This window comes from Larus michahellis, chromosome 3 (assembly GCF_964199755.1).
Source record: "Larus michahellis chromosome 3, bLarMic1.1, whole genome shotgun sequence".
Classification (NCBI taxonomy): domain Eukaryota; kingdom Metazoa; phylum Chordata; class Aves; order Charadriiformes; family Laridae; genus Larus; species Larus michahellis.
Window position 1 is genome coordinate 13,555,666 of NC_133898.1, and position 286,540 is coordinate 13,842,205.

General features: G+C 47.9%; 5 protein-coding genes and 2 long non-coding RNA genes across 16 annotated transcripts; 2 read left to right on the plus strand and 5 right to left on the minus strand.

Moving 5' to 3' along the window:
* Window positions 1-9,294: 9,294 nt before the first annotated feature.
* On the minus strand, window positions 9,295-11,350 carry LOC141740185 (uncharacterized). Its single transcript, XR_012585906.1, has 3 exons — window positions 11,245-11,350; window positions 10,007-10,252; window positions 9,295-9,807 (listed from the first exon to the last, which is right to left on the minus strand). It is a non-coding gene; the product is annotated as an uncharacterized LOC141740185 (long non-coding RNA).
* A 10,829-nt stretch (window positions 11,351-22,179) lies between these two features.
* PAX1 (paired box 1) lies at window positions 22,180-28,810 on the minus strand. The gene is made up of 4 exons (XM_074578197.1): window positions 27,049-28,810; window positions 25,735-25,877; window positions 25,359-25,578; window positions 22,180-22,884 (listed from the first exon to the last, which is right to left on the minus strand). Exons 1-4 carry the CDS (start codon window positions 28,736-28,738, stop codon window positions 22,793-22,795), a joined length of 2,145 nt encoding a protein of 714 aa, XP_074434298.1. The 5' UTR covers window positions 28,739-28,810; the 3' UTR covers window positions 22,180-22,792.
* Window positions 28,811-69,360: 40,550 nt separating this feature from the next.
* NKX2-2 (NK2 homeobox 2) lies at window positions 69,361-77,598 on the plus strand. Its single transcript, XM_074578198.1, has 3 exons — window positions 69,361-69,613; window positions 75,737-76,512; window positions 76,823-77,598. Exons 2-3 carry the CDS (start codon window positions 76,254-76,256, stop codon window positions 77,380-77,382), a joined length of 819 nt encoding a protein of 272 aa, XP_074434299.1. The 5' UTR covers window positions 69,361-69,613; window positions 75,737-76,253; the 3' UTR covers window positions 77,383-77,598.
* A 33,132-nt stretch (window positions 77,599-110,730) lies between these two features.
* On the plus strand, window positions 110,731-112,434 carry NKX2-4 (NK2 homeobox 4). Of its 2 annotated transcripts, XM_074578200.1 has the most exons (3): window positions 110,731-111,103; window positions 111,224-111,684; window positions 111,745-112,434. In XM_074578200.1, exons 1-3 carry the CDS (start codon window positions 110,731-110,733, stop codon window positions 111,883-111,885), a joined length of 975 nt encoding a protein of 324 aa, XP_074434301.1. In that variant the 3' UTR covers window positions 111,886-112,434. The 2 variants fall into 2 exon arrangements, with proteins under 2 accessions (XP_074434301.1, XP_074434300.1); XM_074578199.1 differs by having other exon boundaries at window positions 111,224-112,434.
* A 2,436-nt stretch (window positions 112,435-114,870) lies between these two features.
* XRN2 (5'-3' exoribonuclease 2) lies at window positions 114,871-165,870 on the minus strand. The gene is made up of 30 exons (XM_074578679.1): window positions 165,619-165,870; window positions 159,127-159,254; window positions 158,934-159,045; window positions 157,616-157,727; window positions 156,438-156,496; window positions 156,269-156,358; window positions 155,082-155,154; window positions 154,932-154,982; window positions 154,428-154,585; window positions 153,929-154,003; window positions 153,697-153,830; window positions 153,545-153,602; window positions 153,346-153,453; window positions 152,216-152,260; window positions 150,886-151,017; window positions 149,411-149,529; window positions 145,919-146,054; window positions 142,191-142,298; window positions 142,022-142,111; window positions 141,439-141,511; window positions 139,240-139,323; window positions 138,290-138,387; window positions 138,121-138,200; window positions 136,205-136,261; window positions 134,040-134,108; window positions 133,807-133,941; window positions 132,255-132,382; window positions 125,990-126,050; window positions 120,467-120,608; window positions 114,871-115,711 (listed from the first exon to the last, which is right to left on the minus strand). Exons 1-30 carry the CDS (start codon window positions 165,856-165,858, stop codon window positions 115,649-115,651), a joined length of 3,018 nt encoding a protein of 1,005 aa, XP_074434780.1. The 5' UTR covers window positions 165,859-165,870; the 3' UTR covers window positions 114,871-115,648.
* Window positions 165,871-170,661: 4,791 nt separating this feature from the next.
* On the minus strand, window positions 170,662-221,064 carry KIZ (kizuna centrosomal protein). 6 transcript variants are annotated; one of them, XM_074578683.1, is made up of 15 exons: window positions 220,905-221,064; window positions 217,756-217,850; window positions 215,365-215,427; window positions 213,794-213,950; window positions 209,548-209,640; window positions 204,747-205,113; window positions 201,803-202,052; window positions 197,296-197,430; window positions 195,982-196,146; window positions 194,537-194,687; window positions 191,378-191,537; window positions 190,300-190,365; window positions 180,860-180,959; window positions 172,767-172,810; window positions 170,665-170,911 (listed from the first exon to the last, which is right to left on the minus strand). In XM_074578683.1, exons 3-15 carry the CDS (start codon window positions 215,391-215,393, stop codon window positions 170,808-170,810), a joined length of 1,821 nt encoding a protein of 606 aa, XP_074434784.1. In that variant the 5' UTR covers window positions 215,394-215,427; window positions 217,756-217,850; window positions 220,905-221,064; the 3' UTR covers window positions 170,665-170,807. The 6 variants fall into 6 exon arrangements, with proteins under 6 accessions (XP_074434782.1, XP_074434784.1, XP_074434781.1 ...); XM_074578680.1 differs by lacking the exon at window positions 217,756-217,850 and adding an exon at window positions 217,218-217,409 and having other exon boundaries at window positions 220,905-221,050; XM_074578684.1 differs by having other exon boundaries at window positions 215,380-215,427; window positions 220,905-221,050.
* Window positions 221,065-225,659: 4,595 nt separating this feature from the next.
* LOC141740284 (uncharacterized) lies at window positions 225,660-234,369 on the minus strand. Of its 4 annotated transcripts, XR_012585942.1 has the most exons (5): window positions 231,987-232,217; window positions 231,429-231,460; window positions 231,069-231,128; window positions 227,487-227,688; window positions 225,660-226,843 (listed from the first exon to the last, which is right to left on the minus strand). It is a non-coding gene; the product is annotated as an uncharacterized LOC141740284 (long non-coding RNA). The 4 variants fall into 4 exon arrangements; XR_012585944.1 differs by lacking the exons at window positions 231,429-231,460; window positions 231,987-232,217 and adding an exon at window positions 233,673-234,369; XR_012585943.1 differs by lacking the exon at window positions 231,987-232,217 and having other exon boundaries at window positions 227,487-227,685; window positions 231,429-231,975.
* Between the last annotated feature and the right edge of the window lie 52,171 nt (window positions 234,370-286,540).

The window sequence follows — 286,540 nt, forward strand, 5'->3', positions numbered from 1 at the left end:
AAAATATGTCATTGATGTGGCCTTTTTTTTGGTTTAAGGCATTAAATGAACTGCCAGCCCAGGTAGAAAAAATAAAGCGAGTATTTGAAGTTTGACATTATAACGACCAAAAGTGAAGCACGGAAGTGAGCCAGTAATCAAATACTTGAGTAGCGTATTTACCCAAACCTCTGCTAATGATGGTGTAATGCCACTGATGGATGCGCACGCCTGTCTGCCGTGTCACGGGCTGCAAGCTTACGTGAAATTCACTTGAACTCCCGTTGAACGTTATATTAAAGGTAGCCATGCTCGGATGGCACAGGGACACGAGCCTCACTTGAAGCTTTATAAACCAGTCCAAGCTGCAGAAATCATCCCAGAGATGCCGGCAGATGTTCTCAGCGGCTGGGTCCGGTGACCGCGAGTCTTGTTCTCCACCCTGCACGAAGACAACTGCCTTGTCCCATCGGCCAAGGGGGCTCCTCCTGCCCTTCAACACGCCCGTCCCGAGGAAGGAGCAGCAGGGATCTCTCCCCACCGGGGAGTCTGCGGAAGAGTTTCTCATCAAGCTGGGCCGATAATGGATTTTTTGGCTCCCTAGCCAAACCAGAAAAAAAAAAAAAAACCACCAAAAAACACCAGCACATGTTGAATCTCAGCTTTTGGGGGAAAAACATAAAACCCAGAACGTGTCATTTTGGGTCAACCTGAAATATCATCTTTGATTCAAATGCGAAGTGCTGTGTTTTGCTTTGCTGAGTTATTTAACTCTTTTGTTCTAACTTTTGGTTTTTAATTTAGGTCAATTTAGAAATAAACAAATGCTGTTTGGAAACAAAAGGCTTAAAGGTTTTGCTTGGGAAATGTCAAATGTTCTAGCAAGTCTAAAGTGAAATGTTTTGACATTTGGGAAAAAAAAAAAAAAAGGACAAATCTGTGCTTTTCTCTAGCTGAAATCAATAGCTGAATTTGACCCGAAAGTGTGAAGAGTTCCTCTTTTCTCCTAAAACTCCATTTTTAAATGAAATTACTTTCAGCGGAAAAAAAAAAATAAAAAATTTCCCAAGTGTAGTTCTTTTCTCCTGTTGCACGAGAAGCCTCGGAAACCCTGTGCTCTCCTGCTCAGGTGCCCAAGCTGGATACATGCATCCCACAGGACTAGGGCACTTACGGATCTTCCTTTTCCAACCAATTCAGACATAATAAAAATACATCTGTTAGTAAAAACTCCGGAGATGGCTCTTCTTTTTCGAGTAAGGACCTTGGCCAATACATCATCTGCAAATCGCTTCAAATCCCTTCTTGTTCCTCCTGGGTGCCCTTGCTCTCTTTAGTTGGCAAGCTGCTTTGTCCAGGGAATAACCGAAGTTTGTGCCGATTTTGGTGGTGTTTGCTACTTAACTGTATTTCTGAATCCGATCCTTTTCTCCTCCTCAATGCCCGTACTTACTAGAAGTTGTCCGGTCGCCCCATCCTGAGCGAGCGGAGTTTATTTAAGTCGGTTTACAGTGGCATGGGCTACAGCTGGGTGTTACAGCACACACTTAATAAATTACCAGCTGGTAAGAAATGCGTTTGGACAATGGGGAGAGACAATAGGCGAGATAAAAAAGAGTAAAAGTCATGCCTGCTTTGAGGAAAGCAAACACGATGCTGCTGCCAGCAGCCATCCCACACAGCTCTGAGCTTGCATTTCCCACATCTTCTATGCCTGGTCCAGCTGACCCTTTCTCCGGGCATCACAACGGCAGATCAGGCTTAGGGTGTTTGAGAAGCACCCCTCAGGGTCAGGCCAGTCCCCTTTGCTACGTGAATGCAGAAGAAAAGTCCAGCCGGGCTGGCACGCGTGGCCATCAGCCTACCTAGTCCGATGGGACCACACATCTCCTCTCCAACCTCACCTGGCGCAATGCCGCAAGCTTTGATTTTACGGCCCCGGGTGGGATTTGTATCGAAAGGGCAGCAAAACTCTCGCGAAACAGTTTTGCGCCGGTTGCGAGTTAACCCTGGCGCCACGAACCGCCAGTGCCAGTGCTTGGTCTCACCCCTACCTCGGTCAGCCTGGGCGCTGCAGGGGTCCTGGGACCTCTTTTGGCCGCCTGCTGAAGGGATGCGTGAGGCTGCTCTGCTCCCCACCCAGGCAGAAGTGCAATTCCTCAGCTCCCGGCCGCTGGGAAAGTTTACTGTGGAAACTGATACCCTCCTAAAAGTCCTCCTTCGCCCCAGTGTCACTGCAGGTAGGGCTGGGTCAGAGGATTACTCGGGGGCTGCCCGCCACGCTCATTGTCCTCTGAAGCATGAATGAATGGGGTAATTTAACCCCGAGGAGATAACGAACCGTGGTGTCTGTACCAAGAGTTGTTATTAGCATTTCCCATGAAGCTGCCGGGTGTTGGTCTTTTAACAAATTATCGGGATATCTGGCTCCTTCCAGGTGCTGAGTGTCTGTGTGACTTGTCTTCTCTCTGGTCATCAACTAAGAACGGAAGGAAGGCAGGAAAGCTTTAATTACCTCCAGTGCTCGTTACACACCTGTCAGGAATTTGAAGCAGGGCTGGCGGGCGGTGGGTACCACCTCTGACGCTCCAACACGCACGGTCCATCCTGGTGGAGAAATTTTGCTCCTCAGACAACACCTGCACTCAGGGAGTTTTATGAAGCATTTCTCCGCTTTTCTGGGCACGCGCCAATGTTTTTCCTTCAAAGTGGGAGTTAAACAGGTAACAGCTGTACCAGTTGAAAATAGTAACGTTAATGCTCGTAGCAATCTGCATCCAAAAAAAAAATGAAAAATGTGTCAGTCTAAAATTATACCAGTTAAATCAACTGGAAATCAGTTGTCCCCTTTGCCAGCTTCTGTGGGTGGACATCATCTTCCACAAGCAGCTGGGCATGTTAGTCCAGGCTGCTTAGAACACGGCAGCAAATTTCCCAGCTGGTGATAAGAAAGAGGTTCGCTGGAACCCCTTGACTGGTCAGCTGCGAAGTTGATGAACCTTATGTAAAACGTGATCATCAGCATCACATCCTCGCTCTCTGCTCATTTACTGCATCTGCCCAATCTTCCTTGATTGCCACCGCTCTGGAGCAGAGGAAAACCAACCGTGGATAGTGGGGATGGGTGGGTTCACCAGCAGCGGTGGGCTTCGGGTCTCACACTGCTGTGGAATAACTGGTTTTGGTGGGCGTCTTTCAGCTGTCTGAAGTAACGAAGCTGTTGCATCAATATCTCACCCAAGCCCACCTCCCACGGAGCCACCCTGCATGCATGCAGGGTGGCCCGCTGCTGGGGGTCACATCCCAGCTGCACCCTGCTGCAGGAGCTGGGGGCTGGGGGTGGGGGGGACACGCAGCTGCAGAAAGTCCCTTTGGATCTGCTGCAGGAGCAGCCACATCTCCTGCAGTTCCTCCTGCCTCCTCACCTTCTGCATCCCTGCTCTTAAGCCCTGTTCTCCCTGGAGCAGGGATCCCTGGCTCCCTCTGCCAGCTGTCTCGTAATGCCCCTGGCTCTCCTGCGGAGGCGAGGGGAGCTGGGTGGGTGGGGGCAGCCCTCCCACGGTGCGGGTGTCCCTGGCGTTGGGGCTGAGGCAGCCCTTGGTATCCTCAAAGTGCAAGTCACCCGGCCGCCCAAATTAGCGGAGTGGCACACGGGCTCCCTTTTCACACGCCATCCCTCCCTCAGTGCCGGGGTTCCCCCAGCACGCCAGCCTACAGCTGGGATGGCTCAGCTGCGGCAAGGGGGGGTGCTCCGGGGACCCGCATGTTCTCCCTCACATTTTGGGAGGGCAGATCGTCACGGCTCGAGCAGTCGCAGCGCAGCGGTTCTTTTTTGGGGCTTTCGAGAAGGCAGCTATTTTTTTTCCCCACGGATGAGGCTCTGTTGTGTCATTTCCCCAGAAATAACAGCCTCTCCTTTTCTGCTTTAATTGCTCTGCCATTTTTGTGCGTGGCCAAGGGAGGCTGGGTGCAACTGCTGGGGTGAAAAGCGCAGGCTGTGATTGCTCTATCCGGCCCCTTATCCTAGAGGGCCACATCACCTGTATCCCAGGCTCCGTGCCCAGCCAAGCCACCTGGTAGCAGTCATGGAACTTGGGATACTTCATTCATCTGCGGGCAGAGGAGTCGGCATTTCAGTACCTATCTTCATGAAAGGCTGCACACCTTCGATCAAAATTTTAATTTTGCCTCCCGTCAGATTCTCCAGCAGATGAAATGCATTCTGCTCTGGGAAGCCATCGACCATTGCAAATGTCCAGCATAAAACAGCATATCAGTTTTATTAGGCAGGATGCTAGGCAACTTAATAGCCCGGTTTAATTTGGTAGACTTCATCCAGCTTAAGTATTTTTCCATCTTCTACTCAGCCTGGTTTATGATTTATCAATTACCTATTTCACATATATCGTGGGTTTCACTTTTTCACTCTGTAAATCATATTCCTGGCTGAAGAAATGGTTGGGTTTTTTTACAAGCGGGGGGGAAAAAAAGAAAAAAACCAACCCACCAACAACTCGTCTCTCTATATAAAGAGGCATAATACTTTCTGTGAAATATTTAAAACATCATTTACAATAGATGCAATTCAGCAATGAGTCAGAAGATTTGCAGGGCGTTCGGGAGCTTATGGTGACCTTGTGAGGATAAACTGTATTAAGTATTAATCTTTCCTACAAATAAACCTGATTTCCATCAATAGGCGGCTCTCTTTTTTTTTTTTCCCCCCCTGCTACGCTACCCCTTTTGGAGGAAGTCTCTCCCCGTCGCATCGCTGGTGTCTCGGATGGTTTGAGAGGAGCTGCCCTCCCATTCAAACGCAGAGATGACTTTTCATTGACGATGGGAGGTTTGTGGGTGTCTCCCCCAGAGCCTTATTTTTGTAAAGCACTTACTGAAACGCTGCCTGAAAAAACAAACATGAAGCTTAAATCCCTCACCCGCATCCCGAGGGGACATCTCCATTCACTCCGGCGGGCGCTGGCCCAGACTCCGGCTGTGCAAAGGCACAGCAATATAATTGCAATAGGCCCTGCAACAGCACTGCCAAATTAAAATTAAAATTTTGTAATTCTTCTCTTTTAATCGTCCATTGTCTCCGATCCTGACCAACTCCCGAAGACTTCAAGCCCATGGAAGTTTCTGCCGTTGACCTCTGTGAAGCCAGGATTTCACCCCGCGGTCTGGTTTTTTAATGAGCTCACGGGCTCTCCCCATGCCTGTTACGACTTTATTTATGTTGTGGTTTAATGAACGATTGTCTAATGCAGATGTGTAAATGACTCCAAATGAGACCGACATCCTTGCGGTGGTTGGTGCTGCGTGGAAATGGAATATTAGACTGCCTCTGTCCCAAAGACCTGGGGGTCAAGAGGAAAAATAAGGAGAAAATACAATGACTCACCTAGGAATTTTAACCCAGGTGGTAAATTTGGCCGTGTTTGTGGTGCCACTCCTCCGGCTCAAACCCACAGCCTCAGCAGGCAAAAGGGAATTATTACTTTGCAGAAATTCCCCCCAAAAAAGCAACAAAGTCAGGCAGGAAACCTGTGGCAGAGAGGGTAAAGGCCGAAGCCCACCACAGAACCCCTGTACTTGATGATCACAGCTCCTTTTGATGGTCAGAAATAGTATTGATCCATCAGCATCTAATCAATGGGGACCAGTTTAATGAACTGATGTGATAATTAAGTGGGGCTTTTATGGATTCAGTCCGGAATGTGACTGCTGGCAAAAGTGGTTTGGATTCAAACTTTCAACACGCAAAATAAACCTTTCACAAAAACACAATCACCCATTAAAGTTGATGATATTGTGAAAAACGTTCATCTCCTCCTCAGAAACGCACGTCCTTCGTGTTTTAAGGAAGTATAACAGAAAACATTATCAAGAGCATTACAGGGCTGCTTCTCTGCCAGGAACCAGCCGGTTGCAAACGCTTTCAAATGGAAACAACTGAGAAATTTCAAAAATGTTTGCAAAAAAAAGACATTTTCACTTTTCAACCAACTCTGTTATTGATTTTCCAGGCTGAATAAGGAATGCTTGTTGAATTTTATGGAAACTGATAGTGGGACTATATGAAACTGGCCATAAAAGATAACAGATTTTGTTTTAAAGTCAGATAAAAGTTATAGTCCCATGTTATTTGGCATATGAATTTCCTATGATACCAATAAAAATGTTAGTTATAAAGCATTTCCTGAGGAATGATTGTAACCCCAAATGATCATGGTTATTTGCTGAGGAAAATAGGTTTTATTCCGAACAATAAACCTATGCAGATTTATTAACCTGGGAAACACACAGCCATTTCGTGTACCAATCCGGTTCGAGCTGATGGAATTAATAACACTGATATAATGAAAAATATCTTTTGCACTCCAAAACCATTGCCTGCATAATGTCACACATAAAAGAGTTTACTTAGCAGCCCTTTAGCTCTATTTTCCTATTCTTCGCAGAAGTCTTCATTCACAATGGATTGGTTCTATTTAAATGGTGATATTTGCTGTGTATCGTGTTACTGCGGCGCTATTCCCTGCAGATGAATGAAAGCCGAGCATGAACTAACAAGAAAAATACTCGGAAGATGAAAATCCGAAACAACCAGAAAATGCCTTTCGTGCTTTCGAGGTGATGGCAAGCGAGCCCGACGGGCGCTCGCGGCACCTCCAAATCCTCCCCGGCGCGCTCCGCAGACGGAGAGGGCCTTAGCTCGCCTTTGCTGCGAGCAGAAGTAGCCTGAGCGCCTCCCCGCCCCCCACAAGAATTCAACTCAGAAAATAAATGGGGAGAAGATTAAATGAAGAGTTAAGCGGCGCTTGTTCCCAGCCCTCCGAGCTCACCTGGGAGCCCTCCCGCTGACTCGGCGGAGGGCTGGATCGGGGCCGTGATGAATCTACGGAGGCTGAGCGCCCTGATGGTGCATTTGAGGAGCAGCGCAGCGGGTCTCTCCTGCTGAGATCTGTATTTTCCCCTCCCCTTTGAGACCAGCAGCCCTAACTGCAAAGCATAACTCTGTTAATAAAGCCATTACCGGAGGATGTACCGCCGTAATAGCTTCGGCTGTCAGCATCATCTCTTCTGCTTAGCTGGCGGCCGAACCGTACAGCTTCTGTCCTCCCCGAGTTGTTCTCCTAAACCAATGAAGTTTTTCTCATTATCGTGTAATTTTATAATCTTTTTAATATAGGAATAGCTGCCCGAAACTAAGAGACACTCCAAATAATTGGCTCATTGGCTCACCAGCTATCAGCTGCTGGAGGCGGGGAGCGGATATTTTTGGAGAGCAAAAGCTGAAGCTAGGATGAGGACTCATCTTTGGGAAAGGGAGAAGTAAATCCTGAAACAGTGAGCTGAATATAAGGCTTCCTTTAATTAGGCATTTAAGCCACTGCAAAGATAAGATGCGGTTAGAAGAATGAGGCCTGTTTTTCCCCCAACGTGTCTTCTTTTAATTTTTCCTTCGTTTTACCCTGAAACCGGCTACCACTGTTTAATTCATTCCACATTTTCCCAAGGTCAAAGACCACCATCCCAAACAGTGCTCTCCACAAACGTTATTTCTTTCGGAGCACAGAAAAGTAAGTGTTTTATCCCATCCACTGCCTTTGCATCTTGGGGATGGTTGGAGGCAGTGTTGGTGGGACAGCAGAGAGCTGTTGGAGAAGGCAGCCATCAAGAGCTCCATCCCACCTCGCTGTGTGAATCTGAGAGAATGAGAAAGAGGGAGTGAGAGTGTTTTGGGGAAGGTCTGGCCCCAGCACTCCTCGTTTCAGGCCAAGGAGATGCCGACATGGCTGAAGCAGCACCCCAGAGCTGGAGACGCCCAGTGCTAGACACCCTCTCCATGACCTCCTGAGGGCCGTAAGACTGGGAAAGCCAAGTCACACCTGTGGACTCTGCCTTCTCTCTCGCAGAGTCGGCACCTCTGGGTAATCCGCCTTTTCAGAATAACTCCTCTTAAAAACGCCTCTGAAACCAAGTAGGTGGGAAACTCTATTTGACCGGACTTTGGCACCTCCTTTCAGAAACTACCAGCTCTACTGACGGCTGTATTTATAGAGCTCGGCGTTTTCTCCTCGCGTTTAGCCGAGCAGCCTTGAAAGCAGTGGTGCCCCGCGTGCAGGCAGAGCGCTGACGCTCTCAGCCCGTGGACCTGGGACGGACGGGAGGACATGTGGGGCACAGCTCCCGCCTGGCCCCAGGGCCCAGACCAGCCAAGGTCCAGCCGGGCACCTCCAACACAGGAGCAACCTCTGCAACACACAGGGTCGCATAACCGCCCCCCCCCACAACCCCTTCCCAAAATATTATAGACTCACCTGACACGTGACACTTGCAGACAGGAGGGAGAGGGTTAACAGAAGGATTTAGGTTTTGTACAAATCAGCACATTCTGCCTTTATAAATGTATGTATCTATATATAGAGAGAGGGGTCAACACGCTGCCTGAATTTTGCATTTTTATAAAGCAGAACCTAAGTCTACAGGCCACGTATTAAGCCAAACAGCATGTTTTCAGGTAATTACTGTTTATAATCAGTTTGTAAAGCTAAAGTGACTCCAGATCACAATGCACTCAAGAAAAAAAAAATATGTAGAAAAGATATTTTTTTTTCTTTGCGTATGCATGCAAATGCCAAATTAACATCTGCATACAATATATGCTCTGGTCAGACCCAAAATATTGTTGTGGTTATGGCCAATTCACTTAAAAGCCTATATGTTTAAAACCTCACATTAGTATGGATGAAATGTTTTCTGTTCCTTTAACTTTTTTTTTTTTTAGGGTTGAGGTTTTTTTTAAGTTAAAGTTTCACATTAATGGTACTTATAAACCACAGCTGTTTCACTGTACTATATAACAATAGTGTTTTGTATCTCAGCAAGTTTGGAAATCTTCATGCTTACTCAATTCTTCCAAAACCAAAAGCAACCCCACTTGTTCCTTGAAATGGAAGAGGTATCTGTAGTGTTTGCAAAACAATTAGATTCTTGACAACTTTTCATAAAGATGATGTTTTGTTATTGCTTCGGAGATGAGATGAAATTCAATTTCAGCGTCAGATGAAATTTGACAATTTTGGCGCTGGGACCTTTTTTCTGTTATTGCTGTGGAGAAGGGAAGGCTGAGCAGGCTACTTCCCTCGCACCCGTGGGTGTCTCCAGGGATGGAGGCGCACCTCAGGGCCCGCAGAAAGGCAAGCGGTGCCCCTTTCCTCGCCGGGGAATGCAGCTGAGCCACAGCTGGTTGGGTCGTCATATATGGGGTACAGCACCTACGCGTGCTTTCACAGTGAAAACACAGCTCCTTGGAGCTCAAGCCAGTTGGGCAGCTTCTGGGTGAAGCTGTCAGGTAAACCACCTCCAGGTCCCCCGTGAGGAGCTTCAGCAGCAGGAACCAAAGGTCTGCAAACACGCTGTGACTAATGGCTTTGCAACACAAGGCTTTTTCCCCACACGGTCACCCTCATGAACATGGTTTTCAGACGAGGGCTTGGAAGAGCGCTTTGCTCTCCCGGGCTGTTTCCATTATGCCGTGTTTACTCTTCCCTGTCCTCTTCTGGCCCTGGCTGCCCTGGTTACATTGCCCAAGCCGGCATGGCAGGGTCTGCACAGAGTTACCCTGCGTCCTGCAAAGCTGCTGCCTGTCTCCAGCAGCTGGAGATGTGCATGCACACGACCCTGACTCGTCCACCTCCTGCATTTATCCTGCGGGTAACCTCCATCTCGGCTAGTGTCCCTGGGTAGTCCTCAGTAGAGTCAGGTAGTCCAGCTTTGGCCAGTGAAGGTGGTCTATTCATTCCTTGCAGTGGCGTATTTATGCTAGGAGCAGAGAAGGGGACATTAATGAGGTGGAGAAGTTGGTGGTGGTGGTGCAAAAACAAATGCCTGGGCAAAGTGCCACAGAAGGATCTTGGGAGCAACCCAGCAGTAAAACGACAGATGAAATTCGACACACCTACAGCAACACCATGCTCAGACGGACACACAGATGGCTACTGATAGCACAGTAGTTTCTTACCTTCGTGTTCAGACTTGCTGGTGATCTGCAGCCCATCCTGTAAGACCTACCCAGGACCCAGGTGGGAAGCCCTCATGCTAAACCTGAAGTGCCTTTGCAAACCCACGCTGCCATGGGGTAGGTCCACTGCTGCAGACTCCGGGTGTAGAGCTTGGCTTGCGCTCGGTGGCTCTGGAGGTCTCTGGTGACCACAGAAAGTGATGGGTGTGCACGAGGACGCAGGCGGGCAGGGGATGTGTCGCTCTCCTGCCAAAAGCGAGGAGAAGCTCCAGTTCCTGACAGAGGGTATTTTATCCTCACTTCCAAGCAGATTATGAAGCAGTTTGTTGGGCGTGTGTTTCCCCCCCCCCCCCCCAGCACATTTCATCTCTTTCTTCAAACCTCCAGTTTTCCGGGAGAGGTTTTGAAGTGGCCTCATTTGTAATCTGACCTCGCTTCTTGTCATATTTGCGTCATCGGCTCTGGGGGCCATGCTAGGATGCTGACAAGTATTTCTAACTTTAAAATACGACTCTTTGGCAACCCAAAGAAGAAAAAAGACAAATACCCTGCTGTCTTCGAAGTGTTTCTGCAGAAAAGGGTTGAGGGTTCATGGCACAGCACAGCTGCAACCAAGATTGTCCAAAGTTGCCTGGATCCCACCCTTTTTTATTCTTGCTGGTTATTGTGAGCCCAGTTATTTTCTCCCGCGGGTGAGCCCCTAAGGGCCAGGGAACTGCAGCCCAAGAAATGTGAGGAGCTGGCGTTGCTGCTTGCTGCATGGGCAACTGTGGATCCAAACCCTGCACATCTCCACAAGCCTCCTGTCTTCTTCCAGGGGGTCAAGTGGGATCAGAAGAAAAGGCTAGAGCAAACCGTGGTCCTCTCCTGGCAGGTATCCTGTACCACCCCACAGGACACAGACGCAGTCAGAGACTGCGCGTGGCCCCGTGGTCCAGTTCAGCCGTGGCTGGCTCCTGGGTGTCGCGCATCCCAGGAGCAGCCCTGGGGCTTTCTGTAAATGCATGAGGTTTGGCAGGTCCAGCCAAGGCCACCGCAGTTGGGATCAGCTGGCCAGACTTCCTTTTTGGCAAAGGGAGGTCTTCCCTGTGGGAAGGGGCACAGAAACAACACCAAGGCAGAGCAGAGGCAATTACAGCTCCTAAGAAATAAGACACTATTTTAAGGCCACTTCCTGAGGCTGACAAAACCAACCTCGCCCATCAGTCCCTACCACCTCCCTTTCCTCATGCAAATACCTTCTGGCTATTGCAGCCCCATGTGCCTGCGCAAGCGGTCTGGTAGAGGTCTCCTTTTTCACATCTCTCATGAAAACCCGCTGCCCAATGGCTGTTTTGGCCCAAATTAGCATCACCGAGAACGCAGGCAGGCAGGGCTCCCTTGGCAATAGCACACAGCCACATAACCCTGCCTTGGCTCAATGGAGGGAGAGCAGGCAGGGAACAGCCTGGCTCTTAAGGGTATTTAATAGCAATCTGATGTGCAGGGTGGTCCTTCAACCTTCTCATGCTCTCACCTGTGAGCCCAGGTGGAGCTGCTTTCTGACCCGCCGAATCTGTCCTCGTGCTCATAGAAGACCTGCCTTGTAGCTTACAGCAACCGTGGAGTCTTGTGTTTATCTTCCCCTCACGACTATATGAAATTTTACACGGTAAGTAATGCTTTCTCGCTGTTTTCCCAACTGTGAAGGGACATCTGTTAGACCTTTGCCAGAGACTTTCTTTATAATAAATTTAAAATACCTGGCGTTAGATCTCGTACTCACAAGGAGACGCATCCTCACTGAGTCAGCGGAGCTACACAGATTTTTGCGACCTTGATGTTTAAGAAAAAATTTAGGCCTATGTAGATTTAGAAGTAATCTTTATTAATCCCTCAGTTCTTCAAGAGACTCTTCAAGAGTTTGGGGCTTTACATGCGTGTAAGCATCTGCAAGGTTGAAACCAAAAGATGTTTCAGCCAGCCTCAAAATGAAAAACGTAAATATGGAATATTAAAAACAGATCTGCTCTAGAGAAGAACTTTGACATTGCCACTAATCTGAAGAAGAAAGGGAAAACTCTGGCATATAAATTCAGGATGACATCACTTTCTGAGAACCTGATGCCAAAACAGTGCTATCTCTGGGAGAGCTTCAGTGAAAGCTTTTGTCATCTTTGCCAGGTTAATATAACTTTGAGATAAAAAACACTTTCATATTTATACTGCAGGATGGGGGGCAGGGAGGAGGGGGTACGTTTTTCCCAAGGGACATATTGCATTCATATATGTAGTATCAAGTCAAGAAACAGAAGACTTGCCATCTTGGTGTAAGTCATCGATCTTCCTTCCCCAACTTGCTCCAGAATCCATTGACACACGATGTTTCTGAAAGGAGATCAAAAACCACAGTGCTCCTTGGTGGCCGGGTAACGCTATTCTTAGGGCTCGGTAAATTTTTTGCTTCGATTTATCGTCACCAGCTTCCTCCAAATTATCAAGAGGAGCCTTTGTCAAGAAGTCTGACACCACTGGTATCCTTTAGTTCTTCTCCTGCGTCAATCCATTTGGGGGCAGGGTCCAAAAAGATAGAACGAAATGCAAAATCGTAAACCACCAGTTTTCTGGAAGACCCCTTCTTATCGAGTGCAATCTCTGTAACTCGCTTCCTGCAGGAATCATGCCTCAGCCCCGAGGTTGTTCCCGTGCAGCACTCTCTGTCCTGTGGAGCAAGTGATCCGTGTTCCGTCACGAGTCACTGCAGTTGTTGCTCAGAGAGCTGGCAGGGACAGGCAGCCCTGGGTCACCTCTGCGAGCGCTTCCGTGCTGCAACAAGCTCTGAGGCTTATATGCTGGGGGACCCGCGGGTAATAAAAGAGCGGTTCGCGTCTTTAGCCTGGAATCCAGGGAGGAAATTGGGTTTGCTCTAGTTGTCCGCCGTGGACAGAGCTCGCAACGCGTGCATGGGCTGTATGCGGTCCCAGAGAACCTGCAGCAAAGAAAAGCTACAAAAAGCTTAGGGACCCCCCCTGCTAACTGCAGCATTCAAATACAGGCCAACGCACGTGGCGGATTTGCAGCAACGCTCGCTTTTCGAGCCGGGGCTGTGTGCTGTGACTGCCTTTGGTGACCTCCACACACCACAGACCAGTTCCTGATGGTGGTAGGTCCTTTCCCTCTAAAGCTTCAGATTATAAACGTCTCTCAGCACCTCCAGGAAATAAAAGCCTGTTCTCCAGCCTCTCCCTGCCGGAGCAGGCGTCTTGGATACCAAGCAAGCAACATAAATATTGCAGCTGTACTAGGTGCCGATGTTAGCAGGGGCTTACACGAGCAGAATTACAACAGCAGAGATTATTGCGGTCACCTTTGGGACTCTCTGGGTAACACATCTGGTCCCACAATGCGCTGCATCTCTCCGTATAGAGGCTATATCAACAGGGCTGCAAGGCTCCGGGGATTTCTGTCCTAGACCTGTCCCCCAGGGAAGGGCAGAGCTCACTAAGCAGACACGAGGTGGAAGCTCTCCTCGGGGTGACGTGCGGCACCATGGTCATCTCTTTCTCGGGAGATTCTGGTTTTGCTCAAGCTAACGCCAATATTCCCGTTGGCATCCAAAGGGGCTGGGTTTTCACCCGGAGCTCTCTCCTTGTCCGAGAGCTTGTTCGGGAGTGGTGAGGAGGCTGGATTTTGGCTCCTCCAAGGAGACGAGGAGAGAAGGCGTCAGCCAGCATGTGCTGCCGTGCAAAGCCTGTTCCTGTTGCCGAGACCTGGGGTGGCAGCAGCAGTGATAGGAGGGGACAGACGGGAGATTAAATCCACTGCATGCGGCAGCGGATGCGGTTTCACAACCAGCCTCTACATGCGCATGTTGATGCTGCTTCTTGTCACAGGCCAGCAGCAAAACCAGCGAGGACTTTGTAGAGCGGCATTTAGAGAAACAGCTAAGGGGGCTGTTAAAGCTTCGGATGGAAAAGCCATCCAAGATATCTGCCCAGGACAAATCCCCCATCAAAAATTACTACCTTGGGAAGGCCGAAGGGAGGATGCCAAAGGTGGATTGCCTGAAGCGAGGCAGAGATCCTGCTCGCTACGCGAACGCATTAGCTTTCTGGCAGAGAGCAGCCGGCGCAGGCACACGGGAGGTGGGTTTGTAACCAGAGCTGCCGGGGGATGGACAGCCTAAGGAAGCGAGACCCAAGAGTGGGGGCCAGGTTTCAGAAGCGTGAGTTTTTACGGGCTGTAACCCAGCCTGCGTAGCGTAAAGCTCGTCCCTGACTATCAACGTCTGTAGCAATGCTTGTCCGCGGCACGTTTAGGTTTCATCACCTCGCCTGGTTGGATTCTCCCCCTGTCAAATATATTTGCCATTAATTAACGCAATTCAAACGAGGCTGGGTGACTGTCAGCGCAGGGATACGTTGGGATAGCCCCTGGCGTGGGAGACACATCTGCCGTAGCCCCAGGGAGACGAAGGAGAGAAAACTTGATGAGTAGAAAGCCCTGGAGGCTGCGAGGCATGGCTACACGCACCAGCGGGGCTTTACCTGCGGTCTGGCTGCAATCTAGCCAAGCTCACAAATCAAAGGGGTGGGAGAGGGAACTGCCTGGGAGGAGGATGAAAATTGCAGGCACATGGATTCCTTGGGGAGGAAAAACCGATTTATTCATTCCCTTCGGGTCTGGAGTGCAGGCTGCCCCTGACACAATGATTTTAGTGTCCATATTATTTTATGTACCCTGCTGAGTTCCCACTCTGGAGCTCCTAGAGAGCTCTGCCTGGAGACCTACCAGATCTGGATGTCTCCCCAGAAAGCGGTGGCAATGTAAGAGTTAACCGTTAGATTGGTGGCTCCTAACCTCAGTACCCTCTCAATATATCAACGTCTCTTCCAGAAGACTAATTTGGCTTTGGAGAGTTATTGGGCATCTCAAGCTGTGAAATGAGGAGCTGAGCCCAGACCTTCTCCTTTGGCCACCAGCTGTGGCTGGCAAGAAAGGGTTACGGGGAAGGTCTCCACGGCGGTCGGCATTGTGGAAACCTGCCGGTGGGCAAGGCTGGGCCCAGTCCAGTCCCTCACCTAAACCCAGCGAGCCGAGTCCCCAAAAGGCTATTTATTAAGCGGAAATGTTATGAAGTGCCTGAGCGATTTGGGAATCCAAGTCCCATTTCCAAAAATGACTTAAGCAATTGTGGCAAGGTTTATAAATTTGCAAATGATGGTTTGGTTTGCAGCTTCTATTGAGAACCAGTGAGAGCCGGGCACATATTCTTGTGTGTCCGCCTGCAAATGCTCCTTTTGGAGGACGAGGATTTAGTTACGAAGAGCACAAAACACTTGAACCAATCCAATTTTGAAAATTTTACGTAGGCTGTTTTCAAATGTAACTAGCATTTACTGAAAACTGACTCCCACCTGAGGGCCGGGCCTTTGACCAGCGTAATCTCCAACCGCACTGCTCAGCCAGGTGTCCCTGGCCCTCCAGGGTGAGTTATTACCACGGTGCCACAAAAAAAAAAACCAGGCTGCTGCAGGGAAGGTTCCTAACAACACCTCTCATAAGGAGGAAATGTCTAGACAACCAGAGTTCTATCAAATCAGTCTGGAGTGTCTCTTCCTTGGTTATTTCACTCTTGGTGCAACAGGAAGACCCTGAGTGCAAGGAGTCAAACACAGGGATTGTCACAAGCTGGCATGGGCAGGGACGGGATCTGTGTACGTAGGTATATATACATGTGTGTATACACACACACGCGCGCATATATATGTATGTATGTGTGTGTCTGTATATATACACACATATATGTCTACATGTGTATACGTATCTATGTGTGTATATATCTATGTGTATGTGCATGTGCATAAATAGTCTTTATACGCTTCCCTAAGTACCCACCACTGCTGCGGTCAGAGCCAGAGCAGGGAGGCACTTGGCTCTTTGAACATATCAGTTCTTGGCTCTTAACAACAAGCAAAAGTCTGGCTGTCACCCGCTGTTGGTGACCTGGGCTCGCCAGTCTGGCCATGGGACACCCAGGGTTACGAAGGACGAAGGAGGTCTATTCTTTCCTGGGCTAACATCAGCATCCCTTGATCCCTGAGGGCACCGCCTCTCCTCCAGCCAGCTCCTGTTGTGAGCTGCACCTCGCACTGATAAATAAACCAGAGGAAGGCGAGTCGCGCGGGGACCTCATCCAGAGCCGGGCGTGCTCGGCACGCCGCCCCACCGCGGAGGAGGGCTCGAAGCACCGGGCGACGGGGAGGCAGACCTTGCGAGAGCAGCCCGCGGTCTGTACTTGTGCCAAACATCTGCAAGCCCCACTTCCACGGCACGGCTTGTTTCTAACCAGAGTGACGTTTTTAAATCTTTATGATTCTTAACATGCTAAAAAGAAAATAAATATGCGGTCCACCGGCGAGTCTCCAGTAACAAAGTGCAGGTCTTTGAATGAGGTCTGTAACGTTCTCCGTCCTGCTCCGCGCTCCCCAAAGAAACTGTGCTAAAGATATATGGGGCAGGTAGAGCTGATGGAAACAGTTTCAACCTCTTTTTTTTTTCCGTCAGAAAATGCCATTTCATCAAAATTGACATGTTCAGAGGGATGGTATCGATTTTGACAAAACCGTCGCTGAAAAAGTGTCAGAGAGGATTGTTTCCACCCTCTCGCTTTGTTCCAATAAATTCAAAAAGTTCTGCTCTGATCAAGTCCAGTTCCCTCTGGATTATGTCACTCTACCTGCAGCAGAGAGGGATTTGCTGCGAGGCTGGATTGCGGAGAGGCAGAGCAGCCCTTCATGTCACCCTGCTTAAGAGACTGACTTTATTTTGGGCTTTGTTTGAGGTCTTTGCTTGAGGTCTTTGCCCCCAGCAATTTTCCGTGATGGGGAATGAATTAGCTGAGGTGCGTGGGGCAGACACGGAGCTCACCCGCTTTCCGCAGGGATTCTTCACGTGGCCACTGGCATTAAGGCCGGACTCCACCGAAAGGCAAAATAACCCCTTGCTGTTGCCAGTCTTGCAGCCAAACCCTGCGAATTCACCGATAGAGGAGTGACTGCCCTTCAAAGTTGGCTCCGGCAGCCACGCAGCTGTAGTCTGTGTGTGTGGTGCGTATGCAGCAAATCCAGCACATCTACCCCGCATTAGGCACGTCGGAAATTGCACTTTCACCGGAGAACGGACCCGCATACACGCAGAGGCCGGTTCCCAGCCTGAAGCCGAGCAGAGCCGCTGCTGCGGACGAGCAGCCACGGTCCTCCTTTGCCATTCAAAAATGCCATCTTCTTCCTTTCTGTTTTTATGGAGCAAGCGAGGCAACGAGCCATCCTCTCAACTTCAGTAGGTCGGGAGGCAAGAATACTCTGTATTAGCTCTAGCCCTGGGAATGTTTCAAGGCGTGAATTATCCACCTCCCTGCAACTTCCAGTCCCTCCACCCCACAGATTCCCTCTAAGTCCCCCCCCAGCCCTTCTAAGTTCCCCTTTCAGGCCGTCTGCCTTCGGATCAGCCTGATTTCCCTCTGAGCAGAAGGGCGTGTTGATCTGCTTGAGGGTAGGTTGGCTCTGCAGAGGGATGTGGACAGGCTGGACCGATGGGCTGAGACCAATGGTATGAGGTTCAACAAGGCCAAGTGCCGGGTCCTGCACTTGGGACACAACAACCCCATGCAGCGCTACAGGATTGGGGCAGAGTGGCTCGAAAGCAGCCCGGCAGAAAAGGACCTGAGGGTGTTGGTTGACAGCCGGCTGAATATGAGCCAGCAGTGTGCCCAGGTGGCCAAGAAGGCCAACAGCATCCTAGCCTGTATCAGGAATAGTGTGGTGAGCCGGACTAGGGAAGTGATCATCCCCCTGTACTCGGCACTGGTGGGGCCCCACCTCGAGTACTGCGTTCAGTTTTGGGCCCCTCGCTACAAGAGGGACATTGAGGTGTTGGAGCATGTCCAGAGAAGGGCTACAAAGCTGGTGAGGGGCCTGGAGGACAAACCTTATGAAGAACGACTGAGGGAGCTGGGGTTGTTTAGCCTGGAGAAGAGGAGGCTGAGGGGAGACCTTATCACCCTCTACAACTACCTGAAAGGAGGTTGTAGAGAGATGGGGGCTGACCTCTTCTCCCTGGTGACAAGTGATAGGACGAGGGGAAACGGGTTCAAGTTACGTCAGGGGAGGTTTAGATTGGATATTAGGAGACATTTTTTCACTGAAAGGGTTATTAAACATTGGAATAGGCTGCCCAGGGAGGTGGTGGATTCACCATCCCTGGAGGTGTTTAAAAAAAAGGTAGATGGGGCACTTAGGGACATGGTTTAGAAGTGGCTCTTGTCAGGGTAGGCTAAAGGTTGGACTCGATGATCTTAAAGGTCCCTTCCAACCTCAACAATTCTATGATTCTATGATTCTAAGGAAAGACTGAGCACTGGGCAGGGGCGGCTTTCCCCTCCTCAGTTTGGATGTTCAGACCAAGGTTCGAACCCTGAATCTCCTGGACTTCCAACTGGAGAGAGCCATGCCCAGCTCCAAGGAATCTTCAGTGACAGTAATTATCTTCATTACCATTATCAACATGGGCAAAACAATGTATTTTTCCTCATTTTCTCAGAACTCGGTGGCCTACCGCAGCTGGAGCTCATTTTCCTTCCTCTTCACACTATGTTTTTCTCCACTGCTAAAATATCAGCCTTAGGAAAGTGCTTGTTGTGGCAAATTTCACGCCACATAATATATTGTCTATTAAATTTCCAACTGGAAATGTCTAAATTTCTAACTAGGAGTGCCTGGTAATCCCAGTAACGTCTTGCTGCCGGGGCCATCGGCACTTGCGCCCTGTTGCCGGCACCAGGACCCCTGTTTCGGTCTCGTAAATGCATCATTTTTTTGGAGACCTCTGCTCAGTCCAAGTCCACTTGTCCCACTTTCGCCACGCTGGGCTGAGCTGGGTGCCGCCATTCGTGCAGCCAACAAGATGCAGTCTGTGCCACAAGGCTCGCATTCCTGCGGCAGCGTGACGGGGGGAGCACGGGGCTTGCTCCCCGGGAGGACACAGGTACCAAGAGTGTCTTCCCACCCAGCAAGGTTTCTCCTTAATCTTCCTCATTGGGAACACCCAGACATGGTGTCCTCGACCTGCTTCAACAGGTGATGGCGGGTCTGCATGGGACGGGCCACTGGGTTTTGCTTTTTGGTCGCTCTGCCCACACCAGCAATGCTGCCAGGCGGGGAAACGGGGGGGACAGGCTTCCAGGTGAGCAGCTGCGGGTCTGTGCGGGTCTGTGCGTGTGCGCGGGCGGCTGATCCCAAACGGAGTCGCTCTCCAATAACCATCGGTCAGGATGGATAACTGACCCATGGCTTCCTCGTGAAAGCTCTTCTCTCACCCAGCAAAGCATGGGGCCGGGGCTGGGGCAGGGGTTGGGGTGGGGAAGGAAGACAGCTACCAGCTTTTAAAGACCTGAGTTAAATCCAATAGCTGAAACGATCCCCCCAGAAATTCTGGTTTTCTGTTTGGTTTTGTTTGTGTTTTTTTTTAATGAGAAAGTCCCTTCCCTAATCATAATTGTTAAATTTGCATTTTTAATAAAGGCTACCGACAATCAAACAGTCAACAAAAGTACAGAAACCGGAATCCTGACTGTACAAAAGCCACTCCGCCGTTACCCAGCGCGCTTCGCTCTGCTCCCCCCGCCTGCCTGCCTTCAAGCAGCATCCCACCGACTGGCTCGGCAACCTCTTCATGGCACCTCAGCCCCTAAATACCTGCAGAAGGGCAGGTTTCTGCGGTGGCTCTGCCTGTCCGTCTGTTCCTGGCTGGGAAAGCGAAGGCTCCTGGCCGGCTGCAGCAGTTACGTGTTTGTAGAACAATAGGGTCTCCCTCTGGTGGCAAATTCCACCCGAGGTGTGCTGACATTGCAGGCAGGGATGGGGCTGCAGGACAGAAGAGCTGGCTTCCAGCCGGCTGCCAAGGCATGGTGCAACTGCGCAGCCCCCGCTGGCTGGCTGTGGGGATGAAGGGGCTCATGGCCCCGCCACCGCTCTCCTCTGCCTGGGCAGGGGGTCACCAGGATGCCCCAGGCAGCAACCGCTGGCATGAGCTTCATGCAGAAGCCTCTGGAGGACCGGGCACACAATGCATCCCATCACACGACGCATCCCGTCACACGACGCACCCCGTCATCGCATGGACGGGGCCCAAACAGTCTCAGCCCTGAGGCCAGGTCCCCGAGCTCGGGACACGGCACCTTGCCCACGTGCAGCACTCCTCCGCCTGCCTGCACGCACCAACCGCTTGCAAAGGGATGTCTTTGCCTTGGGGCTGTGGCAAACGCTAAGCATCGAGTTGTTGTTTGGCATTTTGGCAGGTTTGTGACAGTCTTGGAAGGGAGTAACTCAGGCACTCGCACACCATCCCATCAGGACACTAATTAAAAGGATTGGACTCTGCGCTATGTCTCTGTCTGACCCCAGCACTCGTGTCTCGCTCATCCCAGACATCCGTCAGAGCCCCCCGGTCCTGTCTCCGCAGGGGGCAGGAGTGCTGCCCCATCCTGTACGGGAGGGCTCGCAGCTGGGTCACCACACAGCAGGGTGCTGGGAACCCGGCTAACAGCAAATACCAACGTGAGCATGGGCATGGGGTGCTGGGAGATGGGGGGGGGCTAGGGCGCATCCAGACCTGAAGCACCCCAGGACCCGGGCTTTAGGAACCCGAAGGCGCTGCAGGGCCAGACGTGGTTGGCAGAACAGCGCAGCAGCCTATGGGACACAGCGTGGCATTTTCAGGCTATTTCAGCCTTTCGACGATGGGCTGCGACCATCGGGTGCTGGGCATTCCCACTTAACCTAGACCCCTCCACAGCGCAGGACCTCAGCGTGGGTAACCGGCTTCTCCCAGCTCCTCGGCAGAAGGGCTTTTTGGCAACCCTATGCAGAGGATTGACTAGTTTCTTCAGACTCGTAAGCAGTAAGGCTTCAGCTTTGTCGATATGAAGGGCTCCTCTGACCTCCCAGACCAGCAGAGTCCCAAGAGAGAAAGCTTGGACCGTCCCCATGCTCCCCTCTTCCCTGGGAGGGGTTGTATTTCCCCAGCTGCTGCAGTGTTGGAGCGGACAAAAAGGCCGCGCGTGCTGCGTTCCAGCTTTAAGAGTGTTACTGTCAGTCATCTTTTCCAAAGCTGCACTGCCACGTACTTGAATGTGGCTTTAAATGGATAAAACTGGCAGGGCACTCGCCAGAGCCATTAGTCATCTGTTTCAGGTGACTCGTCTGTCCTTGCATCCTTTAAAATGTAGCCAGTGACTACATTTTAGTCACCATAGTTTGGTGGCGGATCTTGCCCTGGGACAGTACTCTCGCCTACTTAAAATTCCCTCCTTTCCCTCCCGTGCTTTGTAGCCAGTTGCAAAGACCAGCTCTGGCTGGAGGCTTTGCAGCAGCAGAGGCAAAACTGAACTTTGCCACCCCGAGGTTGAAGGCAAAATAATTTCCTGGGGTGGGATGTCAAATTTGGCATCCCGCTTCCTCCCTCCCTCCCTCCCTCCCACAAAGACACGCTTTCTGCAAAAAGCCAGGCGTGTATTCTCCTGCCAGGATATTTCCTCCCTGCCCCACTGTAGGACCTTCCCCTTCTCCAGACAATGAAGGGACCGAAGCCAATGGCAGCGGCTGGTGGAGCCAGGGAATGCAAAAGCCCAGTGGAACCCATCCTGAACGCGCCCCAGCCGGCTGGACAGGAGGGGGATAACGAACCCTGGTGGGTGGGCTGTGAGGGGCAGCCCTGCTGCCGCCCCCCCCCCGGCTTGCCCATGGCCAGGTGAGGCAGGTGGGAAGCTGGCCCAGGGCTGGGGGGCAGTCGCCCACCTCCCCTCCTGTGCCCAGAACGAGCCTGTAGCCCCATAGCATCAGGAGTCACCCAGCGGGGCCACGGCCACCCCGATGCAGGAGAACCCCCAAAACTGCACGTGCAATTAGGCACGGGGAACAGGGCTGCAGTGCCCTCACAGCAACACAGGGGCCCCGGGCTGGTGGTTGCATGAATCCAGAGCTGGCACAGAGCAATTCCTCCCAGCCAAGTGACCCCAAGATCCCACCGGGTCTCTGCTGCTCCCAGGTAACCCGCAGACGCCATCTGAGGCTGGGGGACACCAGGAGAAATGAAGGTGCTCTGCCAGACCTCAAGGGAAGGTGGTCAGCAGCGTGTGCCCACGGTAGTCACTTTTTATTAAGGTTTGTAATTATAAAAATATATCATAAAATGTTGTGGCACACGTGTCCATTTCCGCTCCGGGGCAGAGGAACTGGAAGGTTCAGACGGAGCGGGCTCCATCGCACAGCTTGTCTGGCTGCGGCGTGGGGAAGCCAGAAACCACTCCCGGGAGGAAACGTGCTCCCTTGGGCGGGGACAGAGCCACGGACGCTCCAAGCAATGTCTGGGGACAGAGGGGTTCGCTGCCCTGCATCCAACAGTCTTCAGAGACATGGGAAGGAGAAAGAAAAACTGAAAGCAAGAAAAAAAAAAAAAAAGACAAAATAAAGAAGGAAGACTGAATCTCTTCTGTAACCTCTTTCCAATCCGATGGAGGTAAAGCATCCCTCTCGGCAGTGTAAGTGAACGTCCCGACTGCACTCTCCTGAGCGGGGATTTGCTGTGGGAGGATGTCACCTCTCACCACTGGGCTGTCTCCTCGTTGCCGCGGGCACCTGCTGGAGGCAGTGGCACTTTTGGTACAGTTTGGTACCACTTCAGGCTTCGGTTACAGTTTGCAGGTGCTTATTCCAAGAGTCACTGTCTCTTGACTGCAGCTCCGTGGCTCTAGGAAGAGGAGGCTGGGATAGAGAGTCCATGGATGGTGTTTAGAGGGTCTGGAGATTTCCCCACAGGGCTGGCAGGTTTTCTGTCCACAACTGCAAGAAGGGTAGAGAGGGGAAAAAAAAAAGACAACAACAAGGCAGGGGATTGACAGACTCCAAACACATTGCTACAGCCGGGCATGTTTCTCATCTGCACGCACACGGGACCTCTTCCAACAGCTCCCCAAAAATAGCTCTGCCCCATCAGACCCCTCCACCTCCCTGCCCTCAGGAAAACCATCCCTTCAGAAAGGGGACCGCCAGGCTCCGTGTATCAGAGCTCTGCATGGGAAATGGAGAGGAAAGCGGGGATGCCTCCCCGAACAACAGGGATCTTGATGACGACAGACCCCCTTTGCTATTGCCGGAGACCTGGATCTGCCTGGAGATCCCAGCCATACAGAAAACACGTCCCACACGCTTCCTTAAAATCTGTTATTGGGTTGCCCTGAGAGCAGACCGTGCTCCCAGTGCCGGGAAGGGGAAAGGATCTGCGCACCATGCCAGCTGTAGGTAAACTCCTGTTGAGCTTCTCCCCAGCCCCAGCTCATCCCAGGCACGGGGCTGGGCCAGGCTCCCCATATCCCCCCCCACACCGCCCACGCACCGGCCTTCGGGGCAGGGAGGGGATGCGAAGTGTCCCGGGGCTGCCGTGGGCATTGGAACCGACAGGGAGATTTTTCTGGGGAAATAACGGCTGTGAAATCGGAAAAGACCTGAACCGGAGGGCGAAATTGCCCGGCTGAGTTTGTTGTTTTGGTTTTTTTTTTCCCCCTTTCTCTTTCTTTATTTCTTTCTCTCCTTCTCTCCCGGTTCTTTTCCTTCTCTCCCCCCGGACGATGCGGGAGCCGGGAGCGGCGAGCCCGGCCGGCCGCACCGGGAGCGGAGCGGGGGCCCCAGCCCGCCCTGCCTCCCCCCCGCCCCCCCCCGCCGGGCGACCGCCCTTCCTCCGCCAGCCCCCTGCTCGGAGCTGGGGCGGGGGGGCGCGCGTTTTGCCGGATAATCCAATATTTGCTTTGTCCCAGCAGAACCAGAAAACCGATCCGAATAAAATCAAAAAGAAAAAAAAAATGTAAAGGGGAAAAAAAAACCAAAACCTCCAAACAAAACCGTTTAAAGACAGTCTGTGGGCCTTTCGGTAGCACCGGCTTGAAGTTTGGCAAATTAGAAAACTCATGTTCCCAGACACTTAAAATGTGAGGAAAATACCTCGAAAAATTCACTAAATACGCGCGGATCATCTTTCCTCCTTCGTTCGTTTTCTTTCCTTTTTTCCTTACTTTTTTCTTTCCTTCTTTCTCTCTCTCCCTCTTTCCTTTTCTTTTTTCCCTTTTTCTTTTCCTTTTCTTCCTCGTTTTCTCGCGCTCTGTTTCTCTGTTATTATTTTTTTTTCAAATAATTGGTTTACGATTATCTATTTTCATCCATTGATACTCGCAATAACTTATCCTCTGCACAACTGATGTTATAACTCGCGGCAGGTTGACATAGTTAGATAGAAATGGTAAAGGATCGTATATAAAAAAAAAAAGAAAATAAAAAAGAATAAAAACAACAAAAAGTGGACTAATAAATGGGAAATTAATTGCAAATGTGAAAAAGAATAAAAAGTCTAATACCACGGAAAAGGAGAAAGATATCGATGGGGATTTTATATTCAGAACAGATGAGTTGAGATTTTTAAAACGAAACCGCCTATTGAGGAAATAAAGCTTCCATCAATGAACCGAAATAATTAGCAGGAGATAAAAGAAACAATTAACAGCCTTTAGTATATACGTCGAAATCAAACCCATGTGATTCTCACAGGGAGTTTATCTTTCGGTACTCCCCACGGCGGGGGATTTACAATGTAAATAATTCCTCGTCGAGACTTCTGCCTTTCTGCTTTATCTGCAAAGCTCCTCGGTAAGATGGATGCCGTTGGTACCTCTTTTTTCTCGTTGTTAATATTCGGAGGACCTGGGGCAAAGCCTCCGACGTGCGGTCCTGCCCTGTCCCGCCGCACCCCGCAAATTCCGTCCAGAAAGCCGTCCCTGGACGGGGTGGGGGGATGAAAAGCCGAGGATTCGCCCTAAACCTTCCCGCTTCCCCGGCGATTTCCAGCGTACACAAGCGCAAATGACGAGGAGAAATGATTTCCAGTTTATAATCCCGATGTGTCGGCTGAGGCAGGGCGGGGGGAGGCTGGACCGGGACCCATCGAATACTGGGGCGGGGGGCACCGGTGGGGTCACAGAGGAGGACCGGTTCTGTCTGAGGTTTGGGCAGCAGCAAGGCAAACGCCGGGGACCGCAGCCGTCAGCCCCAGAGCCCTCATGGTGGGGGGGAAATACTATGGATATTTAAAATATTCAGCGAGGTAACCTCTGCCTGAAGGTGTAGGGACCCGCACCCGTCCCTTAGCCCCCACGTTGCTCTCCCGCTTGCCGAGCCGCCCCCATCGAGGCCCCCGGGGGGTCCGCAGCCGCCCCGCGCCCCACTCCTGGGATGTCCCCCGCCGCCCCCCGCTCCCCTCCCTGGCTCACCTTCCCTCCCGGGCTGCTTGAACGCCATCGCCGCGGCCAGGTCGCCTCCGTGCACCGCCACGCCGGGTCCGGGGTGGGCCAAGGGGCTACCCTGCGGCTGCCAGGGATGGCCCGGGGGGATGTAGCCGCCGGCCGGCCCGCCGTAGACGCCGTGCTGGTTGGAGGGGGGGTAGGCGCAGGCCGGGAGGAAACTGCCCACCGAGGAGAGCCCCGGGGCGGGCTGGGGGACAGGCACAAAGAGACATGGGGTTACGCAGGGGAGCATAGCTGTGCGGGGTGGGGGCACAGAAGAAATCCCTTGTCCCCTCCTGCCCCCCCCACCCTTGTCCCCTCTTGCCCTTGCTCCTTGTCCTCTCCTGTCCCCCGTAGCAGTTACCTGCGGGTATTTGATATCTCCTTCCATGGCAGCCTTGTCGATGCCGTTGACCGCCTGAGCAGGGGGGAAGGCCGTCCTGTTCACGCTGGGCCAGTCTTCCATTTTGGGGGGGTAGGCAGAGCCCTCTGTGCCAGACAGAGCCCCTGGGGAGGAGAACGCGCCGGCTCCGTTAGCGTTACCCCTTCTTGTCCCCCTCCCCAGACCCGGCCGGTTTAGTGCCCCGGAAAAGGGATTGGGGCGAAACAGGGGCACAGCCCGGGTCTGCAAGTGCCTGTTCGGATAAACCCGATGCGGGGGGGACGACAGCTCCGCCTCGCCTCGCCTCCCACTCTCCGCCAGCACCCCGGGACACAGCCCGCTCCCCCGCCAAAAGGGCCGGGGCGGCCCGGGAAAGGCTCGGTCCTGGCGGCCGAAATTAGGTGTACCCTGGTTTGGTACCCCACTTGGGGGGAGAGGCTGGACCCCCCTTCAAAACACAGTCCCTCGGCCCGGTTCTCCGCACAGTCCCCCCCACCCCCCCCATCACTTCCATGCTCCCGATAATTTAGGAGGCCCAATTTCTCATCTGACGAAGGAGATTTATAAAAGTGACATCGGAATTTTAAAGATAAATGATTGCACGGAGGGAAACGCATGCGGTTGATTTAGTCGGGCTTTTGGGAAGGATAAAAGGACTCGCAACCCCCCCTTCTTCGCCATGTCCCCCCCGGGAGCCGTCGGGGCAGCCGGGCCGGGGCCGGGGAGCAGGGCTGGCGCTGCCGGAGCTCTCCTCGCCTCCGCCGGCCGCCCGGAGCCCCGGTCACAGCGGCCCCGCGGCGCTCCTCGATTCCTCCGCCCCGGCTCGGTTTTTAAGAAAACCAGGGCGATTTCTCAGGGGGGATCCCAAAGAGCGCCATGCCCGTTCTCCGAGGTGGCTTGCTTGCCTTCCTCTTTCCTCCCCCCTTTTCCTCTCCCCTGGCTTGTTTTCTCCCCCTTTTTACCCCCCTTCCATATTTTTTTTTCCCTTTGCAAAGAGAAATTCAGGGCTCCGAATTTGCGGTCGGCAATCTATCATCCCTACGAAAATATTTTCCACATTTTTCATAAAAAGTTCAAGATGTCTGAGCCTCGCCGCATCTGGCCCCGCCGCCCCGTCCTGCCGGGTGCGGCGACCAAAAAAACCAAAACAAAACAAAAAAAAAGCCTTTCACCCCCTCCCCAAAAAAAAAACCGGGGTCGAGCGGAGAAAGAGCTGCCGGCCAGGAGGGGAAGGAGCGGTCCCTGCCCGGGGCTCCGGGGCCGGGTTTGGGCGCGGGGCCGCAACGCGGTACCCACCCGTCTGCTCCACGAAGGTGCGGATGCCCAGGATGTTGGTGACGGAGTGGGCCGAGGGCCAGGAGCGGGGCAGGCTGACGTGGGCGGTGGCCACGGTGGCCCCGGGGTGGCCCCCCATCTTGGCGGCCGGCGAGGCCATGGGGCTGGGGTAGGGGTACTGGTAGATATGGTTGTAGGGCAGCGCGGGCTGGGGGGGCGGCTGCTTGCCGCCGTCGAAGGGGCCGGGCTGGGAGAGGCTGCCGATCTTGTTCCGCAGGATCCTGCTGATGGAGCTGACCGAGGGGACGTTGTACTTGTCGCAGACGCCGTCGGCCAGCAGCCGGTCGCGGATCTCCCAAGCGAAGATGCCGGGGTCGCCCTGCTTGTAGTCACGGATGTGCTTGACCACGTTGGGGGTGGTGACCCGCGGCTTGCTGCCGCCGATGGCCCCGGGCAGGATGGAGCCGGTCTCGTTGTACCGGGCCAGGATCTTGCTGACGCAGCCGTGTGAGACGCGGAGCTGGCGGCTGATGTCGCAGGGCCGGATCCCGAGCTGCGCCAGCTCCACGATTCGCAGCCGGATGGCGTTGGGCAGCGGCCGCCCGTTGACGAAGACGCCGCCCAGCTGGTTCACCTCCCCGTAGGTGTGCTCTGCAGCGGGCCGGCACCGCCGGCGGGCAGCGTTACCGGCGGGCGGCGGCGGCGGAGGGACGGGGATGGGGACACGCCGCCGCCCGTGTCGCGGCCCCCGCGGGCTGCCCGGTCGGCGAACGTACAACCGGCAAGCGGGCGTGGGAGAGGGAAGGGGGAGAGGAAAAGGGAAGGGGAAAAGAAAAACGAAATGAAAAGGGAAGGGGAAAAGGGGGAAAAGAAAAAGGAACTGAAAAGAAAAGGGACGGGTGACAGTGTGGAAAAGAAATGAAAAGAAAAAGGACGGGGGAAAGGAAAGGAAAGGAAAGGAAAGGAAAGGAAAGGAAAGGAAAGGAAAGGAAAGGAAAGGAAAGGAAAGGAAAGGAAAGGAAAGGAAAGGAAAGGAAAGGAAAGGAAAGGAAAGGAAAGGAAAGGAAAGGAAAGGAAAGGAAAGGAAAGGAAAGGAAAGGAAAGGAAAGGAAAGGAAAGGAAAGGAAAGGAAAGGAAAGGAAGAACGAAAGAGAAAAGGAGTTAGAAAGAAAGAAAGAAAGAAAGAAAGAAAGAAAGAAAGAAAGAAAGAAAGAAAGAAAGAAAGAAAGAAAGAAACGATGAACGGAAGAGAGAAAAAAAAGAGAAACAAAGAAAAAAAATAGAAAAAAAAAGATGGGGGGAAAAAAGGGAGAGAGAAAGAAACAACGAAACGGGAGAAAGAACCGAAAGAAGAGAGCAGAGCGAAAGAGAAGGAAGGGAGTGGGGACGAATGGGGGAGCCGAGAGCCTTCCCAGCCGGGCATGTCGTGCCGGACCCCCGCCCGCCGCCACGACGGCCCGGAGGCCGCGCCGCCGCCCGGGCCGCTCGGCGTGGCCGCAGCGACGGTGCCGGGTCCGGCGGGCGGGGGTCCAGCCCGCCGCCCCCCGCGACCGGTTTGCCCCCCCTCTCCTCCCACCGCGGAGCCCGTCCCGGAGCCCTCCCCGCCGCCGCCCGTCCTTACCCATCGCCCGGCGCCGGGGAAGCGCCGCTCCGCCCGGGGAGGGGGCACCGCCTGCCCGCCGCGCCGCAACCCCGGCCCCGGCCCCGGCATAGAGGTCCTGGTGAGCGGCGGAGGGCGGCCTGGCTTGGCGGCAGCCGGCGGCGGGGGTGTCCTGGCGGAGCCGGGCCGGTTCCCCGCTTGCGGGGAGCCCCCGCCGCTACTTGGGATCAATTTGACGTGGGAAACACGTCAATCTCGGCCGTCACGGTGGAGGCGCCGCCGCGGGCCGCCTATTGGCTCCCGCCTCGCTCCTAAATGGCCGCGGCCGCCGCTCCCCGCCGCGGAGAGGGGGGAACGGGGCGGCGAGGGGGGGACGGCACCCTCCGCCCGCCCCCGCGGGGCCGAGGCTGCCTGCACCGTCCCCACGGGACGCAACACCCACCCCCCCCACCCACCCACCCACCCACCCACCCCCCGCCCCCGCCCCGCACGCCCCGGGCCCGTTTTAGGGATGCTAGAAGGCGGAGCGGGGTCGATCGTGGGGTGCCCACGTCGTGTTTCCCCCTCCTCTCCTTGAGGCGGCAACGTCCCCTCGTCTCGTTCCCACGCGGGACGGAGACACGGGCACCCGTCCTGCCTCCAGCCGCGACGGCTGTCGCAGGGCCGGGACCCACGGGCGAGGACATCGCCAAGGGATCCGGGGCTGGGGGCGGGGCGGGGGGAGTTGTGCTTTCGGGGGGAGCCGCCGGCTGCCGGGGCGGCCCGGTGACGAGGGGATCTGCTCCGGGCCGGCGCCGGACACCTTCCCCGCCTGGCTCCCCCCGCAAACCTGCTGCCGCCCACGGAGCATCGAAATCCGCATGTTTTCTTACCCGAATCGTAACGCACGAAGGCAGCCCGGTAAAAGGCGGATGGAACGAGTGTTTGGGGGATTTCTGTGCGGTTCCCCCCCCGCCCCTCGCCTCTCCCCCGTCAAGAACGGTCGGTGGGAAGATCGTGAGTGTTTCTTCGCAAACGACTGGAAGTGGAGGGGCAGTCGGGGGAGGGGAAAACCGCCTGGCAGCCAGCCGCGGGCGTCGCCTTTGCATCCTCATCGAAAGCCATCTCCTCCTCGGGTTTTGAATTGGGGGTGCTGGGGGGGCAGACGGGCAGCGGCGGCGGGCAGCGGCGGGCGGGCAGCCCCCCCGGCCCGGGCTCCGGCCCCCCGCCGGCAGCGCGGGCAGCGGCGGGCAGGAGAGGCAAACGGCTTCTCCGGCCAGGGCAGGGCATCCGTGCGGGGACGGGCACGGGGGAAAGCCCCCAGGCGGTGCCCACCCGGCCGCCTCCTCCTCTCCCCCACCCTCCCCCGAGACGTGGGATGAAACCCCTGCGCGCCCGCCAGGGTCGGGGCAGACTGTGCCGCCTGAGTGTTGGAAAGCCGTCGTCGGGAAAAGAGAGCGGATCGATTAAAAATCAGCTGAGAACGGCAAAGAGATGGGTGCCTCGTGTTTGCCTTCCCCTTTCCCCCCGCGGCTTCCCCCCGGGGGACCGCCATGGAGACGAATTTGCCGCCCTCAGCCCCGGGCGGAGCGCGGCGGGAGCGGCTGCCGGCAGCCCGCGGGCAGGAGGCAATCGAAAGGCGGCCGAGGAAACCAGGTGTCTTTCTCCCTGCCCTAGCAATCCAACGGGACGATTTTTTCGGGGCATGTTGGGTTCTTCTTCCCTTTTCCCCCGGGAACCGTGTCCAGCCCGGAGCCGGGCTTGCCCGCCGCCGCTGCCAGCCCGGGGCCGGGGGCTGCCCCGATGGCCTCCGCCTCCGCAAGCTTTGAGCCAGAAAGGACAAGAGTTTGGCATCATTAGAGGGGTCGGGAGACGTGGCCGCGGGGCTCCGCGGCTGCCTTGTACCGGCGGGAGGGTGTCCTCCCCGGCCCGGCCGGGTGCAGGCGTGTGTGTGCGCAAATAGCGGGGAAGGAAAGTAAGAAGAAGAGAAAAAAGAAGAAAACGAAAATGGAAAAGAAAAAGAAAATAAAGAGGAGAAAAGAAGAGAAAATAAGACGGGAAAGGAAAAGAAAACGAAGAAGAGGGAAAAGAATAAGAAAGAAAGCGAATAAAGAAAAGAAGAAGGAGAAGGAGGAAAATAAGAATAAAAAAAGCGAAGAAGGAAAAGATGCCAACCCGGCTGACCAAACGGGCGATAAAGTAATTAATAATACGCCCCAAATGCCCTTCGTGTGCTCAGTACCCTGCGGACTGATGGGGGCAGAGCATCGGGGCTGCCCGGCACCCCCAAACCTGCCGCCCCCCGGGTCCAACCCCTCCCGCCCGCCCCCCGACCTTGCTCTGAGATGGTTTTAATTTGCTCCGGCTCTTTTTTTCCCCTCTTCCGTCCCCTCTTTCTCCACTCCTCTCTTGGCCCTCTCGGTTTATCGGCGCTCCCTCCCGCCTCCGGTTTTGATTTAACGTCGTGAGCTCATGGTCCGGCATGGAAAATATTAAGCTGGGGCTAAAGTGAGGGCGGCGGGGGGAGAGAAGCTCCTGTCGCCTCACGGGCGAGGGACAGACTGTCCCGGACCGGGAAACCCTCCCCGGGAACTCTCGGCTCGGGAAGGTGCGCTGCCGCTGCACCTCCGTCGGCACTTCGCTCCTCGGCTGGGAAACAGATAAATACCTTTTTTTAAAAAATAAATAAATAAATAAATTATTTTCTTGCTACTGCTGTGATGGAAAGCTCAGAAAAGTCCCCTTATTCTAACCATATTTGCAAAAGCTGCCGGACATTTGCGCATATTTTTGTGCTGTACCTTCCAAGGAGCTGAGCTTCATGCGACAGACACACGACCTTGCATTGTTAGCTTTGCTGGGGGGGGAAAAAAATTAGATATATCCGCAGTGAAGCAGGTAGCTCTGAAAGCTTTTTTCATTTTTAAATAGAAAAATCAAAAATATTCCTCTACTGCGGCAGCTGGCAATTAGTATAGTTAAAGGCAGGGGTTTCCATGCGTTTCCCCATTATTTATTCTATACTCATTAATGATTCAGAAACGTTGTGGCTCTTACTGGGGATATTTAGTTTAGTCATGGTTATGGAGCTCGTTTTCTGTCACGAGCAATCAAAATTGGAAAATCCTATTGCAGCGGGTTCAAAACGAGCGCCTGTTCACAAAAGGCACGCTGCAAAGCATAATGTTTCTCCCTTGCAAAGTGGAGTGCAATATTATCTGGGTGCCTGTGCGTGTGCTTTTTGTGTCAGAAGGATCACAAAATTACTTCTGACAATTTTTTTTTCTTGAGCATTTTGACACTGGCTAAATACAGCGCGTCGAACAATCCCGCTGTCAGGACAGAAAAATGTGTTCTGTTTTCTGAAGAAAAGGCTTTGAGAGCTCCAAAAAATAAAATCATTCTTCAAAGCTTAATGTGCTGTCTGAGCCATTTTGTTTAATCATATATTTCACTTTGGTAAAGGCCACAGGTTGAGTAATTAACAATAACTTGGTTTCATTTGTCAAAAACAATTTAGCTGGATAAAATATATTCCACTGCAAACCAGAACGCTCCTCGATTCCACATGGAGAGAAAAAAAAATACCAAAACCACCGGATTTTTAAGTTTGGATTTATTTTTTTTTTCCTAAAGACTAAATTTTTGGTCACAGATTCTTAATGTGAAAATGACAGTGAGATCCCGGATCCTTTACAAATTCTGTCTCGTTCTTGTGTAAAACATTGTTGATCTGAGGGCAACACAGATGATTTAAAATTATTCTCTTCACTTAAATAAATAGCAGTGGATATATCCTACCGTCCTTTTCACTGACAGTATCACTGTTTTCTTCTCTTTTTCTGCCTGTAAACCATTTTGGATCACTTGTAAGTCACTGTGTGTGAATTCGAAATCTCTTTTAATGCCCTGAGAAGCACGCAGGCAGTGTGAGGGTTTTTTAGCTGTGGTCTGGATCCGCCTGTCTCCCATCAGCTATCGAGGTGCACAGCTGCAGGCCATCACCTTAGCTTACCAGGTATCGAAGTTTTTAAAATACAAAGCAATTTGAGAACAATATTAAACAGCTCTCAACATTAACGGCACGCAGAGGTCTCGCTGGAGGGGAGGTTTGTGGGCTGTCGGTAGAAGCGGGTGAGCGGGACCGGGGGCTGCCAGCTCTGGCTGGCTGTGTTTCAAAGGAGGGGGCAAACCAAAGCCCCTTTCTTTCAAAAGCTTAATACTGTGAAAAAGACATCTGTCAGACGTATGCGAGGGGGACTGGCTCGCAGGAACGGCTTCATCGAACGCCAGGGTCGGTATTGAAATTCAGTTCAGCTGCTTGGGAATGGACCGGGCTGGACTTCGCCGGCTCCTCGCTGTAGGGGAGGAGGCTGCAGCTGTGGGGGTCTCCGAGGGCAGGGGCAAAGCACCATTGCATCGCAGCCCGGCAGTTCCTTCCCAGCAGAGGAGTTTGGGGAGGATGAAAGCATGCACCCGTTCTTTCAAAAGCAGGTAGGAAACTCTAGTTCTGCGGAGGACAGCACTGCTCTCCCCCTGCTCACACTGCTGGCCACAGCAGCATGGCTTGAGGGGCGAAAATCCCGAGACCAGCAGCTGAGCACCTCTTTTCCTAGCTTAAATTCAAACCATTGTGAAAGCCGCGCTCTGGCGTGTAATGTCATTGCACGGGCTCTGGGCAGGTGCCGTATCTGCTCGCAGGCAGCGAGTTCGTCCCCGGATCCCCAGCGTATATGTCAGCGCCTGCCCTGTTTCCGTGGGTAGGAAACGAGGTCTCGTGCCACAGCAGTCATTTTGTGTTATACAGCCTCCACGGGGGAATTCAGAGCTGAGAGGGGCACTCAGCTTTTTGATTTCCTGGGTTTGCTGAGCCCGTTACAAAAAGACACCTCTCAGCTTCTGCATTCAGGTCCTTTCCAGCTTGTCTTTAGGAGTACTGAAAACATCGTCTGCACAGCCCCTTCCTGTGCTCTTGCTGGGGCTAGGGCAAACATCCATCCCTCTCCTGCAAATGCTCATCCGGCCACAGTGCCACAGGGCGCTGAGAACCCACAGTCCTCGTGACTTTGGTGGGAGCTGGAGGTGCTGCGAGAAACAACCAGCACCTTCTCAGATGAAGTCCTTGTCTCCTGCCTGACCAGCTGCCCCTGTTGACCGCTGGAGTCAACGTCTGTCTCTCTGTCCGTTTTGGTGAATGTTTCACTGGTCCTACAGCGCACTGAAAGAGAAACAAAAAAAAAAAAAAACCCAAATATTTTCCTTTAGATTAAGCTCTTGCTTAGTGTTAAACCCATATGGAAGTCTTTGCCTGAGTGTAAGTCTCTGCAAGATCAGCTTATTAGCTTATGCCCAACTTTGCAAACAAACGCGGCACGTGCTTGCCGACAGAAGGGATGAAGGGCTGCTAAACCTATTCCTTTGTTTTCGTATTGCAATGGTTTTCTCGTGACCATAATGAAGTGGGAAGGCCGCACACTTGGCAAAGAAGCGGATGTTAAGTTGCGCTGCTGGAAAAACACATCGAGTAGGCTGAAATAGCACCAGGTCGGCTTGTTGCGTTTGGCACCACAGCGTACGGAGAGCGGCTGCACGCTGAACAGCACGCACGTGGCCCCGGGGGAAGAGCGGGGAATCTCCTCCTCGTGGCAAATACCTCAGATGAGATTCAAATACCTTTACTCACGCTTAAATCAGCCAGGCTTTATGTCCATCCGGCACATCACCCCCTGGCACTCAGACATGGTCCTCCGTCCGTCTTGTGGGGGATCTTCTCATCCCTAGGGAGTCCTGGAGAAGGACCGTGGGGGCAAAAGGAGGGGACGTACATCTGGGTGGCCTGAGCCTATGGTCTGGAAGAAAGGTAAGATAAATAATCCAGATTTTACAGAGGAATAACCTGCCCTGCCTTTTAGACAGCAATAGCCTCCTGGATGCCACCTGATGCCAGGATCTCCACCTGCTGCAAGACTCTGCGGCCAGCCAAGGGGCAGCTGATGCAAACACCAGTCGGAGCAGATTCAAGTGGCGACCCTGGCCCCCACCTCGCGTGTCACCTGCTCCACTGGCTGCAAAGATGTACCGCACAGGCCGCTTGCTGGCAGCCGGGGCAAAAGAAGGCACCCTCCAGATTAGTTTGCCTTGTGCATTTTTCGCAATGTCTGGCTTGGCGTTAGGGGCGGCGAAGGATGTAACAGGTTTAATTTTAGAGCGCTGGCCTGCGAATATAATGTACCTTCTGCAGCTCTTTACGACCTGGTGCCACACTTCATAGCTCTTAACAAGGACGCTGTATGAGGTATGGACTCAGCGTGTTGTTCCAGCAAGCCAAGAGCTGCGTTTCACGGTGTTGTATCAAAGCATTTCACAGATTTCAGAGCCATTTAGTGGCAGGTAAACTCTTTTCAGGGATCATTTCACAGCAGAAACTTGTATCAGTATGAAAACGCACTGAGGTAGCAAGGCAAGAGTGAGGTGAGCAGCAGAGAACATTATAACCATCATAAAGACTGAATAATCATCGCAAAACTCTGTTTATTTCTCCCTGTATGTGACACGGGGGATATGAAATGGGATTTACAGCACATAAAGCTATGAAGAGCTGCCTTGTCCATTCTAGCGGGCTCCTTCAGGCCTGAAGCACCTCTCCAGGGACTGCTCCGGTGATGCTCCCTTTGCTTCTCGCTCCTGCGTGTCTGTGCTGGCAGCGTGCTCCTCGCACGAGGCCCTTAAAACTAAAGATGAAGGGGGGCGGAAAAAACCCCAACCTTATCTTCGCTACCCTGCAAAGTGAGCAAAGACTAAGAGTGGGCACTGTGAGCAGCAGCCCGCCTTGCATGAAGGCACAGCCCTTCCTCCTCCTCCTCCTCCTCCTCCTCCTCCTCCTCCTCCTCCTCCTCCCATGGGCACAGCAGCTAAACCCCGCAGTTCACCGCACAGAGCTGCAGGGCCAATGCACTCTCTGTCCTGTCGTATTTGCCAGTATCAAATACTGCCAGCTCCTAGAGCTGATTTCCCAGATTTGCCCGTATCCTCCCTCCCCGCCACCTGGCCGCAACAATGCACCACGACCTGGGCACGAAGCCTTGCGGGGGCAGCGGGATTTTTCTCAAGGCTTCATCTCAGCCGCGAGCTCTCCAGCAGGTCCTTTTGGTGCAACCCCCATGCCAAAACTGCGGCGCGGCGAGCCGCAGGTGGAGCGACGGAGACCTAAACCCTCCGACAGCAGGAAGGGCCGCCAGCTTCTCCCATCCCCTTTGTTCCGAGGGACATGCTGTACATTGTGGTTCCTTGGCCAGACAAAGATGGGGCTGGTGGTACAATGGTGGTCCATTTCCCCTCCCAAAGGAAAAAGGGGAAGCCTGTGACATGGATGGCAATGCTGCTTTGGAGGATCTACTTCAAATGCGACCGGCAACAGCTGGAGCCCAATATTAGAAGATGAGCCTGCGTAAGACGCTTTTCCGTCTTTCTTGGTGAAGGCTGCGTTTGCCCTGGGCTGATACTGGCTTTATGCCCTGCCGCCGGAATAAAAGCACCCGCAGATAGTGATGGGTGCTGCACGGCACTGGCACCAAATGGGCTCACGCTTGGCGTGAAATATTTTGGAATGGAAGCTATTGCTCAGTTCCCCTCGTCTCCCTGAATCGACAGGGCTGGCAAGAGACGATGAAAATAAACACACAAAAAAAAATAGTTATTTATGTCCCTATAAATTGTTTTCATCGAAGCCTTTTGCCAGAGGGAAAAAAAGTCCTTTGAGCAAAATGAGTCCTTTTTTTTTTTTTTTTTTTTTTCAGGCGTGTGGCGTTGGGTAGAAATGTTTTAAGATGCAAAATATGGTTTTCTGATTGCGTTTTTTGGACAGATAAGTGAAAATGACTAGTCCTGTATGGCTGGAAAAGTTTTAGTTTCATTTCAGGAGAAAGCCAAAATACTTTTTGATCTCTCTGGTTTGGGTTTGATGGGAGGTGCTCTGTTAGTTTGCTTTGCAAGAGGGGGAAAAAAACCCCTCCTGGCTTCTTTCCTTTCAGTTTTTTCCTGGAAAACAGACACAACATTTTTGCAGTAAGCTCTTGTAAAAAAGAAATTAGTGGCACCGCTCTGCAGCTGTGAGGGCATATGGAGCGGGAGAAGAGCTGCCGAATAACACGATGGTGTTCTCGCAGCCACTTCTCCAAACCAGGACATCACTTTCGCTTGTGCCCCTCCCTCCTTGCCCCTCTTTACCTCTGCCTCCGTGTTCATCCCTGTCAGGCAGAACCCAAGCCCAGACCTGGTCTCATGTTGGGATATATTTAATACAGATGTCATTTGAAACCAGACCTTGCATGAGACTTGTTGCAGCAAGTCAGATAAAAGATGTATAGCCCCCCGTCCCCAAAAATGGGCATAAAAAGACCTTTACTTGCTCTGTACCCTCCCAAGCGAACTCCAGAATAGAGGGACCTGCTGATTTATTTATTGCCTTTTTTTTGCATAACACATCAATGTGTTTAATCTACGTAAATTTGTCTAATCCTAAGAGCATCGGTGGGGGGAGGGGCGGGAGCTGGGAGATGAAAGCAGACCGGACCAGGAGCTGACTGGGACTTGCAGCAATTTCATCGTGCAGGAAGCCAGGCATCTTCCAGGGAGTCCGCGTGGACGTGGCAGTTCCTTCTTTCTGTTGAACCCGCGCCCGTGGTATCAGCTCCTAAAGATTTTAAACAAGAAATGAAACCTGTTGTAAGTTACGTGAATGCTGCTGCTGCTTTCTGATAGTTTTCCTGGGACAGCGGCAGCAGGAAGGAGCAGGGAGCACTGGAACGGGAACATCTGCATCGCTGGCGGCCATCATCGGGACGGGGACCACGGACCGCAAACAAAGAGCGGAGCGGCTCCTTTCTGGAATGCCCCTTCTAAATCAAACGCTGCTCCTGTAGGGAAAGCATACAGGTTATTTGAGTTATTGTGTGTTACTGGACATACGCAATGCCAGAAGAAACAGCAGCGTCGCCATTCGCCGTTCCTGAATCTAACCTGAACAGCTCTGCTCTCCGGGTTAAGATTTATTTGTGTGGTGTGTAGTAGGTATGGTCCTGTCTTCTGGCACAAACCTTATTTCCTTCTGTGCTCCCTCTGCCTTTGTTCAATCCTCCTTCTCCGACAAGGATTTCGGGGGGTTGGCAGCGCCCCTCGCTGCCCCCGTTGCCGTCGGGACTGGCAGTGCTGCCTCAGGATGGGCAAAGCCAGCCCCGGCCTCCATGGTGTGCACTGAGGGCCAAATCCTGCCCTCTTCTCCCCACCCCAAGGAATTCGGCATCGCCATCGCAGAGCGGGGTTCCCCCTCCACCCGGGAGCGGGCGAGTGACATCCTTGGGGATGGCCCGGCCAGTAATTCAGATAAAATGTGAATGAAACAATGTAAGAGGGAAATGTAAGTACAATTTGTAAAGGCTGCACAGAAACAATGCTTCCTGCTATTAATTCAAAGGCATCAATAGCTGAGTGCTTTCAGGGCACAGTATCTATTCTGTTTTCCATTTATATGCTAGAATTGTGGTAGATGTCAGGAGAATTTAATACACATGATGTAGGCATATGAATAAGCTGGATCCTTTTCTGGGAACAAGTATTCATAAGTCTCCATGTGGTTCCACATCTACAAAGACATGGGTATTTATTTCATGAGATCTGGACTCCATTTCAGGCAAGAAAAATCCCACTGAAGCCAATGGGGAATCTTTCTGTTCACGTCAATGGATCTCAGAGCCCCGATTCAGGAATGCACTTAAAACACATGCTTAACTTTAAAGCCTGGCTTAAGTCTCACTGAAGTCCATTAGATGTAAGCGTATGCTTTTGCTGAAAGACGAGGAATTTGAAACAAGCATTTATGTGCTTACCTGAATCAGAGCTTGGCTCGCGCTCGCAGCAGAGCGACGCTGAGCCTTGTAAAAGAAATACTACAGAAACGGCACACATTTGAAGTTTCACGGGTCCAGGCTGTCGGTCTATGTTATCCGGCCAGGGTGGCGGGGGGCGGAAAGGGCTCTTTTGCCGACGAAGACAGGGTGTGACACGCGTTTTGCATCTGCTCCCGTTTCCCCGAACTGTCTGGGGAAACGCCGTCGACTTGCGCAGCCGGCAGCGAGATTTCGGTGCGTGGCCCCGCGCGCTTGCCAGCAGCCCGGCCCGTTTTTGGGGTGGCTGCCCTGCCCTGCCCTTCTCAGCCATCCTGAGAGCCAGCGATGTTCGGCGGGTGATTTTCAGCACTCCCACCTCAGCCACCCCCCCGCCTGCCCTTCTCTTGCCATTAGGGTTTGCCCACGCTTTTTCATCGGAAAAAGGCGATTTGTCCAAATGGGTGCGCTCCCCTACAAAATGACAGGGTTTTTTTTGGGGGGGGGGGGCAAAAAGGCCCTGCTGACCCACGGCTGAGTGCGGGCTCCCAGTCCGCTGGGGGCTTGTGCCTCTCCATCGCCCGGCCCGGCACAGCCCCCTCACTTGTGCCGGCGCTGCCCCACCACTTCAGGGAGGAAGACGCCTCTGTCTTCCCTCAGCAAGAATTCAGATGTCCCAGGTTCACTCCTCGCCCGTGCAAAAACACCGGTTCCTCCCCAAAATCCTTCCTCCGAAGCAGCCTGGCTTTGCCTGAGGAGCTGGAGGAAGCCCCAGCAGGTGCCGCAGCCCCGCCAGGGTAATGGTCCGCCCCAAGTTATTGCCCCCCACGCACATGATATAATTCGGGGTGAGCAAAGTCCTACAGCAGCCCGATGGCTCTGCATCCCCCCTTCGGTACAAGCTGCTGCCAGGCAGGTTGCAGACAAACGGTGCGCTATCCCTAGCAAATAACGTCGGCGGGTCAAAAAATGAGTCTCCAGCTTGGGCAGGGAGAGGAGGGGATTCCCTGGGCTGGCTGCAGGGTGGGACAGAGACACCGAGAGAGCACAGGAGGGGGAAATCCTCCACAGAGATGGACATCACCTTGTCCACTTCTGCAGTCTATTTATTTTTCCTCTCCCAAGGTCTCCCTCTGGTTTTTAGCAACCCGCAGCCGAATGAGTGACCTGCTCTGGGCTCCAAGATTCAACATCTGCAGTGATTAATTTCCTCAGGATTAAGTTCCTCTGGTTTAAAACAACAGATAATGGCTAATAAGGGGAAACATCCCTATCATAAACACTGCTTTGGCATTTACCATTTGAAATAATTTATATTCTCTGGTCTAGTGGGTTTGTATCACCAGACTTAATGACTGTTTCTGTTTAATTTTCAGATGCTTAATTGCAGTAGAACACTTCAACACCATTAAATTAAAACAAGCTACCAGCTTTTCCTTGCCTATGCTGCTGGCCCGGCTCCAAGTGACATTTAAAGCGATCTCAGATGTTCTATTCCTGCCACACAGGCTGCTCGCTTACGAACAAAAAAAGTGTGTGTGCGCATCGGGGCCGGGGGTGGGGGGGCGGGGGGGGGCGGCATGCAAAAAGCCACCAACATGGGAGCATTAAAAACAACTTCCAGGCAGAAGAGAATCGGGATGAGGCTCGGTAGCCACAACTGCTTTCCCTTCTCCGGAGCGGATCAGTGGTACCTGGCCGTGCCAACGGCCCAGTTGTCCCCAGGCGAAGGGTTTGGGGCACAGAAGGACCCCAAAATGGGAGCAGATCCCAGAGAGGAGCCGTCAGCCCCCAGCCTCGGCAGGGCTCTCTCTTCGACCCAGCACAAGCTCTGCTGGGGCTTCACTGGAAAAGATCCTGTTAAGGGGCTTTATCTCGGGCAATTTCACATCTTCGAGTGAATTTTCCAATGTGGAAGTACTTTGGGTTTCAGGTACCTATTAAAAAGGAGTAAGAGGAAATGGAGTTCCTCTATAAGTTAATACTCTTTGGTAATGGATGTTTAGAGTTAGTATGTGTCTTTACAACATCATTCATAGGGGTATTGTTTGCTTCTGACAGTTTTTCTTTTAAGATTAATGTGCTTATGAAAACCTTGTGCACTGCTCTATGAGGCAAGCTCGAAATCCATCAGCAATACCATCGCCATGACACAATGCTGGGAGAGCAAAGCAAATGACAAACAGAATCTGGTTTTTCAGAGACCAGTGTGTGTTGAAGAGAAATGATCTGAGGCGAAATTTGGCCTCTCTCCAGCCACCCTTCCTGTTCTGCTGTTGGCACTACCAGAGAAGAGGGAGAGAGTAAAAATACATGCGAGGGAGTGAAAGAAAACAAAATTAATTGGGAGGGGAAAAAAATAACTCAAACCTGCTAGTGTTTGGTCTCTTTTTAGCAAACAAGCATATGGAAAATTCGTATAAAGTTTAAAGACTATTTCAGCCAAACATGCTTGTTATACATATAAATAATTTCATCAGAGATCAGCGGAAACAATGCAATTAGAGGCGAGTTGCATTTAGCATGTTGGGATTGCATCCAGTTGACGTGCATCCTTGTGAAAATTCAAACATCATGGAGCAGACCCTGAGCTGCTCTCCACTGCCAAAGCTGTGCTGATTTTTTTTTTTTTATTTTTTTTTTCGTGGGTTGTTTTTTTTTTTTTTTCCTATTTGCTCACCCGACCCTGATTAGACAAGACAAGGGTCTGGCCTCCCTGCTGCAGGAGACAAACCAGCATGCAGCACGAACATGCTGGGTTAAGTGTTGTTACATGCTGTGGTTGGACACGGGGGAGCCGAGAGCCTCGCAGGAGGTATGGAACCGTCGCTGGTAGGTGATGGTGGGATTCAGCCTGCCCTGGCAGGGAGGTGCAGAAGGAGGGGGTGCTGATGCGCCGCTCTGGGCGGTCAAATCCTTCCCACAGCCACCCAGACCATCCCGAGGTTTATGGCAGAAAACCGGGTGGAAAACGGGCGACATTTGGAGGGGAACAAAGAAGGTTAAATGTTGCTCTTACCTGGGCCGAGGTGGCCTTGTATTCACACCTGCGTGCTGGTCAGCTGTAGCAGCAGGAGGCTGTTCGTGGCCCAGACAACCCAGGGGCTACGTGAAGGCAGCACCTTCCGCTCGCCCCGCTCAGGGACGGGAGAGACTGAAAAAGCCTTCAAACACCGTTTGTGCTGGGTTATCTGATCCCAGCGCTGGGATGAATGCAAGAACAGCCTGGATTCAGCCTCTCGCACTCCTGTTTTGATCATTATCTCAAGAGGAGACACAATGCCCTATTTTTCTTTCTATTACAGCTATCTGAAGAATAACACTTAAAATTAATTTCGTTCTCCTGGGTTTTTTAGCAGCGCAAGGAGCAAACAGAGGAGGCGCAGACCTAGTCCTGTGCAGCTCCTCGCAATGAATCTGCTTTCCTGATGAAAACTTGTGACGCTGTATTTAATAAAGTCTCTAGCAAACCCGAACGTGCTTCATTTTCCTCAGAAAGCCCGATCGCTGAAATCACCCGGGATCGTCTTCCCATCTCCTCTAGGAGCCTGAGCATCTCTTTCGGCTTTCTGAGAGAAGGAGACTGCCAAGGGCAGGCTGTCCATCCCTCCATCTCTCCCTCCATCTTTTTGACCCCTGTTGCTCAGTGCCCACTCGCACACTTCGTCACCCTCTGGCAAACATCAACAGCAGCCTCGAAGATATTCGTTTTCTACCGGTGAGATGCAGGGGCTGCGGCAGATCCTGGGCTGTAGCCCCACCCTGAGAAAGGAATCATAGAATCATAGAACCATAGGGATGGAAGGGACCTCTGGAGATCATCTAGTCCAACCCCACCACCAGAGCAGGGTCACCCGGAGCAGGTGGCACAGGAACGCGTCCAGGGGGGTTTTGAATGTCTCCAGAGACGGAGACTCCACCACCTCTCCGGGCAGCCTGTGCCAGGGCTCTGCCACCCTCCAAGTAGAGAAGTTCCTCCTCATGTTTAGGTGGAACTTCCTATGCTCAAGTTTGTGCCCATTACCTCTTGTCCTGTCCCCGGGCAGCACTGAAAAGAGCCTGGCCCCGTCCTCCTGACACCCACCCTTGAAGTATTTATAAGTGTTGATAAGGTCCCTCCTCAGCCGTCTTTTTTCCAGACTGAAGAGACCCAAATCCCTCAGCCTTTCTCCATAAGAGAGGTGTTCCAGGGAAGGAGCTCCCCTGAACAGCCATGAGGCCACGGGAAAAGCCCCCAGAACTGCTTCTTATTACTCTGTCTATAGTAATTTTCATCAGACCAGGTTCAGACAGCCTCCTGACTGTGACTGAAATCCACAGCCCTGCCAAAGAGGAAGCTCCATGCCAAAGAGCTTACCTGGATCAGGAAAAGAGAGAAGATGAGCAGAGAACCAGAAGCCCAGGAAGCGTGAGCAAGTGTCCCAGGATCATTTATGAGAGGGAAAAAAAAAAAATGACAGAGGAAACGGGGAAAACTCCCTTTCCACCAGCCCATTTTATTTCTCCATGGTCAGCTGCTGCTGCCTTGCACAGCACCAACACCACTGTCTCTTAATTAGGGTCCTTGAGTCCCCAAATACAATTTGATGAAGTCACAAACGCCCATTTTCCTGGACCGCTTTCCAGGGTGGGACATTTGCATGAAGGCTCTGGTTTCTGCTCTTCATCAACCACTCTGTCACTTCGCGCTGTCACCATTGTCGCTTCTAGGATGGATGTTTGCAAAGCTGGCCTGGTGCAGGCAGGGGAAGCAAGAGGAGATGAAAGCCACCACGTCCACACCTCCAGCTTCTGCCAAAAAGTAACAGCAAGCAAATGCTGATTTGGTAGGAAAGGGTCTCCTGAAGGGGATATCTTTCACCTCTTTGTGACTTCTTCCACAAATACATTGTCCTTCAACACCTTTTTGTTGACAAAATCTCTGTCAATATAGCCTGAACTTCAAACTTGATACCATCTCTGTACCAAGAGGAACCGGTTGCGCCACAAGCGCTGTTGTAAGAGATGTCTGTCTGGAAACCCAGCCTCCTGCCCCCAGCCCTGATAGTGGGGCTTGGCATGTCATTTGCTTTGTGGAAGGGCGTTTCTCATTGCATACAGGCGCAAATTCAACCAGCCTGGGTGCAAAGGCGGCCAAGGTTCTCAGAAGTGGCAGGTGATGTTGAGTTGCCCCATGAGGGTATTTCTGACACAAAATGCCTTCGAAGTACCCTGTATCTTTGATACAGCCGAGCACAGGGTAAACCCACAGCTTTGAAGCTTCTATTGCCATGGAGGTGCTTTGTAGGGCCCCGGGACAGATCCTCAACCCAATGAGAGCACCCGTAGCCTTCCTTTCAAAAAGCAGGTGCCGGCAATAAGATCAAATGCATCCACGTAAAGAAGGAGATAACAGAAAACTTACCCAGGGAAGAGCAGCCTTCAGTACACCAAACACATTGCAATACCCCAAAAAAACAGGCTCTAACGTGCTGCTTGAGACTATTCTGCAACAAAAATACCTGTACGCTGCAGCGCCTTCATTCATTGGACAGATATGGGTATTTTTAAGAGAGCCACAACCCAGACTGTAACCTACAGGAGCTTGGGAAAGCCACGGCTGACAACAGCTATGTGCTACACACCTGAAACCTTGCGCTGACCTCAGTGTGCACCACGGCCACGTACCCACGGAGAAGGGCTTTTGCCCAGCAAAGCATGTCTTTTTGATGGATCTCCATTAGGCTGGTGGCAGAGGGGAAACCTCGCCAACCGCCTAGCGACAAAGTCAGAGTGAAATAGCCGTAACTTGGTGCCCAGAGTCAAGACGGAATTTTATGAACTGTCAGACCCCACGTTTCCCATCAAGATTCGCCCAGGAAGCATCTCCAAGGAGCCACAGGTGGCGTAAGAGGGGCTTGCTCCCACCCTGCCTGCATTTTGTCACAGGTAATCACAGACCGGAGGCGGCCACGTGTCAAAGGGACCAGCTCACAGTGGCTGAACACCACAGAGTGTCCTTGAGGGAAAGGAGCAATGCCAAGGGAAAAGCCCACATGAGCAGAAAAAAAATGTGCTGTTCATTTCTTTAAACCCTCACTCGCTCAAAAAGTTGCTGAAAAAAGTACATATATCTACAACAAAGCTTTTTTTCTTTTTGGCAATGTTGTTGAATTTAAGGGGGAATGAAAAAGCAGAGATAAAGGAGGCACCTTTGTCTTATCAGACATCATTTTTAGAAACCCAAAGGTCTGAAAATCGACAATGGAGATAAAGTTCAGCAGGGTCTCTTTGGCCAAAAAATTAGAGACATATATGGATTGTCAGCACTACCCCCCACACGTGCGTTTTCAGCAAAGCTTTACATTTCTAAAATAAGGGGGGGTTAAAAGTAATTTTTCTCAAAAAGTAATTTCTCAGACGAAAAAAAGCTCGGGGCTGGGTTTGGGTTTTGGGTTTTTGTTTGGAGGAGAGTCTTTGGGACGGTTACCAATTCCGCGAGCCAGCTTGTCTCTCCGCATACATACCTCTGGAGCAGGTCAGGGCACGCCGAGCCGGTTGTCAGAATCGACCGGAAAGTCTTCCCAACTGGAAAAAGAGGGGGGGAAAAAAAAAAAATTAGAAAAAAACAAAAAACGAAGGAGCGGGCTGACAGCCTGGCCCGGGGCTGTGCCGACGAGGGGCCGGCTCCGGCTCCCTCTAGTGCCGCTCCCGAGAGATGCCGGGCGGGCGCTGGGTACCAGGGGATGCTCTTATCCCTCTTCTTGGAGCAGCAACTTTTTTCACGGGGGGGGGGGGTGGGTTGGGAACAGTAAGCAGAGCTCGCCTCAAGGTGCATGCAGACCCAATTGCTATTCCCTGCTGGTAACCTGCTCCATCCCTCAAAACTCTGTTTTGCAACCTGGTGCAAAACTCATTTGCCACCTGGTGCAACAAGATCACCTGGACAAGACCTGCAGGGCAGCCAGGGCCTTCTCCAGCTCCTTCGTGGTGACCCTGAGAAGCAATGGGTGGCATGGTTCTTGTCCGGCACGTACTCCCTGCCATGATCTTTCAGTGGCAATTCCAAGAAAGTGTTAAAAACGGTAGGAAATGAGAAATTCAAGCCCCGGTTTACATACCTTATTATATACCTGTGTACTTGCCAACACACACAGAAGTGCTACGTATCAAATATTTGCCCAGGGAATCTGATTCAGTTCATCTGCAAAGAGGAACTGAAGTGAATGAGAGGGGCTCACGTGTGCAGTCAATATGAACTGCAATAACCGCCTGAACCAAAACGAACACAGCTCTGTGAGTGTGTATGAGACTCAAAGCCAGCACCCAGCAAAAGGCTGCTTCGCCCTGCTCCACGTGCAGCCTCTTCAGGCCCATCAATGTCCCCTCCAAGGCAGAATTTTACAGCCATCAAGACCATCGTCTTGGATCAAGGGAAGGTGTGATGTACTGAAGTGTGAGCCCTCCAGGCCATGGGCAGAGCGTTTGGCGAGCAAGTCGGAGACTGCTCCAGACCTTAAATCTCCTTCCCCAGGGAGAAGCAGTCTCAGCCCACTGGGCCCTGGCTGATGCACACCCAAAGCCCAGAGCTCCCAGAATACGCAGAGCTGCCCTGTTACGGGGCCAGTCTCCCTGCATAGTGCCGCCTCTGCCCTCTCCCTGCACACAGCCCGTACGACACAACTCTCCAGGATGGGAGCTGGCCGCAGGTTTACGTGAGGGATGCCACGCGGAAAGGGAGAGGACGCTGTCACGAGCCACCACCACCCTTTCCCACTCCAAAAAGCGCTCTCTCTTGATCTCTCCTGTTGAGCTTGGGTGGCATCCACATACACCTGAACAGAAAAGCTCGTGGGCAGGAGAGAAAGCCGAGATGAGAAACGATCATCAGGAGAGCTCCTCACATCACGGAGCGGGGCTGACATAAACACAACCGCGTGCGACAAGCCGGGAAAAAACACGGGAGGAGGACACCGAGGTCTCCCCGAACCGTGGGGTGGGGAAAGGTGGGTGCCCCCGTGGGACCTGGGCCCTGCGAGGGTGCTTCGCCTGGCGGCGATGCCGTGGCAGCACCGTGCAGCTTCGCGGCGTGCCGGGAGATGGCAATCTTCATCTTCCCTCTCCCTCCGCCTGGGAAGGGAGCTGCAGGCCTGCTACCGAAACACTCAGGGAATAAAGCTATTAAACTCAACAGCCTCGCAGATAAGTCCTGCGCAGGGAAACACCTCTTAAACATTTTTAAATGAACGGGGATTTATTTTTGTATTTAAAGCAATAACGTGTATTTGCCCTGCAGCACATTATCTCCCTCTATATTCTCGAATAAACTACAGAAAATTAGAGTGTCTCTGTTATCTGTTTGCTATCTGCGGTAGGATTAGAGGCGTCATGAACTAAGCTTTGAATCAACAATGTTTTATTGGTTCATGTCACTAAAGGCTGGTTACGACCGAGCTAAATAAGACATCAAGCCTCCCTCCCTCCCTCCCTGCTGTAGGCAGCCCGGGCTGAAGCACTGTGGATGCTCGTGCGGGCAGCCACAGCTTCTCTTTCTGGGGAGGGGAGAGGAGAAAGGGGATTGCGCCACGATTTCCAGGATTCCCTCACTTCTGCAGAGGCCAAAAGAGTGGACGGCGCTTCTCCTCCTCGGGAGGGAGAAGGGGATGGCCGTGAAGCGCTTGCAACTGCCATCACCAGGCTGAAAAAGCTTAAGTCTATCTCTGTCTTAAGTCTCTACCTCAATCTCTATCGTGTTTCTAGAAATAGGCTTAAATAAAATTAAAAAAAAAAAAAAAAAGCAACCTGGGAATCTGCACCCCACCTTTCAGAGGTCTCCCATCACGCCAGGTCCCTCTCCCCTCTGGAAGCTGGAGTAGAAGGGTACGTTGCAGACACAACCTTACTTGTACTTACGGTGCAAGTAAACACTCGAACCACAGCAAAATAGGAGGGCAAAGGGATGGATTTTTTGCCCTCTGGAGAGCTCGCTGACCATTTGCAATGATCAGGACCAGCACAAGTGGGTCTGCCAAAGCCCAGGGCCATGTGGCAAACAGGTCTCCTCACCCTGCTCAACTCAGAGCAAGTTTTGGCCATCTTTTAAAAAGATGGTAAAAAGGTCGTCCCTTGGGAGGTGCCAGCCTTGACCTACCTTCAGCAACCACAACTCATAGGTAGCATCCTTTTCTCCGGGTAACAAACCCGTGTTTGGTTTTAAATTACTATTTGTAATGACCCAGAAACAGGGAGGTGGCTCGAAAAGGGCAGCTAGGTCTGAGGCCAGGATGAGTACTTCTGTCAGCCCTGCTGCTGCACAGACCTCAAGGTCCAGGGGCAGGGACGTGATAAAGCAGCATGTTTGCTTTATTCAGCCCTGTTTGAGCAGCGGGGAGGCTTGGCTGTGTACCCCCCGCCCTGCTCTCCTGAGTTTCCTAGGAGAAAAGAAACGCGGAGATTTCATTTAACCATTTTCACATCCAGCCTTCAAGTTGACTTGTCTTCCAGAAAGAGAGGTGGACAAAAAGCCTCTTAATGGGGGGGGGAAAAAAAAAAAATGGCAAATAAGCCGACTGCCATAGGTTTTCCAGAATTACAAAGCAAAAGCATATGTTTTTAAAAAAGGAAACAACAACATCTCCACAAGTGATCCCCAAATTCCACCCCCAGCTGGACTGCGGGCTGATGCTGTTTCCTATGATGCTCTAAAAGAAATCAGACTTACAGCTCCAAGGGGCACAGCCCACCTCTGCGCTCACACGAGAAAACCCGCTTGACGCATTTGGCACAACTTTTACTTTTCAGTTCCATTTTTCCCAGTGCCGATGGCTGAAGGGCCAAGGACCTTTTGGGAAAAGGAAAATGAACAGATCGCAACAAAGAGAAGGGGAAGAGTGAAAAAGAAGAGTGAGGAAGGAGACGTGCCCAGCTACCCCGGTAACCTGGCAGAGCTGCTGTCATTCCGGTGCTGATTCCATCTGGAGGTGCCTTTCCTCCCTCCTGGGCCATGCTGGTCCTGTTTTCAGGCCCAAAGAGGACAAATGATGCTTCAGTCACAACACAACCTTCACCTCGGCCGGACGCCCCCAGCCCTCCCCTGCCTCTCCCCGCACCCAGCCAGGGCGGCCCCTCGCTTTCCCCACATTCAAGCCCCAGGAGGGGTTTGGTAACCCGTTGCCTCGCAGCCCAGCAACGTGAGACTTCAGGTGGTTGCAAATATAAGTTACATCTTCCTTACCCGGCTGAGGGGAAAGAGGACACTTACTTCCAAAAACCTGGCGCTGTGATTCTCCTTTCCTCCTTCCTACTAATTTTTTTTTTTTTTTCTCCTTTAATGGTATAAAAGCTGTTCCGTCACCCCATAAGGCACTTGGAGAACGAAGTCAATTGAGGGGTGACAATCGTGCGTGAGAACGACAGTATTAGCGTTTGGGTGTTTATGCTCAGTGCATTGCACTCGATAGAGTAGGGAGTTTTACTTCGCTTTAAATAACCTTTGGTTCTGTGCATATAAGAAATGCAGTCGGGCTGTTTCCTCAATAAGATGTCCTTACTTAGTTTTTCTATTACTGTTATCAGAGGGGATCAAAACAGACAGATGCATTTACTGTTTTCCATCAAAAGATAATAAAAAGAAACAGTTTATAAAATCAGATTATATGAAAAATTGCCTAATGATTATAATTTCTAAACCCATTGCTGAATAATGATGTATTCAAGAGTTGTCATCGAATGATGAAAGAAACCTAATATGAAAGATTTTCTCTATGAAGAATGACTACAGATGAATTGCACAGAGATACAATCCTCTGATAAAGGACAATAAGAGCCTCTAGAACACTTAATAATAGACTACTCAGGATGAATTGAGTATTGCAATAAAAGCCCATAAATTAAAAAGTTTCCAAATGATTTCTGATAAAAGACATGCCAAGGTGAAATAAAAAAAAAAAAAAAATCCTTGAAATCAACAGATACACTGGCTACAGCACATTAGGTAATAGAAAATGCACTCTAAAAACTCAAAATAATTGATTTTAAAGAGAATGCTATCGCACCTTCTACACGGCAAGCTTTTCCTTGGAAAATCTTTTATGTAAGTCAAATCGGGGTAAGGATGTATGTGCGCTGGCTGCCTGGGGGGGGTCAGCCGCTCCTGTGGGTGGGAGCAGATGAACTTCTGCTCTGCTGCCGAGCCCCTGGCCCGAGCTGGCCCCGACCTGGGAGCTCCAGGTCCTTGCGAGGGAGAGCCTGAGGGTGAAGGTTAGATGTGCAAGCAAGGAGGAAAGCAGTGTTTAGGCATCAGACAGTCCCTTGGCCCCCAACACAGCTCTAACCTACCCTCAAGTCACTGAAACCCATTAGTCTTCATTGGCTTTTAACGTTAAAGATCTTCCCTGCTCCCTAAATCTTTCCAGGACCATCTCAGCCAGCAGCTGGGCCGGTGAGCCCAGCAGGGCTGCCTTGGTAGCACCGGGATGCTCCCAGGCCAATGGTGTGCCCCAGCACCGGGGAAAAGCCAAACGCAGCCCCATCCATGACCCTCCACATGGTGATGGACCCTCCAGGCCGTGACGGCCAGGGAAAGGCCAGCGCCGGGCAAGGAGGCAGAGCTGGGAACCCACACTCTTCAGTCTCAGAGGGAAAAAAAAAAAAAAAAATAGGACTGAAGATTTACCCTTCCCTCGGGCATCTCCTGCCCGGCTGATGTGCTGATCCCAGCACGGGAGATTTGGAGGCAATCCTGGCTCATGCACCACGCTCTGAGCTGGTGGGCCTGCCGGCAGGAAGGTAGAAAATGGTTTTACGATGTTAGACATGGTCTGTATTGCAGATGGCTGTACTCAAAATAGCCCTGCTCACTTGCTGTTGCACAGGGAACCCAGATGATTTATTGTAAGCTGTGCCAGCATATATTATTCATGTTGGAAGCAAGGAAAGGTCTTTGATATGTATCTGAAAAAGCTTCAAATCCATAAAAGAGATAAACTTGTATGAATAGTGTCACCCAGAGTAGAGATGAAACTCTCAGACACATCTTCATATCACATAGCGTGGTGTAGGACTACTATACTTATACAATCTGTGCATTAATTTCACTTAGAAGAGAAATTCATTACCATATCTCTACAGAGGGAGAGTGGACCCAGCCAGGGCTTTCCAGGCGCATTATTAAGCCTTTGTTTGCTTTTGATGCACGCCACAGCCTGTGTTGGTGTGCACGCCCCGGGAGCCTTGCTTACTGTAAATTTCCCTGTCAAACCCACCATTTTTGGCTCAAAATCACATCAGTCCGCCCCAAATCCCACGTCATTTAGGCGGCGAGTGAGGGAATGACAGGATCTGTCAAGGATCCCCTCTCTCCAGACTGAGTCGTTACATCCCCGCAGGTCTCCTGCCAGCGCTGGGATTAGACTGTGACTAATTACGGCTTTATTTCCTTTAATAAAGAGACACCCAAGTGTTCGGCACAATTGTGTCAGAAAACAATAATCATAAAGTCTCCCACTAAATGTCTGCAATTAGAGCATTCACTATTAATCGCGCTAATTAACCTCGCGCACAGAGCAGCTGGTGGAGCGGGCGCAGGGAGAAGCGGCTCCCGGGAGTTTCCCCGGCCGGCGGCAGTGCCGTGCACTGGGGCTGGCAGCGTCACGGAGCCAAGCTCCCTGAGGCATCCCGCTGCTACGCGGGACCCCCCCCCCCCCAGCCCACGGAGAGCAACGGCAGCCCCTTCCCCAAATTGCACAAAATATAAAGTTGGGGAGAGAGGGAAGGGCGGGTGAGGTGGATTTTGACGCTTATCATGGCTGGGTGATTTTGCTGTCACTGCTTGCTTGGGGAAAATTATCACTTGCCGGCGACCGTTCGATTAAAAGTACTTATTTGTGGAAACCAACTCAGGCCTACAATACCTGAGAACAGGCTGGACTCCTTACAGAAACCAAGCGCCAAAGGACGCGGAGCAGGGCAGTGCATCTCCATCCAGCACACCCCCCCTATCAGACACCCTGCGTCTTCAGCTCTCCCTTCCTAGATTTGCTCTTGTTCAGTTTGGGTTTGCCTGGGGGGGTTTTTTGGTTTTTTTTTTTCTTTTAGTTTCTCTCAAATGATTTCTATTTTCAACTTCCTAAACTCCAGGAAGATCTTTTAACTTTCCTGTAGGTTCTCCAAGTCTCACAGCTCATTCCCAGAGCATACCACACAATAAAAAGAAGACAAACAAAAGTCAGGGAGACCAAAAGCCCGAGCATCTCTCTCAGTAAAGCAGCCATTGTGCTTTGAGTGAGAGCAGAGCCCCGTTTCATCTGGCAGCCAGGGTCTGAATTAGAGGAGAAGGAAATGTTTTCTAATTTTTCCTGTCTCCAGAAGAATCTAGCTTTAGGTCACCTCATTATTGCTCCTGCGCAAAACGGCTCCCAAAACCCACCACACTGAGTTGTAGGCAGGCAGCAGAACAACATGAAAAGGGAATAAGAAGGCCCATCGCATTTTCATCCCAAACTTTCTGCTCTTGCTTGCACTACCAGCCTTAATTCACTCACAGCACACAGCCACAGGATTTTCTCCGGCCAAACGCTTTTAATCCAGGGGTGCCCGAGACACAGATACCCCCACATCCCCCAGCCCACAGGGAAAGGCACTCTGCAAACAGTGCTGGGCACAGATTTCAGCTCTCCAGCCTGCACCAACTCCACCATGTCCTTTCCGAGCCCTTGATGCTCCAGGAGAGGGGCTGCTCTGGCTTCGGACCGGTCTCAGAGATGTTTCTGAGAGAGGTTCAGTCCCTTTCTCCTTGGCTTTCTCAGCCAGAATATTCATATTTTCCCATCTGTGCCCTATTTTAAAGCCCTTTCTCTCCCTTCTTCCTTTTTGACAGCAAATGTGATGCTTTTGTTCCCATTCTTTCTCTGGCCCTGATCCTGTGAAAAAAAAAAAAATGCCACAGCATCTGAAGTGGCTGCACAGTGGGTAAAATCCTGGCTCCCTTGAAACCGAGAGTAAAACACCCATTCATTCCCCTCCGCCGTGGCGCTCACCCCGTGACTTCAATGGGACAAACTCACAGGGCATAAAGTTGTTTGTTGTCCCTTAAATGGCTCCATTGTCTATTGTTGGGGCTCTTTCCTGAGCTCTAAATCTTCCTTTAGCTCTGCTCTCTGCCTGTCCGAGGGCCCTAAGAGGAGAGACACCCTCCAAACACAGCAAGCGCCTTCGCAGGGTCCTGGAGTTGCTCTGAGCAAGACGATATTTGTTTCCCTAAATACATTTTCTGCCCTGTCAGTGAGGGCTGTATAAAGGTGTCCCTCCCTTTATTAATGGGTTTTTGTTGCAGCAAACACATGTAACTTCATTATTTTTTTTTTCCCCCAGGAAGAATAAGGAGCCTATTTCGGCAGCAGGCTCAGCAGCTCCCTACCTGCCTTGTTGCCCCCCAGCCCCATCCACCTGCAAACCAAGGCAGGCCGGCTGCAGCAGGGCTGGCAGGGAATCGCTCTGCTCTTCAGGCTCCAAAACAGGCAGAGCTGAGCTTTACAGTGCCAAATCCTCGTGACTGGAAGGGACTAAGGAGAAAGAGCTTTTTCTAAGAATACATGTAGTTGAATACATTAGGCATGGTTCCTCTCCAGAGCCTCGTGCCGGCTGAAATCAGAGATAAAAGGTCCCTGGTCCTTCAGGAGTCAGCTCGCGTTCAAGAACGTGGCACTTGTGATAATTGCAAGAAGGGGGAAATAAAAATATCTCCGATCACTTGGGATGATCCAGGCAGGCTTTTCTGGGAAATGCCCGCATCCGATTCATTTGGAGGGACCGGGGGGTCTGGTAGAGCTGTTTCAGCACAGCTGCCGGGGAGCGCAGCCTGCATCCAGCACCGCACGCTCTGTCCCTCCGCTGAATGACATTTGTCTGTGCTCAGAAGGTATTTGGAGAGAATTCGGGGGGGGGGGGGGGGGGGGTAAAATCCCCATTGTTGGGCGGCTGCAGCTGCCGCAGCTGCCGGGGCGGAGATGCGGGGAGCGGCCACACGGTGTCAGCGCAGATCGCCGCATCGCCGGCCCCGCACCGGCTGCTGGCCCAGCCCGAGGGACACCATCGGCGGGGGCAAGAGGGTGCCGCTTTGTTCCTGTGCTCCCCATGAGTCTCCCGTCCCGACCTCCCGCCTGCTTTTCTCCGTGGTCCCTTTGGCTTTGCTCCACCGTCGCTGAAAGATCCCGGGGTCCCACCGCTGCCTTTTGCCGGTGTCCGGGGGCAGATGCTTCCGGCAGCTCCGAAACAGAGTGAGTCAGGGACCAGCAAGGCTGTCCCGGACGCACAGAGATGGTCGGCCCCATCCTGTGCCAGCTGGCCCCAAATCAGGTAACAGGCACTTAGCAATGCAATGATAACCTGCATTGCCTGCTCTCTGGTGATTCCCCCTACACCTCCCACCCACCCCCTTTCCCTTTTTCTGCCCACTTCTTTCTATTCATTCCTTCTCCTCCATACTTCTTGTTCCATCCCTCTTTTGCTGCCAGCATCCCCAGCCCTGGCCTTCCCTCCATGTACCAGAAGGCTCTTTAGCATGGGGACACAGCCCATGTGGCACAGCACAGGCTGTTTACTTGCTGGGCAGTCTTACTCCAGTGCTTATCTTTTGATTCTTGGGTACTTACACGTTAAGCTGGCTGGTCGGTTAAATCCTTGAGCCTATTTTAGTGGTGCTACACTGGTGTGGTGAGTGCTAAAGATGTAGCCCTCCGCTTGTATCATTACTGATTTGCTCCAGGACTGAGTGGAAATAGAAGTTTGAAATACAGCTTCCCAGTATTTATCCTCCCCAACCCCACATTGAGAAACCATAAGAGGCACTGCAAAACGGACAGAACTTTTCGAGCAAAGTGTTGCTTTATATACTGGCTTTATTCTGGCACCACCAAAGCACCGTTAAGAGAAAAGGTCAAACGGTGAGACGGTACTTTTTTTCTAGGCAGAAGAGACTACACAGCTGGCAACATGGGTTTTGGTGGATATTTTCCTTAAATGAGATTTTTAGTAGCACTGACCAACACAAGCACTCAAGCAACCAACACTCAAAGCAGCCCACAGGAACACTCTCCCGATGCACACGGAAGCTCAGGCAGGGCGACGCCAACACCTGAAAATTCATACCCAGCTTGACCCCAGCTGTGCTGTCATCGTGGTCTGACTCCCGTGGTCGCACACTCTCTCCGAGGTGGGTCGTGCTCGCTGCCGAGCACTGGGAATATCCATCGCAGCCAAGGAGTCAGTCTTGCTCTCCCCAGTAAGGGATTTCCCCTTGGCAGCAAGAAAGGGCTTCTCCCCAGGCTTCTGCTTTGTAACCTGCACCACAACTGAAACCACATCCAAAATCAGCCCCGCATATTTCCCTGACCTGCTGAAGCGAACAGAGCCATTCCCAGCGCGTGGAGAGAGGGAAGGCTGAGCGCTGACCCACAGGAGCACCTGAACTGCCCGTGCTTTCACATCACTCCAACTTCACCCCTCACAAGGCACCTGATCCTACACTGGCTTCCAGTGAGCAGTGACAGACAGGTCCTCCCCCCTCTGCTGTCAGGGGGAGACGTTCGGAGGAGCCCCACGCCAGCCAAGGCCAGACAGCGGCTGCCTTTTCCATCCACTCTTGTCCAAAGAAGTAATAGAAAGCAATGAAAAATAACGAGTTCTGCTTCAAACATAACACCGTTTTTAAAATGCAGTAGGTTTCTCTACCCTCATCTCCAGGTGTCCATGCCCTTTGAACACGCCTACTTCAGTTTTTCCCGCTACAGGCAGCGGAGCTAGCGATTTTTCTCCCCCTTTAAACCAGAGCAGAGATCACACAAGAGTGTAACAGCCAGAATCCAACAAATGAGGCTCTAAAACAAGATGTCTATTCTGGGGTTTCCAATAAAATGGATCAATAAGCCCCAAGTATGATTTTATGGCCTTCTGGAATATGAAACTGGTTCAGCTGGGGCATCTGAACAGAACACTTTGCAATCACAGAGAGACAATTACTAAGAACAATTTCAGAGATTAAATAAAGGCAATTGCTCCCTTTGGCCAGAACTGCACCACCTCCAGCACAGCAAGGTGCCAGTTCATACCTGGGTTCCCAAGTATTAACAAATATAAAAGCCATTAAAGCAAACACGGCAACAAATGGCAATCAGCAGCATAACCCTACACTTTGCTATAGCGAAGCAGCCCACATTTACACCAGGTAGGAGCGTTTCGTGAACTTTTTTTGAAATCTTGGAGTTTTCCTTCCATCCAAACTTCCCTTTCCCTGCCAGCTGCCTTCCCCTGTGCTCCAGTCAGTTTTGGAGTCTGGTGCGGGCCAAAACATTGTTTTCCTGCAAAAAGGACCTGGACTGCTCTGTGAAGGAGTGAAATGCTGAGTTCTCAACTCACTCTTCCCCAGCCTGGGAGAGGCCAGGGCACTCCAGGCACTTAAAGAGCATTGGGCACAAAATGTGCCCTATCACAGGCTCCAGCAGCCGTTCCCCTGGTTACTGCTGTCCTAACCATCCTCTGGGCCACTCCCTTACAAACCAAGACCCATCACGCAACCACTAAACACGGAGACGGCGGGGTCAGGATTTCCCTCCTGGCCGCGCTGTTGCCAGCTGCTCTGAGCGGATGGCTCTGGGCGCAGGTGGGTGGGATGGGATGGGATGGGATGGGATGGGATGGGATGGGATGGGATGGGATGGGATGGGATGGGAGAGCAGGGCAATGCAAGGCCCGGGGAAGTCGCACAGGGCAGCAGCCCTGCACTGCTGGGGGGTCCCCACCTAAGGGCCAGGGAAAGGTGACCAGTTTGCTTTGAAACATTCGCTAGAAACGGAACGAAAAAGGTCTGTATATCTTTCCAGAACAAAGAGCAGACGTTTTAGAGAAAAACCAATTCTGTTTCAACAAGAAAATATATGTCTTTTGGTTGGAAAAGTTCTCTCCACGCAACATTTCAGTGGGCTGAATTGGAATTTTCGCCCCGGGGCGGACAAGCAGTCGGGATGGCGTGAAACACTGCAAAGGGAGGCGAGTGGAAAACCGGGCTAAGCCGGAGCAGAACAAATCTTTTGGTGTACCCACTGGGACTCTCTTCTCTCCGACGCCAGCACAAACACACTTCACATAACGCTGTTCTCAGGCAGGAGATTACCGGTGCGCTCGCGCAGGCATAAAGAGGAGGTCCGCTCCGCAATGAGACACCTTGAACAAACAGCCCGCTGAACCCTAACCTCCGCCGGCACAGCGCGCCGAGGATCGCTGAGCGCAGGTCAGCACCGCTCCCCGCCGCCACCCCGGAGCTCCAACACAAAAGTTACAGCCCTGGCTTTGCTACTGAGCCAGCCAGCAGGAAAACATTTACACCAGTGAGCGTGAAAACAAGCTGCGCCCGTAGAAGGCAGGCTGGTGTGATAGGAGTTATGTTATTGCGGCCGTTTCGGTCCAAAAAAAAAAAAAAAAAAAAAAAAAAAAGTGCTCTCCAAATCAAATCAAAATTGTTATAGCACTACAAAAGCGACATCCAGAACATATACCTGTTTATAGGGGGCAAGAATTAAATCAAAGCGTGCTGCCTTCGCCTTGCAGAAAGCCGTTGAGCTGCTGGAATGAAACCCAAACAATCTTCCAGACAATAAAAGAGTATCTTCAGTTATTAAGGAAGAATATTGCTTTATAAAGCCTGTGTTGTACGACAGGGCACTGGGGCTGGGAGACGGAGTTGACGGCAGGAGATTTCGTGCCATCTTCATGGGCTGCGTGTAGCTACACACGGAGCAGCTACACGTGTACTAGAGGGAAAATTTTAAATCCGCAGTAGTTAATAGGTGGCAGGAGACTACTATCGGTTTCCTTCTGTCTAAACGAGTGGGTTCCTAGTCCCATGCCATCCATCCTCTTCCTCCCACCCCTGGCCCACGTCTGAGCGCTCCCCCCCACCATCCCCCCCTTTCCCCACCGCCTTCCCAGCAGTGGGGACTTACGGGGAATGTGTCAAAGCACATTTCAGAGTAATATGGCTGGAGAGCCGCATTCAGATCGGCGTGTTGTAATGTGTCTGACAACATTATATTCTGATCCAGCTCTTCACGTAACCTTCAATTTATTTCTAAGCCCCTGTGTTTATTTAACCGAATCTGCCTTCCGTCGTTTGGAGCAGTAGCACTCAACCTTTAAACAGCCCAAGAGCCACTTCAGCCTCGAACAGATGCAGAGAGCTCCCGAGTCAGGGAGTCACAAAAGAGCCCGGTGCATTGTGCTGTGGGCGCCGAGTCGCACCGAGCCCCGTATTATTCACCGCACCGGCACCTCAGCAGAGGTTGCGAGCCGCTCGGCTTTGCTGGGCGCTGGGGAAGGGAGTGGGCGTTTCAAGGCTGGGCCCCGCCAGCCGAGCAGCACACGGGGGCTCGGATGGGCTCCAGCACAGCAGGAGCTTGGGCAGGGAGGTGCGGCACCTCTGCAGCTGGAGGGGTGTAAGACCGGGGCTTCGATGCGGTGCCGTCGATCCCTCCTGCACCCTTGGCGAGCCGACCCCCAGCATTTCACAGAATGGGAGGGGTTGGAAGGGACCTCTGGAGATCATCTAGTCCAACCCCACCACCAGAGCAGGGTCACCCAGAGCAGGTTGCGCAGGAACGCGTCCAGGTGGGTTTTGGATGTCTCCAGAGCAGGAGACTCCACCACCTCTCTGGGCAGCCTGTGCCAGTGCTCTGCCACCCTCCGAGTAGAGAAGTTCCTCCTCATGTTTAGGTGGAACTTCCTATGCTCAAGTTTGTGCCCATTACCTCTTGTCCTGTCCCCGGGCACCACTGAATGCTAACCCATCCTTCACACAATTACAGCTCCAGTCCCACCAAGGCGCCTACACAAGTGGCCACCAGCACCAACGCACCAGCAGCTTTTGCAGAGGTCAGTCACAGCACCAGCGCCTCCCTCTAACAGCAGAGAAGATCGCTGCTTGCTCAGTCATCTGTGAGCACCATCGCATCCTTGCAATACATTCATCCCAAGAAAGGCCCCCTTTTCCCCAGCCTCTCCTACTACCCCAACACTTCCCAACTACAAGAGGAACCCGAGTCACATGCCCGACAGGTGCCGGGTTGGAGCAGCCCCAAGCGTGATGCCATGGCCTTACCCACGCCCCGACATTCAGCAGTTCCCCCCACCCTGCTGAGGCAGCCAGCGTGGCCCCAGGCACCCAGCCCACCCGCAGATACCCCCTCGGCGGCGGCGGCGGCAGCAGCACCCGCATCGGCACACAGGCCAAATCCTTCAGCATATCGGTTGTTTGCTGCTACTTTCCCCGATAGCACAGGGTCACCAAGAGCCCCCAGAAAGTTGGGAACCCCTCCACAGGTGTTTTCCAAAGCCAGCGGCTTCGGGCACTGGGATCAGCCCTTCCTTTGCAGGGGCTGGAAAGGGGACAGTAAAACTCCGTCTGTGACAAATCCATCTGCCCATGTCTGCGCACTTGTCACCCAGAGAACAAAATCCCGATGGTTTCCTATTGCTTTGTCTTTCAATTCACCAGAGTTTTGTGCTGGCTTTGGGTTCACCCCATATCGTTTAGAAACCTAGTGCAATTTATAGGAAAAAAAACCTTGGCTTGCTTTTCTGTTTACTGTTCCCAAGCATGATGAAAATGTTAAAATACTAAGTCACTTGACACTTGCCACCGCAGTAATGCACTTGCTTTACTTTTTTTGTAGTTACAAGAGTTGGTGAATATATTTAAAGCTCTTCAATTCACTTAAGTCGAGAAAGACGTGCTGCATATTCAATGAAATGCCACAGTTGTGACATGTTCCATATCCTCTGCTGTGTTAAGTCTCTTCATTTATTCTTTTACAGACAGTCACAGAATTTATTCTGTTATGAATAAAATTATCTCCCATGTCCTTCAGAAAATAATGTAGAGCTTTTGACTGAATGCAGGAAGTTCAAGGAAAATATTCCAGGTGTCCAGGACATGAAGAACAAGTCATTGAACCTCTTTCATTGAGCTGTCATCTCTTCCTCCAGCTTGCGCGCAGCACCCCTGGCTCCAGACAGGCTTCTGCCTTAGTGAATAATGATTAACAGCACCGAAGCCTTTAGTCTGCTGAATGCCAGCCCCGTGCACCAGAGTGATGTGGGTTGCTGCTTAAAAAAAAAAAAACCAAACTAAAATAATGCCTGTGGCCCAAATTCTCCTCCAGTACCACCGAAGCACTTCGCCCAGTGAAACCACAGGGATTTAGAACGGCAAAGAAACCATCTCTGTTTGTTACCCCACTGCACGTGACAGCTAATGTTTTGCATGAAAATAGTGCTTTGGGTTGGCTCGTTTCTTCTAAATCTTTTCAAGAGCCAGCCGGAGCTTCCTGGCCGTGGGTGGGAGTCAGCCGCTTGCAGCTTCACCCGATGTCCCGCTTACCTTTAGCTTTGCGTTGGTTTTAGTGCTGGCCCAAAATGAAATACCCGGGGAAGCAGAGACAAGGGAAGCATCCCAAAGATAAAAGCAAACCCCCAGGAAGAGGGAGGAGTGAGAGCGGGGTAGCGAGGGGAAGGGCGCTGGCTCGGCATGCCACGCTAATTACTGTTCTGGTGCTCAGGTAGCGCACATCAGATGAGCAATTTGCCATGGAGTCACGTAAGCCAGTTTCTCCTGAGGAGGAGAGACCACACCACCTGATGAGGGAAATACCTGGGGAGGCTGGGATGGTGTGGGAAGAAAGCATCCGGGCTCCTTGGGGACTATAGCACCCAAGCTGCGAGTGTGGGCACCCAAAATGTAGGTATCGCATAAGAGAGGAGGCCGGTTGTGGGTAGTTGTGGCTCTGAGCCTTGCAAACAGGAGCACAAGTGCCTCAAGGCAAGCCTTGACTGGTGACTCTGCAGAAGGGCAGGGAAGTGACGCCTTTCCTTGGATTTGGGCGTTTGGGTTTCTTGGAGTTTTGGTTGGGGTTTTTGGCTTTGGGATTTATTTTTTTTTTTTACGTAAGGATCCTGAGTCTGAGGATATGAGTTTGGTGACAGCCAGGAGGGTAGAGAACCCCCTCCGAACAAGCACCTACATTCCCCACTAGGGATGCACTGCATGAAGAAGTGTCTAAATGTCTTTAAGCTTGGACCAGCTTTATAACCAAGAAAAGCAACACTTTCAAGTACCCTGATGCCTGCGGACTGTCGTCCACCCACAGCTTCAGCTGAAGCCTCCTGGAAGTCGGAACAAGAGTGGCTGGAGAAATGGGAACAAAAGAGCCTGATTTTCAGTCTTGGGCTTTGGAAACATCGACCATTTCTTGCTACTGCCTGAAGCATTCCCTTCCCCAGAGAGCATCTGCTTTATACACTTGAAATCATGTGCTTTCCTACCCGAGGTCACGAGTCCCGCGGCGCTTCCAGTTATTTAATGTGACCGTGTACTTCTGTCTTTTGTAAAAATCTGAGCAAAAGCAGCCCAAGCGAAAGTTGATCATTGTACTATTTTGGAATAGGGATATGTAGATGCTCTCTGAACAGCAGAATAAAGATGGGGATATGGACTCATTTTTCTGTGCCTCACAATGTAATTTCTTCCTCTATTGTCAGCATCATTGTTGATCCTGAAATTATAGTGTCTGAGGAGTTATTCAACAGGAGACGTTCAACATGAAAAAGAGAGTTTCAGAAAATAACCGGCAACGAGAACATTTAAATAAACCCAGAGATTACAGAGGCAAAATACAAAAATGACTCCAAGAAGCTCATTTGGTTTCATTCCACTACATTTGAGTGTTATCTCGGAGAGGGAGGGAAAAAAAAAAAATCCCGAATTGGTTAGGTACGATGAGAAAAAGCCCAGGCGTCTCTCTACCTACATCACAGCCTATTAATTACCCTCAGATTATAATGTGGGTCAGGCATTCGGCATTCAACTAAATCGCTAGTCAAAAGCTTTATCAGCTTGCCTGCATCTCTGCTCCGTGGAAGAGCTTGGCTTTTGTAGAGGACTAGAGTAGAATTGCTCTTGTATAGCTCACAGGGAGGTGTTGGGGTTTTTTTTCTCCCCCTTTTTTTCCCGTTAATCTCCTCATTTTGAAGGCCTGCCGATTTTTCTTTGCACACTTAGCAGTAGAAGTAGGACGTAATTCCAAGTTTCCCCCTACACCCTCAAATAATTGCAGCAAACAGATTTGGTAAGCCCTGGAGACAAAGCCAGGGTTGCCGATGCTGCTCTCCTCCCAGCAAAGCCAAGCAACCAGCACCTCCACACACCTAGCGATGAGCTTTTTTAAAGGTACCCAATTTTCTGAGGAACCCCTAAACCAAAATCTCCAACCTGGCTGATTTCTACCCAGCAGCAGTTTCGCTCCTCTCTGCCTCTCACTTGAATCAGAGTTTTAGAGACTGCAGAACGCTCTCCAGTTTCCCATGGGGGAGGCAATCAGACTGCTGCTATTGGTGTGAATAATATTTTGTGATAAGTGAATCTTTTTGGTTTACTTCCAATTATTTTTTTTTTTTTAAACGTCAGGCTTTTATCTTAAAAAGAATCAACGTTTCTCCGCCTTTGAAGAGCGGAACCCTCCTGATATTCATTACTTGACTCAGCTGTTCACTCAGGTCTTTTCCTTTGATGAAAAACTTTGGTTTACAGACAGTATTTAGCATCCTGATTAGTACGTAATGTGACCTACTATTGGAATAAATGGGGTATGTAGCACTATCTCATAAGCAGAAGAGTTGACTTAGTTGCACAAAGAGGAAAAAAAACAACACACCCTTGAGAATCATTATCTAACATAACTACTTACTAAAAAAAAAAGAAAAGGGGGGAGGGGGGACGACACGACAACAAAAATGGGTACTTTTTCCTTCCCGTCTTGCTTTAAAGAAAAGGAGGATCACATCACATCTTATCACCTGGCTAAGACCTGCTGGCCAGTTGCTTGTCCTACTTCCTCCTGGGCTTGGAGTCCCAGATACCGGAGTTTTAGGGGGGAATAAAAAAAAGTGCAAATCGACAAAGGCAGCTCTACAGCAAGAAAAGTCAGAGTTACACCAGGGAGAAGTACCAGTCGATCTATTTTTTAATTATTACTGTGGCCAGGCTGCGTTTAGCAATAGCTACTACAACGTTACTGGTTTCAATGTGTAAGTAAACAGCAACCACGCAGCAGCTTAAGCCTGAGCATCCAGAGGACGCAGCACAAGTTCACCATGCCGCTAACAAGTCCAGCAGCTCAATGTTTGCCATTCCCCTCCCAAACATGACCCCATGGACCAGGCAGCCCAGCCGAGCAGGCAGGGGAAACACTTGTGCTTTGTTATCCGGGCTTTAGCAGGAAAACGGACTCGGTGTAAGCTGACTTTGGTGCAAGAGCTCTCCAGGGTTGCTTTATGCCCACAAGGAAGCATTCAGGGGCACTAAAAAATATTTACCCGTAAAGAACAAGACCATCAAATGCTCTCCCCAGCACACACCACCTACCTCCACGGGCACAGCCCCCACCTCACTGAGCCAACCTAGCTACTGGGACATCCTCGGGGAAGGGAGCAGCGAATATCTCGGATTACACATTAGCCAGAGCAGCCGCACCAAGGTCCCCAGAAAGAGGAACGGTTACGAGACAGAAGGAAAAAAGCAGTCAGTCGCACTGTTAATGTGTAACGTTCGTGCCACCTTTACCTCGCCTTCTGCTTGCCTGCGTTTGGGTGTCAGCATCTGCCAGAAGCCCCAGGGAGCGAGCAGCCTGGGCAGCAAAGCCTGGGCAAACCCTCAGGCAGGGCTTATGTAGCTCTCCGGGGACATGTGGGTGGGCAGAGGCGGGCGGTGAGAGAGGGTGAGCAGCCTCGTTTGGCACCTAGCTGTGCCCTGCATGCAAGGAGGACCCTTTCCCTAGGCCCAGGAGGGGCTCTAATGAGGAAAACCTGGTCAAGTTTGCTCTCGGGAAAGGTCCCTTGCACGCTCTTCTCAAGGTGGTCCTGACTATGCAGACTCCTGCCCGGGCTGTCATAGACCTCGGAGCCTCCTCTCTCTCTTCCCACTGTTTACAGAGCCTTCTGCTCCCCATTCCCACCCCAGATTAGCTTTCCCAGTGTTGGTCCTCAAGGTGCAGAGCTGTAGGGAACAGGGTTTGTCCATCCCCTCATCGGGGCAGCCCCCACAAAAGCTGCACTGTTCCACAGGGGGCAGAGCTTAACTTTTCTTATCACTAGATTTGTATCACGTTCCCATGGAAATGAAAGAAACGGGGCAGTAAGCCCCCTATCAACCCAACTTTGAACAACCCTTGCAGTATTCTCTGTCACACTGTCACTTTGGATTTGTCACGGTTTTCCCAGGGAAGTCCTTGAAGTCCATGGTGCTGTTGACCTGCTCGGGGCAGGGTTTTGCGGCTGCACGTCAGCACGCCAAGCTCTGGACGTGCCCAGGAAGGTCAGCAGTCGGTGCTTCCATTCCATTCCAAAACCTCCACGCTGGGGTTTTGCGTAGCGAAGCCCAGGTAACATCATTAGTGATGGGGAAGTTCAGTTGAAAAGTGATGAAAACACATCAAAAATGAACCAAGCAGCACTTTATTTCAGCTCCTAGATCTCCCAGGGTATCTCTGTAGCCAATGAGTCCCGTCTCCATCAGTGTATTGGGGATGATATCAGGTTAAATTCTCCCTGGGCACTTCCCAGGAAGCCACTGGAACAGGTGATGCCACCCCGATCTTACCAGCTGCTCATGCAATTTCTCCTTTGATGCCAGCCGGCACCGCAACCTGTGTGAGCAGCATCCCCACCAACAGCCTCCCTGATCCCTACTGACAGTGATGCCGCAGCCATGCTCCCATCCGCTCCTGCTGCACCGGGGTCCGGGTGCCTGGAGACGGACGAGTGATTGATGGGGCGCCCGCGATACGCCATGATACGCTCCTTATCTTTGGCTTCCCAGTTGGTTCCCATGTCGCTCGCAGGGTTTACAACATCAATGTCACTTTCTTTCCCTTGGATTTCTTTTTTTTTAAACGCACTTTGGTTCTTTCACACCTCTTCACGCACACCAGTGAATCTATTTCATCTTCAGGATTAGTAAAATTGGGCAAAATAGTTTGGGAAGGCCCATCTTTCCCTACTGCCCATGGGAAACAGGAGAGTTTGAACATATGGGTACCTATTTTTCCTGGCAGGTCCACTGAGAGCTACATCCATCTAAAGGATCTTCCATAGGAATTCTTAGTCAAACATCGCAATGGCAAGTGTCATCCAAAAACTGGGGTGCAGGTAGAAAGAGCAAGGTTAGCTATGAGCAAAGACAAGTAGATGGACGGGCTTGGTTAAGAGGGGAGAAGAAAATCTGGGTGGGAAACATTATGGGCATCACCAGGAGATCCCTCCCTCTCACCCTTTTTGGACTGACAGCTCCTCCTCACCATGGACATGGACCTTCACTTGAAAACACTGGGAAAATTCCCCCTTTATATGTGCGATGAACAGCAGTGACTTTGCCAGGAAGATGAGACCACCGGGAAGCCCACAGCATCCCCAGGGAGTCTCTCCAGAGCTTGTGCAAAACTGCCAATGTTACAGGACCCCTCTGCTCCCCACCAGCCCCCCAGCACACCGTCTCCCGTGGCCAAAGGCTGGTGTCTGAGCACAGATGTCGTGACTTGAGGCTGTTGTGTCCCCATCAGCCCTCCCAGCACCAGCCTCTGTGCCCCACCAGCTCTCACCAACACTGGGCTCCTGCTCCTCCCCATTGCAACCCCCAGGAAAAAAATTACATAAAATAAGAAAACAAAGGATGGATGCCCACTTCCAAATCAAATCTAGCCGAAATGGGCAATTCACATCTACCTCTCCTTAGGCTTCACCTTTCCCCTCCCCTCTTCCAGCCAGCCAAGACACTATGGACAAGAGCCAGAGCAAACCCCCATCCCGGAGAGCGGGCTTTGCTGCTGCCAGATTGTGCTGTGTGCTCAAACCCACAGGGACAACCCGCGGCCATCTGTTAATCCCAGGTGTGTACACGCCACGGCTCTGCTGGCAGAGATAGTTTTCTCCTGGCTCCTCAAACACACCGGTCGCCCGACTCAGCATGCGCGGTGGTTGTTAAAGCGGCCGCTCCCCCATCCCCTCTCCCATCTCCTCCATCACTGGCCCTGGCATCAAAGACTTAGGTGGTGAACAGGTTGTCCTTTCTATTCATCATGAAAAACAGGCTGGAACAAGAGGCAATTCAGTCCAGACTTCACAGAAACTGTTCCTGCTCTTCACCGAAACACAACGTCTCCTGACACGCGGTGCTAAAAGAACGCCTTCCCTGAGCTCTTGTCCTCTCCAGGGGAAGAGGTCCTTGTGGTCATTTGGAATGCCTTCACGTTTGTGGAAAGGAGTGGGCACGTGTGTATGAAAAGTGGAAATACATTCCTTCAGCCAGGGAAATCTTGGGTTTATTTCACCCTACCTGATCCACCCTGAGCATCCCAAGCCCAGGCACCAACCCTTAGCACTTCCCTTTGATTTGCAAGAAAAGATTTGTCCCCAGATTTAGGGACCTCTCGGGAACGCTTGGGTTCATGTCTGCCCCAGCTTGTGCAGACAGCCCAGGCTCTGGATCTGGTCCTAACTGGCACAGACGCCCACGCACTCCAGGGGCCACAGCCCAAAGCTCAGCCCCTGAGAAGGGCTCTCCCTGGAGCCCGTGGTTGCATGACAGCAGCTCACACGTCTTCAGGTCCCCTTGGCCCAGGGTTGACACCTTACCCTTTGAGCAACCAGCAGGAGGGGGGCACGCAGCTCTGCCAGCCCTCGCAGCTGGAAGAGCCTGCTGGGAAGCTGACTAAGCCTCGAAATGGGAAAAGCCCTTTTCCCTCTTCTGGGACACACAGAGATTGGTAACTCATGGTCCTGACCACAACCAGGGGCGTGTGGACTCTGGCCAAGAGAAGCTAAGGCTGTGACTGCAGATACTTGGAAATAACCATCCGATAACAAGGTGGAGCCCATCCCAACCTCTACAAACTGGGGTCCAACTTGTCCACCTTGCACACCTACCTCTCCAGGAGACTGTGAATGTTCTTTTAGGAGAAGGGTTTTCCACTCCTGCCTTTTCCAGATGGGCAGTGTTTTGGGTTCTGGGAGGGAGGGCAATGGGGATGGATGGGGGAAGCAGACATCTGCTGTCCCACAGACCTGCTGAAGGAGCAGGAGATGGGGAGGGTACCAGACCACAGGTGGAGGGTTGAGCAGCAGCTTATCACTGGCTCAATGTTATTTATTCTCTCTCTGGAACTGGAAGGGATCTGGTAGCTCTTCCCAACACATCCTTATGGTTTGAGAGTCCAGCCTTCTCCAACAAAACTGTTAGAATTATTGGGGCAGTTTAAGGAATCCCACATAGAAAAGGTATCCTGACCTCTTCCACCTTTTCTCCTGAAGCAGCATTTACCCATGAATCTACAAACAAATAAATACCTAAAAAGCCTCCCCCACCTCTGAAATATACCCTCTGATAAAACCACCCAACCTGCTTTTACTCACCAATAAAGACTTAATTTCCCCAACTGGGCGAAAAAAAGCCATGTGCATTTGGTGTGGAAATCCACATTGATCACTTTACTCTCCTTCACAGGACGTGACAGTTTGGCTTTCAGCAGTTCTAGGGGATGGTTGGACACACGCATCAGGTGCCAAAAAGCTCTCCAAAAAGGTTTGCTTTCAGTAATGAATACAAAATGCTTTTGCTAATGAAATAGTAACTGCATGGTTTACAATACTCTCAGAGACAGCTTGTCACTGTCACTGGGGATATCTGCAGGGCCTGGACCCCTGCAGTCCATTGGACTGCAGAGCACTGTCAGTAAGCAGATCCCATGTCACCTAGTCACTTAGTACCCATCAGGCTGGGGCTAAGAGCCGTACCTTGCCTGGAGGTTTGCTGTCAGTGACCGGGCAGGAGCAGCCCCTGGAGCCCAGGCTTGAATCAGCCTCCTGAAGGCACAGCTTGCTGCTCCTGTAGCTATGGACCATCCTTGTCCTCTCCTCACCTCCAGCCCCATCTCCTCATCCAGCCACTCCCAGCCTCTTTTTCCCTCCCTCCTTCAGTTCCCAGTTTGCTCCCCTTTGGCCCTCCCTCACCTGCCCCAAATCCAGCTGTTGCACCCTTGCCTTTCTCCCACGCTCCTCCTCCTGCCGTGCTGTGTGGATGCCAGGGAGGCAGGAGCCACAGCTGGGAAGGTGATGGGACCCGCTCCCCCAGCCCAGGACACAGCCGGCTCTGCTGCGGTGGGACCTGCATGCACAGTGTGTCTGCAAGCTCACACCTCTTATACAGGTTTATAACCAAATGTATTAGAAGCGCAAGCTCCGTTTCCCCCTGTGCAGCTTTCCCTGGGGATACAGAAGACATATCCCAGACATTCAGACTGAATTTCTTGATATGGAAGCTGAAGGCTTCACAGGTATGTAAATAAAGAGCTAACTATTTACACTTGTATTTTTATGTGGGCAACAGGATATTTTTCCCCTAATTTCAGTCCCTCCGTCAGCAATCTGGGGACTTTTTTATCCAAACAAAACAAGATTGGCAAAGTTGTTAATTGCTCAGAACAAGATCTTTATTGATTACTATAAGGATCAATCACTTTATCTGCAGGCAGCTCTGTTAGACCCGCCTGTGATCGGGGTATTTAGCTAAAGAGATATCTGTCCTGGGCCCTGGGGAGTTTCACAGAGGAGTCCAAGGTCTCTCCAGTGCTTTAAAAAATACAGCAGGTGGTGGAGAGAATTCAGTTGAGGTGAGATGGAGAAGGGTCCCTGTGACCTTCCCTCTGGCTCCAGCAGTCACCAGTGAACCCTCTCCTTCAAGAAGACTCTGTGCTTCCTCCTAGAGAGACGAGGGGTGATGGGGTGAGGGGTGATGGGGGTGGGCTGGGTCTTGTCCCGAAAATGTCTGAAGCATGCCTCAAGGGTTACGCTGCTGCGGACCCTGGGGGTTACAATGCGGCAGCACAGCCTTTTGCTGCGTGGGGCTTGGATTCCAGGGAGCTGCCCTGACTTCACCTGGGCCCGATGGCGTGGACCCCTTCGGGGTGGGGGTTGGAGGGCAGCAGCCGCAGGGCTTGCCTTGCAGTGGGGCTGTGGTGGTGATGGTGGCAGTGGTGGTGTTTACCTAAGCCACAGCCTTCGGAAGGAAGATGGACTGCCAGGCTCGGATGCCCAGAAAGCCCTTCTGGCCAGCTCTAACCTCTTCATGTTTCTATCTGTATTCGCAGGGGGGGTCGTACCTTTTGCAGGAGCCTCTTGCCACCAGGTATCACTTTCCATCCCCATCCCCAGTCGGACAGCGCCACTCTCCCCACACACACGCACCCCCCCTTCACCTTTTCTTCGTCCCTCCCCTTAAAAAACACACATAAATAGATAAAATTACCATTATAAAAGAAAATAAAATTAAAAACAAAAAACGAAAACCAAAATGGGGCAGAGGAGGGGGGCTGCAGCTGGAGCCGTCTCTGGCAACCCAACTCTAATCTCCCGCAAACCCCCGCTATCAAAAGCTTGGATCAGCATATCTAATGTAAACGAGCTTTCACACATAAATAACGTGCCACATCTGGCTATTTGGTTTTTATAGCGTCTTAGCTACCGAGCGATTTATAGAGGGCGAGCTTGTTAAAGAGCAGCCCGGGCTGGGCCGGGGGAAGTTGAGGGCTGCCCCGAGGCGAGGGAGGTGTGAAGAAGCGAGGTGGGAGCTGGGGGCGACGGAGGATTTGGGCAGTGCCGGGTGCCGGGGGCGGGGGGGGCCGGAGTCCCCGCGGCGGCAGAAAGCGGCTTCTCCGCATCTTTGGGGAAGGGGGGCCGGGGGGAGGGCTCTGCCCCCCGGGGGAAGAGGGGCCGGCTCAGCGGCAGGGCCGGGGCAGGCTTAAAAGAGCCATCCAGGAACCGGCGTGTTTGCGCTTATAACCAATTTATTACCGCTGAACATATGGCCAGTATTTCGCCTGGCGTCACTCGCCGGGGAGGAAAGCAAACAGACCGCGCGATGTAAAGCCGGAGGAAGGAGCGGCCGCCCTGCACACGCCGGAGACAATGCGAGAGGCGCGGAGCCGCCGCCGCCGCCGCGCTCAGCCCCCGCCCGCCTAGGGACCCCCGGCCCCCAGGTGGGACCCCCCGGCCCCAGGTGAGCCCCGCCGCGGTGGGCAGGGGGGCGGCGGGTTGTCCCCGAGCGGCAAGGGTCCGCGTCGGTGACAGAGCAGAGGGAGAGGGGGTAAAAAAAAGGGGGGGGAACCCGGCGGAGAGACGGCTTGGGGAGCAGCAGGTGGGAAGGGGCTTGAGGGGGGGTGGGGGGGGGGGGTTGGGGGCCGTGGGGGATGCAGGTAGAAGTTGATGCTGAGCGGCCGCTGGAGGAGCGGGGAGGTGGGGCGCGTCCCCCTGCCCCGACGGCGGGGCTCCGCCGGCCCGGCCCGCCCCTGGCTCCGGTGAGCGCCCGGCCGCCCAGCCCGGGGAGGGGAGAGAAGGGGGCACTCCCCCCCCGCCCCCCCCACGCTGCCCCGACGGCGGGACACTTCTCGGCTGCGACGGCAGAGTACGCCAGAGGACCGGGAATGGCCCCGGCCCCCGCCCGGCCCCGGCGCTGCCCGCCGCCCCGCTCCCCCCTCCTTCACTTCTTCCCTTCGTTTCCCCGGCTTTGCCCACGCCGCTGGTGTCGCCCCGACTCGGGAGCGAGTACTTGGGTCGGGTCCCCCCGGGTGGACCCTTCTCCCGAAAAGAGCCTGACACACGCGCCCCCCCCCGCCCGGAGCAGGGCGTGCGACCAGCGGAGTCTTCCTCGGGGGATTAACGTGGACCAACCCTTTCCCCCCACCACCCGCCCCCGGCACCCCCACTCGCGACGCGCACCCACCAGCTACCTGCGCGGGCTCCCCGCTAAGCCCTCCGTGTTGTGCGTGCGGGTGCGAGAAGTAAATTCAGATAAGAAAGTGCTCTCGGCCATAAATCCCCCGCATTCCCATCGCCCGCGGCGGAACGGGCCGGATTTTCCTTCCCGAGGAGAAACATCTCTGACAAAGCTTAATCGCGTTGGGACACGTTTAATCATGAGAGAGACGGGAACGAATACAGCCGGGGGGCTCGCTGGGGGCGGGGGGGGGGGGGCATGAAACGTTTGCCCGGCAAATAGAACAGTTTATAATAGAGTGGAAGGGGAAGGGAGGCCCCGGGCCGGGTTTAAAGCTTCCACCGGGGAAGGCGGGGGGGGGGGGGGGGGGGAATTAAATAAGACAAACAAATAACTGGGTCGGGATGCGGGGGGCTGCGGGCTGCCGGCTTTGTGCTCGCACGCATGGCCTTAACAAACTGCCTCTGCCACTATTGGCAATATTTTCAAAGATCTCATTAAAGTGCATTTATCAAAGCCCTAACATGTGCCCTCCGGCTCTGACATAACCCCGTTAGCCCCCAGGGAGGAGGGAGAAAAAATCCCAATTTCTATTACAATTCGCCACCTCGGGAGGTTGGTTGGAGGGCAGGCTAGATCTAGATCTACAAATTTATAAGTAATATCGGTGAATAGTGAGGATTTCTCCGTCTTTGAAGCTTCGGGGGGAAGGAGATAGAGTAATCGTGAGAATAGGAAAGCTTATTTAGATTCCTATGTCCTGGAGAAGATTTAATTGTCTGCGGAAGAAAGGCAGGCCGGCGCCGGGATTTTGGGGGTGGCAGGGGCTTTCTCTTGAGCCTCGGTAGGGAAAGCTGGTGTCGGCTCCCCTTCTGTATACGGGAGAATCTTCCCACTGTTTTTCCCTTCTTTTTTTTCTTTTTTTCTTTCCCCCCAAAGCATCCTTAACGCCTTTGTTAATGCTATTTTTCCAGCCGTGAAAAGAGACGGGAATTTCACCCCGCAGAAACTCCGAGCCCCGCACGTTACAATTAAGTTCTTGAAAGCGACGGAGGATTCAGCGGGCTCTGGTACCTCCTGATTTGAGGAAATACGATTTTTTTTACACCCCCTCCCCCGGCCAGGATGCCGGTGTGCGACGCAACCCGGTGCCGTGGGTTCCCCGTCCCCGCTCCCTTTCCCACGGCCTGGCGCCGCCGCGTCCCCTCCGAGCCGGAGCCGCCGCCGAGCCGGCAGCATCTCTGCGGAGCTACCGCTTTATCCCGGGAAAAATGCAATTTAAAACCCTCTGTGCGGGGCTCTCGGGAGGTATATTTAGAAGCGACAGTTTTGTTTTGATTTTTTTTTGTTGTTGTTTGTTTGTTTAGTTATTTTATCACCAACAAAAGATGTCCTCTGTAAAGACGCGGCTCTCCTTTCCCCTGCCACACTTTAAAACAAAGAGGGTGTTGCTTACAGGGGATGCTCCCGAGGTGAAGCTCCTAATAACAATTAGCAGGAGCGGCATGGGCTGCCCTTCCATTTCCCTATTTATTTCAAGTGTAGCTCATTCTGAAAGGTAAAATAAACCTGTCCCCCTAACAAAGGCTTTGTGTGGGCTTCGCTAATCCGTACCGAGCGGCAAGGTGCAGTCCTCCTTGTTTATTTATTTGTGGTCTGGAGCGAGGGAAAACAATAGCTCGCACCTTTGGTCTAATCAAACAGTAAACTAATCCACTTGACGGCTGTTATCGGAGATGCGATGCGGGGATGGGTTAGAGGTCAGGGCGAGCAAACCGCGCTGGGAGGGGGGAAGCAGTGGAAGGCTCCCGCCAAACACCCTTTTATTCATTTTATATAAATAGATTGTATTATTATCTATGATATATGTATATGATATCGCTCGACAGAGAAGGAAATGAAGTCGGGGGCTTAAAACAGAGGGAGAGACCCGGCGCCTTGCGGGGAGCGGGAGCGTTCGGGCCGCCGGCCGGAGGAGAAACTCTTGAGGGGAGAAACGAGGCACCGCGCCGCGTAAAAACACGACCCACGGCCCGCCCGTGGCGTGGGGAAACCCCGCTCCGCCTGCCTTGCCGGGCACCGCAGCCGCGGAGAGCCGCTCAGAAGGGCTCTTTCCCTCTCCTGTCCCCCACCGAGTGTCTCTTCCTCCCTCTTAAGAAAAAAAAAAAAGCTTTAACGCCGCTAAAATCAACACCCACCGCCCGTGGGGTGTAGGGGGGCGCTCCCCAGGCAGATGCTGGGGGGGGGCGGCGGGGGGGGATAAACAAGGGAGAGGGAGCGGAGGCGAATGGCGGGTGTTTGAGCTACCTGTGAAAGTAAACAGGTAAACACTCCCCCGCTAGCAGAGGCACTTCTCCTGAAGTGCATCCACTCAGCCTGTGTACACGCACCGCGCCGCCGGCCGCCCGTGGGCTTGTGCAAATAACCCCCCCGCCCCGGGCGAGCCCCCAGGGGCAGCGGGCTGGGGACCACCCCTGGCAGGCTCTTTAAGAGGGACACAGCAGGGGGAAAAGCACAAAGGGTGGCGGGGAGCACCCCCCGGCTCTGTCACGATAGTCACCGGGCTGCCGTCGGGTTTTCCCCCTCCCAGGCAGCGCTGCTCTGGGCACAGGCTGCGTCCCAGCCCTGCGACCCCACCTGACGTCAAAGGGCCGGAGCGGCTCTCACGTCACCCCCCCGCCGGTGACGTCATGGCGGCCCGGAGGGAGAGGGGTCTCGCCCCGCAGCGTTGCCCGCGCGTGGGACAGCTCACCCACCCCGCGCTGCAGGGCCGCGGGGAGGCGTGGGGCTTTGTGTGTCCACCATTGTGGCCGGCCCGCGGCGACCCCCGGGGCCGTGTCCGTCTTCACGGCCCGGCCTCCTCCCGTGGGCAGCCCCCGCTCCCGCCGCCCCGTCGGGCCCCACCTTGCGAGGGGTTTGCAGGACGTTCTGCCCGTGTTGTGGCATTTGCGCGTCTGTTTGGGTTCGTGTGGGGTTGTATTATTATTATTATTATTATTATTATTATTATTATTATTATTATTATTATTATTTAACGTCCGTCCCTTCACACCCCGGCCCGAGGAGCGGAGCTGCCCGAACGGAACGGGCCGCCAGCTCCGCCGCCCCGGAGGTGCTCTGCCCGTCCTTCCTCGGCTTGGCTTCTTTATTTCGGGACGTTGTACGGTCCTCCTGCCGCTGTCGCGATTGTCGTTTTTATTCCGTCTATTTTTTTCCCCCTCGGGAAGGAATTAAAACCCCATCCTGCCCCATGCGAGCGAAACGCCGCCGCCTCCCCCGCTCCGGGCAGGTCGAGCCGCGGCGGAGCTGGGGGGGGTAGGAGGTAGGTGGGGGGGCGGGCAATAAATCAATCGATAAGGCCGAGATTTGCTGGAAATTAAAGCTCTCTGCCTGGTGCGTGTCTCAAGCCCCTCCCGCCGGGGAAAGGGGAGCGGAGCGGGGGAGCGCCCGCCCGAGTGGTTCCCTCCATATCGAGGAAGGACTCCGAAATGGATGAAGAGATAGCCATTGAGTGCGGTTGAATACCATGACAACTAGGAACAACCTCAGATTTATTCCCAACAGTTAGGACACATTGAAAGAGGGCGTCAATCACGTATTATTTCGCCACTGAAATAAATGCAAAAACTGCGCCGAGACAAAGGGTTCCAACAGAAGCCGGACATTTGTCTACATTGCGGACATTGTTTCCAGCTTAGCCATAGGGTTGTATTTGTGTTTGCGCGGGTCCGACCACCCAGGATGTGCTCAGGGGCTCGCTTAAAAAAAAAAAAAAAAAAAAAAAAGGGGGGGGGGGGGAAATCCCTGGGCATTGTCAGCCACATCACATACTTTATGGGAGGCAGGGTGGGGGCTGGGGGAGGAAAGATGAGGGGAGCGCGGAGGGAGAGGAGGGGAAGGTGCGAACACATTGATCGGCAAACAGGAGGATGTCTGAGGGACCGTCTTCCTCCCCTTCCCACCACCAGCAGCACCATTCCCGCTCCTGCCTCCTGGAAGAGAAACTCGGCCAACTTTTCTTTCCCAGAAATAAAGGTGGTGGTGAGAAGCCCCTTCCCAGATTGTAGCCCCCCCCACCCCGCACACCATCATCATGCCCGAGTACAAGCCCGTCCCGGGCCGGGGTCCGGCTGCGAGGCGCTTCGGAAAGGGAAAGGGAAAAGGAAAAGGAAGGGGAAAGGGAAGGAAAACGTCCGGGCCATGCCCGGCGAGGGTACGCACGGCCAAGGGTCCTCGGCGGGTGCAGGAAAGGGCAGGATGAAGGAAAATGAAAATAAAAGTTAGCGGCAGACAGATAGAGAGGGAAGAAGCTGGGAAGGGGGACGGTCTGCAGCCTCGGGCCGGGCAGGGGGAGCCTCTGCTCCGCGCCTTTCCGTCGTCACCCGCGTCCGCGGATGCTGCGGGGCTCCGCGGCTGCCGGCGCTGTGTGCGCGTGTGACACCTGGAGATACGGCCTTCCAAAACGCCCTTTGGAAAGCAACCCCTTCTTTATCCCCCTCCTTCCCCAGGTCCTGGAAAATAAGGGGAAAAGGAAAAAATGAATTCAGTCCAATTTGAAAGTCCATTGGGCTACAGCCCATTAAATTAACCAAGCGGTCTGGGTTTTATTCCCCTGGAAGAAGGAGGCAAAATCAATGAGACCTCTTCAAATAAAGCCCCCCCCCCCCCCCCCCCCCCCCAAGTAATCACCTCCCGGATCTCGCCGGGTCGTGACTGACGATCGCATTTTGCCAGTTCGGTTAATTTCGGAGCAAACTAGAATCAATTACTTGCTGTTTAATTTCCAGCGTTCATCCCTAAGCCTCAACCAAAATATTGACCTAGGCAGTTTAGATAAGTTGGTCTCTTGCCATCTGAGCCGCCTCTCGTTTCGGTCCCGCGCGGGCTCTGAGCGCGTCCCCGCGCAAAAAAAAAAAAAAAAAAAAAAGAAAAAAAAAAAAAAAAGCGCTGCCACCGGGTTTGCGTGGGCGCTCAGCCCGCGCGGGAGGGGTGGGAAATCGCGCACCCAGCTTCCCTCGCTCCTTATCGCTCGCCCCCCCTCTCCAATTTTTTTTTCCCCTCCCTGCTTTTCAAGGCAATCGGTGGAAAACACACTTTGGAGCGTGCGGAATATCGGGCTGGTGTGCGAGGCTCTTTGTATGTAAATACTGTGTTTAAAAAAAAGAAAATCACACCCTCCCTCTCTCGCTGACACACACACACACCCGCGGAAGGGCCCTCCCCACGCCGGTAATTAACTGACACGTTATACCACTCATCACCAATGGTGGAAGCTCGGAGCTCGCCCAAAACCCGCAATTTCACATCTGCAAACACTGTCTTCATCCACTTGACTTCCAAGACCCGCCCACACGTGGCCAACCTTTCCCGGGTTTAATGTATTTTTTTTCTCCCTCCTCTCGGCAGGTTCATGTGTGGGGACCAGCCTTATATGGACTGTTCGCTCCAGCAATGGCTCGGGTTTTTCAAGCGGCAGGCACGGGTTCGGGGTGTTTAAGCAAGATCCAGAAGTGATCTTTTTTTTTTTTTTCCTTTTTTTTTTTTTTTTTTTTTTTGGCGTGTCTGTCCCCCTTTCCCCTGGAGTTACAAACTATTTCCGAAGCCAGCTGCTGCTCCCGCTCTCTGAATTTCCCCCGTGGCAGAGCAAGCCCGTAGAAACCATCGCCGCAGAGATCCACCGCTGCGGCCGGGGCTCCGCTTCTTCTTTTGCACAAAACCCTTCGGTTATTTTTCTATAAATCCGTATTATTCTTTCTTCTTCTTTTTTTTTTTTTTTTTCCCTCCTCCACGCGTGCCGCCGCCCCCGGCTGCCGTGTGCGTGTGCGGTGCTGCCGCCGCCGCTCCGCGTGTGCGTGTGCGCCCGTGACACGGCGGATCGGCGGAGCCGCTCCTCCAACTTTCCTCGCCTAAATTTGGCCGGACCATGTCTCTGACCAACACAAAGACGGGCTTTTCGGTGAAGGACATTTTGGACCTCCCTGACACCAACGATGAGGACGGCTCCGCCGCGGAGGGCGGCGAGGAAGAGAGCGAGGCGCCGGAGCCACCCAAGAAAGCGGGAGTTTTGGGACAAACCCCCTTGGACACTGTTCAGACGCTGCCTTTGAAGAACCCTTTCTATGATAATAGCGATAATCCCTACACGCGTTGGCTGGCGAGCGCCGAGGGCATCCAATACTCCCGTGAGTACCGCACAGCGGGGACGGGGACGGGGACGGGGCAGCGAGCGGCTCCGCGCCCGCGGGGGCTTCCCTGGGGCGGCGGGGCGAGGGGGGTGGGCTACCGTTCGCCGCGGGTGGCTGAGCCCCGGGCCGGTGCCTCCATCCATCCCTTCTCTACGGCGGAGGAGCGGCCGGGCGGCGGGAGGGATGCGGGGTCAGCGGGAAAGATGCGGGATCGGCGGGAGGGATGCGGGGGGCGGCAGGGGTTGCGCAGCGCGGAGCCCCCCCTCCCCCCCCCGCCCCCCCCCCCCGCTAACGGGACTCTCCGCAGTGCACGGGCTAACGGCCGGCGGCGGTGGCCAGGACCCCTCCGGCAAGTCGCCGGAGCCGTCGGCCGACGAGTCGCCCGACAACGAGAAGGAGGCGTCGGGCGGCGGGGACGCGGGGAAGAAGAGGAAGAGGAGGGTGCTCTTCTCCAAGGCGCAGACCTACGAGCTGGAGCGGCGGTTCCGGCAGCAGCGGTACCTGTCGGCGCCGGAGCGGGAGCACCTGGCCAGCCTGATCCGCCTCACCCCCACCCAGGTGAAGATCTGGTTCCAGAACCATCGCTACAAGATGAAGAGGGCCCGGGCCGAAAAAGGTATGGAAGTGACTCCTCTTCCCTCCCCGCGGCGGGTGGCCGTGCCGGTCTTAGTCAGGGACGGCAAGCCCTGCCACACGCTCAAAGCTCAGGACTTGGCAGCCGCGACTTTCCAGACGGGAATCCCCTTCTCCGCCTATAGCGCCCAGTCTCTACAGCATATGCAATACAACGCCCAGTACAGCGCTACCAGCAACCCCCAGTACCCCACAGCACACCATTTGGTACAAGCTCAGCAATGGACTTGGTGAAGGCTGGAGGGGAGAGCGCACACACTACCCACACACACATACACACACACACACACACACACACAAAAGGAGGAAAAACAAAAATAATAAAGAAAGAGAGAGAAAGAGACAGACTGATGCTCCAAAAATAAAATCAAAACTGCGGGGGAAGGAATGGAGAGGGAAACGCTATTATTATTATTATTATTATTGCTATTATTATTATTATTATGTTTTTTTCCCTCTCCCGTTTCTTTTCCCCTCCATTTTTGGGGGGGTCTCGGTTTCATTTCGGGGGGGGGGGCGGGGGGGGAAGGGAGGGGAGGTGTTTTTGTGCGTCATTGTTTACAGAAATTTTTGCGCCATTCAGAGTGGTCCTGTCTACCTACAACTAAAATAAAAAAAGGGGGGGGGGTAAATCGTCACAATTAAAAAAAAAAAAATAAAGAATAAAATCCCCCCCGCTGCTCCTGTGGTTTTGTGAGGCAGGTGCGTGCGCCCCCGGAGCGCGGCCGCCGTACCCCAACACGGAGACCTCGATCGCTTCCCGTTCTTAGGACGATTTTCGGTCGCCTGTAACCCCCGACAACTATTAGCGGCCGTATTTTTATATCTCGTTGTGATTATCGCTGCCCTGAGTAGCAGCCAGGGCGTTCATTTTGTTTTTATCTTACTTGGGGTTCGCGTACAACTATTCCCCAGTAACCACGAGCAGAGGAAAAAGAAACGCGGGTTAAACCCTCTCTGCCCGCAGCCGCAGGAACGCGGACCCATTGTGCACAAACCCAGGCTTTCGATATTTTGAGAAGAATTTTAATTTTTAAAAAGCTGTGTTTCGAGGGGAGAAAAAAAAAAATAATAAGAGAAGGAACCGCTAACAACGAGGAACCGGTTTTGTTCGACTTCTCGGTGTGGCCGGCGCCCGCGGCCGCTCCCTGCATCCCCCAGCGGCATTTCGGGGGGCTCGGCCCGGCGTGGGGAGGTGGGGCGGAGACACGGCCGAACAGGTCGTGTCCCACCCCCCCTCCCCGCCCGCCGCCCCCGCGCCCGAAACCTCTTTTTTCGTGGGAAAGCGGGTTTTTTTCGGAGCAGTCAGCTTCAGCCCGACTCCTCCGACACCCGGAGCTGGCAAAAAAAGAGGGGCGGGGGGAAGAATTATTTTATATTTGGGATTGTGCTTTTATACACCCCAGTGTCCCCCGTGCAGCTGAGGTCCTCCGGTTGCCGAGTTTTGGGTACCAGCATCACCTCAACGCCCCCTCCCCGGGCTGGGGGCTGTTTGCGCGGGGGGACGGGGGGGGCGGGAGCGCGGAAACTTCGGGTGCAGCCCTCGGGGAAGCCCCGGCGGCTCAGGCAGGTCGGGGGAAAGGGTTAACACCTGGGGCACCCCCCCCAGAAAAAAAAAGGGGGGGGGGGGAATAAGGGAGAAGAGAGAGGCGAGGCGGAGCTGGGCGGCTCAGCCGGGGTGAAGCGGGGACCGAGCCCGGCCCCGGTGAAGTTACGGCCGGTTTGGGGCAGGCGCAGCCCCAACTCGGAGCAGGTTTGGGCACAGCTGTGTGCCTCCTTGCCTTGCCCTGCCGTTTTAGGATGGTAAAGGTGCTTAAAAGAAAAAAAAGTGGAGGGGGGGGGTGGCTTCCCGGTGTAACGGGGCAGCGCCTGCCCCTTCCCGCCGGGCTGAGCAGGACTGAGCCGCGCCGGTTCCGTCCAACGCCCAAAGCAAAGACACGGTCGGTACCGGCTCTCAGCACCCCAAACCGGCCGTGCCCCGGCGCAGCCTCCGCCGGCCCCAAAGCCCCGGGCGCAGCCTGCGCGCCCGGGCTGTTGTTGATGTTTGTTTTTTTTTCCCTTTTCCTCTTTTTTTTTTTTTTTTCTTTTTTTCCCTCTTTTGTTGTTCCTCCTTCCCCTCGCCTCCCCGCCGGGCGAACCCTGAATCCAAGCCACCCGAGGCCGAGGAGCTGCTCGGCTTCGCGGCGGGGACGGCGCCGGTAACCTGCTTGCGCACCGGCGGAGCAGCCCCGGCTTGTTCAGCGGGGGACAGGCGGCTAAGCAGGCGCAGGAGCCGGCTTTCCGGACCGGGGAGGCTCCGCCGGGGTCCTGGACCCGCACCCCAGTCGCGGGGGGAACCAGGTTTTCCCTCCCCAGCGAGCCAGCCAGGAGCGGGAGAGAAGGAAAATGGTCACTTTTTTCTTCTTCTTTTTTTTTTTTTCTTTTTTTTCTTTTTCCCTTTTTCCCCCCAGGCTCTGCTAAGTCTATAAAACCAGTTGTGTGGCCCTAACCTCCGTGGCCTTATATCTCCCATGCTGCCGGACCAGCTCCGGGCAGTCTATCTTTGCACAATATACAGTAGACTTCACAAAACAGCACAATGGGGAAGGCAGGGAGGTGAGCATGTTAGAGGCGTGCATATTAAAGAGACGGAGGCAAAGGCAGCCAGGGCTGGGCCGGGCCGGGGGTTGGGGGGTTGGGGGGGGGGGGGAGAAAAAAAGGAGAGACAGTTTGGGGGGGTGGGCCCCCTCCCTGTGCCTTCCCTCCCTTCTTCTCACCCCCCCCCGCCGCCCCCCTTTCCTCTTTTTAGGGCTATTCAATTCATTTACGGGAGGCAGTCCATCCCGGAGTCAGGGAGCAGTGTCCTTTGCGTTTTGTTAGGGCTGTCACTCGTGCTCATTGTTAGGCATGTTCTACATGTTGTATCCCATATGGCCAGCTGGGCCGGGGGACCCCTCACAAAACCCAAATTGTGCCCAGCTTTCAAAACCAGCATTGTTGTCTGTGAAAGGAAGACGAATTAAAAATTCGTGCTATATCTATTCTGGAAAAAAAAAAAAAAAAAAAGGGTGGGGGGGGAAAAAAGGAAAAAGAGTCCCTCTCTCTTTCTCTCCCTCTCTCCTCTCTCTCCCTCTCTCTTTGAAGACTAACAGAGGCCCTCCTCTTCTCCCAGTTCCCGCTGACAAGTTTCTCTCTCATTTCACAGGAAATTAGACTGCCCCCCCCCGCCTCCGCCCGCCCCCCAAGACCCAAGCGCATCTCCCCCGTAAAACACAAGGCGATGCCCGCTCCTGCGCCTCCAGCCCGCCAGCGGAGCTGGGCTGGCCGCGCTGGCCGCGCTGCGCGGAGGGCAGCAGAACAAGGCTGCATTCAGGGCCGGTAATGTTATGCAGGCTGCCTCCCTGCGCGGCCCGGCCGTACCGCGCGGCGGGCTGGCACGTCCCGCTTCTCCCCCGGAGAAACGGCTCTTTCTTGTCGTAGCTCCTCGTTGTGCAAGGCAGGCCGTCAGAAGCAGAAAGGGAGAGAGAGAAAGGGCCGGGGAGGTGGGGGGGGGGGGGGGGGGAGAGAAAAAAAAAAAAAGGAAAAAAAAAATTAAAAAAATGAAATGGAAAAAAAGGGAAAAAAAAGAAAATAGTAAAAGGATAAAGAAAATAGTAAAAACGTAAAGAAAAAGAAGAAAAAAGAAGGAAAAAAGACAAAAGAAAAAAGAAAAAAGAAAGAAGAAAGAAGAAATTAATAAGAAGAAAGAAAAAAGAAGAAAGAAGAAAGAAAAAAAAAAGAAAAACGGAAAAAGAAACAAGAAAAAGGAAAAAAAAAAAGGACGGGAACCCCCCCACACGCCAGCCCTCCTTGGCATTTTCAGCACCCCAGGCAGAGGCGGAGGGATGCGCAGAGCTGCGCGGGGGGGCGTTGCTGTTACCCGGAATTGATCCGGGGTGGGAGCGGGCCCGCAGCGCAGGGATGAGCCTTCACCTGGGGGCCCGGCACCTCCGGCACTCCCCCCCCCCGACCCCCATTCTGCCTGCAGTTTTGGCAGCAGCCCGCCCCACTTTGCCCCGCCGCCGGTGCTCCCCCTTCCCCGGTGAGCCCCTCTCCCGCGCCGGGCGCTGCGAGAGTCACCCGTCACCTTTGCATCGCGACACGCTCCGCGGATCGCGATTCGGGGCACAATCGGGCGCTTGCTCGGGGCGGGTGAGAAGCTGAGCGCGGCCTTCAGGCCCCTCTTCGCCCCGCTCCTGGGGTTCCTCTCCCTTTCCTTCCTCCCCCCCCCCCATTTTTTTCCCCCCTTTTCTCCTTCCTCCACCCTCTTGTAGGCAAGAAACTATTGAGGCGCCTCAGATAGATACCCTGATAATGAGCTGGAAGCCCCGTTAAGCCCTGGAAATAACTTACTTTCGTCACCTATTGACTGTTTGGCTTAGTTTGGAACCGGTGTGGATTTTTCGGGTCTTTTCAAGAGAGCCGGTCAATGAAAAGCTAATCCAATATTTACAAAGTATAAGGGCAATTCTCGGCGGTGTTCATTAAGGGGCCGGTGGGGAAGGGCTGCGGGGGGACACAGGGGGGCCGATCCTCCCCCTCCCCGGCCTGCTCGGGGCGGCTGGAGCGGCGGGGATATGGCCCTGGGCGGTTTTTCAGGAATACTTGTGCACTTGGGACTGCAGGAGCTTGGTGCTCTCCCCGCATCATCTCCCCTTATCCCCGCAAATACCTTCCCCCCCCCCTCCCGCCCCGCCGCAGCCCTTCCCCAGCCCCCTCTACCCCAGCGTCCCGCCGTTCTCTCTCCCAAAATCAAACAGTTTATGGATTTTATCGCTTTCTGCAGCGGGAGGGATGTGTTTTATACTATCGCCCCCCCCCCCCAACCCCGACACCGCCTCCGCGGCGCTGGGCCGGCGGCCGCAGGGCGGCAGCAGAGCCCCGCGCAGACCGGCGGAGGACGGGGCGACGGACCGCTACCGCCTCCGCGCTTCCCCCGGGGCCGGGTGGAGGGAACGGCGGGGAGGCGAGGCGGTGGGCACCGGCCCCCGACACATCCCCCCCCCGCCCCGTTGGAGCGGCCGCACGGCGGCGCTGCCGGATAAGGGACGCGCCGTCGGGGCCACCACACAGCCCCGGGACCCCTCACCCGGGATCCGCCCCCCACAGCGCCGCTCCCCCCGTCCCCGGAGGGGTCTCGATCACGGCCAGGATCCCTGCTCGCAGCGTCACCCCGGGGGAAGGGGCCTTCCCAGCCGCCCGGTGACACGGCCGTGGCACGGCCAGGACGGATGGAGCAGGGGGATGGATGGATGGGGAGCAAGCCGGGGGTTAATGGGATGGGTCCCGCCAGCACCCTGCTTTGCCCCGCTGTAGGAAATCGCTTTGAAATACAACACAGAGCTCAAGGTGTGAAGGCATGGTGTGAAAATATCTATCCCGTAATCCTCATGTGGGGCAAGACGCCATAGAAGTGGGAACTCCTGGCCCTTCTGCCCCCAGCAGCACCAGGGGTCAAGCAGACCCTCAAAGACCTAGGAACCCACCTTTTGGGCAAACTGCACCTGTAAGTGAGAATGCTTTGGTGCAAAGCGTTCACCTATTTCATACAATTATGAGTATCAACAACGCCAGAAGAACAAACCAACCAACCAGCGAGGGTATCACAGCATTCCAGAGAACTGAAGATGAAGTGACAGCGCACGTACCGTTTCCTCCCAGCACTCCATCTCTTCTCACCCCTGTGTGAAGTCAGCATGTTGGCAGCCATGGGGATGGCTGCAGCTGCCTTACTGCTTTTGAATGCACTGGGAGCACTTACAGCTCGCACGCTCAAAGGTACTGAGGCATCTAAGCATAGCAGGTAGGTGCTTAAGGACAACCCTTTTTTTTGGAACGACTCAACTCAAAAGTGCTTTGGGAAGGGCCAAATAAATGGTAGCCAGTGGGTGCCCTTGCTGTGCCTTTAGCACGTCTTCCCACCACCAGCAGACAGCCCACCGCACTGTGCAATAGCCACAGGCACGCTCAGCCGAGCTTTTTTTCCTCCCTGAGATATTCAGTTGCTGTGTTAGCCAAAACAAGCTCTAAACAAATGTCAATACTCATGTTTTGTGTCAAAAACAAGAGTCCAAGCTATGGCTTTGCGCCCGCTTCTGGCCTTTGAAAGTATCAGAACAACAGGTTAGAGCTCATAGCGAGCAAGTCCAGATGCCTTTTTAACAACAACAACAAAAAAAGCCAGTTCTGGGAAAGCAGCAACTCTTATTCCCAAGAGCAGCATTGCATGCTCACCCCTCCTTACAGCAGCCTCCCCAGGTTGACCCCATTAGGAAATGCTTCAGGAGAAACAGATACAGCCCCCACTTAAATAAAGTGTGAGGACAAAGGCTGGCACCACTCACCTCCATGCTACAGCCCCACTGGGGGATGGCTGGGGGTGCCCTGCCGTTCTTTCTGGGGTGGAGCACGACAAGCACACTCCAGAACTCCATTTCTTCCCCAGGAGATAACCCGTTTCCAGCTCCAGAAAGCTCTGTTTTTCTTCCCGGGCTCATCCATGCTGTGCTCATTTCTCTCCAGGTGATGCATCCCTAAATTCTGCGCTTAATTCAGCAAACAGCAAGACTTTCATTCAGCAGATTCACTATCCAATGATGGCGAATTCGCTGATTTTTGCAGAACAGCTGTTGACTAATGATACTTTTAGAGATAAAGAGCCAACAATTCTGGCTCTTTTCATTTTTTTTTATATGTATACACACACACACACACACATATATATAAAACAACACCTAGGAACCAACACAACCGTGCCCATTGGCTGGGGACACGGGGATGAAGACCTCACTGGCCATCCGCCTCTTGGAGGTGCGCCCACCCACACGTCCCCCCCCCTCCCCCGTCCCAGTGCAGGGCTGCTCCCACTTTGCACAGCCCGGGCTGTAGCTTTGGAGACAAGCTGGCCTGGCAGCCGTCGCTCACCTGGTGTGACACTCGAGCATTGGTTCTTCCTCTGCTCAGACCTTACCTGAGAGGTGGCTGTCACCTCACTTCCCAATAAAAAAAAAAAGGCTTCAAAGACAGCTTCCAGCACCAGCTCACCACATCGGGTTTCTTCATGCTGCCCCACACCAGCTGGCCCAAGGGGTTGGACAGGAGGGACTTCCCCTTTGGTTTTCCCCACCACATCTCTTTCAGGCAGTGTCCCCCTCCTCCCTCCCTTCCTGGCCATGCCCGCGGCTGGGACAGGTTGGTCCCCTGCAAAACATTTGAATGACCAGCAGGTTCCGAGATCTCGGGGTGCTTGCAAAGGGACAAGTGTTTGGTTGGAAACTAAAGGATTTAAGCCTGAAACGTGTGTTATAGCTTGGGTGCAGCACCCTTCCCTCCCGCAGGCTCCCAGGCTGACCACCCACACGCCCCACGGCACTCTGCGAGTCTGGCCAACCACAAAAATTAAAGTCTGCTCCATGGATAAAAAAAAAAATGAGCATCAACATGCAGCTCCCTTGAGGCACCGCAGGGACATACTGGCATGCAAGTCCGACAATTTATTATTAAAAAAGTTTTATACATCAGGCAAAAATAATTTGAAACACGAGTTATCGCATCTCCATTTTAATGTTTAATACATTTTATTGTTCTACACAAATAAGGTTTGAGCAGTTTGAGGTATCTGGGGGGCTTACAATAGGCCCTAGTTCCACTTACATAGTTGGGATTTAACTGCTAGAAATCAAGTCAATGCTATCAACAGAAAACATTAGAAATATGATGTAAAAATCCCAGCGCCCAGAGAAACTTGCCTTGAATTGTTGCAGATTCACTTAAACTGAGCCTCTTGATCCTGCACAGAGATCTGCTGTATTTCATGGGGTTTAGCACCGTTTCAGGGAGAAAGTTATCCAGGAGATCAAAACTGCAAGCAAAGCTGCTCAGAATAAATTGTGTAAAATCGTATTATCACCACCACAGCTCAGTCTGATCAAACAGGCTGAACTGTGTCAACTATTTAAGGAAAGGACACAGTGGAAAGAATGTATGTGCAATGTATGTCTATTCTGACCATCACCATCATCATCATTATTATTATATACTGCAAAGAACACAAACCAAAAGTATACTAATCTAACTCCGAGGAAAAAAATAAAAAAAAATACGAAGAATTCAAGCATCTTAACATACCCAAACTCACTCTGACCCCATGGAATACATAGGTTGGGGAAGGAGGTTTGGGGGACTTAAAGCACAGGATCCTTTTAGCATCTAAGGTTGTACCTGGACTAGTAAACTAAAGGGCGCTGGTGATCATTCCTTGGAACGGTGTGCTCTAAAGCACCAAACGGCCAGAGGAATCCCTGCCTTTTCCCAGGGTTACCGGAGCACGGTTTCAGTGCTGCCCCCGAGGTCACGGCGGGGGCTGTGTCCCCCAGCCTCCTGCCCCGCGGTCACGCTGCCGATGCGAGCGCTCACCAAGGCGGCTGGAGGTGCGCGAGTTGCGAACAGCGCACAGGAGAGCTTCTCTCTCCCCATGACCTTTGGGAGGTGCTGCACACATCTTGCACAGAAGCGTCTTTTGCGGGAAAAGAGTTCATCTTCTGTTGGCTCAAGACCGTCAGAAAAACCCTGAAAAACTTCCCCTGTCATGGAGCTATTTTCTTATTCAGACATTCCCCCCTCTTACCCCCAGTTAAAGTTGCCTCACAAAAGTCTGAAGACCACTGACTCCTTCTAAATAAAGATAACACACACGTGCTTTGTTACCCAAGATCGGACCAAGTAATTCAACTTCCATATTCTTTTGATAAAAGTGGCCTTAACTTCCCCCATCCTCTCTCCAAGCCTCAGCCCAGCCTTCATCCTCTGCTACACCACGGAGAAGGACCCGGCGCCAACATCTCCCAGGGCAAAACAAGTTCCTGACCCTCTTTTGTGCAGTCTCGACCTGCCTCGCTCCGTGTTCAGCGAGCCAAAGAGCTACAACATGGTGCTGCTCCCGGGGGAGCACAGAGACGGGTGACACTGCAAACGAAGGGATGCAACGGCAATGGTGTGGGACAGAAGAGGCGCCTGTGACGCTCTTTAAAAATGTCTCACTGCTGCCTGGGCACAGACCAGACCCACTCCCAACAGAACTGTGGCGTCGGGGCACATGGCTCCCCCATGCATCTGCAGCGAGAGGTCCCCCCGCTCGTCAGATAAAGCAGCTGGTGTGGCGCAGCGGCCATTGGGTTTGCTTATTCCTCTTCCTCCCTTCTTTGCCCTTCCGCTTACGTAATTGCTCCAGGGGTTGCGAAAATCCCGTCCGTGGTGCAGCTTTCCTTCCACAGCCTACACACAAGTAAAAATATGCTTAGTTCAGAAAATATGGCAGGAATCAGCCTCAAACGTGTGCTTTCAAAATAAAGCGGCAGCAAAGCAACCCTTGAAGTTTTTTTTCCCCAGGTATATTCCCCAAAAGCCAGCAACAGCCATAAGAACCTAGTTAAAAGTATATTGTAGCCCCCTTGGCTGAAGTGGGTGTAAATCACAGCCCACGGAGTGATCCTAGTAGACCCATTTGTGTACAAAACAAGTGACTTGTAACTTGACCTTACTTTGCCCTGGAAGTGAGATGAGACATTGCCTGTGCTGAGGCACGTGCAGATCAGCGTGCATCATGTATAGCCAAAGATTTTTGGAATTCCCACACTGTCCTCCTCCCAGGTGGACAGAGAGAGTGGCTACGTGTCAGACCCATCACCTTCACGGTCAGGTACCGTGATGGTGGGCGAGGAAGGAAAGGGAATTACTGGTGATTTTAGAGGTTGCCACAGAGCCCAGATCAAGGGAATATCACACCAGCCCTTCCCCTCTTGCACACATGTTGCGTGCCAGGTAACCACATCTTCAGCATCTTCCAGTAAACTGTAAGAGATGTTTGAGGGAAACCCTGGCTCTGCCAGAGACCAGCCCAAGTTTTGCAGAGCTGAGATCTCCTCCTTCCTTCAACCCACCTCCTGGGCACGTTTTAATTGCCTGTGGAAAGAAGACACTGGCTAGCACTGTCACCTCACCCTGCGTTGCCACACTCAAGCTTGCATCGCCAGCAGTGGCCTGAAGCCTCTGGAGAGCCAAGCCCACCTTCCCAGGTAGGGGGTGGGAAAGGGCATCCTCAGACCCACCAAATGGATTAAGGGGAGAATGGTGGTGTGCATTCATTGCCATCCATTCCGCCCTCACAGATCCTTTGCCCCACTCACCGACGCTGCCTTCGCACACTCACCCATCGTGACCACCACCAATCTAAATCTGTATGTCCTCATACGTGCAAGAATTGACATACACACGTAAGAAAGGCAAGGAAAAGGGCGCTAGCAGCGCTAGACATCGCATTAATTTACTCCTGCCATAGAAGCATTTCAGCCAGGATAGAAATATGCTCAGTTCACGCAATTCTTATCACCAATTTCCAAAGACAAAGGCTTTAAAGGTCAAAAGAAAAAACTCACTTGTGGCTTACGGGATGCTTTTTGAGGTAACGGATAAATGTGGAACTTGTCTTTGATGGCCCCTTTCCGAGTTAGGTAACAGCTGGATGAAAATCCACTACAAAAGATAACTCAATGTTGTTATTAGCAGTGACTTTGGATAGCAGCTGTTTGGTGCATTTTTCAGAAGACTACTTGATTTGTCCCTCTCAAGTGAGGCCACTTAAAACTCTGTATTATGGGAAAAAAACAGCAACTGAAACATCCCCAGCTTTTTGTGTTTTGGCTCTCTTAAGGTAAGTGCTTCAGAAGGAGGCAAAAATAAAACTCAACCCAGAGTCAACAAAGAACAAATCAAGTTGATTAAGCCGAGGAGGGAAGGAGAAGTGAAAAAGGTACGGTCGCCCAGTCTGTACCAGCAGGCATCCGACCACCTTTGTGCATTTTGTGCTGGGTACTGCCCATATACAGTAACTACAACACCCCCCCAGCCCCAATATAAAGACCTGAGGAAAATAAATCCGTGAAGGCAGGCGGGCTACAAAATTAATCTCAGGTGACAGAGGAACGGTAATATTGAAAGTCACTTTGCCTTTTTGCAATCCAAGACATTCAGGATTGTTTTTTCTTCTTCTCTATTCTTCTTGAACCAGGCGTTTTTGTGTTTGCAACCTGCAATCATTAACCCGATTATTAAACTGCAGCCTCAGTGCTCTGTGGTCAAAATTGACAGAAACCTGGTGAAAATTTGGTCTGTCCAAACTCACTGTGGAACAAACAAGTAGCAAACTAATGATCGCCAGTGGGTGCACACGATCACAAAGTCACGAGCTTATTGTCTTCAGTGTGAACCTGAGTTTTCAGAAGGGATTTAAAGAAGGAAAAGGACCGTGGCAGTGGTGTATCAGCTCTGGGAAAATGCTTCAGCAAAAAGCATGCGAACACTTACACTGGTATATACTGCTCCATCTTCAGCTCATCCCAAGCCCACCGAAGTCTGAAGACACCTATTAACCTCATTAAAGAATGCGTTTGCCTTTGGAAGGCTTAGACTTTGGAGAATATTTTTTTCTGGGCACCCCATCATCTCTAAAGGAATAAATCGACTCACTAGCATGGTTTAAGCCATCTGGCCTAACATACACCATCAGTTTTTTACCACTTTCATAAAAAACCTAAATTAGTCTAGACTTGCCATTCATCTAAAACCACCGTGCAAGTATTCAAATAGGAACCTAAAAGTAATCGCTGTTAAACTTTATCCCCCTTTCAACTCAAATGTAAAGCTGAAGCTTGGCAGTAAACACGGTAAGACTTTTTTTCCATAACCAGTCAATTTTGTCTGGCTTAAACTAAAATTCTAGGGCTCCCTTTTCATTTATAGCCATGCTTTGTATCTAGGTTAAGGACTTTAAAGTATGCTAAAGACAGGCTTTTGTTCTCCGTCTACTTGCTTTTACCTCTCAGTTACTACTGAGGTCAGATCTTCAGCTCGTGCAAACCAGTGTCTCTCCATTAGAGCCCGTGGGGCGTAACGCTTGCTTCAGCTGAGAGCTAACTGCTACGAACGTGCTCTCTTCTTCACAAGTCCCCACAGGTCACAGCTCCAGAGGAGCTCCCGGGCAACTTTCTGTATAATTCATGATTGCTTCCTGGAGTAAATAATGCTTTCTGCCCTCCCCGCGCGCCTTCGGTTATTGTGTTCCTTCAAAGGCCCCGACAAATAAAAGTTTGATGTTTATTTTATTTTAAGAATGACTATTTACCCATCTTCCCTATTCTACCTTTATCCTGTTTACCTCTTACAATAGCGAGAAGTCACTGCCAGGTAACCCCTTTCATTTCAGCCCTCTCCTTGGTAAGTAAGGATGCGTAGCCTTCAGCTGAGCTGTTTGCTCTGCAGCTGAGCTACGCGGTTTCCCTGCGAGAAAAATATGCCACATTTTCTTCAATTCTTCAGGGAAAGTGCTGACACCTGACCCTTGTCATGTCTCCAGCTTTCCGTTGGGTTTGAGCTGCCTTCTCACCCTTAAATCCCATTCACCGCGTACACCAGTCAGGACTTCATATTTGCCAAACATCCTTCCTTGGAGAGGGGGAACGAGTCTGGCCAGGGGCCAGCTTTGTGCTGGTGGTGGAGGTGACAAAACATCTGGGACACAGGGCTGGTGGCAGGTGCTGGGGGTGCTGGATGGGGATCTGGGGCCAGCTCAGACTAAGAACAGTTCTTCAAGTGAGTGCAGCTCCACCGTTACAGCTCTCGCTCACATGGTGATTATTTGGGTGCGCTTTGTGTCAGATGAATATTAATATAATTGAGAAACAGAAGCAAATGGGTCTTTACATGGGCCTTTCCAAAACAAAGGTTTTGGAAACATGAAGGACCTGGTTTTCAGTAGCACCACCAATAACATTTAGGTCGTTGCATCTTCTGAAGAGACATGAGAAGTTTCTGAAGACACGTGAGAGCATGAGAAGTTTAGTCCCAATGTCATCCTCTGCTCACACTCTGGCTACATCAGGTAAACGCAGAAAGTGGCACCTACCTGGGTTTTGGGAGGTTCCTGTTCCTCAGCCACAGAAGAACTGAAGAACTTTGGTTTTCCTCCTCCAGAGCAATGCCAAAGCAGAGCAGGGCTTGGGTTCACCCTCAAGAGTGGGCTTCTTGGCTGTTGCTGCACTGATGCATCCACGGCTCTCGCCGTGTCTCTTGGCATCACAAGAACAGGATAAGCAACCTTCTCAGGATAAAGGTTATCTGTGTACCTTCACCGCCCTCACCCATACCCATCTCCAAAACGTTTTTTCTCCAAGCCTGCAGAACACATGGAAAAGCAATCAGGAAAAATAGCCCGCTCCTTGACAAGAAATTGGTCAATCCCACTGCAGAGGAGAACAGCACTATGCCGTAACCCCTTGCCAGAAACATGAACAAAACGGTTTTCCTCCCCCTTGAAGAACTGGTAGTAGAGGGGGCTAACCAGCTCTATCAAGTGCCTTTTGTTCTCATTAAATGGCGGTTCTGAGCTTGCTGGATGGGATGCAAGCGTTCGCTAGCGTTTTGGCAGGATGCAGCCCTCCGTGGCTTCCAGACAGGTAGCGCTACAGGCGTCAAAGCTCTCACATCTGCTTGGATTGGCTGCCTACAGCCTACGCGACGGGATGGAGGATCCAGTCAGCAGTTTGTGCTGCCCTCTGAAACAGAAGTACTGGGGTTTCATGAGTTACCCAGCTTGCAGACACATCCACATGGGTGTGAAAGGGACTGAGTGGTGAGTATTCTTACTTCATTTATGATAATTTTCACTTTGAGGGGGGTGAGGCGCTGGAACAGGTTGCCCAGGGAAGTTGTAGATGCCCCATCCCTTGAAGTGTTCAAGACCAGGCTGGATGGGGCTTTGAGCAGCCTGGTCTGGTGGGAGGTGTCCCCCACTAGAGTTGGAACTAGATGGTCTTTAAGGTACCTTCCAGCCTAAAGCATTCTGTGATTCTATAAACCATTAATGTAGCCAGGCTGGGGGAGATCCCACGTATGCTCTTCCATCAGCTCCTGCTACTGGTCACTGCCAGGGACAACGGTAGGCTGTGGGGACCTCTCATGTGACCCATACAAACAGCAATTGCGTTCCTAAATATTCAGTTTCTTCTTTCTTCAGCTTGATTTTAAAGGCAAACAACAGCTTTTCTAGTTTTCATCAATTATTCATAGACCACTTCAGATAGCCATCAAATATATAATCAAATTAAATTAACATATCTCGAGTTTTGTAACCCAAGATTTCCTGTTTCAGCCCACAGGACGCCTGCTTCTGTTTGGGTTGCCACTTAATCATTGCATAATATTTGTTTTGGCTTCGTTGTGTGTAAGAAGAGATTTATACCATTCCATCTGGCTGCAGCATGTTAGTCATCAGAGGATAAAAGCTCCTCTATAGGCCGTGTTAGTGTAACACTGCGCTGCTTTATGAAGCTTTGGAAATGAACACCAGAACGGAGAAACTAAAAATACATATGACCACCTAGTTTGCCACACTACTTATCAACCTTATCAGTCTTTACTAAAGAATTCGTGCCACTTGAGTCTTTTCCCACCCCCTAAATTGCCTACGTTAAAATACGCATGCAGGCACACGCTCTACACCGCTCTCTCGAAGAGGCAGCTTGTAGTTATAGTAATCCTGGTTTTGTCTGTGCCCCTCCAAAACCAAGACATAAGATGTGGTGTGATACAAGGGTTTCATCTGAATTTATTTAGGATGATTTCACCGTTATTGTTCAAACTGCTCTTTGGGGTCCCAAGATGAATAAAGGGCCCCATCATACTTGGTGTACGACACTCAAAGGTGATTCAAAGACAGTGCCTGTCATCTGAGTCTAAAGAAGAGCTTGACTTGACATGCACTGGAATCAATGGAAAGACTCACATTGACTTCAGGAGACACTGAATCAGGCACTTGAAGACAAGCTACAAGAAGTAACTGATGGATCTAGGCTTCACATTTATTGGCACTTGGAGATGTAACAAGGAGTTCTGACAAGTCACAGATGTAAGAAAAAAAAAATCAACAATAAAACTCTACAACATCATCTCTAATCAAGTGTAAAATAAGTGGAAATAGCAGCAGTTGCAGCACAAAGTGCTTCCAGCAGTACTTGTTGCAGATCTGCTATCAACACGTTGGGGTTACAAAGGATAAGAGCCGAGACATTCACACAACAGAGCTGGATTTGCAATGATTCAGTCACTGCAACAGCTCTTCCAGGAGGGGAAAAAAAAATAATCAAAGGGAACATGCCTTCCTGTTAACCCTACCTGCCACTCCTGACCGATGGCGTGCAGCGTGACTGCCTTGCCACCAACCCCCTGATGGCTAGCTGGCACCCGTGTAACCGAGAGGCTCTTCCAAAGACAAGGGCCTTCAAACCCGGTGTGACCCGAGGGCAAGGGGTACATCTGTCCCTGTTTTAGCAGAGCTGTCTTCCCCACGTATCTGTCATTAGCAGATTCTAGCCATGGCTGTGACACAAGCAAAAGGACAGACACTCAGAGGCCGTTTTAACATGATGTCCCTTCGAGCCCGTTCTCTTCTGAGCGGTGGCAGCACTTACCACATCTCTGATACCGCCACAGGGCAGTTGCAGGATGCTTTCCTCCACCACCATAACACACACGTGACTGCAACTGACCTTCCTGGGACAGCACTCGGGTGTCACCTAAAGGCATCATGTCATCCTCTCCTGTTGTTGGCCAGAGAACCATGGCGTTTCTATCAGGTCTGGAGCAGCATGAATTTATCTTCTCTCCAACTCCTGACAAGGTGGGTTTGTAGGCAGGCTCCTCCTGCGGATATCGCAAAGCAGCAGGTTGTGGAGCACTTCAGATAGCATCTTCTTCCTAGCATCGGCTCCACCTTCCACCAAAGAGGGTCCTCAAATGTGAAGTCGAGCCTGGGCCTTTGACTGCAGCCACCCATAGAGGCTAGGACCCCTCCTTCTAGCAGATCACTTGCAGACTCCTGCGAGATGAACACGTCAACCTCACATGCCAGAACAATCCAGCTTTTCCAAAACCACAGGCTGGGAGACACTGTGCACATCTCCACAGGTCACACACGGGCTCCCCTTCCTTTACGGTGTGATCTGGAGTGATGCGTGGGAGGTTCAAGGATCACTGGGCTCCAGTGGTGGGTGACAGCAACCACCCTCCTTTACTTGCGCTCCCAGCAGAGGACCATAGGCCAGGAGGCTGCACCCACCCAAGCTTCCCCTCCAACCTCTCAGCACCGTATGGATGGGGATTTGGCTTCTTCACCCACCCACGTCACTGGCTTGGGCAATTGCATTGGCCGTTGCGTTGCATGGACGTACACCTGATAAAAGGAGGAGAAAGTCAACCCACATCCACCTGCCGGGTGAAGTACAGAGGATGAACCAGCCTCCAAATGATACGCGCAAAGAAACAGCGGGGCAGTTACCTTGGTACTTTCTCCTGCGGGATCACTGACGCCTTCCTCAGGGGCTTTGCGCATCAGCTCTGGGGTAGGCATTGCATCTGTGTACGGACAGAAAAGTTCCTGAAAAAACCTCTTACCCTTGGTATTCTTGCCCGGGTCCATCGAACCAGCACTTTATTTCCTAGGGGAGGAAAGAGAGTCAATTTAAAACGTTATTTTAAGGAAGGGAAAGTAGATACCATCAGAAGGCAATTCGCTGAGCTAAGTAACAGCTGAACAGGAGAAGCGGTTTTACTCATTGAGTGGCATTTTAGGTACAATGGTTTACATTTTAGATAATTCAGTGTATCAACTGTACAACAAAAGTAATTCAATGATACCATTTTCAGCCTTTGAGCAGAATGGATCTTAATTGCCAAAGAGACATTTTCCTTCATATCTCTGGATCTGTACTTCATGATTTTTGTACTTTGAGCCTCAGAAAATTGCTGCTCTCTCCTGATTAAGTGCTTAATTGTGGTCAGTGCTTTTCAAAGTATTTTCAGCAGTTAGCTTAAGTTCCACTTCAGACACACACCGTTATCGACTTCTTTATCAACTCGCACAATTTCCCGGCATCAAATGTTTTCTGGAGTATACTTGGTGGGCCTTGATCGCATCCCTGTTTTGCAGGGACTCGAGTGGAGAGCCAGATGCCCGGAGAGCCGGACAACACTCACTAGCTTGGGCTCCGGCAAGCCATTTTCCTACCTTCCTCCAAGGCTTTTTATCATCTGAAGTGGCAGAGGTGCACTTCACCCTGGGAAGCACGGGCAGAATTGGCAGGCAGCTGCCTGCAATGCCGCCTGCCCAGCATCCACCACGGGATGACACCGCGCACTGACCCCTTGCCTGCCCTCTGCGTACAGAGCGGCAGCAGCTGAATCCCGACTATTCAGCTGGATTTGCCAGGAAACCAAAGGAATTTAGCCAGGACTTTAAAGCAGGAAATACGAGCTACCATGGGATGTGCTGGTGAGCAGCTGAAGTCTGTGGATGCCGTGCTGAAAGCACTCCCCACGTTTTAAGACCTTGCTCTAAATTAGGAAGTATAAGGGCTAAACCCCTTTTTTTCCCCAATTCTGAAGCAGTTGATCAGTTAATACTGTCAGTTCCTCATGGCGTGGGAGCTTTTGCAGACGCCCAGCGAGTCCAGTCTCCAGCTGCCTGCTCCAAAAGGTCTACATGGCCTTGGAGTGCCCTCTGGACAAGAGTACTGGTAACCCTCACTTGAGAGCCCCTTCCAAGATAAGCGATCGCCTTTTTTTGGGGATATTTCAGGCTGACAGAAAGTAACAGGGAAAGTGGCATTCGCCTTGATATAGAAAGGTACCTACCCCTTTGGCCAGGGTGCTGCTCCCGGGGCCGTTTGCCTCCCGCAATACGTATAGCCCTGCTGTCACCACCTTCATCGTGATGGTCCATCTGCAGCCAAGGATGATCTAAGAGCTGCCCAAACAGCAAAGTCTGGTTAGCACCAGCCTTTCAGGCTGATATCCAAAGCACCGTCTGGACCGCAATAGACTGGCTTACATCGATATCCTCCACGTATTTTGGTGTTGTGGATGTCTTTCTCCATGGAGGCGGACAGGCCACAGCTGCTCACCAAACAGCGCCTGCTGCAAGCACTGATGCAGCACCCCATTGATGGGAGCAGACCACCACTGTGCATCAGTCGGTGCCAACAAGGCCTCACGACTTCATTCCTGCCTCTTACGAGGCCAGGGGAGCACATTAACGAAGGGTTTGAATTCCTAACGTCACAGCACTAGGAAATTAATCGTGATGTTTGAAGTCTTTTCTAGAAACCTCGCAACAGGTCTCCACGGATCACTGTCACATTTCAAAACTTCAACTGGGTATTGTACCACTGTGAACTATCAAGTTTAGATTACTTTTGGGGGTGAAATCCTTAAAAGATTTCCGCTTCGGTAGTTTTCACAGCTACGTGGTAAAAATCACACTGCATCTCTGCAGCACAGGGCTCATGCTGCGGGGGCCAGGTGTACCTACCTGCGCTTCACCTCGGCTGGGGACAGGCTGCTCCTCGCGTCACGGCACGAGTAACACCGTGTGGACAGGCACACAACACCTGGGAACCGCTCCAGCATCTCCACACAATTATTTGCCTTCTTTCCATTTTCCGCACGCATTTGCCAGAAGCCCTTGAAAGGTTTAATGGCTTCTCTGCACCGTGGTTTTGAATGCAGTGGGTCGAGAACCAGCCCCAGCTAAGATCAAGTCTCACTCTGGGCACCCTGGGGTGTCTCAAGGGGCTTGGTTCAACTGCACAGCCCTGAAAAGTTTTCCATAAATTAGACGTCAGGAATGGAGTTAACCAGACCTCGGCTACACGTTCAGCCATCAAGCCTTGAAGAGCCTCATCATTTCACGGACACTTCGTTATACTCGAGCCAATTATCACCTGCTAGGAAGAGCTGCGCATCTCATATGTCGTAGTTGCTGAATGAGGATCACTCGCAGTCCCCCAAAAAAGTTTCCAGCTGTGGGAAAACTCGTGAGGTTTAAGTCTACGGAAGCAGCAGATGACATTGCAAGCGATGCCACTGGTTGGCGTTCAGACAATAGAGCCGCTAATGGTTAATATAACAATATTTTCATTTCGTTGTACATGAGAAAAGATAATTACTTTCAGGGTTTAAGAACTGGATGTGTTGATCCAAATGTAATCTCTGTATTTTAGCATTTGATTATTACATTAGAAATACAAATGTCAATGGGCTGTAGGAACCTAAGTTATCAGAAGGAAAAAAAAAAGCGATGTGTTACTTAAATTTCAGAACAGAAGGAAGAGCAGAAGCCAACAAAGGACTTGTAACTTTTGTTAATAATTAAAAAGAAATAATACTTCTGAAAAGCATTTCTGGAGCTGAGAGCTTTTGTTTTTCCTAAACGATCCTTTTGTTGCACCTGGAACAAGTGAGGGCCAGGAGGATGCAACCAGAAGGGAAACTGTGGATCATTTCTATTTCTTGAACGCCCAAATCAGAGATGCGAAGACCTGAATGGCTCATCTTCCGCAGCCAGGAAGATCCGTGTTTCATAGCCATTTGGTGACAGCGTAGCTGTAGCCACCTACTCAGTTGCCAGGAGTTAATATGGGAATGCCAAAATACACTTGGAGGTTGAGGTCATCCACAGTTTCGTGGGCTCGAAGACTGAAGATGCTTTTGTGTTTCCATTCCTTATCTTTTTTGGTTTTTTAGCAATCCGCTTGCCATCATCTGGCATCTTCTTTCGTGTTTGTAAGCCCAGATGGGCTTGTTTGTCCCTCTTATCCTAAACCTGCTCTAATGAATCTGGCACGCGAAGAATTTTCTATACAACCCAGACCAATTCAATGCAAAACCGATGCAGAGCCTAACCAGCCGCCCCCAACAGAGCAAAGCCCATCTATTAACTAGTTTAGAAACGAATCATTGTCCTCCAGGAAGAGATCTCTATTCTGAACTTCTTGCTAAAAGCATCTAACACAAACTGGAAGCCAAGACTGTGTGTAATAGTTAATAACAAGAGCGTGCTGCCAAGAATTGATTCAAATTGTTATGATTTGCTGTTGAACAAGCTATTGCCTTGATTTCTTAGCAAAGTTCAAGTTTACAGCAGACTGATTAGTCCCGCTAACATTCCTGAAGCACCTTCCGTTGTATGAAATTTTATTAAATTGCCAGCATCGACGGCTGTTCAAAGTTTGTGCGCCTTATTGCAATTGATGACAGCAAAATAAGGAAATAAAGAAAGGGGGAGGGAGGGTAACTCTGTTTGTTAAGGTTTTTTCTTTTTCCTTTTCAATAAAATGTCAACTCCATTATATAGATGTCAACTCCATTACTGTAATGCTCCTTCTGTAACCTCAACATGTAACTATCTGCTAATAAAACAAGTTTCTCAAAGGAAGTGCTGAGGGCAACCAGAGCCACTGTAGGTTTCAATCTGTTTAAGAAAATGCCTGTTTATCGCTGTAGGCACAAATACCATTTCCATTATCCTGTTTCCCTGGTTGTCTTTGTCACCCCCAAAATAAAAACCTACTCCTTATCCCAAGGAGCCTGCAGCGGTCACAGACCCGTTCTCGTTATAGGTGAAGCCAGAAAATACGAAGAGCAATGCCCAGCGTGCCGGTGTGGCCACAAAAAAAGCTGTATTAGACGCAGCAAAGATAGGAGAAATAGAGAAGCAGCTGCCCCAGGGTCCTGCTCCAGCTAGGAGACCTCTGATGTGCTGCCAAACCTTCCAAGGGAAATGTCCCCATGCAAACCTCCCCCAAAACCTCTCCCCAAACCTGCCCCCAAACCTCCCCAGGCAAATGTCCCCCGAAACCAACAAGATCTGAAAGCCCGGGCAACCCTACAGGCAGAACACACTGCACCCATCAGCCCAGGAGCGCTTTCAGCCATGTCACCAAACCCCTCGGGGCGGGGCTTAGACAGGTTTGTGTGTTCGCGAGGTCAGGAAACATTCGGGAAGAGAGGGCCGGTGTATGAAACCAGGGGCTGCTTGTAAACACCGTCACCTCCCCCCCCCCCGGCCCCCAGCTCATTTTTTAAAATAATCCGGTTTTAAATAAACGCAAACCTGATGGGGGAAAACCCTCGCCCCTTTCCCGGACAACAGCTGCAAGAAGCCTGGAGGAGGATAGATTTCCTCCTGCAATCCCATTTTTGTTGGCTGTACGCATCAATACGAAGACAAAGATGAGTACATATTTAAAAAAGAATAAAGAAATCCATTCCAGAACGGGAGCTGTTTAGATAATTGATTTCCCTTGGACTTACAAGCACTAAATAACACCCACTGAGCCGCATCTCTGAGATAACCTTTTCCTTCAAATCTCTCTTCCAAAGGATTGGCCTTTGACAGAGGCATCTTTCAAAGTGCAAATCTAGCAAGCTCTAAGCCAGCTCATAGGTAAGACCTTTCTGAAAGAACGTGATGATGATTCCTCAAGCAATTATTTTTTCTTAGTATCCTTTGCATAGAGAGAGCTAATTAACTGCCTGCCAGGTTCTGCAGACTCACAGTGGAAAAAATGAAGTAGTACAAATGTCATAATTAATTAGCAGTTTAATGCTAGAATGAACATAGCAAAGGTGCTATAAATATTCAGGCGACAGGACCTCCACACCAGCCTGCGCTTGCTGTGCAAGCCTGCCCCAGCGGAGAGGTTTTTTGGGGATTTCATACGCCAGGGACCACACAACGGGTGGCCCGAATCTCCACACCTTAGCAGTAGGCTCTGCTGGACTCACAAAGGAATGAGGAATAATCTGTCGCCTCCCACTGCCGCGCTGTTGGCTGTCTTACCCCCAGGATCCACGCAGGGGAAGCTCACACCAGGCAGTGATCTCCACTGCTTGGACACCCTACACCACCGCGGGCTCTGCCCCGGTGGGTCCCGGGGCTCAGGCTGGTTTGCACAGCCCCAAACCCCCACCGCTTTCCGGAGAGGTAAGGTCAGTCCTACCTTTCCCCCTCCTGCCATCAGGACCTTTTGTTTCTGTATTTTTAGCGAGCACAACGGTGACAAGGGACGTCAGCCGGCTTCCCGGGGCCTCTCGCAACACAGTTCCCACCTTGCAGGGGGTAGACGTGACGATGCGGCCACTTTTCGTGCGTAGACCTGGCGCCTCTGAAAGCCTCACGTGGGTTGCAATCCCATCCCGCAGGTGGAAAAAGAGCACGTCGGCACACAGAGTTACCAGCTTCCCCACGGACAAATGCAGACAAGGTGGGGGTTTTAGACCCCAGCCAAACCCAGTGCCTTACACCAGACGCGCGATATGAATTCAAAGCAAATAAATTAAAAACCATGAAAATTGCCTCTTGGGAAGAATAAAAACCCAAGAGACCCCCTGAGAAGACAGTCAGCCCCACCCTTGCCTCTCGAGCAGACACACCCAGCACTTTGCTGTCCTGGTTTCGACTGGGATAGAGTTAATTTTCATCCTAGTAGCTGCTGTGGTCTGGATTTAGTACAAGGATAGTGTTGATAATACTTGTTGGTCTAGTTGTGGACTAAATAGTGGACTTTTTCAGCTTCCCATAGAAGCTGAGAGGGAGCACGGACAGGACAAGCTGGCAAAAGGAATATTTCGTACCACAGACATCATGGTCAGTATATAAATGAGGGCTGGCCAGAGGGCAAGAATCCGCAATCACCGCTCGGGATGGGATGGGCAACCGACCATTGGGTGGTGAGAACAATTGTATTGCATCACTCATTTTGTATATTCTTTTACCGTTACTATTATTTTATCTTCCATTACTTTCTATTAAACTGTCTTTATCTCAAGCCATGACTTTTTTTTTTTTTTTCTTCCCCTTTTTCTCCCTCTTCTCCCTGTCCCACTGGGGATGGGGGTGAGCAGAGTGAGTGAACGGCTGCGCGACCCCTAGTTGCCGGCTGGGGTGAAGCCATGACAGGAGCGTACTCACCCATACTTGGAGCCCAGGACAGGACAGCTCTGCAGACGACATCTCGCATGCTGCTGCAGGCTCTGGTCCAGCCCTCACAAGCCTACAAGGCACGATGGAGCAGCCCAGGCGCGGTTCCCACTCTGAAAATAAATGGCCCTGGGGCTCAGACATGGTTCCCGACCTGAAGGGTCCAATGGCTCTGGAACAGAACAGACCCCAGCAGGAAAAAAAAACAAAAAAAAAAAACCAAGAAGGGGGAAAACTTACAGGTGTCCATGGCTCCTTTCACATGTGGTGTCCAGGCACCCACAGCTCCCCCCTTCTTCCCCATCCACCCGGAGGAGATCTTCAGGGGTAAAGAATAAACAGATAAATGAAGCCACTCTGCCAGGCACCCGCCTCCAGAGCATCCCAGGCAGCGATGCCATCATTGTCATCTCCTCTGCTTTGCTGGTTATGGAAGGCTATGCTGCTTTTTAAGTCTTTTTCTTTTTTTTTTTTAATGCCACTATCGCTTTGCAGACTGCAACTCCATGGTGACAAGCACCACCAGGAAACCTGTGACACTCACAGGTCAGAGCCTGCACAGCATGTGCGGCAGCAAAGGAAGAAAACAATGAACTGGAGCAGTAACCCAGGGTACGAAAAAGAGGATAGCCTTGAGGATGAGAAAACACATAGCAGAGAAGAGAAGGTCCTTAACTTAAGTTTCCTCTTTTTTTTTTTTTTTTTAACCTAATGAAATCTTTTATTAACACAATCTGGAAGAGGCCAGCACCTCTTAAACACCTGCTTGGATGCTTTGTTCAAGTACCAAACTTCTCTTTCCTTCATCTCTGCTGTTTTAACATGCCTGGCCTGTCAATGGCATATTTCAGCACTTCAAAAATGTGATGTTTTCAGGCTTTTCCCCGGCCCGCCCCCCCCCCCCAAAAAAAGTGCTGCCTCCTGCCGGTGAGAGCAGTGAAATAATGGCTCTGTTGTGTGGATCAGTCATGAGGGCACCACGCACCGTGGCGCTCAGCCTGTGACCACCATTCCTCGGGATGCACCAGCCTATTCCAGAAGCTGGGAAGGCACCAGCAAGGCACTTGCCTTCCTGCAGACTTCCAAACCCCGAAGGTAATTTCTCTGTGAAACAGCTTTGGTTCTAGGCAAAGATGGCTACTGCAGTGGGGATTTCTATGGAAGGCATCTGGGAGATGCCTTTCCAGGGTGCCTTTTTCCACCACTTGCTCATTTGAGAGCAGAACTAGTCTCCTCCAAGTTCACAACATTCATAAAACTAGCTCAACCAACTCTGCCTGACACAGTCTTGACCTGTGCTGTTATTCCCAACTCCGGCTATTCACTGCATTGCTTTGCTCGCCGGGATTTGGATCACCTTCAACCTGGCTATGCCACAAACTTTCAGGTGCGGGATTTATAAAGTTATTTCCGCACCTGGAGACGCAGACAGGCATCCAACAAGACACAAAAGACCACTCGGCACCTGACTGCAGAGCGCACGATGCTCTGGGTGCGTGGGAGCGGTCCAGCAGCGTCAGACTGCAGCCTGGAGTCCCCCATGCCCTTGCAGAGACCACATCCCGTTCTGGAGCGTGACTCCCATTGATTTTTTATTTTTTTAATTTTTTTTTTCCCCCACTGTGGTTTACGGTCCTTCACGAGGTCTGAAAAACCCCACCGACATCACGCAGACTGTCAGACAGCCTGTCCGCCCCCAGGCAGGTGCGGGGCAGCCTAAAGGGAAACCTCCCTCTGCACAAAAGGGCAGAGAAACGGGGCAGCCGGGGCACGGAGGCTCCCTCTCCCCGCCGAAGCCCACCTTGCACCCCACCACCAGCCACCCCCTCCCGGCTCTGCTCGGTCCGTGTGACTGAGCATTCAGACCCAAGCTCAGTTGGGTTAATTAATTTCAAGTGTTGCCTTTTGATTCCTGATAGCCAACACCGTAAGTCATCTTACGCGCGTTGGCTTCCCTCAGTGTAATTTAATGAAGAGAAAAAGCTTAGACACGATTTCTTCTTTAGAAAACTCTCTTTCTGGGGGTTCCGTTATCTGTTTCTGATTTCTTGAGAGTATTTGTTCTTTTATTCTGCATATTCCAGTCCTCCCATAGCAGGAGGCATCACCCTGGGTAACTGCCCAACACCAGCAACCCCGGGGCACCCACACAGAGAGACCGGGGGCAGCCCAGTCAGAAGAGCTGGCTGGGGCGCCAGCGACGCCGCATCCAAGCTCAGGTGCCCTGTGCAAGGTCCGGACTGGAGGCGATCCGGCGGCAGAGCTGGCTGTCACATCACAGCTCCCGCAAGTCTATCTCAGCAAGAAAGCTCTGGCGTGTCTGGCCTGTGGCTCCTTCCCCCACACCAGGGGACAAGGGAGCAAGCCCCAAAGCTGCCATGGATTGGGGGGGGTGGGGGGTAGTGCTCTACTGCGTGCAAACCCCATCACATCCCCCCACCAGGGCGAACATGCACCAAGAGAAGGAAGAGAGATTACCATATTTCTACCCTTTTACCCACCATTTTTGGCAGTCAGCTATGACCCTATTATAATCCCCGTCTCCCAAAACGGCCAAATCCCCCTCACCGTCAGGGAGGCAGCCTCACCTCAAGCACCCATGCTGCCCCAGAGAAACGGCCGTGCCCCCCCTCTCCCAGGAGAGGCAAGCAGGTGTTTCTCCTTAGCTCCCGCCCACTTCATCAGAGCGGATGGAGTAAACCTTCCCTTCACAGGCTATCGGCATGGGGCGATAAACGTCCTTAAAGCCCGCCTTCCCAGCTGAGTGCCATTTAACACCATCACCCACACCTGCACTGCTGATGAACCAGACCCCATGGACCTGCTGATGAACCAGACCCCATGGACCACCTTCCCCCACTCTCCACAGCGCTGGGAAACGAAGCGTTTCCCCATGCCCCGTCCCGTGCTGGGTGTTGCACCCACGCCGCCCAAGAGACCCGCTCCTACCCCACAGCGCTTGCACGGAAACTCTTCCTCCAAAACTGTCCCACCTGGGCTCTGTCTATCCCACCAAGATTTGTTTTCTCCCCCTCTGGTTGTCTCCTTGCTCTGCTCGGGCACCTGGAGCCCCAGGGCTCTGTGTAACTATGGTTACTTCTAATTGTCCGGGGAATATTATTCTGACTTCAAAGGTAATGGAAAGGATCCTTCAGGAAGTCCCTCTACTTTGTGATTTCCTCACACGGTATCTAAATCTAACCCAAAGGGTCACCTTGACCACACGCTGACATAAGGATGCCAACAAAAGAAATCAGGGGAGATGTCACCAAAGGCGTACAGAGGGGCTTTTTCATCTTTTTTTTTTTTTTTTCGTTTCCAAAGGAAGTCCATGCGTTGCCCACTGCCTGTCTGGGTTTTGCACGGAGCCAGCTCTGTGTCTGGAGACCGCCTTGCTTCTCAACCTACTATCCAGGCTGGATACGGGCAGCCTTTGACTCTCCAATCCTCCCTGATCATGTAGAACATTTTGTACAGTTTGATAAATAAACCGTTTGCAACGCGGACTCCTGAACGTGCGTGCAGACCAGTGTTCGAGGGCCTTCCTGCGCTCCAGAGGAGTTTGGCCTCCTGAAGGGAAAGGAACACGCAGAGCCATGAAACCCTCCTGTGGATGAGGGCCCGGCAGCTCCAGCAAACACCAGTGCAAACTGGGGGGGGTGTGTGTCAGATTTTCGCAAAGCGGCAGTGACATCAGACCTGTTAAAGAGCTCAGCTCCCTCCTGAGCTGGGTATGGTAGAGGATGGATACAGGGCGACAAAAGATCAGTGTTAAATTAGTAAAATACTTCAGCAAGGGGGGCTCAGGGGAAACACCGCGCCTTCTTCGGCAGAGGGAAGAAGCCACATGGGTTTGGGTAGCCTCCACGTCAGCAGAAAGGTCTCTCCCGGATGACAGAGCAGGACATGAGAGGCATTATTAAAATTCCCCCCAGTTGCCCCAGAAGTATAACAGAGCCCCCGGCATCCTCTGCGTGCATCACAGCCTGTGCCAGCCACGGCGTGTGGACAAACAGGCACGTCCCGCGTGAAAGGGCTCCTCTTCCGAGGCCAGAAGCAATTCCGAGCAACACGCCCCAGGTGGAAATTTTAAACAATGACAGAAAACGACCCAGGAGCCCAGATTTTACTGGCGTTCCCTTGCAGAGAAATCATCAAGCCACACGCACAGTGCAGTGACGAGGGAAGCCGGCCTCGTTATTCAACCCTACTAATTAAAAAGGAAGGGGAAACAATACGGAATAAAAGAACACTACATCAACAAAGAGAGAAGGGGAAGTTGGCCAGGAGACTGCGGCACAGCACAAAGGAGCCAACGGCGGCACAAGCCCGCTGCTAGCCAGGAGCGGCGCAGGGTTCAGCGAACCTCGCAGGAAAGGCTGGGATGCCAAATAAATATTTACGTTCTGTTATTTGAGGGAAAGCTGGACGAGATGCCGCCGTTGCGCAGCACTGAGATGTTTTCTACCGCATCAATAATCAGGAAAACATTAAAAGCGGCTCTTGGATATTTCACTTAACCAGGAGGACCCCGGCACCTGGGAGCCCCACAGGAGGCAGCTATGTTTGCATCACCACGCGCCACCGCGTTTCTCTTGCCAGAAACTTTTCCCAGCCGGATCTGAGGATGCAAGACTTTTACCTGGGGTGTCTGTAGCTGGAAACATCCCATTCCACAGGCAGGAGGAAGACTGGCTGGTACTTGCCTGGCTGCCACCCAAGCCCCGCTCCAGGCAAAGCAGAAGCGGGGCAGAGCCCAGGGCAGCTCCTGGGGAGCAGCTCGCCCGCTCGTGGGTCTTTGTAAACTTGTGTGTCCCCACGCAGGAGTCAATCGGGGCTCCCGGTGAGAGCCCACATCTGCGCCAGCCGCGGGCAGCCGGCCGCCGTCACTCCCCTCCCCTGCCGCGGGCTGCCAGCTCAGTGACGCTCCACCGCAGGGCACCAACGACCGGCAAGAAATGCAAGAATCGGGAGCTGGCAGCGGAGTCAGCGCCCGTTAATGTGCAAAACACATCGGGGTGAACAACCTCGTCATTATTTCAAGGAGGGAAGCGCATGTTTAGCAGAGGCAACTGCTGATATCATCTGACCCAGGCCCAAGGGATTCACTGGGTACGGAACTGGCGCCGGATGAAATCAACGTAATGCTCGTTAACGGGATCGGCAACCGATCTCAGGCGGTAGCTGCACCTCCTGCCAACCCGCAGGGTGTTTCTAGAGGGGTCTTGTGCTGCTTAGCAGCTTTTCCGGCATTTCGGAAGAAAATCTGAAAGGACCATTAGTATTTTCAGCCACCTTCCAAATTAACAGCACGGTAAACAGCTGCGGGAAGAGTTTACTTCCAAAAGGTGATCGGAGCCACGCAGCACCCAGCTGTGGTCGCACACCGTGGGTGTTACGCAGCCAAAGACGGCATCCGTGTGCCTGGGCACCCAGGACAGAGGGGGGATGAGCCCTCGCGGGCTCTCTGGAGGGCACAGCCAGCACCCAACCAGACGGTGGGGTAAGCACTGCCCCCGGGCCACCCAGGAGGATGGGGCAGGCGCGGACAACCAGACAAAAAGACAAAGCCGTGCCTCCTGGGAGCCGCAGGTGATAGGATGGATGGATGGAGGGATGGATGGATGGATGGATGGATGGATGGATGGATGGATGGATGGATGGATAGCTGGGGGGTCAGGAGGTGATTTCAGCCCAACACGCAGGATCTGCGTGGCACTGCAGACACCCTGCCCGCTGCGGGAAAAGGGCAAGAAACGTTCCTCAGCAAAAAGCCCCAGGGAGAAAAATCCATCTAGCAGGCAGGATTTGCGGTGAAGAATTTGAGAAGCTCAATATGTTTTAGTGTTTTGGGTTTTTTTCCCCAAAAAGTAATGTAAGGAAAACCTATAGTCACAAGGAAAAATATTGTAAATGGTAACCGTTTGATGATAATCGTCTTCGTGTAAAGAGAGGCAGCATGAAGGGAACCTTAAGGGTGGAGAGATGTCAGGTGCAGCGAGAGTAACACACCCCCCCACACACACACACCCCCTAAAGCCTGGCGTTGCCTTTAGTATATGCAAAACCCTCAAACCTGCGACGTCTCTCGCAGCGGCCGTGTCCCCTGTGGTGGCACCGCCAGGCGTTCCTGCTGGCAAGCACCGACCGACACCCCCCCCCCCTCCCTTGAGCAAACACCCCGGCCATTAATTCCTGCCCACAATTACTTTTTAAGTGCTTGATTTCTCCTGGAAAGGGAGACGCGCACCCACCCAGGCGCAGGCAGCGAGACCCACATCTGCAGCAGGAGCAGAGATCTCTTTACGCCGCATAAATACCTTCCTTTCCCTGTGAACAGGCCATTTAGTGACACTTACAACTACTAAATCTGGGGGGTTTATGTGGAAATGATTTTAGAGTGCACTGGAAACCCCAGGTTCCTTTTTCAATCTAACAACGTCTTTAGAAAGCAATTCTTTAAGCCTCCGCTTCCAAGACTCTTTTAATCTCTGCAAATTATTGGTAAGAGCTGAATCAAGGCAAACTGCCATCAACTGTGATCACAACACCGTAACTCGGCAATGAGCGACTATCGCTGATTATTTAGAAGAAACTATTGCTTTTCGGCAAGCTGCCACAGAAATAAATTAGCATTTATACCGGATTATTGAAAAACGCCAAAAAAAAAAAATATAATAAAAATCAGCCTCTATCTATATGTCAATTGTGTCTTGCCAAGGTCAATATCTGTACTGTAATAGGCACGGTCTCAAATAGCAAGAACAACTTATGTGTGGAAATGAGCCCCGTACGGCCAAAAGATGTCATTATTATCAGAAAGACAAACCGATCTCTCAAATAACATCTGCACTCCCACAGCTTTAAATAAAGGTGACCTTCTGGGGAAGGCGTGTCATCAAGAAGCTAAGAAAATAATTCAAAAAAAAAAAAAATTAAAACCTCATAGTTTGACTTCTCGGTAGGTTCTTTCCTACCGCTGTCAGCCTTATTACATTTGTTATGTCTTTTTTGAAAAATCTGCTTTTGAAACTACTTTGCTTGAAACCTGCAGCTTGATCTTCCCAGGCTATGGAAGGACACGGTCCGTTTTTGCATGGTACTTCTAGGCAACGATTGATTCAGTTTGAAAAATAGACAATCTGTAAACAAGGACGATTTTAAAGCATTTTTTGGTGAAACATTCGCCATACCAACAGGATTTTATTTAGCACCAGTCAAGCACGTTCTAAGGGAATGAAAAATTTTCTCCCCGTCAGAAAATCCAGTCACTGAAGTTGAACTGGAACAAAGGAGTGCACTGGGTTTCTGCTAGAGTTAAACAGCAACGGGGAAGATCACCTCGATACTGTATTTCGACAGGGACCAAATATTTGATACTGACCCTGCCAAATGGCTCCGTTTCAGGAAAGTTACAATGCCCGGTTTAAGAACTGATGAAACACCTCGTTACAACGGTGTGCTTTTTATGAATAAATAAATAAATAATAAAAAAAATCATGGTACTGATGTGGGAAAAAATTCTGGGGTGTTTTCAGTGTAAAACAAACACGAGGAATTTTTTGGCTGCGTTTCTTTCAGCTACCCCCAGGCTGTGCTTCCCCTTTGGCTTTGTAAGGGGCTGCCGGGAGGAGCGGCCTCTGTCCCCAGGGAACCGGGGCGAGGGGTGTCCCCCGGGGTCTCTGGAGGAGCCAGCGGGCGGGAAATCCGGGTTAGTCCCTGCTGCGCCCCAAGGGACCCACCACAGACCTCGAGAGCCCGTCCCAGCCCTGTCACTGGTGAAACACTTCGTACCGCTCCCCGTCCCAGCTCCTCTAACAGGAGTTCTGGCCACGGCTCTTGGGTTCAGGGTCATTTTCCTACTGGCTCACCCTTCCTGGGCCGCTCTCCTGCTGGGCACACTCGTATTTCACTCCTTGTGCACAAGGTCCCCAGTTCAACATCTCGGTGCGTAAGCAAGCATCTCAGTGTGTAAGGTGTCTGGTTTGTTACCAAAGCAGCACCGAGAAATCAAAAAAACTCCTCCCTGCCCCAGAGGTTTGCAAAGAATCATCTCCAGCGCACCACGAGCAGCCTCTTTGCCTCCTGGGAGAGGAGCAGGAGCACCGCTCACCGTCTCTCCCAGCCGATCTCCATCCATCCACCTCCTGGGGGTCTCACCTGCACAGAGCCAGGGCTGCTGCGGGGTCCTTGGTTTGCCAAGCCGCAGGTTAACCCCAGGGCTGTTTCCCTCTAGGGCAGACCGGGGTCCCCCCTGCCTCCTCCTGCCCATCCGGGGAGGGCTCAGGCCAGGTACCCCATCCACCGGGGCAATGCCACCTGCCCTGACAACAAAAGGGCACCTCTCCGTCTGGGAGGACGGAGTTTCCAGCGGCTCCAAAAGCGACAGAAAACTCTCTTCGGGAAAAAATAAAAATAATAATAAAAAAAATATATAAAAATATAAAATAAAGTAATAAAATAAAATAATAAAACAAAATAATAAAATAAAATAAAATAAAATAAAATAAAATAAAATAAAATAAAATAAAATAAAATAAAATAAAATAAAATAAAATAAAATAAAATAAATAGTATAACTGTCATCCTTTTGAAGACGACTCTGGCAAATGAAAACCTGAGCTCAGAGGATGCCCAGCACAGAGCGCAGTGCAGCTGTACCCTCGGCACCTGGAAATGCCCAAACTGGTGGGCACGGGCAGTGGGGGCTCTGCTGAGGGCACCCCGTCCCCTCAGGGTGAGCAGGCAGGAATGTGTCCTTCCGGGGCTGCCCCGATGGGGCAGGTGGGTCTCCCTGGTGGGTCACCTCCAGCCACAGGCCCTCCACGCCGCTCCCAACGGCACGGCAGTGACGGAAGGGTTCTTTAAATGTTTTGTTGAAGTGGGAGGGGAGAAATAGGTGCAGGAAAAAAAATAACGCAGACGCCAGGAATTCTGCCTGAACTGTGGGAAAATTGTAATTGAATAAATTGTGGCAGGTAAAATTGATGAGGAGTGGGAGTTTCGAGCAGTCGGGCAGCAGAGCAGGCAGAGGTCTGAGCACATTTAACCGCTTCCCTGCACCGGGAGTTTAAGCCGGGGAGCACAAACTTTAAGCAGCGGAACTGCCCTCTCCCTGACTTTTTATCTTTTGTCTTCCTTTGATAATCACCCCAGTGTTGGAGGTGCTTTCCCCAGCAATTCTCACTAAAGGGATCAGGGAAAGGATGGGGTTTGAAGAGCAGACGGCAGGGGAAGGAAAGGGTCCGGTCCCGAAGTGCGGGACATCCCTGTCTCCCCAAAATACGGATGCATGGAGAGGGTGCCAGTGTCTCCTGGGCCGGCCCGGGGACAAACACCGGGGGGGACGGAGGCACGGCCGCGGGGTGCTGCTTCTGGTTCGCCCGGGCGCGCACACACATAGAGCGGTGCGGAGGCGGAGCGCGTGTATCCGCGCAGAGATGCGCGGAGCTCCCGCAGGTCGGCACCGCCCGGCCGCCCCGTCGCGTCTCCCCGGGGCAGAGCGAGCAGGGACAGCCCGCAGCTCCCCACGGCCCCCCGGAGCGGGCAAGCGCCCGGCCCGCCTCGGCCCCGCACGGCGGAGGGCCGGTGCCCCGGCCCGGGGGAAACAGGGGTAAAGTCTGGCCGCGGGGTCTGGCTGTGCCCTGTCCTCTCAGCCCGCAAAGGGCCGCCGAAGCTTCCCCTCAGCTCCCTCCTGCCCGCCGAGAGCGGCGGGGGACGGGCAGGAGGCAGCCCCGGCCGCTGCCCCCCGACGGGCGCCGGGTCCCGCCGCAGGAGCGTCCGCAGCCGCTGCCCGGGGCGGGGTGAGCGCGTCCCGCGTCCGCCCCGGCTCCCAGCCTGGGGCACGGGGAGGCCGGAGGGAATATTTCGTTGTCGCAAAACCAACGACCAAACGACCAAAAATAAAACCCCACAACCGACCAAACAAAAAACCACACCAAACCAAACCGCAAACGAAGCATCATCCCTGAAACGGCACGCGGCGCTGCGCGGGTCCCCGCCCGGGCCCGCACCCCGGCGGTGAGCGGCTCGGGGCAGCGGCGGCCCCGGAGCTCCGTCCCACCGCCCCGAGGGGCCGGGGCCAGCCCACGCTGCCTCGCCTCGGCTCGGGGCCGCCGTCCCGCCGGGGAACCGGGCCGGGCGAGAAGTTTCCCCAGCTCCTGCCGTCGGGTTCAGGTGGGTCCGCGCCGTCGGGTTCAGGTCCGCGCCGCAGCCGTAGCGCTGCCCCGAGGGCGGTTTATTTTGGGACAGACGCACACGGAGGTGCCGTCCGCGCCCCCCCCGGCCCGTGCCGCGCAGCGCAGCGCACCGCGGGGGGGAGCGGACAAGTACTTACGGGCGAGGGCCGCGGGGATCGGCCCGGGCCGGGGCCGCTCGGAGCCGCTCCGGCGCTGCCCCAGGACGACCGGGCTTAAGAGCCGTCCGGCGGGCGCAGGACAATGGCCGGGAGGAGGGGGCCGGGGAGGGCGGCGGGAGGCGGGGAGGGGACGGGGCCGCCCGCCGCCGCTCTCCCCCGCCGGCCGCGCTCGCTCCGCCCCCCCGCGTCTGGCGTAAACCCGGCGCCGGGCTAAAAGAAACGGCGAGCTACCGGCGCCCGGGGCTAGTGGCCGCCGCGCCGCGCCTCGCCCGCGCACGGCTCGCCGGTGCCGGCGGCAGCGCCCGGCCCGGCCCGTCTAGTCCCGTCCCGCCGCGCCATGTCGCTGAGCCCCAAGCACACGACGCCCTTCTCGGTCACCGACATCCTCAGCCCGATGGAGGAGAGCTACAAGAAGTTCGGCGGCATGGACGGGGCGGGCGGGCTGAGCGCGCCCCTCGGGCCCTACCGCCAGCCGCCGGTGCCCGCCGCCGCCGCCGTCCCGCAGCACGTCGTGGCGGGCCCCGCCGGGGCGGCCGCCTACCACATGTCCCACGGCGTCTCCCAGTTCCCGCACGGCGCCGTCGGGGGCTATTGCAACGGCGGGCTGGGCAACATGGGCGAGCTGCCCGCCTACCCCGAGGGCATGCGGAGCGGCGCGGCGGCGGGCGGCGGCTGGTACGGGGCCGGCGGCGACCCCCGCTACTCCAGCAGTAAGTGCGGGCGTGGGGCGGCGGGTGCGGGGCGGCGGGAGGGAGGGAGGGGGCGCGGGCCTGGGGTGCCGCTGCCCCCGACGGGGCGTCCGCCGGCGCTGAGCCGCCTGTCCCGCTCAGTCTCCAGGTTCATGGGCCCGTCGGCGGGGATGAACGTGGCCGGGATGGGCGGCCTGAGCGGCATCGCCGAGGGCGCCAAGGCCATCGTGCCGCTCCACGCGGCCCCGCGGAGAAAGAGGAGGGTGCTCTTCTCCCAGGCGCAGGTCTACGAGCTGGAGCGGCGCTTCAAGCAGCAGAAGTACCTGTCGGCGCCGGAGCGGGAGCACCTGGCCAGCCTGATCCACCTCACCCCCACCCAGGTGAAGATCTGGTTCCAGAACCATCGCTACAAAATGAAGCGCCAGGCCAAGGACAAGGCGGCCGCCCAGCAGCTGCACCCCGACGGCGGCGGCCTCTGCCAGCAGCACTCTCCCCGCCGCGTCGCCGTGCCCGTGCTGGTAAAGGACGGCAAGCCCTGCCCGCCGCCGGGCAGCGGCACCCCGGCCCCCGGGCAGCCCGCCCCGCCGCCCCCCGCCGCCCCCGCCGGGGCGCTGCCCGCTGCCGCCCCCGCCGCCCACCCACACCCCGGCTCGCTGGGGCAGGCGGCCGACCTGGAGGAGCTCTCGCCCAGCCCGCCGGCGCTGCACGGCCAGGTGGCCCCCCTGGCCCCCATGGACTCGGCCGGCGTCGACTACAACGGCGGCATGGTCAGCCCCAACCTGCTCTACGGCAGGACGTGGTAATCCCCCCACGCTCCTCAGCCCGTCCCGCCCCGACGGCTGCCCCGGCCCGGCCCGGCCCGGCCCGGCGGCACCGGCCTGCGGGGAGCCCCGACGGCCGCCCGTGAGTCCCCGCCGCCCCGCCTCGTCCGCGCCCCCTCCCCCCCGGCCCTCCGGCCTCGCTTCGTTTGTTTGGTTTTTTTTTTTTTTTTTTAGACTTTTCCGGGGTTTTGGAAACTTGGACCCAAAGGCAGAGCCGCGGCGGGGCGGCCGACCGAGTACGCGTAGGCGCAGGCACACGGGTGGGCGCAGAGCTGCGGGCGTGTTGTCTGCGCGGCTACTTGCGTGTGTCCCTGGGGGTGCGTGCGGGTGTTGCGTGTTCGTGGCTCCGTGTCCCGGGCCGGCTCCGTGTCGGCCGTGCGCCTCCGCCGGGGGCCCGTCCGGCAGAGCTGCCCCGACGGGGCGCCCGCCCGGCCGGCGGCGGGGGGCGATCCGGGGAAGCGGGGATACGGCCGGCGGGGCGCCGGGCTCCGCTCCCGGCCCGGCCCCGCTCTCCTGCGGCCGGGCACCGGCAGCCAAACCCGAACGTACCCGGGAGCCCGCGCCGGTGCGCGTATACCTTACAGACCCATTGAACGCGAACAATAAATCTTCTGAAGTGCAACTTATCTCAGCAGAATTAATTTTATAAGGGTGCCCCTGAAGTGCAATTTCATTATTATTTGATTGAAGGTAAATTGAATTGTAACTCAAGGTCGAGGAGGCGGCGAGCGGGGCGAGCGGCGGGCAGCCGCTGCCTTTTTGGAGGACGGGGAGCGGCTGGAGGAAGAAAATAAAACAAATCCAAGCCCGGCAGCGGCGGAGGGTGTTTCGGCAGAAGAGCTCTCGACCGCCGGCGCCCAGATTTAAGGGGGAAAATTGCTTTTATCGTTATTATTAATTATTGCTTAGTTAAATGAATGGACTCGCGTGGACACGGTGCGCGTCCCGTGCGACCGCCGCAAACCCCGGCGCTTCGCTGCGCTTCCGACGGGCTGCAGAGAGCACGGACACCCCGGCCGTTCCCGGGGCCGGACACCGCTTTCCCGCCGGGAGAGAGGGGGGATCGGGCCCCGCAGCGACCGTGGCCGCCGGGCTGCAGGAGGAACGACGGAGAGCGGTGGGACGGATCGGGGCGGCGGGGTTTGTCCCCTCTCCTCTTCCCCGAGGAAAGCCAGCGCACCGGGAAACGCACCTGGGAAGTTTCCAGCAATTTTTCTTTCTTTTTTTTTTTTTTTCCCAAATTTTTTTTTTTTTTTATTTTTACAATAAAAGGAAACGTTGTTCTCAAGAGTTGGCTGCTTCGTTCTCGGTGTACGTACGGATGCAGTTTGACCGCCCCCGGACAACGCCAAACCCCCCTTTTTTCCACCTCGCTCCCCGCCGCGAAGAGGATTTCGTTCCGCGCCTCCATCCTCGGGGGGGGTGTCCGCTGAACCCCAGCCCTTCCGGGGGCTCCCCAGCCTCGGGGACCGCCGGGACTGCGCCGTGAAGGAGCGATTCCGAGGCGGAAAAAAAAGGCTTTCCGTCGCTTGTCAGCCCAGGGACCGGCTCCCTGTTCCCGGCCCCTTCCCAAGGGCCGGGAGAGGAACGGCGGGGATCTCCCCCTTCCCCTCTCGGCGGCTGCCGCACTGGGACCGCTCCCTGGGGGGGATCCCCACGGTTTTCCCCCCTCCCACGGCCGGGGTTCCACGGGACATGGCTTGGAGGTTGTGGTTTGGAGTGCCCGGGGTGGCCCTTGGGAAAGGAGAAGGGTCTGAGCCCTGTGGGGTGAGACACCCCCCGCCTCCATCCCTAGAAGGCATCACGCCGGCTTGGAAAACACACACACATAGATATTTTCAAGTAGAGCAGCTCTAGGACTGTCACGGGGATCCTGTCCCCAAGGGCTATCCCCAAACACCCCAGCGGCTCCAGGTGCTGGAAAGCGCTGGGATGCAGCAGGGGCACACGCCTGGGCAGGGGGATGCAGCCAGCAGAGCGGTGATGCTCCACAGGCAGGTCCCGCACCCCATCCCTGCTTGACGGTGCCGAGGAACCAGAGCCCCCGGCCAAGCGCGTTGCTCTAAGCCCTGATCCGAGGGCGTTGCATCTCCCGGGGCCAAGGGCAGGATCCACTCAGGAACGCCGTCAGCTTTGAGACTTCGGAGGCGAAGAGCTGGGCAAGGGGAAATCTGCAGGGACCGGCCCTCCCCAGAATGTTTATCCAGCCCCATTTTCATACCCCCCGCCCCCAAACACAGGGAGCAAGGGACAAAAGCCCACTCACACCCCAGGTCGCTTTCGGAAGCAGGGGCTCCTTCAGAGGTGTGAGGATGAGCCATCCCACTCCTTGCTCCAGCCTCACACTCAACCACTGCATTTGCATGAAAATTCACATTTGCTGCTGGTTTTGTTCTGCTCGAAAAGCAAAATTACTTTTTTTGAGACCCAAATATTTTCCCGGCTGAGGGAGAAGGCCATTGGCAAGGGCTGATGGCGTCTCCCAGCTCCAGGCAGGATGGCAACTCTTTGCATTACAATGAAGGATTCCGCTCCACCCTCAATCACTTGAAAATAATGAATCCAGTTTCATGATTTCTTCCTCCCAAGGTTACATTGGTCCGGTCTTTTTCCTCGTCGCTGGTGATTAACAGCTGGGCCCTCGAAGGAAGGGGCTGAAAAACTCCTCACAGGAGCGCTGTGTTTTGCAACCTCGCATAGGGGCAACAGCAAAGCTTTGAAGTTTTCTGATGTATACATGTGTTTAATGGAAAAGTCGGAAAGATGTCATATTAGCATTAACGCTGCTCATTTAACTGGATGCTCTTGTGATTATTTTTTTTTTTTTGATTAAATGAAGATTTTAAATGCTACTGTAGAGGCTGCGTGGAATTATTTTCCAAGAAATTAATATAAGTGTGTGCACAGAGGTACAGATCAGAGATACAAACGCCTTCTGGAGGGGGCTGGAAATAAACCACTCGATACTGCTCAGAATTTCAAAAGCCACTTTATAAAGCAAATAAAAATATTTACTGATTTGGTACACTCACATGGAAAAATCCCTAGAAAGAGTGCTAAAAATGAATGGAAACTCTGTACTTTGCAGCTATTTTAAATTATATATCAAAACAGACAAATAACATCTTCCGTGCTTGTTTATGTTACAATAACAAAGTCAAAAGCAGGCACAAGTTGTAAAAGTTGAAATGTTTTACTTCAAAGTCCAAAAAAAAAAAATCTCCTCTCTTTGTGAGAAATTCGAGGAAGCATCTGACAAGGAATACCGACAGCCATGTCTTTAAACACCGTGCTCCGCAGGCTGCCTGCTGCGTCTTCCCCCAGAGTTAATAAAATCCGATTTCTATGCATTCTTTAAAACTCTGTGTCTGTTTTCAGGCTCTTACGCGTCGAGTAAAGGATGTTTGGAGTTCAGATTGACAGGCACAGCTAAGCACAGCTTGTATACGCAATAAAGACAAAACAGCACTCCTACCTCATCAAATGTCTCACAGGCAAATCAGCAAGTCTAGTTTACTCAAATTTTGCAATACCGCTATTTCCAAGCAACATAGCTCCCCACCAAACAAAAAATAAAAAATAATCAGTTTGGTAAGAAATGTGCACATTTAAAACAAATATAATCGTTTAAAAACTACGGGTATGTTTCCGAAGGATTCCTTTTTTTTCCCCCCAAATAATAAAAGAACAAAAACATAAATCCCAGACATTTTCTATACTAAAAAAAAAAAAAAAAAGTCAAGAGCTAATTCCAGCTGTATCTTCCTGAGGGAGGTGGTAGCGGGTAGGGCCTCCCGGGGCCATATGCCTGCAAACAAACAAAAGCAAGCATTTATTTTTTGGATTAACATCACGGTAAACAAGTTAGCCGAGCTTCAGGCGCCATACAAAAAAAAAAATGAGACAATACATCCTTTGCCCAGAAAAGGTACCACAGGCAGAGCCTGACGTCTCTTCACGGCATTTACAGATGCTCTCCTGAAAACACCAGCTTTAACTTCCACCAAGGGAGAGAGCGGTGCCGTACGGCACCGGCTCAGCTTCCAGCGGTACTGCGGGAGGAGCGACACTTCCAAATCAGAAATAAATTCACCAAAAGACAGCACCGAAGACAAGTTAATTCCAAGCTTTAACACCTCTGCATGTTCCTTGCTTTCGGCAATGCCGGAAGCAGAAAGGTACCAAAATGTTAAAGCCACGTACACACATATACACACACACAGACACACACCTGAAGGGCAGATTTGAAATGCAAATTTTTAATTCCTACAGAAACGTGGGCTTTGCAGTACGTACACTTACGCTTTGCACAGAGTAATGATGTAAGTGTCGTTTTTGTGGACTAACTACAGTATCAATTTGAGATGCGTCGATGCCTGTACGCTGTTAGCGGGATTAGTCAGCTTTACTTTTTTAGAGGAGAAAAAAATAAAAATAATTTCCCTCAATCTCTGTTTTAGTTGAGAGCAATCTTACGCTAAAGCAAGGCATGCATTTTTACAGATTGGTTTTTAAGGAAAAAAAATAATTGTATTTGTTACGGAAGCAGCATTTTTCAGCACTCATTCATTTTAATAATAGGTGAAAGATGCCTAAATCCCACCTTGGAAATCATTGCAAATTAGGTATCTTTTTGTATTTAAATTTAGATGAGGCATTCTGTACGCCAACTATCCAGTGAAAAATCTGTTGGAAAATTTGAATTTCATAATACTTTCAAATTATTTCAAAATCTGATGTATTGCAGAGACCAGAAAGTTAATGAAACGCGATGCACTAACGACAGCTATGGGGCTTTGTTTGTTTCTCGCTTGTGGGGTTTTTTGGTGGGTAAGAGGGGGCTTCCTTTCATGTCTTTAAAAGCAAAACCCATCTTTATCCTGTCCTGCGGGGGCTCAGAGATAACGGCTGAAACTGAAGCGACAGGGAGCAAACCTGTGACAGGGGAGTCTCACTTCAGCCTGCTCGGCTCAGGCAACCCCAAACGACTTTCTGAACAGAAACCCATTTGTTACCCCGTTTTTAAAGGGCTCTGAAAAAGCCGTGCGGAACACGCTGTGTCCACTATCAGGAAGGTTTTGTGTTTGTTTTCAGGGTTCGATTGTAAATAAGTTAAAAAAGGGAACAAGTTGACTATATGCCTCGAAAAATCCTTCCAGTTACATAAATAGCAGGAATCCCTGCACAGAACTACAATGTAGAGGTCTTGTAACAGTTGCACAAGACATTTATCTGGACATTCAGTTGCGCATTACTACAGACTGAAGTAGAAACGTCAAACACCTGCACAACAGGATCAAGTCTATTCCTTAGGTTTCTGGAACAGCTGGAAGACGCCAACAAATACCCACTACCACAGAGCAACCCATATCCATGGCAGACGCATTAATTTTGTAAGCACTTTGCAGCAGCACGTTTATTAACCTCTTCAGACCATGTTCTGTATGCTGTAAAAAAAGAATTCAGAGGTGAAAGGGACCAAAGATAATTATTTATGCTGCTATGTGTCACCACTTCCACTTGAATCCCTTTTCAAGGCTTTAAAGCTTTGAAATTTACAGGCAGCAATGCTAGCTTCAATTATTGGTTTTGCACCCTAAACCCTTTAAGGTAGCTTCTAATTTTGCTCTGGTGCTGTCAGCCCCGAGGAAATAATGACATCTGAAAGTTCATTTAAAAATACACCAAAAAAGAAAAAAAAGAGGAAACAAAAATTTAAAAGGAGATAAAAAAAAAACAGTTGGAAAGAGACTTACGCAGAGGAAATTTTTTTAAGGACGCAAATTTACTTGAGCTGAAAAATTTGTCCTTAATCATCATTTATGTGCATACAAATAAAACCGCTGTCACTGCCCAGTTTAAATATCCTTTCGTGATCCAGCAGACGTGTCCTATGCTAGCGACAAGTGAGTTACGTTTTGGGCGAGACTACGGTATCACCAAAGAGCAATATGCCTCCCATTTAATCATTCAGGTGGCAAACAGCTGGAGAGCTGCGAGGGCAGAGGTTTTATGTCACTGCCAGGCTGTAGATGTCCACGATGCTCCGAGACCCCTCAGTTACGAGACAGCTTTCCAAAGGTGAAGTAAGGGAGGGGTGCCCTCCCTGAGCCCCTGCTGCAACCATTTCTGGAAGACAATTCTTGTTCACCTTTGCGATTCCAGCCGTAGCCGTTAAGCATGAAGATTTAAGGTTGGGAATGAAGTACGCAGGATAAAAGCTAGAGCAGAGTATGGCGTAGCAGACAGACTTTTTTCCAAGGATCTGTTTTCCAGCCCTAATTAAATACCACACAGACTCCACCAACATCAAAATCCTCCACCGATTTTTCTACATTATTCCAGCAGCCCCTGTTATGGATTAGTGCCATTATGCATTTATTCCTTTGTCTCCAGTGTTTTAGGTAAACCTGTGTAAGGCAAAATGAACGATTTCTGAAAAGTGATCCTATCAATACACCTCATCCAGATTTGAAATATACTTAAAAGAAACCACTGGGGACTAGTGGGGCAGCATAACCAGGATTCAAGCCCCACTGTTTCCCCAATTAAGCCTTATGTGATCATAATCCACACTGTCTAGTTTTGCTCATAGCCAAAACCAGTCCTGGAAGGATTTATACTGGCAATGCCTCCTCACTACACCCGGAGCAAGAGTGTATGGTGGCATACTTGCCTCTTTTTCCACCCCTGTTTCTTGCTGCAACACCAATACGACAACGGAATAAGCTAAAGGCAATTCTTACTCCAGTCTTAAAAGCCTCCTTTGCACTAAAAATGGTTCAGAGTAGGAGTTGGGGAGGGGCGGAGAAGGGAATCTCCCCGCTGCTAACAAGGGTTCAGATGAACAAGAGTGTAAGAGTTGGGAGCGCTGGGGCAGACTCCTCGCCGGCTATAGATCTTTTCAGCAGCACCATGTAATCCTGCAGTCGGCAGACAATGCTGAGAACCGTATTAGCAGCTCACAGGCTGTTTCTGCTGGGCTTCGGCCCTGACAAGCTGAATCAGACAGAGAAGCACAAGGCACTCTGCAAAAAGCTTCCCCAGCAAAGGCCAAGGGCTCTTCTCTTACAAACTTGGTTTGACAGTATGTGTTTTTATTGTACTGGTTGCCTCAAAACCCCCCACACCATAACGATGTCACGGTGCAAAAGTGGTTGTGATAGATAGCACTACCTGAGTCTCCCAACCAGCACAGAAATGAAAAACAAGGCGCAACAAGAATCAGAGAAGTGGTAAAAAGGCTATAAGACGACTTTCGCACGTGCTGTATGACATTACAATTTAATAGATTGTACTTGCAGTCCCTGCCGTATAAGCAAAGGAGACTGGGATACCACCCAGTATAAACACCGCAGGACAAAATTTATACCTACAGGAAAATGACTATATGCTGCCAATAGCTCGGAGAAACAGCCACAGAAGTCAAACACCACATTTGACTGTGTTTGTGCTATACTGTGTAACACAAACGTTGGCGCCTTGGGGAGATGGGCAGATGGGGAAGAAGAAAAGAAAAACTAAGAGTATACACTAAAAAGTGACTTGTCTTGAGCATGTTCATGAGAGGTAGCTGAACCAGGTCCCAGCAGTAGGCAAATTTCAAACAGTTTGTGCCTCAGTTTCCATATAAAGGATTGGGAAATAGTGCTGTTACTAAGCAGCTGAGTGCTCTTCCTCCTCTTTCCCTATTACTGGTCAGTAACCTCCCCACAGCTAGGTAATAGTTCTGACTTACCAAAACAGCAACAGAACTTTCATACGGATAGCTGAAATTTATTTTAAACTAGTACACAGCATTGTAAATACTCAAATTTCTAGTACAAGAATATATGCAGATTAAGTTTTGACTGGGAACACACACGCACACACACACAAAAAAAATCACATAAACAAAATCACCTGCTGCTTTCAAGAAGCATTTTCATTCTGTGGCATTTTCATGAACTGATGACAAAGTCACCTTTAATTTTGGATGAGGTTCTGCTATCACGTTCACTTGTTCTCATTTAACCACACAAAGGTATCTTCATGGGTACTTTCAGAGACATGTTTATTTCTCTGGCTACTAGAATCTAATGTTTGCATTTAAGTAGTTTTTCAGCTAAGAGAAAGCCAATAAACATTCGAGGGGAAAAATTAATGAGGTCATAAGAATCTACACTTGAAACAGACTGGGGAGAAACTCTTCTTTTCTCAAAACGTGCAGCTGACAGATTTCCTTATAGAAGAGGAAGACTCCTCTTCTACAGAAGAGGTTGAAATACTTGCTTTCAGATTATGTTTTCTCAGGCTGCAAGAAGCGTGTGATGTTTGATCTACTTTTAATGAAAAGCAGTGGTGGCATTGTCATGGCATGGCCATTTTCCAGGGGTACACATGGAGGGGCTGGACAAGGCTGGGAAGCTTACCTGTCAGTGCTTTCACTGGCGACACAGCTACTGGGCTAAAACCCAGCTCAGGAACACCTACCGGTGCTGCATTCACTCTCGATGGCCACGCATGAAGGAAGCCTTACACAGGAGGAGAACAAAATGTGCAAAATTGGGCAACATTTTCATACCTGTCTTCCCCTGTCCATCCGATCTTCAGGTCTCTGTGGGTAATTCATTGGTCCACCCAGCCCCTGATACTGATTGGGCTGGAACTGATTTTGGGATTGCAGCATGCGGTTCCAGGCAAGAAGAGGAGCAGCCCCAGCATTTCTGCGTAAAGAAGAAACACACTGCAGCATGAACTTAGCTCCCAGAGAGTGCTTCACACCACAAAAATTCAGATTTTTATAGTCTTGTATGAAAAATTATTCGATTTGCCTCAGAGTTAAACACTGTCACATCCAGCTATGGTACCGCAGATGGCCATGTCGTTAGAGACAAATGTCGGGGGGGGAAATAATCTTCCAAGATTCTCCTACCAAAAGGCCACATTTGCTTATTGCTTCACCACAGCTGAAAAGCTACAGAACCAGGTACTATCACAAGCAGCAAATTCAATTTTGCAAACCAGAGATTTATTCAAATTCCTTGGAAGGATTGTGTCCATCTTTTATTTTAGGGGCAAATTTGCCACTTCACCCGCACTGATCTTGAATGTAGATTTAAAATCCAGATATCACCAAGTTAGCTAAATGTAACACACCATCCAAAGAGTAAACATGTGTGATACAGGAGAATGGGGCTTTCTTTTCTAAATGTCCAGACTCTTTCTGGGAGTCCATTCTTTCTAGTTAATTGCAGGTTGCAAATGAATTCTTACTGCGAGTATTCTGAATCTAGGGTAGGGGCCTTGGCTGCTTTTTCCCATCCATTATTCTGCTCAATATGTCAGAAGGTCTGATCGGGAAGAAACCTTTTCAAGTTCTATTGATGCCGTTTTCAATTGACCACGGTGACCTAGCAACATAAGCACTAATTGGCATGGACTGACTGACATTTGGTGTACAGTTTATATGGGAACGCAAATTCAACATCCATTATAATGTAGTTTGCCATCCTAGATTACTAACAGCAAGAAATGTTTTAATTGCCTTTAAGTACCTATTCTAACATTACAATTATAAAGCAACAGGTATAATACATCAAATCATTGTTTGATTAAAAATATTTAGAAAAACGACATAGCCATGATATAGTTTTTAAAGCTGAGCACAGGTAAGGGTACAAATCCTTACAGAATTCCTATCAGTGATGTTCCGCAGTACAATATATTGTTGTAAAGGAAAAACACTGGACAGTCGAGACAGTTAATCTTTTCTGACCCCTGTTTAAGAGCGAGTCAGTTGAACAGCGTGCAGCCAGCCTGCTGAGAGACAGGACTAGCGGAGAGCATGAGCACTGCATCTCGTATTTACCTGCTGCACCGCTGAACCGAAAGTTAACTCTGTACATCTTCAAAAAGCCTCTGCCTAGATTTGCTGGATTAAACTGTAACACACCGTTCTTCAGCCTTGGAGGAGTAACCCTCCCCCAAAGGCTGATATATTCTTTCAAACGCCCGCGCAGTTCAGGGAGGAGGTATGACTTTCATGACCAAGGGAGGATTCGCAGCCAGCTGTACAATGTCGGGCAAACCGAGCTTTGAGCAACTGAGGAAGCGATGCTGGGAGAGGAAGGTCTTTTAAACACACGTTTCACCAGCTAGAGCAGAGGCAAAGTTGGAATCAAGACAGGTTAAACGTAAGATTAAAGTGAATGAAAACAGGCTTTTTGGACGTGAAGACTTTCTGATTTTGAACGCAAATTGCTTTTGGTTTCATACTAAAGCCTGCAAGACAGCTGCTCCACCTGGTCAGATTAAGACCTGCCTGAATTTTAGAAAGGCAAGAGAAACTCCTACCACCTCCAGAAAGAAAAATAACTTGATTCCTGTTTATAAAAGTATGAGTCTTACTTGATAAATATGCAATTGGTAAATACGATGTGTAATACATGTACTAAAAATGAACACGCACGAAAGCTAAATGGTAATACCAAACTGTGTGGTTTTATTTTTACTTCAGAGGTATGTCTAGAAATGCAAAATGTTATCCAAATCATTCATTAGGAGGAGCAATATTCTATTTAAAGTTAATTAACACATTACACTTTCCGGGACTAAACACTCAAAATCAGTATTCCAAGTATGATATTCCTTTTGATTAAGTATGTTGAGTACTATTTTTTTTTTCCCCCCATTGTTCCTAGAAAACAGCAGACTTCCCAGGAAGAATACACTACTCAGCCTTAAGGAAAACTACAGTGAATTACCTACGTAGCCCCAGCTCTAGGACTTTAATCAACAGTCATTCAGTATCTACAGCTTTGCCAACACGCTTGTGATAAATACCCTCAGCGACTGATGATCACAGGCCAACACTTGCTACATGCCTGGAACAGGGAAGTATGACACAGATTTCATTTGACGTTACTATGTATTTGGCACAGAGTTTAAACTTTTTATTTTAATAAAGTGCTGCTTAGAGAAAAGTTGGAATATTTAACAAATAAAACACGTTAACACTAACATCCCTATTATGTTGGGGCATTTTTGCTTTGAGGCCATCTGAGTGAAACTGGTGATTTTCAGTTAGGGCCACTACATAGTCTAGAGGATAAAGCTAGTAGGAAAAGGAGAAAAAAAAAAAAAGAAAGATCTGCAATGCATTTTCTGGTCTTAAAACCAGAAATGCAGCTTACACCTTTTTAGTACTCTTAATTCACAGACCTCGGTACTATTTTTAAAAACCAAAGTTTTAGATTTTCATCTGGTAAACAGAAATCAGGAAATCACGAGTCCTCGCAGCACTTGACTTCCTGTTCGTCTCGTGGATGTATTAATTGGCGATTCAAATTACCTGAGGGGGGAGATCTGTACGCAGCAAAGCTGTGCCTCTCAGGTAACAAAAAAAGAATTGTGTCACTTGGAAAATCACATGAGTTCACATTGCCAGTCACTCAAATGCACTGTCCAGAGTTATCTCAACTTACGATTAAACTAAAGCATGTCCATACAGGGTAGCTAAAAATGCAACTTCAGGAAACTTTATACAGCAAAACATTTCTGTGGTCCAAACTTAGCCTCTCTGGAAATCTCTTCTATGAGCAAGTTAAGCAAAAGGATTTGCTTAACCAGACTACAAATTTTCATCATCCAGGCAACCAGGTAGCAAATATGTATAACCTCTGAAACGTATCAGATCACCAGCACTAAAGGCAGAGGATGAAATAATCTTCTGCAATGTCCAGTAATGCAGCCCGGTCAGAGCAGGGCCCGAACAGGACGTGCTGAAAGACAACCTGTTCAACGGCAACTCACCAATTTTATTTTACTTGCTGCACACTGAACTGCACCACTAAATATAAAAGTGAGAAATCTTATGCAGGAGACAAGATCATCCGGATTACAAAGAAGCAGCTTTACACTACTGGGTTTTTTTTTTCCACCCAGGCCTGTGAAGCAAGAGCTAGTTTAGTCCCCGCTACAATATCATATCCCCAAAACAGCACAAAGGCTCCAAGCTTTCCTGGCAGGGACTGGGCTCCTTGCGTGATGTCGCAAATCAAGGATATCGTAGCATCCTGCCAACCCACTTCATCTGAAAAGGCTGGAGCAGGGGCTGGCCTCTCCCTCAATTACTTTCTTCTCAGGAGCAGAGGTGATGGAGAACAGAAATTCCTTGCCACTCTCCCCAGTAGCACCACGTTACTCCTGGAGCACCTGAAGCTGCAGCAGCAAGCAGGGACAGCCTTGGGGGCAGCGGTATGGCAAACTGACAGCTCCCAGGGAGTTACCTGGGAAACTGAAAACCTCTCAAGGGGGTTTCAGTTCAACAGGTCCAGCCATTTTTTCCTGCACCAAGCCTATCTACCTTTATTTTTCTGTTTAAACTTCGGCGTAAGCCTCCATGCTTATCTCTGTATGGCAACTAACTCAACATCAGCCCTAAGCGTCTGTTCGATTTGTTTCCCCAAATCGAACACCTTCCAAGAACATGGCAAAATTACTTATCCTCAGCAAGGAAATTGGCAAGGTAGTGATTAGTGATTTTCATAAACCAGTTTCCTCAAGTCGGGGAACTGAATAGTGAGGTCAAGACCACACCACTAGAAGCAGCAGGACACGTTAGCAGATCGGATCAGGAACACTGTCTATCTGCAAAAATGCTCTGAAGTACCTCGGCAGTGTGCGGTCACTTCTAAAAAAATATTAGCACAAACCAAGCACAGTAACCTTATCACAAAAAAAAAAAAAAAAAAAAAAAAGAAGTGTATTTCAAGTGAGAAACAAACAGAATTTCTGTCTGAAAGAAGTTAGTTATATGTGAATTGGGAAACTCTTCCACTTTGCAAAAATAAACAGCCTGGTAAAATGACAGAAGTATAGCATTGTAAAAGTAATGACAAACTACAGGTCTGTAGCAATATTTCACAAAATGGTACTATATAAATCGGATTTAATTAAGGTGTGGGAATAGCAACTCCCACAGACAACGCGATATTAAAGTTTGTAATGCAAGATTCATTTATAATGGAATATTCCACACTGATGTGGCACAGGACAAGGGAGCCAGACTTATTTCAATAGGGATCAAAACGGTTGCCATGGAAAGCGTGATTGCGGAGAGCTCAATAAATTCTCCCAAAGCTGATATTTTCAATGGTTAACATTCACAAATAAAACCACGAAAAAAAAAGTTGCGCCTCAGAGCAGAAACTTCAATGATCCCGCATACGCTCTCATTCCTCCATAAATATAAATAAATATCATTATTCATAGCTTTCACAGGTACGCTGGAGTTTATAAAGTCCATCTGACTTAAGGACATACAACCTATCAATGAAGGAACGCATGTAAAACATCCCTTATTATCAAACCATGTCACATTCCTTCTATTCGATGGCACTTATTGGACTGCAGATTCCATAATCCTTCCCTGAGTCCCTTCTGCATTTAATTCAGTTCAGTCTTAAGTAGTTAAAGAAACTGTTTTCAGTGGCAACTAATAACTACTGACCTACAGTGACACTGCCCTACAATAGGCTTGTCAGGCCTGAAAAACTTGTACCAAAGAAGCTGATTAGGACTTCAAGAGGTTTGTAGCAAGAATCAATGGCTAGTCTGTACTAATGCTGCGGTTGCAGCACAGGAATGATAAAAGTGGAACACCATTAGTTATGCCTCATTAAGCTCCACAGCCCTCCTAAAAAGAAATTTGTTTAGCCTGTCCAAAATCTAATGCAGTTTTAAGCTCTCTGTGTTCAATTTCATAGTATCTCAAAAGCTTCAATAAGATAAAGGCCAAAGAACCAAGAACGTACCAAAGCACCAACAGTAAAGTTAATTTTGAAGTCTGAGTTTTAATGGAAAGTGTTTTTGCCTTCTTTTTTTAATACAAAGTACTCAAGCCTTTTAAAGGATGAACACCACATAGTGCACTCACAAAATATAAATAAATCATGGACATTAATTAAACCTTAAAAAAACCTGCTGTTCAGCATGATTCAAACAACGAAGTTCAAAACAAAGAGGAAAAAGTTGTGAAGCCCGGCAGAAGCAAGTACATCCCCCCTGGGCACATTTTACAAAACTTCAGTCCCTCTTGCCTTACCTCTGTGGTGTCTGTTGAAACAAGGGTGTAGGACCTCGCCAAGACTCCTGGGGTCTAAGATCTAGAGGGTAAAACAAAATGTTAAAACAAAAAAAGAGCAAGTATACTTAAAGAACTGTGTTCCACCATCTCCAAGTCGTTGGTTACTGTTGCCGATTTTGATAGAGCCCTTATGTCCATCAGTTGCAAACTTAGTACTAATTAACCAAAGGCAACTTTTTTTTTTTTAATATGTCATATAGGATTCAAGTTATAAGAAGAATGAATTTTAATTGCTGGAACTAGCATCAGTTAGTGCTGGGACACTTCACGGGTATCTTCTCTTGAATGATTAAAAATGCAAACCCACATCTGCTACCGTAACAACTGAAGACTTCACTTAATGCTTACAATTCTTAGAAACACATTCATCACTACACTACATGAAAAAAAATAAAATAGATACATATACACGTATGCACACTGCTGTGTCATCAACACAACACACCGTGTTTGTGAGAAACAAATATTTAATACTCAAAATATGTGCAAGTTTCCCTCTGATTAGGCTGAGTTATTCCATAAAGCAAACTAAAAGAATGCCCAAAGCACTTAATAAAGCAAACAATTCCACTTTATTCATGTTATATAGAGAGAGTTATATTTAGGATATATTTAAATATAGTAAAATATATTTAAAAGTTAACCTAGACAATGATAATATGATAAAAATCTAAAATGATAATATATAACCTCTAACGATAATATAATAACAAAAATCTATTAATGATCTGTCAGATCACATAATCAGACTGAATTAAACCTTTTTGTGTACAAACTTGGCCAGAGACCGATCACTGCAGTCATAAGAAACTGCGGCGAAAAAGACCACCCAGTTCTCAATTGTTTCTCCTACCCAAACTAACTCTTTACAAAGATGTAGCAGCGACAACATTGCTTTAAGAGGACATGCAATTAAACGGTTGTTGTCCTTCTAAATAAACTGGTCAGTAAACAGGATAAAAGAAATCGCTAATCAATAGCTCCCCGGTCAGTCCACAACACTCAAATTGTGCATCAATCAAAAGCTTCAGTTTCAGTGACACCTTTGATTATTTTCAATGGTGTTTAAGTGTGACCTAATTTCAACAGCTGGTTCCAGAAGCTGTCTAATGGATGCACTGCGATGGGACAGCAACGCCCTGCTAAACTGCCAATATTCAAGTACACTGAAGCTTTGCGATAATTTGAAAGAAAAGGAATAAAAACCAGACAGAGAGGAAAAACCTGCACCTCTCTCCTAACTCTGTCTGGATCGTTAGCAGGCTGTAATGGTCTGACCCGGACAGAAACCTTTCACGGCAGCACTCGAGCGCGCAGGGGAGGGTGCAGGCAGCCCCTATCAAAGATAACACCATTTCATCAGGGGAAATAAATTCTGACGCCCAGCAGCTCCGCCGTTCCTGCCTGGGCGTCCTCCAGGCAGAGTCATCCAGCCCACCCAGCCCAGCAACATCCCAGGCTGCAGAGGGGTACATGCTGCATTTTATTTGTTCATTAAACATTGCATACGTACACACACATCAACCAACATATACACACACATACACTGTTACCAACTGATGCTCGTAACGAGGTATAATTGGTTATTTCCTATATACTGTAACCAAACCAGTGGAAAGCATCACAAGGACTGAAGATGGGTACGTGGCACTTTTATACTGACCAGCCTGTGAATCACAAGGACTTTCACGTGCATAAACAGGCTGTATGAACACGATGCTTTAGTGATGATGCGTCTGCTTTTGAATACAAGATTAGTGCAACACAAGAAAACCCAGGCTCACAACGGTGTCTTCAGCTACTCTGGGGAGCGATTAAGACACAATGTTAAACTGAAGCTTAAAAAAAAAAACAAGTAAAAAGATGAAATTGCAAAAAAAAAAAAAAGTATAAATTGGTGACGTTTCAGAGTGTCAATACTTTCAATCCAAAAATAACCTAAAAGGACTTTTTATTTCTAATAATTTCAAAGTTTCACAGACACCAGCACTGCAGAAATACATGCAATGTAGCAGAACTACAGTCTGCTAACAACATTTTTGGATGCACAAAACCGCTCTATCTGTAGCTGCTAACACCTGTAGTTCTTCACCTGCAGTTGCCACGATGAGGGCTAGGTTTTGACTCCATCACCATAACCAGACCTGCAGTTTTCCTAAGCCTGTCTCAGTTCTTCTGCTTGCTGGGAGACACAAACTTCCAGAAAAAAACAAGCCCACTATATTCCATGGAGAATATTGGCGATTATTCCACCCTTCTCCTCTGTGCAGGCTGAGCTAGGCAAGAACCCCAAGTATCCGGACAATTATACAGACTAATACAGTCTCTCCCTCCCTGACCCTCCCTGGTCAGAACTTCACATTTTAATTGAAGTTTATTAACACATTTTCCATTCCACTGCCAGGGTCAAATGGTGCTCTAGTGAGAAACCCGGTGAGATGATGCTGGTCTCACCCTGGCACTGTGTTTCCCACTCATACAGACCCCTGCTTAAGGGCTAGTTAAAAACATGTGTCCTATTTAATCACTTTCTTTCCATCTGAAAAAGAAAGGAACCAGCTCTCCTGCCGTAACCACATCTTTTTGCAGCTCTAGGGAGCGGTTTAAGAAAGAGTTTAATGAAATCACCATAAAAACATTTAAAGCTACCTTATTACTATTCATTTGTATAGCTCTGGCAGAGAACAATCTTTGAGGGAAAAAGCTTGGAGCAGTGAATTACACTTCAAAAAAGCACAAAATTGGAGAAGAAACGACAATTAATATTTTCTTCAGTCCTCAAAACTTAGGCATTTCCTAGAGCTATAAGGCCAAGTAAACTGCCTTCTGTAGCAGCTCCTCAAGTAACAATTTATCTAATCAGTGTGGCAATCAAAGATGAGATTTTGTGTTTACTGATTGCACTAATCAAAAATCACTTTTCAAATGCAGCTAATTGACAAGTTTACTGACTGAAATGAAAGTCATAAATCAGATATCGCGTGCTGCAGAAACCAAATATGCCATTCACAGAGTACTGACACACTGCACTTGACTCTCCAAGTTATCAGCACAGACAATTATTCATCAACTGAAAATTGGCACATCAAAGTCAAATCAGAGAACAACAGTAAGGAACACCCACAGCAGGCTCTTGAGGAAGAGATGGCACTTTGGTTGACCGCATTGCCCTTCTAGAGTCTAATTTTACTTCATCATACGTATAAAAACATAATACGTAAAATGAAAAGTTGCTCTGCATCAATCCCACAAAATGTGGGAATTTTAACTACATCAGCTCTAGTTTTTCAGGAATGTATGGGTTCCAGAGGCTTCCCAATCCAATTATGCCACAACACACAGCTGTTCTCTCACAATTATATAGCTGATGAATGCGACTCTGACACAAGAGATAAACCTGCCCCATTGAGAAAACTCAGCTTATGCCTTCCCATTCCTTCTAATCTGATTTTCTAGTTGAAGATAATCTGTGCTTTGACACAGACATTTGTGCTTGAACTGAAGGGGGTGACTGTGAAAGGCAAGAAGATAGTTGTGCTGTCAGATCGAGGGACACCTTTTGGTACTCCTAGACAGAACACTGTCTGAGTGAAACTGGCCCACGTGCTCAATTCTGACCACAAATTTCCCCCAGAGCAAACCCACCGTCCATGCGGACTGTTTCTGTTCAATAAGATGGCCAGCACCTACTGCAGCGAGGTTCAGAAAGTTGCCGACATGCTCCCACCTTGACAGGTTTGCTTCCCACTCAACCCACAAAATCCATACTCCAGGATGTGTTACGGTGTCTAGGTGCGGTCCCGTTTCCAAAAGCATCCTTCAGTGTGAATGTCAGAAAGGCTGATTTCAGCAGAAATGTTGGGCTATGACACTTGGAGGTATCATTCTAACAAGGGTTTAAGCAAGGGTTTAACTCTTTATCCAGGTCTCTGCCAGGGTCTCTACCTGGGGAAAGTGGAGTTAAGACACATGCAGCCACTTGGCATTGATTAAGTCAACCACCACTGTTGTTAGCTGTGAAGACTTCACATTGCAGTCAGTTTAAATCAGAAGTTAATAAGAGTTTAAGACTAATCTCCTAGGACAGCTTGCTATCATCAGTAGAAGAGGAGGAGAAACACAACAAAATTAACTGACAAAGAATACATTTGCAGCTTGTTGCACTGCAGTCTCCCACAAAACCAGAGAGTGCCAGGAACCAGCTTCTTGACTTTGGGATGAAGGGCCCTGGAGAGCAACGGCAGGCACACAACCCCTGCTTTGTGAAAAAGCCTTTCTACAACTGCTGTCCGTGGCATGTGAAGCAGTGCGCCGCAATGGTGGCTAGAGGCACCAGCAGGTTGACCTGGTCCCTCTTTTTGCTACACGAACAGGGAAGCACAAGATCAACCTCTGCCTAATGGAAAAAAACCCAGCACTAAGGAAAGTGGCAAAATGAGAGAAAGAAGGAAAAAGGAGGAGGAGGAAAAAAAAAAAAAAAGCCTTGCTTTCAGATTTGCCAGGCACACCTGCAGAACAGCAACTAGGGATGCCTGAGGCAATTTGAGGGCAAGGAAGAGGCAGAAGATGAGGGGAGGAAGGGATGCGTAGAAGAAAGCCACCAGACAGTTTTTCTGAGGCCAACAGATGGACCGTGATTTCATACCGATCAGTGGATTCAAGCCTCCTCAATCTGAAAAATGATGGCACTGGGGCATATTTTTGCACATGAAGTGCTTCCTATACAACACAAGGTGCTCAGAGGACGACAGCTTTTTAAGTACCTAATTGGCAAGATCAGCTCCACGTACGTAAAGCAGAGAAAACTGCTTTGAAATAAGCATTTCCCACAAAGCATCAAGACTCGAGCTTCGGAAGACCTGAACAGCAGTATAGGGACTGATGGTCTCACGATTACTTCCTCTCTCCCCAAAACCATGCAGACTTTCTCTTTTTGGAGATTAATAACAAACGTGATGCCTATCTGCTAGTTCTGCTTTCCCATTCCCCACACTCTCCTTTTTAAATCATATCTCTTGTTTGTTTAAAAACCTCTTGTTTTCCTTTATCAAAGTCCAGACTCTCATATTCGATCCGTCTCCCCACTTAAACCAATCTGATTCCTTGCACAAGAAAGCTTCTGCACCCGCGACTCCACTACACTTCATCTACTTTGGGACTGGAATAAGTTTAATTCAGAGTGGCCATCAATATTATTTATTCGCTGTTTCATATGCAAAAAAAAAAATAATGCAAGTCAAGTATAAAAAGGCTGACAGCTTCACTGTGCAGTAATCTGGTCTTCTATATGTGACAAAACGTTGGAGTTCAAACTTTATCTGTGTCACCTGTTAAAACTTCAAGCGCTTGCATAATTCAATATTGCAAGAATTCAGCTGAACAGTGAGAACTTCTTACTTTAAAGCACCTTTTTAGGCAGCTTATCCAAGTTTCCTCCTATCTCAATCCAACCATTACAGAAATGCAGCTCCTGATCACAGGTAAAGAGACAGGACTCTCTAACTAGCATCCTTTTTGGGAGCCCTTCGTACAGGCATTCCTTCCCACGATGAAAAGCTCCACTTTAGGTCACACGGGATTTATCTTACCATTTCCAGTGACCCACTTGTTCACCAAGCCAACAGCAGTGGCATCCCTGACCTCCTGACCATCTCCTACCACCTCTTTGCCAGAAGTTGCAACACCTACTGCAGGCAGGAGAAGCCAATACAGGCTTGTGAATAAGCAATTTTGGTTTGGTCTGGCGTCTCAGCACCAACCATAGCTCTGCTGTCAGTCCTACAATCTCTCCTGATCTGCCACCATGCCTTGTACATTAGTTACTTTCTGTGGCCAGCACCCTCCTCTTGTTGTTCTCTTCAGACACAAAGCACCAAGCTTCTACTAAGACTGATGACGCTGGCGATATTGAGTCTCAGCCACATACTGAACACATTCCAGATAACAGACACTAGGAACCCTTAGAAGACAAAGTGCTATTTTTCCTATTGCATTTGAATACTGGGCACAGTATTCAAAATAGGATCTCACTTACAAGCACATAATTACATTTTAGTACATTTCACTACAGCAATTCCATAAAGGAAGAGCAATAGAGAGGAGCAACACAAAGTTAACAAAGATGGATGCCCGAATCCACTTTTTATTGGTAATAGCGTAACAGACCAAAACGAAACCGTAACATTTTTCAAACTCTGAAATGCAGAAAGCAGAAACCACTTACTTGACAACAATTTAGGAATCTGCTGCTGCCCACTCATAAGCGGCCTGGTGTACGGGCTCCCGTAAGTTCCAAGAGGTACTGCATTGGCATACATTCCTGGCATCCCTCTTTCCCTTGGCATTGTATGGCTATTATGTGTAAGAAATGGAAAGAAAAAAGAATATGAACGTCACGTTACAGCACAGCTGCTACCCAGTCCATCAAACACCCCAGCTCTCTCCAGTGAGTCAGTGGAGATGCGCACAAGAACAATGCAATGACTCGCCTACAGATCAGGGTCCCAGTCACACCACAAACAAAGCACACGCTTTGTGAGCTGGTCCCAGCAAAAATTCGGAAGGTTCCATAGCAAGTCACAATAAGCAGAAAAAAGCCCCCATGCATTTCCTGCAAATTGTCTAAGAGTTTGGTAAAACTGAACTGCTGTCACATTTCCCAGAAGTGAGAGTTGATAGAGACACGGGACCTGCAAAATATTGGCGTGCCAATGTTTGCCAGGCCTTTACTGTTTTTCCTGCATGGAACTACATTCACATCAAAACTTTGATGCTTGTAATGTCTGCCACCCTGGACAGCAATTTAATGAGACATCATACGTGATCAATAACACAGCTATACTTTTTTTTTTTTTTTAATAACTATGACATGGAAGAACAGAAGATGGTTCCAAGTGTACCACTGGATGTAGCACTGGAACAATTATGCTTTCCAACACACAAATGGAGGGAAGGGTGTTGCTCTTTCTTCTTCCAGTTCCTCCAGAGCCATAAGATGAAGAAGAAAGTATTTTCTCTTCCTAAACAGACACTCGTGTTCAGTTGCTCACAGAGTTTTACTTGCTAGTAATACAACCTCCTCTAAAGCATTCTCTTTTATGGTTCTGATAAACATATGGCTCCTTGCCCTCCTCAGTAAGGAAAAACATTTAATTTTATCTGTTAATACATAACCCCAGCTCATTCTCTCATCATGCACTCAGAAGCATTCTCGTACTACACCGCAGCACAAGAAAGTTACTTGGACTTTTGGAGAACTAATAAAAACTAACTGTGACAACACCTTGAAAAGTGACAATCAAAGGGATTGTACGGTGTAACACATACTTCATACACGTGTTTTTACAGCTTCTTAGTTTTTAAAAGCATAAAAGACAATCCTGTCTTCATAATAGTCTTAATTATCACTTGTGTGCCGTACTCTCACTGTACCTTCTACACTTCAAGCAAGTAACCACCAAAAAAGTTGAAAAAGACAGTGGGAAAGCTAGTCAGAAATATTTAGTAGCACCTCCCCACAAATCAAGAAGAATGCAAGGCATTACTGCAAAATTACAGTAATATGCAGTTTCCATCAATACTGAATTTAAATATCAGATGCCAAAATTTCCAACATGGAACACCAGCGCCTAACCTCTGACAGTCCATCCCCACCCCCTTTGTGTTGTGGGGTTTTTTTGTTTGTTGTTTTTTTTTTTTTAATTTAAAAAAGCAGTAAATGAGTATTCATACAGTCATCGCAGCGAGACAGTCAGTAACAACGCTACCAATCTTACCCTAAAGTTCTAAACGCTGACTGGTCCAAATGGACTGGTTTTCTGTCTCGGTTAAAACCAAGCTGAGGTCTCCAAGGCCTGCCATCATTGTTGGTTTTTTCCCAGTCTCCCGGCTTCAGAACTGGAGCGGGTTTCCTTAACATTAAAAACAGTTCCATAAATACTTGTCAGAGCAAATACTCAGATTAATGAAAGAAAATGGAATTATTCGAAAACGGACAGCTGATACTTACTTTGCACCAGGTAACACTACAGCCTTGAAAACAAAGTCTTCATCAAATTGTGGATCTTTGAAAGAGATACTAGGAGAAAGCATTTGAGGATTAAGTTTACTTGATAATTAAGACAAGCAAGATTAAAAAGTAATTGCTGCTTTATTAACAGTGACATACAACACAGAAAAGGTAAGATTCAAGAACCCACAACTTAAACTGCAAAGTGCGTTTCTTGCACACGGATATACTGACTATATGGGACTTGGATGCCTCAGTTATTTTCCACAGGGCGATCTTTTTCTTCCCCTGTCTCAATAGCAAGCCCAAAAGAAAGTTTAACTGTTTTCTAGACATTAGTCCTATGTATGGTAATGAAAGTATATTCTGCAGACCCTTGAGCACAAATCCTCTAGTCAAAGCACTGATTGTACTTGATTAAGTTCAAAGGCTGCCATGGTACAGACAGGAAGGGTAACAGCTTGCTATGTAGTCTAGTCAGAAGTGTACAAAACTTAGAAGTGGGATTTCCTGGGCCAGGGAGTTTTTACGCTGAAAGGCGTCTTTGCAGTTATATGCAGTTCTCGTCGAGGGATATACACATATTTTCAGTGACACCTCGCAGACCCTGCATTTTGACCTGTCTAGAATTAGACAAACTAAATAGTAATAGAGTAAAAAGCGTCTGAAAGCTTAATTTCTGCCGGTACAACGCATTATATAGCGGTTTGGGTTTGTCCTAGGAAAATTCATCCACATTCCTAGCAATTCCAATCTCCTGGTGTACGTATCCAGGTCTCAGGTGGGTCCACTAGGGATGTGTTTGAAGTACACAGCACCAGCCTGCTTCCTGTTCTCTCACTACCTACCATTTGAGGTAGAAGAATGCTTGGGATGCCAAGAAAGATAAAAGCAAACAACTAAGCAGAATAATCTCACTCTTCCAACCGAAATACATCTGTTTTCCAGCACGGAGAATGAATGAGACTCAAAGGAAAGAGAATAATGGTTCTTTGGAAAATTCAGCCAAAGTCACAAGAACTGAAGAGCAGAATCATGACTGCTCATATTATCTCAAAAGACAGGAAGAAAAATCCTCGCAATAGAGAAACGGACAGAAGCGTAAAACAATTCAAACCTCCTAACAACGGCAGATGGAAAGCCCAAAACTACCTTTAACTCATCACTCAAAGTAACTAAATCCCCATTTCAAAACATCCTTTCTACCATATCCTGACAAGCCACAACTTAGCATTTCTTACTGCCTGTAGACAGTTGTTCTCGTTGAACCAAGTTATGCCTCCTTGGTGCAAAAAATTATGCAGACAGATCACAAGTGATTGTCAGCGTCTCAAGTATCTTATGTGGCTCGAGAAGTGAAAGGTTGTAGGCTCAAGCATTACGTACCCATTATACTGTGCCAAATTAAGTGAGAATGACATACAACACACTAGATCTACAGAAATTTGCTGTCACGTGCCAGAGTAATTAAAACCTTCTGCAACCACAAGATTTACTCTTGGAAACCCCGCATTGTTTTTTATGCATTAGGAAGTTTCTTATTCTCCCAAACATCCCATTCAGGCCAAGTTAGTATCACTCCTTTACTTCTTAAAGACATGAAGCTTATGTTCTCAGGCATCCTCTGGGAATTGCTAGGAATAAAAATGGATAAAAATCTAAGAGGCAAAAGTCAGGAGCTGGAAGGCTTTTAATCAATACCCAATTCTACCTCAGAGGGTTGCTCTCATGAACGTTTTGTTTTCTTTAATTTAAAAGACTTGATACAGGCTATCAAGTTCTGTAGGTGTTGCTCTTTGCTTGCCAAAGACCCGGAAGACCCAACAGAGAGCAAGCAGAAAAGCAACAGCAGGAAAGATGAGGTATTTCTAAAGGGATGAAACACACTGGGTTTGATGCATTGAGAAACAACTATTTTGGACATCCCTGCAGGGCACGCCACTATGCACGCTCTGCTTAACCACCCTAATCCAAGCCCACTGTGTTACAACATAATATGCTGGATTCAGTTCTCACAGAAAACCAGAAACATTTAATATAAAAGCTTCAGTTTTCTTAAGAGATGGATTCTGTTGCCAATTCAATGAGCACAAACCATCAGAATAAAGTGAGTTTTGGCTGCTGTGTTTTGTACGCCATTGCATTAAACCCCAGAGTTTACTTACCTGACCGCAGAATTTTGTGTAAGATCACGCAGCATTGGAACAGGAGACTCCACTGTCCTGGTAAAGAAAAAACCCTGTCAAAATGTCGTGTAACATACTTCTCCCCATTTGCTCCACTTTCTCTGTTGCTACTGCTCCCGTTCATCTGTCAACTAAGACAGGGACACATAAAAGAGACTTCAAAGATCAACTTGCCCTTCCCCTAAATCAAATACTTCTATAAGCAATGGAATTACTGGATCCTTATTTCTTAGTGTCATTACTTTTTCAGCTGATCTGTGTGGATTCTCTAGTGTCTAACAGTAGGTTCACACACTTCCCACTACCCAGCCGCCTGTTTACAAATCTTAGTACTATTCTGCACCTTGGAAACCTCGCTGTACTGCTAGGGTTTGATTATAACAAGCCAACAGGTTCTAAGAGGGCACGAGAAGACCAGAGAGACAGATACACACATGCAGCACCACGAAGACAAACCTGCTTCACTAGGAAGAAAAAGGCTTTGAAGTAAAATAAAAATAAAAATTATCGGCTGTTGTACACAGCACTTAGAGTCTCCTTTTTAACTGAGATTTAATAGGCTGACATGCAGTTGCACCGTAACCCTTTCCTTCTTTCCTCCAGAAAACTTTGCCCCTTCAATTCAAGCAGACAAACAAGGTGCTCGAGAAAAATCGCTCTTATCAACCAGAAACCAGATTTCTTCGTTCACCCTGCTGCGCACTACTGTCACAGACCCGCGTTATACGCGGAGGTCACAAACTGCACGCATGCTGGCTGAATTTGACCCAAATCCCTTTAGCAAAGTAAGACTTATTCTGAAGTGGCAACATAAATGCCTGCTCATCATCACAGAATTCCTAGCAAACTACTTCTCCAGGTAAAAAAAAAATAGCCATTTCTCATGCCCTATCTAGGGAAGGCAATGCCAGAAGAGTCTTTTTTCCTGCATTGCTATTCCCTCCAAGAACAGCTCTGACTTGCTCTTATTCTTCACAAGCCATGACAAGAATAGAGAAATGTATATTAGTGAGTGTGACCTAGGATACATTATCTGTCCAACAAAACCGGAGTGTTTGTGCATTTAATGCAAATGAGTTACTGAACACCTGCTTATGCCTCTAAGCAAAGTTAGATAAATGAATGCATATCCTACAATGCGAAGATGACACTGATAATTTCTCAAACTAAATGCATTATCTAGAAAACAAAAAAATATTAGCATTTTTTGTATGTGTAGCTGGTAACAGTCCCGAATTTAGTGCTATGGCCTAAATGGAAACCAGCAAAATATATCTCTATCTGGATTTTTCTTAATGCAATTAAGATTAGCGTATAAAAAGCAGAGCAGCTGGGTTTTTTTGGTTTTGTTTTTTTTTTTCCTTAAACAGCACGCCCTATTGGAAGTTACAGACTGCATTAGATTAACATTCATACAAAAGCAAAGAGGCCAAAACGACATGACCTCACTGAATAAGGCTACTGATCACTACTACTTTTATTATATAGGCCCTGTTTACCTATTAAAGTTCAAACATTACTACATACATAAAAATCAGTCTTCCATAGATGGAATGACAAACACAAAAAAAGATTCATCAGCAAACACACACACACATTAGGGTGCTTTAAAGATTTTTGATGCTGCTTTCAAAGCCTAGTTCTGAAATAAAAAAAAGATAGGATCATAGAATGGGAGTTTTACTTGCCTGGGTTTTTTTTTTTAATGTATGCTGATGATAATACGCACTAAAAACCTAGTGGAAAGCACGTTCAACCTCAGAACTAAATGCATTGCCTTGTCAGGAGTTTTAGGTTTCTCATTGTGGGCACAAAGATACTTTTATTTAAATGCAGACATAACTGAAGGAAATGTCTTTTAGCATCAAACAACCCATATGAAAAGCCATACTCACTGATCCGGAAGAACGGCATTTTCATTCAGCGTAAGCTTTCCCTGGATTCCATGGCACAGCTCTGGCGGTATATCAACTGGCTATGAAAAAACAATTTTTCAGCTGAAGCACTTCACGAGACCTCCACCCTCACCATTTACACAATCCCTTAAGAACAAGTACAACCTACCTCTGTATTTTTGGTCTTGTACTGCTCTACAATAAAGTCACAAAGCGGATGGTGTTTTCCAACAAAGAGAACATCACCACCAAGGCTATTTCTTCTGCCTAGGAAAGACGAAGAGGATGGGATATAAGTTCAGAGCAAAGAGGGATGGAATGAATACAGCAGACCAGCACACCGTCCTGTTGATGTCTCCACAGAAGGAAAGCTTCAATGTGACTTAGGAGAAAGCTTTGAACGTTCCTTGAGAGTAGTGGAAAGACAGTGTCTCTGCCCAGAGGAGGATGTCTCTGGTCACAAGGGTAGTTGGCCGACAGTAAAACAGGAATCTTGTGTTCATTGGGAGGAATGTTGAACTTAAAATAGAATAACATTGCAGATACAGAAAGGCTAGGTATAAAAAAACAAAACAAAACCAACCACACAACAAACCCCAAACCAAAACCCCCCAAGACCCACACACCTTCCAAGGAGTTTACCCACAAGAACCGGCTATTATTTTTGTACAATGGAGAAAGTAACACATACATTTGCCTCCATAAGCTAACACAAAACTTCAGATATCATAACTGGACACAGCCAGCCTACTGGTCAGACCAGCCAATACACCTATCAGGTTTTACCATCAACTCTAACCATGGAAACAGTTTATTCTTTTGATTGCTACGTATTCATCTAACAAGTACTTTGACAGTGTATCCTGGTAGAAGCTTTTCATATGATTAAGCTGCCGTCTAATTTTCAGGTTAAGTCTTATGCAGGTCTACTTGAGTAAAAGAAAAGTGAAAGCTACAAAAACAAACCCATCAGGGATCATTCTAATTACCAGCACCATCGATAAAGAAGAGACTACAGCTTGCCATAATTCAATCTAACCAAACATCTATTATACCTTGCTCATTTAGGCTGAAACACAGTAGTAATAACTAACTGTAACAAAATATCACTATTCTTACTTTCTTCAGGAGTAAGGTCAGGGTAGACTTCTTCCAGGGCAGCTCTAAGGCGTCGTTCATCAACAAATGGCAACAACGCAACACCTAGGAAAATAAAACCATTTTTTTTTTTCCACACTTGTTGGCAAAAAAACCAAGAACGACACTAGCATGGAAAGCCCCAATAGATTCTTTACCTGAAAAACAACTGTTGCGTCAGTCACAGAAAAGAAAACCCTGCATTTTCAGAGGTTGTGACCATGCAGGCTGTTTAGAGAAAAATAGTTCAGTGGTAGTGCTGGTTGAAATGGGAAGCTCATCCCGGGTAGGCACTGGGAGGCAGTAACCTCTACCTGCACCTGCCGCTTTTAGGAACAAGCTGAGCTCAGTAAGACAGTCATTATTTGTTTCATTTGCTATAGATGCTCCCCTGACAGAACTCAATGCTACTTTATTCAAATTAATTTATTAAGAGACAACAATGGAAGAAATCACTCCAAGTTCAGCGACGAGGTGATACAGATATTATACATTAGGGACTATTCATACCAGCTATTAATTTTACTCCAAGATAACACGGGGGGTCCTTTCAGGATCAAAATCCCTCACTAAGCAGCACATCTCAGAGCCCACACAATCATACTGGATGAAGCTGGAGAATAGCCTTCCATGGTATGCTCCAGTATCTGTTGCCTTCTATTTTCTTCTATTATAAAATCCAAAAAAGCACTAAGAACTTCTTCAAATATTTACTTCTGTCGCCCTTATTATTGGTTGGAATCTGGAGCAATTATTTTAGTTTTTATTTCCCTTACCACGAACACTAGAGCTTTTCCTGACCAAGATGACAGTAAATGCTTTTTAATAAACTGATATTCATAGTCTCATATTTGTGCCTGTTCCAGTACTACCAGCAGGCAGATCTCAGGTATACTAGATAAGGTAAGGCGAAGGTATACTAGATGCTTTTTAACAGATGCAGTCTGTACTTCCAGCTTGGAAAATATTTCTTGCTTCACAACTGTCTTTTAAAGGATGAGAATTTCAGATGTTAATCCAGAACAAAGAGTATATAATGCAATTAAGCATTAAAGGAATCCGAACTAATGTTACAGGCTGCTGAAAGCATGTGGGAGCTACTTAAAACATTACTGCTTCAGACTGTAGATTTGATATCTGGACAAAAGGACTAAGGAAAGTTGGCAGAATTACAACAGAGGTAAGAAAGGGCTTCAAGTTACAGAGGGAAAACCCGGTGTGCAACATGTCTTATAATACCTAGGAATGTTCTCTTTGATTTTGGAACATTGTCCCAAGTAAGATACTCGTGTGTCTAACTGTGGCTATTTCAAAACACAGGTGAGCTGTCTTGGGGGAAGAATCACAGAACCGTTGATGTCAGCAGGAACCTCTGGAGATCACCTAGTCCCCACCCTCTGCTCCAGCATGGTCATTTGCTGCTCAGGTTGCCCTGAGCAGGTTTCCCAGGACCATGTCCAGCTGGATTTGGAATATCTCCAAGGATGGAGACTACACAACCTCTCTGGGCAACATGTTCCAGTGTCTGATCACCCTCAGAGTAAAAATGAGCTTTCTTATGCTCAGATGGAATTTCTTGTGTTTCATTTTGTGCCCAAATAATTATTTATACCTATAATTGAGATGTTACACTATTGGCTCAATAGTATAACCAGCCACAAAATTTGGCAGGCCTTTAAAATTAATATTCTCTGTAGAAGAAGCTGCATTAAATACTGTAGCTGTTCTTTCATTCTTTGTATGCATCCAAATATTTCTATATTCCCCAAAGCATTTTTCGCAAGATACTAATGAGACACTGATTGAACAGAACAAGATCCATTAATTAAATGCAAAGGAGACAAAAGACAATTACACAGTAAGGCTGACAAACATAGAAAAATGATTAATCTAGTTCAGGACAAATTAACAAATCTAGAATGACTGCTGAAAGTACTAATAATCATTGCCAATCCTAAATCAGTTACTGAATCACAATTTGTTCTTCATACTGATTTCTTTTCAAAAATATACCTGCTGCAAAATACTTCTCCCTGACACCAAGTACCACAAGTTACCTGTGTGACTTGCTCCGTCATTATCTCGCTAAGATAATTGTCCATTTTTTTCCTATTTTTACCGAAATTCTTAAGACTAAGGTCAGTATACTACAGCACAAAAAAAAGAAAGTTGAGATTTCACCTTGCCAAGCATATTTCTTCCCATTTAAATCGATAGCAAAATCTTCAGGATAGAAGTCAATTATGCTCGATTCCTGTATTTGAGAAAATAAAAAAATAATAATTGAAGCCAATTATGAAGTGGATTTAGAATGCTATGTAGTACTGTACTGCACAGAGGGCAAGCAAGCACCAAGCTAAGGAGGATGCAAAGAACTTTGACTAATAGAAACATATTTTATTAAATGCCATTTTAACACGAAGTGTGGTAGGGCACTTCCATTACTTAAGAGCATCAAAACAAGAAATTAAGCAGGTAGAATAATTCCAGATAACTGGGTTAATGTATCTGCTCCCCAGTTAAGTTTTGCAAGGTTTCTTGAAGAAAGTAAACAATCTTACTAAAGTGTAAAATAACTTTTCTCACTGAAACATCTGAATTCAAAGAATCACTTAAGAATCTTTGAAGAATTTCTGCAATCTATCAAAAACGTTCCTTCCTGGTCTCCATCATTTTTCTGCCTGAAGTAAGAAGCAGCAAGTCATGCTCACACAACTGCAAGACAACATAACCTTACGGAGAGGAATACAACAAGGATTCTTACCGGATCTGTCATAAGCTTCCTCCACGTTGGTGGCAGAAAATTTCCACTTGCTGCTGGAAATACTCCCATAAGTTGTTCAAGAGGCTTAAACTGTTGAAATTAAACAAGCAGATGTAGAACGCTTCTAATGAGCTGCTAAATCATAAATAAATAAGTAAAGACGCCCTACCGGTTTTGAGCCTTTCTCAAAATCCGAAGGCATGTCTGCAATACCCTCAAAGTCAGAAGCAAATGGAGCGTAGTGAAAAGGGTAATACCAGTTCCAGGATGCACAACCCTACGATGGAGAAACAAAATCAGACAAATCAGAAAGAAAAAAAAAAACAAACAAAAATTGCATAGCCCAGTCACTAAAGATGACAAAATTTAGCCCAGCATCAACCAGGAGAAAGAGGAGTCCCCATGATTAGAAAAGAAAGAGCTCTTGCCTCTAAAGGTACTCTGGACTTCAGGTTGGGACTTAACTTTTCATAGCCAGACTAGAGCGAGTGAGTTCACTGGACAGTGAATGGAGACCACGGGCATTTCCTCGGCAGCACAGAACAGCAGATAGACTTCTATGCCAAAGTACTCTTGCTATGTGCTAGGTTTGAGTCACTAAGGGAGACAGCCAAAGAGACAGGACCTAGCACCATAATGACACAAAAGACCTTACAGCAGAATCTTAACCTTAGCTTCAGGACACTGTAACATGTAACCTCATGCCTTTTTCCTCCCCCTCGAGAAAAAAAAAAAAAAACAAAAAAAAACCAACACGCGAGCATGTGCACAAAGTCCAATAAAACCAAGCACAAAAAATTTCTTGCAAAGTGTAGGAAATCATAGTCTGTCCATACCGTTAACCACCCCTAGGCTAAGCTGAGGAGCCTGTAACAAATGGACACATTTTCAACTTATGTAGAGTTGCTATCACATCTCAAACAGGGAGATACACCCAGCTGACACAGAGTAGGAATTTCCAAGTTCTCTGTAATTGTATAAACGGCATAATCATGCCAGTCAGAAAGCCATTACAGAGGTCTCAACTGGAACAGAAGAAGTATTTGCCTGGCAGCACACCGTTTGCGCTACTGTATTTCAATGCAAAATCCCACCACTAACTTGGGAATACGGAGGACCAGAGAACCCTGATATGATACACTCTACAAGGTGTGAAAATGTGAACAGTATTTGTTGCAGGTTGAAAAGTATTCTGGTTTTAACTGTTACTTTTCTCTTCAGTACAAACACTAATACACACTTTGACTAGCATTTTGCTTTTCCCCTCTTATTCTTCTGTCTTGAATATTGGCAAATATGAAGTGCGTTCACTTGAAAGAGGCAAAGTAATCCTCTAAAAGGAGAAAATAAAGTAAACTCAAAGCACATGGGAACGCAATACACTTTGTAAAGGAAAGGTGGCTCTAGGAGGTCTACGTCAAGTTTTCACCTCCTCAGCTATTTTTCTTAGCAGTACCACTTGAAACAAAAGCCTACTATTTTGACTTCCAATTCTGAATACATAAATGTCAATGAGGCTCCTCCAGCGATATTTTTGGTATAAAATTACAGAGACTATAATTATTAGATGTAATTCTTCAGATGGTTTCAGTATGTTTCAAAAGCCAGGTGGACTGGTTTTTTTCTTTTTTTCTTTCTTCATTTTTTTTTTTTCTTTCCAAACAGATGTTCCCACTAGTGGAACATGCTCTGCATGATTAGCTTTTTATAAGGATAGAAAAGCATGTAATGTATTCCGTCAGAAGTTTTATGGACAACGAGCAGCAGTTATTAGGACCAATTCTTATTACGGTAAAAAGAAAACAACAAACAAAAACTCTTAGGCAAACCTATTTTGAAGTTCCCCCGGACCAATAGCTTCCTCATCTAACTTCCATATGGGCAGAAAGTGATTTGACTGCTGCTCCATACTGATACAAGGGACTGTCCATCTATTCTGTTGGGCAAGTACAAGCAGCAGCACGTGCAACTATTCCATTGCTGTACTCTGTTAAGTCTGCAATGTAATTTTTATAAGGTCTAGAGAGAGACTTGCCTTCTCTTTGAGTAATCTGAATATGAAGCAAAACGGCAAAAAAAAAAAAAAACCCTAACCATTTGTGTACTTTCACCAAGTTTTTCCTTTGGAACACTCCTAAACTAGAAAATATTTTCTGTACAGTCATTTTTCCTTGAGGTCTTACGGGCACTCCTCAATTTTCCTGAGAGCACTATGGTCCTGCCTGAAGTCTGAAGTTGTTTTCAACCTCACCGATTTATTTTCTTTGCAACCGTAAACAACTATCACTTCTATATGCATCAGTCACTTCAGCAAAAACATCTACAAACTCAGAAGGACAAGGAGTCACCTCCATACATCTCAATAACTAAATGGGTTTTACAAGCTAAACTAGCGAGTGTTGCACAGGGACTTGCACGTATTGTTTTAAGCTTGGTATATGTCTGTCTTCCAGCTCCTATACATTTAGAACCACAAATCTCTCAACCAAGCCCATCCAAATTCAAGCCCGGTTTGAACAGCTATAAAAGCACACGATGACAACTGCGCAAGGCCAAGGCGACTGATCACAAAGCAATGAACACGCACCCCACGCACACTTCTTTGAATAAAACAAACCAAATTTTCCAATCTTCAAATAAGTATAAATATTTTGGTCACCAGTATATTTTGCCATATACTCCCTCCCTCTAAGCCCTTCAGTTTCCCTTAAAATCCAGACTGCCTTTTGCCGTGGTTTTGTATTACTGCATCACTGAAGGTCACACTGACAGTTTTCCAGCACACAGACACCTACAGTTAATCTGAAGATTCAGCTACACACTTTGGAGACATATGGGCACCTGTGGAGTCCTAGGAACGTATCTTGCCACAGTTAACAGGAACACGGTTTGCTTTCAACAGACCTAAACTGTGCACAGGATCATGGTAATTTCCACCTATAAAGGTGTCCAAGTGACATTTGTCCTTTGCAGAAGGAGCTACTCAAGGACGTGGAGAACTCAACTCTGCTGCAGATCAACTGCAACAGATTTTCAAACCTTAAACCCTGTGACTTTCATCCACCAAAACATGCAAGTCGGAGCCCAAACTCAACTAATTCATACAGTGGCAGGGAAGGGAATGCACTCCCTTTTTTTTCCAAGGGGGAAAGGCAGAAAGGAGTACACGGTAAAATAAACTAACTTTAAGACTGCATGTTTTTTTGCAGGCACACAAGTTATTTGCCCTGCCCGTGCTCTAAGTTGGACAGCCACCTATGAAAAATGTGCAGTCTTATCAACATGGCACTGTGTTCAAGCTACAAAGCCCCGCTGAAACAGATAAACTTCACTGGCTCCAGCACATTCTGTTCCCAGGTCACACACAAAACGTAACTTACTTTGTCTTCAGGGCACGAAGCCAGTTATTAACCATCAGTGCAACAAACCCCAATATGTCTAACTAATCTCTTGCCAATCTGACATCTCAATTATCAAAAGATTTAAATCAGATACAGATTACTTCAATCACAATACACTTCATAGAACATCAATACAATCTATGGAGGAGACTGACAACTCTGTTCCTTTCAAATTCTCACTAGCGTTTCACAGGCTCTGTCCTTTGTTCACCCATTTAGTCATCTCTAATTTCACCACACTATGTATTGCAAAGGAGAAATATGCATCAGTCCTTAATAAACTAACAAGCGCCGTTACTGTATGTGAGAAACAAAGCCTGTATTCAAATCTTGAGTGCCAAATAGAATGGGCACCCGCTTATTTTATACCTTCAAAAAAAAAAAAAAAGAGAATTGTTTCTCAAAAATGAGCAATGGATAATTATTATTTCCTGAAAAGAAACAGGGTGCAAACAGAAAAGAAAACTGATGTTTCAGTGAAGAACATTTTAAGTACCTGATAGTAGTATCTGAGAACCCAGCAAAGCCCTTCCACATAGGACTGTACAACTTTACGACGGAATTTCTCATCAGATGCATCAACATCAAATTTGTTTTTATAGTAGCGCTGTTTCCAACCAGTTTCCCATAACCTGCATAACAAACACAAAGAGATGTCAATACATGTTAATATATGCACATTTACATATCTGAATTAAAATATAAGCCAAGTCACTTGCAACTTCAATTCTCATTTTTATACAATTCCAATGAAAGCATAAAAACTGATACTCAACAGCAAGAGAATAACATTCCACGGTTGGTATAATAGAAAATCCAGATGCAATTCTGAAACTACCATCCTGATAAACATGTCTTCAAAGTACTTGTTCGGTGCAGGATAGATTTTCAAACATGTGCCTGCTGCTGTCAGGTTTTTCAGAACAGTATTGTTCCTAGCCGGCAATTTCATCTTTCTTACTAGGAATCTACTACCAAAACCGCCATTTGAACTTCGTTTTTTAACTCTTCCAATCATGAGAAAGAGAACTCTTCCCCCTCCGTATTTTGTTTAATCTACCCTAGGCCAAAATCTTTATCTTACTAGAGCGTCTTCTCACATCAAGTTCATTCCTCTATTCTTAACGCCCCTCTCAAGCAGAAAAGTGATAATAGTTTCCCTGCTACTCAAAATAAAATGTAAGCAAATAAAAACTAAGCAGCAGCAGCAGCTTGATTTCTCTAGTCTATTGCTGTTCAGACAAGCTATGCTACCAGCAGAATTATCTGCAACTCAGGAATCCCATGCTTGCTGACTCACATCAGCCAAGTTCCCTTTTGCACAGGGATTTCCAGTCTTTCATGCCAGAGATGCATACTGGAGTCAAAAGCGCAATTTCAGACACCATTTATCCTTACTTCACACAGCTCCCCCTTATGTCTGTCTACGGATGGGGCAGGGGAAAACAACCACTTGCTCATCTTTGACAGACAAGCGTCTGAATCCCTCAGCTCTATTGTACAATGTTAGGAAAAAGAACGAAGAATGCGCTATATTGTGCCACATTTCAAGCAAGAATATTCTGTGAAGTCTGACAGTAAGCACAGACCACAGGCTCCTCGAAAGAGCGAGAAGGCAGGGAGGGATCTGCTACATCTGCTGTGTTCCCTGTCATTCAAGAGGTGACACGTCAATTTTGAGAGAACAGTTGTGCCACAAGCAAGAAGCTATTAATATGCACATAAAACTTCAAGTTTATGCACATAAAACTTCAAGTTGTTAGTCCTAACAGACGTGACGTAATCTTGGGGGAAATTCCAGTTCGATTCGCAGACTGCCATCTAAAAAGGTAGTTTAAGTAATAGAAAGATTAACTTCTATTTAACATTTGGTTCAATAACGATGATATTATGCTTTATAACCGGCCCCCCTCACAAAACTATCTGTGTGGCTTCTTGGGTTTTTTTGGATTTGTTTTGTTGTTTTGGAGTTTTTAGTTGTTTTGTTTTGATTTTTTTTGTTTTGTTTCTTTTTTTAATTTAAACTTATTATTCACCACAGTGAATGCATTTTACACACACATCTCTCAAAGGCCACATGAATTTTGGTATTCAAGCAAACTAGAGTAAAGCGAATTACAAATCTTATTTAGAAACTGGTTAAATCAGATAATCCCTTAATAATGATTTTTATTTTTTTTTAAACAGAATTTTATTCTCAACAATTTAAAACTCGGCATTGATTGTCAAATCCGAAAATCATTGTTTTCACTGGTTTGTGAAAGGCTGTGACCACTTTAAATTACATACAGAAGCCAAATCACACAAGTAACCTGCAAGGTCAACTCAACACTTGTCAGAATCTCATAGTGCAACATATACAGTGTATGAAGCCTTTAGGACAGAGCAGAGATCGATTTACGCTTTTTTACACGATGCACATCCTTTTGGTTTTACAAAAAGGATCTTCTCTTGCTTCTGTGCTAAGCTGGTTGCCCAGTGCAGGGATACTTTTTAAAATCTGACCTGAGCTAGTTCAAACATGATTCAAACTGACGAGGAGGTAGAGAAACCAAGAAACGTTTTCCAGAGTTTAAGAAAGCCAGGTGAGCAAGGAGAGAGCTACGCGCACTAAAGTCTTGAAGGACAGAGTCAAGAGCATCTGCAGTCTATGAGCATCTGACCCTAGGAGCTGCCTGGCAGCTAGACACTTGCATAAATTTCAAAAACCTTTTCTGTAAGATTACAAAAACCAATCTGCTATCTGACTAGAACTATTTTTTCAAGCTTTAAAGTCATTCGAAACACAAGATATATTTTTGCAAACAACTTGGTTGCATCTAGTGCATTTATGCAGTTGTTTTTACTTACAATGAAAAGCATACAATTATTTTCCACTCAGAAAAGGATCTGAATAAATATTCTGACCTACAAAAGAGCTTAAATAACTGCAGATGAATGCAGTATATCCTTTTGCTTGACAATACGAACCCTGTCAAAACTATTGCTACTCGTAAATCACCACAGTTAATTCACACTAGTTGCTATAACACTCTTAAAGCTTCTTTTCCAATCTCTGCTAAAATTCAAAAGCAAAGCAATATTAAATGTATCCCCATTTTAGACTAAAACTTTGCTTGCTTGATTAACAAACAAATAAATCGATCCATTCAGATCTGCACAAACAGGACAAAATAAGAATGAGAGCTAGAATATCTGATACTGGAAGATCTGATGGGCCAGATGTCACAACTATGTCATGACAACAGTACTGGACGCTAGGGATCAGTACTTCACATGAAGTAACCCTGATCGTTTTCCCATGTCCACCTATGTCCCCTGACTCTACAGAAGCCAAAAACTTACTGGTTGCATTTATCACGACAGAACCTCTCACAAAAACTTACAAGGGCCCTCACCTTTGACTTAAAGGGCGATAGCTTGATTTAAACCTTTGACAAACACACACTCGCTGGTAATTCACTGTCAGTTAATGCCCATAAAATCCCTATGCCTTAATCATCTAGAGATCAGCTGTCCTAACGTATTTAAAGAACTTGTCATAGACAAAACGGGGCCTGCGACAAATCAAAGACGGAAGAAAACGCATTGCGAGAAGCAAGATAAATAATACTGCACACGCGAACATAACTGAATTTTATGGGTTAAATAGCTCAAAAATTCAACTGCAAAACAGTGGCATTCAGCTCACATAATCAAAGCTGAACAGTGAACGTCTAACCAATCTACTGCTTGGTCTCAAAGGGAGTAGTGGCTTGGAGGATGAAAACCTGCACGCATACTAATCTAGATACTTAGATTTAACAGCTATAGCTTACACATCTCACTGGAATTTACAGAATATTCTAACCCTCCACATTAATTACCGGTGGATAAAAAGATCATAGAAAAGCATCTGAAGGCACTGCTGCTCTAAGCTAAATGGCATTAATTAGACTGCATCTATTTCAGCAATTTGCTAACAAAGTGCTACAAAAAATGGCTTCACCTGATATTATCCTCTGGCTCAGGTTCACTGTCACTATCTTCAGCTTTTCGCTTAATTCCTCCTGCCAGGGATGGGCTGCCATCAGAATTGAGGCTGGTATTTGGAGATGATGAAGTTGTCTAGGGTCAGAATTATTATAGATAAATAGAGGGGGCGTGGGGAAAGGATTTATTAGGCATTTTAATTCAAGTTAAAATTAACAGCTTTGTGATCATCACATGCATTATTTTTAGTTCCCCAAAAACTCAAGGCAAAAGCTACACAATCCTTGAACTATTAAGTCAAGTGGCAAAAGAGAAGAACACATCTTTGTATTAAAAGGCAGGCACTGATACATACAGGCAAAAAGTTCATGTATTTGAGAAAGAAAAAAATGCAATAAGCAAGACATTTGATAAAACATGCTATTTTTTTATATGTACCAATTTTGGAATGCAGCTGTTTTCTCTAGTCCTACAGCTTATGTTACAACTTCATTTTACAGTGAAAAAAATGCATATACGGACTACTGTAAAAATGCTGCTTGTAATTCAGAACTAGCAGAAATACTTCACATTTCTTCACAACTGATCTTTTAAACTCCTTTCAAATTTATCTCTTTTAATATTACAGAGGCTAAAAGAAACTTCTCCCATTCCATAAAAGAACTGATTTGCTTAACCCATGTGCAAAAGTTTCAACATTAAAAGGGAAAAATAGCAGAAATTATACTTTGAAAAAGCACACTTTATTTAGTTACTTTTAAGAGACAGAACACACAGGTTTATGATGAAAAGGAAAAGGACCTTTAATCAAACATTTGTTCACTGTTTCAATCAAAATGTATGCCCAGAAAGAAAATATGCATCATAACTGTTATTTAAAGTTAACAATCAATGCTTCTAATAGGGCACTCAGCTTATTTCCAGTTTTCCCCTCACTTTCTACTAACTTTCCAAAAATTTAATCTAAGTTTTTCCTCTTCCCAGTGAAAAGCAATGCTTTGGAAAGTAAAAGCAACTGACGAACACGTAGATAGGCAAATCACAAATTTCCAAGATACAGATATCTATGTCTGTGTGTGTATAAAAATTCCAAAAAGACTATTAAAAGACCTCCAGTTCAGGTATTCAGTTTGTGTCTCCGCAAACCTACTGAGGAAGTTCCTAAACCTGTACTCACAGGAGGTTCGACTCCACAAGTGCCAAACAAGCTTGGGGAGAAGAGCCACCGTATTTCACTCTGATACACTGACCTTACACGTGCCCTCCCGGAACTATTTAACAAGCAGTATCATACCAAACATCAAATAAAACCCACAACTTTATTCAAGTAGTCTCCCAAAAATTGGTTAATAAAAGACAGTTCCTTGAAAAATACATTTTTGGGGGTCTGCTTTTCAAGAAAGCTCGATGGGAGAGAAAAAGGTGTCCAGAGTAACACAGGATGTGATTACTTCCCCTTCTATGTGTAAATACCTTTGAATATCTACTTACAGAATTCTGTCTGTCATGCATTCTCATCTCAAAGGCAGCCTGCCTAGGGTTACTGATTGCCTGAGGGCTAGAACGATTTCCCAGAGCTTGAGGGGAAAACTGTCCACCAGGAATAAAAGACGGCTGATCCCTCTAAAAGATAAATATATACAAGAACACTGAAAAACATGTGTAATCTCCACAGCAGCGTGGTGATGCTCTCACAATTTTGAGATTAACATGTGATATAAACCAAGCATAATTTACTCATTCACTCAGTTCAGCTTAAATGAGCTATGTTTAACGATCTCAACCAGACATAAGATGACACTTACAAGTGAGACCCTTATATTCTTCTAATTTATTAACCTCTCTTAGAACAAAACCAAACTCTGCATTTAGTGCCCATGTTCTTTCTATATGGGCTGAAAGGCAGTTTTTTGGGGAAGTGAGACTTCATCTAACTTACTAGGGAGAATATACTCTTTGTAAGCAAAGTGAATAAGCTCTTCCACTCTAACAGACATAGCCAGAAAATATATAATTTAAAAAATAAACACAAGCTTTAGATATTACTCAGATATGCCCTGAAAGTTTTGGAAGCTACACGTACCTGAATGTCCTAACCAAGAACAAAGCTATGTTGAAATGAACATAGAGGAGCCCATTTAAAAAAATACCAGAGTATTTTGTGAATAGAAGAAAAATCAACGTGCTTCCAATAACATAATTTTAAAGAATTTGCCTTACATGGGTCAGAAAGGGCAAACACATTCCCACAACATTTAATGCTTTTCTATTACATTTGAGAGATATTTGGCAACACTGACTTGCTGGCAGGCAGAACGTGATGTAACTATAGGTTGGGGTAAGACTTCCTTGTCTTTTTAGAAACATGCCTCTAAATCAAGGAAGTCCATTTAACACAAGCTGGTATACATATTTAAACCTAAACTCTCATGCTAAACTCCACTGCCCTCAGCAATACAATTGCTGAGAAGACTCGTGTTAACGCATGGAAAACCAATTTCTGTACAGTGACCATGCTGAAATACTGCTAAGTAATCACGAAAGTGCAGATTTGTGTAGATTTGAAGGACACAACATACAGCTATCATTCAGCATATTCAACACTCTCTCTCCTTTCCCTTTTATGAAGCCTTTAATATGCAATTCCCTCTTGCAAAGCTTCAGTCTACAAAAAGCCATGAAAAATCCCTTAAAAATAGTTTACACACAGGCCAGAAAATACCATGATTACAACTGCAGCTCCAACCAACACATCTGCTGAAAGCTACAGCATACTTTTTCATTCTTGCTAGTTTTTGCATTGTGAAAGGAATTAATTTACCTTCATTCTTTTTCTTTTTTCTTTTTGCCGTCTTTTAAAGTTATCCTAAAAAGAGAATAAAGAGAAATAAAGTCAGTCAATCCTACAGATTTCTTAGAAAAATATTTCATTATAATCTGCTACTGACCAGTAGGCCATAAGGTTTCTACGTAATGTTCTGAATAAGATATAGGTCAATTCTTGCGTCTCTAAATCCAACAGAAATGGGATAGAAATTTCTACACTACCCTGCAAACCTACGGGGAAAAAAAAAAATAGCTGTGTAATCAAAGTCCCACAATTTTGGTAATGACGTACATCATCTACTAAGTTGAGCTAGAGCCTTACTTAAAGGTGACATCAGTGTCAAAGGACACAAGCTCCTTGCCTGCACTGGAATAGCCACCAAAAAAATTTAAAAAAAAATAAAAATAGTAGAGGCAAAGTCCTAGAAAAAGGAAAAGAAGAGGCTCAAGGAAAGATATTTCTTTTTCTTGGAACAGGGAAACTGAAGACTTCAACATCAAACCGGCGTTTCCACTTCAAGAGAAGGGTACGCTGGGGCGATTATAAGAAAAAAGAATGAAAGTTTTGCCAGCAATGGCACAGTATTTTTTGACTGGATAGCGAATACAGTTCTCTCCTTTCATTCACAAGGAGCTTCTTCCCCTGCACTTAATGAATAAACTGGAATATGCCTGAAAAAAACCCAAAAACAACCCACAGACAAACTGCAGAGAGAGACCAAAAGAACAAGAATCTCCAGACACATTTCAAAGAGCAGGGGGTACTGCAAGGCAAGAATGCACTTTGAATTCATTTTTAGTACGCCACCACGGCTTGCATTTCTACATGTTGCAGCAAATTACAAAACAATCTGCCCTTTAGTTGTCATAGCCGCTATTCAAAAAGAACTCGTACAGAGTTTTCATTTTGCTGTTCCTTGGGATTACAATCAGAAAAACAGGCCTTGCAGCCCAGGCAGTTCAACTGGCAGCATGCAATTCCTTTTTGAATGTGGAGAGATTATAGAGATTGTAACAAAAAGATACAAAGTCTGTATTTTTTCTTATTCTACTAAAGGAGCATCGCAGTCTAACAGTAACGCAAGTGACTAAAATCAAACTCAAAGAATTTAAGAAAAAAATTACATCGTCATCTTTTCTCTTTTTGAAAATACTATCTTCAACTTCTCCAACAGCTAACATGATCATCTGGACTCGCTGTAGGTTGACAAAACCACTTTCTGTAAGGTACCCCTGCAAATTAGAAAATAATACAGTTGAAAAACAAGTCTATTTTTGTAGCAAACACCCAGATATTTTTAAAGAAAAAGCAAAAAAAATTTACCCCAGTTTTGTGCACCACATTTTTATATATGTTAACCAAGCGATCAATGGCTCCCTCCCTAAAAACAAACAAACAAACGCACGCATGAGATTCTTACTATTTAAAACCACAGTGGGTATACTTGCAGGAAAAGAAAACATATTCTCAGCTACCTGATCTCCAAAGATGGCAGATGAGGAAGAAAGTCATTTCCCACAAAGAAGCACATAAAGACCCAGTCATCCACACTTCTTTCAAAATCAAAGGTGAAGGGCAAACTGGCCATGGTGAGTTCTCTTTCCAAATACTGCAAAACACACACACAAAAGGACATTAGAAAACACTGTGTATTGAGTTGAGAAATATAATGTATATAAAGCAGATATAGTCACTGCTGCAACATACCTCTCGCAAAACACATAATCGGATGAAGATAAATTCTTGTTCGGCGACAGGAAGGCTGTCTGCAAACTGATCATGCTAAAATAAAAAGAAAGCTGCATTACATCCAAGCTCACCTTAAAGTTTCATCAGCTCACTTTTAAAGGCTTACTTTGGGAGGAGTTAAGAGGTATACAAGCACAGTTTCTCAAGTTCTTACGCTAGGCATGCATTTCGCTACTTTGAATTTCTGCGAAGTTACTGATCATTTTCTCTTGCCAGCGGAAAAAAATACCACAACAAGACACTGCAAATGAGGATGTTAAGGTTTGGCGTAATAATTTTGTGCTACAAAAGTACAATTTTTTTTTATTAATACAAGAGGAAAGTTAGGTTATTACAGTAATATAATTTGCATTATGTTTCTGACAAAAACCGAACAGCAGGAACAATTCAAGGATCTCATTAAAATATGAATGAGTTTATAGATAAAAAGAATTTCTAGAAATAGCAATAATCTTACCTTGCCTTGTTTTTCTCTGGGCAAACCTTGGCAATCCTTAACCTCGTGACCCATCTGGTTACAAAGACTACACGGCTTGGGTTTATTTGGTTTAAACTCTTCCCTAATTATGGTGAAGTTTGGTTCATGTGTAGCTAAGCCAAGCATAATCAGATCAGCTACCAACCAAAAGAGAAGAATAAAACAAAATGAAGGATAAGCATTATTAAGCTTTTTTTTTTTTTAAAAAAAAAAGTTAAGTACATTCTACCTTAAGCAAGTGTGAACACACAGGTGTGTTTAGCCACAAACCACCCAGATAGCACAACTAAGTGAAAGTTAGCCCTTCAGCTAAGGATAGGGCTAGATCTTTCCACATTTATTACACAGAGCTTTCAAAAACTAACAAATACACTGGATTATTTACACAAATACAAGTTAAAGCCTAAAAACTATAGTCCAACTCAATCAGAAAACAGCACAAGAAAGCTTAGCAGGACATATTGCTAGCAAAAGAGAACTCACCGTCAGCCCCACACAGACAATGATGAGTGTTTGGGTCATGGTTTGGTTGAGCTATGCAAAAGAAAGTGACATTTAGTCAATAAAAATCATGCAAAATATATTATTACTGACTTAATTTAAACAAAACGTTCACGTTTATTTGAATGTTACCTCTTTGTCTTCTAATGTAATCCATGATTTTATGTTCACCTTCACCAGGAGCACTGGCATCAGACAAAATAACCTGTGAAATGTTTACAGATTATGTAAACAATTTATGCTGCCACAGTAAAAACCCAAACAACTTACGTCGTTCATATACTGAATCTGACTTACGAATACTTGAAATCCTAATTTGTAGTTTCAACTAAAATATTATGATGCAAAATGAAAATATTTAAGAGTTTGGAACCAATGAATAGACCTTTGTTTTTCTCTACTAATTCTAGGATGAAGTTGGCATACTGATTCGAATACCACTGAAATTATCACATCATTAACTAACGTATTTGAAGTTTCCTTCAAATTATTAGGCCCCTAAATTATCTGGGTAATCAAAACATGCACTAGAGAACTAACAGATAAAGCAGACATATGCCTGCTTCCCTTCAGATCTTCTAAACTCGCAGATACACCGATACATTACCAAATTACACACTTCCTTACGCTGATGTCCAGATGAACATGAGCGTTTATAAAACTCAAGTCTGATGGAGGGAATTAAGCAGAGTCAATTGCCCTCCAATTAGACCGCTTTAACAGCCAACTTACGGAAAATAAAGCAGAGAGCTGCATCTGAGAAGACTGACTATTCTGCCCTCTTGTACAGAGCAAACACAGGGCTGTCAGAAACAAAACTCAGTAGGGGTGGAGTGGTTGAGGAACAGGAGGACAGAATCTCAAAGTCCAGAAAGACAAGAAAGCTGACATGTATTATTTTTGTTGCCTGTCATCCATCATTAGAATAAAGGAGAAAAAGCAGCCTAGCTGAGATAGCAAACCAGTTAAAAAGGAAACAGTGAAAAGAATATATATACAATGTATCTTGACGCTTTTCCCCAAAAGCAGAAAAAGCATTCGGAAAACCCTGTCTCCCATTACATCAAATTGTGGCTTCTACTATCCAATCTTTTCATTGCTCTTAAATGAAACCAAAACAAATGGCTCCGTTAGATTGTGTTATTAGGATGAAATGTATCTCTGAAGCCCCAGCAGAACGCACAAGTTGGCCCATTATGAATAACAGCATAGTGGCAGAAGATGAGACAAATCTGTTAAATTTATACTCTTCAATCATACCCAAACCCAGCCTAATAGATCACCTTAATTTTCCTGAAGTACGAAACTGTGAAACTTACCGTCAAATTTTTCCACCCTGGGTCACTGTTCAAACGGTCAGCAATGTAATAGCGGAGACATTTAGCAAGATTGTCCATAAACTCAGTTCCCTAAAAAGTAACGGAAGAAAATAAATTCAACCATCATTCAGCCAGTGGCAATTGCTGGTTAAAGTGCAAGATTGCTTACCGGGGTAATACAGTTGCTGTCAAATCTCTCTTTCACTTCTTCTGGAGGAAGAATGCCACCTAGAGCAATAAAAACATTTAACAGAAATAAATCAATATGGAACATTAAAACCAGTTTGCCTGATAAAAAACCCAGATGGCTCCCCTGATAACAACTAATACCTATTGAAAGTTAGTTTGTTTTAAAAAAAAACCACAAACAAAAACCAAACAACAACAAAATTAAAACAGTTCTTACCATTATATTATCTCCATCTCAAAATAAAGTATTAGTACATTTACAAATGATGTTGTTACTTCAGAAAAGTGATTTCACTACCTATTCTGTGAAAAGACTGTGAAAGAAATCTCAAAGAAACTAAGCTTGCTAAATGAGATAAAACATTAGGAAATAATTATTTTCTTACATATTCTCCCCTATGTTTCCACTATCTATTCACTTGGGCTCACAAACAGGGTTACACCAACTTCTCTCATCTCTGAGCTTCATAAAGGGTCTTCGTAGTCTAGAAATGCTACAGGAAGAAATGTTAAGAAAGTCTTTGTCCTCCCTTTTTAATCTCTGCTGAGGTTACACACTGGCCCTCTCACTTGGGCTACAGCATTCATTCCTCCTGCACCGCCACCTGAATTAACTGCCCCAGCCCAGACAGCATGCTTCAGCTACACACACTCCTTTCACTCCAGTCATGTCACTCATGGAAGTTGCACTGACTTTGAGTTTAGGATTTCCAATGTCAAGTAACTACCCTTGCTCGCAGTTCATTATTCCTGCACAGCATGATTTTCATCTGATCCCTGCTTTTAAGGCTCAACTTCTCCTTTCATCAAGTCCTACAGATTTGTACTTCCTTCCGTAAGAGTTTTGGTTAGTTTTCCACTACTACGTTTATCCCTGCTCTTCTGCTCAATTTTTTTTCTAAAAGGATTCAGAGTACTCAACACAAATTCATTTCAGGCAGGAAACAGAAAAAGAAAAAAAGTGATATTTTATCTTAATTCTTAACTTTGGAAAACACAGATCCATTCTTCTGTAGCTTTGCTATCCCCCCCTTCTCCTAGTAACGGACAGGAAAATATCCACTGAGCAAGACATCCCTTTTCTAACCCTCAGTGAAGCATTCAAAACAAACAAGGTGACTCTCACTTGAAAAAACTCAGATACGGCCACAGTTCTACCTTTTGCCAGAATTTCTTGTCTTATTTTTTGCTTCTCTTCAGCAGCTTCCATGCCCTCCTTTGATGCTCTGAATCTTCTCGACCGCTGTTGATTCATTTTTGCACGTGGAGCCTAAAAAAGGCATCATAATGATTGGTTCAGTTATTGCATCTGGACAATCGTTTCCTTTCCAGAGAAGTCTTTTGAAATTGTTCAGTCTGCGATTACCATTTAACAAGGCATCAGCCTGAACTCTAACTGAAACAGGGATTTCTGTTCCTCCCTCACGTCACCACTAGCTCTCATATGGCAGCACAGGGAGCTGGACATGTTTCTAAAAAGGTCTCTCTTAAGCTTCCCTGTGAGGTAAGCCAGCACCAGGCACAGCTGTGTCCTCATCTCAGAAACACACAATGCTCAAGGATTCAAAGTTTCCCTTGCAAAATAAATGAAACTTAATAGAGTTACATGTATCTGGGAAGCATTATTCATTCCATACCCTTTCTCCAACTAGAAACTCTTTTGAAAATAAAAATACTACCGCAGACAGTAGTTAGCTATTACTTACAGCAGGTATGTTGGGATTTTTAAAAGGATACATCAACATTTAGTTGGGATTACTTCTATAGACACATGTATGTTAGGAATTCCTGCACCCGAATTCAGATTAAACATCTTTTTACTTAATGATACTCATTTTACCTTTGAGAAACTGAAAAGCCTAGAAAAACAACCAAAGCTTAAGAGGCCTACCAGCAGTCTGCTAGGCCATTTTGGCATCTCTCAGTAGGATTATGCAATCTGGATAGAAAAATACTCAGTAAAGCAAAGTTATTAAGAAGAGGGGGTATCTTTCATTAGACCAACTGCGGTACCAAGGGGAGATGAGAATCAGGTATGGAGGAAGACAAGCTTCAAAAGCACCTTAAGGCTAGCCTGTGAAATATTCCACAGCACAATTCATTCACTGCCCATTTTAAGTGTATCTGCTTAAATGGTTTTCTGGTCTTTCCCAGCCTGCAGCATAAATTATTACCGAAGCCACAGAACGGAGGAACATAAGTAGTTTCGGAGCGTTACTGTCTTATGGATGTTTCCTGCTTTTCAGAAGCAAAGTTCAGACTGCAACAGACTACATTAGCCAGCTCACATAGCCCCGTGGACAACAAAACTCATTAATACTTTTAATTCCCCTCACTAAAATTAAATTAATAGTACATTTTACCTGTAGCTTCTCATTTTAGAAAACTATTTCCCAAAGCACCTTAGAAGAGCAGATGGCATCTACCCTAATTTTATAAACAGTCTTTACAAGGAACTAAATACATCAATACTTACTACTCCATCTATAGCCATGTAAAGAAGTCGCCTTGGTCTTACAATGTTGAAGATCCTGTCAATATACTCGAAAATCGCAACCATCATTTCATCTTCATTTTTGGGCGCTGGCCTAAAACATAGAGCATTCAGTTTAACTTCTGAAGTGCTATCAATAAATCCTATTTGTAAAGAGACAAAAAAATTGCCTTACTTGTCTTCTGGATGTGTACAAGGGTGAATTATACCATTCATATCCAAATACAGGTTATCAAACTCCACCTCATTAGGGTTCGGTTTGCTTGTATCGATTGGAGCCTTGACGCCATTGCACTCTTTAGCCTGTGAACACATTCAAAACAAGTGTTTCCGTACACGATTAGAGAAGTATCACAAATAACCCACAGAGGCATTAAGGTGCAGACTCATAAAACTTCATTTTTTTTCAAGGGAAGTAGAATAAAAGAGAGCAACAAGCTACCCACCTAATTACATGAAAGTGCATGTTTACACTATTAAAATAGCACTTTTTTTTTTTTTAGATGTTTATATACTAGCACAACTAGAAGACATTGTGATGTGTTACGGCAGAGTTGGTTCATTTCTGTTGATCAGCATGTATTATAAACAAGAAGTTTCCACACCTCATATTATTCAAGAAAGTGATTCCTCCTACTACCAGGGCCATCCTGACTCCCTCAAAATTTAGTAACAGGACTTCTAAGTTTATAATACGATGCTATAACTCTAGCATGATAACTAAGAACTATCAAAATCTTCCTACTTTAAACACTTAGTTCCCCAGAGCGGCACACCCAAACAAACTTGCACCTCTGCCTTTTTCTAACTGCAAACCAGCATTTAAGTTACATAGACAACACGGGGAGGCAGGGCAGTAAAAGTGATTCACCTGTGGCTGAGGACATATTGGAGCCCAGCTGATGGCATGACAAGCTTCCCAAAGCATATCAGCACATCCTGGTGAGCCAAGGATGACCGAGATTTAACTAGAAAGAGGGCTCTTCCCAGCTTCCTCTACACAAAGAAATGAGATCCTTTCAGATCCCACCAGACAAATCTCCAATTTGGGTATACATGTACTACTTTTCTTGGTGACTATCAAATGCACCAAGATGCTCAAAACCCTGAACTCTTCAACCTCTGCCTCCAAGTTTGCCTGTGGATATATTTGGAATACTAAATAAAATGCAGTCCTTACCTCCCACTTTTGAAAATAACTACACTTTTGACTATAATGCTTCACTTCCTTTACATCAGTGCTTTTTGTTCTGCCAGGCTGCTGCCTAATGACCATGAAACCCAGGCCACAGCGCACATGGTAAACTTGATGCTAAACTACAATCACCCTAAACCACCTACAGCCACCGGCGTTCCTGTACTTCTTTGATGTTCTTGAATGCTTACAACAAGCTACACGAGATAAATCCAGAAGCACAAAGAAAACAAATCTCAGCTGAACTGGAAGTAATAAATACTACCACTTTATTTTGCATACACTGTCATGTCAATGATAAGTAACTATCTAGGTGAACAGAACAGTCTCTCTAATCAGCCCCAGAGACTGCAGTTGGCACTATAATACCTATATAAAAAAAAAAAGTCATCCCCTTCTCTCAAGCTGTTAAAGCAAGCAGTTTTGAAACGCTGGCGATCGTTTCAAAGAGTGGCTCCTCTACAAGGTGGATTATCACACCACGTTCGATTTTGTTTCCTCACCATACATTTGCTTTCTTGTTTTGTTGTGTTTGGGTTTTTTTTTAGCTTGCTCAAAGGCAATTAGCGACACTTATAGTGACCGCGAGCAACTCGGCATTCTCCCTTTCAAAGCAATACCACCAGGCAAACACATAAACCACTGAATTAAACACCAACAGCACCAGTGAGGGAAGAGACATGAGCTGATAAAGAAAAAGTCAAATGAATTTTCAGAGAAATTATGACTGGAAAAAGGTTATATCATAAAGTTAGAATGAAGCATACTCTCGAATAGCTTGGCATAAAGCGAATTAAAATAAAAAAAAAGAATGTCATGTTATTACGTAAAGGCTATGATCACACGATTGCATAAAACAGGACAGAAAAATGTGAAAGTGCCGGTTTTTTCACTCATGTGAAACTTATTGGTAGCTTGTGAAACAACATCAAGCACTTCCTCTGAACTTACATTTGCAGGCTTGCTACCTACTAGTCATTAAATGAGTTTCCCACATCTCTAGTACAGAGCTCAAACTATCAGATTCAAAAGGAAAAAAAACCCCAAACACTTTACACATCGTACCATTGACTTTCTTATGATTCTCCTGCTTGGAGTAGCAGCAGAACTAGCTGAACTTATCCCAGTCTTAAAACGCAAAAATGAAAGCCTCTAAAGCAAAGCAGCGTTTTACTTGGTATTTAAATTTTCCACAGTTATAGGTACGGAATTATTTCAGGACAATTTTGTGAAGTCCCTTTTAAATAATCGAACACTAAGTCCCTCTATTTCACTTCTTTAAAACACATAAAATTTCTGCTAATTCGCATCATTCTTCTAATCCAAATTAGTCAAATCCTGAGAGATGAAATCTTGACCACCGTTGGCTTCTTTTACTGAATTTTACAGAACACACACACACAAATCACTTGGTTTTAGCAGAAACTAATTGTCAGGTGCAAACGTTGTACTGTAGCTTGCAGTTTTAATAAAGTTACTCTGGGCAACCAAGACCTACAATTTTAAAAGAAGAGCATTTGCTCTGGTTTATATCAGATAACGGGACAAGAAGCTTGCCTTGTGTTCTACTTGATCTTTCATCAAACCTCTCGCCAGAGCTAACTGTGACTCAGAAGATATCAAAGGCTTACAACTATGTGATATGGGAAATAAAATTGCCCCCGTCACAGATCTTATTTTCAGTCTTGAAGGTAAAGCAAAATAAGTATGATCTGTTTTAGATGGCTTCGAAAGCCATTCAGTTCTCATTTGCATACCACTATGTCAGCAACTTTACCATTACATCCTCATAAACCTATCAGATTTTTAATGTAACAGCCTTGTAAAAGGTTTAAGTATCTGGGAGTGATATCTCTTGTGATAGAACTAAACTGTTCACTTTTAATCTACAGCCTCTTTTGAAACCATTGAAAATAGATCTTCAAATACGATACTTTAGTTGCGCTTTATTAATTCTTATGAATTTGATTAAGAATATTCTCTCCTGGATTTCATATTATCTTCAAGATCTTCCTCTTATTCTTCCTGCTCAGCTTAAGAAGAAGATTAATCAGATTTAAGAAAAAGAAATAATCTAGCAAGGTAAGAGAACAAGGATCAACTTTTTAATATTTCAGAGAGACAAGCTACCGGGAGATATAAAATTTCTGATTAGAGAGATTTATAAGCAATCCTAAAATACACACAGAGCTGATTACATCGTGAGAGAAGTTTAAATCCATCTACAGTAAGACAAACTACAGCTTCTCACCACTGTCCTAGTCAGCTCTCAAATTTATGACTAGATCTGAATATAAAAAAATTGTAATGAATATGATTTATCCATGTGCTGTCCTTACTGTAATTGCAATGTGCTCTTAAGTTGGAAGAAAGCAACGTGGATGAGGACATCAAGATCTGAGACTTCAGTTAAGGTAAATCTAACTTGGCCTAATGGAATTTGTCATATTTCCCCCATTTCTTTTAATAAAGAACATTCGTTGTTACAAGCTCAATTATTAAACACACAAAAAAGGACATACAATCCCAAACCCAGTAAAATGAGACTATACAAACCTTTATTTTACCCAAACATTAGAGCAGTTTTGGTTAAATAAAGATTAATCTAAGTGTTTACAAATATGATAAAAGAGATAAGCCTTCAGCTCTTAGAGAAAACTGTAATTGTTACAGATTGCAGATACTTGCAGTTTAAATCGTGACTGCTTTTAAATACACAGATCTTAAAGCATTATCCAGAAACAGCTGGACAAGCTTATAAGACTAAAATGTAAAACATCCATTTATAGTAGAGACAGAGGTGTAAAAGAATCTACTTTATATCGTCAAAACTCCATTTGCATCCTTTTGATCAGAAGAACACTGCTTCAAAACGTCACAACTAAACCTCACCTCGTGGGCTTTTTGCTGTTCCTGAGCACTAAGGATATTTTATCAGCATAGTCATAAATGTGACAGATAACTGACCGATCTGCTGTCCCCACAGTCTAACTTTATGGCTGGAATGGATGTTCATTCACTCAAGTCAACCTTTGATGTAAGGAAGGAAAGGCAGATTTGGTGAATGAAAGGCTTGGACCATGCAGCCAGTTGTGACGCTGACTATAAGCAAAAGACCAAACTGTTCACCTTTGTCAGTTCCCTACTTTGATGAAATGGGGATGATGCAAACCAACCAGCGTGAGTGGAAGACAATGGGTAGGATATGTGCACACACCTTCAGACGTTAGTACTCCAAAGATACACAGTCGGGAGAAGGCGAATGCGTCAACAGGCACACGCTCAATAGCTGCACTGCTAGAGACACGTCATTCTCTAAATCCCCCCAATACCCGTGCCACCCACTTCACCCTGGCAGATGCAAACATGACACACTATCCCCGAGAGCCCGCTAAACTGAGGGTTACTCAGAAAAGATCATATAAGAGACACAAAAAACAAGCTTGGTAAAGCAACCAGGACAATCGCTGCTAGCTACTAACAGCTTATTCCAGAGTAAGCACTCATATGAGCAGCTAATAAACTATACTTGTAAACCCACAAACCACTTTTTTCTATAATAGTTCCCCCAGGCAAGCAAATCCTCAAATCTTATCTATCCACTGGAGTAAAAAATTCACTTCTTGCAGCTACAGGTAAAATCAGCTTTACTTTTCTCTCATGCTAAGAGAGGCTAACTGAAACTACAATGGTAATAAAGCAAAACAGTAACTCACAGTTTTATGTGTGTAACATTTGATTAATCCAAATCTACAAGTCTGTTTCACAACCTGAATTTGAAACAGAAAAACATCCAGCCTGTAACAAGAACTGAATACTAAAACTGATCCGCCTGCCACCTGCATACATTGAAAACTTCCTGAAGGCAGGCAGGTAATACATGCGATCAAAAAAGCCCAGTATCAATACATAATTCAATCACTTCACTCTCTTCTCTACCTTGCCCACACATTTCTATCTCCTTCACAGTACGGTGTTTCCCAAATGCGAGGCACATCTCTCCCAGGGAAGGAGAGGTGGTTGCGCAAAGGCAGAAGCCGCAGCACATGCTCAGCAGCCGGGACACGAACAAAACCAGTTCGTGTTAAATGTTCGTAACACGTTCAGTTAAAAACAGTTTTACGACAAAGAGCAGAACCCAGCTAGTACATCCTGACAAAAGATGACACAAAATATTTGGAAAAGCGTACAGGAAAAACAGTTTGGGAAGCACGAACTCAAGAGTCTGTCTGCTCAGAAAAGCTTTGGCTAAGTTAGCCCCAAAGAGAATAACTTGCACGTACACTGCACTGTAAAGCTACCGGAGTGCAGCTACTGAAATCCTGTGTGAGCCTGTGCTGTTGCTGAAGCAACATCCCCACCCTCGCTGTCACCTTCCACCTCCCACCACATCCCTTAGGATGGCACAAGCATTCACACGGCTGCAGTGACGTGCACAAAAGAACCAGCCTATCTGAGAACCTGCCAGGCAAAAACAAACCAACAAACGCTACTTCAGCTGCGTTACTTCCTAGGAAGTGCTCCCCCGATAACCGCAGAGACCTCCGTGCTGGTGCCAGGGGGACGACAAACATAAGCTGAAGGCAGTGACCAGCCAGGCAAGAGGTGGGTTGGTGAAGACCACCTGTGGAGCCCACCAACTAGTCTGGGACTAAGTCCTCACCAAATAGCATCTCCTATTGCTGTGAAAAGCCACGTTTTAGAGGATGTGTTTGGAAAAACCAGCTCCCTGTTTGTGCAGGGAGTTTATCCTATACTATCCTACACTAGTAAATATCAGCAATGAGACAAAATAAAAAGCTGAAGCTGCTCAACGCCGAAGAGCACAACTACAGACTTGTTTTAAGTCTTGGATTCAAGCATGATATCCTGTGTTGATGGACGCTTTAAAAAAAAATAAATAAAATACCAGAGTAAAGCAGGAAGCTGTAGAAAGACTAATACGTGAAAGAAAAGACTGACAAAAATAACGAGCAAGATCTGAAAGCGGCACAACTGGGAAGTATTCAAATACGTGGAGAACGAGAGCCCAAGGAAGTGTCCGCACAGCAAGATATCGTTTTAATCTCACCAAAAAAAAGGGAAAAAAAAAAAAAAAGCGCAGCTACGAAGGCCAGCTCAGTTCCTTCTCAAACGCCCCACTCCTGCCCTCACTCTCCCGTGCCCACAGCCCCGAGAGGGGGCCTGGCCCGGGAGGGGGGAGCACGGCACGGGACGGGACGGGACGGCACGGGACGGGACGGCACGGGACGGGACGGGACGGCACGGGACGGGACGGCACGGGACGGGACGGCACGGGACGGGACGGCACGGGACGGGACGGCACGGGACGGGACGGGACGGGACGGGACGGCACGGGACGGGACGGCACGGGACGGCACGGGACGGGACGGCACGGGACGGGACGGGACGGCACGGGACGGGACGGGACGGGACGCGGGGGGGGGGGGCGGTGTGGGAAGCCCGCCTCACCTTCTCCTCCACGCAGTTGACGATGATGGAGGGGTACTTGCGGCTGAGCCAGCGAAAGAAGGCCGGGACTCCCATGGCGGGCCCGGGGCGCGGGGAGCGGCGGCGGCGGTGCCGGGCGAGGCGACGAGCAGCGCTTCCGGGGGCAGAGGGCAGCGCGGGGCACCATGGGGGAGGGCGCGCGCCCGCGGCGGCGGCGGCAGGGGATGCGGTCACGTGAGGCGCACGCGGCGCGGCCGCCATCTTAGAGGCGGTCGCGTCAGAGCGCGCAGGCGCGGGGTCGCTACGGCGGCGTGAGGGGAGAGGCGGCGGGGAGGGGGACTGGGCTCGTTCTACCCTGTCCTGAGGGGCCTGCGGCCTCAGCGGTCCCTTGAATGTGTTGGGGGGGCTCCTTAGGCACAAAGGTGACAGTCTGAAGGGAAAAGCTTAGGGCAGACTGGCGCCTGAGGTAGCACTGCATGCTCTCCTTGCTCTCAGATGGGGTCCTGTGTCAAAACTTCCCCTCAATTAAGAGAAAGCCCTGCTAAAATGAAAGTAGCTTTTCCAGCGTGGGGTGATTTCCCGCTCCTGTGGGATGATTTAGGCAGAAGGCATGACAAAATGCTTCAGGGCATGGCTGCACTACCAAAGCTAATGCTGTCAGCCTGCCGCCACAGTAGAGAAATGGGACTGAAGGGTGAGGCGCTGCAAAGAGGCCTTTTCTCCTTCGGAAGGAGAAAAGGAGCCGTTGGCAGCAGTTTAAAAGGATGGTGAGGGCGCTGGCAGGAGGGCGGAGGGGCAGCGGGAGCTGAGGGGACGCTGGCAGGAGCAGCGAGTGTGAAATGGCTTGGTGAGATGCGTGACGGTCGCAACAGGCAGCGTAAAGAACCCCCGTCCCATCGCTTTGCCCGTTGCATAAGCAAATACTATTAAGTTAGCCGTTTGACAATGTTCAAATGGAATTAAACCTTCAGATATTAAACAGGATTAACACAAGGAAGATTTTGTGCTCTGCCGTGTCCTGTCACTATACACCAACTTCATTAGGAGGGCAGTGATGGGGGCGAGGACATGAAAAAGCAGCCTGGGAATCATTAACAAAAATAACAAAATCTCAGCAGTGCTTATTGAGTCAACGCCGCTGATTTGGGGAGGGGAGAGGAACCTTGCTACCTTGCTGTAGAACAAATTAACCCAATATTGTAGTTCTCATTATTCTTAGCCTCACTTAGCTGTTGTTAAGCCATTTTCTGTTGTCACTCCTCTTAATAAAATCTGTGACTTGAATAAATTTCCCCAGCAACTTTGTATTGGCACCACATCTGTGGTATCAGCTAAAGATTGTCCTTTATCTGTTCCTTACAAAACGTACCCTGATTGAAGTTTCCTATTGTACTGCTTCTCTTCCTGGAATTTAGTATAGAGTAAGACAGCTTAGTATTAACATTTTGTTTGTATTGATGGGCAATCAGTTGTTTTTCTGATAATGCTAAAGAAAACAGAAGACAGCAGCACTAGCAAATGCAAATGAAATATGATCATCTTATCTTATAATTACTTGCATAAACAAGCGCTGAAAAAAATTAATACTGCAACAAACATTTCCTTGAAAAGTCAATCTACATTTTGCTTAAAAAAAAAAAAGAATCAAAACCAAAACAAAACCCAAACCCTTACAAATATCCTAAAGCAAAACTCATGCTGCAGAAACTTAAGACCTGGCACCCTCGGTGAAGGAGCCTGCCTGGTACTTGCTAGAGGAAAGCCCAACTTTTTAAGGACAAGATGGGGAAGGCAGGGGCAGCTGGGCGGGAGGGCTGCTTTTATGCCAGGTGTGCACCAGCAAACTAAAAAGTCTTTTCTTGCGCAGGAGGCAGTAGCAGAAGTCTGCCACTGGAGAAGAATAATCCTGTTGACAAACAGCAGTAACAGTTTCTGCCTAACGTCCGACTTGGAGCAGGGATGAGCTCCTTTCTCAGTTATGACCTTCTCTGGAGGAAGCGACCGCCAGCTCCATTGGCTTCCCCATGAGCGGTTCTCCACTCCCTGAGCTCTCACAAATGCAGCCACCGCCTCTGCGTGTTGCGCTTCTCTCTGAAGGGCCTCGGAGACAGGGCAGCCTGCCCACACAGGCTCCATTTCGGCTCACCAGATCAGCGCACTCAACCGGCATTTTTCTGTCAGCCCCTATGTGCTAACTGGTGTTTGTCAGCAGACGAACAGGGTGCGAGCTCAAGTTCCACCTCACAACTGCGTGCATTTGACACGTGAAGAAAGAACGTAGCACCAAGTTGTTGCACATACGCAGCAGGGATACGGGAAGGCTTCGTTACAGTATTTTCCATAGATGACTGGCATGCTGATTTAAATCTTTTAAGGCTGTATTGATTACAGTCCCCCTGTCCATCAGCATCATCTGTCATCATCTTCGGGCTGCCAGTATGACAGCTGTGAAGGAGCAGAGTAAAGTTGACTGGCAGAATGTTTTGCATCTAATGAGTCTGCGCACAATAAGTGTATAATAAATAATGCTTTGGAGGAACTCGGCTATCGCTTAAACACCAAAAGAGAGATATTGCCTTAGCAGAAGCTCCCAAAGCCATCTGTCATCTGTCATGAGTTGCATGTCTGTGGCTGAGCTGGACGGAGGGAATGGAAAGCACCAAAGATTGCTGATGGGCGCCCTGTATCATGCAAGGAGATATAAAGTGGGCTGACATCAAGAACCCGGAATCACTCAGGAAGAGCTTAAAACTACAAAGGCATTGTGGATTTGATGCAATATTACTTAGCTGCGCAGGCTGCTAGAGAGACTTTTTCCAGATGAACCTTGGTCTGACATTCACTGAAAAATCACGTAGCAATAGTCTGTCTGTGGTGCGACATACTGGTGAGCTGACGCTTAGCAGATGGCTAGGACCATCAGGAATGAATTACCGCGGCTTAGGGATGATCAGGAAAAAGCAGCAAGGAGCAATAGCCCAGGCACCAGCCCTCAGATGGTGGGTTCAGGTATTGGTTCTGCTACAAGTCTCCTGGGTGACACTGAGCCTGCAGTACACAAAGGACAGTAACATGCTGCTAGGAGAAGACTACCGAGGAGCCCCTAAACCTATCTGGTGGTCCACCCAGAGCAGCAGCACCATGGGTGCTAGCCCTTCCGGTCCTACTGCTGTCGCATTGCAGATTTTCTTTTCCACTGTCACAATTTGCAGGGCAGTCCTGCGATTTCCTCGATTCCCCCCCTGAGGCTTTGATAGCCGAGTGTTGACTGAGGTTGGTCATAGCAATGAAGAGTCAGGAGCTGCACCACCCTCTCCAGCAGCCTAGCGCGGCCTGTGCTATCACTTGGCACATGGGAATTGCTGCTTTGGGAAACAGGAGACCTCCCATGGTCCCCATGGGCTGCCTGCTCCTCCTCTCTGTGCACCTCCCATCCCTCGACCAACTTACCTGTCACACACCACAGGGGCTTCTCTGTGGGGCAGTGGTCCCACAGGACACGGGGAGTCAGCAGGTAAAAAGTGGGAAGGAGGGGGAGATTTTTGCTGTTTTTCTGGCCAAGGCTGTATCAGCTAGCCCTCCTCTGAAGGGAGGGATCACAGGAGCCTTAATCCAAAATAGCCTGTGGTTGAAGGGACGTGGAAAGCCCAGTGCAGTGGGGGAGGGCATTAGAGCCTTCAGTGAAGTCCAGCTTTAGTCCTTTAGTCAAGTCCAGCTGTCTCACATGACATCAGCCCTGGTCACACACTCATCCAGCTCCATCCTTCGCGCAGCTGACTATCCAGTTGTTGGAATATTCAACACTGCACCATTGCCAACGTCAGACAGAAAACCACGGGATTAAAAGCAAGCCAGCAGACATCTGTACTAAGGGTTTCTTCTCATTTTCAGGCCTTCTTGCAAACCTTGATTTCATATTCTTGAACTCGTCTCAGACTACACGCTCTTTTTATTAAACTGAGTTTTGTTACCGTTTCAAAATTGGTTTTGATGGACTGGGCCCCAAGATCGGTGCCTGTATTCAAAGATGCAGTACTGCTTTGCAGCAGAGTTTAATTGGGGTGCTGTTTTTTGCTTTTGAACTTATCGTAATTATGAACAGATTTTTTTTTTTTTTAATATGTCCCCTGGTTTCTCCCTTCGAAAGAAAAATCTCATGTTTAATGAACTTAATTTTAGATAAAAGGAATTAAAAGAAGAAAATTAAAAATGCATGAAGCTCCTAGAGTCATCCAATTACTGTGATGTCCATACAGCAATGCCGGCATGGATTTTACAAAGCAAGTAAAAGCAGAAAATCACTGAGGCTCGCCACATGTAAATGCTGCTCTGTTCCAAAATGTGCTGAATTAGAAATGTACGATTTATGCATTTCTTCTTCTTGATCTGTTGCAGAAGAAGATAAAGATCAAACATGCCAGCCCGCCCTGAGTAGCATATGTATGCATACCCAGAATGCTTGCCTGCTTTTTTCAAAACCACATCTAGCTCTGTAGTGGAAGTATGAGAATACATACACGCGTCCGAAGAGGATGGTCTTTGCACTCGCAGCAGCCGGGCTGGTGAGAGGCAGTGGCACTGCTGAGCAGCTTGCAGTAAAGCGGAGGCCAGGCCGATTTGGCCGTGAAATACCGCTGTCAATTCCAGCTTGCTGCTGATTGACTCCTCACCTGCGACGGCCTCTTCCTGCCTGCCATGCAGAAGGGTGACCCATCACGGGGGTCCTGCACCTTTCCTGCTGGCACCGGGCAGGAGATGCTCGCTGTGAGCAGGGGTCTGCGGACAAGCAGCTCCCAGCCCCAGTAACAAAGAGACAGGACACTATACAGAGGGATCCAGCTCCCCCCCTGAGGAGGAGGTTGTTTTATAGACAGCCCCCGCCCTCTGAGGTGATAATGCTCAGAGATGAGCACTGTCACATCCACTGAGCAAGTGGATGTCTCAGGACTTGTCTTCATTTATTCCCCCAAAACAAATATATCACAAAAAGGCTCAGCCTCATGGGGCAGGATTGCCGTCAGATCAGGAAAACACTTAGCAGTTAAGAAAAAGCACACGTACAAGGAGGCCGTGCATAGTACCAAGTAATATTTATTTTGTATTTAAATTTTCTTTGACTATAAAGTGATGAGCTGCACTTTAGGCAGTGGCACTCTCAATATGTACAAGATGATACTGTTTATTTCTTCCCAAAAGCGAGCTGGGGAATCTTAATCATAGAAGTCATCAAATTCGTCTGCTTCTGTGCTGTGAGTTTGTGGGCGCAAAGCAGCCTCTATCTCGGAGCTGCTGTCATCAGATTCGCCCCAGAAAGCTGAGGGTGAGGAGAAAAAAAGAAATAACTATAAAAATCTTTTCCCCGTTTTTGTCATTTATGTCACAGACATGATCATTTTACAGCTCTCTGGAGGCAGACAGACACCGCGGCTTATGGAGCAGGTCGGAGTTACGAAGACCGCAAGACCGAGGTGTGCGTGTGTTCCCGATCCAGCGTGCTGTCAACACGTTCGTGGTCTCCGATAATGGAGCTGCGGTGCCCAAACAGTGGGCTCATTCAGATGTCCCACTTCATTGTTCCTCAAGGTAGCTGGAGAGAACATTTCCACTCCAAGCAATTTACTTGACCAGCTGCTGCTTGAATTACAGCTTTGTCTATTATGTTCCACTTTCTTCCTCTACTTGACCCTGCGGTGAAGTCACAATCGGAGCATGACATCACAGAGTTGGCATAAAAATGGCAATGATGTCACAAATGAAAAATCACCACTCTGAGACAGGATCAAGTACAGGCAAGATTGACTTCGAACAACTGCATGACTTTAACAGACAGCTCTGGGAATTAGCAAACAGTTTCACTAAAATAAACAGAATCACATTTAAATTCAGAGTCCCTGAGAGATTCCTCAATATGTAAATTCACTTGACCCATGGGGGGGGGAGCAAAAAGCATGGCACACAAGGAAGCGCAAGTCAAGCCCACAGTCACTCACAGAACTGCGCCGTCTGCCTGTTCCTAACCACTTTCAGAGGGCTGCTGTTTGTCCAAAGTCAGCGCAACAGCCGCAATGCCCCAAATTGAGGTGTAAGACTCAGAAATCGGGATTCAGGCAGCAGGAGAGAGGAAGGCTGTCATCCCTCATACAGAAATTTCAGCTCCTGTTCGACTGAGGCGCTGTTAATGTGTTCGGTGCTTTTGATGGCACAAGCTATATAAACATCTTATCTACAAATGCAGCAGCTGCATCTTTCATCCTATATCCCCGGCCCCCTGGACTGCAGGTCTGCGCTCGGCCAGGAATGGCGGAGTGGTGCCGGCTGTGCCCTGTGCTCGCTCCCCACGCTGAACACCTGGGAAGAGGCTGAACACGCCAAAGGCTCCAAAAAATTAAACTGCCTAGCAGAGAAGGAAACAGGGTGGGGATGCGAGAGCACCCTTCAGACGGCACCAAAGCAGCCATCATTTATGGCATCCTTAAGTCAGCTCAGATGCCACACCTCTAAAACGTGTTCTGTACCATTCTGGGCTGCACAGCACCTAAAGCTGAGCTTCAGGCAAAGAGCTCCCCGCTCCCAGCGCTGACTTCGCTTATGGGAGGCTCCATTAGAGGTGACTTCAGACACCAGTGGTCCTTACAGCGGTTAAAAAAGGAAAATAAAACGCAGAGGAGAATGAAAACATGCAGGAACCAAACACCAATTTAAAAGAAAGCCTGTTTGCTCATGGAAAAAAAAAATTGTTCCCGATGCACACACATGGCCGCGCAAGCACCTTTGCATGCCTGCCTGGTGTAACTATGCAAATGCATGTGCTGCTGCCCACCCACTTCTGCAACCCCTCTTTCAAATGGAAGATCGAGAAAACGTCAGCTTTTCCCTTCTCTGGGTTTTCTCCTACCTGCTATTTGCTACTGTTTGATTTAAACCCTGAAGCAGAGATCGCTACTCCCTCCACATCATACGCACTATGAAACACGTCCTCTTTGGTCCAGAATTTGTCATCATCAGCTGTTTGCTGGCTCCTGTGTTGAGGCAGGGGAAATTCTACGCTTTCCCATCTCCTTATGCTCATAGGTTACACAGTTCCATAGTGTTATTCTTGGAGGTTTTCTACAATATAAATTACACTTGCAAAGACATCGATTTTAAGTAGCGTAACATTTGTTTCTTACCTTTGGATTTTATAGCAGTTACCATTCCCTTCCTGGTTTCAGTCCTGTAGAAGAGACAGATTTCAAATAATCAGCATAACGTCACAAAATTAAAAGAATGTAAGTTGACTTTTTTTAAAAAAAAACCTGTCAGATCGTTTAAAAAAAAAAGTCTGTAACTTCTGTAACTACTTTTTTTTTTTTAAATAACTATTTTATCACTGATTTCTTCACCTTTATGTCGTTTAAAAGGTGGAGAAATTAACATGCAGCAGGGACATCGGTCCAGATGTTCAGGCAGTGCAAACTGGAGTCATTCCTTGGTAACAGCACCGATTTACACCAGTAGTGAATTAAGGCTACAAAGGATCAGAGCTCCCTCTATCTTTCGCAGCCTTTGAGATAATGCAAAGAAAGTAAAGAAAAAATCCAAACAAAAATAAAAGCACCCCCCACTGATGCTCACTGAACTTCCTTATTCCCCTTCCTGCCCGTGTACTTCTCCAGCCCAGCTACTGGGTTCCCATAGCATCCTCCGCGTCCCTATGTAAATGTGCAATCTCCCGGCTGCCTTTGATCTACCTTGATGTATATGCAGTTGCGACTCCGTTCTGTTAAATGACTGCTCTTGTGTCTAGAGCATCACAGGCCCTTTTGAATCTCTCAAACAAGCTGGAATCATTTTGATCTTTTGTGTGTAGCATGCGTATTGTGTTGGTGCTGTGAAATAATCGCGTTGGGGCAATGATGTAGGAGAATTAACTGTTATATTAACAATCCTGCAATAAGCTCTAAAAATAAAGCTTCAGCTGATTTTAATAGGGAGGATCAAATAGGAGATATTTGTGACATTACTGTGCGAACTAGTAAAAATATAAGCAAATGTCAACCTGCAATTCGCAGCTGTTGCCGCAGTCAAAACAGCACTCAATCAGCTGTCAAAAATTTCATACAATTGGCTGCATTTCATTTAAAGACACGGCAGCTAATACATAACTGTTTAAAGCAGGGAGTTAAAAATAGTCTAACTACTATCATGGAGGCATTTGTGAAGGAGATACGAAAGAAAAATATGTAGAGATGAGTCACTGCTTGCCTTATACCACTGTATTCAGTAAGAACGTGGAATTGCAGCTGGAAACCTAAACTTAAAGCAGGGGAAAAGTTTCACTATGTTACAGCTACCTATATTAGAGAAACTTTTCCTTTTAAATAAGAGAGAGCTCATACTGTTTACATCATATTCCGTTTCTACAAGCTGTGAATGCCATTAGCACGCAACCTCCCTCTTTGCAGATATACAAAAATTCCCAGAAACAGGATATTAAACATAGCTAAAGTTCAACTAAGACGCCAAACTAAGTATTAGTAACAAGTAACAGTACTAGTGGAATATTAACAGTGACATAACTAATTATTAACTTATTTCTTTAAGTAAAAAAACCAAACTTTAAAATGTTAGCCTTTAAATGTTTATCTGACACTTTGTTAGCGTGCCCTCCAAACACCTTTCCGTTTTATTCGGAGTCAAACCCTACGCTGCATTACGCTTCAGCTTCTCCTTCAAACGCATTTACTCGTCGGTATTTCCGGCAAGTATTTTAAGTCAGAGCCTCTGGGGTGAGTCCTGCAATACCCTGTACGCCCTTAACTCTTGCTCACTTTGGTGAGATTTCACGACCCTCAGCATTTCCCAGGAGGTGCTCCACGCATCCCAGGCTTAGCCCATAAAAATGTGCTCAAGAGGATGCAACTCTTTTTTTTTCCCCCCGGGTGTAGAGCGAGAAACCACTTGTTGCTGAGCTACAAATTGAGAGGTGACTTCTGTGGCAGACTGCACAAGAACCATTTTATCTTCAAGTAGTTCAGTAAAACAAGATGAGGCAGCTGGCAGCTACCGCTTCCACTGCCTGCTGCTTCGTCTCCCATTGTCAAGGGAGGCGTGTGGGATTTCGTTATTCAGCCATGCTAGGCAGTCCCTACAAGTGATTTTTTGCTTCACGTCTCTCTGTAGTTCAAGCCCAGATGAAACATGAGAGGGCTGGTCATGCGGGCCCAGAGCCTCTGCCGTGCTGAGGACCACCACGCACAACATGGAGCGCAGGACCACCAGTAGAAAACTGCCCAGGGCTCGGGTGGCTTGGTCCTCTTACACAACTCAAAGCACTGCAAGGTGCTACAGATCCGGCTGAAGGCCAGTGGTCTCATGGAGAAGTTGTGGTGGACAAAGACCACAATGGTTGCAGGAAGGTCTGGAAACCTTCCCTCTTCTGCCCCAGCCTCTCATGGAGAAAACAGTCGATGCTGACAGCAGAGGGAGAAAGACAGATGTTTGTATTCTACCAAAACCCGTCCATTTGTTGGGGTCCATCCTCCCGGGGTGAATCCACCACACCCAAGAGTAGGATTCACTCCCAGAACAGCACCGAGTCGTAGCGCTGCAGGCTGGGAGCTGGGCGCTAGTGTGACACAGCAGTCCACACAGAGAGAGACGTGGAACAGGGTGTCAGCAAAGGCTTGGCATGAAAGCTGTCGGCACAGAGAATGCCTGGGGAGATAGGGAAAAATGGAGCTAGGACATCAGAAAGGCCAGATCGGAAATCGCAGCCCCGCCAAACCAAGCGTGGAAAACGCTGCAAGATAGCTTTATAACAGAGAATAAAAATTCCTGAATTACGTCTGAAGTGTTAGTCAAGGCTGATAAGATGCAAGAAGACCTCTACATTGCAAAACGTTCGCACTCAGAAATCGGTAAATTCAATCATAAAAGTTATCATCTGGTATACCGAGCACACAATAACCACACAGACCTCCACGGAGAAATTTTAGGAGTATAAATGAAGTAAGGCCAGTTTCACTGCCTCGACTAATCCCCCGTTGTGACCCTTCGATATCCATTTACACATTTGCTTCTTCCCTAAAATAATTCCAAACTGAACCCGGGCTCTAACAAAGAAAAAACCCAAACCAGTTTAACTTCAAAGGGTCTTTTAATCTCCCCTTTACTCTGATGAAATGGGCTTCTTGTATTGAAGATGCTGCAACAATAAGAAATGAAAAAGCTCCAAGAAAATATTTTGCCCTCTGTGAAGAAAATTAATATTAAGAGGAAAATAGCAGACAAACAAGAGTCAAGTTAATAGAGGCGGCTCACTGAAAAACAGCAGAAAATATTTGCTTTAGCCTGAGTATCTTTTTGCTGAAGCACCTGTTGAACCTCTGTGTTTTAGTGTCAAGTGAAAAAAGACAGCCAAACAGCAAGGAAAAAAAAAAAAAGACACCCACTTGCTAAATAATAATAATAATTTAAAGAAGACAAAGAAAACTACGCAATCATCAAGGGGGAAAAAACACAACAGCAAACCAACAAAACACACCCAAGCACCAAGAGGAAAAAAAACCAACCAAACAAAACACACACACCACCCAAATGCCAGATTTTATGAGAAAAATAACCAAAATGCGGAGTGCAGTGGCCCCGGGAACACTGATACTCTGGCTAATCTTGTGAGAGGCTCAGAGCCTGCGCGCTTCTGTCCTGCACGCGCATTACTGAGGCAGCAACGCCACGGAAAACAGATCGAGCATTTCTTTTTCACTGGGTGGTGGTTGTTAGCCCTCCGCGAGGGAAGCGACGAAGCTTCTCCCCAGCAATAAATGAGGATGCGGAGTTGCATATCCATTTTTAAAAAGAATTTTTCGAAAACATCTGAACGCCTTGTGGTAGTAAAGCCAGGCTGCTCCGTGGCAGTGGCTCCGATGTGACAGTCTCGGACGGGTATCGCCCCTGATCGTACGCTTTCCTGCCAGTTCCTGCAGAAGCCTGACGGCTCTATCGTTTTCTGCTGATCGTTTACTAGAAATTGGGCATCACGGAAGTATTCCCCGCCCAGGGCAGGATAAACTAACAAAGCCGTTCATCATGCCAGAATTGGAGTAATAATATTGAATTTAAGCAATTAACACTGCAAACAGAGTGATCTTTATTTTAGGATACAAAGATCTGTATCGAGCTACATTTAAGACTGTTCTCTGTTTAGATATACCAGGCTGAACAAAAAAAAAAAAAAAGACCCAAAACACATTCTCGCCTAGAGAAACCACTAACACAAAGACTGCATCACAGCGCTGTGATGAAACCATGTTGGAAAAGCACAGGGCATGGCCACAAAAATAAAATCTAATTCCTCTGTACTACAAAGGCAGTATCTTTAGATAGATGTTGCCTCTCCTCACAAACCATTCCCCACCAGTATTCACAGGGCATCGCACTGCAATGTTACTATTTCTGCAACAGCTGGATGGTAAGATTTAGGAAACAAGGACTCACAGAAATATCTGTAAGGTCAGAAAAACGTGCCTGAATTTACAGTCAGCTTCTCACAGAAGTGGTTTGACAACTGCAAGTACGGCAGGAGTACAGGACAATCAGGTATGCGCTCATGCATGGGTGCTGGAAACACGCTACGCCACTTTCTCTAAATTTCCTGCTAAACGCGGGAAACTCCTGAACACTCCCAGCCCCAAACCTTTGGAGTCTCTCCTCAGAGCCCCAGCCAAACCGGGCCGTCTCCCCCGGTCAGCAATGTCGGGATGGGTTTTGAAAAGGGGATGCGGTGGGGGATGCGGGGCGCTGGGCTGCGCAGAGCCCGAGTGCCCCCCGATGGCCAGCCCGTCTCTGCGCCGGGCTTGGTGTTAAACATCGCCCCCGAGAATAATTAAGCGGATGAATTATAATCTGCCAATTTTTATTTGCGTATCATTACATCTGTGTTTGGTAAAGGTGGCTGTCTACTAAAAAAAAGCAGCCTTCGGAGACCAGACCGGATTACTTCCGGAAAACAGATTAATCGAAGTTTAAAATAGTTTACACCGCATTTATGTGCTGACAAATTAAAATTGTTTTTGGTTCTCAGTCGATAACGCATCTTTAATCTCCAGATTATTTTGAAACGAGACAGCGCAAACAAGTCAAAGAAAAATAAATTGCTTGCATCAAAATATTCGGAATTACCCAGAAAGCTAGTGACCTCCACTGGCTGCATCCATTGCTACAGGACCACGAAATGCCACACACATCGCCTGCTGCCCGCTCTCGCAGAGAGATTCAGTCCTGACTTCTGATACCTTTTCCCCCAAGTAATCGCATAATTTAACACGCTCTTTTTCTGGTGCAACACACTAACTCTTCAAACAAAAGTTGCATCTCCGTGCGTGTAAATATTCCCTCGGTAAAGTAAATGAAGCCAGGAAAAAGTAGTTTTATAGCTAAACGTAGGGCAGGATGATATTTGCGGGAGAAGAGGAAGCTCTGGCATGCACCTCCGAACAAAAGGGAACAAGTGGTCTTTACTCAGAGAGCAGCTTCCTATTAAGACTCACTCCTTCGTACATTATGCCTTTCATCCCCACTCAACCACAAAATGATTTTGCTGTAGGAAATACAATGGCAGAAAAAGATTTACATTGAAAGAATCTTTAATAATAAACTGTTGCAGATCTGCCTACTTCCCCATGATTTATAATACAATAAACATCAGATTCTATTAAGTCTCATGCACTGAAGACATGCACTGAAAAACCGAATATGAAAGCCCTCAATTCTTCCCGTCTCCAGTACCATAATAGTGAAATGAGCATGTATAAATGTGCTAAGAGTATCTCTTTGCATCTTTTATAGCTTGTGTGTATTAATCTGTAAAGCTTATTAAGAAAGTCATTGCTATGCAAAGCAGCACCCAATCTCTTTCTCTTGCTTTTCAACAGAGCGCAGTGTTTAGCCAATAGGACCGGTCCCCTGCCCCTCATTCGGCATTCATAACATGCAACATTTGCACAATGTATCTCTCAAAGGCTGCTGAATAGAAAGCCTTAATACTCATGTAAACAACTGCAAACCAATTACTTAATGAATCAGGCCCACACATAATGAGGTGCCAGACAAAGAGCTATAAATGCATTTTTGCGCCCGAGCCTCTGCTTTAAAGTAAAATCCCTCAGCTGTAGTTTGGGCTTAACTGGCACATCATAATTATTGTCTGGAGGACATCAGAGGAAGCCATTTTTTTTATTTAGGTCCAGCAGGGTCTTTTGCGAGGTCACTCATCAGCTCAGTGACAAAACGGAGCAAAGAAGAATTTATAAAAAGTACCACAGCAGTGCTACACAGTTATGTTTATTCTCAAGTAGTGGGTTTCGAGACCACTTGTAAAAGCAATAAAGCCCGAGAAGTGACTGCAGTAAGTGGAGCGCTTAAATGCGAGCGGCGAAGAAATTGCACTGCGTCCTGGCCGCAAACAAGCTGCCGGCCCCCTTTCCCATTTCTCCATCTTTCTCACTACTTTTGCTGCTCTCCGTCTCTGCGGAGCAGATGCCAAGTGTCCAAAAGCAAAGGTTGTTAACAAACTTCACGTTTAGAAGGCTGCATTATTTTTGACTCATTTACAAAAAACTAACTTTAAGCCGTTGCAAGAGATTTTCTTTCTTTATTTTTTTAAAGCAGCCTCATCGTGTATCAGTGCATAAAGCGCACTTGCTTCTCTGTGCTGAAAGGCATGAAATTATGGGGCAGAGTGAATTATTTTAAAATCTATCGCAAATAATAATTTGAAAAAAAAACCAGCAAAAAACCCGTACACCATGTGAACAGGGTTTGAAAAACGCAGAAGACACTGAACGCGTTATTAGCAAGCAGTGCAACATCCAAGGGGGAAAAAGCTTGGAGCCTTTTTTTAAATAAAATAGTTTCTTTTAAATTATACACATTTTATTCAGATGCTTAACACCCATCCTGTAAGTGAGTTCTTCAGGGCCCAGTCCTTCTCTTCCTGCTGTCCTGGGCTTCAGTGAATGACTAAAATTCACCATTTAAAAATTCACCTATAGGAGCACCCTTGCATCTCATAGCATTAGGTAGTATGGTTTGGAACATCATCCTCAAAGTTCCAGAAAATTTTAGAAGAAAAAAAAAAAGAGAGTTTGACCACAAGACTATGAAAATTCATCCTAAAGAAAAGCATGAATGCCATTCATCAGTACTGCATTATGGCTTGTCTTTATTTACCGTACTTGAGGAATTACCAAAATACTCTGATTTTTAACACAAAATGCAGAACAACACTTGCAAAATGGGAATTGTCTGTCATATCAAAGCTGGCCTCATCAATAACAGCCTTAAAAAAACCACAGAAAGATAGCAATGCTGTATAAACAGGAGTTAAACATTTATCAAAATGCTTTAAAGTCTCTTCCCGAGTGCTACTGACGGCAGTTTTCAGACCAGGGGTGGCGTAGCAGCAGCACCCTCTTGCTGGGCTGTTCTAATAAGAGCAGATAAGGATCTAAAGCCCAGCCAATATTTCATGTGATGGCTGCGTTATATCCTATTTTCGGCTGCTTCTTGACCACTAATTTGATTGCTGCTGTTTGATTACTGTTACATGCCAATGAAGAATACATTGAACATCCAACAGAACTGCTCAGGGACCCAAAGGGAACTGCTGAAGTTTAAAAGAAAAAAAAAAAAAGACAAACCCAAACAGAAACACCCCCACAAACCAACTTTTTGTTCTTTTTTTTTTTTCCTCCTTTAAAAACAGAACAAACTGCACCCTTTAGGTACATGTAAGGCCATTAATTAAACATAGTCAGTCTGAAAGCAAGACAGGCATGTTATGAATACCCCAGTATCATATATAAAAAAAAACCCCAAGCCCATGAAAAGCATTATCCAGTTACAGCTAGTTTACATCTCGGATACACGGAGAAGAAACCCACCACTTTATTTCTTGAAGACTTTATATTTTATGTCTGCCCCTCTCCTGACAACTCCTATTGTCTGGCCCCTGAGTAGCCCTACTGAGAGCAGCTGTACACGCTAATTTGTGGTTCACTGAGATGTCAATTGAGTCTTAAAATGAGAAAACAACAGCTGCAAAACAATACTTGGCTTTGGCACAAATATTTTCTAAGGTGTACCAAAATTTAAGATGTTTTATTAGATAAACATAAATATGAACCTTACCCCTAGACCAAGTGAAAAAAATAAAATAATCAGAGCTTCTGTCATTTTCTGTCAGTGCATTTCAAGTGTTAAAGGATTTAACGTTTTTTACCTTGGGAAGGGAGAACTTCTTTCATTCGATGAAGAACTAGTTTCCAAATGCATTTCTTGGCTTGCTTTTGCTTTGGAACTGTTATCGCCACTATCCCAACCTGTTAAGTAAAAAGGATGACATATAAATTTTTAAATAATAACGGCTGGACCTTACAGCAGCGTGCAAGTCCCTAGCAGCAACACTCTTATTTTCAAAGAGACAGACGTAATGCCCACACTCTTGGTTTGATGACAAAGTCTAGAGATGGAGCACGCACCACACGGTTAGGGCGTCTGCCTCAAGATTGTTTGTTCACAGTTCGGTGAAAATTAGTTAAAAACACAAGAAAGTAAGATTCCAACTTAATTATCTAATAATTAAGTTATCTGATGATGATTTCTTGTGAATAGTGAAGTTTTTGCACATTTTACCTCATTTTCGGAAAAAGAGCAAACACTGAGATTCTCTTAAGAGCTGTCTTGTATCATTACAACTTTAAGCAAAACTTAAAGGATTTCTAGGGTCTTTTTACTCTTTTTTTTTTTAATCCCTGAGTTCTCGTTTACTTTAGCTAATCAAGAAGTAAAGTTATGTTTATTCTCTTTCCCCTTAAATGTAGATTATTTTGGATAGTTATAGCTCTCAATATTATTTGATACAACAGTATTTTTCAACCACTTTCTTGAAATAGAGCTGTGTTTGGGAGATGCAAATCTTGGGATTTTTATTACTTAAACAGCCAAACACCCAACTATTTCAAAATCTTTTATCCACGCTTTCCTTTCTTTCCTTTCTCCTCCCTCTGTGTATCTCATTTCCATTCTGCAGAGATCGATTAAAAAAAAAAAGAAGAGGTAAATGAATTCATTCACTGGAATTGTACAATTGCTCATCTTTGTACTCACTTCCAAAGAACACGATGCTCAAGTACAAATCCCACTTTAAAAGGCTACTTTGCATATATATATAGGACTGAAATTATAAACAAGCCCTAACTGTTACCAACTGCATTCCAACCCAGGACAATTTAGTATTTCTGTACATCTTGGACACTCCTACTTTCTAACTGGCCACGCATGCGAGCAGTCCACTCCAGCGGATCACACCACTCTGCGCTTGGATTTCAGCGGCAGAAATCCCGCTCGGTCTCAGGCATTTGCAACAAAGACGTCTGACTGGCACAGGAGATGGCAGAGCTCGGGCATTGGAGCTGCACCGGCAGCAGCATGCTGCTTCACGGAACAGAGTCTGACTGCTTCCCAGAGGATGTATGAAGGAAAAAAGAAAAAAAATAATCAAGAATGGAGGAAAAAAGAAAAGAAAAAAGGGGGGGGGGGGAAGGGAAGGGCGGGGGGAACAGCCCCCATATCCCTGTGATGTACATGGTGTAGAGGAGCAGAGATCTGCTGAGATCGCAGAGGACGTCCTGGATGCAAGATCGATGGCAGCTCAGAGCTGCAGACGGAGCGATGTGGGCATTCACTGGGAAACCACTGACCACAAAGGAACGAGTATTCACACTTGTTTGTACATTACTTTGGGAAAGCAAAAAAAGCTAATTTAATCTAATCAAGTCAGAACTCCCAAAACCTGCTTTCCACTCCAGTAAAGCACTTAACACAGGCATATTTTTCAGGACTCATCGTGTACAGATTCAAACTACAAAACACAATGTGGTCGAGATTACGCCCTCGCTTTTTGCCTGGGATAGAACTGGCTTTGCCTCAGGAGGGCATTGCCCTGCCTCCAGAAAACCTTGCAGAAAGCAAGTTGTGCCTGGCTAACAGAATATGATAGGCCAAAGACTCTCCAAACATTCAAAATCCAATTATGTGTGCCCCCAGATGTGGCTCCGGCGTGTCCATGGCTTGCTCCTTGTGTGAAGAACGTGAAGCAAACAGCCTCCACACACATCATCAGCTCTGACCACCCTTCCCATTTCAGCCCTGCACGTGCAGAGGGACACATCCACTTCATTACAGTCTGTTAATGGACTGAACGCTTTTCATCCATCCCAACCACAACAGGTAGAGAATTTGTGAGCGGATGGTAGCTTCAGAGGGTGTTAGCACCTGATGTATGCCTCTCAAAGCCTTCCCTTTGTTTCAGGCTAAGCCTGAGAACCCCACCCTGAGCAGGGACCCGATACCCAGCTTGCTGTCGATGGGGTCCCCTGCAGCAGGAATGTATCTGCAAACTCAGGGAAGTGCTTCTACCTGGGCATGAGTAGGCAGAACTCAGCAACTCTGAGCTGCTGTCGAATGTTCTTCCCATCCCTCACGGCAGTGACACAGAGCCCATCTTTGATCCAGGCATACCTGCCACACCTTTCCAGTTGTCACTTCAAAGTCCAGGTCTTTGCCAGCTCTACCAAAACTTGAGCCGGGCCACTGTTGTAGTGCAGCTCTCCTTATGGCTTTTGCATGCATACCAGCCTCAAAAGACCATTCCCTCACACTTTCCGTGCCTGCATTGGCTCCCCTTCCTTCACTACGTCAAACAGTAACACAAACTACTTGTTCTTCCCCTTTAAGACCCTTCAGAGCCCAGCTTTGCCCTACCTGTCAATTATAATACAATGCCAGGCTATCAATCCCCACTTGTGCCTTAGTTACACAAGACTCATTTCCTTCGAGCATCTTTGTGATTTACATCCCATGTACCTTACCGGAATGGGAGACCCTTCTAGGAACTCCTAAGCCCACCAGCTCACCTCCCTGGAAAGCCTGCCGTGGGGATTCACCTGGGTTGTGGCACCCACAAAGCATCTGACAACGTGTAAGCAGTCGGCGTGCAGCGACTGCTGCTTTGTGTGCTGAGCAATCACCTGGCTCTTCCCTCCTCTTACCCCACTCATCTGCGTAATCCCCCTGCCTTCAACAACACGTCTGTAAATTAGCAGAAAGGAAGAGTCTGGGTTACAGACATGCAGCGCTGACAACAAGGGCAGCCCAACCTGGGCGCACAGCAATACTTATTTTACCATTGTGAGAAAGCACAAGCAATTGGTGCAGTGTACAGGGCAGAGAAAAGAAGATACAACAAACACGCTGCTAGGAGAGAAAACTCTTTAGCACCTCACTCCTGATAGAACTATATCATGCCATAAAGCCCTTATGCAGATCAGTATATTTCCTTCATAAAACCGATCATTGTGTTTAAGGTTAAATGCAACTTAGTTCAAAATGACACTTTTATTCTGTCTTGTGCATGTGTTTCTACTATTTGTTTTGCCAGAAGCATCTAACTTGCTGTGTGCTGTAACAGCCAAGCACACCCTCCCTGTCACAGGCTGGGGACAGCAAGAGGCATGCTGTGCTAAAACACAAATACACGTTTTTTCCCCCCCGAGCACACAGCAGAACACGATAGCCCTGGCAAGAAAGATGCACTGAGTGGAGAAGAGGCCAAAAAAAAAAAAAAAAGAGATGGGTTTAGAGCACATCAGCAGCTGAAACACTTGGATAAAAGAATTGCCAGCACCACAGAAATCATTCAGCAGGGAGCAGCGGCTCTGGGGAGCAGAAGCAGAGACGAGGAGGGCTGCGGGCTGCAACAGTGCTGCTGGAGAGCAGCAGCTCCTGACGGCCGTCTCGTAACACCTCTTGAGCTACATACGGGCTTGCTAAAAAGCACCTCTCCCTTCCCATCTGATTTCAGTAAGTTCTTGCTACACGGGGTAAAAGACAGATGCCATCTGCTTGATGTTCTCTTCCTAAGCAGTTTTTGGAAGGAGCGGCCCCACCGCATCACCAGCTCTCATGCTCCGGAGACAGCCCAGAAGCAACGTAGGCACGCGGGGTGAAGTTGTCCACATGGGATACTTTGAGCATTTACTCAGTCTGAACAGCCAGCCCACACTGCACAGACACAGCTGAACAAGCTTGATAAAATACAGTCTTTAAACTCAAACTGGGATGCTAATAATGGAAAGTTCTTAATCCAGTCCTTTGAGCAATGCCGAGGGAGAATGAGAGTTGGTGTGCCCCAGACAACGCAGCTCTTCTCGCGCTTTCCCTGTGCATTGTTCCTTCCACTCAGAACTAGCAAAGGATCTGCGATACCACTATTAATTAAAAACACTCCACACTTTTCAACTTTGAATTAATTGTGCAGTCAGCATGGGTCAAAGCAGCTTTCATTGTCAGCTTTTACAATTTTGTTCTGAGCAAAACAGATGTAGTTTTCTTCATTAGCCAACAATTCCAGGAAAGACACATAGTTGTTGCATAACGAACCACTATTATTTTGTTCTGCTGAACAGTTAAAGTGATCTTTAACCCAGAACATACTGTACCAGCACAGAACTGAGAAGAAGGTATTTTCTCCATGCATTCCCCCTATGGCCTAGGTTGCAGTGCCTATCAATTTATAGCCAAGCACCTCAGTGGCTAAAAAAGTGATGCGATGTAGTTTTCCGCAAATGAAGAGATAAGAAAGCTCTTGGCCTTGTACTTGCAACATCTATATCTTGCTAATTGTACTACCTCTCTCACAGAGAAAGCCCACACTTTTTAAACATCAAAACCAGCGTTAAAGCCGTGTACTGCAGCTAGAGTCCCAGCATAGAAAAGTCATCTGCAGACACCAAATCGTCTTTCTACAATCTCCAAGAGCTTGACTCAGCCTGTCTGGAAATGGGAAAGGTAATCCACAAGGCTGCTGGTTTTTAAAATGCAGACTGGGAAAACAGAAATACCACTGCCTTCATGCATAGCCCGTACAGTTTGTGAGCAAAACTGAAACATTCAACCTGAACAATAAAGCACGTAAGCAAGCCATAGCAGTAGTATAGTAGGCAGAAAGAAACAAGAGCACTTTATATGCCACTCAAAAGCAATAAAGAGCTATCATCCATTATTTCCAATAACAATCAATAATCCCATATGCAAACAGAGGCGGTTGGAAGGCGAAAGACCCCAGTGCTTTCGCGGACTCCACCCAGACACGTAGCTGCATTTTCTTCCCTTACACCAGTGAGAACCTACACCAAAAGGAACTTTGCTTTTTCTGTGTACTTTTATCACCAATAAAATAGTTAGCGGCTTGGGTATTTCAGCTGTCAGTAGATTTCAAAGTCAATAATGCCTTGAAAGGAACATTATCAGGATCAGCAGAGCCTGCGAGCTGTGTAGTTTTACAGTTACCTTGGCAATAGTTACTACATCCACATTCAGAAGTCCTGGTAGGTCTGGGCTGCCATGCTGCTGGGTCCTGTACCAAAATAGAAAACTAACAATAGCTCCTGCCCAAAGGAACTTAAATCTGAACAAGCTCCTCCACCACATTAACACTAATTACTTGGCTTGCTGATGATCTATAAAGAGCTATGCAGCATTAAAGGTGGGCCACTGCCAGCACGCGAAGAGCCACTGTGCACTCCTCTGCCTTGGGACCAGAGGTGCGAGAGCTGGCTGTATACGGGCTCTTAAACGCACCGACTTCCCTTGTGATAAAGCAAAAAACTTGCATACAGTCGGAAGACAAATGCTACCTGCAAGGATACAAAGGATGTGCTCTTTGGAGAGCAAACAGATGGAAAAATATCTCCAAATTAAAACGTGATCAGAACACTGCAGTAACCAGTACCCAGATGTTGGTCAAATGCCAACAACTATCTCCTCCCTTCCTTTAAATGAAAAAACAAAGATAAATACTCTTATAATAATATACCAACGTACAATACTATCCTCTGAAAAGCAGACATTTGGATGACCAGTGGACTCAGGAAATCCCAAGGGAGCAAGCCATCCAGTGAGAATACTTCTCGAAGCTTCTGCCTCTGTTGAAAGATTGAAGAATTTCCACCCAGAATTTGTAACTATAAAAAGACTCTCAGATCTTTCAGGGACTTTAGTCAAGCAGCGTAAAATACCACCTACTGGAGTATATAATCCAAACTAATTTAAGCAAAATGTACAATCTCACACTGTCTCAAGGTAGTTCTGTCAGACCACAACAGTAGCAGCAATTAATCCCGTGCAGATTAACTTTTTCCATAACAGTCGTTCCGAATGGGTTGATATCAAATGAAGGGAAAAGTTGGGCAGACTTATTAATGCCTTTATTAGTGCACTCCAAGTGAAACCTTGGGAACCTTTTAGGTTCAAGCTCAAAGGAGGACCTCACCGGGAAGGACGTGTGGGCGTGGGAAAAGTGTTGGCAGGATTATTGGCTCATTAAAGGTGACCTAAAAAGGAAAGCAGAATTGGATTTGTGCTCTTTCATGTTCCCTTATGATATATAAGGAACAGCTAATTTTTTTTTTTCTTCTTAAGAGGGTTTTTCCTCCTTATTTCTACATTAGAGATTTTATACCTGGAGAGAAGCTGGAAGGTGACATTCAAGATGGTGTGAAAGTGAAGCCTGATGCCTGGAGAAGTAACACCATTTTTATTCAAATGCTTTATAGCTTTAACGACTATTTAAATCAAAGACATAAACGCAGGGTAGAGAGAGAATCAGGTTTTGTTAAAGATTTAACAAACCTACCCCTTCAATAAAATCAGTAGTTTCCTGTTCATAAATGAGACTGTTACAGTCATGCAACAAAACAAGAAATAATGGATTTTATCCTTTCTTTTTAATTTCACGTTATTCGCCTACCTCTGAAACAGCAAAAAAGCTGAACAATTTCTTTTACGTCTTCCCACAATAAAAAACAAAGCATCCATGAGGAAAATAGGAACAAGTCCACATATCCTCCCCTATCCTCATATAACCTGGTATAAAATGAGATTGCTATTAATAGCTAACTCCTCTCTGGGTGAGACCATACATCAAATACAATCCTTTCGAAGTCAGTTATCACAACACGGCATTCCACAAGCTTAGGACAAGGCTTTAGGAAAGAAACCAACTTTATGCTACAAACTACATCGCCCCCACGCCCTGAGATGACTATGGGTTTGAAAAGCTCACGTGTCCTGCCACGGATGGGAACGGCAGATGTTCAGAAGAGCTCCAGGTGAAATCAGTCCTTGCGTGAGCAGTTTCAGGTACCAACACAGGCTGTCTCTAAGGGGCAACCAACACTGTGCCAGCTACAACTCTAAAGCCCTTTTCCCCAAAACCACACAGCTATTACTTTCCTCCTCTATAGGCAATGAAGAAAAAAAAACAACAAATATTTCTGGAATATTTACAGAATATTAAAATAAATAAATATTTTGGGTTTTTTTTCCTGTAACAGAAGTAAAAGAAAAACAAAATTACAGAAGCATTCGTAAAACGCCATCGCAGAAGACTGTGTGGAAGCACATCCACCTAGCTCTCACAATGAAGTCCATCAGAACCCAAAAGCCCCAAAGGCTTCCGGTGTTTCAAACCAACACTTAAAGCCCTTAAAGAATGCAGCAAGTACCAAAACCCACAATATTTGTACCTCTAAAGCTGAGAAAAAGCTATACAGCAAAATGATCATGTATAGAATGGACACTAAATATCAGTTCATCTAAACACAAAGCCGAACCCTAAACCAAGTCATTTGAGCCCGAAAGACAATGCACAGAGATGCTGCCTCTATTTTAGGCACAGAGCAATTTCAGAGCTCCAGGGCCACCATCTACAGCAAATAATGATGAACAAAAGGAAAAAAAAGCGACAGGCTGGAAGGGCGACGAGCCAGAAGAGAACAAGAAGCCCAGAGAAGATCATGGGCTGAAGATGAATCGCATCTGAAAGGAGCAACTTTGCTTTCAAGTGAGATGTGAAAAGCCTCACTCCTAGAGACAATGTGACCACTGGCTACTGGAAACACGCTGCACCAAAACAGTAAATAAAGCAGAGTTAGAAAGAACGGATTTTAAACTGAAGTTACTGCTTTCAGTGTTTACGTTAGGGAGAGTTTCTCAGAATTTTTACCAATAGGAAGTATTAGTATTTGCATGCTCATTGAGTAAGAAAGCTATAGGAGAAGTAGGGAAGGGGGATGTCCATCATGGCATAGCTTTTGACTAACTGACACCTAACACAGCAACCAGCTACACAGACCATCAGGGTCCCCAGCAGGAAAAACTGCAATAGAGAATTGCCTTGCAAATTTGTATGCCAAATCATAGCTAAAACCAGTACTGATAAGTCATAAAATTCAGGGTGAGAAGCAAACCAAAAGCCATGGCAGCTACGGAGATCCAAACTCAAGAACCAGTATTCATCTTAAAAAAAAAATAATAAAAAAATAAAAAAATAGCATCGCTGATGGCATTGGTTAGAGTCACCATTCCTGACACTGTTCTTGCTGGCACCCTCTGCAGTTTAGAGAGCTTAAATCCCAATACTCAAATTTAAGTCCTCTTAAATTACAATCAGAAAATCGAACCAATCCCAAGACTTGCAAAATTTTACATTTATTTTCAAATGAGAAGTGTGTTTTGTTTCATGAAAAAGTTTTAAGTGACTTTTAATTCCTCTGAAACTTCAATGCAAGTCGTGTTTTAAAATACGTTGCCATGTGTGACAAAGACATTTTAAGAAGCAGGAAAATGGAAAGCATTCTACTCCCTGGGAAAAAAAAAAATAATCTAAGTTTTACTGGGCTAACTTGCAATATTATTGCTGCAGTATAATTCAGGAATACAAGAAGCACATTTTTATATTTCAGCTGCAAATTAGGCTCAAAAAGCAGCAGAGGAAAACCTCTATAGAGAAATGAATTGCTCTCCAAAAGACAGGCTATTTTGAAGCCATAAAAGAGCAGAAAAGCAACAGTGAGCGTTGCATAAGTAGATGCCCTCGCACCTTTCTGTCAGAGTACACACCTGCATAAATAAATATTTAGCCAAACATCAGAATTTATACAGAAGCAGCCCACCACTTTACAAAATCAGGCAAAAGCAAATTGAGACTCATCGCAAAGAGCCCTGCCCTGAATACTAATGCATTATTGATAACTCAGGACCGAAAAGCAGCGACATCTCAGGATCCTGTGCAAGCCTCATACATCTGCTGCGGGAGGATCTGAACACGTCTTGATAAAACCTTATTGCTAAAAATTTTCTGTTATCAGGCAGCTTTTGTAACAGAGGCAAAGGAACAGCTTCCCGGCTAGCAGGGTTTTTCCCTGCGTTTATTCTAATGATACACATTCAATTACTCGAGAAAAGAAAAGAATCAAATCAGAAACATCTGTAGTTTGCCATATAATTACTGGATCTTCCCCATGGAGACTGACCTTTGTAACACTGATACCGGGACCTGAAAGGCTAAATGACAGGATATTCACATGGTTTAAATGTATAACATGATTACAAGGAATTAAATAGGCGCTGTTATTTTCCATCTTGGTTTACGTTAACATAAGCGTGGACTTTATGATCTTACGTTTAATCTTTGCGCTCAGTATGTAGTAGCTGAATTTACCCACTATTAGTGGACTCAAACCACTAAAATACCATGTTTTCATTATATAATAAAGTTGAATACTGGATTCGAGGTTAATATGCAGCCATTACTTTTACCTGTAATAGGAATCTTTTCGACCGCGCTTTCTTCCTTGCTCTCATCTTCACACCAGCTTGTGACTTCTGGATGTGAACATACCATAATGAAATACATTTCAAAGTCACAGTGATCAGACTGGTTTGTTTGCTTTTAAGCCCTACTCCCTTTAATTTCTCACTTTTGTTATCTCTTGTTTATTGATCTAAACTATCCATTACCGTTCTTAAAAGAGGCACCTACTGTGAACTTTCCTCGCATGTGAGGCTACCCTGCCTCTCTGTAGCTTCCAGAGAAAAGGACAAGCTAACCAAATGTCTTAAATAATTTAAGACCCAATGGGATTTAGGAAACAAACAACCCACAGTAACTCTGCGATCTCGTCCGGCAGCCCGACAGCAGCAGCGTATATCATACCGACTGCGGAAAATTAGTTTAAATCAAAGTCTCAGTCTCCTCCGCAGATAAAAGTCGCGTGAATTTAGGAGGCCTAAAGCAGTTTGTTTACATTTGCCATGTAAAGAGCATGGCAACCTAATTGCCTGTCTCTTCCGGACTTTGATGTAAGGGATGCTCTGAGAGCAGACTGAGCAAGTTGCCGTCGCCAGTTATTACACCAGACTAATATATTACTTCCTTATCTAAAGAAATTAACTGGGTTTTCACAAACGCGTTCACCTTCTAAGCTCTGAAATGGCACCACACACCTTTCTCAGCATGAACCCTTTTATTTTTGAGAATTTATTCTGCGATCTGGCTTTCTAATAAAAGGCAATGAATATATCCCACAATTTCTAAACGTTAGACATTTTTTAAATACATGCACACCTATAGATCCAATTTTAGTAACAGCCACGAGGCTTGCTTTTCTACTCCTGCAGAAAAAAGTAGTCACAATAGGCATCACTCATTTTAAGAGGTAAAAAGAATGACAAACAATACTGAGATATTTAGGAAAATCCCCTAAAGTTCCTTACAAATATACATTAGTTTGCCAGTCACTATAATACAGTCCCCTGCAGATTTGGATGAAAAAAAAATGCATATATAGAGGACAATAACTTTGAGCACACAGCTGGACCTTTTAACACTTGTTACCTTGTTCTCCTGTGCTGGCGAGCTGGGTAGCGTATTTTGCCTGCTTTATTTCCCCACCATCGTTTGGTATCAATGGCAAGCTGTAAGACGATTCATTACTCTGAATAGATGACCCATCTCCACACCCTTCTGGAAGGACTTCTCTCAACACCGGTAGAGCCTGCAGCATTAAAAAAATAAAAATAACCACAGCCCTATTATCCTTCATCTCGAGTGATTCCCAACATACGTTTAGGCTAATCTATACTTCACGGTGTAATCTGTTTCCAGGGTGTTTTTGTTAGATGCTAAATTACCTCCGAGTTCAATCGGCACTGGCTCAGGAATTGCATTCTGCCTTGATGTAATGCAAACTTTGAATTATTCTTTTAAATCAATAGGTTTTCTGGAAACGCTTAGTATTCCCTGCCTCACACACTCGGGGTAAGCAAAACAGAAGGGTGTATCAAATATGCTGAGACTGAAAAGAAATCTCTCCGTTTCAGGCACACAGCAATAAGGCAAGTTAACCCACGGCGTTAGCAAAGGCTGCAGCTTAAAACACTGCCGAGACGGATGAACCTGAAGGCAGAGAACCCGACGCACAGCTTGCCCAAGCTAGCCTCAGCCAGGCGGGGTTCCGATTTTAATCCACGTTATTCCTGCACGCTCATGAAGTTTGTTCTCTCCCGCCTGTGCGTGCAGCCCTTCGCAGCAACGCTATTCAGACCTCCGTAGTTCAACGTATTTTTGACACAAAAAATTAAGTTGAAAGCCAGTGCCTTTATAGGGACCTGAACGTATTGTAAACATGGCTGAGTTAAAAGCAGGCTTAAAATAAAGCAAGCACTTCTTAGGTTACCATCCACTTGTGTTAGAAGTACTGTGTGTGGCTTTGTAAAGCTCCTTCTGAGAGCAGGAGAAATCATCCTTCCTGGCATTTATTATTTCACAAAGAGCAGCAAAGGCTTTTTGGGCATCCCTCCTATCTCTTCTTTACTCGTAGGGTGTTCCTCTTGATTTTATTTTGTAACACAAAATATGGACTTGAGTCTTTAAAGTCTGCTAAATTTTCTGCTCTAATTGTTTAATAAAACAATAAGCCTGCAGTGCTGAGGACCAACACCTCAGAGGGAACTCCAGGTTTTGTAACTCCGGGGTGGCCAGCATCTCCATCAGGGCGAGAAGACGTCTAACATGCTGCACGAGCCACGCGGGTCTTATTCTTACAGGAGTCTAACTTGGCTGAAAAGGGCACTGGATTCCACAGCTTCCACAGCCAAGAGACTTTCCCATTGCTCAGAAAAGGTGTTTCTACCACACCAGCTCCCTATGGCTGGCCCATGTCCACAGGAACAACACCCAGTTTTCTTAACAGGGCTAACAGGAGAAATCTGTGCGAGAAGACAAAAACTGATAAGACGACCTAAGAGAACAGAAGACAGACATAACTTAACGAACGATAAGAGATGAGGAGAAGACAGGCAGGTGGACAGACAGACTTTGTGGACCACTGGAATTGAGTAAGATGCTTGAAGGCACTGCAGGAGAAGGTGGACCTGCTGCTGGTCATCAGCAAAGCTCTGTGGACCACAAGCGCTGATGAGGACAGAGCTGGCAGACTTGACAGGTCTGTTTGTATGGTCAGTAGCTCAAATTCACCCCTTGCACCTTCACCCTGCTGCCTGGTTGTACAGTACCATTGTCCAGCGGGGTTCCTGACAGATTTTTTTTTTTAAGCCCTCAGAGAAATAAGTCAACAACATGGGCCAAAAATTCAAACTTTAGAGTCGTAAATATTTAAGATCCTTAAGTGCAGATTGCATATGAGTTCACTACTACATTACATACGTTTTATGCTAAAGCAACTGTTCCTGTACATGCATGTTGTGTAATTTATATTGATCCTGTTCTGTGCAGCCTGCTTGGAAATAATGTGTTTCAAAAGTAGAGGATGCATCCTGTCATTAAATTTGACTGGATCCACTTAATAGGTAATACAAATGTTAAACGCATGTGTGGTGGCCACAGTAACACGTAGTAAACAGATTATTACTGCATGTATTCACCCATAAAGCTTGTGTTATTGAGCTTTGACTTTGTAAAAGTTTTTACATGCAATTATAAATTTATGTATGGCATTTGTTTATCTGTCACCAGCGCAATAATACATTCCTTGCTCATCTCTTCTACTTGACTGAACGTTTTAAGGACAGAATACAAATTACTTATCCATATAGAGTAAAATAAGTTACCCTGACTACAATTGAAAGTGTAAAACTGACTAAAATATTACATCTTCATTATTTATTTCAAATGCTATTAAAACTAGAATACAGCAAAGCAGTTCAAACCACTCTTTAATTTCTCATTCAAAATTAGAGGAAAAATTTTTTTTGCAAGTATTTTTTGGGGCAAAGCATGGGGCCAACTCCTTAGCAGCAGGCTGCCTGGCAGACCTCCCCATTCCCACCGCAGGGGTGGCGCAGAAGCAGCCGGGACATCGCTTCAGTGTCAGCGTCTCAGCTTTCCTGGCATGGCTGCTGCCCCGGTGCTGGAGGCAGCGGGGATCGGAGCCAAGCCCTCCCCTCCCAGCACGGCTGGCTGCTCCGAGTTTGCAACAAAAGAGGTCAGGGCGCTGGGGTTCTACCTAATGCCAACTTTTTTTTTTTTGGTGAAAGTTACTTCATAACCTTTTGCATTAACATGTAAAAAAATAAGCATGCTACCATTTGTAAAATGCTCTGCCTATTCAGTGTACCAAACATAACTCTGTTTAAAAAAAAATTCAAATACATCATTTGTGATAAAAAGCTACTAAGCCACAGAGGAAGACAGATGATACAAGCCTTGTGATAAATTCACACCACAGCAAACATGTAAGCGTGTTTAAATAAATAACTGCTTTGAAGGGTGAAAAACACACCCTCCTGGAGACTGTTTTCTTTGTTGCATGAAGTGCTGTACATGTTTGCCCCGAGACAACTGAAGAACTTGTATTCTCTCCTTGCCCGCTTCCTAACCATCTCCAAGGCTGATTAACAAATGCAGACTGCTTATCGGTCCCCTTAAAACCCACACACTGGATCACAATATCAGCACAAGGCTCACCTCACCTTAACAGCGCAAATTAGTCTCCAGATGTCATTGATTTAGATATTATTAGATGCAAGTGCTAACCTGGTTGTCCTGCGACTTCTTGTCAGAAACCAGCAGGCTTCCAAACATCTCCACCACTTCTTCGGTGAGCTGAACCTGGTGCTTTTTCAAGAACAAGGCATGGTTGCTTAAGGAAGTCCGCAGCATGTCCACATCCCTCTGCTGGTCTGGCCTGAGAAACAAACCCAAAGACCATTAGTGGGACACCCCACATACACAAGACTCACACCGGTGCCATGCTACTCATTTATCTAGACGAGCGGGTCAACATGCAGTGGGAAAACTCATCACACATTTTGTCCTTCATTTATGCTTTCTTTTAAAAATGTCCAAAGTGGAAAATGTAAGAAATCACTCGTGACTTCTCCAAATATCAGGACGACGGGCGGGCGCAATCATGATGTCTGTCCCAAGAGACATTAAACCTTTTCTGCAGCCCCTGGTCTCAGCCTTGGGCAGACCTCACTTACTGCATCAAGAACTCTGCTGGGCACCCACTTTCCCAGGCTTGTCTTTTTTATTTCCAGAATTTTTATTTTTGAATAAAAGTGCCTTTGAATAGAAGTGCCAGAAAATATAAATACTGCAATCTTGTTTGCCAAAGATGTTTGTTTTTCCAGTTGCTCCAATGAAGTTTCACAAACAGAGGAGTGAATTCCAATTAACTCCACAAGTGTTTGTCCCTAAGAAACCATTCAGGGAATATAACAACGTATTAGTGCTTGGCAGGCATATCAGCCTCGAAAAGAGAACCAGGTATAGTTAAATAGACCGTTCTTCAGTGCTCACAAGTGCCCCAATCCTGCTAACACTTGAGCATTGCTGAGCCTGTAACAGGGAAGAAGGTCTAGACAGAAGCTAAGTAAGGAAGAATGGAAATTGTTTTCATTACTGCATTAGAGAGAGTTAAAAAAAAAAAACAACAACAAAAATAATCATTCTCACTTGTCCTTGTGGCATACACACAGGAAAAAAACTGCATTTTGAATAACTGCGGTTTATTGTTTTTAAAGGCTATATGCATCTTCTGCTTCACAGAAAAAATAATTTGCTTCTCAAAATTACATTCCCCATCCTTACGTGCCTGAGACTCGCCTTGAAGATCACAGAAATTACTGGCTAAGAGGTCTCTGAAGTTAATACATTTCCCTCCCTGCCAGACCAGCCTGGGGTGGAAGATGCTGCAGACTCGGCGAGATGGGAGGACCTGGCCTGAGTGCTGCCCGGCAGAATAAGATTCACCATCAGTGAATGAAAAGGAAAATAAATGAATTTGCTTAATGTTCTCATTTCGAGTCACACGGCTGCTGCCAAGATGCGTAAAGATCAGCACTCAGATGTCTTTATTTTCCAGTGCAACTGGAGGTCTGGCCCCAGGTCTGCTTTCTCTGCACCAGCAAGGCAGAGCAGACTTGGGAAGAAAGAAAGCTAATCACACCCACATGCAAGTTTTGTGTCTGCGATACCTGGTTTGCTTTTCATCCACCGTTCTACCTTTAGCATCAAGTGTATTCTCAGGTACGAGGCATCCACTCAGCGCACTCTGTAATAAAGCCCGAAGCTGATGAAGGACAACTGCTTCGCATTCTTCAAGGTCGTCTTCTTTCAGGCTGCTGGCCCGATTACAAAAGCTACAAAATAAAGCAGATATTACCTGCAACGTTTGTTTAAAGCCCAGATAGCCAGCATCAGTTTGGAGGCAGAATCTGTAATATTTCTCCTGGCTAATAGGTTAACCGGTCAGACAGCCCAGAGGGACAAACATCTGTGATGCGAAAGATGCACAACAGGACAGGAAGGGCAAACCCAGCACTTAGAAAACACCAGGTTTAATCTCACACCTTTGCTTTTTGACAGGGAGAGAGGAACCTGTGCACATCCACTCAGTAAAACAGCTTCTTGACCAACCAGCCCCAACTATGCCGTGGCCAAAGCAGTTATTTCACAGGAACCCATGTCCAATGGTAGGCTGGAGGGGTCAGGTCAGTTTGGGAACCCTTCCTCCTAATTCCCTAGAAACCCTCTAACCATTAAGTGCTTATGAGAATCCTAGTTTATGGAGGCTGACATAATTTTAAATAAAATTACAAAGTTCTTCTAATAAACAGCCCATGCTGTGGAGGGACAGTGAGGGCTCTCTGACCCCAGTTTTGTTAACACATGGGTTTTCATGATTCTCTTCACTCTTTTTACCTCAAAGAAGAAATTATTTTTTTAGTTATTGTTGTCTACCTCAGCGAATCATATCGGCATTACTAGCTAAGGGGATGCTCTCATTCTTGGAAATAAGTATTTACTTCACTTAAGGGATCTGTGGAGCAAGGCTGCAAAAAGTGCTACATTTAGGAAAGAGTATTTGTTGGAGTAATTTGCGTATGTGCTCCTAAGTGCCATATTTCAGCTCTCCAATGACATTAAAACGGTGGAAGGGGAGGGAGGCCTCTTAGCAACTGGCAATGTTTGTTTGCAGGAGCCCGCTTGCTCTTTGCACCAGCCATTTGTCACCGCAAGAGCGAGGACCCCTGGCTCAAATCTCAACAGGCTCCTGCAAAGCTGCTCGGTAACAGCCTCTTGCCATTGCTCACCTGAATTCAATTAGAAGCGTGTAAGCAATCAACAACAAGATTACTACAAGCATTACACTGGACGTACAGCAGCAAGCAAACAAGAACAAAGGGGATGGGGTTCAGGCATAGGCAGCGCTGCCCACCTCCCTGGTTCCTGCCTGCTGTGCAAGGGCAGCAGAGAGGTGAGGCAGTTTGCGGAGAAGCAGCATTAACCTGAGCAGCTCCGCCGTCCCCATCGTCCCCACGTGCTCGCCCTGGTACAGTGCCCGGTGCTGGGGTCTCGTCCTCACCACCACGTCTTCTATCAACTGCAGCGCACAGGAGAGTCCCGCCAGCATCCCGCCGTGCCTGCGGAGGGACAGTAAACAGGGGTCGAAGTGACTTGAGTTGCGACAGGTATTTTAAACGCATTCCCACCACACCAGTTGGAAAAAATAAACACCTCGGTTTAGCCTTCGAAAGCAAACAGCAGCAAAAACCACATTGCTTGAGCTCTGTAGAAAGAAAAAATAAAAACAACACAAAACCAAAAACACATGAGCAAACAAGCCATCCAAAAAATCAGCCAGGGACTGAGATGCTGCATTGAAATTAGCCTGCTCCAAGTAGTTTAATTCCTTCACCTCCACAATCGGAATAAATCTGGTGACCACCTACAGGTACGGGGACATAACTGGGATCTCAGAGGGGTTTTGATGAAGCTGCACCTCTATAATGATGCAAATTAGGACTTAAACATTGAAACAATACATCAGGCTAATCCTTGAACAGAGGTGTAAATGGCTATTCAGGTCCAGCCCGGCTGCCTGCTTTGTTGGGGACTTTCCAGGCCAGGTCTCCAGCAGCAATGCCCGCCAGCAGAGCCCCACAGGCAAAATAAAGATTTCTTTTTTTTCGCCCCCCCATATGTAGAAGCTGGCATATTTATACAGTTAACCGTGATTTATGCTCCCCCAAGTAAAAAGCTCTGTGCATGAAAACTTGCATCGTTTTTGCAATCATGTTAAGCTACACTGAAAAGTTGTGTTTTCCTTCAGACTGTTGGGCAACAGCGAACAATTAAGGGGGAGCTGCCGTGCATTTAGTCGAGTTTCCTAGACGTTTAATAAGCAAAACAATACCAGGGAGATCACATATGCAGTTAAACAGCGCTTTTTCTTTTCCCCCAGTCTTACAAACCCTGTATTTTAGCAGCCGGCTCATTTCCCATTGTTTTCCTCCCACTGGGTGGTCCTTCCAGGGTGCCACTCGAGAGGGATACAATAATAAAAAGGGAAGGGGAAGGAAGGGACACCAACATAAAGAAAAACAAAATGTATGACAATCTGCAGCAGGCTACGGATCAGAGGTCAGCAAACAAGAGGTCCTTCTCTTTTACAGGTTGCTTCCTGGAAACAGTCTGATTAAGCTGACAGCTTGAATTATGTGTTACATTTTGTAATGCACAATCCATCTGTGCTAAGTCCTCTTCAATGCAGCTGAAGCAGCACAGGCATAAGCTCTGCCTTTTTCCACCCCCTCAGCACAGGCCTTAAAATAGTCATCATCTTTCTCTGTGCTGATTCTCAGAGACCCTCTCCCCTCCTCCCGCTCCCTGGGTTTAAGCCCTTAAAGAAAGGGCTGGGTGCTATAAGGAATGGTAAGAGGATACGGAACCTTTCACCTCCGGTTCAGCAGCTCAGACTGACAACAAGCAGCCAAGGACTGGAGCTATCAGACAGCTTTACCTGGCGGGAGGGGAGATGGGGTGCCAGGTGAACAAGCCAGCCAAGCCACCCGCTCGCCAGTGGGCTCCTGGGCTGCAGATCTGAATGGAAAATACACGGCCCAGGCTCTCGCGCCGGTCTGAGCTGGCAAGACAAGTCTGAAGATGCATGTGTACAACCTCTGATCAATGCACTCGCCCAACCGTGCTCCAAAACACGGCATTTAGTTATTAAAAATTATGTTTTTGGAAAATAAGGTAGCAAAGTCACAGCACCCCACTGTGAACTGCAACCAAAGGGTAAAGCTTACATTAAATAACCTTTCATAGCAACATCTTTTTTCTCTGGTTAATAACCTGATGATGTTATCATGAGAACCATTCCCCTAGGTGGAAAAGGCACTTTGAAATCAGGCTGAACTCACCCAGAGGTAAAATGTGACGTGCAAACACTTAACTGTGGGGAAAAAAACTAAAATATTTTTTTTCAAAAAAAAAAAAGACAATGGTATTTCTGCAGTAAGGTAGAAAAGGCGTTTTCTCCAAAAATATAAACTCGCAACTTCCTGACACGCAACAAGGATTTTGTTTTGCCTTTCGAGTGAGCTATGATCCCTGCACATGACAACTCCTTTCCCCTCCATCACTTGTACTAATTTCAAATAAGACACCAAAAGCATACAAATGGCCCAAAGACGACAGGCGAGGAATGATACTTTGTTCGGATGCCACAGCAGCGACACTGCTGCATTGGGAAAGTCCAAACTACAGATATTTTGATTTAGGACAACAAATATAAATAGTTTTGCAAAATCTCTGCCTATTTCTTCAGCCTGCAGGAATTTTGTAAGAGAAAAACACATGGACTGAAGGGACATAGCAAGACCTGTGATATTATTCATTCTGTGAATCTAGCATGATATATTCAGACCAAAAAAGTTGCATTCTCATAGTTTGTGAATTCATATAATTGAAATTCATGTACTAACTACTTGGAAACTTTTCCCCAAGATTTTCAGCTTCTGAATTATTTTGCAAAACTCAAGTGTGCACACTGAATTTCATGTGCATTGGAAATATGCACTTGGAAAACCCACCTGGTTATAAGCGCAACAATGGAAAAGGCTGCTTATCCCTCCACGAAACCTCCTGTGCCTCCCATTTTTGAAATTTTATCTGCGTGTTAATTCTCAGGTAAAACAAATCAAAATTTGTATCTTTTCTGCAGAAACATCTTAACAGTGGCGATCCCACTTCCATGGCCTTGAGAAACGGAGGTATTCAGCTCGGCATAATCCAAGAGAAAACCACCACGTTCTGGTTTCAGTCGTGCTCCAGAGATAATGCGAGCAGTGAAACCTTTTGTATAATTTAGTTGGGCTTCAAGAGCGTTGCACAGTATTTTCATCAGCTTATGAACAATGAGGCATCACTAGCGTTGACAGGGGGAGAACAAAAGGTTAAATTACCATCACTCAGCTATGACTTCTCTAGCAAAGGCAGGCACTCTATGCAACTTCCCTACGAAGTGTTATGATTAACAGGTGTTATACAAAAGAAAAACTGGGTAAAAGCTATTTAGATGTAAATTAGATGATGTTTCCATAGCAAGCAACAGTCTGATGCAAATGTAAAATGATAAAGTTACAGAAGTGTATATTGATGGCCGCTAGTTTCTGCTCAACTGTCATCTATTAAAATACAAACTAATATTGAAATCAGTAGGTAAGACAACATGACCACGCATGTTGGAAGAACAGATGCGTTAAGCACATTAAAAAGCTGTAAACAACCAAAAAGGAAAAAAAAAAACCACCAGCAGCCGGCAAAAGAGTACTCCTCATTCTCCAGAGGTAAAAAACACTGGTTTTCTTTTGTATGTGGTCTCCCCCCAACATACAGCCACCACCTAACCACCCTGTATCTAGCTAACCACTCCAGCTAGGAGCATTTTGCATGTGAACAGTAGGGAGTTGGATGCACAAGGTAGGGAGACCCAAGGGGAACAACACCTGCTGAAACACAGCACACACCTGCAGAAAAGGCTTTCTTCAATATTTCTGTTGTGACTGGGGGCAGGAAAACACTGGTAAGGAGGGAAAAGGGCGTTGGAGGATGCAGAGAACAAGGAAACAGAAGCGTGCTGCTAAGGGAGAGCAGGCAGGAGAAAGGCAGCAGTCGTAGGGCACAAAATTGTGAGGTAAGGCAGCGGTAGGAAGGAAAGGGGACATGGACATGAAGCACTGCAGAGGGAAGCGGCGGCAAATGGACTTTCAGAAGAACTAATAGACAGGAGATAAAGATGGGAGGGATGCTGCTGCAGCAATGCCGTGCAACAAGGCGGGGACCCAGGAAAGGATAACGGCAGTTGGCATAAGGCTGTTCGAGCACAGGGAGGGAGCAAAGCCAGCCCTCCCATCTGACGCAGGCAAACCCCTTGGACCATCTCATTGTGGGTATTGCTCCGTCAGGATGGGGATGTGCTTCCCTGTCTTACAAGGGCATCGCAAGGCTGAAAATCCAGCTGTGATTGGTATTTCAGGTGATACACTCGTACTGAGGTTGTTGTTGGCAATAAAACCCCACCACTTTCACACAGCAGCAGAGTACAAGATGTGCATCTCTGTGTTGTGCTTCCTTCATTCTCTCTCTGCTATTTCCACACAAAATGCCCAAGAAATTCATCCAACTGGAAATTTTAATGTACACAAAATGTGCTGTTCAGTAATTTATAGGTACTATTAAATAAATTTGTTGAAATAAGATTTGCTTATATTTAAAGAATGTCTGTTACATTTTAACAACAAACATACTTACCTCCTCCAAGTCTGATGTGAATGAGATACCTGAAGTCATTTAACCACTAGCACAGAGGTAGCGAAATACAAAATAAGTAAGAATTTTGCCCACCTGTATGGAAGCTTTAGTGCCAGTATCAGCCAGGCTGTGAAAAGAGCCTCCAGGGCATAAGCTAACGAATAAGTACCAGCAGAGAGAAAATACATAAGGACATACCCGTCTGGTGCTGAGCTGACTGAGGGCTCCTTCTGCACTGCAGGAGGGTCTGGTGATTGCAGCAGGGAGCCCTCTGCAGTACTGGCATCACTACCCTGCTCCCCACTGGCCCCTGGCAAGGCCGTCCCCTGTGGCACGCTGGGAGCGCTCAGCATCACCTCCTCAGCGCTCACAGGGACGGGGAGCTCAACGCTGCTCTCCTGGTTTGCCTCCTTAAAAGTCCACCAGTTACCCAGGCGAGGCTTTGGTCCTGTAAAAAAATAAAAAAATTAGAAATTATTCCCAAAACATTAGCAGGACCAAGGAGCACACCATAGCATAGAGAATTAAACTAAGATTACCTATGCTGTCTGTTCACCTCTTTCAGTTATCATGTGTGTGCGAGAATCCCTCTGCTTCTCCCTTCACTTTGGGTTTCCCTGCCCATGGCCCCGTGTCCTTCTGCACTCCTCTCGCAAGGGGGAGTCTGGGGAGGCTCCAGCCTCCACACTCAACGCCTTTTGGGTTTGCAGCTCTCGGCAGGTGGGAAACAAACCTGGCACTCCTCAAAAACCATCACCGGCATGAAGGCCAGGGCTACTTCACTAAACCGTCTCTGGAGGAATGATGACACAGAAAAGCTAGAAAAAGCTTTTCTTAGGGGAAAAAAGTGCACCTGAAGAGGCTACTATTGTACATATTTTTTAAACCTTGCAGAAGAAACACGTGCCTGGAGGCTTTTAAACTCTACGCATTAATTGCCTTCTCTAAAAGAGGAGAGTACAGGGCTGAATCATGCTTCTAAGACGACAGATACACGCTACTTATCTTTTTATAGAATGCCAAAAGTTAATGGACCAGCTAGTGCTGTAACAAATTAGTATTGCTACAGAAATTCCCAGTTCTTCATAAAATTCACCATGGGTTTAAATTAACCAGCATTTGTACACCTGCTAACGCTACAGCACCCAGCATTTCTGTTTGTCTTGGTCACGGAGTTTCACTGGAACCAAATCACCTAAGGTTTATGCCAAACAGTAGCTGATGCCAGGATAGGCTCTCAGCCTTGCTCCCAAATTTGTGAAGCAAGTTATGTGCAACAGAAATGTCACTACTGCGCTTGCTGGGAAATGAGGATGGAGAGGAACAAAGTTTTGTTCTCCAATTTGCAGGGAGGAGAAAAGGGCCATTTTCTTGCTTCTTTAACCTGTGGGAAATGGGATTTGTTCCTTCCTGTATTTTGTGGTGCCAGAGGCTGGCGAGCACCACTCTGCACCAAGCCAGCAGCAGAGCCCAGTGTGTGCTCGCTCCTGGTATGGGACAGCCAAGCATCTTCATCAGTTCTCATTATTTGCAGTGTGGAAGGTCAAGCTTAGGAGAGCTGGAACAAGCCAGTCCCCTCCACACATTCAAACCTGGACCACATCAGCCTGTTCACTTTGCAACACGCATTTGTCAGACAGACAGACATAAAAAGCCCCCTGGGCAGTCTGAGGTGATTACCGTGCCATTTGACAAAAAGCTCGTTTTGATTTTGAACCCAACTGTACAGTTTCTCTGAAGGTAGAGATACTGCATTCCAGAAATTAAATGGGTATTTCTTTCCCAGACACGATGCTGGCCATCTCAGCCTTCCCTGTGGGGAAGAACCAGCGCTTTGCAGCGCCACAGGCAGAGCCTGGGGTTAACGTAAGCCACACTGGACTGGTCTCCTTCCAGTGCCAGAAAGGACAGGTTTTCATTAAAATAGAGAAGTGGCAAATGCATCAGATGAAAGAAAATGAGAGGCAAATAAATTCCTTAGAGAAAGAAAAAGGAATGCAAAAAAACCCCAAACAACCTCAAGAAAGAGAATGTCAGAAAAGCCCCAAGAAGTGGCACAGAAGAGCATCTGATGGAGATGCCAGCTTTCCTCTATAAAGAAAGCCACAATCATTACAGGAGAGCAGGGTTGCCACCAGTTTCCATTATAAATAGCTCCATTTTAGCAATTGTTATGGTGCTTGGAAAACTAGTTTAAGTTGAAAATTGCTATGTTAACTGGCAAAGCATGGGAGAGTATTTCTGCAAGGTCTTAAAAAAAGGAATAAACTGTTACTTAGCGACAAATCTTTTACTGTGACTTCAAAAACAAGTCCATTAGCTTACTTCAAAGTAACCAACCAAGCCAGTAAAACAGCAGAGAACACATTTTGCCAAGATGGTGGGGGCGGGTGCACAGGGAAAGAAGGAAGAAAAGGAATAAGAAGCTGGAATGCAGTCTTTGAGGGCAGCACGTCTCATCCCAGAGCAAGAGCATCTTGTCTGGGAGATCTGCAGTTCCTTTCTCAGGAAAGTCCAGAACAAGACAGAACCACCATCGAGGAGGAGTTAATCCAACCACATACAGGGACATACTGATCCTCAGTCTACATGGCCAAATCCCAGTTTTGGAAATAAATAAATTATTGTTTACAAGCATCTGAGGGAGAAGGAAACCACTGAATCATTAGAGTTGGAAGGGACCTTAAAGATCATCCAATTCCAACCCCTCTGCCCTGGGCAGGGACACCTCCCACTAGACCAGGTTACTCAAAGCCCCATCCAGCCTGCCCTTGAACAGTTCCAGGGATCAACACGAAACAGAAGAGGTGTACTCTTCCAGTGAAGTAGGTTCACATTAAACCTCTTAAAAAGAGACTCAGACTACTTCAGGACAATCACAAGCACAGCAGTGCAGAAATCTTCACTTTCTAATAGTGAATCCAGACAGGCTTAGCCCCCAGCATGCCCAGATGAGCGATCTGTGAGGAAGCAGAGTCAAAAGAAAAAGAAAAAAAGAAAAAAGAGAAAAAAGAGAGTACTGCTGCGCTTCAGCCAGACTGCAATACATATAGGGGAAACCAGCAGCCATGTGCATCACTCTGGTTGGGATGCATTTGCCCCAGCGCCGGGCAGAGGCAGACAGGCATGTGCCCTGCCATACCTGGGATGCTTCCCTGCAGCCATTCCTCCTCAGGTTTGGGATCAGATGCTGAGGAGATGAGCTGCTCGGAGCCTTCCTCACTGGTGGCAAGGTCTCCACGTGTCTCTGCTCCCTCCACTAATGCATCACACTCTAAATCAGTGCTTCTGCTCTCTGGACCAAGTCCTTCAAATGATGGAGAGCATGAAGGCGAGTCGGGCACCAAGCAGCTCTCTGTGGGCTGGGAGGGCTTCTGCCACATGCCCAAACCTCCAGCAGCTGAGACAGCTGATGTGTGGCAACCCATAAAGACTGTTGCTGGATGATACAGTCCTCTTGGCATGGCTGTCTTAGTGCTAATTCCTGCCCGTCTGCCAACACACAGCATCTGAAAAATATAAATGGGAAATAGCTTAAGGAAACAAACAGGCAGCACGTTGCAAATGGAGCTTCTAGAGAATCACATGTTGGTTTCTGGAGAGAAAATTGTCACAGAATTCAAGTATTTTGTATAGTATTATTATTACACAAACACTTGGCGTGCCTTTCTTGCATTCTAGTGTGAAAACAAGGGCCTGGACCTCAAGTGAAGCTCTGTGGACCAAAACAACTAGTGGCAAAAGCACACCGAACCCCCAGTCTGGCTAACAGGGACTGAAATACATGAAGGACTCAAACTAAATCAAAACTCAATCTAAACGGTAACCGGTTTTTACCAGCAGGCAAACTTTTAAAATTAAGATTCCTGCAAAGGCTTCTAAGACCCTGGGCCAAAGCACGACATTTAGATCTACCCACCCAAGTCACTGAAAACACTTTTAAACCCTTGTGCTGTATTTGTGCATGACTGTATAGCCGCAGGTAGCCTGTGGTTTAGGTACTGCAGAACCCCAAAGCCAAGACATGATCATTAGGATGCCATTGCAGTGTCCATGGCACAGCTGGCCTTTCTGGAGCCACCTGCAGGAGCTGCTCTGAGCAACCTCCTTCCTCCTACTCTTCTCATGGTCTTCTCCAGAAGGCAACAGGATGAGAAAGGGTCCTCAGAGTTTGAAACATATATCTGACATCGCTTACTTGTCTATATATCCACCTTTGCTCACAGCATGTCAACAAAGCAAGTAAGAATGAAGCAAAATTCATTTTACTCATCGTCTTCTTTCTGCTTTTTCCTGTCTGTTAAATCATGCTAAAGAGGAAGAGTGTCTACTCCGCTAGCACCACGTACATGAAATCACATTTTCCACAAAGCAACTTTGGGCACGGAGCAGAAACATGTTACACAGCGCCTCCCTCCAAGAACTGCTGAACTTGCATAAAAATAGTTCCAACTGTATAACCACTCTGCTTCTAAATCCCAGTGTTTTAATACTTGCCTTTTTCTCTTTGTAAATCTACTCAATCAGAACAATTTAGAAGGAGGGGCTACTGCCACTACTACTACTAAAAGGTCACTGCCAGTTTATGCAAAGCCAAAGTCAGCTATCGTAATACCATTGTTCGTGCTAAGCAGGGCTTACTTTTCAGCCCCGAATCACAGCAAGACAATTTCCAGTCACCTCCACACCTCTCTCCTCTCTTTCATTGCCTGACCTCTTCCTACCATACAAAGTCAGCTGCCAAGCCCAGCTTAAAGGAAACAAAGGCATCTTGTCTAGTCTGTGACCAAGTTTCATTAAAAAAAGCTCAAGTTCCACGTAACAAGAAGCAGAACAAAAAGCCATGAAGTTATTTTAAGAAGGAGTAAAGGTTTGCTACTCAGATTAAGTTCACAGCTTATTCCATCACCACTGCTCTCGGGTTCCTCCTAATTACTTTTCGGGTCTTGGATTTGCTGCTTTAAAATGCATCTAGCAAGTACTTTATGGATTTAGCAGCTCCTGGATGTAGTGTTCCAGAACAAGTGCAACTCAAACAGGTACAAGTGCTTGGCAGAGTCACAGCAGACGCACATCTCTAACAAGCTCCTCTTTGATTACGGAAAAAAATAATCTCTTCACCACCTTTGCATTCTCAAAGCAAAAGCAGGACAGATAACATTGGTCTAGGTACTGTTTTTACTACCAAAACAGTAAAAACGTGTAGATGACTTACCTAAAACAGTCAATGCAATTACTGAACTTCACGTTGCTCCAGCTGGGAGTTAAATGAAGTCTCTGCACAAAACACACTTAACAATCCTCTTTCTGGTTGTGGAGTGCAGGCTCCACACTTCTTCCTCCAGAAACAAATACAATCTTTTTTTACTATCATTAAAGTGTTTTGAAGAGAACAAAGCTAAGAAAAAAAAAAATGCCTTCCATTAGGACTTACAAAAGGGCCCAATCTCCCCCAGCAGTAGATCACCACAGGAAAGCTAGGGAGGTGAAGTCAAGCCAGAGGCTCATCTCTTCCAAGTGCCAGCATCGCTCTCACCTAGTGACACCCCCTTTCTCAGAGAAGGATGCTCTCCCACCCACAGGTGTTCCTTGGAGGTGCCCTATGCCCTGCGTCCTACAGACATGGCAGTGCCAAGATGCACAAGTCCGAAATCTTCAAGAGACTTCAAGAAAGTGCTTCAAAGTTCAAGAAGCCAGACTGCATAGCACAAAGGTATCAGAAGCCCAGGTTATACAGCGATGTCAGCTGAGAAGGATCTCTTCGGTATGGAACCTCTCCTCCAACTCGTAACACTGGATTGCCATTACACTGGGCTTCAAAACACTAGCGGTCAAGTTCTTTCCATGCAGAATCATGGTTTTCTAGACAAACACTGTTTGGGTATATGACTTCTGAGCTTAAGGACTCCCATAAAAACTGAGCCCAAGGAGATGCATATCCCACGTCTCAGAGAAGTAGCAGGTATTCACATTGGTGTTTTAGGGGCATTGGGATACTGACCATCTCTAGAAGACTGCTTCTGTATTTGTCCTTCATCCCTGAAAAGGTTACCACACAGTCACTGGCATCCTAACTAGCCTGAAGGAAACCATTACAATACCAGTGCTGGCGAATAAAACTGTTTCCAAGCTGTGATGATTTGCATCCTGCATATACCACCTGCTAACCGCACATGTTTGCTACGACTAACTCAGTGCCACATCACCAAGAACAAACTCTTGTATTTTGGACATAAGAACAAGCAGGTTTTAAGTGAGGGGAAGGTGGCGGGAAACAGGCACAATCAGTCAAAAAAAATAATGCAGTTACAGAGTAAGATCTGAGACACATCACATAGACAGGGCAAAAGGATGCACAATTTAGTTGAAGTTACCTTTGTATTTATGGAGGGAGATGAGAAGGAGAAAGAAGGGGACAGGGGAGGAAAGAGTCCACAATCAAGCTACTAACTGTAATTCAACATAAAGTGACATATTTGGGTACACACCAAGTTCTTGTCCTGTTCGAAACCTGCTAATAGCTTTTAAAAAAATCTAAGCCACACCATAAGCCTTTGATGTTCTAGTATGTATGTAAACTTTTCCATAGGTTAGAAATCATGTTTCCTACGCTGACAGCTTTTAATTGAAGAATCTAGCATTCAAAAATAAACTCACTTTTTCACGTACGTCTGAATTAAAAACATAATTCACAAACTGCTGGAGGCCTGCTTATATAGGTCAAGGTTGCTCGGGTTCATTGCTTTATACATTACAGTTTAAAGAACGCTCTAAATTCAAGGTTTTTAACTTTTTAATCTATGGGGAAAACTTCCTATAAACTCAGATTAACGACTGCTAATGCACTGAAGAAAGAAAACCGAAAACCTTCCTCCTACTATAAAAACAAAATAGTGTGGCCTCTGTTTCTTTTCTGATAAGAGTCTTAAATACCAAACATTTAACTGCATAATAACATTTACTGGCAGCCAGGCAGCCTGCTTAGCAGATATATAAAGCAGGTAAAAGGAGAAAAAGTTAATTTCTTGGCTGAATGATTCCATCGGTAGCTATAGGGCAAACTAGAAAGTCTTTTAGTAAAGTAGCAGTTGATTCTTCTATCAATCTGCAGCACACATACTCTTCCAAGGAATGCATTAAATATGAAAATCATATCCCGTTATCATCTGTTTCCAGCTTTCAGCCCAGTAAGCTTTTCTTAATGAATGCTGTAGCCTAAGGGACAAGCATGCTGTTGGCTTTTCTGAATAATGGAGTGATGCTACCATTTTTGCTTATTACAATATCGACTAGCTGAGGGGGTTTCACACATAGTCACAAGTGACTACTCTTGCCAGCATGCTCCAAGTTATTACAAGATGTTTTTAGACATTTCATCTAAAAGAGCTTTACTGCTTTTAGTGAAGAAAACAGCTATGGTCTTGAACTGTATCATTTATATGGAGATAGGAGGAGGGATTAGAAGCCTGCATTACTGCAGATATATAGCAGAATATATTTAAGTATTCCTTGTCAGTCTTTTTGTCTGTTACTTAGATATGCAATCTCTTTTTGCTTCTTCTGAGAAAAGGTCAAAATGCACAAAATTATAAATACACCGTATGAATCGACTGCTGCATTTTTTAAAAATATCATTCATTAAGAATATTTCCTCCTCAGTCAAGACCGTTCTCACGCTATTCAGCATATAAAAACCAACATGAGGATGAATACAGACAGTTAGAGTTCTCCCTCCTTTTTAATTCCAGTTCTTTGGTTGAAATAATTGCACTTTTTACCCAGATTATTCTACTTCACTCAGGCACTAAACAATATTTCACACTACAAATGCCACAACAAAAATCCCCACGGAAAGACTGCTTAGCAATGCCTGCCTCCTCATGCAGCAGCTCAGAGGAAGGCACATCAATGTAATAAAACACATTTCCCCCCTTCTGCATTACCTGCTTGTTGTATTCTTCTTCCTTGTCACCTTCTGCTGACAAGTTACCCTCTTGAAGGGATAACACACTTTTAATTTCTGTTCCATACCATGCCTAAATGTGAACAAATCCATTACGTAAAATTGAAGGCCAAAAAACCCCCACCACAAACCAACAAATACTTTGCAAATTGTGCACTTTTAAATGTAACGTCCTAGCAGCATTTTTCACTCGGACTACATTTTAAAAGCCAGAGATCCCATTTTCTCCTAATTTTTCTGCTTCCCTGAACAAATGACATGGCCTGTACACAATCTTCTGCAGGCTTTTAATACACATTTACTTATTCATGTAATTTACAATCCTACAAAATACTAATAACCTGTTGACTCAAATTTATCTCATCCCAACTAGTATTTGTAACGCCAAATTATTTCTGCTGTATCCAGACAATGACTCTGCCGCTTTGGGATCAAACGAGCTTTAGAATTTGTTTTTGCTTTACATACATCATCTTAGAACTCATTGAGCTATTATAAGGAAAAATATATGGCAGATGTTATGAAGAGCAACCCAGCATGAAAGGCAACTTGCTGTAGTATTACTAACAAACAACTGCATAAACCATCTTCACCTCCACTACATTGTTTAATTGACCAAATGTAATGCATTCATAGTAGGACTACTGCTTAAAAGCCAGGCACACGCAGCACCTATAATTAATCCTGTTTGTTAGTAATTGTAAACCCCAATAACAAGTTACATCGGCCCTGAATGAAAGCACTTCAATACCTATTCTGCATCAGGTAATATGCATGAAAATAAATCTTTAAAACAATTAACTTAACCAGCTCTGCACTTCACTCCAATGGTGCATTCAGCAAGTCTGCTATTTCCCAGGTAATAGAAGCTGTTCATAGAATTGTAAACATGAAATTTTAAGAAACAAAAACTAACCACATGAAAATTAAAGATGCTCAAAATAAACTCAAATGTAACCACTGGATTTTTCTGCAAGCTTAAGTGAATTTACTTATACTCCCCAAAATTACTGAACAAATTGCAGACAGAGACACAGGTGGAAAAAAGTGAATCTTTCAGAAACAAAAGAAGTTTTGTCAGCTACAGCCACATAATAAACTGTGCACATAGTTATGATAAAGCAGTCCTAAAGGGCATTCTCTCTCTACAAAAAAAAGAAAAAAATAGTAATAATTTCTTTCTGTGTACCTCCATGATAGATTAAATGATTACATGCTCCACAATTCTTACGCAATCCTCAACAAGGGGGCTTTTCATAACTGTAGCAGAGAGGATATGTAATCTGTGCTCTGTTCAACAGCTCAGAAAAAAAAAATAAGTCTAACCTGGCAAAAATAAAATGGATGGCATAGAGACATCAAAATGGAAGCAATGAATGAAAACACTGCATGCAGATGCAACCATGGCACAACTGTGACTCACATCACTACGTTATAACAACCTACCACTAGTCAAACTGGTGTGCATTAGGGTTGCTCAGGGAAAAAAAAAAAAATCCTTAAAAACAGGGTAAACCTCGCATCACAACATACCCTTCCTGCTCTGCTTTAAATAAAAATTAAAAAAAAAAAGAGAAGGGAATTACACGCACACACACAGGGACAGCCTTTAGACTATATGTTACTAAGCTGAAGCAAGGAAAAGATGCCCTGTGAATGTCACCAAACCCATCAGGCTTAAAAGAATTACCAGGCACTAGCTGGGCTACAATTGTGCAAGGAATTTATTAACGTGGGTATGCAAGCATGGGATGTTAGCCAGCCCATTGGTTTATTAGAGCTGAAATCAACTGCCACCGTAAGAGATAGCTATGTCTCTTCCTTACTTCCAAAGGCAGGGAGACCAGCTAGCAACCACCCCCCTAGATCACCCTCTCTGTACGCTGAAGTCAAGGACAGCATGTCCCAAATAGAAAATGTACGTGCGAACATACTGGCATTTCAGAGAGAATGTTAATCAACACAAACAGGCCTCATCACCCCATCTCAAATAACATACATAAAAATCTTCCACATGAGCAGAGAAAAGCAAAGATTGGGGCTATTTACTTTTATATGAAAGACAGAAAGCAGTGTTAATTCATTGCAAGTTACAGCTAACATGGGGAGAGTTGTGTGGGGCCAGCTAGTCATTGTTGTTCTTAATAAAAAAAAAGGATTTTCAGTGAAATCAAAGACAACTAGTTTAAAAACAATGAAATTGGGGGGTGGGGTGTTGTTTGTTTGGGAGTTTTTTTAGCCATAATACATAAGCTTTTTGTCAAATCAGTACAATATGAGGATTCAAAAAGGACTAGACACTGCATTAACATCCATAGTTGAAAATCCATCATAGATTTTTAGAAAGGACAACAGCTCACACTTCAGGTCATACATTTATCTATTGAAAGAAAGGAACTTTTCTAACATAAGAACTGCATACAAAGGGTTTCTTGCCCTTTACTCTGATGCACCTAGTGAAAGCCGAGCCAGATGGGAGGGGAGAGGAGAGAGGAAGTACGTTGCTGCTTATACATTGCTACTTTGGGCTAAGCTCTAATAGCACTTCCTAGTGCAGTGTTTCCAGAGCATATCAAGAGAAAAATGTCAAAAAAAAAATTTTAAAGTAAGGTTTACTTGTTTGTTTTCAAACTCCTACATTTTATAGTTTTTCCCCTTCCATTCCCCCTGTATTTATGTTGCAGTCTGATTCTTTGCTCCTCTTAGCATTTTTTCAGAAAAGCTTATATATTTCTTTTCACATACTTAGAATCCTAGAACAGATACTTGCTGTATCAGAGCCCCTTAGCCACCCCACATTTTCCTTTCGCTCCTGTACCACTGTCATCCAGGGGTGCTGCTGCACACTCACATTTTCTGGAACCTGGACCCAGGCTTTTTAGACACCTCCTTTTAAAAGGATCACAGTCTTAAGTTTTACTGTCTCAGATCAAGCTGTGCGTGCCCCTGAAGAGAAGAGAGGGAGGAAAACAGTATGCTCCAAAACCACTGTTCCTGTTTTAATTCGAAATGCATTTCAGAGAAATAAAAAACAATCACAACTGAGTTCCAGACAGCCACACAAAACCAAGTGTCAGCACTAGGCATAGGAGCTTAAAATACCTCAACTAATTTGTTTCCTTCCCTCCTTTCTTCCATCAAATTAAAAAAGGGGAGTGGCAGAGGGACAGAAACAGTCCTCACCAAATATTTCAGAAGAATGCTACTGCTCTTAGAAAGTAGATATAAACACATTTCCCGTCCAGTTTTCACCTCCTCAGAAATCTGACTCCACGTATTAGTGGCATGAGCACATCACAATTTTATTTTTTTAAATCTGAGATCGTTACCGATCTATATCACTTTGCGACACCCCAGATTGTTCTTCACTGAATAGCAAGACAACATTATTAATAATACGATTCAAAAATCCTCAGAGCTTGGCTGTTTCTTATAGTAGCCTATTAAACTGAAAGTACTTCAGTCGCGAGGTATGATAAAAAAATCCCATCTATTTTATAACCTCAAATATGGATCCTGATCAAGTTTTGTATTGCTAGTTGGCTGTTTAGTAACAGAACTTAGCATGACCTCATTTTAGCTCAGGTTTAGCCCGGGTAGCTCACACACAGTAATTTGTTGTAACAGACGTTATTTACTCTAACTCTTCCTCTGCTGATGACAACAGAGCAGTAAGCAGGGGCATGACTAAGGATAGCTATTTAGGGTGTTCACACCAGCAAACTTAAAAAACACATCCTGAAACAACTTCCATTAAATGTATTTAGGTATTCTTAAGTAATAAAAGCCTTACTAAAACACAGTTTTATAACAAAGTCTTGATGAAACTATTTCAACTCGTCTTCTTGTCCTAACCTAGATACCGCTGGCTTATCTTACTACTAACGCTCCAAACACGTGGTCCATTTCCACATTTTTTTGATCTCAGTTCTCTCTCACCTCCAAGAGGCTCAGAAGCACAAGGCACTTTACTGTAGACGAAGTGTAGAGTTCTGTGAAGCATTGCCTACTACCTCTGCAGCTACAGTAGGGTCTATTAGATCATACATTAGCACACTTTGGGTTCATTTCAAATTCCTAAACATTACCACTTTAAGCACTCCAAAACATATGATGAGGTTTCACTAGCATCTGAAGTCTTGATGTGCATAATACTCAGTCAAAACCAATTTAGCAACCCTGTAATAACAGCAAACACTAACATATTAGGTCTTATAGAAAGTTACTTCCATCTTCCGAATCATCTCTGAACTTGAAGTCTTCATATGAGCTTCAAATTGGTCGAATTCCTTTAAAAAGGTCCGGTTTCGCAGAAGAGCTCCTTTTTGTCGTTCATCTATTTCTTTCAAGTATTTTTTCAGCTTCATGTATTTTACTTTCATTCTACCGGGGAAAAAGAAACTGTACTTAAAAGAGTACGAAAATAAAACAAACTCATTACAATCACTTTTCTTCAGACACATACATACTAACCCTTACGTAGAAGTTGCCCCCCGAGCCCTGCAGAAAGGAGGAGACACATTCTTCTGCACAACTGTCCAAAGCTACGTTATAGAACTGACAGGATGTCTCCTCTCTAACTTGAGATATAAACAAGTGTTTGGTGTTCAAAAGGATAAGTATATTAAACTCTTGTAATTTTGTTTCAAATTGATTTGGTTTAGTCATATCACATTAAATCAAAATGGAAGTTGTATGTAGAAGAACAAGCTCTCGATGTCATACAAACTGTGACATTAAGGCTGCGGTTTCACGAGTGCTTTAAGCCAACCTAAATCCATGCTGCCACCAGAAGGGGCATCTCACTCCAAGCCCTTTTTTGTGCCAATGCTATCTGCTACACAGCCACATGGCAAATTAGGCCAACAGTAATCCAGCTGAAAATTCATGTAAACCGGTTCTCAGCCACCCAAAAACAGATTCCCTTCAGCCAGACCTATTTTCTTATCTGATTACAGGGCAGCCACAAAGGGAACACATGAACCAGGGGACATCAGGAGCCTCTTTTGGTCTCAATCTATCTACAGGTCTACTTGAATCAGTTGTGGAATTGCAACCTAAATCCCCCGAAGCTGCCAATATTTTCAGAGAAATTTCAATTCAAAACCTGTTAGAGTAAAATAAATAAAATAAAACCACAAACCAAAACATATGTGATGTTTCCCCACCTGTGCAGGCATTTTTTTTTCTTAAATTTATGTTTTATTTTCTAATCTAAAGGCCCTCTTCCAGAACAGGAGTTTCTAAGGGACTGGCTATTATTACACCTAGCCCTCAGTCCCTTGAGCCAAGATAGAAAAGTCACCTTTATGAGCTTTACAAAGCACATTTGAGGAAAGAAACACTGGATGAGACACTTTTTAGCCCTTTTTTGTTGTTGGAATTATTTTTTTTTTCAGACTGTATATGCAATTTACATTAAATTGATAATGCAGACACAACACAAGGAGAAGACTAGAACCTGGAATATCCTTTAGGAATTCCTAAAGCTTTCAGACTTTCTATAACCCTAGGACTTTCTAGCATGAACTATGCTACAGTGATTTTGTAAGAGTTGCATAAAACCAGCTTGCATGTAAGTTATTACTAACTACTATAATAACATTTCGGTATTATACAATAAGGTAGTTATGTTATTGCTGAAGTTATTTCATCAATAACTTAGAGACATGAGTCTTACATTATACTTAACATACAAATATACATTTATTGTTATAAAGCAACTTCAAGATAACATTCTAAAAGCATTCCATGATATCTAGGACTTCGTAATTAAAATAACCTATAAGAAGCTTACAGGTATGCATCAGACCTTATGTATTCCATCAGTTTTCTTTCTAATTCCAGCCTTTTGGCTTCACTGGAAGAAAAGAAACAACACATAGTAAGATAAAACTACTTCACAATTTAAATTCTCAAAATGCAAGAAACAAAGCATTTCACGAACATAACCTTTTCAGAACAGAGAGCACACTTTTGCTAGATTAGTAGTTTTACAGACTGATCTGCCAGCCAAGCTTATCACAAAAAAAAAAAACCAAAACCCACACAACACAACCAAACCAACAAAAAACCAAACCTCAAAGCTTTTACTTCTTTGTTCCTCATTGGAACAAGAGCTAGGTTGTTTTAAAGGGAAAAGATGCCTGAATGTGTATACATCCACACAAGACCCACCAAAATAGCCAGAGACTTCTGTCCAGCTTAAGTTGCCATTTCAAGTCCCTCCCGTCCTGCAGCCCCAGGAAGGGCTCTAAACCCCGGCACTGGCAGTTCATGAGTTCACCTCTCCCTTCCTTCCCCACCCCAAGTCCCAGAGCAGACCACTGTCAATGCAGGAACTATTTAGCTGAACTTCTTCAAATGGACAGCTCCCCAGAATTTCTCATAGGAATCTATCAACACATTAAAACAGATTTCCAAAAAAATGCAAACTCTTTCCTGGCTTACACACCCAATGTATTTTATTTAGCAATTTGAACTTAAAATCAAGTACGTATTTCACACTTATGCATTAAAGCCAGGTACATATCTAGAGATATGCTAGCACTACCTGCCAGAACTTACTAAAGGGTAACAGATAAGTAACCATCAAACATATTATGGTTGTAAAAATACTACAGGGCCATCTGTATCTGCTAAAAACAACGCAAGGGTATAGGCCCATGGGGATGATAAGGCTGCTTAAGAACAAACTCCATGCCTCACCCGCAATCTAGTTCAAAGAGAATCTATTTTCAGGAGGAGAAAAGAGTAAAGGCAATCTAATTTAATAATTATAAATCGCATCTGAAGATGAGCAACCACCCCATGAGCAAAAAAAATAAAATAATCAATTGATAAGACAGAAGCTTAGAGTATATTCCTGTTAAAAACCCTGCAACAACCAAAGCAAGTACCTCAAGTTGCTTATTAAAAAATGATATCAAATTCTTATTAGCCAGGAAGGATGTACATGTGCGAGTGATGTTGGCAGATACATGAGATTGCATGCACCCATATGGCTAGGCATGCTTATCTGCGGGTTTGTGCATTCCCCTACAAATATGTCCATGTCATAGCCACACACATTTGCCTCCTCCCAGTTGCCCTGCACAGAGGAAAGCAAGGAAAAAAAACCCTTTCTGCTTCTTAGTCTGAGAGATCAAGGCATCCATTTTATCCATCTGATCCTGCCACTGCCTGAACAAGATTAGGTTTTCATGTCATGTATGCAATTTAAAAGCCACGCTTCATCTGGGATCTCATCCTTTCAATTTCCTTTTACATGATGGACAGCTAAGCAAAAGCAGATTTCAAGATCTTGTTTTTACACTTCTAGAAGTAATTTTCATGACTCAATGAAGAACACTGATATCCTGATGGATGTAAAAGCCGATGGATGTGAACAGCCATTGGCTCCAACCCTATTTCTCACTCTGATACTGCAGGTAGCACACCACATTCCTTGGCTCCTAAAAGATCGTTTCCTTTCTACTAGCGTGGCTTTTCGGTATCCCATTCATTAGTCCGTGCTACAGCTATTTAGATAGCACATGAATATATAAGTATGGTCTTCTCAAGGCAAGACAAAGCAGTACAGACAGCATCAGGTAAGAGCCTCTCAGCATTTGAGTATCATCATTATGGATGCCTAAAACGGTTACGCACCACTTGCGGTGTTTTGCAACACAGCTCTGTCCAAGCACTGAATTAGAGGCAACCAAGACTTCTGGATTTGCTGCTAGCCCACGTTCTGGGAAGATTCTGTCAGTGACAGAAGTGAAGCCTGAAGCAGTAAAGGGATCATTCTGGCCACTCCATTGCACCACCACTTCTCTCTCTCCCCTTCTTTTTTCTTTTCTTTAAAAAAAAAAAACACAAAAAAACCAAAGCTCTCTCTGCCTGGAACTTTCATTTGTTCACGCAGTTTTGCATTAGGTTAAAGCGGTGCAAATAGTCAGATATTGGCTTTTTCCTTAAATGGGCAAAAACAGCACACTTCAGAATTTTTTAAAGATCCAGGTGGCTCTTTTTCAAACAACCATGAATCTTCAGTCTACAGAGAAAGAGTGTTAGTTTGGGGTTTGAAAGCAGAATTAAATTCCCTGGTCGGCCACAAGCTCTCTCTAATCTCTGGCATTTCACCAGGCATCGATCCGTAGTGATATTTGATCCCTCACCTCCCATTTAAGCCAGCAGGACTTACATGTCTCAATATTTTTGAGATACCAGGCCTTAGTCTCTTTGTGCTTCAGTTCCGCATCCATAATGTAGGAATAACAGTACTACTGTCATGATACCCTGTTGAGATAAGTACATAGAAAATTGTGCAACACTTGGGCACAATGCAATCTTCCCATAGAAGTAAGAAATGTTATTTTTACCGTTGTTTTCCTGCGCCAATCTGACATTAAATCAACTGTTGAGCACTGAGCTGCATCCACCTTACTAGCCTGGCCAGAACCTGCTCAAGCCTTAGCCAACTGTGTTGGTCCCCTGGGGGGGGGGCTTAGAGGGGGCCTGTTTAGCACCATCTTCTACACATAACTGATACCAGCAGATATTTCTGAAACTAATAATCCTACTTGGTTTACATTCTCTGTTCAGGACATCTCAGTATTTGTACATGTTTACTGCAAATCACCCTTAGCATGAAGCATCTGGCCTCATTGTCTGAAAAGCGAAGCTAATTGCAAAGTTAGTCACAGTGTTAAGTACAGCACTTAACTATATAATTTATTTACTTCATCGCCCACACTGCTCAAACCCTGCCTTTCTCACCAGCAACCACTGAAGATTAAGCGCTGAGTAATCACAACATGGTCAGGTCTGAATAGAACACAGAAGGTAAACTCTCTGCCCCATTTGATTTCTCTTAAGACACCTCAAACCTAATTCTTTATAATTTTGCACACAACACAGATATCGCTGACCTGCATACAGAGACCTATGCATGCAGTAATTTTTACATTTTGATTGGACAAAGCATAAGCATTAGGAAATAAAATATGGCCAAAGTCTACGATGTAATTTAAGGTCCAGTTATGGGGTTTTTTGCACAAGTCTCAGAAGCTTAGTATCCGGTAGCTAATTTCTCAAGCACTTCAAAATTCGAGTATTTAAAGAAAAAACAGATTTATAAGAACAAGTGGAAAAGAAATATTCACGAAAACTCCCTTTTAGTTCCCCAAGACTCAGATGGGGGACATAACCAAGCAGCAGCTTCCTCCACCATATTCAAGCTCTTGTGCATACGGCTTATTAGTAGTGGCTCATTGTTTGCTTAAGCACAACTGCTAACTGAAAGCAGGACTGCAGACAGGACTGAAACAGCTGTCAGGTACTTCACATCTTAGAACAGACAACTTGAAACTAGATCAGTGCAGAATTCCAAAGCAGGGCTTAAAAAGCTGAAATGCCCCAGTATAAAATTATATTTTATACTTTTAAAAGTTTAGATAAAAGGCATCACTAAGAAATTCTGAAGAGACAACTGCCTCTGCAGCACAGTTCCCAGAGGCAAGAGAAGCATACAACTTGCAATCCAGCATAAAAATTACTCCTTGTTTGTCGACACCAAGTACAAAAACTTATTTTATTTTAGATTTTAAAGTACATACAACCAAAATGTGCCAGGCTGAAAAGGTCTATTTATTATCACAAGACCTGTTAAGCTGAGTCTCCAAAGGTAACAAAGCTTATGCAATCATGCTGTCTGTTTGCCTGTAATTAGCCTTCCCCAAATAACTCCTGAACCTTTTGATAAAACCAAATTAGAGGAGTTGATGTCTGAAACTTATTAAGTTCCCAGAGGTGCTGAAGAAGGGAAGTCCATTAATGCAGTGTGAACTCAGCCACAGGCTCAGACAGCAGAGAAGCTACAAAAGAAGTGACCAAACTTCATGCAGACCAGACTCTCAGGAGGCATGAGACACATCTACTCATAACACGAGGGATATCTGCGCACAACACCACAGTTTAAAGCAGCAAGCAGTCTAGAACACTCAGATTTTAATCTTTTAAAACTTCATTTTCTAATGCCACAATTCAGATCAAGTGTCTTCCCTATCTAGAGCCCACATCTTTAATAATTTCTACACAATAAAAATATACTGTGTATATTCTTATCCAGTCTTTTAAACAGCAAATTATTCTTGTTTTGTCTGCCAGTGGTCTTCCAGACCAGAACAGGATATTAGTGAAGATACACGGAGCATTTTTGTAAAAGCACTATCTACATGCAAGTTTAGATTCTCACGGCCATAGTGTTATTATTTCTGCTAATTCTGTACGTTTGACATGCTAGCATGAGACCCAGAAAACCAAAGTCTTCTGTGTTAGACAGAAAACAGGTACTACTTAAAGTGCAACTTCATAACAGTATGCCGTAAATGATCTCAAGAGACTTCCTCTGGCCAGAAAAAAAAGTGCTAATTGACACCAATTACTGTAGTTATTGCAGTGAGTAACAGGCCAGGAGCATCACTAATTGCACACAGCTTCAGAGCAACTAAGTGGTGATTGAGACCCCTCAGGCCAAAGCCCCTTCAGAAAGCTTGCATCACTACATACACTTGCTTTTTTCCCCGAAGCCAGATCCCCGTGAAGCACCCATAAATTGAAACACCTAAAATAACTTTTTTAAAAAGACTAAAAAGATGCCTGTAGGAGAAGCACCTGTACATGCCCATTCATCAACTAGCCAGCTCTGAAATACCAGTATCTGTATTATTTGCTTGTTTGCTTAAAGTAACAAGTCATTCTGTAACTATTGCCAGAAGTGCTTCAGGAAAACTTCTCAGACAAGCAGTAACAGGTTTACAGCACTTTTGGTAGTCAACCAGTATGCTCAAACAGAAGTCATACAGCACAATGAGCAAGAACATCAAAATCAGGTGTTAACGATAAGCTAGCTTTAAGGATACATACACACACACACACCCCCCAATATGTCACCATAAGAAAGAAGATGCTGAAGTAGGTGACAGAAAAGCCCTGTCTGAGACACTGCTGGGGACCCTGCACTATTCCCCCCTCCCCGGAGAAAGCCCCTCCGGGCAATAACATCCCAAAAAGCACACAATGAACCCCATTTTTCCCGGGGCGCAGCACTGTCACGTGCCCGAGAAGGCGGGAGTCCGCCTTCCCCCATCCCCCCCGGGGCAGAGACCCGGCAGCCACCCCCCAGGGCACACGGGAGACCGCCCCTTCCCTCACCTCCCCTCCCGGCCCGGCCGGCGTGAGGGGAACCCAGGCCCACCCGAGGCCCTTTAGGGGCTTGGCGGGAGGGTCGGGCCCGGCGCGGCCGCTCCTGAGGAAGCGAATCGCGGCGGACGGGCGTGGGGGTCTCCTCACCTGCGGCGGAGACTCTCCAGGAGGCCGCCGAGCCCCTGGCAGCAGGCGCAGCCGGGCCGGGGGGTGCCGGGGGCAGCCGAGCCGGGCCCGCTCATGCCGCCCTGTTTACGCCGGTGGCCAGAGCGACGGCTCCCAGCCTGCACCGCGGCGGCCCCGCCCCGGAAGTCCCCGCCCCCCGCGCGCGTTGCTGGGGGGGGGGGGGCGGCAAAGGGGCGGTTTCTCGCTGCCTTTATGGCGTTTTTAGGCCTTCGAGGCATTTTTAAGTCTTTAAAGGCTTGAAAACGCGGCTAACGGGAGCGTTGCTAGCGCGGGAGCTGTGAGAGGGGCTCCTTGGGCTAGAAGGCCGCGGCAGGAGTTTGGGGGCTGCTGAGATGTAAAGCATTTATCCAGAAGTTATTACCTCATCTGTTCGTATAATAGTATTGAATCTGTTAATTTAGGCATTACTACAGCAGTTAAAATGGCTGTAATGCCCAGTCAAGTCTGCAGACCGGTGCTGAGGAGAACTGGGCCCCGGCTTCTGGTAACCTGGGGCACGCCACTAATGCCGTCTCTGGAAAAGAGGGAAAGTAGGGACTTTGCAAGGAGATTAATTCCAAAAATAATTGCAAGCTGCTGAACGGTTACAGTAACGAGGCCCTCCCTTTAGTAGTCTCTTTTGCTGAGTTTATTGTACACCATGTTTTTCAGGGGGGAAAAAAAAATAACCAGAAAACACAAATGGCTTCTTCCCGTTTCGATAGAAGTAAATAAAATCCTTGATTCCTCCTTCTCTGAATCACCACTTTGTCAAGCTGTCAGAGGTCAGTGGTGTCCTGTCACCAAAATCCATCCGTCAGCAGAAAAAGCCACACCACCTTGAGTGAGCGCCGGACCAGCCCTGAGAAACCCTGCACCTCAATCCCCAGCTGGTAAACGAAGTAGAAAAGAAAACCATGTTTGTTTTTTTTTTTTTTCATTTTCAGATAAAAACTTAGGTTGCTTTGAAAGAAACGAGTGCTTAAATTCCAGGGCCCCAACAAAGAAAGTTCAAATACCATGAAAGCATTTGAATTTAAGGAGAAGAAATGCTACATCAACAGTCAAAGTCGCAGATAGCTATGAAATGCTTAAGCATAATTAGAACACCAATCGGTATACAATTAGTACGAGATCATCATCATAATTACCCTTCATTAGAACTTCTGTCCAACAACTGCCACATGAAAGCATCGGCTGCGGTTGTGAGGTAGTTGCGGCACGGCTAGGAGATGGCTCAAGCCACGTGCCAGTGCTGGGGGGGACTTGGGGGGCTCAACAGCATCGGGACAAGCTTTCAGGCTCGGGGTTCCTCTGCCAGGTTTCGGTGTCATGCAACAGAGTTCCTTGTATTTTTCAGCACCTTCAGCCTCAAACTTGGATAAACCAAATTTAAATGTAAAGTAAAAAGCTTTGCTGAATTGATGTAGCGGTACTTAACAGTCCCCAAATTAGCTTCTGTCACTTGAATAACCATAGCTGCTGTCTGGCTTAGCCTTTGCATATCCACTATAAATAAATGGCTCAATAAGATATGGAAGGCTTTAGCTCATGTAAGAGCTTACCTACTCAAGAAAACACATAGGCAAAGGATTTGCAGATTTGGGAGCCTTTTATTATTGAATTCACATAAACCACACTCATAATAAAAGACATGCTGTTCTTTCTTGCTCTTCTGTGTATTGAAAGCAAAGGTGTGTTGTGGAGACCTCCGGCACAGCGTTGAGTTCACATCTTCACAAGAGCTGACAGGTGAAATCTGGGAAATCTGAGCTTGCCTGTATTTCCAAAGTTGGACATTTTTTCCCCAGGTGGACCTGACTTTGCAACCCAGGTCCACCATGGCTTGCCCTTTCCTTTAAAAATGCGTAGGGGAAAAAAATGGCCCTTCGGCATCTCAGCTGCAGACACAATCCCCTGCCCTCCTTGAGAGTTACTTGTAGTACTAAGACTTCTCCAGAGCCTTTGTATCAGCATGATGTTGCTGCTAAGTCATGGGGGCAGATAAAATGGAAATAAAAAGGTTTTCGTGGTTGCTTTATAGCTAAATTGCTTTCCCCCTCCCCCCCCGAAGGTCCCTCATAACAGCTCTCATTGCTAATATCAACATCTAAATAAATAGTCTCCTCTTTGACACCAAGGTGAGAAACTAAAAACTTGTTATTTCAGAATGTCAGCCATGAACCGCGCTCTGTCGGCCTGACACATATTTTGAATGCATCGCTGATTGTCAGTGCAGAAAACTGACGAATGCTGTATGGCATTTGAACAAGAAAACACTTTCATATACTACAAATTTGTTATTTTTCAAAACAGGCAAAGAATCTGGCTTTCTTAAGCCTGTACCAGTGACATACCAGGTTTGGTTCTGGAAGACTAAACTGCTTTTAAAAATATTTGTGCTTGCTAAAATAATATCAAAAACTTTCAAACGCTTCTAGTGCTATCTAAAATTACGAGCATACATTGTATTTACCTACTGGAAAACCTTATTCCCACACTACGATTTCCAGGTTTCAGTTGAAAGGGGTTGATCTCCACCTGACAGCTCAGCGCGGGAGGTGAGATTCGTAGGACTGCAGAGTTTATTTCTTTAGTGGACCTTTCCAACCCGGGTAGGTTTTGGGGTTTGTTTTTTTTTTTTTTTAAGTTGTGTTTTCAGTTGGAGCACACGTGTGGGGCTGGGGGCTCAAGGGCACTCAGTTGCACGGTGGCACAGGAGCCGCTGCTCAGGAGGAGGTGGGCTGAGGCGCCGACTTGGAGAGGCTGCCCACCTCCCACCAGCATCTCCCGCTCCAAACCGCTTAGCCGGGGACACGGGCAAGGGACAGCGGAGGGTCCTCTAACTGGGGAGGAGCTGGGAAGGAGCGTTAGAGATCATGGTGACAAACTGAGAAGATGGTGGCAAAGTGATCCCGGCAGAGAACAGAGGCCAGGAGGGGCTGGGGTGGGGGGGGGTGGGGGTGTAGTGCTAACGGGGACGGCTAACCTGTCCCCGCCAGTCCCAGCACTGCGGGCAGCACGAAGGAGAAGAAAAAAAGTAGAATGAAAGACGAAACAGAAGAAAGAAAAGCAGACAGGGTTAAACACTCTGGTGTTTTATTAAACAAAAAAAATAAGGAAACAAGGAGCCTTGGCCTGGTCCCCCCAAGATACTTCACCTTTTGTTCCTCTGGCCCTTCTGTTCCTTGTCTCGGTGCAGGGCTCACCCTCTGCAACCCCAGGCCTGCGAAGTGATCCCCAGCGCTGACACTGATGGGCTCATAATCGACTCCAGAATAATCTTATTACTCACATCCCTGATAACTAACATCAGTACCCCATCCCTGAAAGCCTACAAAGAGGAGTGTTTTGTTTGTGTTCTCCCTTCAGTACTTAACACTTCTTTTAGATTGTTTTAATTTAATTTTAATGTAATCTGATAAGAGCTGTAAAACTGTCAAAGAAATCTGTCTCCTTCTGTCTTATTAAATGCACTTTGAATGAAATTATGGGGTTTTTTTTCCCCAATAGCTGACAAACGAACGTATCTCTTGATTCAAATGCTGGAATTGACGTGCACTAATCTAAACAGCTTTACACACTCTTTTTAATTTAGGGAGTAAACCATGTGTGCTTTTAGCATCCTTCTTTCCTCTGGAGATGTAACAGCATCCTGCAAGGTGCAGAATTTGCCTCATTGTGATGAGCATCTGGCCGCAGGGTGCTCACCTGCAGGAGGAAAAGGGGATGAAAGAAAGAGAAGAATATGAAAAAAGAATATATCTTTGTAGGGGAAAACAGGGGTGTCAATGCACGCTTCCAGAGACAGCCTGTGTTGCTTCCTCACAGTGAAAGGCTCGTGGACCAAGGCGTCGCCCTGTGTCCCCACGCTTAAGGGCATCACCGTGCTGGGCCCAGCACCACATCTCTGACGGTTTGCAGAGCACCTTCCCTGCTGCAAGAGCCTGATGTATTCTGCAGCACTGGCAGCGGCGCTGCCAAAGGAGCTGGTCCAGCCTGGAGCTACATCCACAGAAGGGCCCGCTGTCTGCAGTAGACCGGAGAGGTTGATGTCAGGACTTGAAGGCACTGCTGCACCTAGAAAAACTGGAGGAAAAAATAATGCCTTTCTGCCTTTTCTACTGCTGTGATCTTTCCAAAGATCTCTGCTGTAGTTTTTTCTGCCCTACTTATCTACTCCATGCTTTTTCTTCACAGGTGCTACAGATCATCGGTCTGTCTCCCCCTTGGCCTCTCCCCTCTCACCCATCAGTGGCCCTTGACTATGTCTATCAGAGATCGCTGTCACAGGGTTTGCTGGTTTTCCTGCGTGATGGATCCGTGCACACGGTGTACCTGCTGCAGATTGTCTGCCAGGCTCTGATCTAAAGCCAGAAAATGGAGGGGATGCCACTTGGTCCGGGAAAGATGGGAAACTCTATGCAAAGCAGAAATTGTCGGTGTCCTCGTGTAAGGTGTGTTGGGACAAAGCCTCACCACGCTAGCCTCTGTATAACCTCCCCCCGCCCCCCCAACACTGCTGCCGTAACGACGATGATGAGCTTTTACAGATTAAGGGCCCTCTCTGATTTTAGCTGAGTTTCAACTTAACATGAGAAATACAAATATTGCTTGACAACGCCTGGATTAGAATAAACCAAATCACAACTTCAAAAGCATTAGAGAGAAATCATTGATTAAAACCCAACAGGGGCGATTAGCTGCAAGCACCCACGTATACAGCAGGCACGCGGATGAGATATGAGAGAGCCCGAACATTTCATTGCCACCATTTTGCTATTTCTGCCAAAACACAGCAGGCTGGAGAAAGGGATTTGCAGAAACACAGGCTGTGATGTATTGAAAAGAGGTTTTTCCTCTCTGGGCTTATTTGATTTCTGAGAGGGACTGTACATCTAGCTAGAGCTTGCCCACAAGTCAGGACAGAACTGAATACATTTTCTTTCTTTTTTTTTTTTTTTTTCCAATTAGATTCATAATACATGCCCTTGTAGCTATGTAAAAGACATACAAAAAATTTACATAATGCCCATATAAGTCTTTTTGTTAATGAATCAAGTCCCAAATGAAGAGCACTAATAATACATTAGTAATCAAAGAGCAAATAACACCAGTGAACATATCTCGGCAGAGCAGTTGTGTGGATCCATTTCCGACTGTCAGTGTCAATGCATGGAAATAGTAATTAACATGTTGAATTTAATGTTTAAATTTTAATAAATTTAAATGTAATAAAACGCTTTTATTAAATGTTACAGTTTCTTGAAACCTATTATTACTCATTTCTGATGCATAAATAGGAAATACATTGTCTTACTGAAGAAGGCAGTTTTTGCTGTTGACAGGACAGGTGAAATGAGTTAACACAGAAGCCAATGATAATGTCTGATTAAATAAAGAACAAGACTACAGCATTTAAAACTACATAATGTTTATTAAGAATATAAGGGCCTTATCCAAAGCCTATTGACATAACTGAAAGTCTCTAGTAATGTCGTCACCAATGATTTTTTAATTAATCCTGGAGAATTTAGATACAAGCGCGTGCCATTGTTTATGGCTCCGTGTTGTTAATGAGCAACAGAAATGGCATGGGGAGGGGACCAGTTTATAGAGACCATTTGCCGGGAAGTATCCCTCCTCTCCAGCCATCTCAAAGTGCTTTTTGAGTCTCCTCTGCAGTATATGAGGCTCCAAGACCAGAAGGGATCAGGTATGACCTGACTCAGGCTTTTCCAAGGCCAAGGATGTGGAGAGGATGGAGGTCTGGGAGATTTCGCGTCTCTCTGCTTTCCCAATAATTCAAAGTCACTTCATTTTCTAAGATGTAGGCACGAGGAATTAACCAATCTCCATTTAAGTGTCTGCTGTTGTCTGAAGAGGAAAGAGGAGATTGACGGTGTTGAGTTTCCCCGTCCCTGGAGAAATGAGAACTGAGTTTAGGTTTTCTGACATGCAAGACAAGAGGCTGAATTTGAACAAGGCCACACACAGCAGACCGTCAAAAGGCTCGATTCCTGTCTCTCTGAAGTCACCTATGCCTTATGCTCTGGAGCACCCCGTACAACCACTACTTTAATTTCTGTTGCTCAATCTGAAACAATTCTAATGTATTTCTGTGCAGGAAAGACTATTTTGTGCTATTTTGGATGATTATGGAATGTCTCTGTCAGGCCTGCAATAACCGAAAAGAAAGCAGGAAGAAGATGACGGCTCAAAAACACGTAGCCAAAATCAATCCCACACCTGCCCATTCAATTCCCACAGCAGGGAGCGTTACTCTGCTGCGCACGCTGCAGCTCGGCCCAAGGCGCCACAGCCCGGTGCGAGGCAGAGCCCGCCACACGTCGCAGCCCACAACCAGCAAGAGTTCAACTTCGTTACAAATTGTGGAGTGGAGAATATCCAGCATGGGGGGGTCAAATCTGCCTCCGCCAAACTCTCCAAATGAATGAATGCCTCCGTGTGCCCGAGTGTCTCACCACCTGGCCTGCACCCGCGCCTGAAAGTGGAGATTTTGCACCCGAACATTTTCCTAGCCACAAAAGTGCCCTGCCTCACCTTCAACATGCGGTCCGTTGCACCAAATCAAGACGGTGCCATGTTTTTGCCAGCATCGTCTTTCTGGAGAACAGCAGCTTCATGGCCACATTGTTCCCAGCTTTCCATCCACCATCCGTTCTCCATCTCCAATGAGCGAGGCAGGCAGCGCAACCACGGGTTGGCCAGTCAGCTCCATCTTTCTTGATCTTAACACTGGCTGCTGGTTTGAAGGACAGAGATCTATCAGGCTCTTTCGTTAGTATTTTAACAAATGAGTGGGTTATTCTCATGTACTGACTGAAATACTGAAAAAGTTTTCCTTCTACAAGTCATGAAAAATTAAAGAGAAAATGTAAAATAACCGGGAAATTCTTTTAACTGAATTAGATAATGTTTTCCTTTTAGCTCCACGTTTTATAGCAATCTGTTTTGAAGAGTTGCCTTCTGCGTTGACAGGGACAAGGCATTTAGACAAGGTAAAAAGCCTGGAAGATCCAAAACCCCAGACTCAAAGGGAGAGCGTCTGGCCTATTGTCTGTTTTGATTAATGAAGCCTTTTGCATAGTGAGATAATATGATGTTTACTGAGCAGGGAATGCCGCCGCGCAGCAGAAATATCAGAAGCATGAATAATATTCAATATGATAACGACATCAATAAGCTAATCTATGTATTACTGGATTCGGCTCAAAAATGCCTCAAATGATATTTGTTTATTTCATAATTGTCAGCCACTTTGATGCACTTGTCGTCAGGTTCAACAAGTGCTCCAAGCTACAAGGGTTTGAAACAAAGGGAAGCACTTGGGCGAGCCTTGCAGTTTAGTGCTGTTTGGGGCAAAGGAAATCAGATCCAACGGCTGTTCCGAACCGACAGCACAGGTAGCGACACGCTGCTCTTTAGACAGACGTTGACAAACAGAGAGTCTCTTGAGAATCCCTCACTACCGTAAATCAAAATATTTAAACCCTGTTAAAGACATTTATATTTCAGCATGAACGTTTGCAAGTCATCAGTGACTCTTTAAATCAGCAAAACAGCAGTGGCAGCATACATGGAAAATAAACGCATTCTGCTGAGCTAGAATTATGTGGTCACTGTTTGGTTGCTCTCTCCATTTTATTTTTACTTCTGCCTGAGGTTTGGAGCAGAAGGTCCGGACCCTGTGAAGTGCTGGAGAAGCTGGCTTGTTTTTCAGCAAGTGCTATCTGGACAGCCTGGCCAAATTTAACACGGAGTAAGAACTATACACTGCTTCTCTGAATTCTCTATTTATTTGAAATAGACACGGGATTTTTTGCTTCCTGTCCCAAACCACCATGCTGTTTTTCTGTGATTTATTAAGCATTTCCCCCTCTGTCCTGTGCGGAAGATTGTTCTGGTGGTGAATGAAAGGGTCCATACATATAAACTGCTCATTCATTTGAAAAGCAGGAGAACAAGCATAAGACTATTATATTAATTAAACTGTGTCTGCTCAGAACTCGACATCGCTGGTCCCTGCCCTCTGTCCTCCATTTAGTATATACAATGGTAAATAATCACGCCAAACATAAAAAGGAACCTGAGGCAGAAGCTGGCAAAAAAGCTTGAGAAGAGATGGAAAATATTTCAACAGTGCATTTAGATACTACTCGAAAATTCGTTTCGGATCTACTTTTGAGGAAATACTCGTGTCAGTTGGGTCGGCAGGTGTGATCTGTGAACAGCAAAGGTCTGGGCTGACTTAGAGGCTTAAGGTTCAAAATGTTTTGCCCGTTTGCAGACGCACAAACCATACAGGACCTCTCCAAGTGCAGGACGGTGGCCTGGAAGGTGCCCTGATCCCATTAGGAGAAGACCAGACCCTGTGAGGGGGGGGGGCCCTTGAGCGTCTGAACGCGGCCCTGAGCATTGGCCTGCCGCTGCCCACCTCCCTGTCCCCCCTTGTGCAGCTGTGACATGCCCCGAGTAACTTCGGCTGCCACAGAGCGAAGGGCAAGTTCTTGTCGTCCCCCCCCCGCCCCAGAGCAGCACAGACAATGGCAGTCACCCAGTAAACTTTTTAACGAGAAAACCTTTATCCTTGCTCAATTAATACGCTCCGCTCCCCCCCCACTTCCCCCCCCCCCTTTTTTTTTTTTTCCCTTCCAGAAGTGCATTTATTTGCTGCTCCCCGAAGTGCCCGGGGACGCGCTACCAGCCCGCCCGGCGCTGGCGTGAACGGCCGACCCTTTCCTAGCAATTATGCAGTAATTAGCCCAAATCTGGGCTGGCCGCTCCGCTCCGCGCCCCGCACCGCCCCGGCGGCCGGGGCCACACCGAGCCTCTCCCTCCCCCCCCCCACCCCCCCCGCCCCCGCCCCCGCCCGCGTGGGCGAAAAGGCTTAAAAAGAAAGAAAAAAAAAGGGGGGAAAAAATACAAAATAAATAAAAGAAAAATCAAGCAACCCAAGAAGCCCCGCAGCTCCAAGCAAACAACCGAAGGAAAATCCCCTTCACCCGAAAGGAGACGTGGGGGAAAGCGCCGATGTAATTTTTCGGGAGCTGCTGCAAAATTCCCGTTCGCACCTTGGCTCCCGGGGTAACGCAGCCGGGAGCGGTCAGGTCCCGCTGTCGCGATGCTGGTGACCGGGAAAAAAAAACCCAAACAAAAAAACCCCAAAAACAAACAAACAAGAAAAAAAAACCCCCAAACCAGCGAAGGAGCCGAGCAGCCGCTCCGCGACGCTGGATGCCACCGGAGCGGGCGGCAGATGCCCGCCGCTGCCCCGTCGGGAGCGGACTCAGGTAGGTCCCGCTAGCTTTTCCTTTTCCTCCTGTTTACCGCCTTCATTTCTCTCTCTCTCTCTTTTTTTTTTTTTCTTTTTTTTCTTTTTCCCCCGCCGTTTCCCTGAAGTGATTTAATTCTGGTGATTTTATCATTTCGGCAGCACGGGCATATAGCAGCCGGCGAAAGGGACGTTCTCTCCCATTAAAAAAAATCAGGGTATTTCACAAAATGAAGATGCAGCGGCATTCCGGGGAAGGGAGAGTGTTGCCAAACGCTGAACGGGACCGACAGGAGCTACTAATAATTTAAGGCAGCGGCTCATGCGACCCGACGGCCGGACGGGAGACTGGCCGTCTGCTGCGGGGCTTGAAACGCGGGTGGGGGCGAGGGCAGCGGGGGGTCAGAGCATCCCGAAAGCCGCTCCGCGGGGTGGGGAGGGGGGCACACGCAAGCTGGGCTTTCGGGGGAAAACGATGGAGAACCGGTCTGGCTGCCGCGGCGCGGGAAAGGACGGGATTTCCTTTTTCCCAGCCCCATCCGAGGGGCTGCGGCGAGGCGGGGAGGAGGATAGCGGCTCCTCGGGTCCCCGCGGCCGTGTCCCCGTAGGCAGGAGCCCGAGGTGGCTCGGCGCGGGGGGCGGACAGCCCTTCCAGCTCCTGCCCGACCCCCGCTCGCCCCCCATCCTTTAGGCAAACCGGCGTCCAGGACATTTGCGCGGGGCGCATCCCGCCGAAGGGAAAGTGGTGTATTTTTTTTTGCATCAGAGATACTTCTTCCGCAGACACCCCCCCCCGCCCCCCGGACCCTCCCCCGCCGCGGGCATGGTCCTGCCGCGTTCCTTCTCCTTACCTCGGCTCCTCCGCAGTGAGATGCCGCCGGCGAGGAGGGTGTCAGCCCCGGGCTGCTCCCCTGGTACCCGGCACGGCCAGCACACCGAGGCAAGGAAAAAATAATAGGGATAATAATAAAGAGTTAGGATTTTTTTTTCCCCCCAAAGCCCTCCTGCAAAGATCGTGGGGTGTTAATGTTGGGGATGCTTCCCCCCACCCCAGCTCCGGCGTCGGGACCCCCCTTCCCTTCCCGGTGCGGGATCCCGGCGGTACGAGGCGGGAGAGCCCCTCTTTCCTCCCCGTATCGATTTCAGCCCGGCGCTGATAGCGTTTAGGCCAGGATTGGGGTATAATGGAAATATCATCAGGAGACAATTACCTTTTCAGAGCATTCTCTTCTCCTCCCAGACACTGTTATTTGAGAAATAGGATCATTTGATTTCATATTGCACTAAATAACACCCAGCCGTCTCAAATTGCCAGCTTCTTAAAAGCCACCCATTGGAATAAATTGCAGAGCGACTCTTTTGGCTCTGACTTCTTCCTCCCCCCCTTTCTTCTCCTTGGCGGAGCAATATTACTGGGAATCAGTCGGGACGAGGGTGGCCGGGGCCCGGTGCTAGCGGGCAGGTAAAGCTCAGCAAAGCACCGGCTCCCTTCATAACCGCTCAGCCCGACCTGTGCGGATTTTGCTCCTCTTTTTCTTCCCCGCCCGCTTTTTTTTTTTCTTTTTTCTTTTTTCTTCCCCCCCCCCCTTCTCCTTTTAAAGCAAGATTTTTTTCCCCCATTCCCGCCTGGGTCCCGCGGATGCCAAGGTGCGATGTGCCTTTAAGGCTATCAGTGCGCGCCTGCTAATCTGGTCATCACAGGCTTCATTATATCGGTATTAATGTCATCCGCGGATTACTAATTAGATTTGCGGGATAAATGAAATTACCCGAATGGGCTGCCTGGGAGGGGGAGCGGAGTCTCACGGCGCTTCCCGGGAATTACCGGGGGGGGGGGGGGGGGGGGGTGGGAAGGAAAAAAAATCCTTTTATTCCACCCCCCCTTTTTATTTTTACCCCCCTTGCCCCCACGCCCCGGCCAGGCCGCCCCGAGCCCCCCGTTCCCCCGGCGGGGCTGGGACTCGCGTCCTAATCGTGTTCTCCTCCGACAGACACTAATCAAGTAATTTCCCAATCCCAGCCCCATCAAATTGCTCTTTAGCTGTTGAACTGTGGAGTTTTGCTCCTCTTTTCTCATGCTAATCAAGCCCATTCAGCATCTCTCTGTGAGGCTATTTGTAGTGGAATAAATCTCCTTGTTTGCCTGCTGCATGATTAATTGATATTGTTGTATGGCTTTTGTTTGGGCTGCGGAGAGCTGAAAGGCAGTGCATATTGGATGTGACGAAAGGAGCTTGAAACATCATTTCGCTGCTGAGGTCTTTCAGAGGTCGAGGGATAGACCGATCGCATTATTCATCCTATTTATTTATCCTTATTAGAAAATATGATGAAAGAATAAGGCCCGGAGTCTTTTTTAAACATTGACTAAACAGTGCATACACAACCCCAATTAAAAAAAGTGCCCAAGATGAGGCCTTTTCTCCATATTAGAAAAATAGCTCTTTTTAACGAGGACCAATTAAATCGTACTTCATTTTACCTGGGATCTCACAATAGACTTGACAACAAATTGCCTTTCTTCTTCACTGTTAATTACTGGCGGAATCAGCCCTGCTCCCAGCGGCGTGAAGTCCTTCCCAGAAAACCCTCCCAAACCCTTGGCCGGACCCCACAGCGGCAGAACCCCCAACCCACCAAAACCCACCCGAGATCACCGTGGGCCTCCAGTCATCTCCCACTCCAACCGAAGGTGACGTGAGCCAAGCCGGGCCCCTCCGACCAAAGTGTGTGGAGCTATTTCAGCCCGGCCCTGGCCTCCATTCCCAGGCCTCCCCCGCGCCCCCCACCCCCTCCGCTATTTTAAAAACTGTGTCCGGACTCCCAGGGGACATCGCTGCAACCGGGAGAATCAATTAAATAATCCCGGTCCTTTGCTTCTCCCACAAATGGCTTTTTTTCCCTCCCCCAAATATTTCCTTTTCCAAGTTCCTTTTCAAAAAGGAATAAAAAAAAAAAAAAAAAGGAAACAAAAAACCAAACTGAAGAACAACAGGAAAAAAAAGAAGGGGGGGGGGGAGAAAAGAAAGAAACTGTTCTCCTTTCTTTTCCCTGTATGCAGGGTAATTGATAGGCTCTATCAGAGGTCAGGATTTGCATAAGAATTAAGAGCAGTAAATTAATTTAATATTCCATGCACATCTCCAATTATTCCTGCAGACCTTTGTCTCCGCGGCTGGCAGAGAGAAGGTTCAGCTGCTCTTCAACCAAACAACATCTGTGCAGTTAATAATTTGATAAACAGCTCATACAAATAGTTTCTGAATTATCTGCCAACCCAATGACTATTCAGTTTGGAAACACTTGGCAAGGTCTGCGACGTGCGGTCGGGGCTTTGTAGCCTTGTTCCAGTGATTTAACTGCCCGGGCAGACATTTTCCCTCCTTATCTCTTAAATATAAACAGCTACTTGCAACAAAAAAACATCAATAACAATATGTAAAATAAGTAATTACCAGTAATTAATAAAAGCTCCCCCCCCCCCCCGCCCCGTGCCCGTTGCAGCTGAGGTGCTGGTGTGCGGGAGGGGGTTGCAGAGGTCGGCAGGCGCTGCTCTTCCTCCCCAGAAGGCTGGGGTCTTCCTCCCCACCTCCGAGGCTCCAGGTCTTCATCTCCGGTCGGTCTGTGTCAGGTTCTGTGGTTAGCGTGGGTGCTCGCACAAACAAGAGGTGAATAGCTCTTCTTGGGTTTCGGCATGCCCCCCCCCGGCTGCAGGATTTCCAGCCCCCGCGGCTGCTTCCTTTCCTACACAACAAACTGGAAAGGAGACAGGTTTATCTGGAAGTCCTGGCTGTCCCCCTGCACAGGTCTCAAAGGAGGAATGGCTGAAGGTAGCCCTGCAAAATCCAAATTTCAGCCTATGGAGGGCATCCTGATTTTCACCCACTGATTTCCAGAGGAAATCCAGTCTTATGCAATCGAGGTGGCTCCTTCAGCATGGATGTAGAGGTCCAACTCCACGTTGGCCAACCACCACATCTTCCGATAACAACCCACAGTGATGAATCGAACTGCTGCGGTAGCACTAGACTTGCCTGATTTATTTTCAAATGCACACATTTAATGCACAACCAACAACAATAATTATAGGGGTAATACCCAAACACTCCGCTCTCCACGGCGTAATCGGGACGATAACCTTGCACAGGCACGGCCAGCCCTCACTGATTTCCTCTTCTGCATGGCTTGTACTTTTAGCGTTGCTTCTGGTACTTACTAATGAATGTGAGTGAATATGTGGAGAAAGAGAAGGATTTACATAGATATTGGGAACCCACTTGTCGTGAGCTCAGATCCAGTGAAACTGTGTGGCTAATGAAGATGAATGGAAGGGCTAATTTCTTCCAGTGTATTGCAATCTGCCGCCTTCATTTGCAGCAGGAGCAGAGCGGGCTGAGGAGCGGGTGCCGGCCACCCGGCAGGATCCTTCCCTCCCCACCACCGGTCTTTTAAACAAATTGACTTCCCAGCGCGGCGACCGTGCCGTATTTCAGATTGCTCTTCCAGCGCCTGCATTCATGGGGCTGCACTGAATGTACGGAACGATGCCTTTTTCTGGTTAATGCAACACGTGCAGCGAAAGCGCTCAAAGCAATTGAAAGCTGCACCAAAGTTTTGAGTAGGCTTGATAACAAGTGCTAGGCTCAGCGTCCTTGCACCGTCAGGAGGGTACCTAGCATTGATCTTTAAACACTGCAAACATTCTCCAAATAAATACCCGTCTGTGCAAGAGGGCCCCGGCCAGCACGGCGCTCCCCGGATGGCACCGCAAGGGCATCGTGGCAATTAGAGCTGGGTGATTACCACCCAAAACCCACGTGCGTTCCTCCAAGAAGCATTTCCTCAGGGAAGAGTTGCACATCACACACCTTGCGAGTTTGCTTTTTGGCCGTGCACCAGCGAAGGGGATTGTCCCCTGTGCTGGGTCACAGGGAGCACTGTTCCAGCTTGTGCTCCAGGAGCTTGGGCGATTTTTACATAGGGCAAGACACAGCCAGGGAATGCGGTTTCCAAACCTCTTCTCAGACCTACGTATAATTGCATTTGCCAGACAAATAACTGACCTTGTCCTTTGTCCCTGCCCTGGACTGTGTGTCCAATTACTCTGCTGGAGTGCAATGAGAAGGAAAATTAAATTTGCACACTGGGTGCTGTTAATAAATCCAGTGGCCACCTCATTTTTCTGCTAATGAGCCTCCTGGTGAGGCCACCAAGGGGTAGCGTTGTGGCATCTCCTGACCTTGTTCAACCTCAAGCTCCCCCAGCCCGAAGGGAAGGCCTGTCCGACCATCGGAGCTGCAGCACCCGGCCCCCAAAACGCCACCTCTCTGCCTGCCCCGAGCACCCAGCGGGTGCTGCCTGCGCGGGGTGGGCTCCTGGCAGCAATGCGCTGCAAGGAGAGCTTGGGACTGGTTTCCAAGTCACTTGCACTTAGTGGTGCGTCTGAAGAAGCTGCAGCTGGCTTGTGGGCATGGAAACATTGGGAGAAGGCACACCAAAGGATGGAAATTCAGCTCGGCAGGACCACGGAAGAGCCGGTGGCCTGAGGCAGCTCCCCTTGCTGTCACACACTGCTGCTTGACTGCCTTGAGCCGCTGTGTGTGCACCGCTGGTTCTCACCAGCCCTCCTCTGCCTGTGTTTGTATCCACGGCTTTTGACAGCAGCTGGCGTAGCGCAGAGAGGCCAAAAACCAGGCTGAGCGCTGCAGGAGGCACTGCTGAGTTTCCTAAAGGGAAACAAACTGCTGCAGGTGGGACGTGGAGGGGCTGCAAACTCGCCGGTTCCAACCCTGCTGAAGGCATCAGCGCGCAAGCGCAACAGGGGAAATGGCCCCACCCGGGTAGCGGGGCAATGCCACGGCTCCCGCAGCACCCACAGGCACGTGCAGCTTAGACGTGGCCTTAAATTATACACAGGAGAAGTTGCAAAGAGTTCCCCTAATGACGCCACTGCTTCTCGCTTCCATCAGGCATTAAGCATCACTCCAAAAATAATAAAAAGTTGATTTTAAAAAGATTATGGAGTTCTTCAGGCTAAAGGAAAGGTTAATGCTCCTCTCCATAGTCATGCAACTTTGCTGTCACGAAGAGTTGATTTTTCTCTCCCTTTTAAAGAGAAAATTTACGCCATGAATAGGAATCTGGGATTAATGACATAAACAGAAATTAAAGGATCAAGTGCCAAATTTGGAGGAATGTTTGGGGCTTGATAAACCGCCGCAGACTTATCCCAGCATAAATAATGCCAGACTCAACGTGACACTTGCCGGTTGTGTGACACTTGCCGGTTGTGTGACGCAGGCCAAACAGTGACCCGGGACCTCAGCTGGCGGGGGGGGAGATCCCAGCGCTGTGGTGGAGGCCCCACACTGAGGTTCAGCGGTTGCAGACTCAGTTCCCGCGGTCGACAACCCATGCCGGGGCACGGTGTTACCCGACCGCAGCACTGGATTCAGCAGCATCACGCCAGCGTAAACCCCACAGCTCACCAGGGGGAATCAGCCCTTTGAATATTCAACACCCGCAGCTTCAGGGCCGCTCAGACCCAGGGGTTTTTATTTTGGAAGCTAAACGGGCTGTTTTAAGAAATTCAAATCCCCCTTTTTACAGCCCCCAAACCAAAATGCTCCGTGTTGTAAGGAGGGAACCAGACCCCTAGCTGCTTTCTGTCACCTCAGCAAGGGGCATCCCCCAGCTATTCATACACTCCTGACGGCACCGGGGAGTTTTAAGGCAGCCTTGGGCCCAGGCACAGTGGTTTTTAAAATCGGGAAGATGCAACGCTGGCTTTCGAGAGCCAGTACGCTGGAGACCCTGCATCTTCGCTGCTGTTGGTTCACCCTTGAAGCTCTTAAGCCCCTTTGGTCCCTCAATTTAACCACAGCAAGAGGACTTCAACGCTAACACTTGCCAAGCGGTGTTAGGCAACTTAATTAATGTTTGCAGAGCTTTGAGCAGACAGCGCTATACGTGCATAAATTTTGTCTTATTCCAGCCAGGCCACAAAACCTATGGAAATTCTGGCACTGCCACATCAGCTAGATCTGCGGCTGCATGGATGCACCACCTCTGCAAGGAGTTTCCTTCAGCATCTTGGGGGTGATGCACCCCGGACACCCAGAGCCAGAGGACAGCAGTGATGCTCAGGTTCCAGGAACACGACTGTCCCCCAGCTCTTCCAGAAGCCCCTCTGAGAGGCACCAACACGCTGGCAGCCCCTGCACATCTTCCCTGTTTAAGATAATGGAGCAGAAACCAACTTTGCTCTGCTGGTCAAACGCACTCCATCACAACTCTTGCGTCCTAGCCAATTCCAATGGGAGATACTTTTAAAGGAAACCTTCTGTAAGCTGTAGATAGAAAATAAACAAGCTATCAAACAGCTTCAGGTGATGCTGGTTGGTTATTTTGTGGGGTTTTTGTTTGGGTTTTTTGTTGTTGGGGTTTGGTTTTGTTTTGTTTTTTCAATTTTTGGGTTTTTTTAAAGCAGTGACACCCTGTGAAGTTGGGATAAGATGCTGCAGGGACACACCGTGGGATTATACTGTGGGGACACCCTGCCTCTCACTCACACAACTCCGTCATTCTGCACCAGACCAAAAACCCCGAATCAGTGTAAGGTCACTGTGGGTCTGGTTCACGCTCAGGACAGCGTCCCCGGGCAGGCAAACACACAACTCTTCTTTTGCATAGTTTTGAGTTGACTCTCAAGTATTTTCCCCAAACAGAGACAAATTTAAGCAAATGTTAATCTCGTTTGTGTTTAAGGTATCAGACCTTATCCCAGGTGTGAGACCTCGCCTGCTCCTGGTCCCACAGAGCCCTCCTGCACCCACGCTCCCCCTATTTCACACGCACACGAGCCCCTTCATCTTTGCTTCTGGTTGCACGTGGAAATCAAACGTCAAGAAAAATCATCTCCACTGGTAGAAAGGGCAATCATCCCCAGCTTCCAGCCTTTTCCCCGCGAGCTACCTGGGCTGGGGGTGCAGGAAAACACAGGCACCCCCTCTCCAGTGGCAAACCGAACGCGAAGCGGCTGCGCGGGGAGAGTCCTCTGAGCAGTCCCACTGGCTTTGTGTGCCATTTGCACCCCCCGTCCGGGTCACCACCAAAGGCTGTTGACAACCGGCAGCGGAGACCGTAAAAAGCAAAACCGAGCCTGTGCCGACGGGTGCATGTGAGCCGCTTTCTCAGTGCCGCTTTTTGGAGCGCTCTCTCTTTACAGACTTGCTAATCGAGTTGCTGCGCCACTCTTTTATTTTCTTTTTTTTTTTTTTTTATTGAGCCATAAGTGTCTGTAATGAGAGATTAAAATAGTAGTCGTGCCTCGTGATTTATTTTTTTAAATTCTTGTGTCTATGCCCGTGTAAACTACACCAAGTCACCCGCTCTAGATCAAGAATAAATAATGCATCGCAATATATTTAGAGAATGAGAATGCAAACCACAGAAAAATATGTAGAAGGGGAAAATGCATTTGCTGGGTGGTAAGTTATTGGACCTTTAGAGGCAGGGAAGGGAGAGACCGGGGAGGGGGGGGGACTTGCTCCTGCTTTCCCTCCTGCAAATAAATCACCGGCCTCGCAGTGCTCGCGCCTGAATAAAATATGACAGGTCTCTCTCGCAGGGCCGGCACGCGGCTCTGTAACAAGTCGCACCGCTCGCCATGCATACTGACTGCAAATTGGGTGGGTTATCAGACGCTGCCATAAAAAAAAAAAAAAACAAAACAACCCACCTCTTCCCCCAACTGATTATGAACCTCATGCATAGCAAATGACAGAGCAATAACGCTCGCGTTGCCTGCAGCAGAGGTAAAAAAAAAAAAAAAATAAAATATTTACAGACTGACAGGCTAATGGACACTTTCCCAAAGAGCGGTTAGAAAGAAGTAGTAAATGGGCCCGTGCTGATGCAGGGCAGCGGGCCCGGTCAGGGATCAAGACACACAGCACCATATCGGATAACATATAATTGGCAGGTCACATCCAAATGAGTGTAGTCATGCATCATCCGGAAGGCTTTTGCTGGTTATAAAGACACTTGTAAACAATTCAGCCGCTGAACATGGCAATAATATGTTGATCCGGCATGTAATGAGGTGTTCCTGGAATCAATAAACTAGTCATGAAGAGCAGGGAGCAAGGTCAGCGCCTGCCTTTTTGATGACCTTTCCTGGCTGGTAAGGACATCATATACTCTGAAGAGGACTTTTCTCATATTGCAGAAGGCGCCGAGTGTCAGAACTTCCATTCGCAGCAAGCAAATGAACAGCCGGGCTCTGCATGCTAATGAAGTCCAGGCTATTTTCCACCTTTTCATCTGCACATTATGCTCTTGACTTTGGAGAAGGTGGGAATTAGGTTGGACCCTCGTGTCAGACTGCCTGATGGCTCGGCTCCGGAAAACTGGTAATTGAAGCTGATGACTGATGCGGAGGAGGCCTGAATTTGGAAATAAACAGTTTCAAGCACTGCATGTCATTTCTAGAGAGACTGCTGAGTGAATGGAAATGAGCTCTGTTTCTCCAATCTAATGCAGTTTCTCAGCAGGAAAAACACCGTCTTTGAGACAACAATGCCAGTCATTAAGATTTAAATGTTCTGGCGATAATGTAAGGAATAGCACCTGCCTTCCAAACAGCACGTATGGAAATGCCGCCCCACTGCCAGGGTCTGCGTTTAATCTCCAGCCCCCCAGCACCGGTCCTGGAGGGGTCAGGAGGGTCCGAATGCCAGCGGCGGGGAGGGCACGCATGGCGCTCGGCTGTCACTAGCCGGGTCAAAACACTGCAAAAATATCAGCGACACCGAAAGCAGGGTTTTGCAAAATCCGTAACTAAAAACGACGCTGACGGGGCTGCATCTGCACCGCCTAATTGCTCTTCCCAAGCACATTTAGCAGAAAGCCTGCTGGCCTCGTCCTCTGCCGCTGCTGCTCACTGGGGTGGCCTTAATTCACGTCAGCCCAGCCGCCAGCCCCGGAAAGATAAAAAATGGAGTTTCGAGACAAGGCACTTAAAGTCCAATATTTTCAGACTCGAATATGAAAGCTCTGCCATCTTAGCTGTTGGGAAATAACATTTAAAAATGTTACAAGCCCTTTCAAAATCCTACCTGGTGGCGTGAAACTGAGCAAGGGCAACCTGTTTGCTGGGGCCGAGGCAGCCCGGCAGCCTCGCAAAGGTTTTCAGGGCTTGGAAGTGTCGCTGTTGTCGGGACGTGACCGTTAGTAAACGATTCGTTATCGAAGGCACATTAGCAATTACACGCACTGATCTGAATAAGCAGCTATTTGTTTTTCTGCTGCCAGAGAAACAATATTTTGGGTCTTGTTTCGAAACAAGGATGAGCGGAGGCTCTGTCTGCAGCCTGTTTCTAGCCGACACGGGAAGCTGCAGAGGACGCTTCAAGCGCGCATTGCTCCCCCTTCAACACTGCTGCAAAGCTCTTACTTCCACCGATCCAGAATGGTTCGCACACGACGTGGAATATAAGGACTATTTATGCTTTGGATTTTTTTTTTTTTTTTGCCCCCCGAACCCAAGTGCTGCCCCAGCAGCGAGCCCAGAGCTTGCTGGTAGCTCAGCACCCTTTTGCGGGTTCGCCCCTTGAGTGCAGACCCGCAGGCTCCGGGTTTCTCCACGCTAAGGTATACTCTGGGGGCACAAGGTGGGGTGTGCTGTGACAGGGGCTCCCCAGAAGCCCCTGGGCAGTTCATCCAGAGGCCACTGTGCTCGCTGTCCCCCTGCATCCCCACCGGGGCCTTCGCTTCCCACCCCCCGAAAGCTGTCGTCTTTCCCCTCGGAGGTGGCTGCATCTCAGGAGTGGGTCTGTTTGTATAATAGTTTGCAACCCTTCAACATGAAAGGATATAGAAGGATGCAAGTTATTATTATGAAAATGAACCCAGCAACAGACAAAAATATTCAGAAGATGTAATCTGCCATCCCTACAATGCGCTCGCGGAGAAGAGCACTTGGCAGGCAGAAGAGTAGTCGCCAGATACATTGCCTTTTGTTAAATTGCTTTTGCTCTGACAATGCCTTTTAAAACCACATGCAATCTTAATTTAAAATACCTAATACCTAGAGGTATAAGGGCCCAATTCTGGTCTCCAGTTTGGGATTTGTCCAAACCAATTCCCACTGGCTTAATACCACTACTCCTCATTTTAATCACACAACAAACACGGGAAGCTGAATTCCACTTGTAAGAAACCGTGGACCTGATCACTAAACATCAATTGAGCAAAGATGTATTTCTTTAAAGAAGCAAAGCCTGCCCGCCACCTCACTTTTGTCCAAATCCCTGTCATGCTCAACTAAGAAGAAAGGTCCTCTCCCTATGTGGTCAGTTTTACCATGCAAGATGGGGGTAAATGCAACATCCAGCTTTCTCTGTTTTTTTTCATCGCCTGAGAAAATGGTTAAAAGCAAGGAACTACTAAACGCAGTAGTGCAAGAAACTATCACGTGTTTATTTTCCGAAGGCTGAGCCGTAAAATGAAAAACAACCAACCAACAAGCCAACCAGTGTTTTCACGTCAGTTGGTCTTTCCCTATCCTTGCCGCAGCAGGCTGCGCGTCGTTCCCAACTCTTCACCCGTGAACCAAGCCCGAGCTCTCTGAAGACTGAAGGTTTGGGTGCTGGAGACGGTTCTGCACCCCTTAACCCAGTGCTTAATAAAACAGCCTCCAGAGTCCCACGGAGGCTTGTTAAGGCGCCAGTTCTATCCTCCGACCGCCCAAAGGGAGCCGAGAGACTGGAAGCGAGAGGCAGCATCGCCGGCGTCGTTCATCACGAAGCGCAGGTGTATACCAAGGCAGGGTACGGCAGGGTGACGCCGTCTTTGGGCTCACCCCATCCATCAGCGCTCCTCCCGGCCTCCCAACTTCATTAATAACCTCCTTCCCTATGCTAATACCATCAGAAAATTATGCAGACTGTTTATATTTCTTTACAGGCAGAACAGGCTGCTGACACGAATCAGCCATTAGCGATTCACATTGAGGAGTCTCCGCTAATTGTGCAGAATGTAATTAGTGATTATGTAATATCTAAGCTCTTGCAACTGTCATTAATGTCCACTATTCACCAGAGATAGTTCTTACTGAATTAGAGAATGATTACTGCATGGTAAATCTACTTAATCCTAAATATGCTAATTAACACTGTATGCACTTTAGACAGTGGTTAAAAGCACTAGTAACCTCAAAAAAGGTTGCAATACACCAGAATCTAAATTGCTTGCAATGGATTTTCCTTCAAAAGGTAAATTCGTTTAATTAAACGGTGTAGTAAACTGTTAGGCACAGCTATTGATTAGCGCAACCCAAGCGAGGGTTTTCTGTAACGGATCTAGTGAGGTAGGTGCTGCCATAGGGCAGGGATGCTCCTGCAGCATCCCGGGCCCGGCACGGCCTCGGCAAGGCCTCTCAGCAAGGGGGGCTCCGTGCGTGCCGGTGCACACGCCGACACTCCCAAACAGGCACGAGACCGCCATCAGAACCTTATGTAAAATAGCATTCTGAAAGCTTTCCCTCCAGGATTAAATACCGTATTCCTCGGGTCATAAACCATAATATTGCTACAGGCAGATACGGTAGCTCCCCTCAATAAATTCTTACTTAAATCTTAATTTTAAGATTTATTTGTGTAAAACAGACTTTAGATATTAAATGCTCCCTACTAAACGAACGGAATAAATAGAGCAATTGTACAGTTTTTGAAACGTCCCTTTCGAATGCCTGGGGTGTTTAATGTATTCTAGTTTTCCGTGGAAAAAAAGATATGGCTGTCATGAACCCCCGAGGATAATAGCATTTTGTGATTTATGAAGATTCTTCCTGCTTATATATTTTATATAAATAATACTCCTGCGTGTATCTCTGCACTCATTCATAATCAGAAGCGGCACAGGCTGTAAAAAGAGTTTGCGTAGTAACATATTTAAAATCAGCTTACAAAAATTGGATAACTAATATATCAGACACAAAATAAGTCATTGTAGCAAGCATACCAAAAGGAAAATTAACAGCACAATGCAATCCCCGACGCGCTTTTATCAGCAGACTGACACAACAAAAGAACACAAAACAAAAATTCCCACAAAAGAAAGTTCCTCAATAAAAAATAAGACGTGAAAGGTACGATAAGAAATTAAGCACACTCTTGATTTACCTGGATGTATTACGATAAGGAGATTGCAAGTGCTCTTTGAAAGCCGTGCAATGTAGCGCCACTCAAACCCGCACGGCTCTGCTGATACGGGGGGAAAAACCCGGTGGGAGGCAGGGGCCGGTCCCCGCTGCGAGAGGGCAATACACCCTCCCTGCTGGACCCCGGCGTTTTAAAGGGTGCAGATTTCCATGCACGATGTCATGATGCCATGAGCGGCATCCCCTGCTCATGAGACCTGATCTGGGGAAGCGCTGGCGGAGTTGCCCCCGGAGTCAGGGCCTGGGTGAGATGCTGACAACACTTTCTCTGTGGTGGGGGGAGATGGGCGACACCCAGGGAGCCTCCGCCATGGCCATGCGACACCCCGGCAGGGCATGGGGTACCAGGAGCACCTGCCGTTTGCTGGGCACAAGCGGACGCCCCCGGGACCTGCTGTGGTCCTCGGCTGCGCTCACCCGGGGTGGCTGGAGGGGCTCTGCTCCCACCACCACCACCACCTCCCTGTCCCCTCTGCTTACAGAAGGTGACCAAAGGGGACCTGCTCTGCAAAGCGACTCCAAAGCCATCGCCCTGGGAGTCAAGGCTTATGGGCATGTTCACCCAGAGGAGACAAACTTGCTCTAGATTCATTTTCAGAACCCAGAGCTTTAAACTGGTACGACAGCTTTAAAGCTGCTTCCTGGACTGCCAGTAATACTTTTGGAGTTTTTCACCTCTATTTAATTAAAAATACTTTAAAGCCCAGCTGATTTTGGACCTGTCATTGCTGTTCTGGGCCACCGATCCACGTTGGGTCAAAACCAGCTGGAGGACGCTTTGTCCGGTGGCTTTGTGCAGGGCAAAGCCGTATTTTAAACAGCCCAGTTTGGTGGATTACAAGTGTGTTGAACATTTATATTCATTTTTTAATGAAAGTTTCAGGAAGGTTTAGACTAAGCAGACTCAGTATGTATGGGCGACAGCCTTATAATCCAGCGATTTAACAGTCCCTATGCGTTTACTTTATAAAGGGGCTGTTACAGCCTATGGCATTGAAAAGGAGACATCTCTGGTGCCTAAATAAAGATTTACACAGAAGGCCTGACCCTAATACTGACTTAGAGGATTATTTTCAATCATCATTGTCAATAATATGGACCCTGAACTCGGGAAACCCCCCCTGCCCTGGGAAAGGTTTGCAGGGTCAGCTCCATGTGTTTTAAATGCCCCTATACATGCAGCAGCCTGTAATTACGAGATCAAAATATATGTGCAGAAGTGGGGAAGGAGGAGGGTGGGTTAAGTCTGCAAATTCACACGTGGCATCCCTGAGCCACGGATGGATCTCACGTGGCTTTGAAAACCCGGATTGCAAATGCCCTGCCCTGTCCTGCTCCTCCTTCCCAGTGGGGCTCACACAAGCATCCCTTAAATCCACCCCACCCTCTACGGGAAGAGGTTTTTTGGGATGTTGTTGGCTTTCCCAAAGCCCCCAGCTCCTGGAGCAGGGCTTCCCGAGAAACTCAGCTTTTCTAAAAAGAAAATGGCTAGCATGTGCAAGGATGCTAAAGTCCTCAACAGCAAACCCGGCAGCAAATTAAAAAAATAGCCGAAGTGTTTCAAGGTTACTATTATTTTAAAAAACATCATAAGCCCTGGCTCCCAAGCCCTGCATGCCACCAGGAGAGGAAGCACTTCACCGTCATTAGTGGCACCAGCAGGCAAGCAAAGCAGAGTCCCCAAAGCCTCTCCAAAACAGCTCGTTCCCCTGGCACATTCCAGGCTTTCCCCCTCCCCGCGCTGCTACTGTGTCGTCTCATTAACACAGCCCTTCCCAACTGGTAACGGCAACCCTGGCCTCAAACACTTCCGTGTAGCTATATTAATTCCTCAAACAGCGCTCTCACCTTTTAGAACGGTAAGCCGCAGAAGACAGTCAATAGATGACGAGATAACGGTTGTTATTTCAGTCCCCCGTATGGCTGACGGGCTTTCTCCGCCACAATACAGCTCACTCCAAGGCGATAAGGCAAGCCCGTTTATCGCAGCATCGTGCTCTCCTCGCCAGCCCCCGGGGGCTCCGGCTTCTCCTCTCCCCTGTGCCGAGCCCTGCCACTGGCTCCTGGGGCACGTGGCCAGCCGTGGGGGACAGACACGGCCCAGGCACCACCAAGGTTAGCACCACCATCGCATGGGCAGCTGCAAGGAACCCTGAGGGGGCATCAGGGCCCCGCATTGTCACCTGTGAGAACAACCTCAGCGTTTGGAGAGCAGGCCTGGCCGGCTGCAGCCGGGGGGGGGTTTTTTCCACCCCCCTCCTCCGGCATATTTTGCAAGACTTGTGTCTACTTTTGCAATTGCATGCCTCTAGCAGCAGTGGCCAACCCATCGCAGAAGACCAGCCAAGAAGTGCTGTGCACAGGGCCTGGATGTGGGAGCGACCCCACCATGGCCCATGGGCAGCAGCTCGAGCAGAGCTTCTAAGCAGCTTCTAGCCCAGAGCTCCTGCTGCCTCCAACATGTGAGGGACGCGAGCTCTGCCTCCAGAGCTTGCTCAGCCATGTACACGCACGCTGGATTAAGGAGCAGAGCCTGCCGTTCCTCCCATCTGAGCTTTTACACTCACCCTGGCTCCCAGCACCGCCACAAACCACCCTGCCCTTAGGTGTCTTCCCAGCACCGGCAGCACCCTCCCGGTGCTCACACCCCCCTGACCTCTGCTGGAGCCCCTCAGCAAAAGCCCTGCTGGCTTGTTCCCCTACCCGTTAGGAAACAGCAGCACAGTCCTGCAGCTCCATGGTCCCCGGGAGCACTGGAGGGGGTCACAACACTCACATTACCCCCTGGAACGTTACCCTCAGACCAACCCAGCCCTGCCAGCCGGGCACTTTGCCATTTGCACCTGCTGATGCTCACCTGGGACTGAATTACAGCTAAGCTAGAGACCCCTAGCCCCTCCACCCACCTCCTCCTTCCCACCTGGAAGGCATGGTGGGGCTGGAATAGTGCAGGAGTGAGTGTCCCTATTTCCACCCCGGGGGACTGCCCTGCCACCCTGGTGAGGGGCTCCAAGCCAGGCACAGGCTGAGCCAGTGAATGCTGGGCCATGACCTGAGTTCAGCTCTGCAAGGCCGGTGCTTCCCATGCCGCCGGGCTGCGGTGCGGCGGGCGCAGGCAGGCATCAGGTCCCCCATCCCGTGCCCTTCTGCTTGCTCTGGGGCACCGCACTAACTGCATTTGCTCCTTCACCGATTCGTGGTCGCATTGCTGCCCGCCAGAAAAGCTCATCTTTCTCTAGCTCTGCCTGTAGGTCTTCCCGCTGGAAGGGTTTCGGCAGGAAAGGGCCAGTTTGCAGCTGGAGCAGCGTTCCCTTGAAAGGCCAAATACTATATTTCAGCCAAAGCTTGTACCCTGTTGGTATTTGCACTTAGCAACCCCTGATTATTGACAGAGCAGCTTAGAAGGGAACTGAGTGACAGTATCATTAAAATAAGGAGAAAAAGCCCAGCAGTGTGCAGTCTAATGCTGGGCTGTGCAGGCAGGGATGCTCTGAGGAAGGATGCCTGGGACGGGGCTTGGCAAGCAGGGGGATGTCAGCGGTGAGGGCCGTGGTAGGTGCCTGCGCCATGGCGGCAACTCTCCCACTGTCTCAGCGTGCCCCCAGCTGGCAGATCCACAGAGGGCTGCGGGGAGCAGCCCACGTCACCGGCCACCGTGACCTGGGGAGGATGGTGGTACCCGAATGGCAAGGGGCCGGCAAAGGCACCGCTGCCAGCATGGTCCTCTCCCCACCGCGACGTCCCAGCCAGGTTCACCAAGCCCCAGCACTCGCAGAGGCTCGGTGCTGCGGGCACGCTGCGACTCCCCACTGCCAGGAAGGGGTTTCGTCGCTCTTTGGAGGGGGCTGGGGGCGGCAGAGTCCACCCCAGGCCTGGCCCCCGCCGCCTGGGACGTGGCGATGCCCATCTGCATGTATGTGCAGAGGCCCAGGCAAGTTTGTTCCCTGAAGGTGTCTGGTTTGGCCAACTCTTACTTTTCAACATAATAAAATGTTTCAGTGAGAAAAATGCAAATATTTTCTGGCTGTAAAGTCACAGATAAGGCTCCCCCCCGGGAAAGCTCCCGCAGCCCTGTAGTACCCGGCCACCCCTTCTCCCCAAGGGGGACCAGCATGGGCTCCTGGAGCAAACAGCCCACACTGTGCCGAAGGAGGCAGGGACAGGCAAGGGACAACGTGCCCTGTCGCAGCCCTTCGGCCAAGCTGCCCGCCGTCCCCACTAGCCTCTGGGGACAGAGCAAGCAGGGGTTTGGGGCCCAGGGCAGGCAGTTTGCAAGACGAATAACAAGTGAGGAGGGGACCAAACTGAGCGCGTGAGCCAGGCCTCTGCAGGGGTCTGCACCATTGGCCATGGTGACAAACGCCGAAGTCACCTGGGGAAAGAAATCATAGAATCATAGAATGTGTTGGTTTGGAAAGGATCTTTAAAGGTCATCTAGTCCAACCCCCCGGCAGTAAGCAGGGACATCTCCAACTAGATCAGGTTCCTCAGAGCCTCATCAAGCCTGGCCTTGAATTCTCCAGGGATGGGGCCTCCACCACCTCTCTGGGCAGCCTGTTCCAGGGTCTCACCACCCTCACTGTAAAGAACTTCTTCCGAATGTCTAATCTAAACCTGCCCTGCTCTAGTTTAAAGCCATTGCCCCTCGTCCTATTGCTACATGCCCTTGCAAACAGCCCCTTCCCATCTCTCCTGTAGGCCCCCTCCAGGTACTGGAAGGCTGGTCTAGGGTCTCCCTGGAGCCTTCTCTTCTCCAGACTGAACAACCCCAACTCTCTCAGCCTGTCCTCGTAGCAGAGGTGCTCCAGCCCTCGGATCATCTTCGTGGCCCTCCTCTGGACCCACTCCAACAGGTCCATGTCCTTCTTGTGCTGAGGGCTCCAGAGCCGGACACAGCACTCCAGATGGGGTCTCACCAGAGCAGAGCAGAGGGGGAGAATCACCTCTCTTGACCTGCCAGCCACGCTTCTTTTGATGCAGCCCAGGATGCAATGGAACCCCTTCCTCCTGAAAATCTGCCGTGACCGCCGTCGCCAGTGGCCAGATGTGTCCCCGGTGCCGGGGGCTGCGGGCAGCGTGCACCAAGCACAGAGCCTGCACCCTCCCTCCTCTCTGTTCCCCTGCTGCCATAGAGGCAGTGGTGCGCGGGGAGCCCAACGTTCCCGTGACACTGGCGTGGGAAGGATGCTGCGGATCCTTACGGGCAGGGCTGAGCGGTACGGGCAGGGGAACGGGTGGTTTGAAGGGCGATGCACGAGCCACGTCGCTCACTGTAAACCACAGCTGTGCAAACCTGCGCACACATGCACACACGGAGCTGTACGTGTGTGCACACACGCGGATGCGTCCACAGGTGTACACGCGTGTGCCTACATGCAAACACAGACTCTCGGCCGAGGGGACGGCTCACGAGTCCTGCGTTTTGTACTGACAATCACCAGCGACGGAAATGAAAGAATTAGCCACACAATAAACCCCTAATTGCCTGGCAACAGCATTTAGGCCCCATTAGGTAGATTTGTAACTGCTTCCAGAGAAATAAACCCCTGTGTCATTAGATAACAAGGAAAGAAATAGGTTATTTCCTTTTTGAAAGGTATGAAAGCTTCCAATTGCCTGATGTATTCGCTTAGTAGATTATTTTCTGTCATCTCAGTTAATTGAATTTTATCCATTGCTCTTAGAATTCCTCCCTTTCGTGTAAGGTTAAAAAGTTCAGAGGAGTCATATGTTTGAACCTCGTCCATTTATCACATAAGCCAACTCCAGCTGCACAAAGTATGCCGGGGAAAAATGGAGTAGCAAAAAACTATGCAATAATTGCTTTTTAGCATCTGGCTGAATTTGCATCCGAATAATTGTAAAACATCGCTTTGCAAAACAGCATCCAGTTGGGATGAGTAACGGAAAGATATTTGCTGCGCCGGGCAATGCACTACCTTTGGGAGGTCCATGGACTGGCCGTTTGTGCGATGGTCTTCACCTCCTCCCCTAGAAAACCAAATTTGACACCCAGAATTAAACTAATCCTCCCAATTCCCAAAGGAGGAGACCCCTCCTGCTGGCAGCAAGCCCCCCGAGGTGCAGCCCCGGCTCTTCTCGCCGCCGTGGCAGCGCCGCTGCGCTGAAATAACCATGGATGCATCCAGGAAGAGTGACAGCTTGGCGGCGCTTATCTCCCCTCATCGGCCGAGCAGCAGGTCACCGCCGGCACGCGGGTGCCTGGGGGGGAGATTTTCTGCTTCACCCTCATTGTTGGCCTCCGTAGGACCAATTTCAGACCCGTCAAAACGTATTATGGCAAACCTCCCCTGAACAAAACCCGACATCCAGCCCTTCCAGGATGTCTCCTTGACATCCCTCAGCCCGAGAAGCCCTTCCCAGCACAGACCATCACACATCATCCCTGCTCAGCTCTTCATGACAGCATTTCTCAGCTTTTTCCTCTGGTAGCAACATCAGCGACGCTCGGGCTTGCTTTTAAACCCTATCCTATCCCTTTCCCTCAAGATAACTGAGGTAAGAGATTGAGAAATGACCTGGGCTGGAGATCACTTTTCCCAGTTGAGACCTGCCTGCGGGAAGTAACGCTGCTCTGGACGGGATGCAGAGCTGGCGGCAGCTCCTCTCCCCTTTCCCAGCGAGCAGCGCGGCTCATCCTCGCTAACCCCTTTGGAGTCACTGCCCTCCGCAAGTGGCCACTTCTCTTCCAGGCTTTGTACCTCCACGGGAGTAAAAAATCCTGGGGAAAAGCACACGTGCGCACAAGTTATGCCAGCTCTTCCGTAACACACCGGTAATACCATGTTAGGTACCCACGTACGGGATACAGGCGTGAAAGAGCGAGGGCACGCGTGCGTGTGCTTGCACCGCCGTCACACAGATGTAGTGGTACGGATGCGGGTGGGGGGTGCCCGCCTCTAACACCAGACGTGGGGGGTTTCTTCTACGCCGCTCCATCGGTGGCTGCGTCACCCCGTGCCACTCTCCCGTCCCTCACCCTGACCACGGGCAGCGACGCCCAGCCCTCGCTTTCAAGCAGCCTCCCGATTTCTTTCTTTCCAAAGCAAACCTAGGCAGATGTTCTTAATTTCTGAGTAAATCCGTAACACATGTCATCCCTCTCATCATCACTCAGGCCGCTGCCCTTAAACTTGGCCATTTTTTGGTCCCCCCCAGGTCGCTCCCACGCACTCCTGCGAGGCACCGGCACCTTTACAGCCTCCAGCCGGCGCTTCCTCGCAGGGAGCTGATAAGCAAAGTTAAAGTTTAATGGGGGCGATGGGGGAGAGGCAGCTTCATTTTGATCCTATGGAATATTTGCTTTGCAGAATAGCACCGCCTGTAATGAAATGGGGTGGCTTGGCCGCCGAAAGATTACCCAAATAATCAGTTGGTGACTCCGGAGCTGCTTGATTTTAAACACTTCTGAAAAGCCAGCTCCATTTTCAGCTTTGGTGCGTACCAATTCCCCACGCTGGCATATGAGAATAAATCAGCTCCATCGGTAGGGCATTGTTATCCAGTTCCCAACTATTATGACATAGTTTCTATCAGAGCAGTTTTCTTCTCAGCCGGTCGAGTGGAATGATCCCTGAAAGCAGCGGTTTGTGGCAGAAACGTGCTCGGCTTCCTCCCCCCGAAGTCTCAGCATCGTCATAAATTTGTGATTGCCCACACGCACGCCAGCGGCCAACGGGGCGGCTTAGGAGAGTTTGCGTCCGGATAACAAGGACGTGGTAAAGTGCCTGGAAAGAGAGCGGGGCTTTGAAGTGCTGGGGAGGGAAGCAGCAGCAGAAAATCCAAGGATGGGAGGGAAAAAAAAATAAATACAGAGAGATAACTCATCTGGAGCAGCCAAGCCCAAGGTAACAAACCTTCCCAGAGGCTTTCTTTGGTCCTGCCTGCATGCACGGGAGGCGGCAGCGCAGAGAAGCATCTTCCCTCACCTGCCTTGACTGCTGGCATCCCACCCTTGGTCTTGTCCCCCATTCCTGTGCCTGGTGTCCCCGTGCTGAGGCATGGGGAAACCTCCCGGCTATTACAGGTGCTTTTCAAATCTCATGACATTCAGGGGTCAGAGCGTTGATTTGCAATCACTTAGGGGTGGTCGGGCGGCAGGCATCGCTCCCGGTCTCCAGGACTGGGTCTTTCAGGCTTGGGAGACCTGTTTTGGAGAGCTGGATCCCGGTCTGCTCTCTTCTTCAGCTGGTTTATTAAACTACTGACGCGGACAGGAGAGACCCCTTGGCACCTCCAGGCTCATGTGCATGGACATGGGGGAGGGGACCCTCTCCCCCCATGCAGGGAGAACAGGAGGGGGGCAGCAGGTCTGGGCTCCCGTGGGGTTGGGACTAGTGGTCCCCAGAAACCATCCCCAGGGGGGCTGAAAAGGCGACACAGACAGAGAAGGGGAAAAAGTGGAAGGAAAGAACAGGGCTGCACTTTTCCATGCCATCTTTTTATTTTATTTGTTTTTAATTACACCCCAGAGTGCTGTGTATTAAGCACCCTTAATTAAAGAGGGATGTGAAGAGCCGCAGGTGCTGGAGGAGCGGGAGAGTGAGCGGCGATGGCCGGACCCTGCTCTCCCCATCGGTGCAGGGCAGGAGGCCGGTGCTGAGCCCACGCCGGGGAAGACCCCGTCCCTCTGCCAGCAGAGCCATTCATGGGGATAACCTTGTAATCTACAGAAATCTGGGAATTATTATGGATATTACATAAATCAACCCCCCTGTGTCAATAAGGAAAAAAACACTTTTAAAAGAAAAGCAGCTCAAAATTAACCCTGAGAGCATGATTTCAACCCAGATCACCTTGGAAAAAGCGGCAGAGACAATGGTATGCATTCATTCTCTGTCCTTTATCATTTAAATAACCTGGCCTTCATTAGCTTCTGATGGATTGCTCTAAAATTACCAAAACCGGAGGTTTGTTTGTTTTTGATGTGTAGTTGCATTGATTTGGGGTTTTTTGCTCATTTTAATAAAAGGCATTTTACAGAGCGCCAAAGTGAACCAGGGTAAAACATCCTGCAGCTCCCAGTTTGTCCAACAGCGGGGTGTTTGCAAACCCGTGTGGTGGGACAGGCCCCCCCCCGCCCCCCGGCAGAGGCAGGAGCGGACCCTGCCCGCGCTGCCGAGGTCGGAGGGAGTTTGGGCAGGAGACACGGGGTCCACGGCAGCAAGACCCCCACAGCGGCAGCTGCACTTTTAACTGTGCAGCGGGTACCAAAGCATGTGGGGCTCCTTAAGTTATGCCAGAAGAGAAAAGCAAAATAATTGCTGTCCAACGCCCCCATCCACCATCACGAACGCGGTCCTTGCTGGCGCCGCCAAGCTCTGCTGACATCTCCGAGTGGATGGAGTTGAAGGATGTACCTAAGCAGGATCACCAGCTCGTTGCTCATTAGGAATAACCCGCTAAGCAGCGCAGCAAAGCTAAGCTCGCGGTGCTTCAGCAGCGCTTGCTAAAGAGCCCTGCCTGCCCTGCCTGCTCCGGTGGGCTGCAGCCGGCACCCATCGGGGAGTAAAACCGGCTCATGCCTTCAGTCAGCCACCAAACCTGGCCTGAGGCCGGCCAAAGCCTGGGGATCACCAGGTACAAATGACTGTCAGGAAAAACTCATGTATAGCACCGGCGTGGGACTGTGAACACAGAGGGGAAGACAGGGAGCTGGGGTTTTTCCCCTCGCTGTCCCCAAACTCCTGGGCTTTCCCAAAGCCCATGGCCAACAGCGTCTTCCTGCAGTAAAAATGTGCATCGGAATAATAAATATCCTTCAACTCCTTGGCCCAGCCCTGCAGATCTTTTGGATAATGGGTACTGAAGGCAGCAACGGGCTTTTGTTGGGGTGATCTTGAGCACTAAGGTAGAAGGCTGCAGTTTGGCTTCCCGCAGGAGCCTGCGGGTTCCTGGCGTAGGTGAAAAAGGAGGGAAACCCCAGCTGATGCCAACAGCCCCTCTGGAGGGCTCTCTGCAACGCCCCAGAAAAACTAAACCTATCACCTAGTCCAAGGCTGCCTTTAAAGTTTTTATTAAGGAGTCAGCCACAGCTTAGTATCTCACTGTAATCTGCTAGATTGAGTCTCTGTTATAAATCTGGACCAGTATTTGTATATAAGAAATCTGAAAACCGACCACTGGCATACGCTGATTTATTTTTTCTTAAAGAGGAAATCCCGAGTTAATTTCAAATACGTTTCTTCTACAAAAAGCTCAATTTTAAAGTCTTACTGTATCTTTTTAATCCATGGTAAACGAACATCTGACGAGTTTTGCTCTCATTTAGGCACACAGCAAACTTGCCGGCCTCTTCAAGCTGGTCAGCTTCAGGCCCCCAGGGAAGTTTCTCTGGGCTTGTTCCTGCTACCCCACATTAACGTCCCTTGCTTTTTCTCTGCATCCATCATTATTCTCAGCCCAGTGTCTGAAAACCACATTAAATACTGCTCTTCCCTCTCGTTTTTCCTCCCTGCGAGTGATCTGTGTTTCATGATGATGAGTGCTAGAAACAGGAAAAAGTGGCAATCGCTTCAGGAAGAAAGTGGGCACAGGGCAGTGGGAGAGGGCGCGGGGTGACAGCCCTGTTCTGCCACCCCAGCTCCGGCAAACAACATCCCCATGCCATGCCACCCTACAGGTCGGGAGTCAAGGGATAACTCCTGACCGTGGGGAGCTACGCCTCCGAATGCCAAAATGCTCTCTCTTCTCATACCTGCTGATGGAAAATCTGGCCAGGTAAAGCCAGGGATGTTCCCGTGCGTGACTCTGCAACACCTCCATCCATAGGACCCGTTGGCTCAGCTTTTGCTATGGGTCTTCCCCCAGACTTGGGCAACTCTTCTCTTCAAAACCAGACCTGTCCCTCTGCGGGCTGTGGACCCGGCTCTGTTTTTCAGAGAAGGTGGTGTCCCTACCAAAAAAAAAAAAATAAAAAAAAAAATAAAAATCGTTCTTTAGTTTGGAAGCAGGTCCTCCCCCAGGCAGCAAGGCCAGGGCACGCGTTGGCCAGGCAGGGTGTTTGCAAACTGGCTGGGTGTTTGCAAACCGGCCGGGGTGTTTGCGCGGAGCCCGTTGGGGAGCGGACGAGCCGGGTTTAACGCCGGCAGCGGCTGCGCGTGGGGCCGGAGAAGTCATGCAACAGAACCATCGAAGGGAGGGCACGCAACCTGCCTGAGTCGCCTAACGCTGCTCAAATAGGATTGCTGCTGGTGATGGACAGATCCTTATTTGTAAGTATTTAATGTTTCTTAGGAAGCACTTCTAAAAGAAATTGGTATGTAATGACAGCACTCACTGGAAAACAGGCCGATTATAAAATGCACTAACTTATCTGGTATTCATTTGAAAAGTAAATGGATGCAAGTAAAGGTGAGAGTTCACTACCAATTCAAATATTTTGCTTTAACAGGCTCTAGCACTCCTACTTTAATTCAAGCAGAAGCACAAGTATGAATAATCAAACTGGATGATGCTCATCAAAACCTTTGTGCCTTGCACCATTTCAAATGGTCATTGAAGCTTAATGGCAAAAAATTTACATTATTCCTTTAATTTGTATTCTGTTCCTTCCTTCTGAGTGATGTGATTGTGATTTTCTGTTGCCGGCTGTATTATTTTGATGCAAATGTTATGTGCTGCTACAGTCCAATTTCCTGCTTTGCCCCCCCCCTTTTCTTCCCCCAGTAAAGAAACAACAGCTAAAATAGTTCAAAATTGGGGAGGGATTTTGAAATAGTTCCGTAACTACTGCTCCTAATTAAAGCAAACAATGCAGGGTCTTGAAGCACCCTGAAAAGCTGAAAATTAATTATTAGCTGAAGGGGGAGGGAAGTGGCTTTGCTCCCCAGACCTTCAAAAAAGAAAAAAAAAAAAAAAAGAAGATAAAAAAGTGAGGGATCCCAATTCTGCCTACAAAAGAATTAGAAAAGAAAATTTGTAATTCAGTTAAAAACTCCTTTTGCTGGAACATAATCACCTAGGGATGAATGCTTTATTGAGAGGCATGGGGTTGCAAACCAAAGCCTTGCAAACAGGAGGCCCCCGGGGTGCTCACGGCACGTAATATATGCACCGACTAATTTATTGCGCTGTGACTAATTTCCATTCCTTGTGCTTAGAGTTGCCTCGCTAATTACAGGGATGTTTTCTTAACTTGGGTAATTGCGCTGCCCGCGCGCCGCCCCCCATGCGTGCCCCACGCGGGCTTTGATGCGCCCCCACGGGGTGGCTGCGGCGGGGCGCCGCCCTAATTAGATTGGCTGCCTTAATTAAGGGAGATGTGGGGGTGCGTGGGGGGGTGGTGGCGCTGAGCCCCCCATTACACAGGCACACGTCGGGCTTGTGCATCCCGAGGCTGCCCAGATGTGCAGGGCGAAGCTAGCCCCATGCTGGGCTCCCCTGGGCTTGAAAGGATGCAACAAAAACCAGAGGACACCCGTACCCCAGACACTGACAGCCAAGCGTCCATCCCACCCAAGCACCCATCCCACCCAAGCATCCATCCCACCCAAGCACCCATCCCACCCAGCATCCATCCCGTCCAAGCATCCATCCCGTCCAAGCACCCCTCCCACCCAAGCATCCATCCTATCCAAGCATCCATCCCATCCAAGCATCCATCCTATCCAAGCGTCCATCCCACCCAAGCACCCGTCCCACCCAAGCATCCATCCCATTCAAGCATCCATCCCACCCAAGCATCCATCCCATCCAAACACCCATCCCTCCCAAGCATCCATCCCACCCAAACACCCATCCCTCCCAAGCATCCATCCCACCCAAGCATCCATCCCGTCCAAGCATCCATCCCACCCAAGCATCCATCCTATCCAAACACCCATCCCTCCCAAGCATCCATCCCACCCAGCATCCATCCCGTCCAAGCATCCATCCCACCCAAGCAGCCCTCCCACCCAAGCATCCATCCCGTCCAAGCATCCATCCCATCCAAGCACCCATCCCACCCAAGCACCCATCCTATCCAAGCACCCATCCCACCCAAGCGTCCATCCCATTCAAGCACCCATCCCACCCAAGCACCCATCCTATCCAAACACCCATCCCTCCCAAGTATCCATCCCACCCAAGCGTCCATCCCACCCAAGCATCCATCCCACCCAAGCACTCATCCTATCCAAGCATCCATCCCACCCAAGCACCCATCCCACCCAAGCATCCATCCCACCCAAGCACCCATCCCACCCAAGCATCCATCCCACCCAAGCACCCATCCTATCCAAGCATCCATCCCACCCAAGCACCCATCCCACCCAAGCATCCATTCCCACCAATTTCATCCCCACCAGGCTGACTACACGGGGCAGAGCTCCTACCAGGAGCATCCCTAAAAATAAATACTGGGGGAATGGCACCGAGCATTTGTGTCACTGCGCTGCTTGCTGTGTGTTAAGCCTATCTCCAAATCTGCTGCCGCGGGCTGCCTTAATTTTATATGTGGAAGTCACTCATGCATTTAAAATTATTAGACAGATAATCACTTCCTTGAAATAATTTCAACACTCATCTATAATAAAAAAGATTTCTTTCAAAGGACCCTTAGTTAAATGGGCTCAGTGCTACTTTCTGTATCACACAGGTCAATTTGATTCTGCTCTATACTCTCTATACAGCTAAACAATTGCTTTTCATAAACTGAAGAGCAGAGTGAAAGCAGCCCGTAATATCCATCCAGAGATGGCCTTGAACACTTTCGTTAATAAAAGCTTGACATCTGAAATCCTACTTCTTTATTCCTCCCTTATCAAAGAGTTGGTCAAGATTTCAGAAAATCAATGTCATATTAATAAATACTAATAACCTGGCGGTGAAGATGACGAAGAAAAGCCCCCAGCACACCGGGTGAAGCATCCCCTTGCCCAGCCCCGGGGGCAGCGCACCTCGATGCCTGAGGATGGGCTGAGAGCTGGCTAAGCCCCGTGCAGAGGGGCAGCGATGGAGACCGCACGACAAGCACCGCTGCCGTCCGGGACTCCCACATCTCTGCAGGGCCACCTCCGCTTTACCCACATCCCATATGAGCTTGCCAGAGAGATGCCAGGGACAGACCATCCCGCAGGCAGCCCCAGCGGCGTGGAGAGCCCCCAGATTTCACTCCAAACAATGAAATTCCAGCTGTGGGCCCCGACGGACCCTGCGCTTCTCCAAGGTGGCTTTAAATCCTCGTTTAGTCCTATGATGCATTCCCCTGTGAATTTGGGACCGCTGACAGCTTGAAGAAATGTAGTTGTTTTCCTTTTACATTCAAATAAATAAATCATTTCCTTTCACATTTAACGGCAACTCATCGTGCACCTAGGGCGAGACCTGATTTCAGAGACCACTGACATTAGAGACACAGCTGCCTGAGAATAAAGAAATTCCGTTTCTCTACCACCAAATTAATAGAAATAAACGCACGGGTAGGAATGACGCGCGTGCCGCCCCGCGCCTTTCCGGGACTCTCTCCATCATGGCGCAGCCTGCCCTGGCAGCAGATCAGCTCACTCCCCCATTTATTAACCCACGGCATGAGCAGACCGGAGGGACTAACCATGTGGTCTAACGGTTCTTGGGTTTTTAAGTTAGACAGTCTTTAAGCTCCCTGCAGCCCGTTGTGCACACACAGAGATTCGCACGTGCCTTTCGCATACGTTGGGCTGGGGCAAGAAAGGTTTTCTTTTACCCGGGAACATTTACTTGTCCTTGTGTTTTGCGACAAATCACAGTCTGAGGAGGTGGAAGTTGCTTTGAGCTTGAATTTTTAAAGAAAAAGATGACACCCCAGGCGATGGCCCATTCGTGGCTTGCCTGGCTGCACCCGCATCCGTCCTCACACCCGTCCTGGAGTACCAGCCTTGGGACTGGCGCTGGGAAAGTATCCGGAGCACCAAGGATAACACGGTGGCTGTGGGGTGCCTGTGCCGGGGGGCACCCGGGGGTGCTGCCAGGTGCCTGCAGCAGCGTGCACGCAGGAGGTGGAGCACACGCACCCCAGTACACAGCTGCTAGGGACCACGAGATGCTCACGCGTATAAAGCGTCTTCTCAGGCTCACGCTTCCCTGTGAAAAAGGAAATAAAAAGAGCCTCCCCCGCCACGAAACCGCCTTCAGCATCTCCTTTCTAATAACTTGGCATATTCACTTAATACAGCCCGGCTCCTTCCAAGTCGTTAGCGGTGGCAGGAGACACAGCCTGAACATTGACCTGGTTTGCTTGCCAAGACAGAGCAAAGAGAAACCTTCACATAATCATTTCCAAACATTAAAATGGCTCCATTGTCATTATAGCTGAGAGATTGAATTCGCCTCATCAAAGCGGCGTATGACAGGTGACTCAATAGGATGGTGCCAAGCGCGGAGGCAAGGAGATTAGCAGGGCACTGATATCATTATTTCCGCCTATCACAGATTCGGCAGGGAGGCAATTGTAATTTCTGGGCTTATTAGTCTGCATTCGCAGGAAAAAACCTAGTGATAAACCTCAGTGTGACAGCCAGGCATTTGTGCAGCAAGTGCTGTCATAGTGACACTTAGAAAATGCCAATGTGGATACGTTCTCATAATCCCCCCTAATAGAGGTTAAAGCATGGCACAAAGGCACTCTTATCAATGATCGGGACACTAATAACATTTGCATTTTTAAGTTAAATATAGTAAGTAAAGAGTAAGTCTCCTCTTTGCGGCTTTGGCAATTAACTCGGCGTTGGAAGAATAAAAGCAAAGCAGAAATTCCAGGCGGCCCCTATCTCCTCCACGGCGGGCGAGGATGCTCCGTGGGTCGGCGTTGCCGGGACGGCCGCCGACAGGCGAGGTGCCCCGCAGGTCCCCACCTTGGCTTTCCGTGCTCGGGAGCCGACAACCAGGCTGGGGACGGGACCCGGCTGAGGCGGGGGACAGGCAGCTCATGGGCATCGGCGCTGGATGAGCAGAGAGGAGAAGAGAGGAGCAGAGAGAGATGCTCGCCTGGTGCAGGGGGCTGCCAGGAGCCGGGGGCAGCTCGCCCCGGTTGCTGCCCTTTCCCCTGAGGAGGGGAGGTTATTCGGGTGCTTTTACAGGCTTTTACAAGGGGTTTTGCTGCAGAGGGACAGAACTTCTTTAGGGGGAGGAGTCCGCCCCACGGCGCGTGCCAGGCTTGGGTTTTCTACGGTAATTCCCCCCCAACACACGACCCCAGCGCACGCGCACGCACACACACGCTCTCCGCAGGAATTTCTTAAGGAAAAAAAAAAAATATATTACAGGTGGTAAACTGTTACTTTTCCACATTTAAATAAGAGACCAATTAAGAAGACTATGTAATTCAATTCTTGAGTGAGTGCCACTGAATTCAATTTGTTTCAGGTCAATGAATATAATGTGAAGTTATTAACAAAAAGGTCAGGGACTGCATATAAAATATACACACATGACACAGGCAGGAGTAATTAGTACACATTTCACATGTTCTGTTGCTCAGACATATGGTGTAGAAAATCTTAACAGGATTAGATGTTAATAAATGTTCCCCTCTCCCTCCCCCCCCCCTCCCTATTTAAATGGGGTTTAGAGCTATTCCCCCCGCTGCTCCCGGGATCCACTGGAGGTTAAGGACCCGTGGATCGCACGCCAGCCCCGCCACCAGCACCGCTACCAGAATCCTCAGCAGAGGGAATGCACCCAACCCGCCGAACCCTTGTCTCTGGGATCTGTCCCAGCCACCATCTCGTAGAAGCCGGTCTCCCACGCGTGGCTGGGGGGAGCGGGGTGAGTGGGGGGGACCCGCGGCATCCGCAGGCTGCAGCTCCACCGATTCCCACGCAGCCGGCGGGGGCAATATTTTAACATCTGCTCTGCAGTAGAGGGGAAGAAGGGTCCCTCGGCTTTATCAACAGCTCCCACAGCACGCCTAGAGTTTTGCTTTCTAGAAATGCAGGTGATTTGCTTTTACCGCCTTTCCTCTTGGCATGGCGGGGGACAACGCCGGGAGGAAGGGGTGCGGGATTGTGATGGAGCCAGGCTCCTCCGCACAGGCAAACCGTTCAGGGCTGGACCTGAGAAGTGACTCGAGCCATGTGCCAGCACGTGCCGCGGCAGGGACGACGCTCGGGGACTTTTGTGCCCCGCACGGCGCTCGTACCCCGGCTCTGCCAAGAGACGGAGTTACGCCATTTGTGGCATCTCACCCGTTATCCTCTGCGAGAATCTCACACGCGAGATGTTCAAGGGCACCAGGCAGGTGGGACAGCCAGCGTGGTCTGGGTGAGAGCAAGGAACACCGCCACAGCAGTGGTGGAGCAGAAGTCCCCTCCACGGGCAGGGGGACAGTCCCTGCGGGAAGAGCTCTGCCTGCTCCTTCCACGCCCTCGGGGACCCCGCGGACACTTCTGCACCAAGGATCACCACATTTCCCCGTGCCAATTTGCTTCGAGTGCATATTTAATGTGAAATTATTATATAAACAATAATAAAAATTTCAAATTATTATATAAACGCTGTGTTTAAGCAGTGGTTGCATCCAAAAAAGCCTATGACCCATCGAAAAAACTCCCAGAGGGATATGAAGCCCTAAATGCCTTTGTGACTCTAAGCCTAACTATCAAGTGCTTGGATCCTCTCACAAGTGAGGTTGCACTTTAATAAGTGAAGAAAAAGAGGACTTGGGCAAAACTCCCCTGGAAACTATAGGAACAAATCCCAAAATACGAGAACTCTGCTCAGCTTCTGTATCACGCGGGGGCTTTTTAAAAAATGCACAAGGACAGAAAACACTGGAAAAAAATCTGATTTGTGGCAGTCCTGGCCCCATCGCCGCAGCGAGGGAGGAACAAGTCCCACTTACACGCCGGTGCAGAGTCAACACCTCCGATTCACACGAAAAAAATAAATTCCTGCCTCCAACCTGCAGCACCTCCTCTCGGCTGGGCTTGAGTTAATGTTTTTTGCTTGAAAATTGTAAAACGGAAGATAATTTAAAGCTAAGCACTTGCAGGAATAACCCTGCCATTCTTTTTTCATGAAAACTACCCTACTTGCAGAAAGGCAGAGATTTTCCAAATAGCCGAAGCTCAGTGAAACTTCGCAAGCAGGCTGTGTGTAAAGGGCGTTCCGTAATTAGGGGAAGGTGCTGACGGGTACCCCATCCCATTACCCCCCCGCAGGCAGGAGAGTCCCTACGGTTACGGGGGCTGCGGCGGCGGCCGATGAGCATCCCCAGCGAGTCCAGTGACCAGTCGCTTCCCTCCAGCCGGTTCTATCCCTTCAGTCCGGTGGCTCCGAGCTCCCGCCGGTCGCTTCGCTTGAGCCGGATCTCACGGCTGCTGACAGGCGGTGGGGCGCACGGGTGGTACTGGAAAAGACGGTACTGTTTGCCTTGGGAAACATCACGCCAGATCACATGCCTCCGGGTTTGTCAATTTTGGTGCTCAGTTTTTAAAAGTAAATTTTAGCGGCCAGGTCTGGTTTCAGACTAATTCAGTGAGATGCTGTCCTAAGCAGAATTTCCTTTTTTTGTCACTCACGACCGAAATAAATGTCTTCCTTTGGCGTCGTGCACAGACCTGGAGAAATGACATAATTTGGCTGGGTGCTCCTCTGCCGAGGAAGACATCTATATGGATCCTAGACAATAAAAAGTCTTGTTAATAATTTTTCAGATGAATGACCTTGCTCTGCGTTACACGCCAGGTGCATCCCCTTTCTTCTTCCAGCCCCTGACACAAGAGGGGACGCCACAGCTCGCAAGACTAAGTCGTCCTGCGGGAAAGCCGCTGCACGGCGAGTCCCTGTGGGATGGGGAGATGCTCTCGGAGCCGGTGGCTCTTCACCGCATTCTCCCTGTCAAGGGACCACACACGCGTCCCTACAAAAGCCTTTCTAAAAGCCTGCTGAGCTGCATCTACGTGTGTACGTGTTAATAGCAAAACCCCCCAACCCCGGAGGCCTTCTGGACCACATGCACACCCCTATGACACGCGTTCAGAGAAGCCTTCCCTAGCCAGCAGCGCACTCCCCACATCAATCAAATACCCCCATGTTATACCACCGATACGACAAGAGACGTATGCGCCCCCATTTTTCCCCACCTGGATGGATTCTTCCATTTAAGCCAACGTTTACCGTAAGTCAGTAAAACACCTCACAGAGACTTAAGTTCCTACTTTTTCACTGGATGCCAGAAGATTAATCCACGCCTAATTCCAGTATCAGGTTTGGGAAGCAGGACCTATTGGGGACTATGGAAACGTCTTTACATGTGAATCGCTCCAATGTTTTTGGAATGAGCAGCGAGAGAAACATTGCAAAGGACAGGTTAACTGATGCCTGGCAGCTTCCCCAGCACTTGCTGTGGGGAGCTAAATCTGATTTATAGAGATGCTCTGGTGTCCATTCAAATCTGCTTGAGATTCTTTACTGGGAAAAGATAATCACGTTAATGAGCCAGATGTGTTTGCTTGCTCTGACATTTTTCTTCGCATCTTCTGTTCAGAATGAAATATGCAACCAATTTCCCAAGTTATACTTTATCTCCAGTGTTGCCTGGTGTGTTAAAAGAATTAAGTCATTTGTATATATTGACTAATAATTGTCATTTATTACTGAACTTGTTAACATAATCCTCAACTGGAGATATTTGTTTACTTTGCCCATGTACTGCTGTATGGTTTTCGTATAACCGATTGCAGAAAGCAATAAGAAAATGCAGGAGCGAGAAATGGAGAGCTTCAATAATGGATGTGAAACATGCTACCATATGGGTACAACCCCAAGTATACATGCGTTTAACATTTGTCTGTAAAGAGGGAAATTTAAAGTGAGATTGGCCCATACAAGTTCGAGGGTGAATTAAACGAAGCTGAGACGAGTGCGTTAATTAACATTGCCGCGGCTAGGTATTCAAGACACGATCCCATCTCCAGAGCAATCAGCAGAACTCCTTGGGTTTCCTCAGGGGAGAGCCAAGTTAGCGCTTTACGGTATATTTTGTCCTTAACAAAAAAGGGAAACGGGCATCGCTAGTTCCGGAACAGCTGGATTTCGCTTCTTCAGCCGCTTCAGCATGTCACACGCCGCTACCCACCCTCCAACGGCCCCTCGTTTTTTGCGCCGGCTTCCCGGGTACCTTTTCCCACACCCTCCTCCCCACAGGGACGTGGAGCTGCGCATTGATGCCCAGGAACAGCAGCTTCCTGGCTTCGCCCCGGGACCCTCGCCACGGCTTAGCCTCCGGGCATGGCAGAACGTACAAAGCGTAGTTACGACAGGACGAGGTTTCAATCGGTGATGGATTAATTTCTCCCTGCTTCATCACGTATCCATCTGTATATCCAACGGCGACATCACGTATCCATCCGTAAGAAGAGACATGGACAGAGGAAGGGCCAGCTCAGCAGTTTACCGAATATGTCAGGTGGAGACGCCAAAAAAATCGCAAACAAATAAAAAAAAAAAACAAAAAAATTTTCTTTTTAATTAAGAAATTATTCCCCACCACCACCAAACGGCCCATTTTCTCTCCCCATGATTTCCTGGTTTAAAAAAAAAAATTGAAGAAATTTATTTTTCGCTTTATTGTTTGACTTGCATATTGGAAGCAAACAAATAAAAAGAAGGGAAATATCGATGTGAAGCCTTTGTTTTCAACTTTTCCTCCTTTTCTTTTGTCTTTTCTTTTTCTTTTCTCCCTGAAAAACACGGCCAAGCTTTCCACTAACACGTGACATGCCTCCCAAAACCTCTCCGTGACTTGAGTGAAGCCGGAATGACGCCCCTGACCGTTTCTGACACCCCCGTGTCTCGAGCTGGGTTTTCTGTTAACGCCACTGGCGTTTGCTCAGCGTTTCTGCAAACCGCCCTTCAAAACCCCAGCGAAACCCCCCGGTCACCCAGCAGAGGACAGAGGTGGAAGCAGACCTCCCACGCTCTGGCCACCGCGGCGGCGGGCGCCGACGCCGGCAGGGCTCCTGTTGCCACAGGGGGCTCCTAAGCCCCTTGGGCAGCCCCGCAGGCACGTGCGCTGCCGTCGGGGGGGCGTCAGGGCTGGGAGCATTCAGCTTCCAGCAGCCGCGGGGTCAGCGCCTCCCAGCTCGGCAGGCTCTTACCACTCCCGTTCCCCGGCATTTTCATTAACTGAAGATTGCGAATGGGTCAGCAGATCTATACACTTTTTGTATTCCCTCTGCTTAGTTTATTTATTTCTTTTTTTCGCAGGATGCTGAATAACTAACCTTTTCTTCAATAGATAGATTTAAAAAAAAATAGGATCCATCACACAGCAGCAGGATAGCCTTGCTCTGTTTTGACCTTTCTGAAATTAATTTCCCAATCTTAGCTTTCAAAATCAGAGATTGAAAAGACCTATTAGATCAGCCAATCCATCTTATCGCCAGTATGGCAGCAAGCGGAGACCCCAGCTAAGTGCTCCTCTACATGGGGAAAATATTCTGGAATAAGACGGGGCATGAATTTAAAGTGAAATACCTGTTCCAGAATATTCTGCATGTGGACACGTACTCCGGAATAACCGCAGCTTTTCCTGAGTTTGCCCAGTTAGCAACCGGAGGCAATCACCGTGACACAGAGGGGAGAAAAAAATCCCATTTTAGGATAAGGGCGCCTACCTCTGGAGCTTTTTTCTGGGGTAGCTACAGGGAATAATTCACCCTGATCCTTTTTCCCCACGCAGGGCCGTTGCTCACAGGGCAGCATCCACCCGGGGAGGAGAGGGAAGGGTGCTAACCCAACCACCCAGAGGAGAGCTGCCCCCAGCCCCTGCAGGATCAACGGTTGCCTTAAAGCATTCGGTCCAGAAGGATGAAATTCTAGGCTGCGGCTACTTAAGGAGCCTGTGATGTTAAAACACACCTCTCCCAAATCGCAATTTAGCGCCTTTGCCAGGTGGCACAGGTCTTCTCAGAGGATCGGTACTTTGGGGTAAAACCCCAAAGCTCAAGGATCTGATCTGCACTGGTGCTGGGAGCCTGAGGCTACGGCCAGCTCCAGCTGCCCTGACCAGCCCTCCTGGCCTGGGGTGGGGGTCTCTGGAGAGGCCCCCTGGGACAGGGGAGGGCTCCCGGCACCCCATGACCCTCTCCTCCTATTCCCTTTGTTTTTACTAAATACCTCGTTATGCCATTTTTGTGGTATTCCTCATTCTGCAGTTAGTATTGCTCTATCCTAGTCCAGGGCTCTGGGGGTTGTGTTTTAACGCCAGCACTGATGACCCTTGGGGAATACCCCAAGGGGATCCCAAAACGCAGCTCTGACCTGGAGACAGCAAGGGTTGTCCCACCTGTGGAAGCACCTGCCAGAACAGGCTTTAAGAGAGAGCGGTAACAGATTTCACAGGGGAAAATTATAAAACAAGACACCTGAAGGAGGTTTCTGGCTGGTTGACTCCTAGAACAACGAGGTTTTATAATGCTTTTAACCATATCTAATACAATAATCTAATCCTTTTTTTCTTTTTTCAAATCCTACAAAACGCTGCTCCAGTGATGCTACGTGAGCGTCACAAGTGAATCACCGCGGTACAGAACAGTGTTTTCCTTTGAATCCTCAGATGTTGTTGCTTTTTGCGTGGCAGGCCAGTTGTTATTTCCCACGGAGGAGTGCCCATCAGCGGGATCGGGCTGGGAAGGATGAAATGAGAAGACCTCATTGGGCCAGGCTGGGAAGAATCAGAACCCACCACGCAGCAGTGGTGTGGTGCTGTCGCTATTTAAGGACGCTAAACCTCCGGGTGGTGAAAAGGTGGTAGGGTTTGGTGGGTGGCTTCTGTGGTGGCTTTTGCACCAGATGGGGATGACAAAGCAACTTTCCAGCCCACAGCCTGCTTGCTGCTGAAAGGAGGGCAGGAGCCAGCTCACCCCTCTGCAGCCAGCAGGAGACGGGTGCTCGCCGAGAGCCCACCCGTCCGGAGGGGATGGGTCACCCTCTGCAAACCTGGGTCTCTGTCTCCAGGTTCTGCAAATCCACCACTCACGCTCGATGGCTGCAGCTGACATGAATCCTGCCCTTCGCTGCCTGACCGTCCCTGTGGGGCTCAGCCGTTTGAGATGTACCGTTCCCAGCCAGCCTGCCTCCCTCGGCTCTCGGGAAGCGGCTGGGCACGCCGGATGGCGTTGCAGCCGTGGGGGTTTCCGAGGAGCAGAGCAGCGATGAGGGGTGACAGAGAGCAGAACAAAACTAGGCCAACACACAGCACGGCAGCAAACCAGGTCTGTTCAAACCAACCGTGTTTCCTACTTTTATAACGCTACAAGTCAATTAATAATTTAAAAAAACCCCACCAAACAATAAAAAAAAACCCCCAGCCCTGTCAGCCTGGACCAGATTGGGGTGAAGCATTCCACAGCAGCCTTGGGGGAACATTTGCGCTAGAACGAACCGATCCCTGCGCCGCGTTGATTAAAAACCAGATACCTAGCAGACCTTGAAAAGTCGTCGAGGGGAGGAAATCGTTAGCAGGTCAGTGCTTTCTGGAGGGCCCTCAGGGATCGGCACAAAGGCTGATGCCAGGGGTGGCTTCACCCAGACTGGAGGGAAATCCTTTGGTGCCACCGGCAGAAGAGACCCCTCCAGCGGTACCACGCTGAGCCCAGGTACGGCGTTCCCTCATCAAAGGGCTGCCACAGACATACCTGTATGGAGGGGAGCCACCAGCGATGCTGATTTATGCTGCTGGTCGTAAATGGTATCAATGCCATGACAGGCTTCGGTCTGGGAGAGGAGAATGCATTCAAAAGTATTTGAAAATGAGTTTCTTGCTATCAAATTCGATGGGAGGGAGCCTCTGCCTAAACCCACAGTAAGTGTACTCACAAAGAAACTGTAAATTTATATATAAAAAAAATATATATCAGTTTAAAGCCCTTTTACATTTTCTATCAAGCATTGCAGTTTGGTCGACAACTGCAAGTCTTTTTCCATTAAAATGCCTCTATTATGCCTCTGCAGTTACTGCCCTTCTTAAACATCATTACATTGTGAGGAGCTGCCACTATATCCATACAATGGGGGAATCAAGAGCACACAGATAAACTGGAGCTGCAAACTTTGCGCACTCAACAAGTCCTCTCCGCAGACAATTAGGGCCAAAAGATAAATATTGACACATTAGACTATTTTCCTCAATTTGTTTTTTTGTTGATCGTCTGAGCGATCTGATGGGGCAAAATTCCACTTTTCCGATATCTTGGATTCTTGGCTAATAGAAACAAATAAAGTGAAAGCTTCTGTCCACAATGGGTTAGGAGCATCTATTGTTGGCAGGCGCTAATCGGATTAAATTGGCTCCTGGCTCTATTGCTAGGAGGCTAACTCATTCCTAAATTTCTCCCATCTCAAGGGGATGTGTCATTGTTGCCTTCTTTTTTTTTTTTTTTTTTTCTTTTTTCCCCCTACTATTTAAATCTGACGGATGGAAAGAAATAAGGAACGGCTTGAGACAACGGCGGTGCCCGCCACCCTGTGAACAAAGAGCGGGGCTGGCAGAGGCTCCGGCGTTGGTCTGTCCTGGCCGGAGGGGGCTGCGGTGGCTCCTGCAAGCCCCTTCTCCTGGCTGGAGCCGGTCTGGCATCTCCGCCGCCTCTCCCCTCTGGAAATGGCATTTAAACCCAAACGCTAATGCAGGCGGGCAGGGAAAAACCTCCGCTTTCCACGCCGGGCTGCGCTCAGGTTGTTTCCCATTAGCATTTTAATACGTACCCCTGGCATCAGGCCCTTAAAAGAAGCAAACACGTTTATGCGAGCAGCCGAAAAAGACGGCCTTAAATAATGTCGCCTTTGGAGGGAGGCCCACGAGCCGCGAGGTACATTTTTGCCCACAGTCTGATAATTTTCAAAGCTATTGGCAACCTGGGAATTTTCCTGCCTTATCACCAGGGCTCAGCTAACTTCACTAACACTAATCAGAGCTGGAATCATTCATTCAAGGATTGCATGATCATGTTTTTCTTTAGCGGTGACAGCTGCCTGAGCCGTATTAGCAATGCAGATGAGTCAGCCTAATAGGTTAATGCAGAACACGCGAAAATTAGGTTTAATCCCCAGTGAAATAATCTAACATTTTCACATTTCTTGATGTTGGGATAGAGACATTGGTGGTGACTCAATTAGGTGTAATGTAGATCAAAGCAAATTTACCTTCTGGCTGAACCTTCCCCATAGTTTAGATAGAAGAATATAAGGGTTCTTTACTAATTGGCCAATGGCTGTGGGGAAAATATATTAAAAGCGAGCGTACCGCAAGAATTGCGTTTCAGATTTGGACCAAGTAATGGCTGGGCTTTGCAAACACCCGGGCACGTCGTTTTGCCAGAAACCAGCGTTTTGTGCACGGCACCTTCCAACTCACAGCTCTTTTCAATGCAACGCTTACAAATGAAGGCATTTGGGGTTTTATTATTTTTTTTTTTTAAACTCTATTCATTTTTAATGTCCCGTACCGAAATATCCCCAGTGAGGTTTGAAAGAGCTTGTATTATAAAAGAAGCATAAAGGAAAAAAAAAAACCACCACAAACCACCAGTGTGTGTCTATCTCGTGTTTTCATTCTTGGGGAATAACATATCAAACAGCAATCGCTTTCAGTCATAAAGGGAAGGAAACAAAAAATTACATGCCCTCAGTTGCCAAATTATTTTTTTGCCTTGACATCTTAATTCTTAATCCTTGTGTGTGGTCAAATCAGTCTACTATAGACAACCAATCAAGCAATTATTCCTAAATTATATTTGCCCAACTCACATTGATTGGTTATTCTTTTCTTATTGGGTAAGCTCATTAATTCTGAGCAGCTTGCTTATTATGCTTTCCACATCATTTTCTTTCTGAGCCTATCTACTCACACCAGCCTGCTGATGTTTCAAGATGCCATACAGAAAAAAAAAAGGCCGAGTGATCTATTGCATTGTCTCTTCCAGCAATTACAATTCACATTGCTGATTAACTTTGATGTGAAAACTAATGAGATAAGGCAAGTTATCAAGGCGGACCTGATCGTCATCTCATTTATAGAGCATTTGCCATCGGTGAATGACAAAAACTAATGAAGATGTATCTGACAGCAGGCTGAGCCGAGGCAGAATTTCGTTTCTCATCAGCAAGTGCTCTGCTTCGAACTCATCAGTCTATCTGAAACATGTGGAAATTAGCTTAATAATGAAAACACTTCATCCAAATAGACAAATGTTTACATTAAAATAGCTACATGATAAATAGATGTTAAAGATTTTATGCCTTCTTGAGTCTAAACAATGGAGCACAAAATATGTTCTCATATTCACTAAATCATCCCTATAAACCTCCGCACGTGCTGCCATACCTGCAAGCTCCCCGCTTTATGGCTCAAAAATATTTCTGGGCTGCGGTTCGTCCTTTTGGAAACGTACGGTTTGGGCTGTAATTAATTAACTCCCGCGCAACGGTAGCTGGCAGGAAAAAGGCAGAAGGACCTGGCGACGGTGGCGTAGGGTAATTGTCCCTGTTCGGTAGGGACCGGGACTAGATTTGGGTGCACGGAGCTCCCCCAAAGTGCATTTTTTAACAGTACCGTAAGAGAAGCAAAATGTGACGCATGTTGTGCCGCAGGAAGAAATTTATGCAATGTATAAAAGGTATAATTTTTTCTCCCAGAAGTAAAAAAATATAAAGTACAGACATAATTCATGTCAATACATCAACATTTCTTGCCCGAGCCATAGCTGCCAAAAAGTCTCCTGTGATATCAGTCTAGTTTAGAAACGTTCCTGATAAAAGGGAGGCGAGGCAGAGCTACTCCCATTTTTAATATTGTGGCTTCGGTATCTTTATTTATGAGAGACTATTTCATATTTGTTGTGCATTATTTCAAATGCTTACGCTATGTCCAAACATGTCCCCAGTATGTTTTCGTATCTGGAATAAAATATTCATTCGTCATCTGGGATCAAAAATACTATTTTTAATAAAAAAAAAAAAAAGAGAGAGACATGCATCTGTGAGGCAGAAAGGTGAAATTCTCACTTTAAGTTTTTTTTTAAAATTGTGTATACTTCAAATAAAATAAACAGTTGGTAAAAGATTCTTTTCCCTTATCGTGATTTTTTTCCCCTCTCTGGAAAAAAAATAAATAAATATGGAAAGCCTATACGACTGCCTCCTCCAGGGAAAAAACCAAACAACCAAACACGTTACTACAAATATAAGAGGAATTTTAGAATTGATCAAAAAAATTATTTTCCGAAGGGATTGGAAAAAGATTGCAGGCTTCCCAGGAAAGCTGCAGGAGCTTCTACAAATTACACGCACCGACAGCTCCCTGCGTGCATGTGAGAAAAGCTCCGATCCCGACCAAGTTACGAAGGCAACGCCCGCGCAATAGGAATCGTGACGGTCCCGGGGCTTTCCGAGCCACCGATGGGTGCAGCCCCCCTCCAAATCCCCCCCCACCAGCGCCGCTGCCAGACAATTCCCGTCTCACCATTCCGATCATAACGCACTCACCAACTTTCATTCCTCGTATTTCGAGGACATCTGAGGTCCAAACCCGAGATACCCCGGGCAGATTGGCATTGTGTATCACAGATTAGCCCGCACAAAGAGCCCGCATCCTGGGAAAGTTAAAAGAAAAGCCTGTTATAAAGCGCCAGCGACAAATTACTACTTCAACGCTGGATTAAATTTAAAAGCTCTTCACAGAGCTGCAGATAAATCCTATATATGAGAAGAAACCATAAAAGTACTCGTTCAAGAGCTAAAGGCACAAGTGGAAAGTTGACCCCAAAGATTTTTTTTTTTTTTTTTAATAGCCTACTAAGTTTATAAAATTTCTCAAGACGTAGGGAGAGGGTTAGGTTACTTCCGTAAGACTCAACAGCACAAAGCTAACACGTGCCGGTTGGGGCGATTAATGGGGAGACAAATCCGCAGCAAGCAAGGCAATTCATTAAATAAAATGAAAGCCAGGTTTGTTATTTGGGTTTTGGGTGATTTTTTTTTTTTTTTTGGTTTGTTTGCCCGGATTTGGGGTTTTTGTTGTTTGGTTGGTGGTTGGTGGTTTTTTTTTTTTTTCTTTTACCCAGCCCAGCGAAAGAAGCGGGATGGTTTCTCTTTCACCGCTCGCCTACGCAGTGGGGAAAAACATTGATCCCATCCTCATTTTCCTTTTCACATGGAGCTGTAAGCACAGGTACAGAACGGCATTCCTCCCAAACCTGGCGCCAGGCATTTACATGAAAATCCCCAGCAGCTGCACTGACGGCTCGGGCTGCTCTCTCAGTGGGCAGGACGCAGCGTTTTCCTTTCGGCTCATTTTTGAAAAAAAAAAAAAAAAAAAAAAAAAAAGTGTGATCTGTTCATGTTTTATCTTTTTCCGCGCATTCGTTACTTTATATTTCTAAAATGCGGGGCTTGGACATCGCAATCGCTTCACTTGGTTGTTGGATATGTACACATACATGTATCTGCATGGAGGGACGTACAGAGAAAGGAATGCTGCTCCTCCCTCCCCCTCCCCGTCCTTTATCCCGGTAGCCTATTTTAATAAATAATTATAGGCAGCTAAAGGATTTGTTCATTCCAAAAGGTCTCCCCTTCACATTTCTCAGAGGTTCAGCTCAAGGAGACACCATGATAATAAGGCTGACTCGGGATCCCTACTTCACAATGTCATTATGAGCTAGCATTTAAAATGAAAAAAATATGTATATTATACCTAAAAGCGTTACAAGGTTACAGTCTCGTCTTCAAGAATATTTAATGCTGCTGGGAAAGCAGTGCTGGTGCACTGAGGAGGAGGTAAAAGTGGTGGCGGTGGCGGGGGGGGGGAGAGAGAAAAATCCTTTCTGAAATACAAGCTTAGAAAAAAGATGTTGGGAGCGAGCATGGAGTTCATTTGCATTTCCAATGACTTGGACTAATCCTCCACCACCACGTTTATATTTTCTTATTACTTTTCCTAATTATCTTCTTTTTTTTTTTTTTTTTTTTTTTTTTTTGCTCGTAGCTTTTTCTTCTCTCTCCGTTCCCTACTCCTCCCTGTTTCCAAATAGCCGGCATGTCATTGTCTGGCTTGGGGCCGGACAACACCGAGGGCTAAGGATGGCCCGTCCGAGCTAGCCAGTCCATACAGCCCCTTAAAAATGTGGGTGCACCCCCCTGTGCCGCTGCCCCCTAGCCACCCCGGGCACCCACCGCAGCCCCCCTCAGCGCCCGGGCACCACGGCAGCGGGGCGGTTCGCTTTATGAGAGTCTGTTAAGAAACATTTCTGGGGTTGAGTAAGAGCAGAGGGGGTTTTTGCCAGGTCCTTGGGGGGTCAGTCGTGGGGTACATGTGGGGTGCCCCCCTGGAGTGGGGTATCCAGGCTCAGGGACTTCCCCGGCATGGGGGAGGCTGCACCCAAGCCGCAGCCCCCCATCACCCCCCGAAAGGCGCTGCCGCCCCACACACCGCATGTGGCACCACCGACTGAGACTGGAAAATAAAGTAAAATAAACCAAACTCCGTCACCAAAGAGACGGCCACCCAACGCGGCTATTATTGAAAAATTTAGCTTTATCACCGTATTGAGACCTTTCTAAAAACTAATGCAGATTAATCTTTAAAGCTCCATTCAAAATGGCACTTAGCTAAGAGTTAGACATGAAACTGGAGCTATATCTTAACGTTAATATACATCCTCTATCTTTGACAAGTAAATTACATTACTAAATGCCTGTTTGAGACCAGCTACTAAACTGCTATTTCAATATTATCCTAAAATTTGTTAATAGCCGCTCTTTCAAATAAATTATTAAGTGATAATGAAAAAAAGTCCCGCTTTGAATTTATATATATTTCAGCAGAGAATAATGTTTTATTTAAAATAGTTACAGTGCGCCTTTTGATTTAGAGTTTAAAGTAAATAATATTTGTACATCTAAAACATACTCAAGACAAATGAAAAGCCTCTAGATGCTTTTGTATGAGATGCTGAAGAGCTCTACAAACTTAAAAGCACAACCTCAATTAAGCCCATCTTCATCTGGAAAAAAAATTAGCAACTGAAAGCTGAATATATTAGATAATGCACACTTGCAGAAGAGCATTCTCTTAGCAAAAAATTCTTGATAACCAACCTAAAGCTGGCCTTAGAGTTGCTCAATGCTAATTTTGTTTGAAACTGTTTAACTAACTATGAATAGATATCCATATTCAACAAAGGCATAATTAATGGCAACCTTCTCTTCTGCTTAGAAGACATCATAACAAGCAGAAAAGTACAAAAAGATTTTTATAGTAACTAATTTAAGGACAAAGGGTTGACCTCTAGCATTTCATTAAATAAACTGAGCGAATAAAAGAAGAGTGACAGTATTCATCCTTGTTCAATTCAAGCAGCCAATTTCAAAATGCAAATCATAATCTGCAGATGTTGGCGCCTGATATATTTTTTTTAAATATCATTTGTTCAATTTAAGAACATCAGACATTGGAATTTTAAATGAAAATCAAAACCAATTCCCGGCTTCAGTTTTAGGCGTAGCGCGAGCGTATGCGCGGTGCCTGGAGGCCCGCGGGTGAGCCGGGGCTCCCCTCCCTCCTCCGCCGTTTGAAACTCGCCGGGTGAACCATTCATTTTATATATTATTTCCAAAACCTTTTAATGGAGAAGTTCTATTAAGCCACACATTATTTCTGATTAGCGGGGCCGGTAAGTGCTGCTGCGTTTACAACCCGGGTAGGGAGAATGAGAAAAGCCACAAGCTGAGCCCGCTGAGCTCCTCTCCACCGCGGAGCTCCTCCCTTCCCACCCGCGCAGACCCGGCGGGGTTGCTCAGGTAGCGGACATCAACCCGAGAGGCGGAGGGTGATGGATGCAGTCCCCGAAACCGCGAGGCGATGGGGTCGGTCTGCCAGCGGAGAGGAGCATCCTCGCGCCGGTCCCCAAAGGCGGGCGGCGGGAGGCCGAGGCCCTGCCCTGGGGAGAGATGCGGCGGTGCAGCCTGACCAGGGCGCGGGTGGGGAAAGAGCGGCAGGAGACCAATTTACGCTGAATTTGGCAACGCAACTCCAAACCTCAGCAGCCTGGGTTTTTCTCCTGGGGAAAAGGCATGGTGGGAAGGAAGGGGATTTTGCTCGGACCGTGGGTGATCCGCGGTCCTCTGCTTCGGGAGGAATTAAGTCTCAGCCCGTCTCGACGCGTAGCACACGCTTGACTTCCACAGCAGTTTAGGGGGAAGTTAAACACGCGCTGAAGCACGCTGCTCAGATGGGAGAGCCAAGGGCGAGGCATCTCCAGTTCAGCAGATATTACGCACTTTGCGGCTATGGATCCACAGCTTATAGCCTGTCACATCTACCGAAGGCCGCCTTCTTCATTTCCGCACTTCAATAAGATTATCTTAGCATTTCGTACCTTAACAAACTGAAGTCACAGAAGATGCTGAGAGACTCTTTCAAAGTGTCTAAAGAGACCAGAAGGGGCCTTGCTGCACCTAACACGATGGTAACACGAGTTTGTCCCTCTCCCATTTCTACGTCAAATCCGACAACTGTTTACAAGTTTGTGGAGGATAACTCTCAGGGCATGGCACCACACGACCCTGCAAAAATACGTAATTTCTCTTAGGAAGTCGCTTTGGGGTGTCTGGAGGGGTTTTGGGCGAGGCAAGAGATTTTGTTTATTTTAACCATTTTAAATACCTAGACCCACAGAAGGAGCTCCACTGAACTTGGCCATAGGCTACAGCGGACCAACACCGGAATCTCCTTGGCAGGTAATTTCCTTCCTTCTATAATGAAGGGAAAAATATCCCAGTTGCCCGTCACATGGACCTTAGTTACTGCTAAGTTACAATGAAGAACAACCTCTGTAAAAGCATGTATATTAATTAAATTGCTGTCAATTAGAACTCATCAGTGATTCACGGTACATAGAAAGTGAAACACAGGGTCAGGAGCATCACTCGGGAGAAGAGAGCAGAACTGCGACGTGGCTGGCAGCCGGTGCTGCTTCGCCCCCAGTAGAGCAGAGTCATTTCTGATACGCAAAGCGCCGTTTTCTTACGAGACCCTTCAAAAAGGGCCGTTCAGGAGCGGCTGGTCTGCCCCGGCCCCGCCGGCGCTGGGCACGGGGAGCGAGGAAGGGCCGAGGTCTTGCCAAGCGCCTGCAAACCCTCCTACACAAACAGACCCTGCAGCTGTCGCGGGGCAAAATAAATGACTTCCGGAGGTTGCGGAGAATAAATGAATTCATTCACGCAAAAGTGAAGGGGACATTGTTTTCCTCCTCCTCAAAAAAAAAAAAAAAAAAAGAAAAAGGAAAAAAAAAATCCCCAACAACCTATATATTAAGGTATCAATGAACAACAAATTCATTCTGTTATGACACAGGAAATCTAAAACAGAATAGGCTGCAAAACAAACTCGATTTATCTTCGCCACGCATGCAAAAGAAAAAATTTCTCTTGTTAGCTGTTCTGATTAGAGCGTTCTTTGACTGGTGGTTTTGGCTCACACGCCTCTTGACTGGCGCTTAGAATTCAAGCCACACATGGAGAATTTTTTTGCCGGTGCTTTAGCAGTTGATGCTAACTTCTTAGATTAAGATTGTTTCCTTAGGTTTATCCTCTTCAGTGACAATGTGTGGACAATACGCCTTTTAAAATCAGGCTGCAGATGCACATAATCTCTGTCTTCCTGCATTACAAACAGGAGACGTGGAGGTTTGGTTTGTTCACAAGGGAGAGGAATTACTCATTCAAAGAAAAACCTTCATTTTTAAATTTAAAAATTAAACAAAAAAAAAAACAACCCAAAACCAACAAACCAAAAGAAAACACAAAATGGAAACTGGAAACACAGACTCAAACCAGGCCCCGTTTCTCAAAATAAGACAGTAGCTGAGGGAGAGCGAAAGACCAAGCCACCTCCACCAGTCCCTCGCCCTGGGTGGACTGCAAGCCCTGGACTTCCCCTGGAAGCCTCCATCCTCTCCCCAGCTCCCGTCAGCAGCCCTGAGCCCACGCCGGGGGACATCCCAGGCACATCCCTGGACCCGATCCCGGGAAGGACAGAGGTGCGGCGGGTGCTTCTGATGCAGCATCTCCTGCTTCCACGCCCCTGGAACAGATGCCACCCGTCCTGTCACAGCAGCACGAGGGGCACAGGAGGGGGCAGCCACGGGAACCAGGTGAGACCTTCCCCCCTCTCTTGCTGTCAAACAGCCCCGCTGGCTTAGGCTCTTGGTACCTGCGGGGTTATGGCCCCGCACAGCAGCCCTCCGTCCCACCCCGCTGCCTGGTGCAGCTGCTCCCTCCTGCCCTTCCGCACACCCCCTTGGCAGATACTGCAGACACTCGGCAGATACTGCAACGTAGCTGCTTTTCTGAACCCACTGATTTTCTGTTCAGCGCTATAAACCCAAAACGTGGCCGAGAAACAAAGCCCGTATTGCTCTTATTCCTAAAATGTTTACGCTTAGCTATTTTCCCCCAGTAACATTAAAAAAATCTCCTAAAAATGAGTGTAATGGGTCGATCCTGCTATAGAAATGGAATTTGTACAACGGTACACAGCTGCAAGAAGCGCTCAGCTTGCAGGGGAATAATCCAAAAGGTTTTAATTAGGGAAAGCAACAATAAATAAAAGAATACGAGCTTGGATGGGAACACTTGAGCGTAAAAATAACTGGGAAAGATGACATACGCTTGTGCTTGGAGGGGAGATCTCCCTTCAGAAGGGCAAAACGTGAGCATTTTTTTGCCCGGCCCGGCAATCCCAAAAGGCGGCACATTGCATTCCCCGGCACCAGCGTGCCCTCCCAAATCAAAGGGGCTCTTTAGGAGAGCAAGCCCGGGTGATGCCCGGCGCATTAATGCAGAGCACATCTCTGAACCCATGTGTGGCCGAGCCAGGAGCCCACCCCTTCCGTCAGCTGGTGACTTCCTAAGCGTCCCGGACAGCTGCGCGTCTGTCTGCGGCGCCTCGAGACGCCTTATCCTGCCCGGATTTCTTGGGACCGCCGGCTCCAGAGGGGGTCCCCGACAAAGGCAGGATGCGACCCCGGCACCGCGCCAGGATGTGGCCGGGCTTTAGGGGGCCGGGGCCAGGCAGCGCGATCCTCCCCGGCCGCTTCTTTAAACCCATGTCACGCTCCCGCGACAACTGCTCCTCTGTGCTTGTTTGAACTGTCCCTCCCAATTAGCGGTAATAAGTGACTCTGTAAAGATGAGCAAACACAGCGCATTCATTAGCCCCGGCAGCCCCCTCCCTCCCTGCCGGCCCGGCAGCCCCAGGAGATCCCCAGGGCACCGCTCCGCCGGCGCCTGGAGGATGCTGAGCGCATCTCGCCTGGCCTCAACAAGCGACAGCAAAAGGCAAATTAATGACAAGTCGTTCAAAGAGTTTGCCTGAAATTATTTTATTCTGCCCATCTACCCAAGAATTGATTACTCTCGGCCTGAAAATATGTCCAAATCAATACGCTAAAGCTAAGAGCAAAAAAGACATGCCCTAGCCCCATTTATTTAATCCACTTTTTTGAGGAATGGCACATAATTTACCGGGTAGGAATTGCTAAACCTTTCTAGAGCAAGGACTAATGACAAGCTGTGGGAAACCTGCGTCTCCATCCATCTCCCCGGCAAGCCACGGGTCCCTGCGCCTGCCGGTGACGACCTTGGTGGCGGCAAAGACCCCCACAGTGCCAGGACCTGCCCTCCGGCCACCTCTCCGTCCCTGCCGGGCAGGCGGGTATGGAGGTGAGGCACATCACTCAGGGTGTCAACTAACAAAACAATTTCAAACCTCCCCTTCACATGAATATCCTTAAAACTAGGAAAAAAAAAAAACAAACAAATAAAAACCCAACACCAAAAAGGATGACCGGCTGCCCAGGTGGCATTCCCTGGTTTACTCTTATTTGGGCATCTCGGACCATTTTCCACAGGTAACGTAGCCTGCAGGCAAATACTTGCTCCAGGGTATTAAGGCAGAAAACAAACCTCCAAAAACCACCTAGAAACAGCCTCGCATACTGTTTTATGGCAACAAACTCTAGGAAAAAAAGAAGATCCACCCTGCAGCTCTTGCACGCGCAGGTAGGGCAAGCGTCCCACTCCCACTCCAGATAACTCCCGTCAGGCACCCAAAAATGGAGGTACCTTCTCAGAAAAGCAGGAGAGCGCACCAGCAATAAAATTACAGGAAACGACTGCCCAGGAGAGACGTGGGGCTCTGCGACAGGGCCAGCTGTGAAGGCAGGCACTTTTTAATAAACAATACAAGAACGAATTTGGGGAGGGGACGGGCAGCGCGCCGGCAGGGCCGTCGGCTTTCCCTGCGGACCTGGCTCTTGTATGGTAAACTAAAACAACTTTGAAGTAAACATGAGTTGAGGGGTGGGGGGTGGGGGGGGAAGCTAAAAATGATGCTGGAATGTACGCAACAGAAACACTGAAATTACTCGAGCAACATTTGTGGCTGGACTCAAAATATTAGCAGAAAAAATACCGGCATTTCCCAGAGTGCCTGAATCCAGCTCCCGGAAGAAAATGGCACGAGGGGCGCTTTGCAGGACAACAACATGTTATCGGGGGGCTGAGACCCAGGCCTGGGGAAGATTTCAGCGCCGCGTGGGGCTCTCCATGGGAAACGCTCAAAAGCCCACCCCGCGGGCGACACGAACACCCCGCTAACTGACCAGCGGAGCAGCGTCTGCAACGCATCCCATTTGCGACTCCTCTGCACGCTCCGCAGGGCCCTGGATTTTCCAGGGCATTAAACTCTTATCCCCCACCCCACCTCAAAGAGCTTCGTGGCAGCTGTCATCCTCCTCGAGGTGGGTGGATGGATGGGCTTCTCGCTCGAGACCATCAGTGTCACTCTCCAGCCATCGGTGGGTGAAGGACGAAGCGGCACTGGCCGCCCCAGCAGCCCCGCCGTGCGCCCAGGAGGGCAGAGCAGCGGCTGGGGGAGCGTTGCCAGCCTGTGGGTTGGTCGTTACTTGCCCGAAATGGAGGGGGGAGAGCAGCACCTGTCAGTAACGTGCAGAGGTGCGGCAGCAGAATGACTGTACGTACACACGTCTGGTACAGGCTCACACGTGGCTTCCCAGGCACCACCACGGGAAGCTGCACGTAAAGGACAGCTCAGATTGCTTTAAAACAAGCGAAGAGAATTCTGGAAGCGAATTACTGTTGGTCCTGCTTCGCGGATGAGAGACTCCGACGTGGGGAGATGCCAGGGCAGGAGAGGGAGCCCGAGGAAAGAGCAAAACAGAAGGGGGCTTGAAGCAAGACTTGTTGAAGCCCAGCCCAGCTCCTCCGAGTCAGAGGAGAGGAGGGGGGGGGAAGGCAACTTTCTCTTCTGAGAGAGGTTGTCCGTGCTCTGCGTTTCTGGCAGCGCCAGCGAGCCTAGGGCCACCTCGGCCAGGGATCACGTACAAGGGCCGAGCAGCGCCAGGGGAAGGGCTCCTCGCAGGGCGGCTGCAGCCCAGCCCATGCACTGCCATCAGCTGCGGTTGGCTTCGCTTCGAGGGGATTTTTCGAGATTCCAAATGCTGGTTCCTCTCCCATTCAGAATGGGAACATCCATGAAAAGAGGTCATTCATCACAAATTTGCAAGTGCTGGGTGGCGGGGGGGGGGGGGTGGGGGGGTGGAATTCAGCCCAGAAAACAACATCGCCTTCATTTTGGGGCACTGCCTACTGAGCCCCCAGGAGCTCCTCCACCGGCGACGCACCTCCTGCAGCGGCCCCCCCAGCAAGGGCTCGGCAGAGCCCACCCCGCGGCCAGCCCTCGGCAGCGGCATTTGCACGGCATCACAGGCACAGGGCAGGGAGGCCAGAGCCGTAAAGTGAAAAACGGCGGGGCCGGGGTACCCATTTTCCTTACTCATCCCCCCTTACATATTAACAGGCACAAATCCCCGTATGTGGCAGCAATGTAAGCTAGTTTTATTACTCAATAAAATATTTGAAACAAAATAAATGGTTTTGCCCAACACTATATCTCCTCAAATAATAACGGCACCGGCTTAAAAAGAAAAACACCCAGCATTCATATTCTATCACAAAGTTTTATTTCCCCTCCCAGAGGAGAGGGAAACAGGCATTTCAATTTTGAATTCAAATACTGTATAAGAATACAGTAACGATAGTTCTCAGAGGGTTTGCGCAAATGCCAGCAAAACAAACCCCAAATCAAATTTATTAGCTGGTGGAGATCTCTAACAATTTTACACAGTGACTGATAAAGCCGCCTGGGAATTCCTTTCAACATTAAGTGATTTAAAGCCCCTACAGAAACTTCATTGTCTGTTACAATATATAAAGAGTTTCTCAGTACCAAGTAACGCTAGAACAGCAGCAATCAGGTTGTTTATTAGTGCCAGTGTATGTTTTTCTTTAATCTGGAAAGCTTACCGGGAATCCTAATATCCAGAGTCCTTCCGAGGACTATAAAGGGAGGAAGCGAAAATTAATTAAGAACCGCAGCCTGCGTTTTAAAGGAACTATCTGTATTTTGATTGCAAGGTTGAGATGCTCACTTCTGCTCTAAGTGTGCTCGCAGAAAATGATACATATCTTATTCCCCCGTTAGGATGGGCCATTAAACGCCCACAATCTGCTCAGGGCAGGGCGCATGTGCACCGAGGAGGGCTCCCAGCCCTGCAGACCCTGCAGTTTTCGGACACAGTCAACTCCCACCGAAATAAGGGGGAGCCAGAATTAGGCTGGTTCTAATGCTGCTGCGGTGCCAAGCTGCTTTCTTGGAGAAAGCAACCGCGAACGCAGACCGGCTCCCACTCCGGGATGAGAAATGCCTTTCCCGAGGACGCACGGCGGGGAGGATGGTGAAGGCGCAGCCGGCGCCTCCGGCATCGCGCGCTGGGGCAGGGGAGCAGCCGCGTCCACACCACCCTGCCCGGGCCAACTCCTTCCTCCCCATTTTTAAAAGCAAAACCAGAAACGCACGAATCTCTCTAATTGCCAGATTTTTATCACGTACATTCGTAACAGTCATTTGCATTTTATTTGTTAAGATATTGGGGGGAGGGGTGGTGGTATTTAATCAATCGTTGCAGCTTCCAAAGTCCTAAGTGAGAGAATATTTTTTTTGATTGTCTCTGCTCATATCTAAACATTTCACAAACCCGACAGACAGTTCTTCATTTCAATTAGGGGAATGCTGATCATTAGCTAACTAATAAGGACCAATTTTCTGTCACAACTATTTCCTAATTAAATTCAAAACAGAGATTTCTAACCCAGATGGTCAGCGATGCTACAGATTTGTTTAAATTTGGTATCACAGTAACAAACTACTAATTAGGGTTTGTAAATAAACCAATTCCCTTATGACTTAGTTGTTAGTAATGCATACAACCGGTTTATTAAAGCACTAATTGTGTCTGGCTTTACTTGGGCCTAACACATAATCCACTTATCACATACTGGTACCAACTCATTTTGAAGGGATTATGAATGAAATCATAAATGAGGTCTCGCATCCAGTTCCCCAGTATTGTTAATAAAGGTTTGCCGTCATATTTAGCCGATTTCCTGCCTCTGATGAGGAGCGGCCCTGCAGTGATGCTGGTCCTCCGTTCTCCAAAGGATATTTAATGAAAAAAGTTCTGGATACCACTCCAGTGCCTAAAACAGGGGTTTCTGCCCCAGCTCTGCTAGTTCAGCAAACATCACATCAGCCAAGCTCCTCAAAAGGAGCCCCAGTGTTTCCCAGACAAAGCATCAAATCAACATCTCACCCCTTTTTATTTCCCATTAAAGTCAAGCTTAGCACCTCCATGGGTCTGGGTCTTCCACGGAGGGCTCACAAGACGCCCAGCTCTCGGCCTGAAGATCAACAAGAGACCTTAACGAGTGCGAGTCTCGACCATGTTCTCCTACAGGGATGGAGGAGATCTCCCAGGGCCGCCAAACCCCACCTGCCATGAGAGCTGGATCTCCTCTTGCCCTTGCAGAGGTGACCCCCCCCCTCCCTCCCCCGCTTCTGCAGAAAGGCACCCTGACTTTGATTTCAGGGAAACCTTCGTTATGAAGAACACGAATTGGCAATATGCTGCAGCTGGACCGCACCGTCTGAACACCCCTCGGCTGCCTTGCCTTTATCGAGTACGCGTAAAGTAGGAAATAAATGATAGATAACTGTGAATTGCAAGGTTATGTAAACATGGAGGGGGTTTTAGAAGAATCCTATTAAACCATAAAAGAAAAGCATGGATGGTTTATCACATCACTAAGACCCAAGAATGCATTAATAAATAGAATAATAGATAATGAACCATGGAGTACAAGGCTAAACTATCAGCTATTGTGAGGATCCTGTGACAGTATAAACAATGAAGGGGAAGAAAAAGCTTTGTTGGTCTGTCACCAGAACCTTGTAGTGTATCTTTTATAGCCTATTTTTAATGAATTCACAGCACCTATCAGTTATTCTCTGCCCAAATCCCTCATTTTCCTCCCTCTTGAATGTAAATTCCCATGCTTCGCTCTTCCTTCACCATGACTTCCCACGTTAAAACTTTGGCTTTCTGTGGGTTTCAATAGCCTTTCAGCCACAGCAAAAACAGATTTCTGCTTTCATATTTCCAAAGGGTTACTAGGATGTTAACAAAAGTGGGTTTTTTTTAATGCAAAGTGGGAGTACCTCTCAGCCCTGTTACATCCCTCGCGTCTTCCCCAACAGGAGCATGAATAATCAGACAGGTCTAATTCAGCCCTAAGTCATGATGCCCACAGACATGCCTGCACAAAAAAAAAAAAAAAAAAAAAAAGAAAAATACATCAAAGCTGCTGCTACTTTTACTATTTTTTTTTTCCAGCCTCCTGCAAGTAACACTGAGAATTGTTGGAGGGGACTTAAAATTAATTCAAGAGATAGTACCCTCTTTGTAGACACTACTGAGACTCACTAACACTTTATTTTCATTGCACTGAGGTGTTTTTATCATGAAATAGGTGCCCGGGATACATTTACTGTAGATTACTTTTACTTTTACTACAGCGTCGTTAGGTACAGAGGACTAAGGATACAGGGGTGACCACAACAAGCTCAACTGCCGTAAAAACCCTCGGTTTTTACTTGCTTCCACTAGAATCTGAAATACCGATATGATTTCCGTGGAAAAAAACACAAAGACTTTTTGCTGCTCTGCTGGCAGCTTTGCGGCACTTGGTGCTGCACCGACAAGCACGGCCATCAGAGGAAGAAGAGGGTCCATATTAAAGAGGGGACAAGAAGACAAATGCCCCCAAATCCAACCTTATTTAGGTGGCAAACCCCACCTGAAGCACAAGGTCACCCAAGGAGCCTCCATTAGACCCAGGCTTTGAGGCTGTCATTGGTAACTACTTTTAACTCATTACTCTTCACATTTCAAAAAGATGCTGCAATTAGCCATGAAAAGGCAGACAGCTGTTGGTTTGCTCCTTACGCTAAAGATCAGTGAATTAAAGAGGCTTGCCCAAAACCCAAGCAGCTGCCCAGCAACTTGGATTTGCTTCTTTTTGACTATTCGAACCCGAGTTCATGGCAACATTTGATATCTGTCCCAAGCACATCCCTCCGTGCTCACAGGGTCTCCCGCAGAACGGCCGCATCAGAGGGTCGCTGTGCCCAGGGACAGGATGGGATGGGAGTGTAATGACAGGACACAGGGTAACGGCCTCAAACTGAAAAAGGGTAGATTTAGGTTAGATATTAGGAAGAAATTCTTTACCGTGAGGGTGGTGAGGCACTGGAACAGGTTGCCCAGGGAAGTTGTGGCTGCCCCATCCCTGGAAGTGTTCAAGGCCAGGCTGGATGGGGCTTTGAGCAGCCTGGTCTAGTGGGAGGTGTCCCTGCCCAGGGCAGGAGGTTGCAACTAGGTGATCTTTAAGGTCCCTTCCAGCCCAAATCATTCTATGATTCTGTGTGACCTCCTCACCTCTCCTTCGCCAGGTGCCAGAGGCAAGGCGCAGGCAGGGATGTGGCTGTCCTCGCTCTCTGGCTGGAGCTCCTGGAGAAGCCTTTCTCCTGACCACAGAGGAGGCAGAGAGCAGGCGGCTGCTCTGCTGGGAACACACTTCACGCCGGTGAGGAGTACAGCCATGTGCTCAACAGGCTCTGGAAATAAGTGGAAGTCAAATAAGTTTGCCACTCTTTGTCCCCCCTTTCAATATCTAGCTTTGATCAAAATCCTTGGATACTCAAGTGGTTGTTGACTTAATGTAGTAATGAGACATAGCCTTAAGTGAGGCTATTTCTGTGCCCATTCAGCCTCTCTGAGAGCAAGAGATGCAGGAGGAAAAGCCTCTCGTGGTCTCCACGAGCCAGAGACAGCTCAGCAGAGCCTGGAGCAGAGACTTGGCTCCGACTACAAGACGCAGCAGGAGGATCTCTGTGGCCACAGCTACACAAGACACACTTAACTCATCTTTTGTACGCGATACAGCCTTACTAGAATGGCAGCAGATAACACCCAGAAATCAATTAAAAACTCAGAAAGCCGTACCATACTGTTCATCCCCAGAGCATCTCCAGAGACAGCCCAGGAGGAACCCATTTAGAAACCAATCCAGTTCCTTCCAGGTCTTGAAAACACGATGCCACACCATCCCTCGAGGGAGCAATGTATTGCAGGATTTGGGCAGTGAGGGTGCCTGGGGCTGAAGCTGGGGCTGTGGGCCTCCGACAGCGTGTATGGTCTGGAATAAGTCATGCAACACCAGCCTTTCACCAGTGAAAGCCAGTATGCCCAGTTTCAGGGCAGAGCTGAGGGTTGAGTTAAGCCCTGTACACGCACCGATGAGCGGGGCTGCGCACCAGTGAGGTCCCACCACACAAGGACCAGCTTCAGTTTGAGCTGTGGTGCTCTGGACAATGCACAGAAACTGCCTTTTCGGGGTGCGCCTACAAGTGTTCGTTGGCACAGAGAGGACAACCCCATGGCTTTGTGCCCTGCAGGTGACGGGGGACACGTGCTCTGGGCCATGGGAGCAGTGCCCAGCCAGCGGCACAGCCCTCCGCGCGCTGCCTCAGAAGTAGTTCACAGCAAGGCTTTTAGATCTAGAGTTCTGACATTCAAACTCATCTTCTCTTTCCATGTACGCAGCTGGAAAAAGAAAGCAGAGAGCACAGGTGAGGTTTCTCCAGGGAGACATTTAATGAGCCAGCTTTATCGGAAGGAAAGCTATTATAGCGCCTTCGGAGCTTTGCGACTTGCGGCACAGAGCAGGACTGATGCTTCAAGTCACACTCTGTCTTCCAAGCGAGTTCCCTTTCCTGCCTTCTTAATATAGCAAATAAGCTCTAGTCTTGTGCTGGCAGCGGGAAGCCAAGCAAAGTTTATCCTGGAGGGGAGAGCATACTCCAGCCCGCCCAAGGGACACGCCTGCTGCTCTGGGAGGTAACCCATGAAGCGGCTCTGCACCCCACCATCCATCTTTCATTCTCATCCCTTGCAAGGCAAGCCACTCTAAGTGCCAGCCAAACTCCAGCCGGGGTCCGGACACCGCGGACACCATTGCTTCCTCCTCAAGACCACCAGAGTGGAGAGGGTGGCATCATCCCCAGGACACGATGGGCAGGCTTTCTACCTGTTGACATCTTAGACTCATGAAACAGCAGTAGAAAAGTGAGCAGGAGGGAGGGAAGAGTCCAGGAGCCCTGATAAAAACATCAAGCCCTGAGAAAAGTAAAAATTGTCAAACTGACAGGGAGCAGCTCAGCCAATTAGGTTTTTAATTCCCCTCGTTATGCACAGTCGGTCAATAAATTCTGCACCAAGCAGCTGCTCTAATTCTTAAGCCCATTAAGCCCTACATCTGATAGGCGGGAGGGAGGGGCTGCCGGGGGGCACATACGGCACTCCTTGAGATATGAAACATTTCCTCTTGTGCATCTGGGTCACCCCCACCCAGCCCCACTCCTAACGGGTATTTTATGAAGCCGGCAAAGAAGAATTTATATAAATATACACGCCAGAGACACACACAACACATATGGAGAGAATAAATAGGTAACTGAATCGGAGGCGCTGAGGGATTTTTGCTGGCGCTATAATAAAGCGGGAGAGCAGAGCCAGAGGGCTCAGGGGTGTCCCTCAAGCCACAGCAGCCCTGGGAGGCGCAGGTGGAGGGAGCACCATC

Excerpts from the sequence above, each read along its gene's own strand:
- NKX2-4 (XM_074578199.1), top strand. The coding sequence starts at position 110,731 with ATGTCGCTGAGCCCCAAGCACACGACGCCCTTCTCGGTCACCGACATC. Across the intron at positions 111,104-111,223 it reads CGACCCCCGCTACTCCAGCA|TCTCCAGGTTCATGGGCCCG; the intron begins GTAAGTGCGGGC and ends TGTCCCGCTCAG.
- XRN2 (XM_074578679.1), bottom strand. The coding sequence starts at position 165,858 with ATGGCGGCCGCGCCGCGTGCGCCTCACGTGACCGCATCCCCTGCCGCC. Across the intron at positions 157,728-158,933 it reads ACATGGCTATAGATGGAGTA|GCTCCACGTGCAAAAATGAA; the intron begins GTAAGTATTGAT and ends TGCCTTTTTTAG. Across the intron at positions 151,018-152,215 it reads AAAAAAGAAAAAGAATGAAG|AGGGATCAGCCGTCTTTTAT; the intron begins GTAAATTAATTC and ends TTTATCTTTTAG.
- NKX2-2 (XM_074578198.1), top strand. The coding sequence starts at position 76,254 with ATGTCTCTGACCAACACAAAGACGGGCTTTTCGGTGAAGGACATTTTG. Across the intron at positions 76,513-76,822 it reads CGAGGGCATCCAATACTCCC|TGCACGGGCTAACGGCCGGC; the intron begins GTGAGTACCGCA and ends GACTCTCCGCAG.
- KIZ (XM_074578680.1), bottom strand. The coding sequence starts at position 220,999 with ATGAGCGGGCCCGGCTCGGCTGCCCCCGGCACCCCCCGGCCCGGCTGC. Across the intron at positions 205,114-209,547 it reads AAGAAGAATACAACAAGCAG|ATGCTGTGTGTTGGCAGACG; the intron begins GTAATGCAGAAG and ends TATATTTTTCAG. Across the intron at positions 197,431-201,802 it reads GTCAGCTCAGCACCAGACGG|GCACGGCGGGATGCTGGCGG; the intron begins GTATGTCCTTAT and ends GTCCCTCCGCAG.
- PAX1 (XM_074578197.1), bottom strand. The coding sequence starts at position 28,738 with ATGCCGGGGCCGGGGCCGGGGTTGCGGCGCGGCGGGCAGGCGGTGCCC. Across the intron at positions 25,878-27,048 it reads CACCTTCGTGGAGCAGACGG|GGGCTCTGTCTGGCACAGAG; the intron begins GTGGGTACCGCG and ends TCTCCTCCCCAG. Across the intron at positions 25,579-25,734 it reads GAGATATCAAATACCCGCAG|CCCGCCCCGGGGCTCTCCTC; the intron begins GTAACTGCTACG and ends CCTGTCCCCCAG.